This window comes from Drosophila hydei, unplaced genomic scaffold, assembly GCF_003285905.1.
Source record: "Drosophila hydei strain 15085-1641.00,03,60 unplaced genomic scaffold, DhydRS2 tig00000211-arrow-pilon, whole genome shotgun sequence".
Taxonomy (NCBI): Eukaryota; Metazoa; Arthropoda; class Insecta; order Diptera; family Drosophilidae; genus Drosophila; species Drosophila hydei.
The window spans coordinates 2,864,473-3,113,260 of record NW_022045685.1 but is presented as its reverse complement, the minus strand read 5'-3'; the positions used below and the strand labels follow the sequence as shown (position 1 = coordinate 3,113,260).

The 248,788-nt window shown below is 42.2% G+C and overlaps 26 protein-coding genes and 1 long non-coding RNA gene across 58 annotated transcripts; 17 read left to right on the top strand and 10 right to left on the bottom strand.

Moving 5' to 3' along the window:
• The first annotated feature begins 4,202 nt into the window (after nt 1–4,202).
• LOC111598457 (putative uncharacterized protein DDB_G0271982) lies at nt 4,203–8,785 on the top strand. The gene is made up of 4 exons (XM_023313713.2): nt 4,203–4,400; nt 4,753–5,229; nt 7,126–7,230; nt 7,459–8,785. Exons 1-4 carry the CDS (start codon nt 4,335–4,337, stop codon nt 8,698–8,700), a joined length of 1,890 nt encoding a protein of 629 aa, XP_023169481.2. The 5' UTR covers nt 4,203–4,334; the 3' UTR covers nt 8,701–8,785.
• An 843-nt stretch (nt 8,786–9,628) lies between these two features.
• Nucleotides 9,629–11,002, bottom strand: LOC111598417 (tetraspanin-33). The gene is made up of 2 exons (XM_023313659.2): nt 10,416–11,002; nt 9,629–10,355 (listed from the first exon to the last, which is right to left on the bottom strand). The coding sequence occupies exons 1-2, from the start codon at nt 10,852–10,854 to the stop codon at nt 9,859–9,861; spliced, it is 936 nt and encodes a 311-aa protein (XP_023169427.1). The 5' UTR covers nt 10,855–11,002; the 3' UTR covers nt 9,629–9,858.
• A 325-nt stretch (nt 11,003–11,327) lies between these two features.
• Nucleotides 11,328–13,028, top strand: LOC111598422 (seipin). The gene is made up of 3 exons (XM_023313664.2): nt 11,328–11,822; nt 11,906–12,393; nt 12,462–13,028. Exons 1-3 carry the CDS (start codon nt 11,539–11,541, stop codon nt 12,782–12,784), a joined length of 1,095 nt encoding a protein of 364 aa, XP_023169432.2. The 5' UTR covers nt 11,328–11,538; the 3' UTR covers nt 12,785–13,028.
• A 661-nt stretch (nt 13,029–13,689) lies between these two features.
• LOC111598411 lies at nt 13,690–16,852 on the bottom strand. The gene is made up of 7 exons (XM_023313649.2): nt 16,239–16,852; nt 15,915–16,153; nt 15,623–15,846; nt 14,817–15,567; nt 14,563–14,756; nt 14,034–14,496; nt 13,690–13,965 (listed from the first exon to the last, which is right to left on the bottom strand). The coding sequence occupies exons 1-7, from the start codon at nt 16,666–16,668 to the stop codon at nt 13,705–13,707; spliced, it is 2,562 nt and encodes an 853-aa protein (XP_023169417.2). The 5' UTR covers nt 16,669–16,852; the 3' UTR covers nt 13,690–13,704.
• Nucleotides 16,853–19,485: 2,633 nt separating this feature from the next.
• LOC111598446 (ATP-binding cassette sub-family A member 3) lies at nt 19,486–29,164 on the bottom strand. Of its 3 annotated transcripts, XM_023313689.2 has the most exons (12): nt 29,088–29,164; nt 28,739–29,026; nt 28,021–28,600; nt 26,843–26,986; nt 25,103–26,782; nt 23,404–24,242; nt 22,973–23,319; nt 22,583–22,915; nt 20,887–21,040; nt 20,618–20,815; nt 19,773–20,543; nt 19,486–19,715 (listed from the first exon to the last, which is right to left on the bottom strand). In XM_023313689.2, the coding sequence occupies exons 2-12, from the start codon at nt 29,002–29,004 to the stop codon at nt 19,517–19,519; spliced, it is 5,511 nt and encodes a 1,836-aa protein (XP_023169457.2). In that variant the 5' UTR covers nt 29,005–29,026; nt 29,088–29,164; the 3' UTR covers nt 19,486–19,516. The 3 variants fall into 3 exon arrangements, with proteins under 3 accessions (XP_023169457.2, XP_023169458.2, XP_023169459.2); XM_023313690.2 differs by lacking the exon at nt 29,088–29,164 and having other exon boundaries at nt 28,021–28,568; nt 28,739–28,805; XM_023313691.2 differs by lacking the exons at nt 19,486–19,715; nt 19,773–20,543; nt 20,618–20,815; nt 20,887–21,040; nt 22,583–22,915 and having other exon boundaries at nt 23,156–23,319; nt 23,406–24,242; nt 28,739–29,158.
• A 12,855-nt stretch (nt 29,165–42,019) lies between these two features.
• LOC111598447 (disintegrin and metalloproteinase domain-containing protein 11) lies at nt 42,020–76,250 on the top strand. Of its 11 annotated transcripts, none has more exons than XM_023313699.2 (23): nt 42,020–42,385; nt 46,105–46,155; nt 46,264–46,412; nt 46,826–46,882; nt 47,089–47,162; nt 47,246–47,318; nt 49,454–49,600; nt 49,681–49,971; nt 50,041–50,210; nt 50,294–50,463; nt 50,752–50,915; nt 51,590–51,754; nt 51,845–51,989; nt 52,051–52,222; nt 52,550–52,669; nt 52,786–52,963; nt 53,122–53,272; nt 57,241–57,379; nt 62,796–62,954; nt 63,114–63,175; nt 65,273–66,086; nt 67,279–67,635; nt 76,109–76,250. In XM_023313699.2, exons 1-23 carry the CDS (start codon nt 42,316–42,318, stop codon nt 76,119–76,121), a joined length of 3,891 nt encoding a protein of 1,296 aa, XP_023169467.1. In that variant the 5' UTR covers nt 42,020–42,315; the 3' UTR covers nt 76,122–76,250. The 11 variants fall into 11 exon arrangements, with proteins under 11 accessions (XP_023169467.1, XP_023169461.1, XP_023169465.1 ...); XM_023313693.2 differs by lacking the exon at nt 76,109–76,250 and adding an exon at nt 68,495–69,274 and having other exon boundaries at nt 49,684–49,971; XM_023313697.2 differs by lacking the exon at nt 76,109–76,250 and adding an exon at nt 68,495–69,274 and having other exon boundaries at nt 57,241–57,340; nt 67,336–67,635.
• Nucleotides 47,409–48,779, top strand: LOC111598449 (ubiquitin-conjugating enzyme E2-22 kDa-like). The gene has a single exon (XM_023313706.2). The coding sequence runs from the start codon at nt 47,543–47,545 to the stop codon at nt 48,140–48,142; it is 600 nt and encodes a 199-aa protein (XP_023169474.1). The 5' UTR covers nt 47,409–47,542; the 3' UTR covers nt 48,143–48,779.
• Nucleotides 76,251–77,213: 963 nt separating the features above from the next.
• LOC111598413 (gamma-aminobutyric acid receptor alpha-like) lies at nt 77,214–82,007 on the top strand. The gene is made up of 6 exons (XM_023313652.2): nt 77,214–77,775; nt 79,894–80,535; nt 80,594–80,676; nt 80,734–80,936; nt 80,987–81,490; nt 81,567–82,007. The coding sequence occupies exons 1-6, from the start codon at nt 77,750–77,752 to the stop codon at nt 81,906–81,908; spliced, it is 1,800 nt and encodes a 599-aa protein (XP_023169420.1). The 5' UTR covers nt 77,214–77,749; the 3' UTR covers nt 81,909–82,007.
• Nucleotides 82,008–82,634: 627 nt separating this feature from the next.
• Nucleotides 82,635–86,173, bottom strand: LOC111598415 (gamma-aminobutyric acid receptor subunit beta-like). 3 transcript variants are annotated; one of them, XM_023313655.2, is made up of 8 exons: nt 86,139–86,173; nt 84,692–84,972; nt 84,453–84,624; nt 84,207–84,391; nt 83,990–84,147; nt 83,375–83,878; nt 83,065–83,286; nt 82,635–82,958 (listed from the first exon to the last, which is right to left on the bottom strand). In XM_023313655.2, the coding sequence occupies exons 2-8, from the start codon at nt 84,769–84,771 to the stop codon at nt 82,780–82,782; spliced, it is 1,500 nt and encodes a 499-aa protein (XP_023169423.1). In that variant the 5' UTR covers nt 84,772–84,972; nt 86,139–86,173; the 3' UTR covers nt 82,635–82,779. The 3 variants fall into 3 exon arrangements, with proteins under 3 accessions (XP_023169423.1, XP_023169422.1, XP_023169424.1); XM_023313654.2 differs by lacking the exon at nt 86,139–86,173 and adding an exon at nt 85,951–86,104; XM_023313656.2 differs by lacking the exon at nt 86,139–86,173 and having other exon boundaries at nt 82,780–82,955; nt 84,692–84,771.
• A 3,052-nt stretch (nt 86,174–89,225) lies between these two features.
• On the top strand, nt 89,226–99,898 carry LOC111598431 (low-density lipoprotein receptor-related protein 4). Of its 3 annotated transcripts, none has more exons than XM_030223441.1 (13): nt 89,226–89,318; nt 90,883–92,456; nt 92,524–92,645; nt 92,706–92,897; nt 92,959–94,424; nt 94,653–94,868; nt 94,926–96,151; nt 96,212–96,603; nt 96,681–96,806; nt 96,863–96,980; nt 97,033–97,528; nt 97,590–97,747; nt 99,826–99,898. In XM_030223441.1, the coding sequence occupies exons 1-13, from the start codon at nt 89,267–89,269 to the stop codon at nt 99,853–99,855; spliced, it is 6,168 nt and encodes a 2,055-aa protein (XP_030079301.1). In that variant the 5' UTR covers nt 89,226–89,266; the 3' UTR covers nt 99,856–99,898. The 3 variants fall into 3 exon arrangements, with proteins under 3 accessions (XP_030079301.1, XP_030079299.1, XP_030079300.1); XM_030223439.1 differs by lacking the exon at nt 99,826–99,898 and adding an exon at nt 98,305–98,460; XM_030223440.1 differs by lacking the exons at nt 89,226–89,318; nt 99,826–99,898 and adding exons at nt 90,750–90,827; nt 98,305–98,460.
• A 4,780-nt stretch (nt 99,899–104,678) lies between these two features.
• LOC111598407 lies at nt 104,679–108,159 on the top strand. 2 transcript variants are annotated; one of them, XR_002751375.2, is made up of 4 exons: nt 104,679–104,768; nt 105,194–105,314; nt 106,551–106,634; nt 107,687–108,159. It is a non-coding gene; the product is annotated as an uncharacterized LOC111598407 (long non-coding RNA). The 2 variants fall into 2 exon arrangements; XR_002751376.2 differs by lacking the exon at nt 104,679–104,768 and adding an exon at nt 104,947–104,976.
• A 2,772-nt stretch (nt 108,160–110,931) lies between these two features.
• On the top strand, nt 110,932–125,473 carry LOC111598405 (voltage-gated potassium channel subunit beta-2). 2 transcript variants are annotated; one of them, XM_023313643.2, is made up of 8 exons: nt 110,934–111,578; nt 111,702–111,928; nt 122,006–122,076; nt 122,747–123,065; nt 123,129–123,256; nt 124,680–125,020; nt 125,076–125,294; nt 125,355–125,473. In XM_023313643.2, exons 1-8 carry the CDS (start codon nt 111,078–111,080, stop codon nt 125,454–125,456), a joined length of 1,908 nt encoding a protein of 635 aa, XP_023169411.2. In that variant the 5' UTR covers nt 110,934–111,077; the 3' UTR covers nt 125,457–125,473. The 2 variants fall into 2 exon arrangements, with proteins under 2 accessions (XP_023169412.2, XP_023169411.2); XM_023313644.2 differs by lacking the exons at nt 125,076–125,294; nt 125,355–125,473 and having other exon boundaries at nt 110,932–111,578; nt 124,622–124,883.
• A 202-nt stretch (nt 125,474–125,675) lies between these two features.
• On the top strand, nt 125,676–126,834 carry LOC111598406 (homeotic protein female sterile-like). The gene has a single exon (XM_023313645.2). It carries the CDS (start codon nt 125,676–125,678, stop codon nt 126,588–126,590), a length of 915 nt encoding a protein of 304 aa, XP_023169413.2. The 3' UTR covers nt 126,591–126,834.
• Nucleotides 126,835–131,612: 4,778 nt separating this feature from the next.
• LOC111598436 (enoyl-CoA delta isomerase 2, mitochondrial) lies at nt 131,613–132,934 on the bottom strand. The gene is made up of 2 exons (XM_023313677.2): nt 132,842–132,934; nt 131,613–132,787 (listed from the first exon to the last, which is right to left on the bottom strand). Exon 2 carries the CDS (start codon nt 132,676–132,678, stop codon nt 131,860–131,862), a length of 819 nt encoding a protein of 272 aa, XP_023169445.1. The 5' UTR covers nt 132,679–132,787; nt 132,842–132,934; the 3' UTR covers nt 131,613–131,859.
• Nucleotides 132,935–133,686: 752 nt separating this feature from the next.
• Nucleotides 133,687–136,119, bottom strand: LOC111598425 (large subunit GTPase 1 homolog). Its single transcript, XM_023313668.2, has 4 exons — nt 135,910–136,119; nt 134,521–135,835; nt 134,256–134,461; nt 133,687–134,196 (listed from the first exon to the last, which is right to left on the bottom strand). Exons 1-4 carry the CDS (start codon nt 136,006–136,008, stop codon nt 133,981–133,983), a joined length of 1,836 nt encoding a protein of 611 aa, XP_023169436.2. The 5' UTR covers nt 136,009–136,119; the 3' UTR covers nt 133,687–133,980.
• Nucleotides 136,120–136,176: 57 nt separating this feature from the next.
• On the bottom strand, nt 136,177–138,153 carry LOC111598426 (GDP-fucose protein O-fucosyltransferase 2). Its single transcript, XM_023313669.2, has one exon. It carries the CDS (start codon nt 138,026–138,028, stop codon nt 136,541–136,543), a length of 1,488 nt encoding a protein of 495 aa, XP_023169437.2. The 5' UTR covers nt 138,029–138,153; the 3' UTR covers nt 136,177–136,540.
• Nucleotides 138,154–138,477: 324 nt separating this feature from the next.
• Nucleotides 138,478–141,235, top strand: LOC111598408 (ribonucleases P/MRP protein subunit POP1). The gene is made up of 2 exons (XM_023313647.2): nt 138,478–140,193; nt 140,261–141,235. The coding sequence occupies exons 1-2, from the start codon at nt 138,570–138,572 to the stop codon at nt 141,139–141,141; spliced, it is 2,505 nt and encodes an 834-aa protein (XP_023169415.2). The 5' UTR covers nt 138,478–138,569; the 3' UTR covers nt 141,142–141,235.
• A 3,927-nt stretch (nt 141,236–145,162) lies between these two features.
• Nucleotides 145,163–166,603, bottom strand: LOC111598402 (proton channel OtopLc). Of its 12 annotated transcripts, none has more exons than XM_023313626.2 (12): nt 166,111–166,603; nt 160,691–161,110; nt 159,589–159,722; nt 159,189–159,227; nt 152,324–152,434; nt 151,176–151,360; nt 150,961–151,118; nt 150,436–150,547; nt 150,157–150,317; nt 146,714–148,110; nt 146,252–146,612; nt 145,163–145,417 (listed from the first exon to the last, which is right to left on the bottom strand). In XM_023313626.2, exons 2-12 carry the CDS (start codon nt 160,838–160,840, stop codon nt 145,277–145,279), a joined length of 2,949 nt encoding a protein of 982 aa, XP_023169394.1. In that variant the 5' UTR covers nt 160,841–161,110; nt 166,111–166,603; the 3' UTR covers nt 145,163–145,276. The 12 variants fall into 12 exon arrangements, with proteins under 12 accessions (XP_023169394.1, XP_023169395.1, XP_023169396.1 ...); XM_023313627.2 differs by having other exon boundaries at nt 146,264–146,612; XM_023313628.2 differs by having other exon boundaries at nt 160,709–161,110.
• A 6,197-nt stretch (nt 166,604–172,800) lies between these two features.
• Nucleotides 172,801–173,644, bottom strand: LOC111598430 (proton channel OtopLc-like). Its single transcript, XM_023313672.2, has 2 exons — nt 173,640–173,644; nt 172,801–173,499 (listed from the first exon to the last, which is right to left on the bottom strand). Exons 1-2 carry the CDS (start codon nt 173,642–173,644, stop codon nt 173,271–173,273), a joined length of 234 nt encoding a protein of 77 aa, XP_023169440.2. The 3' UTR covers nt 172,801–173,270.
• Nucleotides 173,571–183,981, bottom strand: LOC111598400 (proton channel OtopLc). The gene is made up of 7 exons (XM_023313624.2): nt 183,084–183,981; nt 180,132–182,445; nt 176,013–176,756; nt 175,833–175,950; nt 175,416–175,512; nt 175,163–175,348; nt 173,571–175,072 (listed from the first exon to the last, which is right to left on the bottom strand). Exons 2-7 carry the CDS (start codon nt 182,135–182,137, stop codon nt 173,769–173,771), a joined length of 4,455 nt encoding a protein of 1,484 aa, XP_023169392.2. The 5' UTR covers nt 182,138–182,445; nt 183,084–183,981; the 3' UTR covers nt 173,571–173,768.
• A 257-nt stretch (nt 183,982–184,238) lies between these two features.
• On the top strand, nt 184,239–185,380 carry LOC111598401 (ras-related protein Rab-21). The gene is made up of 2 exons (XM_023313625.2): nt 184,239–184,472; nt 184,551–185,380. Exons 1-2 carry the CDS (start codon nt 184,409–184,411, stop codon nt 185,153–185,155), a joined length of 669 nt encoding a protein of 222 aa, XP_023169393.2. The 5' UTR covers nt 184,239–184,408; the 3' UTR covers nt 185,156–185,380.
• Nucleotides 185,381–186,763: 1,383 nt separating this feature from the next.
• Nucleotides 186,764–188,770, top strand: LOC111598412 (alpha-(1,3)-fucosyltransferase C). Its single transcript, XM_023313650.2, has 2 exons — nt 186,764–187,847; nt 187,903–188,770. The coding sequence occupies exons 1-2, from the start codon at nt 187,015–187,017 to the stop codon at nt 188,336–188,338; spliced, it is 1,269 nt and encodes a 422-aa protein (XP_023169418.2). The 5' UTR covers nt 186,764–187,014; the 3' UTR covers nt 188,339–188,770.
• A 1,362-nt stretch (nt 188,771–190,132) lies between these two features.
• On the top strand, nt 190,133–195,076 carry LOC111598399 (protein stoned-A). 3 transcript variants are annotated; one of them, XM_023313620.2, is made up of 4 exons: nt 190,171–190,366; nt 191,833–191,949; nt 192,326–193,624; nt 193,794–195,076. In XM_023313620.2, the coding sequence occupies exons 3-4, from the start codon at nt 192,355–192,357 to the stop codon at nt 195,068–195,070; spliced, it is 2,547 nt and encodes an 848-aa protein (XP_023169388.2). In that variant the 5' UTR covers nt 190,171–190,366; nt 191,833–191,949; nt 192,326–192,354; the 3' UTR covers nt 195,071–195,076. The 3 variants fall into 3 exon arrangements, with proteins under 3 accessions (XP_023169391.2, XP_023169388.2, XP_023169389.2); XM_023313623.2 differs by lacking the exon at nt 191,833–191,949 and having other exon boundaries at nt 190,133–190,189; XM_023313621.2 differs by lacking the exon at nt 191,833–191,949.
• A 24-nt stretch (nt 195,077–195,100) lies between these two features.
• Nucleotides 195,101–199,768, top strand: LOC111598398 (protein stoned-B). Its single transcript, XM_023313619.2, has 6 exons — nt 195,101–196,854; nt 196,911–198,156; nt 198,212–198,463; nt 198,524–198,705; nt 198,763–198,973; nt 199,042–199,768. The coding sequence occupies exons 1-6, from the start codon at nt 195,114–195,116 to the stop codon at nt 199,184–199,186; spliced, it is 3,777 nt and encodes a 1,258-aa protein (XP_023169387.2). The 5' UTR covers nt 195,101–195,113; the 3' UTR covers nt 199,187–199,768.
• Nucleotides 199,769–207,007: 7,239 nt separating this feature from the next.
• LOC111598450 (farnesol dehydrogenase) lies at nt 207,008–207,889 on the top strand. Its single transcript, XM_023313707.2, has 2 exons — nt 207,008–207,590; nt 207,660–207,889. The coding sequence occupies exons 1-2, from the start codon at nt 207,015–207,017 to the stop codon at nt 207,825–207,827; spliced, it is 744 nt and encodes a 247-aa protein (XP_023169475.2). The 5' UTR covers nt 207,008–207,014; the 3' UTR covers nt 207,828–207,889.
• A 465-nt stretch (nt 207,890–208,354) lies between these two features.
• LOC111598445 (farnesol dehydrogenase) lies at nt 208,355–209,235 on the top strand. The gene is made up of 2 exons (XM_023313687.2): nt 208,355–208,995; nt 209,068–209,235. Exons 1-2 carry the CDS (start codon nt 208,420–208,422, stop codon nt 209,233–209,235), a joined length of 744 nt encoding a protein of 247 aa, XP_023169455.1. The 5' UTR covers nt 208,355–208,419.
• Nucleotides 209,236–241,137: 31,902 nt separating this feature from the next.
• On the top strand, nt 241,138–242,004 carry LOC111598451. Its single transcript, XM_023313708.2, has 3 exons — nt 241,138–241,345; nt 241,400–241,789; nt 241,850–242,004. The coding sequence occupies exons 1-3, from the start codon at nt 241,274–241,276 to the stop codon at nt 241,868–241,870; spliced, it is 483 nt and encodes a 160-aa protein (XP_023169476.2). The 5' UTR covers nt 241,138–241,273; the 3' UTR covers nt 241,871–242,004.
• The last annotated feature ends 6,784 nt before the right edge of the window (nt 242,005–248,788 follow it).

The window sequence follows — 248,788 nt, the reverse complement described above, 5'->3', positions numbered from 1 at the left end:
TGATAAAGTAAACGAAAACTTACATATTGAGGTCGGTGTGACAGACTGTTTGTTGAGCGAACGGGCCAGACAGACAGATACACATATATACACACACAATCACATTTATGTGTGTGTGTACACACATATGTAAGCGCCAGCGACCCAATGGTCGAGCGAGTTTTCTGTTTTTGTTCTACTTCTACTTCATTGCCTCACAAACACATTCGTGATTATTTACCACACACACTATGTATGTGAACAGATATGTGTATGTATACATGTATTATATAATTGGTCTTGTTCAAATATAGTACGCGCTTTGAACTCATTCCATTTTCCAACGATCCTGCACAGCGCAAAAAAAAAAAACAAAACAGTAAACAAGAGAAGCAGAAGATAAAAGGAAGAAATAGGAGACAAGCTCACAAAAATTATCAGCTGTGGACATCAGCTGATATCCATATTTGTATGTATGTATGTATGTGTATGTATATGGGACACATACATTGCCAAAAAGCAAATGTGCAACAAGTTACAAGTTGCCTTAGACTGCAAACAGTCCCAAGCAGCGCCATTTATGTATGTCTTCTAGTTGTTTGGCGGGAGTGCAATGCACTTTGTCTTCATTAAACGTATTAGTGTTTTTCTCTGCTATGTTTGTATGTGTGTCTGCATGTGAACGTGTACAAGAACAACGCGCGCATCGGCATCGGCTGACTTCCAAATCGTCACGTAACGTTTTTAGCGCCGGCGAATGCAAGCAATTTACATGAAGTGACAACAGGTTAAGGAGAATGCTTTAGTTACCTTGCAATTTGTAAGTGTGACTATTATGTAGGTGTGAACGCTTAATTATATTACACTTTCAGTGATCTCACCGACCGGGCACACGTCGTTGTTTACCTTGTCTTTTATGCTGAGAATATTCGATTACACTGTAAAAGTTCATCTAATGTTTTATAGATACGTTTTCCTTTCATTACCAGTCGCTAAGATTTATATCATTTGAGTACAACGCTCTGAACAAATGGTAAATTTAAATGTATTCATTTTCGTGATCGGCATACATGCTTTTACGTCACAGGCGTAAGTCTGGAATTGCCAAAAAAAAAAAAAAAATGCGTAATTACAAACCACATCTGCATGTTAAGTAACAGCAGATGAAAATAAAAGATGGCGGGCTTTGGTGTAAGAAGTATGTGTGTTTTCATATACACATTTGCATATTTATGTAGATAGCTAAACTGACTATTTATACATGAATGCATGTATGTATATGTGTCTCATATGTTGATCTGCGACCGGCTTATTAAATGGCAAAGTATTGTGTGAACATAATTATATATGTTTATGTAAGTATATGTAGTCACATTTAAAGTTTGTATTTATGTATGTATGTTTCTGAGCATACACGCGACATGTGTAATTGTAATTGTAAATGTAATCGCTTTTTAGTCGTTGAAGCGTGGCGAGAACTTGAACACATATACACACATACATGCATATATGCCTATGTATTTGTATACTCTTCAGAAGTTCAGTTTCTGTTTTCGTTCTGTCTTTTCACTCAACATCTGTTGTTGTTTTTTTGCGCTGCTTAAGCGTTTGGCGCGTTTGCCAAGGTTCTCTTTTTCGTCTGTTCGAGATTTCCGCAACGCCATTTAACTTTTGGCGTACGTGTTGGGCCTCATTGTCGTCTGCCGGCTTCACAACAACAACAGTCACAGACGAGCAGCTTTGATACTGGTATTTTCAATTTCATTGATACTGCGCTCTGCATTCGCATTGAGCGATCATTTCCATGCAACATAGGAGAGTGCTGCGGTTTTTGGTATGCGGATTTTGGCACGTCAGCACTGTTATCGGCAAGCATGAGAGGCTGCCAAAGCGGGGGATATATGTAGATGGTTTTTTCGTAATGCTGCCTTACAGCTGACTTGAGAATAAAATGACACAAAATTAAGTGTGTTGAGTGTGTGTGCGTGACTGCATGGGAATGCGTGTATGCTTGCGTGTATTTCTCTCTGTGTGCGTTTGTGTGTGTGCCTGTGTATGGTGGCTTTGCCACAGTTCCACAACGTCTACGTGCGGCATGCAACGTATCCTTTTTGTTGTCGTAGGTTCAAATCGACAGCAAATGCACTTAAATGTTGCCATTAATGTGCACATATACATAGAAACATATGACCCTGTGTGTGTGTACGTATGTATGTGTGTGCTTGCATTTACTTGAAAATATATTTACAGTAATTCATGGACAGCCAAAATCCAACGCCTTATCAGCGACCTGCTTGTGCTATTTTTCACTTATTATTTTTGTTTATTGTTGTAACAATTGATAAAAAATAACAAAAATAAAAACAAAAACAACGGCAACGGACCTTTCGTCCATCATTAATTTGAGAGTGCGGGCGCTTTATATGTAAAGATTAGGCCGGAAAGTAAACACACAATTAACGAGGGTCGTTTCACAAGTTCTTGTCACTCAGCTAAGCACGTGGTGTGGAAAGTTCTCAATTGTACCAGACAGCTTTTGGCTATTAAAGACGTGTGAAAAAAAATGGAATTGTTTATTTTTTAATATTCACCTATGTTGAGCAGCTTCCGTTCAGCTACAACTGTGCGAATTTACAGTTCTTTTTTATATAATTAATATCTACATATATATATTCTAAGCATATATAGCATTTGCGAACTCATTTAACGACCCTCGCCGAAAAAAGTCACAAACAGATTTGGAAATAGCTTCGATGAACTGGGTAAATAAGAAACCAAACTGGTAAACAGTTTTTAATTTATTTGTATCCGTTTTTTTTTTTTATTTTTATTTTTTCATTTTGTTTGCGGGTGTATTTTGCCGTTCGTTTTATGTTGCTAAAGTTCAAGATTTGCTTTTTTGTGGCGATCCAAGTCCACGCTTTAAGCAAAATACATTTTGAATAATTAGCTAATGAATTAATAGAACTTAAAATTGATCGGTTAACAGTTATAGTTATGCAAAGCTCAATTGGCCTTGCAAAGCAACAACATCACACACAAAGCAAGAGAAATCAAAACATTTTGAATACATAAACAACACCAAAAAGCGATGCACAAAAATACATACAAACGTACTGTCGTATATACATCTCTCTCTCTCTCTCTCTCTCTCTCTTTCATTCTTTGTGTATACTCATGTAAGTGTGTTAGTGGTATTACTTTAGCTGTAATCCACACCAGAAGGGCGCATCATGGCAGCCCTGACAGACAGCGATGTTTGCTTCCTACAGTGCATGTATTAAGAGATGAACTCTATATTTTGTAACAGTTTATAACATACATTTCAAGTATTTAGCAATAAAAGAAATATTACGTTATATTTTCTAGCAAAAGTATATTAAATATAAAATATAATAATTTATGCTTCAACTCAACTTTTAATTATTCATTATTTAGAGCATTCACTGTACCATGTGTGTCGATTACCCCTTCCATGCATTGGTCAAGTGCTAAGTGGTAAACAACTATTCGACGTTTCGCTGGCCCTTCGGCAGCACTTTTGTAAATTTATGGCTATTTTTAGGTGAAATTACGTTTCGCTTTATCTCTTACCGAAAATAAGGGTAATTTGTAACTTCGGCGACGTTGAAGCCGGCACGTTAGCCAAAAAAATCATGCGTAAACAAAATTGTAAAAAAAATGAAAAACAAATAAATAAACAACAATAACAAAGCCCCACAACCTTACGGAACTTATCTCATTACAGTTTTAGAGCCATTACCTACAAATCAATATCATGTCTGCTTGTAAGACAAATAGAACTATTGTAATTGGACAGGTGACATAAGAGCACCTTATATCATGAAAACAACAAATTCTGTTTTACTAAGTGGTTAAAAGAAAACGCTTAGCATGCTTTTTAAATTTGCGCGCCTAATGCAGGGCTGCAGTAACACAAATGCCACAACAGCTGGCAAGCATAAGAGTAACAGCACACTTTATGTTGCAGCCCTTGTCAAACTTCGTTATACTGATATTGAAATAGACTGAAATCCCTACGAGCTCTATTTTTTTATAATAAAATATGAAAAGACCAGACCTTTTATAAAATTTACTAATATATAATTAACTTATAATATTGGAAAATTGGCCGCAACATCAATCCAATTACATGGATATATCGATATAATACAAACATACACACTTAACACACACCGATAATTTGCAATCGATTGTCATTAGAGTGTATCGACAGGCTGTCTGTCAGAAAAAAAAGAAAAGATTGCAACAGCAACGGAATAGATTTATTGATTTTAATATTCAAGTTTGTAAAACACTCCGAGGGCTGAATTTAATTAAAACAATTTGGCAAAATGGAGGCGCTGGTGAATTACAGCAGCGAGGATGAACACGAGGAGGATTCCGGCTACGAGATAAGGGTAAATACATCATACAAAATTTTGGGAAAAAAAGTCAAATGTCAGAGAATTTTTGTGTATACATTTTGCCGTGGCGTGCATGGCTCTATGCATATGTGCGTGAGTGTGTGTGCATGTATGTATGTGTGTGTATGTTCTATCCATATCTATATATATAATATAAGCCGAAAACTGTGTTGAAATATGTACATACGTATGGCGGGCAATCCACAACACAAACTAAAACCAAATCAAGACTCCTTCCCGTCCTGCTCCACCACCCCCAATCTGTCTCTTTTATTGTAGTTGTGCCTAGTGCTTTAGTTAAATAATGCGAATTTGCTGTTTCTGAATAGTTGAACCATTCCTCTAGGCACCACCACCACCACTACCATCTGCACAGCCATCAGCAGCTGCTAGCCGAAAGCGCAGCTCACCACCCGCAAATGCATCAGCTGCAGCTGTAACTTCTGCATCATCAATGGAGGTAACAACAACAGCACCAACAACAGCAGCAGCAGCTATTACAACATCATCGTCATCATCTGTATTGGCTGCTGTAAAGCCACACAAGTCTAAGAACAAAAGCAAAGAGCGCCAGTTGCGACGCCAGCGTCGCCGTTCGAGCAGTCATAGCGCAAGCGGCAGCGACAGCAGCGTCGACGCCGACGACAGCAAAGACAAATCGAAGAAAAATATGGCAACGTTGTCGCCAACAACAACAGCAACCTCGAAGACGGTTAAAGATCATCAAGTGGCTGCCAGCGGACGACATAGCCATCATCATCATCGTCATCATCATCACAGAAGCCGCAGCAGTCGCCATAACAACAGCAAAAACAACGTCGAGGTAAACTTTTCTTTTTATTGCCATATAGAAATAATTAGCTAAATATGCCTCACATAAATATTTAAGATGTAAATGTAGTTAATAGAAACTTATGGAATTGGCAACAAATTAGTTGCATCTGCTTGTTGCCATCAATTTTCCTATTGGAAAAGTCAAGTTCAGTGATAGATGCCTTGAGGCAACCATTCAGAACTAACTACCACACAATTTGATTTAAGCTACAAATCAAGACAAAGCCAAAGCGTAGGAATTGCCTGTCAAATGACATCACTAACTATTTAAGACATATGCCAAAAGCATGGAAAAAATCTGTTATATTAGATGAAATCCCACTCAATATGTGCTCGGTCTCTTAGTTCTTAGGCTTCATCAACAAAGCTGTCGAATCTTACTATGATCAAGCCTTGAAGATTCTCTGCTGGAGTTCTGATTACTCTCGACTCTCTTAAATATTTATATTTATTTCAAAATTGTAGAAAGGTCAAAAAACCTATTCTATATAAAAATAAAAAAATAAATATATATTTTTATATATACTATATATATACTTCGATGAGGCTTAGGCTTGGCTGGCTGTAATGCTTGTGGCAATCTCTTCAGACTGATCTGACTCGTCAATATCATTTAGCCAACTTCGAGAGAGACTTGAGAACTGATTACCACTTCAACAGCCAAATTTGACCATGAAATATCGCTGCAAACAATAGATTGAGCATGAAACATAGTCTTAAGTATTTATGTGAGACACGTAGTTCTTAGTTAATTTGTTTCAACTTTCAAATGCCTCAATTGTACTTTCTTTTTATGTATTTAAACCTTCTTTATGTATAATATTGTTAGCCAAGAGCCTCTGACTTATGGTTTATTGCCCACTTTCAAGTTTCCCACCTTGTCTGATGTCTAATTTCATTTGTCCGCTTCCCCCAATCAGTCCTGTCTCCTATATATGTCTATATGTGTGTGTGTGTGATAGTTTTTGATTGGTGTTGGAGTCAAGGTTGTTGTAACAGCTCTAGTAGTATCTATATATATCATTTCCAATTCTAATTTATATTCATATTTTGTTTAATATTACATATTTAAGATAAACCATTTATGCAAACTTTTATATTTATATATGACTAAAATATACCATTTTATTATTGTTATTATGTAAAAAAAAAAAAACAAAAATGAAAAAAAAACAATTAAAGAAACAAAAAATAATAGTCACGACCAGGACCTGGACTTGAACATAGCTAAAATAAAAACAAAACAAAAAACACCCTGCATTAGTTGAACTAATAACTGTAAACGAACTGTTCGACCGTTAATACGATCAACGATAAACGATAACCGATAGCCGATCATCGATAATCGGCAATCGATAAACCGTGATCGTGACTGTTTTAGAGTTATTAGAGTTGTTCCAACGCGCCCAACAGGGTTTGTGTCCCACTCCTTTAACTCCTTGAACACACACTCTGACCGCAAGGTTTGCGACCAAGAGCGAAAGAAGATCGAGACGCATCCAATGTGAGTATTGCAACAATCAATAATAACAAAAAGAAAAAAAAACAAATTCAAATTCAAATACTTAGCATTTAATCAACACACTGCGAATCGGCGGCGGAGCAAGAAATTCGAAACAAATTCTTTTGCAGGCTCTTCGCAATCCGCAATCCACCGTCCACAGTCCACACTCCACGATCAAGATCAGGAGCAGATGCAACAAAATCTTATTTCGGTTACTCGTTAACAGCAACAGCGACTTATTAACCAATTTTCTTTTAACTCTTCATTTCATTCTGTTCTGTTATAAAAAAAAATTTCATTTAAAACTTAAAACTTGATTAGCTAATACTGAATGTGCTCGCATTAACTTGAATATCTGCCGCTTGCGTCTTTTCGTTGCAGGATGCGCGTGGCAGACAGCGCGACACGGAGCGCAGCAGGGACAAGGAGCGCGACAAGGAGCGCGACAAGGAGCGTGACAAGGAGCGTGACAAGGAATACAGCAAGGTAAGAGTCCAGCAAAGCAATTCTTCCTCGAACTTCGGAACTCATTCATTTGATAGTTTACACTTGGTTCAGCAATTGCTGAATGACTGAACTCGCAAACGTTGAATTGCCCACTCTATACTTATCTCTTTTCAATCCATGAGACGATGAGAGTCGACTGTCTCGCTCTGTTCTCGCATTGGTATAACATTTTTAAATAACATTTCACGTTTCGCATTTCGTTCGCAGAGCGAGCGTCATCATCGCACCAAAGAAAGCACCAAGGAGAGCGACTATAAGCGCGAGCGCGAACGCGAGCGTGAGGAGCGCCGACATGGCAGTGGCAGCGGCCGGGACAGAGAACGAGATAGGACTGGCTCACGGCATCAGGGCAAAGAGTCGCGCTATAGCGACAACTCGCGCAACTACAACTCATCATCCTCCACATCCTTGACGTACAAATCTCAGTCACAGCAGCAGCAGCAACAGCGTCGCTCCTACGACGAACGCAGTCGTCGTCGATCTCGCTCACGTTCGAGATCTAGCTCCCGCACACGCACGCCTATTGAATCGGCCAGCAGTCGCCGGCGCCATGGGACGTCGCAGGCTACACGCAAATATCGCAGACGTACCTCGCATGATTCTAGCAGCCGTTCCAGATCGCCGCCGGCTCGAAAGTCTAGCGAGCCGCTAATCAAGGCCGCCTATCCTTCGTCTGGGCTGCTCGGCAAGCCGCCGACTCATGTCATGCCATTCGCAGCTGGAGGCTCGGCAGCAGTGGCAGCAGCAGCGGCAGCTGCAGTGACTGCCACAATGTCTGCTGCGGGCGGTGCTCCCGGCGGCGGTCTCCTGCCCACGCCCAACTATGCGCCCAAAATACCATCGTTAATGTCGCTGGAGCTGAATACGCCGCCCAGCGCACTAGTCGAAGCGCAGCCGGCAGCTGTGCAGCTGCCCAAGTACTATAATCCAGGCATCATCAATGCCAATCGCTATGCCGAGCAGCAGCAGAAGCGGAAGCTGCTGTGGGGCTCCAAGAAGAACGAGGATTCGGCCAACAAGTGGGGCAATGCGCATTTCTCTCAAGACTCGGATGGCAAGGTGGCATCCAAGTTTATGCGGCTCATGGGCATCAAGAATGCCAACAACAATATAAATCCCAGCTGCAACAGCAACAGCAGCAGCGGCGCCACCACCAACATCAACAACAATAGCAGCAACATCAACAGCAACAACAACAGCAGCAGCAACAACAACAACCAAAACAATGGCAACAACGTAAGCGCCACAGCCAATGCGGATGCAACGACTGACCCAACATGCAGCAATAGCAGCAGCAGCAGCAATGGTGGGGCATCTGTGCCAGCCGACGTGCAGCTGCGTCAACGCATGTTCTCCAACATGGAGCAGCAGTACGAGGTGGCACGTGCCGCCACCCACACGATGCGGGGCGTCGGCCTCGGCTTTGGCTCGCAGCCGCGCAGCTTTTAAAGCGTTGAGTGGATGCTGTAAATAGAACAAAACTCGTTAAGTCACCTACAACTGTTCTAATATCTGTTCGCAATATTTATTTTTGTTTCATCAACAAATTTCTTCTATTCTTTTTATTCTTTATTTTCTTGTGTTTTTTTGAATACTTCAAATAAATTTGCGAGAAAAAGTTCCAATTCACGTGGAAAGTACTTCTTGATGATGGTATGGGAGAGATGTAGAAGATGAAGCATTGCAGAAGTCGATATATGAATACTCATGCTGATTAAAGATCTGTTTTATATAACTATTAATTGAATTTACGATGATTCCTAGAGTTAAAATTCAATAAAAAAAAAACAAATTTAGTGAAGAAAAACGCTTTAGGAAAATCTGGAAGTTAGCTGGAGAACAAATAAATGAGTAAATAAAAATATCTTCAATTTATATAAAAAATCTACCTTTATTTAGATTGTAGCTTATAAATATGTGGTACAATATAAAATATTTGTATGCCCTTGCAGAGAATTGTATCGCTTAAGAGGAGACATTAAAATAAGCTTTAGAGTTATGAGATAAACATTGAAAAGCATTGAGTCCTAGGGGTGTTTGTTGTTAAAGAACTATTCTGTTCTTCGAGAAGGGCGTATCGACTTTGACACACATTTGCTGTACCTCTACAAGGGCAGTAAAACCTCGGTTCTCCGAGGTTAAGCTGCTTAAGTCTAACAAAATGCAATCTCATGTGCACATACAAAATAGTTTTGTTATGTTGACTTGATTCTCTTACAATATATATATATATATAAGTATATTCCTATATATATATTGTCGTAGATGGTAATACTAAAACTAGATTGGTCCTTTGATTCCAACCAATTGCAGACTTTTACGAAATTCGACAACTAAAAGACAGTCATAAAACTAATGAGCTACATTTTTTTGTATACATTTACAATCTCACATATAAATATGATTTGTTGTCTTATAAATACTCGAAAGACGTAGACAAAAAGGTGTCTGCGCTACGTGCTATAAATATGTATATATCAGAATATTAGTCTAATCAATCTTGAAATAGCTGATCCATGCTAGATTGGCCAACTATGACTAAGTGGGTATAGAAAGATGCGAGTCCTAATGCTGCCTAAGTGGGTATAGATAGATAGATCCTCGGCCTTATGCTGCCCAGCGCGATTTTTGCAATTCGATTTGTCCCTCCAGCGTCTTGGCCAAGTAAATTACCAGCAATTGAACAAGTGCCACGCCCAATGCAATGCCTGCAATGGTATACAGATTCCGCTCGGCCCAGACGCGTACGACCTCAATGCAGCCGCTGGTCCATATCAGTTTGCTGGCCGCCGCCACTGAATGCTCCTGGACGCCATAGCCACACATGATGTTGACTAAGCCCGTGCTGATGTCCGTCGCATTGATGCAACAGCTGTAGGGCACGCCGCATTTCTCCACTGAGGGCGAGGAGCAGTTGAAGTACTCATTTTTGCTCCAGTCCTGGTAGCCGGCATTGCTCAAGCCGCAGCACTGAAACTCCTTCTGGGCGAAATCAATGAAATTCTGCAGATCCGGATCGTCGCGATACGAGTGAATGATCTTGTCCGTAAACTGATCCTCGAGAAAGGAGTTCATGTTTTGTGGAAACACGAAGCAAATGATCGCTACATATAAACAAAGAAAACCGATAGTATATATATATATATATTGAACCATTGACTCACCTATGGCCATTTCCATAAGGAAGAATATCAGCAGGCACAGCGAATAGAATTTGAGTAGACAAGTATTTTCTCTCAGTGCACCCAGGCAGCCGGCAAAGCTGACTACAAATATGACAATGCCGGTGATGATCATCACCAGGGATATGTTCAGTATGACATCGTAAATGTTCTCCAGCTTCACCCAACCGTTCGACTCCTCCCATTTAATCTTGAATGCGTAGACGCCAATGCCCAAGAGCAGGCCGCCAAACAGCCAGAACATGAAGTTCAATATAAATATCATGTACTTAACGCAGGAGCTAACGAACGTAAAATGATGCGGATAGGAGATACGCTGATGCATGTCGCGCACCTCAATGCCATAGTAGCCGCCGTTGCCTCCACCCCCACCGCCGCCGCCGCCGCCGCTGCCATGGCCATGGTATCTATAATTACTCATTGTTCGTTGTTTGGCTGACGATTGCTCACTTATTACACAGACATATTTGCTTTTATTGTATTGTTGAACACATGATTGTTCGCTTCGCTTCTTTTTTTTTTATTTATTTATTTTGCTTATGTTTTTACATTGTATATTATTAAAACGATGTCATGTTACACACTAATCTAAGCCCTTAATGTTAATATATCGATATATCGATAAGTTGGTAGATTGCATTAGCCTTTAACTGCTTTCGATAGTCAAAAGAAGCCGCGAACTAAAAAAAATTGATGAGTGAACTTAATTATTGTTTTTTATAAATTAAAACCACAATATAATTTTGTTACTAAGCTAATTATTTAAATTCGCTTATTATTTATTTGCTGCTTTAGGAATGCTTGCGTTAATAACAATTGTTTATATGGCTCACTTTGGAACTAGTTCAACTACAAAACCAGTATTTCTGTAGATATACGAACGTGAATGATTCATCGGGCAGCTCTTAGTCGATTGCAAGTTGTTAACAACTGATAATGTTCGTCGCTGCTGCCGTCCGTTCAAAGTTTGAACCGCAGACCATGCAAATCCGGCAATAGCCATTATCGCCGATAAGCAATCAAATAATTATATTCTGTAGTATGTGCTACGCTATTTAATAGCAACAGTTCGATAACATACGCAGTCAGAGCAAAGATCGCCGCCATGAATTTTCTGCTGCGCTTCATCATATTTTGCTTTGATCCGCTTGGCCTGGGCCGTCGCTTCCTAGTTCGACCGGCGCTCAATCTAACGCTCAATGTGTACGATCGCTTTCGCAGCAAGGCCGATGAAAAGGTGGACACCATACGGGAGCTGGTGCTACGCTTGGGCCTCATCGCCTTTGCCGTCGTGCTGATCATCTGGCTGGCCGTCTTCTTCTATGCGGCCTTCTACTATGTCTACATGCCACCCATCTCGCATACGCGGCCCGTGCACATGCAGTTCAAGTGGGTATCTCTCTCTCTCTTTCTCTCTCTCGCTCTCTTTCTTTGTAATGAGTTTGTATATGATAGAGTGATTCATATTGCAGAACCTGCCTGGAGACGAGCACGCCCTGCACCTTTCCCCATGCCCACGTCTCACTGACCAAGAAGCAACAACTGCTGATGGTGGGTCAAGCGTACAAGGTCATTGTCAACATTGATATGCCGGAATCGCCACAGAATCTAGAGCTGGGCATGTTTATGGTCTGCGCCGAGATGCGCGACTATGATTCAATGCTGCGCGGCCATTCGTGTCGATCGGCCATGATGCGCTATCGCTCGCCATTGATCAGGCTGATATCCACCTGGGCGCTGAGTCCGCTCTATGTGCTCGGTTGGAAGGAGGAGTTCCAGAAGGTGCCGGTTGAAATCTTCTCGCGCTATTTGGAGGAGCGTCAGCATCCCATCACAGATGTTTATGTCGAAATCCAATCGCAGAAGATACAATTCTATACGGTGACGTTGCATATTGAAGCGGATTTTACTGGTCTGCGGTACATCATGTTCAACTGGCCCATTCTGTCGGCCATAGTGGGTAAGTGCAGCTGCTTAATATCTATTTGAAAATGGCTCAATTGGCATCTACTCCTCCACAATTTCCAGCCATTAGCGCCAATCTATTCTTTATATTGGTCGTCTTTCTGCTCAGCTGGTATCACTGGTCGGATGCCACATGGCTGCACAATTTGCAAATCCGATATGCCCGCCTCACCAATCAGCTGCAAAAGAAGGCCAGCAGTGTGATCCTATCCAGTTCGAGCAGCATGCGTGACGACGACGATTTGGTCTTCATGGATGAAAAGTATGAAATTGCCGAACTAGGCGCCCACAGCGACGAGCTGCAGCTGGACAAGACTAGTGACAAGACGCCGGAGGGTTCCGATGTACAGACGGTGCGTCAGCGCAAGGTTAAGGAGAAGGCCTAAACGGCTAGCCCGCCACATTTGATAGCCTTCAAGGGCCATGGCCAAATGCCAAAGACTAAATAGCATTACGTTTAATATAGTTTATCTGCTGCACCGAATTTGTTATTGAAGTATTGCTCTCTGAATGATGCCTATTTGTAAATGAAACTCGCCAGACATTTATGAAAATAATGCATATCATAATTTGAAGTCAAGAGCATTAATAACTTTAAGAGTCAGATGTATATATTCCAATATGTATGCCATAAAAGATGTTCAGTGAACATTTGTTTGCTGCTTGAAAAATGTATATAATTCATAAATATTATATAGATTGACTACGTACGTTTAATGCTTGTGTTAACTATGTTAAACATGCAACAATAGATATGTCTGCAACATAATCTGTGCTTGAATCGTATCGATAAGACTAAGTCTATCTGTTCAGCTGTCTCCGACTCAAGTTTAAGCTTTGTACGCCATTTCTGAGCTAATGGAAAATAGCTTGAAATATCTGATAAGTGACTATAGTAAGAGTGATTAGCTTTTGTTGTACTATTATATATAACATATATATCAAAAGTGTACTATATTAGCTTCAGGTTGTTGCATATATGTTACATCTTTTAAACAGGAACAGAAGCAGGAGCAGGCACAGGTAGCTTTCGGTCTCTATTAAGGCTAGTCGATAAGCTGCTAATGAGCTGCTCTAATGATCATTAAGCATTAACAAGTTCTCATAGGCATAAATGGGAGTCAGAGAAGAGTAATTTTTAGAATTTATTAGGATTGATATTGATATTGTTTTGCTCAGTCAGACTATCAATAATTGACAAACTTTAATATGAAAAAAAAACAATATATATATATATATATATTAAGATATATATGTATATATAGATATGGATATAGCTATAGATATAATTAGCTTAATTGAAGCATTATTTGTCGCTTGACTTTTCTTCCTCCGGCTCTGATTCCGAGGACCATATCGATTCGATAGGCTCAGGCGAGTCTGGCTTGTCCGCTTCGGCCGCCTCGGCTGCGTCCACTGCCGCAGAACTATCTTTACTGCTAGCTAGCAGCACATCGCTAAAGATAATGTCCAATAGCAAATAGCCTATTTGCTGGGCAGGAAAGTCAATTAAAAAGGCGACGACCAGAGCGAAGCACACAATGCAGAGCAGCTCCTGTAGGCTCAGCTGCAGAGATCATATCAAATGGATATATAAATATACAACTATATAGAACTATATAGTGGAGTATTTACCAAATCGGAGACCTGAAATTGTTGTGGCTCCTTTACACTGGCCGTGTTCCACAGCACCACCACGTAGGTCGCCAGCTGCAGTGGAGTTTGGATTCTGGAGAGGATTAGCACGGAACGCGCCACGTTTGGATAGCGTTCCAGCATGCTCCGGTCCAGTGGCGCCATCAGCAGTGCCCAGCATATGCCCAGGCCCAGGATTAGCGGACTCCAAGCCAAATAGGCAGCCGCCTCCGTTGATCTGTAAACGTATTTGCTGCGCATGCCCGCCGCGGCGGCCCAGAAGCACCAGCCAATGCCCAGCATTGCAAGGGTCCAGCCGACGCGCCTGTAGCGCGTCCCAATGCCAAACGAGCCGGATTCGCTGCGGAACAGCAGCCCGGCACCGATGCCCAGCAGATAGGTGGTTGCACGGGCAACTGGCGAGCTGTATATGAGGTTGGCGGTGCGATAGAACTTGCTGATGCTACGCGAGCAGTAAACTGGGTTAAACGCTGGCTGGGATTGTGGATTGTGGATCGCTGTGACTCACCCAATGCCATGGAACAGCGACGGCGCCAGATAGTCTCGCTGCGTGCGGGCATAGCGCGCGGCCACGGAGATGGCATGAAAAGCACCGCACAGAAAGAAGCCAGCCTCCGGATCCGTAAAGTACAGCCAAACGACAAGTGCGCCCAGGAAGTACAGCTGCACCTCCAAGGACAACTGGACGGTGGTGGGCGAGCACTGCAAATGAAGAGACTTTAGTTGCATGCGACCCGAATCCACTGCATGCCACTGCAATACCATTTCCTCTAGATCGCCAGTGTTTTGCAGATTGAGCGCGTTGCGCCACATGTTCTCCTCGCAGAGGCGCGCATTCTCGCCGACGAGCAGACTCCAGAGCGGGCCGCTGCCCAGATGCGGCAGTATCCAGGCCTGGAAGCCGAGAACGGCCAGCAAGCTGGGCACATAGCGACACGCCTTCGCGCTGACGTTGCGCAGAAAGCTGAGCCGGCACGTTTGCTCCATCTCGTGGGAGAGCTGGTAGGCAACCAGAAAGCCACTGAGCAGTAGCAGCAAATCGCTGTGGAGCAGGGGAATCCGATAGGCCAGACTCCAGTAGCCATTGACAGCGTCCACGAAGGCATCCCGATTCGTTATTGGCAAATGGCCGGCCATCATGAACTTCAGATTCACATAGATGAGCAGCGTGGCCAGCAGCTTGAGCAGATGTATCAATGGGAACTCCACGTCCGGATCGTTTAAGGTTGCGAGCTGCTCGAACGTGAGCCGCGGCGAGAAGGCACCCAAGAGTCTCAAATGGAGCGCTGGCGTCATTTGCTCCTGCTTCTGTGAGTCCTCCGTCTGCTCAGCCTGCGTCTCCTCAGCCTCCTCTGGCTCCAGCTCCTCGACGCTGCTGCCCTCCTCGTCGCTAGCTGCGTCCGCTGCTGATCCAGTGGCGCTGTGTAGTCGCAACAGCTTGGCGCTAATCCAATCCCAATGCTCCCAGACGAGGGCCAGCAGGCAGGTGCAGCCAAGCGCGGCAATGCCTAATCTATGAAACGTGTCAGGATCTTAAGCGTGTTTAATTGAAATTCCAGCCAACTCACATGCCCGTTGCCAGGTAACTATCTTTGGCCATGAGCTTAGCGAAGCTCTTGCGCTGCCTTGTGCTGCAATGCTCGTCCCTGACATCGATGTGGAACTCGATGCCCGTGTCGTTATAGGGACGCAGGCTCGTCTCGATGATGCTGTGCACCACGTGGGCGGAGCAGGCGTGCGGCAGGCAAATGCCCCAATTGGCGATGTTGTAGCGCGGCGCAAAATGCTTCGGCTGCCGACCCAAAAGAGAAAATAGTGAAAATTGGCATTTCGAAAATATTCGGTGCCAGAGCTACGTACATTCTTCAGGTGTCCATGCCACAGGCCGCGTCCATGCAGCCGATGCAGCGCCTCCTTTAGGCTGCTCGCCGTCGAACGCATCTCGATCTGGGCCAGGCAATATTTGCCATGCACTCGTATCGGCTGCTTCGAGCTGCTCTTCACGGCCGTCGACACCTTGTGGCACTGATCAAAGTCGCCGAACTGGTTGATGTTGCCCCTCAGCAGGCCGGCGCCAATTTTGCCCGTGGCATCAAGCACTGCAAAAGGAAAGTTCCAGGCATAAAGAGAAACAGAAAGAGAGAGAGAGAGAGAGGGAGCTAGGAATCGGATTGGCGCTCTTACTCTGCAGTGTCCATAGCTTGTGGGCGCGCAGCTGGCGATGCAGTAGCTCCAGCTGCTGGTGGCACTCGCCAGTTCGTGCCTGCGACACGTTGCCAATGAAGGCGGGCAGTGAGTGGATGAGCAGCTCTACGTACTCCTCCTTGCTCTTGGATGGCTGCTGGCGCATCTGTTCGCCTCTGGCATCCTGGCTGCTGCGGCTGCGTTGCCGCTGACGCGTCTCACTGCGCGGCGGCTCTGGGAAGATGCTGTTGAAGGGCCAACGCTTCAGATAGGTGAACCAATCGATCTCACTCTTCGCTGCTTTCTGTTTCTCCTTCTTGCCGAGCTGCTCCGCTTCTGGGCTTGGCTCGATCAGCCAGTGCAGCCAGTTGAGTATGTTCGGATACTGTGACTCCGCTTTCTCCTTCGGCTTCTCCTGCTTGTCGCTCATGAAGCTGTCCCAGATGCGACTGAGTAGCGACGGTGCATCCTCGTCATCATCGTCATCGGCTCTGTGCTCAATCGATGATCTGTCCGCTCGTTGGCGTTCTCTTTTGCCATGCTTGGACCGGTTATTATCATCATCATCGTCATCGTCATCGTCATCGTCATCATTATCGCCATTATCATCATCATTATCATTATCATTATCATTGTCGTTGTCATTATCATTATCATCTTCATCATCATCATCTCCGTTCTCATTTTCTTCATCATCATCGTCAGCATTAGCAGCAACAACATCATCATCGTCGTCATCATCATCATCAGCATCATCGTCATCGTTGTCGTCATCATCGTCGTCCGTTCGCTGTATCTTATGGAATTTGAACTTGGCTCGCCTCGGCGCTGCCCTGCGACCCGTGCCCAGCGCCTCGGTCGCTTGGGCACAGGCAGCCGCATCATCCGAGCCCTTGCACAGGTCACGGCTCACCTCCTGCGTGCCCAATGGCAGCAGTATGCTGATGAACAGTATTGCCAGCCAAAAGACATTGCGTACCATTTTGATTCTACTTATTCTGATTTTGGTTAAACGGAGATGTTCCGATTTGATAATCCTGCCGAGATCGATTCGTAGTCGTTTCGTTCTTTACGGTCGCGCCTCAGCTTCTTGGGCCTATCGCATAGTTTACACAACCTTTTCGCACAGACTAATTGTGCCCATAGAATATGCACCCAGATGAAAATAATTTTTATGCATATGCATATGGTGAGGACCATGCTCTCAGCCCAGAGTAGTACGAGTGGCAGCACCAGCTCTGGGCCTCAATGCTATTAATAAATGCCAGAAAGCGACAACAACAACAAATAAAGCAGAAACAGAAACAGAAACAAAACGCATTCGCATTGCTGCAAATACTCGAATAATTTTTTACTCACTTCTAAATAGACCCTATCAGCGGCGAGCTCATAAAAAGTAAAAAGTCGAAGAACGCAGCGCAAATGCTATTCGGACAATCGGCAAGCGTCGCACCACAGATACCCTCGATGCTGGCAATGGAGTGAAACATGTGATGCTCGAGGCAAGTTCGTTTATAAAGCATGACAAATATTTCTATTAGTCATAGTAATTTTAATAACGATGGCAAAGCACAAAGGAAAACTGTAATAACGACAGCGATGAAGAGTCTGTTAGTAATAGTGTTATTAACAATACTAATGCAATTTATAGTGATAAGTAAAGTAAGGTTAATGCTGATTTAATAATAATTAGACTTAATAGTAATTGTAATTGACGAATATAGTGATGGAAATGATTTCCTTTGGGTCTGTGAGGTCATCACTCGACCGGCTTATCGGACTGCATTTGCTGCTTACCAGTTTAAAAAACTTCTCTTCGGGCACACCTTGAACTGCCTCCCCATTTGGTAACCTGGCTTTGTTCTACTTTTGTCCCTTCTTCTATTAATCTTTTGCTGCAGAGTAGGGCACGCTTTGCAGCAGCGCTGCAGCTAGATGTGGACCCTTTCCTCAACTTTGCCTTTGTATCTAGGCTGCTTCCCTTTTAGCCACAGCTCTAGTTTGGTCATCAATTTTGATGGCCAACTCCTACACCTCTTGTTTGACTATAGACTATAGTTTACTGTCCTTTGCTGACTGCACTGAAAAGTCTCTACTTTGCTGGAGGTCTCATATCGAGCGAAGCTTTTCTTAAGCCTGCTTTTCTTTGCACCCATCTGTCCTAAGGTGTCTGCCCATACTTCACATGATGCTTCCAATGTTAGTCTTTGCTCTCCTGGTCCTCGGTCCTTCCACATTTGCCATCAGTCTACTCAGAGACGCAAAGCTGCTCCAAAAAAATGAGTTTACAATCTAGTCTAATGCCTAGATAGTTTGCTGACCTTTGAGTTTTTGCTAACTCGTCTGCATTGGGCTCGTCTTCATTGAGCCATTGAGGCACTTCCAGCCTCAGGATGTCGACGTTGCTGAGATTCCAGGGGTCTTCTCCTAAGATAGACCCCTGTACTGCTCTTTCTTCCCACAGCGCTTAGCACCTGTCTGTGAAGCGTGCAGTAGTACTCGATCTTGCCCGCTCTTCCGTGGTGCTGGCTACCTGAGCCACGCCATCGATAGCTTCCACTGTGGAAATCTGTGGAACACTCCACTGCAGCAAGCAGTCAGATCTTTCTCAGTGTTAAAATATGAGATGTAATGCATATTTTTTGCAGTCCGGCAAGAGGTTGTCCGAGGAACAATCAACTTGCTGTGTTGGCCGTGCAGAGGGTATCCACTAGTTGAACTTATTTATTTATATATTTATTTATGCATATATTTGTTTTATTATTTTAGCCGCGTTTTATTGTTTATGCTGAATGCAATTCGATGGTTTCGTGGTTTCGTGGGGCCTGTTTGATCGCCTATTCTACGGTCTGTCAGCTTTTGTTGTGTCACGTTGAGCCAATGTTGGGATAGTTTCTCCGACGTTTATTTTTGTTGCCTTCAGCAGCTTTTGGTGTGACAAATGCGTCGACTAAATTAATGTTGGCATGTGTCGTGTATGCGATTAATTCTATTTGATATGAAATAATGAAATAATGAAATTTAAATGCTTTTAGCCTACTCTGCTTCACACACTAATTCAAATTCAAGAGTACTTTATTTGGGCTACGCCCAGACTTAAGATAGCCGCAATAGTTTATCAAGATACATAAAAGAATTGAAAGCAAAGAAACTGATGATTATGTTAGAGTAATTTGAACGTAATTGGCCCTAAGCTCTATATAACTCAATATATATATATGTATATATATATATATATATATTCTTTGATTCGATACTAGAATGGATTTTCCCGACAATTAGATATCTTCGTCCTCGAGTATTTGCACGTCCTGACTCTTCTTGCCCACAATGTTGATGAACAACGATTTGAGAAAAGGCGCACTGATCTTGAATGGGAAAAATATTTCGCTGTTGTTGTGCAGCGTCTCCATTACCAGCGACATGGTGTACATGTTCCTAGATAGCCAAAAGGTGGCTATGTGATTGTTCATGTTTCTGGCAAGCAAATGAGATATTAATGATGATGATGATGTTCTGATGGCATTTGCTTACTTGACGATGGCGTGCGGGAAGTACTGTTCGATTATCGAACAGTATTCAAAGTACATTTTGTTCTGGCGTATGTCGCGAAACTTGTACAGTTCGGACAAGTCGGCGTCGTCGTCATTTAGGGATGGCGCCCGCAATCGTCGCATCTTGATGCGCGCCCTGACCACAATGAAGTCCATGAAGTGCTTCACCTGCAGCTCGTTCCGATCGCCGATGACGCACAGATTGGTGCGATTGAGCACGGCCGCGCGGCTGGCCACGTCGCAGTGCTTCGTATCGGAGGTGGTGAAGAGCACAGCCTGGCCCTGTGAGCACTGCGAGTGAATTAGGCTGTAGATGCTTATCTGGCTGCTCAAGTCCAAGTAGGCAAACGGCTCGTCCATCAGTATGAGGCCAGCATAGCCGATCAGCGATATGGCCAAGCTGACACGCTTCAGCACACCGCGACTGCAGTGGGGCAGCAGGATGTAGCGACTGCTATAGAGATTGAATATTGTCAACAGGTTGATTGTCTCCTCCAAGGCTTGCGCCGGCTTCAGGCCGCGTATGGTCAGCACGGCCTGAATGTACTCGACCACAGTCAGCGCCTCTTTGATCGTGTTGTCCTGGGCGCAGTAGCCAATCAGCTTATAGTTCTCATTCTCGCTGTACTGATACGAATGATGGCCAAAGCTGCTAATGCTGCCGGCACTCTGATGATTGGCCCCAAGTATCGTCTTGACCAGCACCGTCTTACCCGATCCATTCACACCCACCACAGACATGATTTGGTAACTGTTATTAAATCGAATCAAAACTACAAATCGAATCATGCATATATATACCCGAATCACATATCAGTCACGTACCGTTCCACCAGCATGTTGATGTTCTTCAGCACCACGTGGGTGCGAAAGAACACGGCCAGGTTTTCAACGTACAGCGCCTTCGTTTGGATCAAGGGGCGCTCCACTGTGCGCACACGTATCTTCTCACGTATCCACGAGTTGTCCGACTCAGTTTTGTTGCTGAAGTGCAGAACGCTTTGGTCAAAGCAGCTGTCTGGACTGCAATAATAATAATCACAATATTAATAATATTGTCAATTACAATCATAAACTTCTCGACTCTAGCTCACTCGATGTCTTTCTTTATATCGTCACGACGTCTGGGTGGTTTCCTCTTGGCCGCAATTAGACCATAGCGTATATAGACGAATCCCCAGATTAATATTATTGATACAAACGTAAAAAATGTTAGGTCCATATGCAGATCACTTAAGTTCAATTCATCTGAAACAGATACGAACATATTGTAAGTTATTTAAATGCTTCTTAAATATTATTTGCTTTGCGCTTGAGTGAGAAGTGACTGAGTAGAAACTTTGCTAAACTGGGCTCTAACTGTAAAATGTCTTCAAATGTTTAACTTGTCCCATTTTCATTTTCTTTATAATTTTACTAGAATAGAAAAGTCATTTTAGTTTCATTTCAAATACTAGTAACTAAATAGATTTGGAATATTAAAGATCAAATATGAAATATTATAAGAGAGAGGGTATTATTAAGCTGCTTGTATCTCAATAGTCTCATTCGATCCATGCTGTGCGATGCCAACTGATTGTTGTTGAATCATTTCCTTAGGCAATTAGCATATGGCATAGAACTCAGTGTACTTTCAGCTAATGACTGCATGTACAAGTGAGAGTGGTCCAGTCGGGAGTGCCCGAGTAGGAGATAGAGGTGGAAAACAATGGGCACTATCGATGGTTGGGCACTATCGAGCCATAATCGATAGTGACCCATCCCCTATCGATGGTGCCATCGATAGTGGGCGTCTCTATTAAAAGCCTGTTCTGCAAGTACCCCTGCGTTCCCGCTACGTCCGTAGCATCTGAAAGGGCATTCAGCAAGGCAGGCCAAATTATTTCGGAGAGGCGAATACGACTTAAAGAAGAAAATTTAAACATTCTCTTGTTTCTGAATCGTAACTTTTGGTTAAAATAAAGCACAATTTTCTTATATTTTTTTAAAATAAATTTGTTTGTCGGGCTACACTATCGATAGTGGCGATGGCATACAATCGAGAGTGCTTTATTAAGAGATACTCTAAGCCAAGGCTAGTGCTAGCTTAAGACTCTAGTCGGGAGTGTCCGAATAAGTTATACCCTCACCTCATCCTAATGAGTACACACAATCGAAAGGGTTTGACTAAGAGTTACCCTAGACCAAGGCTACTGCTAGCATAATACTGCATATACAAAATATATAAACAGTAAAGGTGCGTTAGGCAAGAATGTCCGCATAAGGGATACCGTCATCTCTTCCTTGACTAAGAGTTACCCTAAGCCAACGCCAAAGCTAGCTCATGTCTGCATATATTACGTATGAAACAAGTATAAGTGCTCTAGACGGAAGTGTCCAACTAAGAAATACCCTGAAAGCTGCACAGCTGTTGTTACATCATCAATCTAAGCTGCTTGCATACTTGTGCAACCAAAAATACTTACACACACACACACACACTCACACAAACTCTAGCAAATTAGTTATTGAATAACTTTTGTTCTAGCTGCACTTTGCCAATGAAATTTGTGAAGCGTAATAATGCGGCCAAGGCTAAGGCGCAAGTTTGAATTTGGATTTGATTAAATTGGAAACATACATAATCTGTGAATTCATTACAGTCTCCCGGTTTGGGAATAAACAAATTGGAATATCGATAAAAATCGATAAGGAAGTGGGATGAGAGTGGAGTGAGTAAGCGATAATCTGCTGCTGCGTAAAGTGTAAAGGAATATATATATTAATACGAATAGGAATGGGGATACTTACAGCAGCAGTTTGGCTGCTTATCGCAGTGCTCGAGGAACACGCTGGTCTTGTACGTCACATCGTCTTTGCACAGCTCGGTTATCTCGATGAAGTAGTTGAGTCGCATCAGATTGTTAAAGAGCGCATAGTTCGGAAACATGTTCAGCTTGGCGATGTCGCCGTACTCCTTGAAGATTTCAACCTCGCTGGCGGACAGATGGAATACGATGCCAATCGAGTAGAATGCGATGAGCAGAATGTAACCAATACGCAGCTCTGCTAGCCAAAACGAGAATAGGATATTGATGGACATGATGCAAGCGCCCGACACCAGTATGGTATAGTTAAAGATAACTGCGGTGGGAGATGGAGAGGATCGATTGATAAAGCTAGCCAAAGCGCGGCACTCACAGTTGAAATACATATCCATTGGCAGAGATCTGTAGCAGGCGAACATGATTCCGTTCAATGCAACAATCGAAATTAATATGACCAGGATACCGTAAATGAAGTAGGCAATACATAAGGTGCCGAAGCGCATGCCGCTGATTACCTCCAAGCGATTGTAGGCCGTTTCGTGGCCCAGCCCGAAGTCTAGCAGCGGCAGTGCCCAAATGTAACAGAAACACAAGCTCAACGTCAATGGGATGACCCAATCCACGTCATTGAAACTATCCGAAAATATGAACGTATGCAACGTGGAGTGGGCCATTAGCTCCATTTGAACAGCTATTTCGGCGGTGGGATGCACAAAGCCGCTAAAACGAAGGAACATTGATCGATCGATCATTAGCAGATACATATATATATATAAATAGAGACATATATATATATGAACTCACACGGCTAATGCGTTCATAACCAGATTCAGGCTAACTGGCGCCGAGTGCATCAGATTGTTGTTGTAGAGCGCCTCGACAACCTGATCTTGGAATATCGCTGCTATTGCGAAATTGAGATCGGTTATGATCAGATTCTTTGACGTATACCACTTGATGTAACTGAGCGGATCTTCGCTCGGCTCCAAATCGATAATCGGCTGATCCTCAGTGGCAAAGTGCAGATAATGTTTGCTCGCCTCTCGCACCGGCTCCCTGTTGGCTCTTTGGCTCAGTAGTATCGTCGTCCGCTTCAGTATACCCAACGTCATGGTCGTTGTTGGCAGCCGCATGCGGTTCTTGGTCAAGTGCGGCATGATGAGGCACAAAATGCAGAATAACGTTGGCAGCATGATCTGAAGCACTGGCACCAAGCAGCAGCGCGTGTCGATCAGGAAACGCTTGCTCAGCACCACCTGAATGTGGCCGAGGCATTTACGTATGTTGGCCACGAAACAGCCGACCTTAGTGCGCGGTCGCGTCTCCTCGATTATGCGTATCCGATTGGCCAGCTTGGGCAAGATATTTGTCAGCTGTCCAGTGCTCCGCTTGGACGTATGCATCAAGGCCTTCAGCAAAATCTCGTCCAAGCCGGTGGTCAACAGCTTAATGCTATCCAAGTGCAGTGTATTCATCTTGCTGTCCACCAAATTGATCAATTTATACAACGAATTCATTTCGGCGTGCTCTACTGAGAAGATGGCTATGTCGCCCATCTTCAATTGCACCTTCAGGTCGGGTACGTGGTGGTTGAGAAAATTGATTAACAGTTGAAAGTTGCATTTGACGCCCAAATAGCACACCTAAAAGTAATTTATATAATTATAATGAATATAGCATTATTTGCTATATGGTGGGCATATGCGTGGGTGGCTCTTAAAATTGTCAGTGCCTTTAAAACTGTCAAACAAACAAAATTATTGAGAGTATTTTCGACGTCAGTGGCTCTGAAACTGTCAACAGAAGCAGTGACCTTCAAACAGATTAACTAATGTAATTCTTCAGAATATTTTCAAGCTTAATAATAAAAAAAATTAATTAAATAAATATATATGTATGAATTTACAACAGTTACTTATAGCAATGGCCTTCGAACTGTCGAGCAAAAAAATTTTAAAATATACTTATAAATTCTATAAAAGCTATAAATTCATGTAATTTATGTACGTTAATGGCTCTCAAACTGTCACCTTCAACAATGACTTTCAAACAGTCGAACCAAAAAATTTTTGAGACTATTTCAGTTTTACAATAATATAAGCTAATATATATATATATATATATATATATTCACATAAATGAATCTAAAACTGTAACTTAAACCAGTGACTCTCAGACCAAATTATTGAGAGCACTTGTATGTCAAGTAGGCGCATAATAAAGCTGTTTATATCTTATAATTAGATTCCTGAATTCAATGTAGAAGATATGCAAATAGATGGTGGAACCCCTTCGCTTATAAGAAGATCTAAGTTTGTCTGTCAAAAACAAGCTTCCAGCTCTAAGATTGCAAAATGTCGTCTCATTAGACTGATAAATATCGATTTCTAATCGATAGTAGCTCAAACGATATTTTCATTATGTTTTCCCGACTAGACTTTTTGGCATATTCAATCACAGCTATCGATATGACCATAGAGATCATTCACCTGGGCTCACTTACCAAGCGATAGGCATGCCTGTTTTGGTGCATCAGACTCTTCTCTAGGCCGCAGGCAAACAGCCTGCCACTGATCAGGATGGCAATGCGATCGCCCAGATTGCTGGCCACGTGCGGATAGTTGGTTGTTATCAAAATGGTGCGCTTGATTCGCTCGCGATTGATGAAGATGTAAAAGTGACGGCGCTGCTCCGCGTCCACGCCCTCCATGGGCCTGTCGAGCAGCACGATTTTCGTGCGTCCGGCAAAGGCGCAGAGCACCTGGAGCAGTCGCCTGTGCCCGATGGTCAACTGTTGAACGGGCAACTGGGCCAGGTTCTCCGCATGCAGTGTATTCAAATAGTCGGTGATGTCGTTTGTCGCTTGCAGCAGCGTCAGGCCGCGCAGACGACAGATATAGGTCAGCTGCTCGGTGAACGTGAATTCGGTGAAGATATTGAGGCTCTGCAAAGATATGCCCACGTGTTGCAAGGCGCGCACCGGATGGTTGACCACGCTGTGGCCATTGATTAGTATGCTGCCATAGCTGGGCAACGTCCGTCCGCAGGTCATATTGAATATGGTCGTTTTGCCGGCTGCATTGTGACCCAGTAGCACCATCAACTGATTCTCATATACTTGCAGCGAGAAGTTGCGCACGACATAGGTCTTGTGGAACTTCTTCCACACGTTGATAAACTCGATGACAATGCGCCCTTTGATCTCAGTCTCCTCCTCGGAGTTTTCGTAGCCATCTACATTTTCAATCGAGCCTTTCGGCTTGTCAAACGATTGGCTTGATCCTGCGTCTAATTTGTAAGAGCTCTTACTGCCGAATCTCGTCCTCATGCCGCTGTTGCTCAGCCAAACCACCAGTTGCTTATCCAATACGTTCTGATGTTGCCCAGCCCGGACTACGGGGTCGCTCGATTCGGATGTGCTGCCCGATTCGCTTTCGCTGCTCTTATTACTTGGGAATATTTGGGGTGAGACGCTGTTGCGCCTTTTCGATTGACCCGATAGCCGGCCTGGAATAATTTGACTTGTCTGCTGGGGGTGTAGGTCCACGGTTTGGCTAATCTTTTCATTTTGATAATCGATGATTGGGGAAATGGCTGCCGGCAGCTTCTTGGTCATCACCTGATCTTGATCCAATTCGAGCATTTTTCTTTTTCGCCTGCGACGCCGCCGGAGCCAGCGTCGAGTCCGCCAAGCCTGGTGTCGGCACGGCAAGCACTTGATCAACTTACGTACCCAAGGCACTATGTTTTGGTCCAAAAGAATCGCCAATATCAGATACAGAATGGTTTGCCCCAAAAAGCATACAATTAGGTGTAACAGCGTTATGTCGCTGGTCACCAGCGTCGAAATTAGATACTCTTTGCTGCTCAGCGTATACAAATGATTCTCCAGGCTCAGCATTCGCTTCAGGCCGCGATACATTGTCACATTGCACAATAGATAGGAGGTCATAGCCAGGACGATGCTCGATAAGGACGTATCCAGTGACTGGCCCGAGAGCAACGGCAGCGGTGCTATAATCCAGTATATCGGTATTATTATCACCACCAATTTGGTGGTGCTTATGATGACGGCCATCATAAGACAAAAAGCCGACACGGATATCACATAGCACAGGAAGAAGAGCATCAAGATTGACCACGGACACTTCTTGAACACCGCCGTATTGACGGTCCACTCCACCTTGAAAAATCAATAGAATAAGTAACTCTTAATTAGCCGAACTGTTTGCTTGTCGCGCACCTTTAACACCAGTATGAATATGGCACACGATATCAGCTGCAGTATGAAACTGTTGCAATACCACGCCGCGAGCTGCCACAGGGTTCGGCTAGTGATGCGATGCAGCGCATAATGATAGGACAGCTCACGCTCCTCAACGATTTCCTGCAACATTATTGTAAATTACGCTTATTAGTGGATCAGGCCAAAAGCAAGTAAGAGTGCTCCCGTCGGGACTGCTCGACTAGGAGATACCCTGAGGTGAATTTCCCATCACATAGTTTACTATGGCTTTTTATTTGTTGAATAACTATTCTTCTAGACGGAGTTTATTAATCAAGTCTTGTATTGATTGTGTATTAGGTCTAAATGGTGTCTTTTTAGTCATCTTGTCGAGGACTTCAAAGAAAAATAAATCGGTTAGAGATGCCGTCGCAGCTCTGTCAGTCTATGAGAGCTCTGTACAAATTTCGATTTTGGATTGCTTTCTGGCCGTGCGCTTTGGCTCGTCTTTACTTCTTGCCTATTCCAAGAAATGGTGAAAGGATTCTGCTTCAAAGTTTTCCCCACTTTGATATACTCTTTCTTTTGCCAAAGTTTGAAGAGCTATATGAAAGGACATGGCTATGCTAGAGCAAATGCAGACGGCAGCCGAGGAGCTGCTGAATGAAATCACAAAAAAATTATACTTTGAAGTGCTTCGAGAGTTGGGGAAAAAACGTTGTGCTGGGTATAACTTTAAAGGGAACTAATTATCTAATCTCATGAATAGCTGGCAGCTTATTCAGCTGGACGTGGCAAATTGTAGTTCTTGCAGCGGATGTCTACTCCAGCCATAACTTCTAAGCCTCAGCTTCTAAAAGGCAAAACAATGTCTGAGCTATAAGCTGTCAACACTTTTTAAAGCTTTGCACTTAAGATTATCGATAGTTGCTTCTGAGCGCCTCGTTTGCATAGCGAAACTCGAAAAAAAATGTTGCAGTTGATTGCTTTGCTTTGTCTATCGAATATCTCTCATGATAATTGACAAGACCTAAAAAGCAACAGCCTTAAATAACTATAATTATGTGCGCAGCAATATATTTGCCCAAATGGCCAGTGACAAACCTATCTGGCTCAAATATACACGTCTGTATGTATGTGTCTGTGTGTGTGTGTGTGTGTGCATGTGTCTGTGTGCGTGTGTCGATAGTACGAACCTTTGTCAAAATGGCGACGGGAAACATGAATCCAATTATCAGCACTAATACAGCCGAGTCAACGCCCTCGGCTATTAGCTCGTGTACGGTATTATTTAGTTTGAAGGGTCGTAAGATAACCGTTGGTAACTCAGCGTCGCCGGATGCCATCTTCAGATACTGAAGCGATACGGAGTGCTGCAGAGATATGAAGCCCTCACGGACATAGTTCGATGCGGTTGTTATGTTGGCAGTGTCGGAAATTGTCGATGGATGCGTGTCGAGCGTCAAATCGATATGCCACGAATCGCCTATCCAGGTGTTGTCGTAATACCTCAACTCCGATGACATCAATATGGAAAAATTCAGCTTTACGGGCAGGCCGCGAATTGATTCGCTGATGTCGTGAAAGCACAAGCTGGCAATAAAATATTTCATTTGCGATCGGATACGCATTTCGTCGCAACTGGAATATCCATAGATTTCGTCCAGTTTCAGGGACATGCCGCTCAGCGCGCGTTCGACCAGTCGACGGATGCCAGCCGTTGTGTTTGGGGCATAGCCGACACCTATATGTGGCACAAAGACGTTGCTCTTAAAGCTGTTGAAGCGTGAAATCAATCAGTCAATCAATCAATCAGTCAATCAATCAATCAATCAATCAATCAATCAATCAACCAACCAATCAATCAATCAATCAATCAATCAATCAATCAATCAATAGTATGCTTAATATTACCTTCTGTCCTCTTTGATCATGCGCTCGCGACGTTTGTTTATCTTCTCGATAAGCTCCTGCCACCAGACCTCATATTGGATCGCTTGCGTTGATTGATTTTCAATATCGTTAATGTTGGGCGTATATCGCACCAAAATGATAAACAGAGAAAATATGATTGGCATTACCATCGCCGTTAAGAAGGTGCCCTTATATTTGCGTTGCTTCTTAAAGTATTTGGATACCACCAGACGGAAGGTCGAACAGGTCGAACGTTTACAGGGCATGGTACTGGTCCTTAATCCTCTCCTAAATCTCTCTATGCAATTTCAGTAATACATCTTTTTAATCGACGAGAATGATAACTCACAGTTTTCTATGAAATGCTTGTGTTGAAAATTGAAAATTTCGATTAAATAATAGAAAACTTATTCTATTATTTGGCTTGTTAATGTCGTTCGTTTGATCGAAACGTCGCCATCGACAACTCGGCCTAAAGAAATGGCTAATAATTGCCAATTGTTTGCTTGATACTTATTTCGATATTAGCCCAGTGACGTGCTCACATTTGCCTCCTCTTCACACAGGTGCATTTTGTTATTGAATAATGAAAAGAGGACGGAAAAATAAAAAAAAAAATGGGCAAAAAAAAAAAAAAAAACTGTTGCACATCGTTTCGGGCTCTACTTGTTTTATGTGCCTTGTCAAAGTTGAGTGCTGGTGAGGTCAGCATGATGCTGCATAATGTAATCAAGTCCGTGTGTCCTTCATCATAAACTGGGCAACGTTCAGTTGCATAAATACTCGTAATAATACCTCTCTTTTAACTGTGCCGGCTTATAATTTGATTGTGTTTTTAATTGAACTGCAAAAAAGGCGCTTTAAATATTTTTCCATCAAAGTGAATTTTTAAATGAGAGCGCAAACATTTTACGACGATTGACGCTAATTTCGATCAATTATAGTTAAGAAACACACACACATATATATATATATATATATATATATATATATATATATATATATAAATTATAATCTGTTTTAAAATAATTCTTTATTCTTATTAAATATATATATATTATATGTATGCATGTATTTTTATGTCTTTAAGCCTTTTTTAAACTTTTTTATTTTTATTTGAAATTTTTTGAGACATTTTTCATACATAGAAAGCTAATGATAAAATGTTTTTAATAAAAATAATTAAAATATTTATATGTTTTGTAAAATTATTATTATAATATATTATATACTATATATGAAATTTATTTTTATTTACTATGCACAATTTCTTTATTTTTTTATTTAAATATTTTAAACTAAAAGAAATTCATAAAATTATTTAAATAAATATTTATATATATTATATGTATTTTTATAGATTTTGGCTTTTTTGAGATTTATTTTCATAACCTTAGTACAATTTTGTTTGCTAAAGATACATGTAAATAAAAAGAAAAGCAACAAGAAAACATAAATACTTAATATAATTATGAAATGCCGCATTAAAAACGATTACCTTTATTTTTTCTTAATTTAAGTATGCAATTTACCTTAGTAAATTCAGTTTAGCATAATAATCATATAAAACATATATGAGCTGGGAATACCCTTATACTATCACGCAAGCCGTGCCTCATGTCAGGGCCATACAAAAATAAACAAGAAAGAAACAAAATGAAAAACGCAGTAGCGGCATCAGCTTGAAGATGGCAAGCGCATCTTTGGGCCCACTACAAGCTCTACGAGTACTTGGTTAAGTTGTGCCAAAGTGTATGTGTGTGCGAGTGAGTGTGTGTGTGTGCACATGGACTGAGGGCTACGTGTCCTTGAATATAGGCATACAGATTCGTGTTGCCTGTGCTGCGTATTTTCTTTTCGGCTGCTCAGATTGATACATTTTAGACATTTCATTGGGGGACTATTTCGCACGCCCGAAAATTGGTCGGTGCTAAATTCTTCAAGTCCGTGCACGGACATAAATATGTACTTGCTACTTATTTACATACACACGCACCCACACACACACAAACACACATATATATATACATATATACATATATATATGACAACTAAGGCGTAAGTATGTGTGCGTGTGAGAGGGAGGCAGAAAGGAAGCTGTTCTCTTTGTTGGCTCCACATCTTAATTATATTTGTGCGCGACTTTGTGTGTATGTGAGTATTTCAGAAACAGATGTCTGCTTGTGTGACAAAACACTAAAAATATCTCAAGCATGTGGCATGGTATGCCAGCAGTTGCCAGCAACAACCAGGCTGGGTACCAGTGCGCGCAGTCAGGCACTCAGTCACACCGCCAGCCCTCATACTCATGCATGAAACAACAATCTTCAACGCAACGCAACGCAGCGCACCGCCAAGCTTCACTCCAGCTACAACCTCCTCCAAAAGCCTGCCCCCTGCGTACACCTCTTTTAAATACAATCTTCAAACCAAAATTCCCCAATGCCCATGCCCATGCTCATTTCGTTCGTATAAAAGTAAATGTCAATGCTCACTCCGTACACTGCAGAAAGAGAGGGAGAGAGAGAGAGAGCAGGAAAGAGAGCATGAGACAGTGAGAGAGTGAGCAAGAGAGAGAGACACAAAAAAGCCCAACGATTTCATGCATCGTGTGCTTAAAAATTCCCAACTTGTAGCAAGCAAGAACAATAAAAACAGAAAATATCCTTATACACCTACACGAGAGAGCGAGAGCGAGAGAGAGAGAGAGCGAGCGAGCGAGCGAGCGAACGTGAGTGACAGCGATAGATACAATTCGTATAAGCAGAAGGGCGCACATCGGCTCTCTACAGAGCTCGGCTTAATCTGCGCTACTGCTCACGCGCACTTCGTGTGTTGCCGATGGCTGTGCCGATGCCGATGTCGTGGCCGCGGCAGAGGCTTTTGTTAAATGCCTGTGCATCCATCCAATGGATGCTGACTGCAGCTCCAGCTGCTGGCCTAGTTATTCAGCGAGGAATAAGGTGTGTGTGTTTACTTAGAGCTCGCGCTCTTTGCAAACCGCTGCAGCCAAATGTGAATTCGTCAAATGCTCACCACGAGAGCCAAAATAAGTGTGTGTGTGTGTGTGTGTGCGTGTGTGAGCGTCTATGTGAGCGTTGTTTGTGTGGTCTGATTGTGTCACTATGTCAATAGTTGTCGTTGGTCTTCTTGGCAGGCACTCCATAGCCACTTGCTGAGAGTAGTGAGCGCCGCTTTAACCGTCGCGCTCTTTGCAGCTGACGTGCAGTGCTGCCATGCCGCCTAACCCCTGTGTGTGTTAGCACACACTCACACACGAACACACAATGTAACAACAGCAGCAACAGTAACAACAGCAGCAGCAGCAGCCGACGCAGCAGCAGCAGCGGCAGCAGTAGCAGTGACAGCGACGTAAGGCGCCTTGTTATTATGTTTACAATGTTGTGTAAAGTTGTAAATGAAGCACAAAGACAACACATACATGTGTACAAGCAGACACACACACACACAGACACACATTTATATATTTATATATGTACACATAGGTCTATACACTGTGTATACACACAGGTGTGGCGTATGCGTGTTTTAGTGTGGGAATAACAAAAGGCAATGAACGGGCAATAGTGCCGCCCAGTGGGCGACAGGGTCTGAAGTTCACAGTTTGTCCACCTGTGTGTGTGTATGGGCATTGTGATTGTGTGCGCTTTTTGATTTCTCATTTGATTGTTCACCCATTTCAGTGCCAGTTCCAGTCCCAGTCCATTTACAATGGGCATTAATTATGTATGCCTCAAAGGTTCAACTGGAAAATTGGTCGACTTCTAAACAGCAAACATTCAGGCAAAAAGTGTAGCATAGTTTTCTGCGCACACTACTGCTGTGCGACGTTGGCTGTAGCGAGGGAGATGGAGGTGGAGGTGCCGATGGAGGTGGAGATGTAGATGGAAATCAAGCATTAAGGGTGCGTTGAGTGGGGCGTTGAAGCTGCTGGATTGGCGGGGCCATGATTAGATTTGCAAATCGCACACTATTGAATTTGACAGCCTTCTATTCATGTAAATTTTCAATTTGTCATTACTCGTTGCTGCCAGCCGGAATTCCGGAATTAACTTTAACGAAGTTTGCATATGTGATTGCAAAATGCCAATCTGTCTATCAATCTATATACATATATTTAAATCGAATGTATATATAGAGCTAAAATGAAACACGCCAGAAGGAAGCCAAATACACCCAGATAATATTTATTTCAATTGCCGAGGTCAGGGGATGTTTTGCCAAACAAAAGTAGAACATGCCCAAAGGCCAGTGTAAGCGCTAGCTCAAGTTTCATGATATACGAGCATCGGGAAAATAACAAAAACGATTTGCTTTGGCAACCAAGTACGTAGTTTAGCTAAGGCAATAATTCTATTCAAATTTGGAGTTCATTTAAATCCAGAAAGAGCTTAGTGCATATAACGAGACCTGAGTTTCGTCAATCATCGAGTCTTTGTGAGCTGGCAAGCAATACTTATATATATATATATTTAATCCTGGTTAGCTGGCAAATGGAATTCAATTAAATTTTTGCTCATTTTAATGAGATTTTAGCCAAAGCTTTATGGTTGACGAAGCGCAATGCCATGCAAAATTCCGAGTCAGTTTTCTGTACAAAAGGCTTATGGCGTGAATTGCCGGATTTGGTCGTAATTTACACCTAGACAAAATGCACCTCAGTGTTAAGTGATGCTTAACAGCAAAATTGAAGAAGTTGTTGCAACCGGCGCTCTAAACAATACGTACGAAAATAAGCAACACAAACTACGCCCGGCCAACACCTAACCAATTAAAAGTTTTTCTCAAAAACTTTTCGAATTAACTCTAAAAACAACTTAATTTTGTATTTTAATTTTTTTTGTGTTGCTCTGTGGTTGGTTCCTGAAAATGTATATTTATGTATATAAATATATCAACACATATATTTATATATACATATATTTGCGAACAACAGCGTGCTTTAAATTGTATTCCCATGGCTCTGTCTGTAGTTGTATATATGTTTCAGATGACTGAGAAACTTTTGGTGTCGGCATGTGTGTTGCGTGTGTGTGTGTGCGTGTGTGTGCGTGTGTGTGCGTGTGTGTGTGCTCTTTCGTATCTACAAAATATCCCATTTTTCCTAGATAATTCCACACGTCCATCGTGTAAAAACAGGGGCGTCGATGCTCCCGCCCTATACATTTTTGGCCTACATCGTAGCACGTAACACAGCGAGAGTCTGAGTGAGAGGCGGCAAAGGGGGTGGGGGGTGGGGGGTGGGGGGTGGTGTGGCGAAAGACGCCGCCACAATAACAGTCAGCAACGCGCTTAATAAGAGACCAACTAACGGTACTTCGACACACATATACATAGCTGAATTGAAATGAGAGAGATAGAGAAAGAGAGAGCGCGAAAGCGAGAGAGAGAGAGCATTGTAAAGTGAGAGAAATCGCTGACTGCTGACTGAGTTTGTGATGCTGCTGCTGCTGCTGCTGCTGCTGCTTTGACTGCTGCTGCTGCTTTGGCTGCTATGGCTGCCGAGACATTTGTTCACCCCCGGGACTCGGAATGGAAACCGGCTACAGCATGCTCCAATGCTCCATTGCCCCATTGCTAGTGAGCGCAACATCTGGATCTGCGACTGCGTCGTTGTTGACGACGATGTTGATTGCTGCGATTCGGACATTTTGGGGCCGTGCGCTGAGGCCATGTCGCGTGCTCATGTCCTGCAGACTGCAGACGTATGCGAGCGCTTTAGAACGTTGTTTGCAATCGCGGAAAGTGGCAACGGGAAATCAGCAACGGTGACGACAGCAACAGCAACAGCACCGCCAACAGTCGACCATAACATAACAGTGCCAGAGTACTACAACAACAACAACAACAACAACAACAACAACATTTACAATAACAACAACAGCAGCAACAACATAAACAATAACAACAGCAACAACATTAACAACAGCAGCAGCAGCAACATTTATAATAACAACAACAGCAGCAACAACAACAATAACAACAACAACAACTGTCAACGGCCGCATCCAGAGTCACAGCCGGAGTCTGAGTCAGCGAAAGAAAACACCAAATAAAAAAGACACACGCACGCACACGCACACTACACGCCATACACACACACACACACACACACAAACACTCACACACACACGCACACGCATACACAGAGAAGAAAAGAGGCAGCAAAATTGAAATGCAGTTGGCTGTTGTTTAATGTAAATCTTAAATTGTTACACCAAACTAAGACAAACAACAAGCAAACAACAGGAAAATGACAAGCAGACAAAGATGAGAAAAACTGCGATTACACATAATTGCGATTCGGTGAGCAGGCGCATTCAATCAACCAACCAAGCAACCAACCAACCAACCCACTAACGAAGCAATCGGAAAAAAGGTGCACCTTTAATGCGATACAAATTAGAGGAAAATAATAGAAAAAAAGAAATATATGAGAAATATTTTATAAAGATTTTTTGCCAATTTTTTTTTACTGTTTGCCCGCAAACGGCAAACGCCAAGTGTTCAAGTAGTTAAGTGTGCTGTAAAACCAAATCTCAGATCTCTGAGAAGCGATACGACAAAAGGCCAAAAAATAAGAGAGAAGAAGAAGAAGAGAAAACAACCGACAAACGCTGCCAAAATAAAAACCAAAAAAATTTAAAGAACAACATAGCAAATGAATGAAATTAAAGCAAAATTAATCGAAAATATTTAAAAGTCAAAACAACACAGCAAAAGTCGCATGGGTAAGTTGCTCGCTCACATCAAATACATCTATATATACATATATCTAATTATACTACTTACACACACACACACAGAGGCAGGCACTCGCATGCCTTTACACTCACGAGCATGTGTGTGTACATACAAACATGCTGTGCTTTCTTTCGGTTGTCCGGGTCAACAAACAAATGGGCAAAAAGCGTTGCGTGCTTTCAGGCGCCCCCGCTCGAGATACAAATGCATTCGCATACACACACACACACGCACACGCACACACATGTATATAAGCATATGTTAAAGCCAATCGTAGTCGTTAGATTTTAATATATATCTACTTATGCAATACGTTTGCACACAGCTCGCACATATCTCTCACACATCATTCAGGTCTCTGCGCATATTTCATTATATCAAATAGTCTGGCAACTTTTCCCAATGGCCACCATCAGTCTGGCAACTTTAGAAAGAACCAAAAAAAAAAAAACGCCACTCGCCTAACTGCAGTTAGTTGGTTCGTAATGCAATTAGCTGAATTAGTTGTATCCATGATATCTCGATGGCGATTGGGTCTGCTGGACTTGCAGATCGCTTGTTGGGCTGACGAGCTGTGTAGGATGTGGGCTTACTGGCATTAAATACTCTACAATTGAAGAGCTATATGAAGTATATCGATGTGATCATGGCAGTGAGTTAGTTAGTTGATCATGCAGCACTTGAAGTTCTCTATATCTATCTAGATCTATTGTAATAGAAGTTCTACATAAATGCCAAATTGAGTTTAGATTGTAAGTTGTGGCTGTCCAGTTGATCCCAACAATACAGTCGATCGAGCTATATCTATGCATAGCCTATGCCTAGGTAAATGCCTCTGTATGTGTCACATATATATTTATATGCAAATGCTTACATGCACACCTATATTCATGTGCATTCGTATGTGCTTACTCATGCTGCTATATGGTTAGCTCTTGTTTTAGTCTATGCAAATATATGTGCATACATATGTTTCTAATTATACTATATAAAATATCTAAAAGTATGCCCCGACCACAGACCGCTCGGGGTCGAAGGCGGAGGCGGCGTCAGCTGCGCATGACTGACAATCGCGATTCGAAAATTGTTTTTCGCCCGTCGGGCCATTTGTCCGTCGTAGATTAGATTAGGGGATTTGGTCGGCTCGTTGGGGCGCAGGGAGGGGCAGGGCAGTGCGGTTAGGGGAGCAGGCATTTTAGTTAATTGGATATTGGATGCAGCAGTCCGGCCAGAGCCAGAGTCAGCGCCAGCATCAGCAATATCTTCTTTGGGGCGGAGACGACGTAACGTAACGGCATTAACATTTTCTTCGCCTGGCCAAGTCGCCAGGCTGCCAAGTTGCCAAGTTTTGGGCGCGTTTTGTGTTAAATGCTGCTTGGGCATGCGTCAATAGTGTGTCGCTGCTCGGCTATTTGATATGGCGCACATTTCGGCTACAGCTTCGCATTTGGGATGCTGTTTTTGGCCAGAGAGAGAATGTCCACAGAGAGAGAGAGTGTGAACGAGCGAGAGACTAAACGAGAGCTGACATTTGCTCTATGCGTGGGTTGTCAGCTGCCTGCTGCCTGCTGCCTGCTGCCTGCCAGTGTCTAACTGTGAACCCAGCTCTGACTCTGGTCCTGCTGCTGTGTGCGTGTGTGTGTGTGTGTGAGAGAGAGAGAGAGAGAGAACGAAGTATATTCGGTAAAATGGCAAAGCGGCTGTCGGCGGCGCCTGACGAACGTCCGGACCGCCTCCTGGCAGCAGCTGCTGGCCCGCAGGGCAGGGGCGTCGGATTCCACAGGGCAACGTCTGCAAAACCTAAGAGAGAACGAGAGCGAGCGAGAGACAGAGCGAGAGAGCACGCAATACTGAGAGCGAGAGATTTGTTATGTGCTCCGTGTAGTGAACTGCCCAGACGATTCTTGAGCCCAGGCTGCGTGTTTTGTTTAGATTTTTTTTGTTGCTTCTTCTTATATTTTGGTAAATTTGGGTTTATTATGCCCACTCGGCAGGCTGGCATGGGGCACTTTAAAAGCATGGCTTAAGTCCTTTGAAAGCCCCAAGTATTTCAATACTTCATTGTGCCAGGCTAAATTCCAATTCAATTGCTTTAAGTTCTCTGGCCGCATATCCCATTGAAGTGTTCATGCTATTGGGCATCGCATTTTCGAGCAGGCCAACAAATGGGCAAATACCAATTGGTCCAAGGTTAAAAGCTGAAACCTTATTGCTACGGCTTATGTACCACATCCAGCCACACACACACGCACACACACAGAGAGACATCATCACCAAAAATATGAGCCATAGTCAAGCTTTACAATCCGATGTTGGCATGGAGACAAATGCACAGTCGCACAAGAGGCGTGCTCTCCATCTGGCCCACTGGCACGCTGCTCTAAGTTGAAATTTTTGCGGTTTATTGAGCGCTGGGCCTATGCAAAGCAAAAGATAGATTCCCCCCTCCCCTCTCTTCCGCGCCAAAAATAAAAAAGGAAACAAAAAAAAAGCTACAACAATGACCACTGCAGCACAGTGCCGCTGGCAGCAAATGCTGTGTGATTATGCAGCCGCATGATTGAAGCTGTGGCAAGTTGCTACTGCTGCCATCGCCCCTTGCTCCCCACACAACCGTCTCCCCCCACTTGCCGCCCCTTAGGCACAGCCCGATTTGCCCCAATGCCATTGCGGTTGTCATTAACAGGGTGGCCATGCGGATTATCTGTGTGGCCAGGGCTGGCCGCAGCAGCGCCGCAATCAAATATTTTCAAAGCGAGCCCTTGCCTCAGGCAGCAATTTTTCAATTGTTGTGTGTGGACCGTTGTGTGGAACGCAGTACCTTTTGCATTCTTGCTTCGTGGTATGTTGGCCAAATAGGCTTAAAGACCAAAAATCATGTGCATACATTTGTATGAAATCAAAAATACTTCAAGCATTTTAGTTTAGCTGAGTTTCCACTCTGTGAAATTGAAAATAAATGCACTTCGCTGAGCAACTTTTGGACACATTAACTTAAATGGTTAGAGAACCTATATAGAAATAAATTAAATTCAGTTTTTGAACTAGTTTGGGCAGCAAACAAAATGAATTTTAATACGGAATTTCGGTTTTTTGTCAGTTAAGCGAAGATATAATTTATAATAAATAAAAATTAAATAATTTATAGCAGCTCAAGAAACATAATAAGTAAAAGAATTTTTTTATGGTTAATTAAATAATTAAGTTGATAATTAACTAAACTACATACTACATATTAAAAAATTAAATTTATAATAACTAAAAAAATGTAGTTTGTAATCGAATTTACTTTATAACAACTTAAAAATATAATTATAAATTAAAATATAAACAAATAAAAACATTTAAATTTCAATGAACTTAAAAAAAAATAAATAAAAGTAAAATTTAAAAATAAATATATTTAAAAATATATAATTTATAATATATTAAAAAATATAATTTTTAATGAACTTAACAATCACAATTAAATGAATTTCAAAATATATTTTAAAGGTATTTTAATTAAAATAAAACTTATAACTCCTATTAAATTAAAACACATAATTTATAAGCAATTAATAAATATTAATCAAATTTATAATAAATTAAAAATACCATTTCTAATTAATTAAAACATTTTAATTAAAATTAATTGAAAAATATAATCTATAATGAATAAAGGACATCATTTATAATAAATCAGTTTATAATTAAAATATATAAGTTATAATAAGTGTATAAATAAAATTAACAATAATTAAATATAACATATAAACCGATTAAAAAAAGCCTTAGCCTTTAGTAAGTATTTTGCATAATACTTAGATGACTTTTCCTGTTTATCAAGAGCGTGTGTCTTTAATTTGATAAATGTTTTTACTTCTCTTAAAAATAATTAAAAAATTATATTTGATATATTTTATATATTTAATTTATATTATAACTTACTTCGAATAAAAAGTCAGTCGTAAGTCAACTTGAAAACATAGAGAATGAAATGTATAATGAGGAGCTAAACTGGCATATTTCATGCACATTATTTTCTTCTATATATGAATTTAAATGCAAGCATCAAAATTATACTAATTTGTATTAATAGAAACATGTTTGCAGCTATTGTGCTATTGTGAGAAACTTTTATATTGCACTTAATGAACTTCTTCAACCAAAAGTAAATTTGCAACAAATTTTGGTTTCTATTTGGTGCTGCAAGTAGTTGAAGCACCACATTCCCTTGGAAACTTAATGCTGTTCTGAGACGTACGCAAATTTCAGCATTTAATTACTGCTGTCCGTTTGCTGGGCTATTAATACACTCTCATTAAAACTTGACATGGTATCAAAATAGACAAACTTGCCTAACTAATTACAATTGTCTGTCCGTTGTGTAAGTATTTATAGTCGCTGTAGTGGCATACTTGCATACTTGCCTTCATTATGTATTGTAAAATATTGTAATGGAATAAGAGTGAAAAGTTGACGAAAGTTATTTAATAACTTTGTTGTGCCAGCTAATTGTTGTGAGTAGTTAGTTGTTAGCCGAGGCTAGAGGCTATTGAAATGAAAGTTGTGCTGTAAAGTAAAAGTTTGACAATTGTTTTAATTACTTATTTGATGTCAAAGTAAATGATTATAAGAAAGAAAAACAAAGTAAGGAGCGACACTCTGAAATAAGATACTTATCGAAAAACAATAAAGCGATTGAGACGGGACAACGTGAAGGGCATAATAAACACAATTAAAGAGATAGCAAAAGAATTAAAAAAGACAAAATAAAGAATAAAAAACAGGTTAAAAAGTTGGCGGACCGTAATAAACAAAACGTGCAAAATTCAGAAAAACAAAATTGAAAAGGATTCGGGTAAAAGGATGCTTTTTCGCCCACTGAGCAGCTAATTGCCGTTATAGTAGGCAGTGTGACTCGAACGCCCACAAGACAAAGATGCTCATTGCATTTCACATTGAGAATATCGAAAATGTACCCACTAATTGACTTATAGCGATAAATCCAATTATAAACGACGATGACGACGACGACAACATCCGCACAGATGACGCTCGCTAGTCAGGGACACTCGCATCACAATTTGTTTACGTGTATCAGCTCTGTGCACTCTGTGCACCCTTGACTGGCATGGCTAGCCGTCTATCCGTCCATCCGTCCATCCGTCTATCCATCCGTTCCGTTCCGTTCGGTTCGCATGGGGGTCGCGCCGCAATTAATTATTTAAGCTTTTCATTGCATTTGCTATGATTTAACTATGGCCCCTTTACGGCTGCCCTTGGCTAATTAGGCGCCTAACAGTGGATACCAATCGCAAGATTTTTTTCATGCGCAATCATTAATTACAACTTGCTCATTAATAATTGAGTTAATGCTTTGAGCCTTTGCAAAGACTTCAACTCAGCGTTTGATTGAATAATTCAAAACGGAATTCGAGCAGGTGAAACGGGCCTAGGCACCTGCTAATGGAAATCTGAGATACAATTTAAGCCCAGCTATGCTGTCGATACGGCACATTAGTCAAATTGTAAATTGTGTCATTAGCTAGTGGTTTGGTGCCCACTGTGCGGAAGCTACGCTCGCATCAGCTCGAGCCACAGCAGTTGCTTCGGCTGCTGCCGATCGCTTAGTCGTGGACCAGTGATCGGCCGGGATAATACCATTGATAACGGTTAGACAGCAGCTCTGTGTATATATAGTATATATGTGTGTGTATTTAGAGCGACATTTCGCATGTATTTGCTTAGTTCATTCCTAGTGTAAGTATGCACTAAGCTACATAAGTCTTTCTTTGCCATCTTAAGAGTAGAAAACTTTAATCGAATGATTTTCATTACTTTAGCCTTTATATATATTGCCATAACAATAACTAATTTTTTATATATATATTCTATATCTTTGCAGATTAGCTTTGTATGCTAGGAAATATCTATTGATATTGGCATATTTCAAATCCAATCCAGCCGCTGGCTAAGCGAACTGTAATTTGTTTATTTTTTTTTCAAAATCTATTGTGAATGTGAAAAGAAAAGTGCTGTTTTTTCTGGAATTTTTTTGGTGGATTTTTTTTGAAAGAGCAAAAGAGAGAGAGAGAGAGCGAGTGAAATAGAGAGAGAAGAAACTCATACTCAAGAAATAAGTGAATGTTAAATAAGTGTTAGACCCAAGTGCGAGTGTATGTGAAGAAGAAGAAAAGGGGTCGTCGGGAAGCTGGCCAGCAAGTGCAGCACTGTGCAGCGCGCGAAATGATGCCGCAATATCGACTTGACCTGCACACTGACGTCAGCCGAGCAACACCCAGCCACGCCTGCCCACCACTGCCATACAACACAACCTCTGCCTCAGCCACAGCCATAGCCACAGCCACAGCCTCAGCGTCAGCCGCAGCCACTGCAACAGCAGCAGCAACAGCAACAGCGAAAGCAACTGAAACAGAAACAGCAATAGCAATAACAGTCCCAGCCTTAGCTTCTGCCACGTACTACTGCGGAAGATCGAGTTAAGCAAATAAAAAAAAATTAAAATTATAAAAATAAATTATTAAAATAAAAATCAAATTAAATCAAATAAATTAAAATAAAATAAAAATATACCGAAGGAGCACACACGCAGCAACACAGCATTAGAGAGAGCATTAAAGTCAAACAATTAGAAATTAATTTCAACTGAGCTTGAAAGCAATTGCGACAATCGTATGTGAGTGAGAGATTACACAGGTGTATCAAGCAAATAGCCTACCGGAAACACATTCAAACAGCCAGTCAGCCAGCTACCTGCGCTCCACCAGAGCGCCAAGGCCAACGACCACGTCAGTGCAACCGCCGTCATGTGGATAACACTCACTTATTTGGTCGTCATCATAGCCCAGCTTTGTGCCTTGGTCCACGCCGCTGGTGGTAAGTAGACAAGCTAACTAAATACGGGATAATCATAGTCTAAGAAACTAACTAATTAAAAAAGATATAACTGAAAATTCCATTTTAATCAAATGGTTTTAAAAATAGCAAACTTATAATATATTAGAAGTGTTTATTTAAAAATGACAAATTGCTTAAAAAAATATTTTAAAATATTTAGAATTGAATATTTATATTGAATGGTTGAAAAGTTAAAGAGAAACTTAGAAAATTATGATGTATATAATTTAATGTATTTGTATTATATTTTTGCAATGTATGCTGACCTCTCTTTTGGAATCAAATTTAATTAGATATAATATATAGACATGTACATATGAATATTTAGGCAGTAAATTATATTTTATATTTTTTATTATTTTATACTTTTTTTATAAAATCTACTTCTCTTCTTTTGAGAGCTCGTCTCATCTGCATCAACTCGTCTTCCAAGCTTTTAGCTGATTTCTACAATAAACCATTTTACTATGCCTTCGACATAATTTCACTTAATTAGCAGTTGACCTATGAGACGCTCTCTATGATCTTCAAAAGCCAAATTATATATATAATTTCATTTATTTTATTTTATTTTATTTAACACAAAACCAAGCAATTTAATTTGCATAGAAACAACATCCGAAATTCTACTGCTGCGACTTTTTAATTTTTGATATAAACTGAACTGCAAAGCCAGCATTTGCTAGTTATAATAATTTATTATTGATATACTTATGTATTTACGTATTACTATTCACATTTTATGACTAGCAATATAATAGTTCTAAGGCAGTCGCAACTCAGCTGCATCTTGGCTTGCTTCTTTCAAGCATAGTCAATCAATACATCTATCGACCTTTACCACTAATTGATATTACTATATGCATTGAAAGACTTCTAGTTTAATAAGTTAACTAAGTGTCTTTGCTTTTTTTATTGCATTACTTTACTTGACTGAGCCTTGAGACTTTGCAATTTGAAACCAGACTCGAGCGTCTTTATTAAACATTTTCTGCCAGCTCTAATAGCCACTTAAAGTAGACACACATTCACATATATAGTACTCATAATGGCTATATATAGCTGCTATATTGCATTCTATTGTTGTTGTTGCATGGAATCTCATAAAATCTAGTTTACTGTAAATGAAATTGTTTCGTAATTTGTTAGTTAACCAGACACAAAAATGCTTTGTAACTCCGACGGCAATTTTGAATATATTTACATCGAAAATTAGATTTTGCAAGACATAGAAGTAGAAGGCTAAAAGAGTGTTGTTGCTATGTCGGGCACAAGCCTCTATTAAAGCCAGTTTTAAAGAATTTTCCTGCCCTATTTTTCCTAATTTTTTTTTCTTTGGTTTAGTTCTTTTTGTGGCGCTCAACCCTTGGGGAATTTTTTTACAACACATGTCACGCTTTCATCTAGTTGCCGGCGTGATTTACTTTTGATTGATGCTCATTTTGTGGGATTTGGTCGCAACTATGTGACTGGGCGAGTGGCATACCACTTGGCGTGCAACAATGCAGAGCCCCAATATAAACACATTGTGCAAATATAACGCAAGTTTTTCTTATTTCTCCCTTCTCGTTTTTTCCTTGTTTTTTCCCCTTTTGCACTGCCAGCAAAATTTTAGCATTGACAGCAGTCAATACTGATGAGGGCTTTAAGCGCGCATCGATGAGCAAATAATAGTGTATGCCTTGGGGCATACATTTGCTGCCTTTTCTATTTTATTTTTCTGTTGCTATTTCTATTTTCGTTTTCTTTTTTTTTTGGTCAATTGTATGCCCAACAGACAGGCGCATTGCTTAATTTACCACATCAATTAACTGTGGCCAGGCAAAATTGAAGGAAACAAAAAAAAAAAAAAAACATAAGAAAAAAAATAAAAATGGAAAATAGAAAATGGAAAATAAACTTGTTTGAAAAAGTTGCAAATTGTGCAGCTATGCCCAGGCTGCGGCTTTGCTCCTTTCCACTTCCACTTCCATTTTCATTTGCAATTTTTCCTTTTCATTTTTCACATTTTTCTGCTATTGAAATGTTCTGATTTAGATGGAAACGTGCTTTTGCATTTATGATGCTATCATCGTTCTCTGATTTCCTTTTATGCTCCAGCCACACAAAGTAATTGTACTCAGCTAACAAAGTGGTTTTGTGCCTGTGGCTGCAAAATTGAAAACAATTATTAAACACTCACGCATAGATGATGGCATTGCAATGTGTTAAGTGCGTCTAATGGATGGACTATCTAAAGTTTTTGCGGCTTGCACGGCTACTCGGAGTATAAATATTGGGTATTTCCATAAGAGACTCGGAGCCAACAGGGTATGGAGCCGTCAGGTCAGCTCAGTCAATCGAATGGCAAAATTTTGCTTTTCCATTGCTTGTTTTACCTCTGCTGGCTTTTGCGGTTTCTGTTTGTGAATGTAGCCGAGTTCCTTAAACTATGCTATGCATCTGATGCTTGCCCCTTAGCTGCAAAAATAATTAACTTGTCTGGGCACTTGTTGATTGTGGCTTTCATGCTATGTGTGCATGCAACTGATTGGCTTAGACGGAAAAACACGGAAAGAGAAATAACGAAGTTAAGACGAGTCCATATTTAATCAGTCAATCGACATACCATTTAGTATTATTGGCATTTTGTACGTTTCCACCACAGGTATTCACCGGAGCTGGATGGGAAAAATTCTTCATGAATAAATAAAATCACTTGATTGTCGAAATGCAATTTCTGATTATTAAGCCAATATATTCGCACTAAATTGTGCATGTTTAGCCATTTGGTGAACAGTCTGTGAATATTTGGTAATTGATTTAGTAAACGGCCATTGAACACTTTCAGTTTCCATTGTTGCTTAGCTCATTCTTCTAATTAGTTGCCAATTATTGAGTTTGTGCAGCTTAATATCTGACTGCACACGCACACGCACACGCACACACACACACACATGCACACATACTTAATTGTTCAAGTGCTATATGTAACGCTATGTCGAAAATAGTTTGCCGGGTTAAACAAGCCATCAAAGTTCACTTGGCATCGCCAGCAACATGATATGAATAGTTTTCGAACAATTTAATGCACATATTAAAATTAACGTGGCCAAGAGACTGCGAGCCAGCAAACCAATCTAAATGTATGAAATTCCTGCTGCGCAATTTTCCTGCATTTATTGAGTTATTTTACGTATTTCTATTAATAATTGCATTGTTACGAGTATGAACAGCGAACATGTCCATCATAGCGTTTTAGAATTCCTACGCTTTACCGTCGTATACGCAATTTGGCAAAGCGTTTGGATTCTGAAACAATATATGGTCGAGAGCATCAGTGAAAATGATATGAGTGAAAGGAAAATACAAAGTGAAAAAAAAAGTTAATCGAATTGTTTACATCTTTTGTTTATGTGTGCTAAGAAACATTAGTCAGTTGCCCATAGTCTTCAGCCTCAATTGGCCTCAAGTTGTTTGCCTAAACTGAAATAAAGTAGAATTTTCTTGACTTCTATTGAACTATTTCAGAAACATTTATATTAAATATTTGAGTAAATATTTTTAGGTATATTATATATATAGTTAAAGTACCATAAGACTCAATGGCTTCTCCTACTGCTTTTCAATCAGAGCTTAGCCAAACAATCAAGTTTAAGCTCAACTCAACTTGTTTATGAGAACAAATTTCATAAATTACTATAAAATTTATTTTGCAGAAGCTGATTATACACTTGATGATTCGTTTTGGAACGAAGAAAGTCCTGTTGGTAAGCATATTTAGATACGAAATACGTTTTCATATTTGGATTTGACAAGATTTGTGCTCGACTTTCCATACTAATATAATCGTGTTTATATACCGAACTTGTGCTTAGGTGAAGTGGAACGCTTGCTCAAAGAGTATAGACAAAATCAGGAACTTGTGCGTCGTATTGGTGGACATTATTATCAAATTATCTATCCGGTACAGCTGCGTCATCACGAGAAGATGGGAATCTCAACACGTGAAGTTAGCCCTCCAAAGGTACGCAAAGATTTGCATAAGCGAAATACTAGAAAAATCGAATCAAACACAATGGTATGTTCACATTTATTTTCATTCATTCATCATATTGTTTGCTCCATTGTTTTTCCCACACACACGCACACACATCCACACTCACTCACCCGCTCACCCGCTCACCCACTCACTTCATGGTCCCACTCTCGTTAGGCGAGAACTTGACAAATACCTTTAGAGCAGAACCTTGGCCAAAGTCCAAGTTTTTTTTTGTGCACACTGTCAAAACTTTATACACTAGATGGATGATGTTCAGAAACTGTAATTGAATATTAGATAATCATATTTATCATTGCACTTACTGTGGTCTATGTGCTGTGAGAACCCAATGTCGATTCATAAGCGTTCAAGTATTACGTGTTTTTATGTGCTTTCAGCCGGGCCAAAGACCACGCCCACACGACGACAGCGGCTTCAGCAGAGGCAGGACAAAGGTGTGTGCACAATATATACATATACGAATTTAAATACATATATATATTGGCATCCAATCAGAAAACTAATTGGAATTTATTTTGCATGCTCAAAAGCCAAAAGTCAACTTCAGTTCGAATTAATGTTGCACGCTTGCGGATGAAAGTCTTGATTAAATGAACAATTTTTGTGAAAAGCTGAAAATTGTATTTATATTCCATTTCAGAAACACTTTCATCGCACCTCATTGCTGATCAAGGCATTTAATCACAAATTCCGATTGGATTTGGAACTGAACTCGTGAGTAGAACTTTTCGGCAACTCGTGAAGAACAATCCCAACATATTTCTCATTTTGGCCTCTCACTCTCTCCACTTTGACAGTCAACTACTTTCACCCAACATACAGCAGAAGCACTATCATGTCAGTGGATATCAGGTGGATGGCAATCGACATGTAAGTAGAGCTCAATTGATCCGAGTTTGTTGGGGGAATCTGTTTTGGTGCATGTACACGAAACGAATCTAGCAGTCTTTTTTTGTAGTAAGTTTGATGGAATTTAAATACTGAAGCGTTTCGTATTTAACACCCAGGCAAAACCAAAAAAAAAAATAAAAAAATAAAACCAAAATCCTCGAAAGGGGAGATTAATAAATAAGAACAAACTGAAGAAACACGACATGACAAATATGGCTGAGGCGCGTGTCAAGCGCGAGTTCAAGGAGGCGCTCAGTGGCGAAGAGTTTCGCGAGTGCCTGATCAAAATGGAGCTGGTCAACGACAGCTGGACAGAGCTGCGCGGCGAGATAACCGGGCCACGCGGCACGCCCTATGAGGGCGGCCGATTTGTGCTGGAAATCAAGGTGCCCGATAAGTATCCATTTTGTCCGCCCGAAGTGCGCTTCATGACACGCATCTGGCATCCGAATGTGTCGTCGGTAACGGGCGCCATACGCATGGACATTTTGAAGGATCACTGGGCCGCTGCCATGACGCTGAGCACCGTTTTATTGTCGCTGCAGGGCATGCTAACCGCTGCCGAGCCGGACGATTGGCAGGACTTTGTGGTCGCCTATCAATTTAAGAAGCGGCACGATCTATTCTTGCTGACGGCCAAGCATTGGACTGGCGCGTATGCGGGCGGGTCGCGTTCGTTTCCCGAATTGGATCTGAAGATTGAGCGCCTCAAGGATATGGGCATCGATGAGCACGAGGCGCGTGTGGTGCTCTCAAAAGAGAATTGGGATCTGGAGAGGGCAGCCGATTGTCTATTTATATAGGTGTGCGCAGCACTGGGGCTAACATAATCAACGACCAAGACCATCAGACGCAAAACCATAAAGCGATGAATCAACTCGATTATATAGTCTTAACAACAAACACACTAACAGCAACAACGTCGAAAATAACTACAAAATTCTAGTGGAGTCCCATGCAGCTGCCGCGGCGCGTCCCATTTTCCATAATGCAAACTGTTCACGTGATCCATGGACCACGGGTCCAAAACCAATTTGCAACCGCCAAATTTGTATTACGTGCTATTTAGTCGGCTCTCAAAATTTCGAAATTTCTTTACTGTGAAGCTTAGTGTCGACACTCGGAGCTGTCCACCCAGTCCAGCTGCACGCGTTTGTTTCGCATAGCCAAGCATTGGATCTATATAAACCCCGTACCGAATCGCAGCATCGAATACTTGGATATTCGAAACAGACGTGGCAGACGTGGATGGGTGGCATAGGTCCGTTTGTTTTGTTATTTTTGAGTGCATTGGTACATATCGCAGTTGATTTAGGTATACGAGTATCTTAAGTAACAGCTTCCCGGCGTTCGCGCATATGCCTTTCTTTTGTTTTGCTAAATATCAATATCACTTACACTTTAATAATCATGAACATCAAATACGAAAATATTTTCAAAATAAATGTATGAAAACTGAAAGAGTAAATGCTCTCAGCTCAGCTCTCAGCTCTGACATATGTTTGGATTGAAACGACAAATTGAAGTGCTCTGCTTGGTTCATATTAGAGATAAAGGATGTCTAGATCTGGTGCTCAAGACTGCGGCATGCACTGCGATTAGCTTTTGTAATAGGAAAACGGTATAAAATTTTCGATCAAAATAACGATATATTTCGATTGAGAGTGCTTTAGACTGCACATGGTTCAAAAATATATATTTTAAGTCTCACAGTGACTACGAGCTGCACGGAAATCTGTGCTAAGTTGAAGTGCCTTGCTGTTATGGTCTTCAAGTAGTGCAATATCGATTATTGTTAAGCGATATAAGGATGAGCTATCGTGTGTATGATATTCTAGAATATATACTATAAATTTCAAGTCGCTAGCTATGGGACTCAGAAGATTTTTGTGTTCAGACGAACGGAAAGACGACGTAGATCGTCTTGATTAAAATCCCATATAAATTATGAACTCTGCCATGACTTCACAAAAATTCAATTTCCTCACTTCCTCAGCTTAGTTTAGGGAATTGTTCCTAACACGAATAGCTATATTTGGTTTCTATGATCTATTTAGTAGTATTTATATATCTCACGCTCTTACTATTAATTTGAATCCTATTTTTTCCGGCAGGACATTGAGCATTGTTATTACCATGGCACAGTGAAGGACTATCCGGGCGCCAGCGCTGCTTTCCATACGTGCAACGGCGTCAGCGGCGTCATACACATTGGCAACGAGACCTTTGTCATTCATCCGTTCTATGGCGGCGATCTATCGGTAAGAGCTTAGTGATCTCATTTGCCAGCTAGCTAACTCAACTCCCATTTATGCCGCTGTGTCTGCTGACGTCTCTATAGAAGCATCCACATGTGATTTTCGAGGCACGCACCAAGGCGAACAAAGGCTGTGCCAATTCGGGAAATTTGGACTCATGGCGCTTATCGCGCCGGACCAAACACCTGTCGGCCGGCGTCGTTGATGAGATTCATCCGAATGGAGCCGGACGCTATAAGCGGGACGTGCGTGAGGCAACCAAATACATTGAGACGGCCATCATAGTGGATAAGGCCATGTTTGAGAAACGCAACGGTAGCACGCGCGCCGAGGTCATACACGATGCTATACAGGTGGCCAATATAGCTGATTTGGTGAGTAACACACACACACACACACACACACTTTTGTATATGTGTTTCTCATAATGTTTGACTGCTCAGTATTTCCGGACGCTAAACACTCGTGTATCGGTGGTGTATATCGAGACGTGGGGTAAGAACCAAGCGGCCATTGACGGCAGCAAGGACATTAGCAAGGCCATATCCAACTTTAATGACTATACCGTTAGAAATATATACCAAATCGAGCGAGATACCACCCAGCTGTTATCGTAAGTACATACACACACACACGTATATATACATATACACCCCTATATTGTATGCATATGCACGTGCTTATTCGAATTTGTAGTGGGGAAACGTTTGCCGGAGGCGAGGCTGGCATGGCCGTGCCGGAGACTGTCTGCACGCCCCGTGCCGTCGGCATTAGCGTCGATGTGAATGTGTACGAGCCGCACCTTTTGGCGGGCACAATGGCCCACATGATTGGCCATAATATTGGCATGGGCCACGACGACGGCCGTAAGTACAATCACAACACATTATAACTGAATTCGGCGTGAATGCTTTGTGCTCGCTCACGTTGGCTCTGTTTAGCCAATTATCTGTTTCAATTAACGCCCAGCTCAATTGTTAATTGAAATCGATTTTGAAGCTCGGCTCGCATCTCTGCTGCTCAGTTGAGCAAAGCGTAATCGATGCGATAACAATGCAATGGCCTTAAATTTCAATTATTACAAGAATTTTGCAATCTCTTTGATGCTGTTGCATTGTATTGTGTTTTCATGCAAATTTCACACATTCATCCAGGTGAGGAATGCTTCTGTCGGGACTGGCATGGCTGCATTATGGCACAATCGATTGTCGGCCAAGAGAATGTGCAGCCATACAAATTCTCTGAATGCAGCAAAAAGGACTACATTGACGCATTGCGAACGGGTCACGGGCTTTGTTTGCTCAACAAGCCAAACGAGGTGAGATAGATGCATACAGCTAACCCATACACCTGCCTCCTACCCCCAACCCCTCCCGTCACTCTTTCTCGTTTTCTCTGTCTCCTTCCCACTTTAGCGCTTTCATCAATACAATAGGTTTTCAGCTGCCTGTGCGGTTGACCGTTATGAGGGTTAATTGCTGCGAGTAACTGCATCAGCGCAGATAAACTCGCCTACGAATAGTTGGCTCACTAGTGTGATTGACTCGAAAATACCCTGTACTAAGATCAGCGTCAATATTTTTGTAGAAGAACAAGTTTATTGTTCTTTATGCTTTCATTCCGAATAATTCGTTTTTATTTCTTATTTACTCTGTTCTCGAAGTCTTATGCTAGAGAAATTTATAAACTTTTTGATAGATATAATATTTATAATATTTTTTATATATAATATTTACGCTAGGTAACTTCTGCTTCGAGAGCTTTTCGAGGCAACCAGCTCAGAATTTGATATGCCCAATTCAATATTAATTTCATTTCTTGTTAAATTGTTGAGGTGATTATAAAATTGCCCTAACTCAAGCCAGGTCCCAGTCAATTTAAAAACAATTGTTATTATTAATACATTTTGAAGCGTCCCAGAGCAGGGAAAACCTAATTGCTTGTTCGTGGAAAACGGAGAAATTGATTTATGTCTATCCATATCACTTGCAGATTGAGTTGCGCCGAAACTGTGGCAACAAAATCATCGAGGAGGACGAGGAGTGCGACTGTGGCACATTTGAGGAATGCGCATTGGATCCCTGCTGCGATAGCATTACGTGTAAGCTCAAGTCCGAGGCACAGTGTGCCAGCGGCGCCTGCTGCGACCAATGCCGGGTAAGTGAAATGTGAAATGTGAAAAGTGGAAAAGTGGAAAAGTGGAAAATGCGTTTGCTTTTGATTTTAACACAATTGCGTTTATACCAGCTGCGACCAAAGGACTACATATGCCGTGACTCCCACAACGAGTGCGACCTGCCCGAATACTGCGACGGCGAGATGGGGCAATGTCCCGTCGATATTTACAAGAAAAATGGCTCGCCCTGTGGTCTGAGCAAATCGGGTGTTTCGGGTACGACGACAAATTCGATTGGCAACGCAAACATTTTCATTGTTTCTCATTCCCTGCACAGGCTATTGCTTCCAGGGCTACTGCCCCACGTTGACACTGCAGTGCGAGGCCATTTGGGGCTACGGCGGCTTTGCGGCCGATCGCCAGTGCTACGAACAGTTCAACTCGAAGGGCTCGATTAACGGTCACTGCGGGCGCGACGCCAACGATCACTACATCAAATGCGATCCAGAGTAAGTGCTGAACCGTGCTCTAAGCCTAAGAGTCCTGCCATTCTATTCTACTAACGAATTCTGCATGCCAAGTCACACTGAACGACTGAACGTATTTAGTAATTTGTTAGCGATGCAGTTCAATCGCTTCAATTGCTTTTTGAACGATTTGCTCCACAAATTGAGCTGGAATTTGCCGGCTGGTACTTCAATTACTTTTGATTTATCCAATTGAGTGCTTGAAATTGCCGTAATTTCTGTTGCTATTCATGAACACATTCGAGTGCCTGCCAGTGGAGCCGTCGCACAGTTTCGCTTATCAATAATATTTATTCATTTGTACAACAGGAATGTGCAGTGCGGCACGCTGCAGTGCAAGGAGGGTGAGAGGCAGCCCGTTAATGATGGCTTCGACCAGCTCTACTCGCGTACGATTATCTCCATCAAGGCGCAGGAATACGAATGCAAGTGCGTAGCGAAAATTACAGCTCGGTTAATTGCGGGTCGGGGCGGGGGGATAACAAATAAAACATTTGGCTAGCTCGTAGGACACATGACTGTCTATATGTATGTGCATTTTGCAGGGCGACCAGCGGTCAATTGGGCTCCAACAACTATCCGAAACATGGTTTGGTCAAGGATGGCACGCCATGCGGTGAAAATTTGATTTGTCTGAATCAAACGTGCGTCAGCCTCTTTCCGCATGTGGATCAAACCAAGTGCCCAACAAACAAGCAGGGTCAAGAGTGCTCAGATCGTGGTGTAAGTTCAAAAAGTGGAACACAAAACAAAAAGCAAAAAGCAAAGCAAAAAATAAAAACAAAAAAAATATCAGCTGCTGCCATGCAAGACACTTGAATGCCTCCCCACTTACATATTTCTACCACATATTTTCCCCACTCCCTCACTGCACTCCACAGTTCTGCACTAATGCGAATCGCTGCTTCTGCGATATGGGCTGGGGCGGCACGGACTGCAGCACGGTGGTGCTGCTGACAACACCACTGCCAACGGAAGCGTTGCCAACGCCGGAGAATACAATCAAAATGGAGAAGAAAGAGACTCCATATGGTAAGAACAAAGCCTGGCAACAGCGGCATCAACATATTGGTATATGTACTAATCGAATCTAATCACAAAACTTAATTTGACTTACAATAATTTAACATAACTTTACCATGGCCGGCACCGGCCCGTTTGGAGAGGTATCAGTTATGTGCCGTCACGCCACGGTACTTTCAAACTTGCCACAACTAAGCCCAATTAGCGAACTCACACGGTCTCTCGATAAGATTGATAAATGATTTGATTGCAATTCGATACCATAGATATAGAAAAAAGAACAAAAAAAAAAAAAAGAAAAGAACAGAAAGATTTGAATTCGTTTCGATAACTCGTATGACAATGGTAATTACATCGATTGCTAGTTTTGGTTAGGCAAGTTGCGATATATATATCTATATATATATTTATATATGTAGCTATACAGCTCCAAGGCTCCTCTGTCTATCCTACTTATAGCCAGTTCGACAACATCAAATCACAAGCTCAACTCATCAACGATCCGCTCGAGTTTCAGTATCAGTTCATGCCTTCCAGTTACAATTAATATCAGATTATTCTTTCCTCAAGCCAAAACATAGCAAATGTTCTGGGATTCTGATAGTTCAAAATTTATAAATATTTTTTTTTATTTTTATTAATTTTCTATATTCCTTTGCTAACCTTTTTTGATTGTACCTATCACAAGATAGAACAATTTGAGAGATTATTGGCAAAATTTGGTGAAAATATTAGTAGTGCTAAAAAATGTTAGAGAAACAGTCTTATAGATTATTTTTCTTTTCGTAAAATGGGCGTAAAATTTCAGTAAAATGTGACAAAATCACAATTTTTTTTTTTACCATTTTTTTCTCAATTGTAATTAAATTCAATTGAAAATTGGGTGAACAAAATTAGTAGGCAAATAATTGCACAAATGATTGGAAACGATTCGATGTTTAGTATTCAGATTTCAGAACAATTGCAACACATATACATAAAAATCTATATAATTTGGTAAACAAAAAATAAAAAAAAAAACAACAATAAATTGCAACCACCATTTCCAGGCACCTCTGACCAAAATAGGATCAGCACATTAACCATGGTCATCATTTTAACAGTTATCGTCAAATGTGTCTTCATTAGTTTTGCAACACTGGCCGTTTGCTACAGGTAGAGTACCAAGCAAGTCTCAACAATCGGTTACACCGATCATGCGCTCACATACACACACACACACGCGCACACACGCACACGCGCACACAGATGCCCACGCACACACACGCACAGATATATACACGCACACCCAGACATGCACATACGCACACATGCAGACGCTCACATGCACATGCAGAAATACGCAAAAGCTTCGAATACCTGCTCCAAAGTGTGGCTTTAAAGACAAAAACAACAAAAATGAAGCAATCAATCCAACACTTAGACGTAGGATTCATTGATCAATAAAAAGAGCTCATCGCAATTGATGGTCAATGTTGTTGCATGCTCAAGGCTGAAGGTCAGACTTAGCAGATCCCATTCACACACACTTTCTCTCTCTCTCTCTTTGACTCTCACTCTCACTTGCTATCACTTGCCTTTTCGCTCACCTGAGCACGCTTTCATGCATTTCCAATTAACGGGCCTTGCCCGCCATATATATAGCATATAGTTTCCCTGGGAATCTGCTCGCCTGTCTGACCCACAGCCATTGCCATACTATTCCTGCGCGTATGCATGCATGTGCTTATTGGTGTATGTGTGTATATAAGTGTCTATATATATATGTGTGTGTGTGCGTGTTTGTGGGTGTCTCTGTGTGTGCGTGTGCGTGTGTGTGTGTGTGTGTGTGTGCGTGAACGTGTGTGTGCCTGTGTATGTATGCATGTGCTCGTTTGTTCAATGTATTTCACAAACATCATATGTTTGTCTATGTATGTATGTGTGTACATACCAGCCATTACTTACGAGGCTCCTTTGTTAATTATTAGTTCTGTGCTACTCGTTGTCCTTTGTTTCAACACACTAGCTGCATATGAACATACTTGCATACCCTATGTATGTGGGCATAACGAAAATATGTATGTTTTTTTTTTATTTTTTTTCGAGTTTTACATTTCGTTTGATTTCTGTGTTTCGTCCGTTTCATGTATTTTTCATATCGCTGTGCGTGCTCGTCCACATTTCTGCGTACATACACACTCGTGTGTGTATGTATGTGTGTATGTATGTATTTCTGTTCTTAAATACTTGATGTACTTATATACTACCTGCGCGCTGGTTCATGCTATTGAGTAATTTGTGTGTTATATACTTTAGTTTCTTCTTTTTCCTTCACTGTTGTTCTTCATATCAAATGCCGTGTATGTATGTATGTAACTAAATAAATCTATATATATATCTATATATATATGTGTATGTACTCATATGCTGCAATTACACAACAGACACACTCACATACATACATACATACACTCGTCTTCATACTAATATGTAAATGCATTTCTATTAACGATCACATTCACGCACACTGCGAAATCGACAGACACGCCCAGTTTGCATCCTCTAGCCCACTTCCTAGTCCTCAAATTCACACACACAGACACGCTGACACTCACACCTGCACATACCCGCACACACCTGTACACACACACACACACACACACACATGCGACGGCATACACTCGCATACAATGAATACATAAGAATTTTATTTTATTTTCTTTTCCTGTTTTTTGGGATAAATAAATCTTCTTGAAGATCTGCGAGCTTCAAGTGTCTAGAGTACGAGATATCAATATATATATATATTTTATTTATTTACGAATGACATACCATATCTTACACTCAAGATTGTCCACGTATATGTATACATATGCGCATCTGCTAGGGCGTAGCTCGAAGGCGTCGTCGTCTTTATCGTAGTATATTTTGTTTAGCTTGGATTACCATTGTCATAGCCTGGGTGCTGCCGAAAAGTATGAAAAAAAAGAACACAAAAGTCAAAAACTAAACCAAAATAAAATTCATAAAAAAGCAAAAGCTTAAATGAAATGAAAAACAAAATGAAAAAAAAACAGTTCGAACTCGAGGCGCAAATGTGAGAATCGTTCGATTTTGGCATCAATCGATCCGATTTTGTGGCCAGATAAAAATATATACATTTTTTTTGTTGGACAACCAACAACGGAACACAATCTATAAAATCATGTATATACACATATATCTATATATAAACATTTATATATATTTACATATATATAGATGGATAGATAGATATATATTTGCCAAATTCCATTGCCGAATTGCGTTTTCTTATGTGCTGAGCTCCAATATTTTTGTGACACCTACAAAAATAACAACAACAAACAAAAAAGTAGAAAAAAGAGAAAAAACAATCACAAATAATTAAGATGAAACGAAAATACCCAACACAAACAGAAGAAGAGAAGCAAACGTTCAAAATGCTATTTATTTGCTTGTTTATTTTTTTTTTTCGGCTGACCCACCACCCCAACTGCAAAACTGATATCGACGACATCAACCAAAAATAATACCAATATGCATATATATACACGCACACACATATGTATATGTGTACACACATATATATAAACAACCACTTTATATATATCTGTGTGTGTATGTGTGTGTGTGTGTGTGTTTGTGTAAATAAAATAAAAAACAAACATAAACTATATAAAATACAACAACTACAACAACAACAACAAACACCTGGTATCTTACAACGTAACGTATGCGAATTCAACAAAATAAAATGATTTAAAAATATATCTCTTAACTGAACTCTCTCAATACACCATGGCATATGTATAATATATTGTACATATATCTCCATATACATATATGTGCATATGTTTAATGCACCTCGAAACTAACACACACGTCCACACACTCGCACACACACATAACCGCACACTCGCACACCCACCCATCGATACACATATCGAAACAAATGGCAAAATAATCTCGTATAGAGAACTACCACGGCTCAAATACAGTGTTCCTAGTCGGTGTTCTAATGTCAGTTGTAGGGTTCGTTTTTATAACATTCACCTTGATGGCATTGTGCTACAGGTCAGTTGTAGTACATAGAAACTTCTCCCTGTGTCTGAGGTTAGTTGAAAAGAAGTAATGAAAAAGCCAGCTCTAAATATAAATACAAATTACTACAACAAAAAAAAAAACAAAAAAAAAAACAACATTGAGAAAACAAAAAAGCAAAAAAAAAAAAAACCAAAAAGTACAAAAGAAACACTAACAAAAATCGAAAAAAAAATACTCTATATTTTGTTAATATGTTTTTTTGTTTCGAATTTTATTCATCTTTTTTCTCTCTCCAAATGTTGAGTCGTAGTTATTAGTACATTCTTAACATGCATACATGTGTATGTATGTATGCGTATATATGCCTGTCTGTATCTACTGCATACATACATCTATATGTACATCAATGTAAATTTTGAACATAGTCCCATTTTCTGTGTGTTTCAGTTTGTGTTTGACTTCATTAATCAATGTACATAATCAACTGTATATATATTTTTATATATATGTATATATGTATGTATGTATGTATATATAAGTGTACATATGTGTGCATAGTAAATTAGTTGAAAATGGCATACATATATACATCATATATATGTACTTATATGCATATGTATGTATTCAAAATTTATCAGCTTGTTGGCTACAAATTCATGGAATCACTTTTAGTTCAGTTCCCGCCTCCATAAAAAAAAATAAAACACTTGTAAATAGTTTTGTACATACACCTCGAGCTTAGACTATGAATATTCCGTTCTCGTTACCCACAGACGTGTATGTACATATGAATGTATGCCTATCATAGTAGAGCTGCATGAATATAAATGCGAGTATATAATTCTATCTCAATGTACTTGCAACGATATTCATTTCCAGTATGCCTGCTGCTCTCGATGTACACTTGTATGTATATTGCTACATATGCATGCATGCGACATACATACGTACATACATACAATCCATCAATATAATCAAAAAGGCTGCATCAATTAAGCTCACAATTCGCTCCAAATGGCCCCGACTTTTATGATTTTCGTTCAGTTTTTCCTTTCTATCGCAATTTTCGAATATATTTATTTGTTATTTTGGACCAATTAAAGAAAACCAAATACACAAATAACAATTAGTTACGACAATCCTCTATCAATATGGTTAAACAATTTGCGCTAGGAATTAGCCGGAATCACAGAATAAATCAGATATTTTTTTGACAGTTCTATAGAGATAGGAATAGATATCTAGAATAGTTAGATAACAGCCGAAGAGGCAAAGATTGGTAACGGTTAGCAGTGATTTACATCTAGGCAGGCCTGGAAAAGAATTTAAAAAACATTTTTATCGCTTAATATCAAACTCTTTTTGTTGTTCTAGGATTTCTAAATTGAAAGTAAAGCAAAACTTTGCCAAGTCTGCTTTTTTTCAGCTAGAAATACGAGAGCAATGGAAAGCTCAATCGTTAAGCGATTAAGTATAAGTTTTTTAAATAACCAATAGGTGCGATTCCACACGAAAACAGGCTTCTACCAAATTCAAATATAACATAAGAGAGAACACCATCAATGAAATGATATAAAAGACTTGCAACTTGACTCACCGAAAAAAAAAGAATGAAAAAGAGTAACAATATAAATCTTTAGACTGATATAGATATTAAGAAACCAAAACAAACAAATATATATGTCTTCATATATATTTATATATATAGTGTGCTTAGAGAGCACATACGTTACCCCAAACTATAGAGAGACCTGCATGCGCGTATGTCCACCTCGCCAACAGAGGCAAACAAGTAAAAGAATATTTGATTATAACGAATCTATTGAATGGGCGCAAATGTAGTACACGAAAGTACATGATAATAACATATGCATATTTATATTTTATTTCCAAACGATTATTTTCAATACATAGCCAATTTTTTTGCGTTTCAAATGGTATTAGTATCGATAATAATTTTTTGATTATTGTTAATGATTGAAAAATCAAAAGATTTGAACAAGACCACGACACGAAATGGATATTGTGGTCAGAGCGTCGCTGATCGCCGATCTTGTTGACTATTTTCATTACTACTTTTGTTCAGTTTAGTAATCCCCAAAAGCTATTTAAAAATATCAACACAAAAACAACAACAAATAACTACAACCACAACAACAACAAAGACAAACAACTATACCAACAACAATAAAAGCCCTATCGAAATACTATATAACTAATGCATATGCCAAAGTACTTACACATTAGGTACGCCACATCATTACGATTGATACTTAGTTACAGTCTCACAATTTCCATAAGCACCCAGCCACCCGCTCACACAACCGCAACCACCATATATAATGAAAACCGAAAAGAAAACTCAAAAAAAAAAAAAAACATGAGCGATACCAAGCTTCCCGCTTACTTGCAGCCCAAAGCCAAATTGTTAACGAAGGCGCATGCATACCCTCGAAATAATATTGTATGTATAGGTTGGGGGAAGGCATTTGCTGAGTGCACTTGCCACGCCGCCAATGGCCAATTGGAGCTGTCAATTTTGTGTGCATAGGGCCCAACATAGACGAAACTGACTTTGAGTTATGGTGGTGCTTTCTGCTGAGAGAGCCAGCGATGTTTCTTAAGAGCTGCCATCACGAGCTAATTGCAAATGTACTACTAAACTAAATACAATATACGCACAGAAAGCATACTCAATACTCGCACATGATGCATATACACGCACGCACACACACACAGGGCTGTGTGTGTGTATGTGTATTTGGGCGAGTCTGTGGGATTTCTTTGTGTACTATCGTAAGTGCATCGATCTTCGATATTAACGAAAAACACTCACATATACACACACTCACACTCGCACTCACACCCACACTCACACTCACTCACACATGCATATTCTCGTGCATATGTGCGTGTAAGCATTGCCATGCGGCACACTCACAATACATGCCACACACAGACCCATTGCCCCATTCCTATTATCCGATTTTCAATTCTGGTATTCAACTAAGTTATCACACACACACACACACACACATATATATATATCTCATCAGCTTTTCACACAAGGCTGTTTTTCGTTTCTGAGCATGTGTGCATATATGCATAGAGAATAAGTTAATGTACATTCAATATTTATGCAACAGACTGAAAGTCTTAAGTACATAGAATATTTGAATTCAGCCTAAAAGTATGCAATGAAATTTAAAATAGCTTTGAAGCTAAGCGAAAATTCCCTTTGCTGACTTTTCGCAATTGGGACAAATGGCCCGAAGTAAAATTTGAAATTGTATCAATATTTGGATGTTATTAATTTTGACATATGCAGACATGCAAACATCAGCTCAGCTCAGTCCACCCACGTATGTATAGACCGACACATAAACATGTAAATAAACACACCTATACACATACATGTACCCAATGCCATTCGACCTTCAGCTTTCATTATGTTATTTACTGTTTGTAAGTACTTACGTCTCATCCATGCTTGTCGCTCTTTCTTTCTCTCTTTATCAATGTTTGTCCATCTCTTTCGCTCTCTCTCTGTCTTTCTCTTACTGTTCTTTTAACTTGGGCTAACTGAAAAACTATTTTCAAGCCTGTCAACGTGTATTTCAAATGTGATTTAATCCATTTAGTTCACATTCTTTGTGTGTATATATCTTTATATATATATATATTAAATATATATCTGTGTTTCTCACAATGTCTGCGTGTATGCTGTGTGTATGCGTGCGTGTGTGTGCGTATGAGTGAGTGCAGGCATGTATGTATTTATGAATGTTTGTATGCTTGCGTCCGGTCAGACGCATTGTCTTCCAAAGAAACCAGTTAACCTCCCACCTTCCACCTGTCCGTGCCCACCTTCTATTACTATTGTTCGACTTCCTTGCATACATAAATGTCTACATTCCATTTTGCTAAACGTGGAAACCTATACAGATTTTTGTGTTTCGTGTTATGTCGTTGACGTGTTTTTGACAACCATTTTTCATTGATAATGTGCTAATCTAAAAAAAAAAACAAATAAACCAAAAAAAAAAAGAAAAACAGAATTTTTCCAAACAATTTCTTTGTTCTCTGCAAAGTTCTGGCATAACATTTTTCATTCGAGAATGTCATTATTGTTATTGCATTCACATTCTGTGTACATACATTATGCTTTTGTGTCTTGTGTTTTCGGTTTGGTTTGTTTGTTTTTCCGTTCGTTCTGTTCCCTTCCTTGAGGCACATTCAATGTATTCCAGTCGTTTTTGCCGAAATGCACGCATACCCATCCTGAATATTTGTCGTACTGCCAGTCAATATCCCTGTGCAAATCGAGCAGATCCGAATACAAGTGTACACAAATGACAGCTATGGGTATGTATGTGTTTCCATTTGTGTTTATATTTGCATAACAAAATTCTTTATGTGGCACTTGATTTTTACTTTTCACCACAAAACAAAACAAAACAAAAACGAAAAAAAAAGAAAAAACAATTCTATTACGAGCATATTATTAATCAAGTATCTCATCATAACCTTTCGTTTCCCAACAACAACAACAACAACAACTACAACAATAACAACAACAACATCAACAAAAATAAACCGAAACCAACAACCAAAAAAAATATTTATATATGTATACAAAATCAATCAAAAAAAAAAATCAAAAAATTAAAAATCAAATCAAATCAAAAATCGAAATCAAAATCAAAATACAAAATCAAAATTCAAAACAAACAACTTAATGTATGTGTGTTAACACGTGTGCCATGTGTACACACACCCACCTCCCCTGAAAATGGCGTGATTGTGTGTGTCTGCTTACGTGTGACTGCTTCTGATTGTGTGTATGTGTGTGTGTGTGTGTGTGTGTGTGTGTGTGTCCCTATGCATGTATCTTTGCTTGGCCGTGTGGGTGTGTGTATGTTGGCAAATACTTCGCCTCATACACATCGCGTATACGAACGTATTCCACATATGTTCCGTATATGCATTGCATCTCAACCAACCAAACGACCACTCAACCAACCAATCAATCAAACAATCAATCAACCAATCAACCAATCAATCAATCAATCAAACAATCAATCAACCAAATCAATCAACTTACGACTAAATCCATCGACCATGCCTAAATACGTTTCCAACTGATTTTGTATATAATCCAATACAAATAATTTCACAATGAATTATAAATCCAAAAATCATACGCACCATTCAACGCTTAATACATGTGTACATATATATGTATATGCACATACGTGTATATGTATGTGTCCTGTGTGTATACTATAAATCCCGTAACTTAAATATATCAATATATATATATATGTATGTGTATATGTATATATATATATGTATATATATATATGACCCTATATATATATATGTGTGTGTGTATGCGTATGCATACATATATAAATCATATAAAATAAACAACAATAACAAAAACAACCAAACAACTCTGACGTCGATATCAACATCAACATAGACGCAAGACAACCACCCTTAAGTACGATCCGCCTTTCTCGAAAAAACCCATACCCAAGGGCTACGGCGGTGCGGCAACGGCGCCCAACCATCATTCCGTCGAGGAGGTATCCTTGGATGGCTCCAGCAAATTGGTGTATGCCAATCAGGCAGGATTCAGGTGAGTAATTCCATCTTTCAATGCATAACCAAAAAAAAAAAAGAACAACAACAACCACCACCACCCAGTTCCACTTAACACGCCTCGTTACGTTTATGTCTTTTATGCAATTCTCTATCATATTTGTTTTCCGTTTGTTTTCTTTCCCATTTCATGCAGGGATAAGAACCTACATGGACGTCGCTATACGACGGGTGGTGAGGACGATCAATCACATGCAGGTTAATAAAAACATTCCCTATACATAACCGTACACATCAATATATATATATATATATATATATATGTATATATATGTCTATCACTATATATATGTATATGTGTTCATATATTCATTCACTAGCGGCCATCATCTCACACAGTTCTCAGCCAAATATCGTATACGTATCATATTGCTATGCATAGGTATACCAAGTAATTGACGTTCTTATCTAGTATATATAAATATATACATATAACTTAACTTATATAACTCAGTGCCTTTGCCGTTTCCTGTTAATATCTGCAGATACACTGCAATACAATATGTTCAACGTTCTTAAATTTATTTGTAGTCTTAAGCTAGTTACCCTATATACAATACTACTCGATACGAATTTATAACTAAATACAAGTGTCCTTTGCTTCACTCGGGCGCTGAGGACTTAAGGACTTGCCATACATATTGTAAAGCTAGTTGTATACACTGTTCACACACACCTCCACATACATACACACACATATCTGTTTGTCTAACTCATTATTATTTCTAATACACACAAAGTTTATCGATAACTTTTGCTGCATTCCAAAATATTAGAATAATTTGTTCGTTCTCTTACAAAGCTTCTTTGACTTAGCCTAACAGTTAAATAATATATTCTTACAGCATTCCAAGGTTTTCCTCAAGTGTTTCCTAACGCTAAAATATATATATTTATTATAATTAATTAATAACTTTTTATCTAACTTAACTTTAGATAAACTTATTAAAATCGCGCTTGGTTTTTCTACATTTTAAATTATAAACAAAATACCTTCGATACGTAATAAAATATATATATAATTTGATAATTCAAGATAGCCATATAAATAATCTTTAATTTTAAAGTAATTTAAGTGTTGGCCTTGGAAACAGCTCCAATTTCTTAATACTCTATGCTCGATAATGTTCCGACCTACATACAAATATAATCGATTTTCGATTAATATATCGCGATGAAAGTTTTTTGTGATTTTCTTTGTAAATATTTATATAATAATGTAAATTTCGAGGAATATAAATCTAAAATATTTATAAGGAACTTCAATGTATAAGCAACATAAGATTATACGGGGTTAAGTAGGAGTAGATACTCGATTTAAGTATTGAACTGAACAAATTATTGTAAATAAGTGACTTATTTTGCCGTAATCTGTACTATATCTACTAATTCTACTGCTAACAGTACGAACACAACAGCTTCTACTACTATTACTACTGCTGCGACTACTAATGCTACTGTCATTTCTAGTATTGTTAGTTTTATGACGATTTCTACTACGAATTCTACTACTACTTATACTACGCCCTCTACTACTGAGTAACAATAGACGAATTCTACTACTACTGTTGCCACTGTTACTACTAATGCTACTAATGAATGCTACTACTACAATGACTTCTGCCACTACTATTGCTATTTTATTATTTTGTACTTTTACTATTGAAATTTTTCGACTATTTTACTACTACTGTTGCTAAGAAGTCTTTAAAAGTAGTATTGCTACTACTACGATTTCTACTACTATTATTGCTCTTCTATTGTGCTCCTCCTATAACGATTTCCACTACTACTGTTGCTACTTCTACTACGACTTCTACTGCTACTTCTACTGTGACTTCTACTACTACTACTACTACTACTACTTTTACTACAAATATTTCTACTACTACTATGCCTTTTTTTAATACAGTTGCTGCTTCTACTACTGCCAATGCAACGACTACTCTGACTTCTACTACTAATGTTGCTACTTCTACTCTTAATTTTACTACTACTTCAGTTTTCACACTTACTACTATTTCTACTACTCTTTCTATTTCAACTTTTACTACTATTTCTACTACTACATACTACTACATATACTACTGCTTCTACAACCACTTCTACTACTACATATACTACTACTTCTACTACCACTTCCACTACTACTTCTACTACTAACTCTACTACCACTGCTACTACTACTTCCACTACTGTATACGACGAGCTCTGTGCACCCTCTGCTGTCTGACTCTACCAACATTTGTATGTTCTTTTGCATGTACAACGTGTGAATACGATCGGACGCCACAGAGAAGGGCATACTGAAGAAGCACGGCTATGGACTTGTGCACGGCGAGCAGCTGAAAGACAAGTGGTGCGATGACAGCCAGTCGGACAATCTAGAGCTGATTACACAGGACGGCACACAGGCGTCAACGATTGGTGGTGCAGCTGCCTCGGAGGTGGAGCGTACTTTGAAATCTCTCAACGGCTATCATGAGGACATTTTGGAGGCGCTGCGCAATGCGGCTTCGCATCGCGGCACCGGCACTGGCAATACGCCCGTCGGCAGTGGCAGCCTCAGCGAGGAGATGTTGCGCAAAACGCTGCAGGACTGTAGCAACGCCCAGCTGGGCTATACAGCGGAGACGTACAAGCGGGCCAGCGGCTCCAAGTCGAGCTCGCGCGAGAATATATGCGACAGTGCCACAGCCCATGCTATCTTGATGGATGGCAGTGGTTCCGGGCTCGGTGGCTTGACGCTGGGCCCCGACATGAGTGGCGTACGAGGTGTGGGTGGTGGTGTTGGCGGTGTTAGTGGTGCTGCTGGCTTGGGGAACGCGATCAGCCATGGCGGTTCGCTCATGCATCACCATCGATCGCAACATCAGCTACATCAGCCAACCGGACTCGCTCTGCAGCAGCAGCCAACGGACGAGGATGATGCCCCATCGACTGGGCCGCTGCGCATACGCAATCTGGAGGATCTGATCAGGCAGCTGGAGCATCACTCGTCGCGTCACATGAGTCCCAGTGGCTCCGAGGATATACGCATGTCGGAAACCGAGGCCGATCGTCACTATAGATTAGATAGTTCCGCTGCTTGTAGTGAGTCCTCGCAAGGGTTAGTGTCGAATTCATATTTGATTTCGATTTCGATTTCGATTACTATTACTATTTCTATTTCTATTTCTATTTTTATTTAATGCCAATCCAAATACCCAACAAATCCCCAAACCAAAATATTAACGCCGAGTCCGACAAATCCGATAAATGCTTATCATACATAGGAGTTACATTTATTTTGCATCTAACACACACACACACCTACACACACAGTCTGAGAGAGACACAGATACACGCATACACGCCTAACCTTACTCGTACCTTGTTTGACTTAGCGTAGGATTTGCTGGTACTCGTACACGTACTCTAATATTTTATGGAATGTACTCAACAGCTGTGTGCATTGCGATTGAACAAAAAACCAAACGTATGTACTTTAATAGAACAGTACCGAAATGCTTGTCTTATAACCGCAATAAGTATTATTTGTACTCGTTTTATCGTATCACCCAGTTGTGCATAAAATTACTATACAAACTCTATATAACCTGATCGAATGTAGCGGCAATTGCTTCACACACAGTTATTAATGGCGTTCTAGCGTTTAATCAACATATATGGCTTTAACATTCTTCACAACATTTGCAGACATTGCAACATAGAGCAAACTGGAACAAGCGCATTTAACATACACACACAACACACAGACACACATACAATAAACAAAGATGAGCATGTATGCTGTCCGCTTTGGACGACTGATATTTATACTGAACTTTAGCCAACGCAACTTTCTATTCGCATTTCTTGCAGGCTTCAGACTGGAATATCTTGTGTGATAAAGGTTGGTTTCACAAGCGTTGCCACGCCTACCAAAAACAAATGACAAATACAAAAAACAAAAATAACAATTGCCTCCCCTTAAATGATAAGGGCTTCCAAACATCCATGGACCCTTCTCTCTCTATATATATAGTCAGATACGAAATAGGGTTCGCTCTCCTCTGACTTGCAATCAAAGCAAAAATGGTTTTTGGTGTATTATTTCGTATGTTTTTTTTAGAAAATATATTTTTATTGATTGTAACGATGTTTCCGTGTCGTTATCGATTCTGTCTTATATACTCGGTCTCGGTCTCGGTCTCTCCCAATCCCATCCCGTTTTACGCTTTGGTTTGGCTTCCGTTTGTTTGTATTGCTCAATTGTGCTAAAGACTCTTTGATTGCTTTCTGCTTTTTGATCTCGCCAGCTCGAATCAGCAAGCAGCTCAATCTCAGAAAACCGCTACAATCCACCCGTCTTACAGCAGCCGTTGTCGGCCCCGCTCTGACGAGGACTCGCGCTTTGCCTACGGCGGACGCTACCGCACGCAGGCGCCCACTGGCCGCCATACAACGCATCAGTCGCACTCTCCGCACGCATTCGGACACCATACACACCATTCGCACGCCCATGGACATGCCACACACGGACCCCATTCATCGCACCACTCGTCGCACACGCACCTGCACCAGGATGACGAGGGCATCTATGAGAGCGCCGATCATCATGAGCGCGGCGCCCTCGACACGCGACTTGATCCACAGGAGACGCCCGAAAGCGAAAGGTAAGTCTCTGTCTCTCCACCTCAGTCACTGTCGCACCCAATCGCCTCCCATTCGCAACAGTCCATCGCAGTCAGCCAGTCCATCGTCTTAACATTCACACTCCTTTGTTAGCTCCATAGGCCGGCCTCTGTGCTGCTCTCTAGGTCAAATTGCTGGTAAAATCACAAATTTTTAGAGTTTTCCTGCTTTATAAACTTCGATTCCTTGCGCAAACTTCATGGGCGACACCATTTCCCTTATCATTGATCACTGATTGATCACCTTGATTGCTGCTACATCAAAGTTCTGTGGAAGTCTGAATAAGATTCGTGGAGAAAATATCATGCAACCCGCAAATCCTTTTCTCATTTCCCTGTTTTGTAGTTATTGAATTCCAGCTACCAAAACGCGGCCTCAATTGCTTGTGCTCTAGAATGATCTATCCATCCAAGTGGCTTACCCCAGTTGGCTTAAATGAGCCTTAGACCTTAGGCTTTAGTAGAGACGACTCTGAACATAAGCTGCTGATAGTACAGGAATAATAGACATAGAGTATACTTTCTTCACCTTTCTCCTTAACCATTGCTCCCGCCTTGATATTGTGTGCATGCGCTCTTTATCTATAGCATACAATCATGAGTTTGTGTTAACGATGCCCGACATATCGATTCTGTGCCTTGGCATGTGAGAGACTTTTGAAAAATGCGTACTTGGCTCTGATTCTTAAGTGCTTTGTCGATCAGTTGTGACTGTGTCTCCGTATCTCCTGTTCTGTGTGAGAGGAAGGTCACATCCCAGCCTTATGGTCCTGTGTCCTGATGTGCCCCCCTTGTGTTCTTACCATGTACCGTTGTTCCTGTTACGATTATTATTTTCTAGTGATGACTTTATTCAAGCTCAACAACAGTTAGCCCGGTGGGCGAGTGAGGATGTGGTATCCGTCGTGGTATTGGACCAGCCGCAATCCGGCACAATGTCGGATTCCCAACAATCCAGCGGCGTCGCGCCCATGTCGGGAGCTACAACGAACAACGTTATGCACCAGCATCAGCATCCGCACCAGCACCACGGCGATCATCAATCCTCCGCAGCGGCAGCAGCGGCGGCGGCGGCGGCAGCCAGCAGCAGCTCTATAATGGGTATGGCAGTCGTCCCAAATGGTATAAATGTAAGTCAGAGGGACTATTACCCCTCGCCACCCTCAACGGAGACGGAAAGCAGTGGAAGTGTTATCCAACCAGCTACACGCCGCACGTTGCAATCGCAATCGGGAGACACGGCAGCCATAAGCCAACAGCAATTGCAGCTCCACCAACTGCAATTGCATCAACATCAGCAATATCAGCATCATCATCAGCAGCCGCAGCAGCAGCAGCAGCATCAGCATCAGCATCAACAACAATCAATCGATACCAGCAGCAGCAACAACAGTCAATCCGGTCAAATAATCGAGAATGGCTGCTACCCGGAATATAAGCATTGACAGTTCAAACATCTTTAGCTTCAGCCCAATGGCAGGCTCGTAAGGCTTTTCCGTTTTCTGGCCAATATCTAAATGGCTGACAGCAGGCAGGCAATCGTTCAGAGTAGACTTCAGCATACATTAAATAGTTAAAAGAAAGACAAAAAGAAAAAAAAACTAAAAAGAAAAGCGAAGAGGGGGAAATGAAAGTGAAAACAATACAAACTGAAAATGAAAGCAAAAGTTGAAAATAATACAATTAGCATACATACTCATATTTAATAACATACATACTTACATACATTCATACATACATACGAGTAAGTACTTACAATGCATACACACAGACACACATCTAGTTATAGACTAAATGGCATAAATGTAAAATGAAATTAAAAAAAATAAAAACAAAAATAAAAATTCAAGCAAATAATTGATTAAAGGCCGTTGCACTCACACACACATACATATGTACATAATGACAAAACATACATACATATGATGAACTTCATGCATGTTGAAACACACACAGGCAGACAGAGACATAGAGAGAGACAGAGAAAGAGAAAGAGAGGGTAAGAGAGGGAGCGAGAGGGGCGTGTATGCACGTATTTGATTTAAATGTGAATGTAGATGTAAGAATTTTTATACTTAACATAATTACATACCAGTATGTACATACATAAGTACCTCAGACGTGCCGGCGACGCCTGAACAGAAAGTAATATTAACTTAATGAATGTAATAATTGTAAATACGAACACATGCAGACGCATGCACTCACATTGAACACATACATACGTTTGTTATGATATACATATATATAAAAGAAAAACCCCGAAGCTGGAATTAACTATAATAGACGTTTTGAAAGCACTTTCTAGGCTACATACATACATACCTAACCGGCCCCTAAATAATATTATCGATAATAATAATAATAATAATAATGAAACCATAGCTTAGCCAGCTGATATACGAAACATAACGAGTATTACGAAACTTTAAAAGACAAATCTGTGTAATGTGTGCTATAATAAAGGAGAATTTATTTCCTGTTCTAGAGGTACAGTTTTTTTTGTCGTAGAAATATATGCATAAATATAAAGAAAAATGATATATAAAATTATAGTTACAATTATAACTTAGTTCGATCTCTATAGCTAATATTGCCAAACAGGAAAAACAAAACGAAACGAAAAGCAAAGCAAAACAAAAAACAAAAAACAAAAACAAAAAATAAAAAACAAAAAACAAAAAACAAAAAACATTGTACATAGGCGAATCATATTTACATATGTACAAGACCCCGTATCTGCCGTTAGAATTGCTGATGATGCAGATAGATACGTATACACGTATATATCTATCTACATACATACGTATATGTATGTATGTATACAAACAATATTATGAATTATACTCTTGTGCACTCGCGTTATGCGCCATGCAAAAGTTACCCTTGATATGGGCAAATTTGATAACGACTGATAGATTTTGAGGCACAGTGCCGCCAATTCACATTGAATAACTTAACGGTTACCCATTATAATAGGCATAATGCGTTTTATTATGATAAGGATAACGGTTAAAAAGAATACTAATCGTTAAGCGAAACATCTGTAACAATAACAATTATAGATCTATTACCAAGCTAAGCCATTATTCACTCGTTCACAATTCATAGCATAAACTTATGCTTTGCAGCCGACCAATTAATTAATCCAAATCAACAAAATTGAGACGATTCAATTTGGCAAACACCACAAAACTTATAACATATAATATATACATACATATATCTTGAATTGAGCATTTAGCGCTGACTAACACTTGGTATGTACACTAGCTGGCCCATGGCTGCCATGGCTAAAGTTATGATTAGTTCGAATAAGATCACATTGGCTCATTTTCACAGTCACAAGTCACTAAGATATATGAGTGTATGCATGTATGTATGTATGTATGTATGTATGTATGTATGTGTGGGTCTGTAGTGGTGCATGCATGCACGTAGATACCATGACAGAGCGAGAGAGATGGAACAAAGTTTCATTAGTTAGTACATTACTTGATGAATGAATGTTGTAAGAATTCAAATATATCTATGTTAGCATTAGCAGATGAAAAGTTGAGAGACATGTTAGCATATGTAAATACATACATAGCTAGCTAGTTGTTGATCCAATTGAGTATAATCAAGAATCCAATAAACCGATGAAACAATGAAGCGATGAAACGATGAAACGATGAAATCCATATGTACTTTTGAGCGCAAGCCGAGCAAATGACATGTGTGTATGTACATATATTGCTATGCACATTTTCATAAATATTTATATACAATAATGTACACATACGTATATGTATGTTTTATACATTTGTATGAGCCAATCTAACGAGAATTATGCACTCGGCATGTTTTCGATCGAAAAGTCCCTTCCACATCCGCGTAATTGTTTCTTAGTGTCAATTATAAGTAGATTAAAGTCGCAACAAAACAAAAGAGAATCCCCCTAAACTGCATCCAACTAAAGGCAACATTTACATATTATTTGTTGTCTAATCAAAGATATATATATATATATATATATATATTGCTGGGCTAGGACTTATCATCAGATGACCTGAATGTTATCTCGTGACCCATGTGGGGCGCCATGCATTTCAATCGTTCATAGTACTCAATGCAAAGCCAATGGCGAAGTCACAATCTATTTCGGAAAATGTGTTCAGCTTAACACACAATCAGTTTTACTTACTATATACGCCCAGATTTGGAGGAATGAGTTTTCTCACGGGTGGGCGAGACTGAGCCAGGCGCCTTTTTTCCCAATTGACTCATTTAGTTTTGATCTAGAAAAATTGGATGCCATTGATATTAGCGACTTTCTCAAAGGTGATAAGGAAAGTGCCTTCGATGGTCTTCTCATAGCCATCGTCCACTCTGACTTTGGCTGAGCTTTCTTGGATGACGATAAGGCGGCATCAAGTCTCTCCCCCAATTGATGCCAAACGGACAGCGGACAGCGGGCAGCGGACAGTGGGCAGCGGTAGACGGGCAGCACTCTTACACTATGCGGATGTAATATGGCTTCAATACTTTTCAGTATCATTCCCAGGAGACAAACAGCTTTAAAAGTATTTCTTTTTGTTGTGTGTGTTATGTGCAAGACTTTGTTTACCCCATTCCACCATTCCAGCATCCACCTCCGCCCTCTTAGCAAATAGATAACTTGAATGCATGTTCACAGAGATTAGCCAGTTATATATACGCATATAAGCGAGGCAAACTAACTCAGCAACAACCCAGAAAAGCAAACGAATTGGCGGACAATGCATGCAAGAAGTCATTAGAAACCTAAACTCATCTAGTGCATATGTTTCCATACACAGTGAAGACAACTTATACGCATTCATACATATGATAAGTACTCCTAACTATACGAATACACACTGCACACAAATACACTTACACTTACACACACACGCACACACAGAGATGCGCTTTGTCGCATAGATCTTACTTATCTAAGTGTGTATGTGTGCGTGTATGTACCATGTAAAAATGAAGAAAATCAATACCTTCGGGAATTTAGTATTTCGTTAAGCTACAAAAACTTAAGCAAAACTTAGAGAAAAACAAAAAACTTTGTATTTTAATTGTAAGTGTTAAGGCATAAGACAGACAGACAGCAACTGACTCAAATTGATTCAAGCGACGCAACCACACGATTGTGTGCGTGTGAAAGTATATACTAACATATACATATACATATATATATATATATATATATATACTATATATATATATATATATATATATATATATATATATATATATATATATATATATATATATATATATATAGTATATGAATTATGAATTATACCAAGTAAGTAAATTTCTTAATGATATTGATTGGTTTTTATTGTGACAAGCGCAGTCGTAGCCGGCTGCTAAATATGATATTATCTAAGCTAGATTGACTAGACTAAAAGAAACGGTATTGTTATTGATATACATAAATATACACGTGCAAAGGCACACAGCAGACACAGTGACACACACAAACACAAAGACACACACACACCCAGGCGTGCGTGTGTTCCGTGAAAATATAAGTAAATAGGCTAAATATTTGAATAAATGAATTAGACACTTACAAATAAGAAAAAAAAAAACAAAAGAAAAAAACGGTACACAGGAGATAAAAAACCCGATGCAAATGAAAACTCAAAGATCGAGTGAACAACAAAAGAAAAATCCAATAAATTGTTATCTAGAAATCAAACTTAAACCTGAGCAGCAAAAATAAAAACTTGGATGAAATGCAAAAACCCAATATGAATTTATACGCCAATGAATGCTCAACACAGCCACAACCAACACAACCACACACACCCACACACACACAACACACAATAAGCCCATATGAAAAATATACTTATATACATACTTAGTCCAAAATGAGAAGCAACAAAATAAACAAACAAAAAAAAAACGAAAACAAATAAATATTAATAATAAAAATCTCACATATCGCATATATATATATACACACAATATATATGTATATATATATATGAACAATATGTGCTTAAACTGAAATTGCTGCTGTCGACGGTCCTCAGTTATAAATGCCCGAACTTCTGATCCGGACACCGAACGCTCAGAAAAGAAAATGAAAAGAAAAACTGAAAACGAATTTAAATCTGTTGCTAATACATATATGTATACATATACTATTAGATATTGATTGCTGATCCTTAAGTGTTTCAACTATCATTTCTCTCGGGTATAGCGCAAGATCAGAAATTTCTTTACACCACTTCCAAGGGAACCGATGGTCGAAAATATATAAAAAAAAAAGAAAAAACAAAGAGAAAAACATGAAAAACCAAACTGAAATTAGAATATTCCATTCATAAGATTTGACATACATTATAATAGAAACAATCGGAGCAAGCAAGCATTATTCTCTAGCAAGATCAAATACAATCTTCTTTTTTTTTTGTTATTAATTTTTAAAGCAGTACAAAATCAATACACTTAAATATACACACACACGTATATGTGTAAACATGCGTATGTATGTATATGTAAGTGTATTGTTCAAATGGAATTGAGCATTTCTGAACCATCAAATGTTGCGATTCGTATTTAAATATGTATTTATATATGTACACACTGGCAATTTGCGAACTAGTTCATATGACATATTGAAAAGAGTTGATGGAAAGCAATAAAGGCCCATCAGAAGTTTGGCACACACTCACACACACAGACAGACAGGCAGACACTGCAGTTACACACACACACACACACAGTAAAGACCTCACACCGTATGTTCGTCAAGAAATATTAGAAAAGCAACAAATATTGGAGAGAAGAATAAAAATGTTCATTATAATAAACTTTTTGAAACCATTTCTAAAGAACTGTTAACTGTTAATAAACTTACAATAATAAACGAATATTAAAAGCAAAATGATAATGAAAATTATAGTGAAAAGCATACCACAAGACAACAAATAAAATGCAAACAACAACAACAACAACAACTGAAATGTATGGCGCTTAACACAATTAAGTTAAATTAATGAATTATGTACATAGATACATAGATGCGTTCATATGTATGAGGCTGAGGAGAATTAAATAATAATAATCTAGTTGTAAGTTGCCAATTGGATGCAAAACTGGTCCATAATGTGGTCTAAACTAATTTAAGTAAACATAATAAAAGCAACTAACAACTAAGCGTAATACGACACAAAAGCAAAAACCAATACAAAACAAAAATACAAAACCAAAACCAAAACCAAAAGCAGCCACAACATTCAAAAACCAATTAAAATTTATTACAAAATAAAATATGAAAGCAAAAAAAAAAAAACAAAACATCAAAATTTAATATATGTATATGTTTTTATGTTTTCACTAGGAAAATATACAGCAACAATTTGAATATGCTGCTGTACACAGACTACACACACCCACACACACTCACATACATACGCATATAAAGTGTGTGTGTATTTATTAAGGAACACATATGTACAACTATAGTACATGCTAATTTAAGGCAGTTCGTTTAGTTAGATTTCACATTTAATTTTCGCTAATTCTCAATTCTCTTTTACAAGCTAACCCCAACTAAGATCTGTTCTTGTCTATGGTTTGTGCTCACTGCTATAGCAACTTGCTGCCATATCAATTTTATATACATATTAGTTTAATAACTTTTCATTCCTCACACACACACTCACACATACGTTTGATATTTTCACATGCAACTGCCAAAGAGATGGTTGGAGATGATCTCCAATTCAAGGGTTATTATTAACATGCATGTTCATATCTATGCCAAGTTGTGGCACTATATGCCACGCACACACACACGCACACACACACGCACACATACATGCACACACACACACACACGCACACATGTCAAGTATCATTTGCTTGTATATTATGTACATAGAAAACTTAACTCATTTTATACATGTATTTGGACATGTGTGTGCTTGTGTGTGTGTGCGTGTGTGTGTATGCATACACTTGATTTTATATACAGACAACTTCTTTTATATGTACAACTATAGATATTTTAATGCATTAACTATAATTTCACTGTCTGGTGCGATGAAAGAAACAAAAAAAAAGAAATACAAAAAACAAAACAAAAATGAAAAAAATTACAAAAATAAAATTTGAAAATTTTTCAATAAAATTTTGCTGGCAAAATTATAAATATATATATATATATATATATTCGTGTACATAAGTTGAGCTTTGTTTCATATTCGTATGCGCATCAGGGCAGAGCTCAGTTGAGCTGCTTGGATTGGCATCCCGCAACCATTTGCCGCGCCAGACAGTAAATTATTATCGACGGGCTAAACAACGAGGTTCGATTTGGCTTCAGTTCAGGGTTGAGCTCAGACACAGGGCTATAGCTAAATGCAATTGCATGACTTTCACAATTTGGCCCTGCTAATGCCATATTTTGTTTTACTTTCAGATACTATCGCTAAGATATTCCCATTTCGCAGTTGACGCTGGGCAAAAATCTATCTCTAAGCACGAGCTTCGGCAGCTGCACCTCAAAAACTAAAACAAAAGCAAAAGAAAACAGAAACAAAAACAAAAACAACAACAAAACAAACAAAAAATGCAATTCGTCTACAATTTGGTTGAGCATTTTGACTTTGATGTGATAAGAATGATAAGAATAGAACGCATTATTTGCTACAACTTTCCCAAATAGTTTTCAATTGTTCTCGACTTGGAATTGTTTTTCTTTTCGTTTTTTTTTTTTTCGATTTCTGGGTGAAACAGAGTATTACTTGGGATCGAGTTGGAATTGATCTATTTCAGCACTACAGAGTTGCCGAGTGAGATTTACGCAAAACTCACTTGAGAGCTGAACACGGAAAAGGCAACTAAGAGCGAGTGGGAGCGAGGGAGATGAGTCTGTCCAAATCTTCGTCTAAAATATTAAATATAAATATATATTTACCAACAAAATTGTATTCATATTGAAAACCTTCCTTGACACGCGTCTGCAGCAGCCCATTCCCTCCCACATCTGATAAGCCACTGATGTTGCAGTAGCTGATGAGCCCTTCAGTAGATCATAGGAAGATTTTTATTGAATAAATTGACAACTATTTATATGCGCAACATAAAAAAGACTTTTGACATTTGAATTTGCATAATAGAATCTGCCTACAGACTGCCACCTGAGTTGGCGCGACAAGTGTAGAACTTACTTGAGCGGAATCCCTGACGAAGCGCCCTTCAAATGGCTCAAGCATTGAGAATACTTCGACTCTCGATGGTTGCATTCTGACATCATTTGCTTAGTCTTAAGCGAAAGCTGAAAGGTTGGCCGTGCTGATCGCCATTTTAAATATGGTAAATTACCGTTATTTCAATAGCTGCTGTATATCGATACTTTCGCAGCGCTGCCTATCGATGAGCCCAGCAAAGTCCGCGCCAAAGCAGTTCGAGTTGACAGTTGATTTTTGAATAAAGTGAAACAAACTTGAAAATTCAAATTTTAGTAACATTAAATAAAATTTAATTTATTTTGCAATAAATTCCTGCACAGCGCAGCCAAATGCCAAATGACCCTTGTCAATTTTGTCTTGAATGCAAATGAATATTTAAGCACGAACCATTTGTGAAGCAATATAATTGCATATTGCTTGCTAACTTGGCTAAGCAATGCGGCAATGCAGCTCTACCTATAAATAAGTAATGCTCAGACAACGGCGTGCTTTGTGGGGGATCCTTGTTGAGGCCGTGTTGTGATGGATGGAACAGTCGCAGCAGCAGCAGCAGGTATTGGCCACAGGTCGCGTTGCATGTTGCAAGCACAGTGTTGGGTTTGATGGATGCTTTGCGCATGCCAGACCCAATGGCCGTCTGTGTGCATGCAAAGCCAGCGCCGACTTAGGCTTGACTCAGCCGCCTTGTTGGGATTTAGACGGCGAGCGTGCAACAGCGACGAGCGCAAGTTTTGGCCAGCGCATCACAGGCAATTACCGTTTGAGGAATCGAACTTTGATGGATTGCTTGTTGCTTGGCTCGTAAAAAACATTGAGCTGTTCAATACGCGCGATACGTGTGCTGCATGTAGTTGATAATTGCCAGTGCCATGATTATGCTGCGGATTTTAGCTAGGTAAGTAATTGACCTAATGTCATATTCAGTGCATTGCCTGTTCAGCTGCTCAGCCGTTCAATCACTCAATCACACACCCCGCCCATGGGCACTTAGAGCCGCCTAGAGCACCAAGCCAGCATCCCCAGCCAGCTGCATAGCTGTCAGACGCGGTCAAGTGGTCCGAGCCGAGCCGAGGGACCGCACGGAATCAGCTCAAATACATGCACACAGTGTGCTTAAGTTGATTGCCTGCCAAGCGAGACATATCTCTTTATCTCTGTGGCGAGCTGCAGCTTAAATTCAAATTCAATTAACACATTGCTTTCAGTCAAACTCCAGGGCATACGAATGCCAAAAGCCAAACTCAATTTCGAACAAAGCCATTGTGCTCGATGCTGAATTTTAAGCCGTCTCGCTGTGGCTGTTTAAGGACTTGTTCCTGTGTGTGTGTGTGGGTGTGCACACAAGTGTGTGCATAGTACATGTAACTATTATTTTGCGAATCAAGCAATTTTTTGTCGCCAAGTGGGTGGTGGAGATTGACAAGCGCAAAAATGCTAAGTGAGTGCGCTGCACTAACCCAGCCGGCTACACACGCTACATTATAAAGTTGGCATACTACGACAACTATACACATATACCTATGTGTGTGTGTGTGTGAGAGAGAGTGCATTTTGAAAGGAAGTAATTAAGAGCCTACATATGCGAGCACATTTCTAAGTCCATTGCATAAGACTAGCCCGGGGGCATGACATCGACATCGACATCGACACAAATTTGCAGACACTCACGCCTAAACGCCAAGATTACCCCAGCACATCATTGGAAGCGGTCGCAAGGTCGTGAACTGAATAACACGGTCTGGTTTTGTTGTTGTTTCTGCTTTTTTTCGCATTTTTTTTTTATTATTAAGCGGTTCAAAAGCTTAAAAAGCACCCGCGGCCAGTAAACAGAACACATGGCACAGTGGTGCCAGAAATGTTGCGACATTTCTTATTAGCCCGCCCAGTTCAGAACTTCACAAGTCCACAAACAGCTCATCTAACTGAAGCTATTTACAAATTTATAAATATTAACTCACAACGTAATCAATATGCCTCCATTCTAATCAGCAATTCGCATAGAAGTTGTTATCAGAGTGTTTATATAAAGGCTAAAGCTGGCAATATTTTATGATAATACTATATAAGGATGCAGTTTGTTTGTTTAGCCAGATCAGATCTTATATGAAGATCACCTTGAGTTTCGTTTCATCAGCTTTTAGTTGCCATCAAATCTCTTCATGAAAAGTTTACTTCTAGCACCACGGAGCGTATGAGCAATTTACATATTTGTACGATTTTCAAGGAGAAAACCAAAGATGGTATAATTTTTAAAAAATTCTGAAAGTTTCTCAAATATTTTTGAACTAGAAAATCCATTGAGTTGATGTAAGCCATGTGCATGTAAGAGGCAAACAAATGGAAAACATATTTGCTTAGTCATGGGCATACTGTACAAATTATCCTGGCATTCTTTTGTTATCCTGTAAACGGTATTTTGTGCTTGTTGTTGTTGTACTTTTCGTGTTGCCAGTGACGCCAACGCCGACGTTGTTGCCATTGTTCAAAAATGTCACACTTTCTATACCTCTTAACAACGGCAAAGGCGGGTTGCCTGAGCTACAAGTTGAAAGCAAAAAAATAAAAATTCTTCAGCATTTTCAGTAAATTTGGCTTCATAATAAAATCAAAGAAAATTTCCTCAAGCCAAGACAAGTATATTTTTATAGTAATGCTAAGCTCTGGCGTCTTAAGAGGTATCTTGTTGGACGCGTTACATGTTCTTGACTCACTTTGGCTTAACAATTTACGGCTCAAGTGTTTAATTACTAAAACTACTTCAAGTGTTGAACAATGCTGAAAGCAAAACCCATGAAAATTATGAAACGTGAATTGCTACCATCGAGCTGTTAGGCTGTTTCGGGACACTTCATTTCGCTGACGAGTGCTCAGCTGCACTCCATAGGCAATATGTGGACAATTTGCAGCTGGCTAAATAGAACTAGAGTCCCAGATGCACTTAACACACTCCGCACAATGAGGACTTAAGCTGAAAGTTCGTCTTCTTCTTTGGTCTATGTGAACTCTTCCACAGCTTCTTGATTTACTTAAGCCTGCTGGAGCGGCATGGGGGTGACAGCATTACCACAGTTGAGCAGGTGGGGCCATTGTCTGTCAGGGCGCAGCCAAGCAAGATGCCTTTGATAACCAGCGAGTTCAAGGCCAGTCGCATATACGAATCCTTTCGCGCTCTCTCAACCGTCCAGGGCAAAAGTCGCCTCAGTCGGCGCTATGTCAATGATACGAGTGCCTATGGAGCAGGTGGCCCGCTGCGTAAGGCCCGACCGCGTACAGCATCGGCGGATATGCTGAGCCGGAACATATCGAGCATTTTGGAGAACCTATTGAAGCGCTACGAGCAGTCGCAGCTGCCCACCCATGGCCAGGGCCTGCCGACGGTGGTGCGCACTAACATCTTGATACGCAGCATGGGACCCGTGTCGGAGCTGGACATGGACTACTCAATGGATTGCTATTTCCGCCAGTATTGGCGCGACAAGCGGCTGAGCTTTCAGGGCCCCATCAAGAGTCTGTCGTTGAGCATTAAGATGCTGGACAAGATCTGGCGGCCCGACACCTACTTCTACAATGGCAAGCACTCGCACATACACACGATTACCGTGCCCAATAAGCTGCTGAGACTGGACCAGGACGGTGGCATCCTCTACTCGATGCGGTAGTACCAATGCTCGCCACTCAAAGTCGACAGCTTCTTTAATCAGCTCCGTTTGCAGGCTCACCATCAAGGCCACTTGTCCAATGGAACTGAAGAACTTTCCGATGGACCGCCAATCGTGCCCACTTATCATTGGCAGCTGTGGGTATTCGTCAATGCCTTGTTTTTCCTCCCATTGCCAATAATCCGCCTTTGCAGATGGCTACACCAATCAGCAGCTGGTTTACGAGTGGCAAAACCATGATGACGCTGTCTCCTTTGTGCCAGGCATGACGCTCAACCAGTTCGATTTGATTAGCATGATGCACCGCAACTTCACCTCCACGCGCCGCGAGGGCGACTTCAGCGTGCTGCATGTGGCCTTCAATCTGAAGCGCCACACCGGCTACTTCTTGATACAGGTGAGTTGCAGATCTCTTGATTTCGGTTGCTTAGGCCGTCCGTTCCTTAGGTCTATGTGCCCTGCATATTGATTGTGGTGCTGTCTTGGGTCTCCTTCTGGATACATCGCGAAGCGACCAGCGATCGGGTTGGGCTCTGCGTGACGGCTGTGCTTACATTGTCGACTATCAGCTTGGACTCACGCACCGATCTGCCCAAGGTTAAGTACGCCACGGCCCTGGACTGGTTTCTGCTGATGAGTTTCCTCTACTGCATTGCCACGCTGCTGGAGTTCGCTGGCGTTCATTACTTTACAAAGCTGGGCAGCGGCGAAATACCCCGGCTGGACGATGAGTGGGAGGATATTGGTGCGCTTGGCTACGCCACGGGCGAAATAGCCGATGCGGCCGAGGCCAGCGACGATAGCGAGCCAGCCAACTCGGATAGCGATGTCTTTGTCTTTGCCGACCACGATGCCCTGCATTGCGAGCTGCCTTTGCCAGCGGAGCTCAATGGTGGCGCTGCTGGTGGTGGCTATCCCAAACGCAACACCTTCAGCTGCCCCATTTACAATGTGAGTTGCCCCCACTGTTTGCCAGCCCGAAGCACGCACTCGACTGTGTTCTGTCTTTTCTATACGTTTCCAACAGAACCAGCAGCAGGAGCCAGCTCATATATTTCCAAGGCTCTCCTCGCACGCCTCGACCATGGAGCGCACCACTCAAACCGAGCCGCCCGCCGTCTCCCGCATGCGTCAGATGTGGCTCTGTCTCAAGGGCGATGACAAGTTTCGCAGGCAGCGCGAACGCGATGCGGCCGCCGAGAAGAGCGAACAGGGACGCCAGGGTGCCGGCTACGTGAACAGCATTTCATTGATTGATCGAGTGGCGCGCGTTGCCTTTCCCATGACATTTGCGCTGTTCAATTTGCTCTACTGGCTGGCCTACGGCATGTACAAGAAGGAGTTTTCCTGGTCGATGATTAAGGCCTAAGGCGCTTGGTAGCCTTTCTAGATGTTAGCTACGGCTTGGCACATACACCTTGAAATTTATAGCTAAGTCCATTTTGCTTTCCCCAATCAAATAAAGTTGTACTCTTAAACATGATTTACGCATCTATAAATATATGAATTGCTTACAATTCCCAAAGTGTTTAAGCCTTGAAACCAGTTAAAGGGCGCTTCGATTTGGCAGAGCTTGCGAGCCGCTCGGCAGCCAACGCCATCGTCATCAGTCCTTGTTTCTGAAAAGCCCACCAAAGTTTTCAGCCCGCATAAAGAAAAAATGCGATTTGTGTAAAATATGTAAACCATTTAAATAACATTTCTAAGAAATATACAGTAAATGATCTCGATGATATTGTGAATATTGTGAACAACAATGAAAAGCACTTGATTGAACAAGAGTGAAATTATTCGCGACACATCGAGCTGCTGCCGTGGACCGTTGATCCGTTGAATTATGCTGAGCAGCTCGTGCTGTTAGATGTGGCCAAATGCATACCAATTCCTTGTACAATTTGGCTAAACTCGTACTTAATTAATCTGTACCTAAATTTTCAAATTACCGGGAACACATTTACTGTGATTTACCTATTGTGAATAGCAATACTAAACTATATATACTCATATGTGTGCGTCTGTGTGTCTGTGTGCGTGTGTGTGCGTGTTTGTTGACTGTGTGTGTGTGTGTGTATATCGCATATGTATATGTTGCGGGTTTATCATTCCATTTATATAAATTGGTCAATGTCAATATATATATATATACCATATAGTTCATCAGTGGGAGGGCAGCAGGTGGTGGCCAGGGGGCAATGATACTTGGGTAAGTACACGTTACTAACACTTCTAGCCGCAACTACTTATTCTAATATGTAGAAGATCCAGTAGCCAAGGTTGAAAGCACAAAAGCTAATCGGGAATATCAAGCGGGAGTACTTGTCGATAATGTTAACATCTTTGATTTTTGGTATTGTCGCCCTAATGGCCGAGGCGCTCTTCTTAATGGCGTGCATCATGCGTGGACGCGCTGAGATGCCTGCTGTCAAGAGTGGGACAGGCAGAGAGAGCGAGTAAGAGAGAGAGAGAGAGAGAGAGAGAGAGTGAGAGTTAGCAATTGATGCGAATAGCTCATCTCAGTCAGTTACCTCTTTGGCCGCGATGCCGCAGCTGGCTGCGACCTGTTCCATAGTTGCGTGTTATGCGAAAACTTGGCGGAAACTTGGCCAAGTCCATGGTCTCGGTGCCAATGGAGCCGAGGGTTACATTGTAGTTACCTTTGCGCAACGAAGGTATAGGACTCATGCGCACGTCCTGCAGCTCAATAATGTCTTCTGTGGTTGAACACGTTTCGGATTTCTCCAGTTTACCTGCCAGCCGAACAGAGACAGCGAAATGTTGTTAAGAATGTCCGAGATTCGGGAGATGTCTGCAGCTGGAATATTGGCAAAATCCTACCTATTTTATGTCGATCACAATCCTTCAGCTTTTTAATCTTCTTCTTGGCCCGCTTGCCCCAGTACGTGTAATTGACTGCAGCATATTCGAGTAGCGCCGCAAAGACGAACACAAAACACATCACCAAATAGATATCGATGGCTTTCACGTAGGAGATGCGAGGCAATGAGCTCCGCACACCGGTGCTGATCGTTGTCATGGTCAGCACCGTTGTGATACCGAGCGCAACGCGTGCGCTCGTCGCCTCGTGGTTAATCCAAAATGATACCCAGGATAGCATCACAATCAGTATGCTGGGCAAATATGTCTGGAACACAAAGTATCCAATGTTGCGCTGCAACTTGAAGGAGAGCGACAGCCGCTGATAGACCCCAGTGGCCAGGCGCTCCTTTCTATCATTGGTCTCATACCCAATGATCGTAAACTGTGGCAGTTCGGCATCCTCGACGCCGCGTACCGGCGTCGGCTTCCAGTACATGACCACATCGCTGACCGTGTAACCGTCTGCGAAAGAGATTCAGATTGAGATTCAGATTTGGCATGGAACAGCTATGAGCTGAGTAGGCAGTGAGAGGTAAACGAAAGGAATTTGATTAGCTGAAGATCTTGACTTACAGCTCTCGATTTCCACGGTGCAGTTCTGTGAGTCCAGTGGGTAGTAGTGCAAATCCATCATGCAGGCGAGTGTTGTGGTGAAGCGCATGCCGTAGGTAACAGCGCCATCGCCACCAAGACGCACCAGCTTATTGCGCTCGGTGACGTCATGCAGAAAGCTGTGCCCAGCATGAATGGAATACATATAAATAAATATATATGTATATATATGACTGACCTGTTCTTGTCGTTGGCAAAGAATGTGTCTGGCACCCAGATCTTCTCGGCAAAGTCGCCAGATAGCGTCAGGACATCATTGACCCCATCGTCGTCGGCATCGGAATCATAGTACGGTCCGTAGATGTTGAAAGCCAGGCGCTCGTCGCGCCAATACTGATTCAAGTACATTGTTATGGTGTAGTCCTGTAAATGGATAGACTTTGAGTTTTCAATATAGATGAAGCAAGTTGTCTGCGCGCCTTACCATATTCACTTCGGAGATCGCATCGAAACTGGCTATAGTCAAATCCATGCCCACGTGCAATGGCTCGCCGCCAAAATTGGGACGCAGCCGTATATCATAGCCTTGCAAGATTTTTGAGATCGTCTGCGTAACGTTCTCTAAGCGGCCAGCGAGCATTTCCTTTCGCTTGCAGCTGTCGAGAGGCGTGTGTAGTGTCATATGAGGAGAGATTGGAAGAGGGAGATGGCGGGACGACTTACCGTACGACAGTTAGCTGGGCGCTTAGCATTAACAGCAGCAGGAGGCTGTAGCAGACGCCCAGATGGCCAAAACTCGTCATATTGGCGGCAGTTAACCGTTGCTGTTGCTCTCCTCTCTGCGATTCTCAACTCGTTGGCATCGTCTCCGCTGACGTTTTCACTTTCATTCCGAATGGCATCGCCCAACTTAATCTGTTTCAATTGCTTTTTCTTTCGCTTGCCGTTCTTAGCGCTGCATAGTTAGCCTCGATTTTGATAACGTTGCACAAGTGTATATATATCTATATGGGCGAACAGTTAGATTTGATAAGCACATCACGTGACTCGAAAGCTAAGTCGTTACACATACTTCAACTCATATATATAGATATATAAAAAAGGCTTTTGAAGGTTTCTCTTTCTAATTGTTTTCTCTCGTCATTCAATGACATAGAATATTCAGCAGTCTGATAAGTGTTTGTTTATATGCATGTCCTTCGAGCTCAGTGCTTGTGCCCCAGCATCGAATGCTCAGCTATCAATAATTTATGCTTATTCAAAATAAAGGCTAAGTCCACATGCATATATGCATTTCGCACAACAGAAGATTCTGAAAATATGCTCAAGCTGCTAATGGTTAACTAATGACAGACATTTTTCTGCCACATAAATATGCTCGAAAATCTAGATGTAAGTGTGCACGAGTACATAAATATGTTTTCCCTAATAGCGCATTGTGAGAGCGTCTCGTGGCATTGCTTCTTCTGCCCCCTGCTATATAGTATTTTCTGTTCGTTAATGTGGCCCTCATCATTGTTGCTCTGCCATGGACGTATGTGCGATTGTTTGCCTATACTTTTCATCTGTTTGCCTTTTCAGCGTTTGACCCATTTTAGCTCTTGTTTCTGTTGTTGTTTTTGTTTTATTTTTTCTGCTCGCCATTGCAGTTACTGCCAAGGAAGAAAATAAAATTGGCAACTGTGCCGCATTCAAATGCTCTATTTTTAAAGGACACATTTATAGGCACAAAGTATAATGGAATAAATATATCACTCTCTCTCTCTCTCTGTCTGTGTGTGTGTGTGTGTGTGTGACATTGCAAGCATTTTGGTATTGGTCTAAAAGATTTCTAGCAAGTTATCTTGACACACACACAGACACAGGCAAGTGCTTAAAATATTAATTTGCTGTAAGCCACAAAACAAACAAGAAAAACAACAACAGGAAGAAGAAATAATAACGAAACACCAAACGAATTTAACACGTCGAATGAGGCTTACGAATAACACGGACGCCCTCAAAAAAATTACGATTTCTCATTCACTTTTTCCCGCTCGTCCTATATCTAACATATATGTATATGTATCTGTATCGCATCGCTGGGCGCGCGCGTCGTGGGCAGCAACAAAATTGGTTGTGTGGAGCGGCGGCTACCGTTGCTAGCTAACGAATGATTACTGTCAGTTACCGTTCGTCTTCGGCTGGTGGTGCTGCTGCTGCTACTGCTACTGATGCTGCTGCTGCTGCTGCTGCTGCTGCTGCTGCTGCTGCTACTGCTGTGACTTGCCGACTTGCTCTTGCTCTAATTGATGATGAAGATGATTATGGTGGGCCCACTCGGCATAGGCCCTGGGCCTGCGCATATTACATTCCGGGGCGACATGCCACTGGCAGCACACGTAACAAACGCTTTCATTCAGAATCACGAGATGCCAATGCTCATTTAGGGTTGTCACCGTTTCGCTGCTGTTGCCTGGCGCCATCTGGTGTGCTGAGCCTCTACTCACACTCACACACACAGATACACTCACTTACACGTGCACACATATGAGTAGCATGCATGGAAAAGTGCCAGCATTAATGTTAAGTATTTCAGGTACTTTAGATGTACTCTAGTTTGCATCTCATTTGTATTGTTCAGGCCGTCGCTTAGCTCTGTATGCATGATCATCTATTGCCATAAAGGACATGCAGAGAGGCCAGAGATATGCAAATGTCATGCCTGATTCTATATATAGCATAGTTCACATACTTCGAGGATGTGCGGTCAGCGGGCAGCGGCCAAATTTAGCCTCAATGGCTGACCAGGCAAATTGATTTTGGCCAGCTGTTTGGCATGGCCGAGTGAGAGTCAAGTGTGCGCTCCCTGCATGTAACTCAATGATAAAAGCTTCAAACGTGATGTGCCACAACATTTTTGCCAGCGAAAGCTAAGCAAAGCCAGCGAACTTTTGCCAAAAACAAAAACAAAACCAAAACCAAAACCAAAAACAAAACTAACAAAAGCTTGCTCAGAGCGAATGCGAGACAAGGACTACAGCATCAGCAGCGCTTGCCGTTACAGTTACAGTTACATTTACATTTACATTTACATTTACATTGTTTTACGCAATCGATGCTGTGTGCGTGCGCAAGTGAGCGCAAGCTGCGGCTGTGGCTGCGGCTGTGGCTGTGTATGGGTGAGTTACGCTCGGCCCATTCAGTAAGCCCATTGAGAAACCATTGTATTCGCCTTGTTTATGCTCAGCCAACGCTGGCTGCAAGCTTTTGCCTCCACGCACACAGACACAGGAGATACACACATACGCAGAGAGATACTCACACAGACACATACGCACGCATCAGTGTGTGGCACAATTGGCTCAGCTGCGAATTGGGAGCAGAATGCCGACTGATGCTGCTGCTGCCGCTGTGAATCTCTGGCTATTTCACATTTTTCGTAGTACGGAGCACGGAAGCAGACGTTCCAAGCCTTGAGCTAACGCACGTACATCACGACGCTTCGACAACAACAACAGCAACTGTCATAGCTACAACGACAACAACAAGTTACATGGAACTTCAGCAGGGACTTGGCCAATAGTACAAAAAATTAATAAAAAGGAAAAACGAATAACGAAAAACGAAAAACGAAAACCGAAAAATAAACGCAGAAAATTTTATTTAATTTTAACTTCAATTTTTTTTAAGTGTTGTGCGAAGCGAATCGATGAGGCAAGCAAAAGAATCAACAGAATTCCGACCACATATGTACACACACTCACACACGCTCGCACACACATCATTTGGCTCAAGCGAACAACTCGATAGTGCTGTGCTGTGATTGGGCAATTAATCAAAAAAAAAGTAATAAAAAAACCAAAATCTGAAGTATAAAAAACAAATCTAAATTTTGCATAAAATTTTGTTGACTAAACGGCTTAAGCCATTAAATACATAATATGTATGTATCTACATACATTGTGCAGTTCGTAGGTGTGTGTGAGTGCGCATGCTCCACATAATATTTTATTTAGTGCAGCGAAGGCGAACTCTCAATAGCCAAAGGAAAACCGCAAATATTAACAATAAAATAGAGTGAAAAAAAAATAGGGAAAATCAAGTTTAGTTTCGAAAATTGAGCGTGAAATTGGAAAAAAACGCTCTAAAAATAAAGTAGGAGGCGCTTGGGCAAATGCCGCCTCCGCATTCGCTGACGACTTGCAGAGTGGGTGTTTCCCACGCCGGACACACACACACACACACACACACGCACACCCACATATACGCCGTTATAAAGTAGCTAGTGGCCACAGCATCAGCTATAAATATACATAACTAATTAGTGTTTGACACTTGAAACTTAATAAGAAAAACTAATTTTTAAAAATAAAAAAAAATAAAAATAAATTAATTGAGCAAGCTTTAAATATTGGACAACATTTCGTTTGCGGCTCAAAGCAGTTGCAACAGGCTTTTTTTCGAATTAAAAGCAAAGCAGGAAAAATTCAAAGTCTTTGATTGAAATATTATAAAAGAAAAGAAATATAATTTCGCTGTAATTTCTACTCAGAAATATAACAGTTAATATTATAAGTAATTAAGTCAGAGAGATAATGAAATAGAATATTCCGTTTATCGATTGACAGCAGAAACAAGCTCCGCTGGATGCGATCCCTCAACTACATAAATAACTAAAATAAAAAGGAACAAACAAAGAAACAACAAATATTAAAAGCGCTTATGAAATAAAATGAAGACTGATGTATGAAATGTGTAACAAGTGATATGTTAGCTTGAGCCGAATCGTGGATTAGTGCGGGCAAATGTTTTATGCAAATTCCGTTTGTCTTAAAACGCCCAACATCAACAACAACAACAACAACAGCAATAGCAATAGCAACAACAACAACAACAACCTCAACCTCAACAACCTCGCCAGCAGCAGCTGCAAGAAGAAGCAACGAATTGGCGTGCCAGCGTATACCGATGTACATATGTATGTATGCCACTGTACATATGTATGTACATACGGTCTTGTGAATGTGACACCTACGCAACGCGAAGCGCATTAAAGTGCGAACACAGCAGCCGCCAACACAGCAGCCCAACTCCAATCAGTAGCACGTCACACGCACGCGCCAAAAACCACTAAAACAAAAAGAGACAACAACAGCAGCCGCAGCAGGAGCAGCAGCAGCAGCCACAGCAGCCACAGAAGCAGCACCAGCAGCCGCAGCAGCAGCAGCAGCAGCGCCGTGCGTGCGCTCCATTGTGTGCGTGTGCGTGTGCGTGTGCCTGTGTCTGTGCCTGTGCCTGTGTGTGCGTGCGGTGGCAATGTATTTGCTAGCCTTGCCGTTTTGCCCTTTGGTGTGCCTGCTATGCTTGTGTAAGTATATTATCTCTGTCACGTACATCCTCAACACACACACACATACATTTATATATATAAATATACACCCACACAGTCAGCATGCTTTTGCGTACTTATCAATGAAAATTGGTATTAGCATTAGCATTAGAGCATTCTCTAGAGATTAAGTGCAAATTTTAAACGATTAGCCAACTAGGGGCCGACAGGCATTAATAAACTGTCTATTTATAAATGCCATCTAGCCATATATATATATATTCATATATATATATATATATTTATATATAATTTCTAACCATTGTATTGCTTGCATAATTTTGCTCTTCAATAAATTTGAATTTCATATTCAAATTGTTTACTTTACCTTTGTTGCTTTTCCATTAACTTTCCATTCTCTTTGGAGTACCGCATTTTGTGTATCCACATAATTAGTATACGCTTATGTATGTTTGTCTGAATGCTTGCTACACCTATGTGTGTATACCACCTGTTAGTTTATTAGCCCACGCACATTGTCAGCCATTAGCACATACCTAAATACATATGTATGCGATTATGTGAATGCTTGCAGTCAGAATAGTTGTGTTAATTAATGCAAAAATAACTGTTCATTCATGTTAAACTAAACAAATGATTGTATTTTGCTGAAGTTATCCAAAATTGAGTTTTGTTATGGATTAAAGTCATACAAAAATTTAGTTTTTTGTGATCTTTTGATAGGTTTGCTCTGGTCTGGTCTTGTCTAGTCTGGTCTGGTCTCCTTTGGTCTTATCTGATCTGGTCTGGCCTGGCCTGGCCTAACCTGTTTGCTCTGGTCTGGTCTGATCGGACCTGGTCTGGCTTGGCCTGGCCTGACCTGGTCTGATCTGGTCTGCTTTGCTCTGATTTGACGTGGTCTGGCCTGGCTTGGCCTAACCTGGTTGGTCTGGTCTGGTCTGGTCTGGTCTGATCTGGTCTGATCGGACCTGGTCTGGCTTGGCCTGGCCTGACCTGGTCTGATCTGGTCTGCTTTGCTCTGATCTGACGTGGTCTGGCCTGGCTTGGCCTAACCTGGTTGGTCTGGTCTGGTCTGGTCTGGTCTGGTCTGATCTGGTCTGATCTGACCTGGTCTGGCTTGGCCTGGCCTGACCTGGTGTGGTCTGGTCTGTTCTGGTCTGAGCTGGTTTATAAATTTATCTATTATTGTAAGCTATTCTCAGAGTCATATCTCAGATATATAGAGGCATATCGGAATTATTGTAGCTTTTAAAATCTATAAAAAGTTTGCAATTCAAGTCTATTTTGGATATCTATCAGAATGAAAGGGAAATTATATTAAAACTTCAATTTGAAGCTTCAAACTTTAAGCTTGATATAATATGTATTTTATGCGTATATATTTATATATATTACATATATATTATATATAAGGAAAAGTATTCTGAGCGAGAGATCCGGAGGAAAATTCATTGATAAGAGACAAACAAAAATATATAGCATACTTTTGAGCATAGTCGATTAACATCATGCAACAAGCCAGCAAACGTACATCGTTCATTCCGCTGCAAGCATGATAATAATAAAATATGTCCATTTACAGGTTTGGGAATCGGCGACTTAACGCATGGACTTGGTGAACAGTATGATCGTGGCATAAACAACCGCGGAGGCGGCACCGAAAATACTCAAGAACGTCCACAGCACTGGTATCAGCCAGCTCATCCACGCTCGGCCAATGCCAACGGACATGGTGTGCACGAGGATGAGTTAACCGACGATCTGCTGCACAAGGAGGATGATCACGACTATCTAACCGCATCCGACTATCCGCCCCATCATGGGCATGAACACGAACACGAACATGATCATGATCAGCACGAACATGAGCATGAGGGTGAGCACGAGCACGAGCACGATCATGAGCACGAGCATGAGCACGAGCACGATCATGATCATGATCATGACCATATTGATGATAATCTAGAGGATATTGGAGATGGTAGTAAGATGTATGGTCATGTTTATATTAAGGAGCCAATGATACCTCATAAGCCGAGCGTTACGTCCGGCACTGGAACAACTAGCTCAGGCGATACTCCGAAATTCCGTAATGTAGGCGCCCAGGGTGGGCGTGGGGACATGTATGTGGTGCGCGAGTCGGACAGGCAGACGAGCACACGGGGGCGCGACGGATTCGTGGCGGGCGCCAGCAACAAGCAAAAGGGATTCCGGCCATTCGCCAATCGAGTTGTGGTCCACGACGATCCACGGCAGCTGGGCCAGCCCGGCGATGGCTACAGCGCACCGCCGTCCACTGGCTGCCACAATACATGCGAAGAGTCGCAGTGGCAGTGCAGCAATTGCCAGTGCATCGAGTCGCATGGCCGTTGCAATCGCGAGGTGCAGTGCACCGACGGCAGCGACGAGTTCGACTGCGACAACATGGACGACATGATGTCCAAGCTGCAGAAGGAGTGTGAGCAGAGCGGCCTCCATGTCATGTGCCCAAAGACTTATCGCTGCATCAACAAAGACTGGCTGTGCGATGGCGACGACGACTGCGGCGATTACTCCGACGAGACGCACTGTGGCGCCCGCACCAACTGCACCGAGGATCAATTCGAGTGCCAGAACGGCTTCTGTATTCCGCGCCAGTGGCTGTGCGATGGCGAAAACGATTGCAAGGACTACTCGGACGAGGCGCACTGCAATCGCAGCAGCTGCACCGACGAGCACTTCACCTGCAACGATGGCTACTGCATTTCGTTGGCCTTTCGCTGCGACGGCGAGCGCGATTGCGATGACAATTCCGATGAGATGAAGTGCCCGGCCGTCATCAACAGCTGTCCGGAGGGCGAGTTTAAGTGCCGCAGCGGACTGGGTGGCGCCGGTGGGCCCAGCGGCCAGTGCATTCTCAATCGCTTTCGGTGCGACGGCGACAACGACTGCGGCGACTGGAGCGACGAGGAGAACTGCCAGCAGAAGCCATCGCAGTGCACATCCGGCGAATACAAGTGTGCGGACGGCACCTGCATACCCAAGCGTTGGAAGTGCGACAAGGAGCAGGACTGCGATGGCGGCGAGGATGAGAACGATTGCGGCAACATGAGCCCGGAGCATCCCTTGACCTGTGGCCCTGACGAATTCACCTGCCACAACGGACGTTGCATTTTGGTAAGCTCAATTCAATGGTCAATGGTCAAACTGTTGACCTTACCCTAATCAATTCACTTACTTTCAGCGTACGTGGCTCTGCGATGGCTATCCGGATTGCTCATCGGCGGAAGACGAGGTCGATTGTCATCTGCTGTGTGATGCCGGCCAATTCCTCTGTCCGGCCAAAAAGAATATCACCAATCTCAAGTGAGTGTCATAGATCCAATTCCTACAGAGACATCAATAAAATGCCCAAATCTCGTGCAGAATTTGCGTACATCAGAAGCACGTGTGCGATGGCCAAAACGACTGTCCACTGGGCGAGGACGAGGTTAACTGCCCCGTTGAGCAGAAGTGTCCCGAGCCCCAGCAGTGCGAGCAGCTGTGCATCAAGACGGCGCGCGGACGAGACGAATGCGCCTGCCGCCTGGGCTACCTAATGCATGCCAACAAGCGCAAGTAGGTTCCGCAGCATCCTCCTTTGTATCTCACTACTAATCCGATTGTATTTTGGGCACAGCTGCACGGACATAGACGAGTGTCAGTATCTGACGAGCCCCGTCTGCTCGCAGAAGTGCCACAATACGCTTGGCTCGTTCGTCTGCTCCTGCGAGATGGGCTACATACTGAGGCCGGATCTGCGCACCTGCAAGGCGCTGGGCGGCGCGATGACGCTGCTAGTGGCCAACCGGTGGGACATTCGGCGCGTAACTCTGAGCAATAACCGTTATATGGCCATAGTCAAGGGCCTGCACAATGCGATCGCCCTGGACTTCCATCATCGTAAGGGTCTGCTGTTTTGGTCCGATGTCTCCACTGATGTCATCAAGATGGTTAACATAAACGGCACCCAGGTGCGCAGCATTATCAAGTGGGGCTTGGAGTCGCCGGGCGGCATTGCCGTCGACTGGGTACACGACCTACTGTTTTGGACCGACTCGGGCACGCGACGCGTTGAGGTGTCCAATTTTCAGGGAAATTTACGTACGGTGATAGCTTCGAGCGATCTGGATAAGCCACGCGCTATTGTTATTCATCCGGGCGAAGCTCTGGCATTCTGGAGCGACTGGGGACCAAATCCGAAGATCGAACGCGCCCACATGGATGGCTCGCAGCGACAGGTGATTATATCGAAGGGCGTAACCTGGCCCAATGGCCTGGCCATTGATTATCCAAATAGCAAAATATATTGGGCCGATGCCAAGCAACATGCCATTGAGTGCTCCAATTTGGATGGCAGCGAACGCATCAAAGTGCTCAGCACCCATCTACCTCATCCATTTGCACTTACCATATTCGAGGACACGATGTACTGGACCGACTGGAATACAAAGACTGTCTCAGCTGCCAATAAGATAACCGGAAAGGGTTTTCGTTCGGTGCACGAGAATTTTCACTTTCCCATGGACATACATGCGTATCATCCGGCACGCCAGCCGGAGTATCAGGATCGTTGCCAGAAGGACAGACGTGGAATGCGCGGCGGCTGCTCCCATTTGTGCCTCCCCAACAGGACATCTCGCCGCTGCGGCTGCCCCATCGGACTGTCGCTCAAGGACGATGGCAAGACCTGCAAGAGTGCCCCAGATAAGCTCGTGTTAGTGGCACGCCGCAAGGATATACGCTTACGCCAGCTAAATACCAAGCCCTCTGGACCGAACGATGTCGACATGATTGTGCCACTGGACAATTTGAAGCACGCCGTTGCTCTAGATTGGTGCAGCGAAACCGATTTCATTTACTGGACCGACGTGGAGCGTAGCTCCATCAACAAGGCACATCTCAATGGCAGCTATCAGCAGCGCGTGGTGCACTCCAATTTAGTTTCGCCCGTTGGCCTGGCTCTCGACTGGATCACCGACAAGCTGTACTGGACAGATCCATCAACGAATCGCATCGAAGTGGCAACCACAAATGGCAAAATGCGCACGCTGCTTGTTTGGGAGAAGTTGGATAAGCCGCGCGACATTGTGGTAAATCCGATTGGTAAGTCTCCCTAAAGTATATGATATATATTAATACTATGCAAGCGACTTTCACGTCAGTCTTTTACCCCTTAAGCAGTTTCAAATTGATGGGGTAAAGCTCTACGGAACATAGTAGTCCTTACTTTTTTGTGGCACACAAGTGTAGAACTGTTGGAACTTTTACTTATTATTATATTTCTGACGAGGATACTTCAATAATTTAAAATGCTTTACTTTAAAACAATAGATGGCCTTATGTTCTGGTCGGATTGGGGCGAGGAGGCGATGATCGAGCGAGCCAACATGGACGGCGCTAGTCGTGTGATCATAGCATCGAAGAAGCTCATCTGGCCCAATGGACTCGCTATCGACTACGATCAGCATAAGCTGTACTTTGTGGATGGAGGAACCAAGACCCTGGAGAACATGAACTTCGATGGTAGCAGCCGCAAGGTCATCATCAGTAAGTAGAAAAACTCTCTTTGGCAATCGAAGTCCAGGCTAATGGCTTGTCGAACAGATGGACTGGGCCATCCCTTTGGGCTGGATGTGAGCGGCGGCCGTGTGTACTGGACCGACTGGGACACCAAATCGGCGATGAGTGCCGATAAGATGACTGGCAAGAGCGTCAGCACGGTTATCGCCAATACCAGTGACCTAATGGACATTAGGGTCTTCCATCGCACACGTAGGCGTGTCTACAATGCATGCGACAAACAGAATGGCGGTTGCTCCCACCTTTGTCTCCTGAATCCGACTAGCTTCACGTGCGCCTGCGCCGTTGGGGTGCAGCTGAAGGAGGATCGTCGCACCTGCTCCGAGGGTCCAACGAAATACATTCTGTTCGCCCATCGTATTGATATCCGTCAGATCTCCTTGGACTTTGATCATCTAATCGATGTGGTGCTGCCATTGCCACCAATCTCGAATGCAGTTGCCCTCGATGTGGACCAGAAGACGGGCTACATTTTCTGGTCGGACACCATTGAGAATGTGATCATGAGCTCCAGTGCTGACGGGCTGCACGTACACAAAGTGATCGGCGAAAGTCTGGAGAATCCTGATGGGCTAGTCGTCGACTCAGTCGGACGTATGATCTATTGGGCCGATGCTGGCCGCCATACGATTGAAGTGGCCACGCTTGATGGCAATAATCGGCATGTGATTGCTTACAAGGATCTTGAGTCGCCGCGTGGCTTGGCTCTCGACTACGAGGCGGGCCTACTGTTCTGGACGGACTGGGGTCACTATCGAAAGATCGAGCGTTCACACTTGGACGGCAACGAGCGCTCCCGCATTGTGACAGCCAATCTCGGCTGGCCGAACGGACTTTCGCTAGACCTAAAGAGCAAGCGCATCTACTGGGTGGACGCTCTGCGGAAGACCATTGATTCATGCGACTACACGGGCAATCAGCGCAAGTTGATCATGTCCGCGCTACATCATCCCTATGCTCTGGCGCTCAGTGAGGACCACATCTATTGGACAGACTGGAAGTCGAAGGCTCTTCACATGGCTGATCGTCGTCAGACCAGCACCAAGCGCGATGTCATGACCAACATTGACGGCTTAATGGATATTAAAGTGATTATCAAGCAGCCGCTGCAAACGGAAAATGTCTGCGGACGCAACAACGGCGGCTGCTCACATCTCTGCCTGCGCAACCCGGCGGGCTATTCGTGCCAGTGCCCCACCGGACTCAAGTTGCGGGAGAATAGCACCACAGAATGCCAAAATCTACCAGATGTAAGTTGTCCCTTTGTCATTGTCGGCATTTTATTTCATCTGTCCACCTTGCCCGCTTAGGATTACCTGCTGATTGCGCTGCGCTCGGGCATTGGCATGATCTCGTTGAATAGCGGCGACTATATGGATGTGGTGCTGCCCATCAATGGGGTGCACGGTGCCGTTGTTCTCGACTATCATTACCGCAGCAATTGGCTATTCTTTGCGGACGTCAACATGGACGTCATACGTAGGGTCAATCTGCTGAACCTTACAGAAAGCAAGGTGGTGGTCAGCACGGATCTGCTGACTCCGAACGGAATAGCCGTTGACTGGATTGCCGACAATCTCTACTGGTCGGACACAGATCGCAAGCTGATTGAAGTGGCACGCCTCGATGGTAGCTGCCGTAAGAAGCTCATCACAGAAGACCTGGGCGATCCTCGTTCTCTTATCGTACATCCCTCCAAGGCGTAAGTAGCTAGGCTAAGATAATATGATAATATATATATATATATATATATATAAACATTGGTGTTCATTGCTGCAGCTATTTGTTCTGGTCGGACTGGAACTCACCATCGAAAATCGAGCGCAGTCTTTTGGATGGATCCAATCGTACGGCCATTGTCACATCAGGCATTGGCTTTCCGACAGGTCTCACCATTGATTTTAAGTAAGTCCTATGGAAACAGCAATTCATTGTGCAAAACTCAATGACTTCATCTGCAGCAACCGACGTCTGCTTTGGGCCGATGCACTCGAGGATAACATAGGCCAGGTTGATTTCAATGGCAAACGCCGCCAGACAATTGTGCCCTATGCACCACATCCGTTCGGCCTGACAATGGTAAGCGAGCGCCTTGGTTTCTTTATGCTTATTTCATATGTCTCCTCTACAGTTTGAGAACAACATATACTGGACCGATTGGTACAACAAGTCCGTGTACCGATCACAGCGTGAGCCCCGCCTGGGCTACAACTATCCGTTTGAGGTGCGCGACGCTCTCAGCGGAGCGCTCGACATACGCGCCGTCTCGCTGCAGCGGCAGGCCAAGACCTGGAATCAGTGTGCCCAGGAAAATGGTGGCTGCTCGCATCTGTGCTTCTATCGTGTCGTGGATTACGTGTGCGCCTGTCCAGACCGCACGGAGAGCGATGGCCGCATCTGCTCGACAACACCCAAAGAGTTTGTGCAGGCGCGTCTCGAGAGCGAACAACAGCCGGACTACTCAGACGAACTGACCGACGATGCCTCCTCGACTGACAACCAGAATAACCACAACCAGCATGACGATGACCTCAAGGCCAAGGAGAACAGCCAACGCGAGTTCTTTGTGATCGTCGCGCTAGGCGTGGTCATTGTCATGGTTATCATCATAATGCTAGTGATATTTAGTAAGTTAAAATGACAGCCAGTCAGTTGCTTTCGATTGTCTATTAACATTATTGCCTACAGTGCTCGCTTTTAATACGAATCGCAAAAAGGCGAAGCGCAATTCACGCGGCTCTAGCCGCTCTGTACTGACCTTCTCTAATCCCAACTACAACGTGGATGGCACCCCAATGGAGCCGAAGACGAATATCTGGAGACGATTCAAATATGATAAATCGCATGTAAGTTCTATGAATGAATATGAATGCTATGGGTAAAGGTGGGCATTCCTTACATTTTAGACCCAGTCGACCCAGTCAAGGCTAGCTTAGTCGATTTGATAAGCGCTTAGAACTATTTTCTTAGCAATTTTTGTTACAAAAGTTTTGGATGTAACACGTATCTTACTTAGCTGGAATATCAATTCATTGACTTAGGAGTATAGAAAGCATAGTAGTAGTAGCAAGCTCTTAAAGTAAAAATCCAAGTACAGTGAGAGAATAGGCTCTATGTGAGCATATATCTATAGGCCTATCATCCCAAGCGGCATGTAGAACCACATATGGTTACTTGGTTCAGTTCCCATTCCCAATTGCCCCACAAAAACATAAGACAAGTAATTACATGAGTTAAAACCTAGATTTAAGCGAAGACGATACGAATCTCCTTGGCAAGAGAAGCTTGATTATCTGGGAATACCTTTAGCCTATCTATCACTAGCTAGACCATTTCTATTTATCTCCATTTATATATTATCTTTTCTATAAATATATATATATGTATATATATTTGTCACTAGGAACGCGCCGGGGTGTACGAGGAGCGTAGTCTAACCACGGAAACTGCCTCGTCCAGCCTGTTTGTGCCAACGCCATCGCCGATGGCGTCGCCGTCAACAAAGACTATGCAACTGACAACGCTATCGACTATCACATAAATTGAAAAAAAAAAAAAACAAAAAAAAAAAAAAAAAAAACAAAAGCAAAACATGAAACGTTACATAACTCAAAAAAAAAAAAACATTAAGAAGCATTCCATAAAAAACAAAAAACAAAGAAAACATACTACATAATTATTAATACCATTTTGTTACTATGAGAATGAGATAATGATAAATAAGCTGATAATGATAATGGTAATGATAATGATTATGATTATGATTATGATTATGATGATAATGATAATGATAATGATAATGATAATGATAATGATAATGATAATGATAATGATAATGATAATGATAATGATAATGATAATGATAATGATAATGATAATGATAATGATAATGATAATGATAATGATAATGATAATGATAATGATAATGATAATGATAATGATAATGATAATGATAATGATAATGATAATGATAATGATAATGATAATGATAATGATAATGATAATGATAATGATAATGATAATGATAATGATAATGATAATGATAATGATAATGATAATGATAATGATAAAGACGATGACGATGCTGATGTTGTATGTATAGGGCAAAAGAAGCTGATGCGCTCAGACTCTTTAGTTATATATTCGGTTTAGGTGTAATGCTTTGGTAAAGGCATACATAGGTATGTATATATGTATATGTATATGTATATATATGTATATGTATATATATATATAAATTATCTGCCGAACTGGCTGTGTAATTTAATTGAAGAATAGTAAAGACTCAGGCCTGTTACAGACGTCGATTTTGATAACGTTTCATTTGTATTTGAACAGTCAGCTATTTATGCCGTGATTCTACTTGCCTGAAACCAAATAAAAATATAGAAGATATGTATGTATGTAGTAGGTATGTATGTATGTATGTATGTATGTATGTGTGTATATCTGGGTAGTCGAGTCCTTTCAGTACCAGTACACTATGTGTTAGTACATCTTATGTATATATAAATACATATGTATATGTGTATATATGTTTTCAACTTATACTATATGCACTTATCTGTACCTAAGTATACATTTATCTTAAATTCGGCTTAGTTTTATCGAGTGTAAATAAATTGAAGGGGAGCGAAGTTTTTCACTTATGATTTCTAAACGATTTTTGTCTCGTTTTGGTTTATGTGTAAAAATAGGTCAGACAAGGCAGGAGATACTTGAGAGCGAGAGTGAGAAAGAGCAGCTGGTGTGTAAAACAAAGAGAGAGCGATGATAAAGTAAAAATGCGCTTAAATAATAGAAGATTTTAATTTAAATTCAATTTGATTTTATTTTCAAAACTCACACGTATTTCCAAACTCTTTTATAAATAATAAATGCACACTTATATAATTTTATTTTCTTATTTTTGTTGTTTTCATAGATGCTGCTATTTCACTCTAACCCATGCTAACACTGAACATTCGCTAGAATCAAAAAACAAAAAAAAAAAAAAACAAACTGAAAACTGAAATGTAGTAAACCCATTTAAAAAAAGGTTAACTCACTGTGAACTTCCAAAGATTCACAATGTAATTTGTTTCTCTCTTCGTTGTATTGTTGTATTTTTCAACACTGGTTATACTGAAGACCTGAGAGGCGGGCAGATGTGTAAAAAAAAGTAGAAGCAACCCATAAAAGAAAACACAAAAATTTGCAACTCAGTTGCCAAGAATTGTAAATGTTAGTTATACGCGAGCAAGTATTATCACGTTATAAATGTGGCTACAATCGTTAAAAATCGTCTGGGCATAAAATATAAAAACAAACTGTAATATAATTCATAATTGGTTATGTTTTAATCAACAAAAAAAAAAAAAACAAACAAACGAAGACGAAGCAGAAGAAAAAGAAAACATATTGTAGATACGCAAATATATATCTACTGAACTACGAACTATGCTTTCCGTTTAAAGGCCTTCCATTCGCCGTTTCACTAAGTTGGCATTCGATTCTATAATATAATAAATTTATTCTGGATTCTACTCGCCTTCACATAAACAGATCGTAAATATTATCGTTTTTGCCTTTTATTTCAATATCATGTGAATGTTGGCCAACCGCTTCACCCTGCGATATCATCTATAAAGCTCATCCGCAACTAAGACACATAACTGGACACAGCGAGAACTAGTACAAACGTGTGTACATATACTTATGACGGTCAGTGTTGCCAATGCAAATGGAATATTTTTAACAAGAGAGATTCCTTTTTGAAAACAAACCAAATCAAAATAAACAACAAAAACAAAAAAATCCAAAGACGAAAAAGAAAAGAAAGGAAAAGAAGAGAAAAAATTAAGCTAATTAACAAACTGATTTTAAAGAGAAAAACAACTTTCGAATGTTTATATATATATTTTAATATTAACATTTATGTTAATTCTGCTGGCACTAAAAACAAAATATTTTCGTATTCTGAATACAGAAATAAATATAACAAAATGGCGACACTGATACTATGAGCAAAAAAGAAAAAAAAAGAAAAATAAGAGAAAAAAAAACCAAAAAAAAAGAAAATAAAAAAACTAAGCAACAAAGAAAACACAAAACGAAAAGAAGATCTATAGAAACTGGTTTTAATCTTCCGTATCTCAAGCATATGGAATTTTTCAACACTGGCAATCGCAATTTTATCAAATTCAGCGAATGTGGAATTGATTGGCGTTTCGAAAATCAAAAATACATAAAACACAAGAGAAAAAACAAAAAAACCTAAATATATATATTTAACAAAAATACAAATTATTAAATAAAGAACAATTTAAAGGAAAAACAAACAAAAATAAAACCAAATAATAAATAAATTTTTCGATTTGCACAGCTTTGATTGTTAGTCTTAGTAATTACATTGTTTAAATCTTACGTATGCGTAAATGTATGTATATACATATATGTATATATATATAAATATATATATATATATAAATATATATATAATATATATAATATATATATATATATATATATGTGTGTATATATATATATATATATTCAAAAAACCATTTGAAACCAAATAAGAAAATGCAAATTTATAGTTTGTTTGTGTTGATGGCAAAATAAAACAAAAAGAAATACAACAAAAAAACCCCGTTGCGTTGAGGCTGCACTGAAAACTAAAACTAAAAACAAAAACTTTAAATAAAACGAAAAACAAAATATGTATGTCTTTGTATGTATTATGAAAATTCTGAAGAAAATTGTCATCGCAACTAGATCTGTCAGAAGTGTTTTCCGTTTATATATATATATATATATATATATATATATATATATATATATATATATATATATATGTATGTATATATATGTATATATATATATATATATATATATATATATATATATATATATATATATATATATATATATATATATGTATGTATATGTATATATATATATATATATATTTTATTGAAGAAAAAAATATGCAAAAAAAATAAAAACTCAAAAAAAAAAGAAGAAAAACCAAACCGAAATTCAAAAATTTAGAAACATGAACATATATGATGTATGTAAATCGACGAATGTGTCAATTTGTAAAATAATTTAACCAAAACTTATCGCACATTTGGGACAGGTCGAGTGCTCAATAAAAAAATAAAGCATAAAACGAAGTTGATATTATTAAATATATCTATTTATTAAAAAACTCTGGCTAAGAAATTTTATTCAATTTTTTTTACTCTCATTTTAACTGGAATATCTTCAAATACAATTTCTGAAATATATATTTGAGATATTTCATGTATTTTTTTTTAGATTTGATAGCGTATCGAGCACGACGATATCTTTAATTTTTTTATAACAGAAATAGAATTTGAAATCTTACTGCAGGTTTTTTTTTAGCAAATTTGGTTTGTTTTTGTTTCGTTTTTTTTTTATTATTTGATTTTGTTTTAAGGACCTGCGCAATGCCTAGCCTTGTGCTCTTCAAGTCGTGGGCGTATGACGCTACGCCTGTGAATAACATTACAAGGGGAATGACAAGATTCCCAGTCAAATATTTTGAAGAAAATATGCATAAAAGTCTGTGCCATGGAGATCCATAGAGATTGGTAAAACCCGCTTTATCTTCGATGCGCTGTTCCGATATCGATAATTATTGGCTGGCTGTTGTGCTGTTAATATCGTTAGCTGTGCTAGTTATCGGTATTCGATAAGTTCTTTGCTGATGCTGTGCGCAAAATTTTAAAATTCGCGCAAATGTTCGGCGCTCAACAAAATGGGCTAAGGACTTTTTGAGTTTTGGAAGAAGTTGATATATAAAAATATATATTATAAGTTTTAAAAGTGTATATAAAATAGGTAAAGTTATATTAATGTGTCAAAGGCAGAATCTGTGAATTGGAAGTGAATGTTTAAACTGCATAAATGAGCTCTGCGTGGGCGGGCTGGCTGGGTGTCATGGACAGTTCCTGCTGGGTCCTTCGGCGAATTCCTACATTCCCACGCAGACGTGCTGAGAGCCATGCGCTCTCCCAACTGTAGTAGAAGAAGAAGGAGAAAGAAAAAAACCAACAACAACCAAAAACAGAATAAAGAAGAGCAAGCAGAGAGTGAGAGTTTGCTGATGTTTCGCTATTCCGCTCCGTCGTGGCTCGTTAGAGTTTTAACCATGTGCTGGCGTTCGTTCTCGGGCCGTAATCAGGCATCCATTATGAGACAATGTGCATAGTCCGGGCAGCAGCAGCAACGAGGCGATGTGCCCACAACAGTCGCACAATCAAGTCCAGCAGCCACAGTCACACACATTGCAAGTCCCCGACAAGTCTCACTTCACGCATCAAAAACGTGCCCTGGTTTAGCTTGTTCCGGTTTTGGCTACGCGTCTTTGGCCAATGGTAATGCCTTATGATACGCATAAGAAACCACATTTCAAGTGCCTATATAGACCATATATATACAAATATCTATATCTATATCAAATTTTGTCGAGTGTCCTTTTTGTTTATGTTCTCCATAAAGCCAAGTGTACATAGTTCTTCTATGCCAATTGTCCATGCCGATGCTATAATAAATGGACTGTGTCACGAATTGTTCACATATAATATATATATATAGCTTACATATATATATGTTCGTGTGTGTGTACGTGTGTGTGTCGCTGTGCATTAGCTTTCTAATTATATATCGCACACGATATTAACATGCGACCTCCACAGTTGATTACCTTAAGAAAATTAGCAACTATGTATAGGATGAATGAATAATTGAACTAACTACGTAAGCTGATTGCATACTATATTGTAAATATATGCTGAATTATTGTGTCATTAGTTCCGGCTGAAAGCAGTTGAGGCTAGCAACAGCAACAGCAACAGCAACAGCAACAACAGCAGCAACAGCAACTAGGCAAGAGGCAGAATTTACTATCCAATTACCTGTAAATTGGCACACAATTAACTGTATGTGAGTAGCAAGAACTTATATAAAGGCTAGTTAACACATTTGATCGATTAGCCCAGTTAGTTAGTCAGCCTTATCAGGGATTTTAAATCGCCCTTTCTCTCTGTCTCTATCTGATCATTGTCTGTTTTATGCTTGATCAATGCATTATGCATTTCGTTGCATGTTTTTTTTAGTTCAAGGCTTCTTCGGTCAGCCTACAATTGCTGGCATTTTGCGGCAATTTCGTGGGGCGTATGTTGATGATGTCAGCAATATGCTGTGTCTGGCTGTTTGCCAGCAATGCTAGTTAGGCACGTAAGCACAACAACTAAATAGTTGAGCATATTAACAATAATTATATTGTTTATTTGCGCTTGTCATGTGCCTGCTGCATCCATATGTATGTATTGGCTGCTTGCCCCAGTGTGGTGCAAGCGTTTTCGCCTTATGCACCTTGCCTTTGGCTTGAAATCGTTAATGCCAATTAAAAGAAAAGCGACGTTAATAACGAAGCACAGCGGCAGAGGAGAGCGAAAGAAATTATAAGAGAGAGAGGGACAGCGTCTGCTTAGGAGAGTGAAAGAAACACGAGAGAGAGTGTGAGAGAGCGCTAAGACTGGCACACTGGGTCGGGCTACTTGAGACATTCACTGCAACTGCAATGTAACTGAAAATACGAATGCGCACAACGGCGAGCCGAATGCCACCCGAATGCCGACTGCCGACTGCCGAATGCCGACGGCCGCCGACAGCGAACACAAATGGCGTTGCCTACGACGTCGACAGCAGCGGCAGCGTCGACAGCGACAGCGCTTTGCATTGCGAAGGCCGACGACAAACATTTGATGCTGCTGGCGTTTTGATACTTGTTCGTACTTGCAGAACCCTCCACGACTCGCGATAAACGGCAGCGCAGCACTGTGTCGATTCCACATAGTAGGTTCCCATATTAAATTACACTTGAAAAGTGTTGCAGATGTGCCTGGCTCTGTCCCAGCTATCAATTAAACGAAACGTTTCAACATATTTAACAAGTGCAATTTAGTTCGACATTTCAACCGGTTAATCGCCAGAAGCTTAATCCAAGCAATTTTCTTGCTCAAGGATTCCTTCGTGAATCGTTGCCTTATTATTGTTGTTTGTTGTGCGTGCGCCTATGTGTATGTGTGTGTGTGTGTGCGAGTGCGTGGGTGGGTGTGTGCCATTAAGCACTGAGCCTAAACTCGAAAGTTCATTTCTGGCCATGAATATATATACATGAATATACATATATTTATATGTGTTCATATATATATATGCAAACCCACACACACTCATACACCCACACACATATATGTTTATGCCACATTCAATATAAAAAGGTCATAGGCCAGTCGATTTATTAAATGTAGCTCAAAACGCAGTCGAAATATATTAAGCCCAAATCCAACTGTTTGTTTACCCTGTAAAGCCGAAGAAAAAGTACGCGTTTCTACCTATTTGGTGAGTATGCAGCGTGCCACGACGCACAGCTATTTACAGGGTAGCCGGCACAACGTGCAACGTGCCACGTGCCACGTGGTTAGCCAATTATGCCATGATCAGCATTTCCGTCATGCTCGATAGCAATTGGGTCATATCCTGACCTACATAGCTGCTAAGCTCAATGCTAGGGTGTTAATAGCGTAGGCATGGCCTAAATACATCTCTCTCGCTCTCTCTACTCCCCCTCTCTCTCTTTACTCTCTCTCTCTTTTTGTTTATTGTTTTAGAATATTTCATATTTATAAAGAATTTGAATGCCAGTAAAGTTAGAAAGAAGTTTTTTTGCATACTTTTTTATTTTCCATTAAAAATATACTATGAATGCATAAAATCAGGTCAACTGCTTGAGTGCCAACTTAGCCAGGCTTTTATTCTATGAGTTTAAAACTTTTTAGAACTTTCTTTTGATAATTTTATAGCTTAATATTTATTTTCTTAATATTTTTGCCAAATTTGGCTTATTAAAAACAAAGAAAATAATTATTCGATGGAAAATAATATAAAAATATATAATATATATATATATATCTATATATATATATATATATATATATATATATATATATATATATATATATATATATATATATATATATATATATATATATAAATATATATAAATATATTTTTAAAATATTTTTGAAACATTCTTGATTGACACAAACTTCTTCAGGTTCTTAGTTTTGATTCTAGAACTGTTTATACTAAGAGCAGAGTTGGTAAGGACTTCACAGATTCTTTATAAAATCAAGTTTTAGGTAAAAAATCTAATAAATAAAACTCTACTGTCAATATTTCAATGCCTCAACTCTCAGTGCTTCTATAGGTCATGGAAAGATATAAATTTCTGGCAGCTTATAAAATTTGTTGTATATTATTATAAAGTAAAGTAAAATATAATAAAAATACATTTATTTGAAACTCTCGAGAAACTTAACTACAGTTTTATAGTAGCATATACAAAGAGAAGAAAAACGCTTTTCTTAAGATGCTTAAAGCTGTTGTTGCTTCGACAAGGCAAACGTTTTTAATAGGTCTTAGGCACACAGTCTATAATAGCTTTCGCAGTTCTTTGTATATTTTTTGATTATATAGCAAAGTTCGCTCTCTCTCTCCCTTCCTCCCCCACCCTCTCTCCCCCTCTCCCTCTCTCTTTCTATATATATATTTGTATATTGTTTGTTTTTCTTGCAGCAAGCCCACCATTGGGCCATTTCAAACTGGCACATCAATTTTGGTTTTCCTATCCGCCACCTGGCGCTGGCGGCGGCTCCTCAAGTGAGTTGCATGTACGATATAGGTGTTGCAGCATTTTTGATTTCTTGTACGTCTTTTCATAAAACTTTTTTGGTTTTTGGTTTTTATACTCGTTTTTTTCAATTGGATCTTTGGTTGTTCTTCCTTTATAACGGCAAGTCTCTAAATGTACCCAGTCTCTTGCTCTGTTTTACAGTTCGATTAAATATATTCTTGCGTTTGTATACGTACGTATGTAACTAAGTGAACCTGAATCGTATACTCATAGATAAAACAAAAAAAAAAAAAACAAAAAAATAAATAAATATATAAAAATAAAAATACTATATACTATGCTAAACTATCAGTATCAATTATATATGTATATGTATAACTAAAATATTGATTGTGTGCCTATCGAAACTCTTGGTAGGTTTATTAAACATGAGTCTGTTATCGTGTAGTACGAGTGCTAAGTACCATGTACCGAAATGCTATATATATGTACATAAGTATATTATATAGTACAACACAAAAAAACTCTGTCACAAATTTCAGTTTTCTCTTTTTACGTTTTAAGTTCATTTCGATAACAAAAAACCCAATCAAAAATATAACAAACTTTCTAAAATATATTTTAGCTCTTAGTTGATCTAGACCGAGAAGAAAAAGGCTAGAAACAGTTAGAAATTTAGCTCAACATTCATATTGCATAGAAACCTATAGATATTAGGGTTCTCCTAGTTAGGATTAGTCAATATATCGTATAAAGAATGAGGGCAATTCTATTGTTTCTTTTGTTGATTTATGTGTTTTATCTGTGGCTGCTCTTGCTGCTGCTGCTGCTGCAACCGAGTGTATTTCAAATTTTAAGATTGTTTTTGCTTCAAAAATACTTAAAAATATAGTTTTTGCAAAAAAAAAAATAAATAAATGAAATTAAACTAAGAAATGAGCAAAGCAAAGCAAAATGTTTCAACTAAAATTATTAATCATTCACAATTTTGTTGTTTCTTTTCTTTTCTTTGATATTGTGTCGTTAAACCACCTTGACACGCCCACCGCCCACCACCACGACCACGTAACTGTCACAGCTCAGCTACAAATTCTAGCAAGATCGTATATGTAATACTTGCCACACACATACACACACTCACACACCAACACACACATTCACACACACACACACAGAATACATAACATTAACTACAGCTCAACATGTTAGCATAGCTGCAAGAGTATTTGTATATTCAGTGTTTCCTCGACTCAAAAGAAAACAAAACCAAGCGCTAAACAAACAACAACTGCAACACACACACACACACATACACACACGGACACTGCCACTGTGTATGCAGCTGCTGCCATTTGTTCGATAATTCGTTGTGCCCGGTTGTAACGGTTAACTGCCCCTCCTCCTCTCCTCTCTCTCTCTCTGTCTCTCTCTCTATCTCTCTCTCTCTTTCCTCATGGTATGCGCCACACATACATGCTCACGCTGCTAAAATTCGCCGTTAAACGCCGCCGCCGCCGCTGTTCAAAATGACATAAAAAAAACAAAAGAAAAAAAAAACGAAAATAAATTAATATCAAAATTGAAATAACGCAAGCCAAATGCAAAAACAAAAACCAATTCAATTTAAAAGCAACAACAAGCTAAACAAGCAAATAAAAAATTTAATAAAATAAAAACAAAAAAAAAAATAATCAAAACAACAAGAACAACAACAAAAAAGAACTTTCCGCTGCTTTGCACACGCAACACACGCACTCGTCAGGTTGCAAATTTTTAATGCTCGAATCTCATACAATCGACACACCCACTGTAACCACCTACGACAACAACAACTACTACAACAATTACTACAATAACAATAACAGTAACAACAACAGCAACAACTACAAAAACATCAACAACATCAACATCAACAACATCATCATCAACAACAACAACAACAACAATGAACAACAACAAACACATCTAGAGGTAAGGAGTATGCCTATTTCACTCAATCGTTCGCTCTTGCTCGCTGTCTTATTCGCTCGCTCGCTCGCTAGTTCGCTCTGTCTCTCTCTCTCTCTCTCTCTATCTCTCTCTCACTCTGTCTCTGTCTGTCTCTCTGGTCTCGTAGTGTTGCCTCTAAATGAATTTGAAAATTAACGCATAATTTGTGTTTAGTCTGTTGCCATTATGCGTTCATTATTATTATTATTATAATCATTATCATTATTATTATTATTATTATTATTATTAATATTATTTTTTAATTAAATTGGATTGTTTTGCTGTGCAACAATTCGTTTGCAAAGAAAAGTTTAGTTCTTAGTTTTCATTTTCGTTTGGTTTGCTATTGTTGTATACTTATGCACACACTCACACACACATACACACACACACGCACACGCACACACAGTCAGGCTCACACGCCCGTAAGTCCATAAGTAGAATGCGTCGCGTCTCTGTTCATAATTCTCGCTTCAAGTGATTCCCATTGCCAGAGGTTATGTCACACACACACACACCCACACATACAGCTACACATTTATACACACACATATCTATACATACATACATATGTATGTAATCACATTTAATACAATTATTGTGCTCAAAGCAAAGCAAACAACAAGAGGCAGAGGAAGAAGAAGCAGCACAACTAACACAAACAAAAACAACAATCTGGTATGTATGTCTGTGTGCAATACTTATGCATCTATGTATGTGTAAATGCATTAACACAAATTGAAGGTTGCGCTTCCTTTTCCCCAATGACACGAGCTAAAAGCGAAACTTACGAACTTATTCAATTAGACAGGTGTCGGAGGGAAAACACTGTAGGTTACCTATAATTAGCTGAGGAAAACCAAAGAAAATGCAATAATAATAATAATAATATTAATGATAATACTATCGATCTTTTTTTATGGTTACAAATGAAAAAGAACTAGCTCAAATGAATCGATATATATATATACGTTTGAATAGCTTGTAGAGCATAAAGCGCTAGGCTCCATTGAAAGCGAAATATATATAATATATATAATATATAAAAATATATAAATATAAATATAAAAAAATTGTAGTTTGATTCATAGTCAACTTCACATCTATATAGAATAGTTCACATCAAAATTCGAAAGCTCAGCTTTTCCCTATGTGACCTCGACTTGTAGCTGTTTTTCTTTATATATATATACATACATACATATACTGATGTATCAAGAATCAAGTACGAAGAGCTCTATAAACCGTAGTTATCTAGATTAGATTGGCGTAAAATCAGAAAAATTAAAAAATCGTAGCATACTTTTTGGCTAAACAAATATAGTTCAGCATATATACCGAAATCTCGTCAGTATTTATATCAATCTATACAATCATTCACCTAGGAAGTGTACATACATACATAAGTACAACAACAACTGCATACCAGTCTATAAACTTATAGTTTCGCTTATTCGTAGCTCTCTCTCTCTCTCGCTCGCTCTATAGCTAGATGATCTCTTAACTATTTAAGTAGAACTCGTAAATGCATTGTGCACGTCGGAATGCGACAGGGAAGTGAATGTAGCTAAATAGAACTAGTTCATTTTTGTTTAACTTCTCGCTTTCTGCTTGTGTATGTTTGTTTGTTTGTTTCTTTCTTTGTTTGTTTGTTTGAATAGTTTGAGTTTTGTGAATTCCTTTAGTTTGATGGCATGCCGATCCCACTAAGCCCTTAAATGTTTCTGTAAATAGTTGCATATGTACATATATATATATATATATAGATATAGGTTACTCATATAGATATATATAGTTATTTATTTTGTTTTGTATGCTCGTGAGTTGCTCATGATTGGTTTTTATTTCGGAGAAGGATTTCGTGCGCATGGCAGAGGAGGCTGAAGATGAGGTTGAAGAAGATGCCACCAAGTCAATCGATGGCAATTGAAATAGCTGTACATAATTAGTTATCAATCGGCCTTTGTTTCTGTTTCTCTTTTATGCGAATTTGACAACGGCGCAGACAGCAAAACAGCGCAAACCGACGAGGAAAAGCAACGCGATCGTCAGCGCAACGAGCGTGAGGCCAAAAAGGAAGAGCAGGACGCCATCAATTACAAGGTGAGTGTGTCAGTGTGCGAGTCTCTCTCTCTCTCTCTCTGTCTCTCTCTCTCTGTCCAAATTACTCTCTCGCTGTGCGTGTGTGCTTGTGAGTGTGAGTGTGCCCGTGCGTGTGTGCAAGCAAACTGAAGAAGACAGAAACAGAAACAAAAAAACAGTAACAAAAGCAAACGCAAACGCAAAAGCAAAAGCAAAAGCTAAAGCAAACGCAACAAATTCAAAGCAAAGCAAAACCAATTAAAAAACGCAAACAAAACAGTTTTTTTTTTAAATGCATCTCGCGTCAACTTAAGGCAATGCCGAGTAACTGCACAAGTATCGCTCGTAATTAGGCAAACAAATAAAATGGCCGCAGAGCTGAGTAACTTATAGTTAAAATGCACTTTGCAACAATTGCATGTAAACAGCGCGACAAGGAGCAACGAGAGGCGCGTTTGCTGGACTTTGAGATACGGCGCCAGCAAAAGCGCGAGGAGCAGAACCAGCAGCGGCAGCAGCAGCAGCAGCTACACCAGCATCAGCAGCAGCAGCAGCAGCAACAGCAGCAACAACAACAGCAGCAACAACAGCAAAGCGAGAAAAGTCCACCTACAACTTCGTCGCATTCACAGCAGCAACAACAACAGCAGCAGCAGCAGCAGCAGCAACAACAGCAACAACAGCAACAGCAGCAGCAACATCAGCGGCAGCAACTGCAGCTGCAACAGGGAGCTGCCACACAGGTGAGCGCCAGCGGACGCGTTCATACGCCGGATACGCCCAAGTTGCAAACACCGCCGGATCGCTCGCTGCCACCCGCTTTTCGCAGTCGCTCGATTGAGCGGGAAATTCAATACGAACGCAAACGCTTCTCAGTACAGGAATCCGCCGAATTCAAGGTTTTTGTGTATTCTCATACTTTTGTGCACTGCCATGTTCCATGCGCCCACATATAGGCAATATATTCGCTAAACTCTGTGTGTTTTTTTCTTGTCATTTTGGCTCTGGCCACGTTTTCATAGGAGGCCGTTAGCACGACACCATCTCCACAAACGCAAACCTATACCGGTACGCCGCCGATAGCATACACGGCGGCATTGGCGGGACCGCCGGCAACAGCGGCAGCTGCAACAGCTGCTATAATACCCATCCTACCGCTCGGCGTTGCCACGCTGCGCGATGATTCTACGGAGTCCGAGCAATCCGTGACATGTGCCCAAACGCAATCGGATGCCTACCATCGCATCATGTGAGTATCACAATCAATCAAATCTCTTCCTATATATATATAGATATATTTACATATCAAATTGATGCATCAGATCATTCGCGAATACTCTGAATTGAATCGATTTTTTGATCGACAACGTTTACTCTGCTCTATAATTATTTTGCATTGAAATTTTATGAAAATTCCCGCATCAAATTCTTCTTTAATCATTCACAAAATATACTCAATCTCAGATATTGCGTAAAGAGCTATGCTCCTTATTCATCTGGTATTAATATTTCAGTAACTTGATATTTATATTAGATTTTGTAGTTTTCGAGCGAGAAAGTTAGGTAGAAGCAGATATTATGCGCTCTTGAAGATGGCTCTGAAAAGATGGAAAGTTGAAAGCTTTCGCTAGCAGCTTAAATGTGCTTTTAAGAAACGCTTTATTCTAAAAGCACCTTCAATAAAATCTGATACTCTAATTTTCTGTAGCTTAACCATTGTAGCTTAAGATTTTCATAGCGGCTATAAGTGAGCATCAGCTTTCAAGTGCTTTCTCTTGAGGCTCTCAGTGTGTTAGACATGCAAACGCTTTCTGCCGCTGAGGGAGCTTTTCAGCGTGCGCGTATTCATTTGCCGTGCAAAAGCTTTTTAGCGTTCAGCTTTCGCGTGCGATGCCAAGCCATTTACAACACTCAAAATGAGTGTGCAACAGAAACGACCAACTAGCCGAGACATGCACCCTAAACGTACGTTCGATATATGGCCAAGTGCTGGAATTCAAATAAAAGTGGAATATAGCGTTATATATATATATATATATATATATATATATATATGAATATTAGAAAAAAACATTTTCAATATTATAAAGTAAAAATGTCACTCGAGCTGACCTTTCTTTTTTTATAAAGTGTAACTCATTTATTAACGAGTCTTTATATACATATACTATAAATAAAAACAGGGTATTTGCTAGTCGATCAGCGTGTTTAGTTTGGATAAGTTTACATTTTGTTTTTATACTGCCTTTAACCTAGAATCGCATTGCCATTGTTGCGAGTCAACGCGAATTAACGCTGAATTATTAATCTAATTCCCATAACTAAAAAGTTTATTGCTTTTGCGTTATTGATGTGCGAATTAAACGCGCTGCTCGACGCGTTTGCTGAGGGGACGCTGGCAACAATTTCAGTTGTCGCGCAAACACTTGACGCGGCAAAACGTGAGAGTTTTAAGTGCTTAATTATTATGAGAATAATTTAGATTAAATGACTGCAAAAAGGTTACAAAAGTGAGTTTTTTCACTATGTAAGATAAGCTAAAGTCCATTTGTATCGTCAGTCGTATACGTAATTTCGTGGCAAATATTACGCATACGATATGTGGTTACAAGCAACTAGGTATATAGCTAACATAGCATTGTATAATTATAATTTGGCACTTCATTTTGTTACATCACTCATACGACCGCTAAAGAACACATAAATCGAATAGGCAAGATGAGCTAAGCTCTGTTTGTTCCACATGTCGTATAAGTAATATTGTGGGAAATTGCAGTAAGACTGCGATTCAACACGTAACTTACGTATAGATGCATAATTATGATTTTACACTACATTTTATTATGTCACTCATACGACATGTTTGTGTTAGATAAGCTGAATAGGCCAGATGAGCTAAGTTTAGTATGTTCCACCTGTCGTATAAGTAATATTGTGAAAAAATGTTGAACGACATTGTTTCATTTCATAACTTATCTAAAGATATATTATTACAATTTAACACTAAATTTTGTCCATGATTGTCTTAAATTATTTGTAAAATATCACTCATACGACATGTGGAACACAACTGCTTAACACTAATGTCCCAATATAAATGTTGCAAAAGTGATTGAGTAAATTGACTAAAAAACAGTCTAATTAGTCAAGCTAAGTGATAAAAGTACTTCATATATTAGATGTTGCCCATGGAATACGTCTAATATCGACATTTTCTTCACTCTCTCTAAGTTAGCTGACAAAATATATTATTCCTAATTTGATTATGCTTGAGCTTCAGCTGGGGTGTGTGCCTATGTGCATTACTCACACGACATATTATTTAATATTATATTATATTACTCATACGCCATGTGGCAGTCGTGCGATACTTAAATATCACGTATAAGACATGTGGCTGAGAGATTTATATGGCCTAGTCCGGTAATTAATTGCGGTCGCTTCTGCAATTTGTAACAATTGTCCACTTGATTAATTTAATTAATTAAAAATGAAATGAATTTGGCATTTCCCACATGCTGATTGTGCAGAGTTTTGTGCGGTTTAGTTAAGCACTCTGCGCTCTAAATGCGATATTTATATGGTATCTATGTCAGGGTGGACTTTCGTGTGGTTACAAGCTACACCAGGCAACAAGAGACCAGAAATATATAGAAAAACAAACTGTAAACTAAGCTTACGCTGGGCATAAGCCAAACAAAAAAAAAAAACCAAGAACAAAACGAAAGTAAAACAAAAAACTGTGGCCACTTGCGACTCGACACAAATTGCGTATGGGCAAAGCATACAAATGCACATGGCATGTGCGCCTCCACTTATATATATACACACACTTGTATGTGTGTGTGTGTGCGTGTACAGCAATGTAAGTGTCCATTACCATTTGCCTAGCACAAGGCACATTTTGGACAGAATGTAGTAACAAGAGCCGCACCATGATTGCGAGGTGCTGCTGCTGCTGCTGCTGGTGGGGGCTGTGGAAGTGGGTGTGAGTCGGGCCTCTTGTGGGCCTTGATGGGCTGCACTGCGGCTTATTGTTGCCTGGTGCGCTCGAAAAGTGGAACACGTGTGTGCCGCTCAAATTCACCACAAAAACAGAGAGCCAAATTGCTCCTGCTGCTGCTGCTACTGCTGTTGGCTTCTGTTGGCTTCTGTTTGTAATACTCTCAATTGCAATTGCGCGTGCTATTAGTCTGCTCTTTTGCGCGTCCTCTCTCTCTCTCTCTCACACTAGCTCGCCCGCTTGCTGGCTTGCGCTCTCTCGCATGCTCTCCCTCTCACACACACTCTCGACGAAAGTCTCTGTGTTTTATTGTATTTTTCATTTCTTTCATTCCACTTTTTTTCTTTTTTTTTTTGCTGCTGTTACAAATAACACGTGCATTTAGCGTTGTCGTCGTTTCGATGCCAATGCCGATGTCGCTGCCGTCGCCGCCGTCGCCTTTACCGTTGCCCGAGATGCCATCGTCTTCTCATTTCGCCCGCTGTTGTTTTCTTATATTTATTCGCACAGATGCCCCTGCAGCGCCTCGCTGCCCCGCTGCTAGTCGTGCTCGGCTGTGTTGTGACCGTTGTGCCAGGTCGGTCGCTTGGTCGGTCGGTCGGTCGGTCGAACGGTCGGTTGGTTGGTCGGTCGGCAAAGTCTGCTTTCTGCCTTTTGCTTTATGCTTGCTGCCTCTGTCACTGCCAGCGTATTCGCCATTTTCGCTTTGCTGTTTTCGGCTAGCGGGCCAAAATATTTTGTCTTTCGCCTGTCGACTTCATTGCGGTGTTACGTGTTCCGCGTGTCAGACGCAACGAATGGCCACGGCGCGCGGCTAAAGCGGCATAAAAACAAATAAAAAACAACAACAAAAATACACAGCAAAAAAAAAAAAACAAAAACAAAATAAACAATTAAAAGAATTGAAAAAGCGAACGACAACAATAAAATATTTATTTTCAAATATTGAACATTTGTAGCTTAGACATAGTGAATATAGCATAAAATAGAAACATATATGTATGTATGTATGCATGCAACATTTATAAAATATAGTGCTTAACGACATACATATACAACGGTATAAATATAACATAAATGCCAGCCAAAGAAACGCACATGCTTATGAGTATGTAACCGAATACACGCACGCACGCACGCACGCACGAATGGCAAATAACTGTGAATTGCCCATTAGAAGCCACACTCGGCGAATACTGTTTACTTACACGCACAAGTGTATGTATATAAACAAAGACATGTACATCTATATACATATATATATAAATATATATGTATACCGATTACATGTCAACTGATATTTAGTTATCTGCCCATCGAGACTTGTTTGTGTTTGTCTACGTAACATTGTTGCAATTTACTTTTGGCTGCCATCCAGCTGCCGCTGCCGCTGTCGCTGCCGCAGCCGCTGGCTTTGGCTCTGGCCTCCTTTTTGGATGTTGCGAGCATCTTTAAGGAGTTACGAGCTCTCAGATACCTCGAATACCTTGTGACACGTGCCGGCCGTCAATGTGCTTAAAGCAGCTGTTGTATGCAACCTCGAGTACATTTCGACTTTTTTTTAAATATTTTTTTCTGAGTGCCTAAACTTTGTGTTTGTTTTGCGTGTGTTCAAGCCAATTATGAAACAGTTTGTAAACAAAATACATATACATAAACACACACCCACACACACACATCTTTGTATGCATATTACGTATGCTACTGATCTCTGGGCATTATTTCATTTGGAAGAACTTCTCTTCCAACTGCTCATGTGGCCGACATATGCGTGCGCCATTGCGCCTGTGCCGCATGTGGCATGTTGTCGCAACACGCTTATTACATGCCACAGCATTCAGTTAGTGCCAGCCACGAGCACAGCAGCTACTGGGACACCATTTGAGGCCGTACTTCAAGCAAGGTTCCACACCGAATTCAATACTATCTAAGCTAAGTCTAAGCCAAACAAAAATCATCAAAAAGTCATATTCGAAAGTGTTTTCATTGCTATTGTATTTGTCCGTGCTCAGGGCCAGCGCTTGCCAATCAAACTGTGATTACTGCCTGATGCTTGTTTGACTATTACCTGCCACCCGTGCAGCATTGACATTGTGTTTGCCTCTTTGCTGTGTCGCTGTCGTGTTGCTGATGCGCGTGTCATTTGATCTGTTAGTCGGAGAAACATGACAAGCGTTTCAATGTTTACAATGTTGCATGCCACACGGAATATGCGTGCTGCGATCAACAGCAGTAATAGTTGAATTTTGTATCGATTGCCTTTGCACTCAAGCAATCCAAATATATATCTATAAATATAATATATAGCTGCCATATAGACAGCTTAAGAGTCGTTTGTTTCAATTTCATATTTTAACAAACAAAAAGTAGTTTTATGCATACGACAGGGCAATTTGCAGTCACAAAGGACACCTCGAATGCGGCATATCGACCGCAGAATGCGGTTCCATTCATTTTCACACACACATGCATATGCATGTACAAGCATTCGTATTTGGGTATTTATTTTATTATTTATACACGTCAGCTACGTGCTGCGCCTAAGTTAACCAAACGCCTGGGCCTAAAGGACCCTAAAGCAAGCCACATCTGCGACTGACGCCTTGAACCTAATTACAGCTGGGCGAGTGCGTAGCTAGAGCTCAGCCTATGCCATACATTTTAACAATGTATTATATATTTATAGCCAGCTGATGCAGCTGGGGCTTAAATTTCATTTGCAGCCGTCAAGCGCTTTACAACGCTGCACGTGTTAAGCTCACACAAATGCAAAAAGAAACGAGCTCAAATATAACGCGGCTTCAAAAGTGTCGCAATACAAACACGTATAGTGTATCCATAAACAATGAGTGTCTGTGTGTGTGTGTGTGAACTATTTTCAGCATCACAAGTCAAGGACTCGCTGAGAGGGAGGCATTGCGGTTTCTCAGCCGGTGCCACGCTGTCCCGTGTCCTGCGTCTCATGTCCGTGTCCGTGTCCGTGTCCGTGTCCGTGGCAGCTGCAACGAAGTGCATAAACATAAAATTGCATTTATTTTTTCTCTCATTTCCTTTGCCTTGTTGTTGCTGCTGCTGCTGCTGTTAGGCCGAAAAATCTGTGCAGCTGAGCATTTATATTAAGATCAAGGGCCGAGCCTTTATGTAATGGTGGGTTTTGCGGTTGCAGTTGTCGCAGGCAGCCAGCCAGCGGGAGTCGGCCCCAGACTCGCGATTCATAAGCCAAATGTGTCAAAGCAAGGCTAAGCATAGCTATACACACACACACACACACACACACACACACTTGCTTAGCTGTGTGTGTGTGGCTGCTCACAGCCGAATCGGATAATCCCCAATGAAGCAATTTAAGCGCTTAACAAAATCAATAAATGGACTGGCCTTTTTTTAACACACACACACGCACACACACAGTCGTATGTCTGTCAGAAAATCTCACCATTGGCAATTTACTATAGCATACATATGGGCGCCACGGCAGCTAATCTAAAAATAATTGTCTCTAATGCCACATTATACAATACAACTAAATCGACAGCTGAGATAAGATAAGCTCGGAGTCTCACACTCGGCTTGCGCTGACCAAAGTGCCAAGCACTTATTATTATCTTATCGGATAGCAAGGCGTATAATTACGCTACTGATTGGGCTTGACTGCGCCGGACATTAGCTTCATTAGAGCGAACTTCAGGTGAAGGCAACTTGGGCCAGGCCATGGATTATGAATAGTTCATATAATTGCTTATTGATTGCGCACTTTGTTTATTGATGATACGAAATCCGAAGCAAACTAAAAACTAATTTACTTGATTAAATCAATTGAGTAAAGTTGGCATATTTCAATATTGTTTTTCGCTTTCGCATCGCCTTTGACATCAAAGTCATTTAAATAATTGTGAACGCTTCGGCCTTCGGCTTGGCCAATACAACAATGCACCACGCCTCAGCTCTGCCCGTTTACTGAATATTTAAATACGTGTTCAAAACTTTGTACACATTACACTGCACAACATGAACTTGAATTGTTTTCTCTCAACATTGCTCTACTCAGTGCAGGCATAAATTTTTCAAAATTTAATTGACCTTTCGAAAAGTTTTCTTTTCTTTCAATCGTTTTCAATTTAGCTTTGCTTAAGGTTTGAACTCTTAACTCTTTTTATAGATAGTTAGATATATGTTCTATAAGCTCAAGTAGGCAGCGGCTTGAAGCCATCCAAATTGGGCAACATTTGCTTCATGGATAACATTTATTCAGGCTACTTTAGTTTACTTTTAACAACTATTATATTATTAGTTGTTATACCTTATACCTTACTTTTATATATTTTTGATTATTTTTATATATTTTCAGTTTTAAATATTTTAATCTAATTTTATATATATTTTTATATATTTTTATGTTTTATAATTTGATATATGTTTAAATACTTTTATATATTTTTAAATATTTGTATATATAGTTTTTTATATTTTAAAATATTTTAACACTTTACTATATAAGTAATATATTATTCAAGACTTTAATATATTTTTTAATATATCTTTATTTTTTATTTTTATATATAACTCTATTAATTTTTTTATATAATTTTATCTATATTTATTTGTATCTATTAATTTATCAAGCTAAGGTAAAACGTTTTGTTCGCCTTAACTTCAGGCGCCATAGTTCCATCTAAATTGCAATATTTAAGCATAGTTTCATTATATATATGCAACTAAGATTAAATATACTTATATTTATATTTAATTGCTTAGTGGAGCAATTAAAAATTTATCAGCGATCGAAACACGCTGTTGAGCTGCCTAATGCACTTCCTGCAGCTGCGGTTATAAAATCAATAAATGCGAATGATTTGAGTTATGTGCCGCTCAGATTTGTGGCCAACCAAATCACGTACCCTTTCCCGCAGCGAAGGTCAGGCCACAAGCTGGCGGTCTGGTGGGTCGTCGGGTCGGCGCTAATAAAAATTAGGCATTGGGCTTCAGGCAAAGTCAATGCTGCGCCTGGGTCATAATGTTTGTAGTTTTTTCTTCTATTTTTTTTTTGTGTGTTTTTTTTTTTTTTGCTTAATTTGCATTTGGGGTTCCTCGTTCCGTGTGTTGCGTGACCAGCCACGTGAGCTGGCCCTTGCCGCGACCCTGTGTCCCGAGCCAATGTTTGCTTGCGGGTCACGTTTCCAACTGTTCTGTAGCCCAGTTCAAGCGAATCATCATTGATCAAACGTTCACAAGTTATTGCCAAATATGTTGATCTATGCATAATATGTTTCAGAATAAGTTCAATTGAACGACTGATTCAAATGAACTACCAACTGTGCACTTTTGAATAAATGAACTAGTCGATAAAATGCACCATTGTGAACTATACAATTGAGTTTGTTCATCAAATCGAGCTTTGATCATCAAACTGAACTAGAACTAACAATTTAAGTAGCGTGTTTTGTGCATGAACTAGCCAAATGAACAATTGTGAACTGTTCAATTGAGCTTGTTCATTGAATTGAATTAGAATTGAGAATTTCTTATATATATGTTGCTTGCATGAGCTACCAAATGCAATTGAACTGGTTCACTAAAGAGAACTTTTGTCCTACCAACTGAACTAGAACTGGCTGTATGTACGTATTCATGAAACTGCATCAGTCAATGAAGTAAGCCAAATTGTTTTCGAGTATTACAAGATGCCTACAAGGACTTACACAGCGTATCGTCCTCTTCTTCTGGCCTCTACAGCATGCCAATTGCTGAATCCTTGTCCGTTCAACTGGTATCATTTGTGTAAGTAAATCAAATGTTTGTTGTTTCCTTGACACGTCCGTTTGCGTTTTTGTTTTCTATTTTTTTTTGTTTTTGGTTTTGTTTTTTTGGTGTGTTTTATGTTAGTCGGTGGTTTCATGAACTTTGACCCCATTGCTGCAACAGCCTTTTGTGAGAGCTCTGTTGTTCTGGATGTGGTTGTGGCTGTGTTTAAGCTTACCATTGTTTCGCATTGAAAGGACACAATAACAATGGCTGCCGCCTTTTGACAGCTATGCGAATCGACAGCCAAATACCCTGGACTCCTGTTCGATTTATGGCCTGAAGCAAATCACGTTCCTCAAATACTTTTTGTGAGCCAGATTTTTCGATTGGCTAACTAAAGCAAAGTGCAAAAAATTGAGTTTGAATCGGAATACAAAAGTTTCAACAACTTAACTGCATTTGTGTGTGTGTGTGTGCCTAGGCTAAAGTTGGTGCGTTTCGTTGAGTTATGGCTTAAAGCGAATGCTCAATCTTTTTGTAGAATCCAAAGCAACAAATATTTGACTGGACTTGCCTTAAAGTAGCAGCTACAGCTAAAAGCTGCTGTGAAACATTCAAATTGTGATTATTAGTCAAATTTAAGCAAATTAGTGTACAAATCGATTAAATAATTAAGACAAACAACAACAACAACAACAAATCAATCAACGAAAACTGCAGCCAAAACAAAGGAGAGGAAGAAGAAGACGCTGAAGCAAGCTATAAAGAATAACAGAAATGGAATCCATTTAGTGTGAAACCAAACGTAAGGAAGCGCAGAGGTAATACAAGATGTCCATGGTATGCAGTCTGAATGGCGATGGCGGCCAGGCGGCCAGCAGCAACAGCAACAATACGAACGCAAATGCAAGCGCAGCAAACACAAATTCAAATACAAACGCAATGGCGTACGACTATGGGCAACAACAACACGTGGCCGATGTGCCCAATGCCAGCACGCCGCTGCTGCTGGGCCACGAGGCGGGCGGCGTCGCTGGCAGCGATGTGAGCAATAACGGTGCTACCATAACGGTACTGCAGCCGCCTGCTATTATTGGCACAGCCAGCTATGCGACGACAACGGAGCCAGCTGTATTGGCGTCGGCGTCGGCGTCGGCGTCGGCGTCGGCGTCGGCAACGGCATCGGCGTCGCTGCCAGCAACAACGACCGAAACAATGCTGAGCTTGAATAGCGGTACTTTGAATGTGACTGCCGGCATGGTGTTGCCAGGCACATTGAATTTCGTAATGGGCGCCGCGAACGCGCAGACAAGCAACAACGACAACAACAACAACATGGATAATGCGAGCGATGATTCGAACCCGGTGACCATTTACAGGTAATGCGAACGACAGCTGTGCCTATCGACCTTGCCAAATGGATCATTGATCGATAGCAGCACTAGGGGTGTGCACGAATAAGCAGCAAGCACTTACTAAATTTATAAGCTTAGATATATCGATATCAGTTAAATACTTTTACGATTGTATCGGAAAATGTCATAATCGAATTTTGAACTTTGATCTAATTGCGTTTTGCAGGTGCCGGGCTCCGATAGCGTCGCTCGACTGCATGGAGGAGTTCAGTGGTACGGGCGGTCATCTTGATTTCGGTATCGAATTTCTCACTATTATATAACCTTATAATTTTTTGTTCTTTTAGTTGAATACTCTTCGATTGCTTGGCTTGTTGTATTTTTATCTATAATTACAATATATAAACATACACAAATATACATTATCACAGACGTACGTCCAACACCCTAACTTGCGACTAGTGGTGCACGCGTATTGAGTCTTGAGACCGTTTGCCACACGATTCCACTCAAGTTTTGGTTCTGAAACCGGCACGAACCCCGCTTTATGGACTAACCATCGTTTCTTTATCCGATACATACTACTTGATATATATATATATATTATATATTATATATCAGTCAGTTGCTTGCACAGTTTGACTTTGAATTTTCTATCGATTCTACAATTAATGTAGACTTTATATTAAAGTAATTTCAATTATGTTTTTGCATTTTGAAAGTTTTGAAGTTCCTGTTCCCTGAAAGTGGTTTTCTTAGTGTTGATTTTTTGAATTTTGAGTTGTTCCATTTGCTGTTTGTTGCACGTCTTTTGTTTTTTGTATTTGGTTCTGTTGGTTTTTTGGCTTTTTTTGTAATGGGATCCGCTAACAATGAAATAATTTCCCGCCGCATGCTGACCGCACCCAATCCGTACCCGAACCCCGACCAACTGATCGATTTGTGGACCGACTGATTGCCATCATAGGCCGTTCAATAAGCCTCGGCTCAAATCCGGCGCTGCCGTTGCGGCATGGCTCGACGCCGACGCCAGGTTTGCGGTACAAGAATCTGGGCAAGAGCGGTCTGCGCATCTCGAATGTGGGCCTGGGCACTTGGCCGGTCTTCTCGCCGGGCGTCAGCGATGAGCAGGCCGAGTCTATACTGAAGCTGGCCATCGATAGCGGCATCAATCTCTTTGACATCTCCGAGGCGCACTCCGAAACGGAGATCGGAAAGATATTGCAGCGCACCGGTTGGAAGCGCACCACCTATGTGATCACAACCAAAGTGTACTGGAGCACCAAGTGAGTCCCCAATACCAAGACAACGATCAATCTTAAGTATATGCTCCTCACATCCCACAACAGATCCGAGGAGCGAGGCCTCTCGCGCAAACACATCATCGAGTGCGTGCGCGCCAGCTTGCAGCGCCTGCAGCTGAACTACATCGATATTGTCATCATTCACAAGGCCGATCCGATGTGCCCAATGGAAGGTGGGTAGTCTCAGCTTACCTAATACTTAAAAGCTTTATCTAACTATGTCTAACTCGCATAAATGGAACCACATGTCAGCTGAAGCTAATGAAATCTCTAACTCAAATTTGATTTGATAAATAAATCTGCTCTAATTTAGAGGCCAGTTTGAAGACCCATCAGCAATGCTGATCTATTCGAGTATGATTATATCAAATATGTCCGATTCCTTTGAACTCAGTCGATTCTCAATTGCTTTTTACGAAAGCATTAATTACATAAAATCCACTCTTTAGAGATTTAAAAAAAAAATTGGCACAGCCAATTCTGTAGAATTTAAATAATAGAAATGGGTGATCAATGTGTATAAGGAGTACTATAATTATTGGAAATAATTTTTAGAAATGTCTATAATTATATCTATATAAAATATACTCTTATTCTTTATATTATATAACTTTCATATTATATACCTAAACCTTATATTATACATCTAATAAAACGCCTATATTTAAGTAACAGCATAACTAACTAAATCTATAATTGATATAACTATATATACGTCTATATATATCACTGATAATCTATACAACAATCTTTTTACACCGAGATCTAACTATATTTATCTAATCTAACTATAGTTTGCCTCTTTTATTACACTTACTTATATTTATGCCTTTTTATCTCTGAACGTATATATATGTATTATTTATATCTGTACTTTTTAATTACAGCTATCATTATTTATGTCTGTTAGTCTCTTGCTAAATGTACACTAGAAATGTCTATACATCTACATATATCTAGCCCATATGATGCCTATGTCTATTACTGAGCTTCATGAAAAATGCCTGCTCATTACTACTTACTTTCTTATATTTATGCCAACATATATGACCATTTTTATAATTTACTTCAATTTGCATACTTATTTCATCGTTATTTTATACCTATTTTTATACCTATTTGTACACCTATTTCTATTCCTATTTTTATTCCTATTTTTATAGACATTTTATATCCATTTTTATACCTATTTTTATACCTATTTTTATACCTATTTTTTTACCTATTTTTATACCTATTTTTGTACCAACATTTTATTTCAATGTTTTATCATTTAAGTCAATTCTTATACCTATTTATATCTATTTTTAATACACATTTTTAGACTTTTTCTATGTCTATGCCCACGTCATTTATATCAATGTTTCTAGTTGTTTTATACCTATTTTTAAACTTGTGTTATGCCTGCACAAACGCCATTTATACCAATGTTAATACCTATATCTATTACAAATGCATAGAATTGTTATATATTTATCATTGCTCATCTTTATTACTGATTTTTCTCATATCTATATTTATGCCTTTCCTACCTTAAGCTTTTGCCAATGCCAAGCTACATTTATGCCTATCTGTATCGCTGACCCTTACTTGCAGAAGTGGTGCGCGCCATGAGCTATATCATCCAGCAGGGCTGGGCCATGTATTGGGGCACGGCCAGATGGTCGCAGGTGGAGATCATGGAGGCTTATACCAACTGCCGGCAGTTTAACTGCATCACACCGATTGTCGAGCAATCGGAATACCATATGTTCTGTCGCGAGAAGTGCGAGCTGTATCTGCCCGAGATGTATAACAAAATTGGCGTGGGTCTGATGGCCTGGGGCCCGTTGTCCATGGCGTTGAGCGACACGCAGAACGGGGATAAGCTCTTCCTGCCCAAGGGCTCGTTCAAGACGAAGAGCTTCTCGTGGACGGAGGATGAGATTAATCGCAATGTGAGTAGTGCGGATCATATTTTCTTGTGACTGCCAACTAAGAGATGTCTTGCAGGCTGCATTGTCGCCGCAGGGCAGCTGGGGCAAGGATCGCATCGAGGAGGGGCGGCGACATTGCGATCGGTTGCGGGACTTGGCCGCGCTGGCCGAGAAGCTGGGCTGTAGTCCGACCCAGCTATCGATCGCCTGGTCACTGAAGCACGAGCCCGTTCAGTGCCTTCTGCTAGGCGCCACCTCGGCGGAGCAGCTGCATCAGAGCTTGCAGTCGCTGCAGGTGAGTCAACTAGCTGCACTAGAAATAAACAGTTTACTGATGATGCCTTTGATGGCGCAGCTGTTGCCGCGGCTGTCGTCGAGCGTGATGCTGGAATTGGAGCGGATATTGGAGAACAAGCCGGTGCGACCGCCAATGATATCGACACTGGCGCTTCGGTGACAATCAGCCTGCCCGCAGGGCCCGCTTAGCCTGAGCGGCGGCGGACCCTGCGGTGCCGATTCGCCCAAGCACGAGGAGGAGGCGTTCATTGAGGAGGCGGATGCCAAGGAGGCTGCCAAGCAGGGTTTCTGTATTATTCAGTGACGAAAGGAGTCCTTAGATAATGATAATAAATTTTTGAAAGTGATTAGCAGTAAAACTAGCCTAAGTAGCAATACTATGACAACAACAATAAGCAAGCACGAGGTGCAGCAGCAACAGCAACAGCAGCAGCAGCAGCAGCAGCAGCAACAGCAACAACAGCACCAAATGCAACATTATCAGCAGCTACCCAATCCAGCTGCAGCTGAGCCTTCGGGTGGATCAAATGCCATGCAGCAGCAATTCGATTCGCTTAACAACAATGACATCCCGGCTGCTACCGGCGACAATCTGGAGGCATGCTCGACCAAGGGCCAGAAGCGACGCTCCTTGCTCAATTTCAAGTCCTTCGACTTTCACATCAAGACGCTCTACAGCGGCCTGCGTACGCCGGGCGCTGCTGGCCACAAAACGGAGGCGCAATGCCGCTCCGCCTCGTTGGGCGGCAACGCCAGCCTGGCTGTGGATGCGACTGCCAACAGGCGCATACCGCCGCATCTGCGCATCGAGTCCGTCGATCCCGATCCGCAGGGCCAGCCGGAGTCAGCGCAGCTGCTGCTCGACTATTCGCAGTCACCATTTACGCCGCGACACAACTCGGGCAGCCTGTTGCTGCCGACGATGGAGACTTATGGCGGCTGCTCCTCGCTGTCGCCGTACTATCTGTCGCCCTATATGATAGCCGGTAGCGGCGGGGGTCGTGCTGTTGGTGGTGCAGCAGCTGCGCAAGCGTCTGCCGAGGACGGCAACGCGAGCATACGTCGCTCCTCCACCTCGGACATTGTGTCCTGTCGACGACGCGGCTCAGCAAGCACCAACAGCAGTCGCAGGCCCAGCACCTCGGATCTGTTGAGGCGAGCGCGTGAGCGCCGCGGTAGCGAGGCGCGCATGGGACGCAGCGTATCACACAGCGCCATGCGCGGCGGTCTCGGTGGTGGCGGCGGTGGCGGGGCAGGCGGCATGGGTGGCAGGCGGACGAGCATGGCGTTCTAGAGACAGCAATCACCAAATCCCTGCAGATCGATTAAATCAGCTGACAAATGGCGCTTATGAATTTTTACTAACTAACACACACACACACACACATACGTAGATATGCCTCAACAAGAAGAAGAACAACATCTTTAAGTAAACAGTTTTCTTCCTGAACCGCAAAATTGAAAACACTTTAAGTACTTATATGCATATATTTACGACTATGTATACCTTAAAAAAATATGTAACACTCTAACAAAACAACAACAAAGAAAACCCAAAAAAAAAAAAACAAAAAAAAATTTACAAAACGACAAAAAAACAAATCATTTTCATCGAAATCCAAAAAAAAAAAAACAAAAAATTTTACACACAGTTCCTTCCACATCACGGAGAACTTGCTTATATATATATATATATATGTTATATATATGTTATATATATATATATATATATATATGAACTATATAACTAAATGCTTCTCTTGCTCGTGCCCCAATTTTTGATGACAATATTAGATCCTAACTGTAAACCAAGGAACACTGCTCTTAACGTTTGGTTAACTTTGTCTAGGATGCGCTTTTGCTTTACTACACACACACACACACACTTTTAAGAACATAAAACTTATGTGAATGCTCATATCAAATTAAAAAAAAAAAATGAAAAAACTGAAGCTTTTTTTATTAGCTAAGAAATTAACATAAACAAATGTTGGCAAGCAACAAACTGCATCAAATAAAATATATATAAATTATGAAAAAAATACATAAATTTTAGCTAATAACGAAAACAATTTAAATCAAATCTTATAGACATACTCATTATGTAGTTAAACAAATCAATTTAAATTTAAAAACAGCAACAAAAAATCAAGAATTTTTTTTTCTAAAGAAAAAAAAAACAAACAAACAAGATTTAACAAATGCCTTTTATTAAATGAAAAAAGTTTATATTTTAAATAATATTAAATGCCAATAATTAACTTGTTATCAAATTTGCCTCACACACACACACCCAAACACACGCACACACACAGTTTTGCAGTCACAGCCTTGAGATAAACTTATGCATTAAATAGATATATAATTAGCAATATATGCGAATACACGGCGTATACATAATGTATATTTACAAATACATAAACACACACAAACACAAATATATATACATATATAAATTCATTTATATATATATAAATATATATATATATATAAATATAAATATATATAAATATATATATATATATATATATATATATATATATATATAATTATCATTCAAGTACATAAAGTCTTTTCACATACGGACTGTGATTTCACGTAAAGTAAAATATACATACATACATATATATATATATATATATATATATATATATATATATATATATATATATATATATATATACATACACATGCACATATGTGCAGGTATATATATATAATAACAATATGATAACAATGCAAATAGTTTAAAATATTTTAGCCATAATCGAAAATGAGTTAGCAAAAGTTCATAAATTATACATATATATATATATATATATATATATATACATATATATATACATATGTATATATATACACTTTGCCTAACTGCATAAGAACTAAGAAATATTGAAATACTAAAATTAGCAACATTTACGATGTAGAGAACACAATGAAAACAGGTGGCCAACCGTTGACACTTTGTATTCACAATTAAAATGCGTTTGCGTTTGCCTTAACAAATTATCAGATAAAAGATAACAGATAACAGATAAAGTATATATACATGCATACACTATATAGATATATGTATATAACTGAATACATGAACAATTAATGCAAACGAAATCAGAATTGTTATAGCATCTATATATATATAGATGTACCCTATATATATGTAGTTAAGTCAGGCCGGTTTCCTCAATCCTCAGTTGAGCTGCCTGATTCGCTATCCTTAATGCTAACTGGTGCTTGAGAGATCGTGCCTAATCAACAAATAAGAAGCAGAATATATATATATATATATGCAAACGCGCAGAAAACCTTATGTAATTGATGATAGTAACAATTAGTTAAACAGATCAAATCAGATCAGATCAGATCAGATTAGATAAAGTACTTTTTTAATTACCTTAAGCAACATAAGATTCGCATTTTTTGTAGTTAATCCGTCCTCAGTAACGGCCAACGGACGACAAAGGGCGGGAATGCTCGCCTAGCAAATACCCTGTACCCAATACACAGTTTGTTTTCCGCCTCGCTTACTTTTTGTCTTCTTAGCTAGTTCCACACTTCAGACGACGACAGAGTTTATAAAGAGAATCTAATAAAAAGACACACTCAAAAGTTATATTCATAGACCGTAGTGCATCCAGAATATTAATAATTAATTGCAAAAACAAAAACTTCACATTTTACTATATAATAAAAATATATAAAAATTGAATTTAGCAATGATAAAGAAAAAAACAAAAACAAAAAGAGAAATCCCTTCTAGAATTTGCAATACGAAAGGCAACTAGACTGGCAGATGGCAAATAAGTAGCTTTATGGACTCATAATAGGTATAAGCATATATATACATATATATAATTTATATTTAAGCAAACTGATCGATAACCTGAGACGTCTATAAACCCGCTAACAACAATAACAGGGTATGCATAGAGGACATTCAGCGTCAATTGAAAACACATAGAAAACGTAAACTGCACTCACGCATGCCAGATGCCCTGTGCCCCGCCCCCATTTACCATAATGGGTATATACTGCCCGGGCAATGTGAAGATATATATATATATATATATACCATGCCTATCCATATACACGTATATTTCAGAGCTCTATCAGACATTTGGGTGCAGGGTTAAACCCTTTAGAAAACGTTTATACGACATACATATGATCGATAGTCGATGATCGATAGGCAATAGTCGATCGTTGACGATGCCAATGGAAAGCAATAACAAGCGATAGAAAGCATCGGTGAAAAGTTCAACTAGTAAATTAATAAAGCAATACCAGAAAAGGAGCAGGAAGAACAAATAGAAGAAGAAGCAAGTTTAAATTAAATTAAATAAGAACAACTTTGATTAACAAATGAACACAAAAGTTAGCGCAGGTGCATTATAACTGTTAATTTTTTTTGTCTGTTGTTATTAAAGCGTAGCTAGTCAAACTATAATTAACAAATTATGAATAAATCTAAGACAGATCGAACAGTTCATTAAATGCCAACTGTAACAAAGAGTAACAGAAAAGTATTAAAAAATTGCGGCATACAACAGCAACAAAATTATATATATATAAAATAATAATAAATAAATAATAAACAACAAGATAGAAGAAGAAGACAGCTAGTGAATAATCTAGACAACAAATTTTACTTTACACAAGAAGAGTGTTTAAACATATTCGAGCATAACAATAAAAGGAAATCTAACAAATAATAAGTACACACACACAGTCACACACCCACACACCCACACATACATATATAACTATGTATATATAGTATATATAATAACGCCAACAATTAACAAAAGAAATGCATTAATATCCAAACAAAATTATTTTCTTATCGAAACTAGCAGTAAAAAATAAATAAATAAATAAATAAAATATATAAAAAATTAAAAACAAAATTGTAGAAAAGAACAAAATATTGCATACGCCTAAAAACAAGTTGAAATCTTAAAAAACAACAACAAGATCATCTCAGAAAGAAATTAAGAAAATAAACTAAACTCAAAACAAAAACAAAAGAGAGACAAATTTATACTAAGTAAATTGCACATACATTTCTATATAAATATATATTTCTATATATATATAAATATATAGATATATATATATACAGCAAAATTGAGTGGCTTGACCAACAGCTTTGAGCTAAGCCAGATACCTTAACAAACAAAGGTCAAACTTAAGAACATTTTAAGCAAGCAACAAATTATATGAATCACACACACTTAAACACACACACAGACACATACATATATAAATATATATGTATTTGTACAATTGCTTTATAAGAACGGCGATGCATACATAAAAGAAGCAGAACAAGAAACACATAGAGCAAAAATCCTTTACACTTCACTTTGAAACTACATTTAATATTAAAATTCGAAAAGATAAAGAAAACAAAACTAAGACAAAAAAAAAAACAAACAAAAACAAAACGGTTATAGCATCAACGGCAATAACACAGCTCAAATTCTGAGAACTTATATAAAAATACAAACTCCTTTCTTTCAATCAAATTGCGCAATGATTTTCTTCAATCTAGAGCTGATGGGGCAGAGTAAAGGTGGCATCTGGCAGCTTTCAGCTGGACTCAATATTCTAGCCAAGTCTGGGGTAGTTCTTTAGCTAAGTCACGATCATGGTAAGTTTTTGGCCAGGTTATTTCTATCAGCCTGAAGCGATCAAATCTGCACTTTGGCTAAGCATTTCGAGCTCATCTCTGCATCGAATGCTCAGCAGATAAATGGAAAAGATAAATGGTAGATATGTCATATAGATATGACAGGCAGGCAACTCTCATATATGTTTCGAGTGTCTCTAACAGTTTACTTTATTTGTATCTTGACTTTACGGTGACTGCTGAGGCGCATATCTAATCTTACCTTGCTAAACAGTTAATTCAGATTAAGCTTACTTCATTTCTCCATGCAATCTGTTTCCTGTATTTCACTCTCTCTGTTTATAAATGCTTCAATATTTCTATCTCTCTCTCTCTAGCTATCTATCGCTTTTTTTCTTTTTCTTTCTCATTTTCTTATGCTGTTTCTCTCTTTTTCTAAACAATTTTCTTTATACCTGCTTTATGTCTATCTCTCCTGTCTCTGTGTAGCTTTTCTCTTATCTCTCTCTCTTTGTCTCCCTCGTTTTTTCTCTTTCTATCTCATTTTTAAATTGTTTCTCTGTCTTTCTATGCCATTTTCATTATTCAGTCATTCTCTCTGTCTCTCCCGTCTCTTTCTTGCTATCTTTTCTCTTATCTCTCATTCTCTCTCGCTCACCCTCTTTCTATCTATACATTTTGTCTATCATCTCTTTCTCTCTGTCTACCCTCTCTTTGTCCCTCTCCCCTCCTCTTATCATTTCCCTTCGTTAAGATTTTCCCTTGAACTTTGTCCATAAACCGAGCTCTGTTTGCTTTCGGGCACATTCAGTGGATTTTCTTTTATAATCTTATTTGCTGAGCACATTAAAATAAACAAAAATAATAACAACATGTTTTGTTGGCATCCAGGAATATTGTCTTAGAGTACGTAATGTCTGGGGAAATGAACTCAGAGCTTGCTTCTTCGGGCAAAGGCCATTATTTGTGCTCGATAGGTGGGGCCGAGACGCAGTGCCTCTAGCTGCATGCATTCAGTCTCCAGGGCATCGAGCAGTTGTTGGCGCCATGGATGCAGCAGCAGCTTTTTGGTGCTGCACAGCGAGACGTTCGGCAGCCGCGAGTGCTGCTCCATGCGCTTCCAGAACTCCTGCTCATTGGACACCAGGCTGGAGATCATGCCGTGCTGCAGTGCCGCCTGGCCGTTCAGTCGCTCACCGAACAGCAGCAGCTCAGCTGCTTTGCTCCGGCCCAGCAGCTGGGGCAACGTCCAGCTAGTGCCGCCCTCGGCGCACAGGCCCAGCTGCGAGAAGGGCAGCCAAAACTGGGCAGATTCCGTGGCATAGATAACGTCGCACAGCGCACAGATGACAACGCCCAGGCCAACACAATTGCCCTGCACCAGGGCCACCAGCACCTTGCGGTTGTTCAGAATCTTCTTTACCAGCGCCTTCATCACGAAGTTCGAGGCACGAAAGTGCACGTCCAATGCCTCGGCGCCGTTCTTGCGTTGCAGCGCCAGCAGATCGGTAAGATCATTGCCCGATGTGAAGGCAGTCGAGTTGCCCGTCAGCACCACGATGCTGACCATCTCGTCCGCATTGGCCACGTCCAAGGCGCGCAGCAGCTCGTAGATGGTGCGACGGCGCAGCGCATTCTGCACAGCAGGTCGATTGAATTGTATCTCCAAAAGCGAGCCGCGACGCGCCACCCGCAGCTCCTTGAACGTATTGAAATTGGTCGCCGGAGCAGCGCTTCTACCTTCACTCATGGCAACGTTGGAAAACAGACTAGTTCTAGGGCAGCGTTTCAGTTTATTAATTGCTGTGTGGGCTAAACGCAGCGCACAAGACAATAAGCTTCGGTAAACACGAACCGATCTACAAGCATGCAAGTGAGCATATAAACACGCATACATACACACACACACATACGTCAATAGTTGTCGGTTATCACCATCGACGCTAAGTCGAGAGGGTCGCTCAGCAGCTATCGCAGATGTCGCTCAATCCAAAGTTCAGTTCCCCAGCAGCAAGAGCACCTTCTCCTTCTCTCTTTCCCTATTCACCTCTCCTTCTCCTCTTTCTTCGCCTACTTAACCAACAACACGAACAACTTGAATTCCATAAAAGAGCTGAATATAATTTTCATGTTCTTCAACAACACAAAGCACCGACTTCGAAATACCCTTTACCAAATGTTAATCAATATCTCTCCTTAAGAACATATTTTAGCGGAACTTAGTTAAGGGGTTTCGTCTCGAACTTCATCTCTTAATCAGCAAACTAGAAATTTCTAAATTGGATTTTTAGTTTGGAATTATGCAACAGTAGAAAAGATTTTAAGTTAAATAATATAGGAATAGGCATAGTAATCTAAATAAATAAAAATATACATTTGAAAATTCTAGTCTTTGAAATGTGCAGACAACTCCAACAAGTGCTCTGAAGAATGCCCTCAGCTGGCTGCTACAAACACGTTAAAGCTCCACTTACAATTACAGTGTATAAAAACTTGTTTGGAGAGTGTATTATAAATCTGTAACTGCATATTTTATATGCTATGTATAAAGTCGTATGCAGTCAGCAGAGCCAATGCGTGGTACAGAAAGAGAGACAACACCCACCAGCCGGTTGCATGAGATAGAGATATGAATGTGTAGCTCGTGCAGCTGAGCTGCTTGTGGAGCGTACGCAGTGTATATAAAACATGAGTGATAACTGATCTTCGGCAATAATGAAAACAAACCGAGATTACAAATTGCGAATAATATAATATATAGACTTTGTTGTTCCTTTAACTTCTTGACTTATTATTTTGTGAATATTAAAAGGAAAAAGATACTTTACTTCAATGATTCAGTTGCCAATCTAGCACCATTTTACAAATGTAAACATCTAATGTATGCACACTTGGTTGAGCCATGCAAAGGTCATCTCTAAGAGCTGACATTCGTTAGAGAGGCACGTAAAATAATTCCTATACTAATATTAATTTAAGAGCAGTGGGGATGGGCTTTCGACAAGTTCTTGGCCAACTGCAACGCCGGGTCTGTGTATTTTCTATGTCCCAATTAGTGCTCATCTAGGTGGGAGAACTTTTTGCGTAGCTTCTCGCGTCGCTCCTTTTTGACGTTGCGCCAGGGCTTGACTGGTGCCTCGCCAGTGACCAAGTTGCCATCGTTTGCCAGACGCACATGTGGAAAGTTGGTGCGGCCTTTTACATGCGCAACGCTCGGCTTCGAGGTGAAAAACTGTTGATCTAGTTCCTTGGACGTGCTCTTATCGATCTGTGAATAACATACATTTAAGTTAGGGTATAAAAACGTTCAACAAGCTGGAAACTTACGCGCATGGCACGTTGCTGTTGTCCGGGCAGCTGTGATTCCTCAATAGGCTTACGTTGACGCTCTGGAAATATGTGATACTCGGACTGAATAACAGAGGGTGGGCCAAGAGCAAATAGCAGTTTGCCATTGACGTAATCCTTCAGTACATAACGAGCTGACCGTGCCTGATCGGGTTGGCCATTCGAAGTCATGAAACCGCGATTATCTGCGAAATGAATAGTTGAATTCAATCTGTAATGTGTCAACTTTCGAAGTATTACTTACAGCCATAGGCAAGCAACAGCTCCTCAGAGAACGGCGGACGATCCGGATCCTCGCCTTCTAGGGGCTTGGCTATCACAATACCATACTTGTCCTCGAGAACATGGCGTGGAATACGCTCGCAGAGCAAATTTACGGCGGGCACATGATCGCGCATTTGATCAATGGGCAGTATGCCATTGAGTAACATGTCAGCCTTGGTGAGCACAAAGCTGGGCATCACCAGACCGGGACAATCACAGAGCAAAATATCATTGTCCAAGAAAAGCGTCTGAAAACGTTTTGTCTTGCCGGGCGTCGCAGATACCGAAACCTTCTTCACAGTCATCAATGAGTTAATCGTGCTGCTCTTGCCCACATTCGGATAGCCCACCATGCCGATGGTTACATGCTGTGCAGTGTGCCTCGGACCCGTGTAGATGTGACGAAGGAACTCAATTAGCTCTGTGCGTGACAGCAGATGTGCGCTGTTCTTATCCGTGGGCAACCTGGGCAGCTTGGGATCTGTTACCATAGTCGGTTTTGCTTTCATCTTATTCTCTATGGCGTCCAATGTGTGCTCGACCGCATTCAGTGACTCTTGAATCTCCTCAGCCGCTTCGCGTAGCTGCTTAAGCTCCAGCGCCGATGATGGCGAATCAACAGCATGTTTGGCGGCCTCAGCTTCACGCTTTAGCTCCTCCTCAACTAATGTGGCGGAGTAAAAGGCTGTGCGTATGCCCTCACAGTCGAAATATTGTGCCCAGTGTTGTCGCTGCTCCAGCGTTAGCAAATCCGATTTGTTTACTAAGATCATATTGAGTTTGTTACTGTCCACCTCTTTGACATACCGCTCCAGGTCGACGCTGCGAAAAAGCAACGGATTACGTGCATCCACAATCTGGACAACAACATCGGAGCGCTCAACGACACGCCACAACTGGCGCCAGAATTCCAAATTCTTTTCGTATGGCGTCATAAGGATCTCTTCGCTCTCCTGGAGCAGCGCCAAATCACGACGCCAACTAAGAAAGGCTTCGTTTTCGGCACGCTCCAAATCATCAGCGCTGGTTTCTTTGGTCCATTTGGGACGACGTGGAATTTTCAGCTGATCACGATGCTCTGCATGCTTTTGGTGCATAGTCTGTTCCTGTGTCTTGCTAAGCAGACCCACACGCTGTTTCGGATTAACAAATGTAATGTTAAGCTTCTCGGCCTGAAATTCTGTGCCAGCCAGTTCTGCAGTGCGCAAGAATGCATTGAACGACGACTCTTCGGTTACAGACGAGAGATTCAAGCGGCCCCAATCATAACCATCCTGCAGCTCTGTTGTGTGCAGCTGCGTGTAAATATATACATATGCATATAAATGAAATTAGTTAAATGCATGGGATAACGAAATTTACTACGCACCATTGTGTCATTGTCCACTTTGCGGCGTGGTGTGTGGCCAAAACGATCTTTAATTAGCTGGCGTCCCAGATTGGTGCCAGCTTTGTTCTTTTTGCCCATTTTGGCAAAAGGATAATGGTCTCAGGTAAAATTGAATTAATAAAAACAAAACACGTGCAACTGTGTAAGCTATGTCTTTGGATTTTACTTCGCAATTATCGATAATTCTATGTATTTGGTATTTATGCAGTGCAATATCAAATTAATACTAAATCGCTGTAATCGGTATTTTGTGACACCTAGTATTTTATCGTTTATTTAAATATGCGAAGCGAAGTTGTTTAAAATAACTTATAATACAAATTAAAGAAATTTAACTGTACATGACATACCTTTATCAGTTCTCCCTGTATACCCAAAATAGTAGTAGATATCGTATTCCATATATATATGTAAATGTGTGTGTGTGTGAGTGTAGTTCAGTGGCAATGTACGTTTAAAATGTGTTTAATTTTTTGGTATGGCATCGCAGTTTGTTCGAAGTTTCACAATATTCAAAAATAATCCTACGTAAAGTACACTTAACTGTTACACTTAAAAAAATGAGTGGCCGTTATTTGTTGTCAGTAGATAATAAACATAAGAAATACAGTTAATAAAACCTCTCATCGTCATCATTCCAGACAATGGGCCAGACGGCATTACGGGCACAGATGCCGCCCAATGCCTTGCAGAATGTATTGAAGGTGCTCGACTTGCTAAAGCCGAGAATCTCGCGCTCCTCGTAGATGCGGTAGGTGAACGTGCTCTCGTACGTGCCCACAAAGTGGCGGGCATAGGCGCAGATCAGCTGATCGACTATGGCCACACCGCCATCCTTCAGCTGCTGTCGCTGCACATTCGACTCCGGCGTAAAGTGCACAAAGCGGAATCTATAGAAGAGCTCCTTCAGCTCGAGCAGCTCATATGGCGTCGCATCGCTGGCCACAAACACCGTGGTCAAGTTGAATGCACGCAGCAATTGCTTTATCTGCTGTGCCGCCGCCTTGAGTGTGGGCGTGGTTGATTCCCGCGACCTCACGAAGTCGCCACGTCGAAGATGGGCGCACAAGTAGTCGCCACCGCGTGCATCGCGCTTGGGTCGCTCTAGTTCCCACATGGCGGGTCGTTGCACGCCGGCCGTTGTCTCCGTGGTACTGAGCGACATAAGCCTAAAGTCTGCGGCCACCTGGTTAAGGGACTGGGCAAAGCGCATCGAGCGCCGCGCTAGCCAAAAGTGCTCGTCGCCCCAATTGTCGTGCAGAACGGTCTCGGCGCTGAGCACCGCATAGACGCGCATGTCGTCGGCATCTTCGACACCTGACGTGTCCTCATCAATAGCCTCGCGGAGCATGCGCTGCAGCAGGCCAGCACTGCCTTGGAATCGCACACAGTGATAACGGCCGTAGCGTAGAAGTCGTTGCTGCAGCAGCGGACCTCCACTGATGGAGTTCTCATTGCAGGCTTCCATGCGATGGCCATTGGAGTCATCGCTGGCACCTGGTGTTATGCGTTCGTACTTGTCCCGGAAAATACCCTGCTCCTTCATAATTTCGTAGTGTGTCAGTCGAAAGGCCTGGGAGACGTGGACGTAGGGCGGCGCTGGCATCCCGAATTGGCGATATTCAGCCACGAACTCGTCGTAGTCGAGGACTGGCGCGTAGCGACGGAGACTATCTAAATCGAAGAAGTTGCGCCACATCAGATCGCTCTGGCCCAGGCCATGTGAGTGCCAGTGATAGAGACGTGGCCAGGGCGGTAGGACGAGTCGGACATTGCGAAAACGTTTGCGGTGTCGCAGGCGACGTACAAAAACCGCCATGCGTATGTACACATCACGACGCAGATTGAAGCCTTCGGAGATGTTGACATCGTAGAGTATATACACGGTACCACGCAACGGCAGTATGGAGCCTGGGCAGGTGTCCTTGGCGGGAAGGCGCCAAAAGAGGCGGCTTTGGCAGAAACTGTTGTTCTTCAGTTGACTGGGTTTAGCTATCGTTGTGTTATGCGGTGGTCGGCCAGACGCAGCCTGTGAAGCAGCGACCAAGAGCAGAACCAGCACAAGCTCTGACCACTGCACTGGCCACCATCTTTGCATTATTAGCCGCTTTACACACTAAAATAGGCGCTGGCTTTCTGCAAACCAAGAACTCGGGTTTTGATCTTATATCGATAGTAAATCAACTAAAAATTGAGCTTCAGAAAAATAATTTGTGTACTAAAAAAACTATCGATACTACTAATACTATCGATGCAGAATCAACACTGAACAAAATTTCAAATGAATTATGAATTTGGAAATCAATATAAATGAGTTAATTTAAACATATAATTAATTAATTAATTAATTAATTAATTATTTTTTTAACAAATGTGAAAATATGTTTTGTTATTCTATGTTTATTTCTATCAGTCGAGAATTTACCGTATTCGTGTGATATGTAGATCTACCAGGAACTTGCAATAGTATCGCAACTGCACAGATAGTTTTTAATTATTGTAAATATCGATAACTGCTAGGTAGACGACACTGCTGGTATCACTCAACTCAAAGCGGTACACGTGCGAAAGCTTTAAATTGTTTCGTTTGAATTTTTGTGTTTTTCTTATGGTTAAGAAACATAAAAAAAATTAGCGTGATGAGCTCACAAAAGCTTGAATACGATGCCAGCCTTGGCGGACATGTAACACTGCCCAGTCATGTGGCCACCTATCATTATGCATCTGGACTTCTTCAGGAGATCAAATCTATGATCGCAGATGCCCAACTGCCTGCCAGCAGTAAGCTTATTTTTCAAACGCTGCCAAAGCATATGCGCCGGCGTGCCATGTCCCACCATCCTAAGCGCCTGCCGCGTAAATACCGTTCCGCCCACAATTCTCAAATGAGTAAAGCGGGCAATCAGCCTGTAAACCATAAGCGCCCATCCCGTAAATATCGCCGACGTCCAAAAAATCTGCTAAATGAATATATCCGACGACAGCGGAAGATCAACTGGCTAGAGACCCACATTTGGCATGCCAAGCGCTTTCACATGATTGACCGCTGGGGCTATCGACTGCCCTATGCCAGCTGCGATAAAACCTACCGGGCATGTTATCGTGCCAGTGCCGAGCACTGCCTGCTACAGGACATTTCTTTTTATAGCTGCGTGCAAATGCAGGGCACTGTCGACCACCTGCGTAATGGCTTCGGGCGACTCACAAGTCCAGACTGTGGACTGGGCATAGCCGCAAAGACATATTTGAGTGGACGCCGCGAGGGCAGTATTCAGCTATTCGCCGATGGTCAGTATCCGTCGGGGGCACTGCACTGTGCCAGCTTCATGTGGCGCCCCGAAGAGCAGCCGGAGGCGCAGGCACAGCGGACTCTGTGGCTTTGGTTGCATCCTGCTGCCGTTGAGGCGACCACTTCCCAACTAATTCAAGTATTTCAGCTTAAGTCCACAAAACAGGAACAGCTTCCATTGCCCGCTGAATCAGACGAACAATCGCCGCGTTTCGTGACACACACCAAGGCGTTCGAACGGAACAAAAGCTATATCAATAAAGATACCGGCATGGAGATGATGATCTTGAATCAGGAATTCAATCGTTTTCGTCTGACTGGGCCTCGCTCTCAGTGCGTCCTGGCTGCCAGTCTACGTGTTCACCGTCAAAACAGTTCGACATTATCCAAATCGAAGGAACTGCTGGATGCATCCCATGATCTGCTAGATCAGGCTGATTACTGTGAGGCTGCCCTGCAGTTGCGTTCGCCCAGTGAAGTCTTATCCAATTTGATTCTTAGCGTAAATGTGATCGATCCGCGTCTGCAGCGACCCAGTAAGCGCACGAAAGCGTCCAATCCGGCAGCTTCTGCGGTCAACTCAACTCAGTTGCTTATGATGCAGCCCGCTAGTCCGCCCTTCAGCGACTTATGGGATCCGGAGCTGCGTGTGCGTCTCAGCGGACAAATGATGTTGACACATCAATACAATCAGCTGCGTCAAAAGCACGCCATAGTGCCTGGCGAGCCGTGTGCCTTTGAGGAGCAGATGCAGCCAATACCACTGTTGCTCATTCAACGTCCAGGATCGCAGCAAGCGAACTACAAACGTTTGGGCTATGCTGCGGGCTGGGATGTAATTGCACCCGCTCGTTACGGAATGGCGCTCTGGCAGACGCTTATCATGTGGGGCGCCCGACCTGGTGGACTGCGTGAATTCGAATCGGTAGCAAGAGAGTTGGGCGTCGATCATCATCTACCTGATACTGTGACTGGTAAGTTTCTGTTAGCTCTTTTAGACTATATATAGAATGAAAATTAGATCTTTTATCTTGCTGCTAGGTTTGGAGCAGGCAGCGAGAGCTTCTTTGGAGCGACGTGCCCGCTACTTTCGTCTGCCGCCCAACAAGCGCTGCAACTATCGCAAGCTGGCGGTGGTCAGTCCATTTAAAGCGCCATGGCAATCCCTGGTTCGTGACTGGAATCTGGAAACTTCAACGTCGCCGAAGAGCTTCTATGTGATGCGTGATCGCGCAATGTTGCAGCGTCTGGATAAATGCATGCGCCATCGAGAACAATTCCCGGATTGCCTGACTGACAATTGCCTCATCCAAGTGGAATTGCGCCTGCATACGCGGGGTAACTTGGAGAGTAATGCATTAATTTGCCTGCCTTCACGCCTCGACTGGAAACGCTACTGGCGGCAGTTAAAGCATGATAATCAGGAGCCGGTGCATACTGAACCCCTGCTGTCCGATCTTAACGAACGTTTGCGCAAGGAATTGAGGCTGGGCCACAAGCGCCTGCTGAAGCGCTTGCGAGCGCGTCGTGTGCGCGAAAAGCGACGACTGCAGGAGACAAGCACGCGACGCGTTCACATAAGGCCTGCCAAGACTGCGTCACTAGTGAGCGAGCAACTAACCAAAATGTGCAGCCTATGGCTACCGACAGAGCCCTCCGAGACGCACGACAGCGTGCGCCGGCAATGCAGCCGCGAGGTGTTTGGCTATGTGAGCTGTGCTGGCTTTAGCTTCGTGGAGGCAGCTGTTTGCGGCGTGGGCTACGTAACGGCCAATGGACTGCGACAGCTGCTCGCAGCGCGCAAGGCAGACACAGCCGGTCGCTCAAGACAGCCGCTGCTCTGTCTACTGCGCAATGCGAATAGTCGCGACTATCGATTCGCGCGCTTGCAAATCAATCTCAACTTGGCTGCTGGCGTTTAGCTTTAGATATAGATATAACAAGCGTTGAATAGATAAATATGTATGTTTTAGACTCTAAACAAATACCCCATTAAAAGCCCATTAAGAAAGACAACTTTGGGAATTGTTGTACATATTTAATACTAATTTTATTCAATTTAAAATTACTTGTATGCCATTTCTTTTAGTTCGTATGTAATTCATGTGTGTGTCTCTGTGTGTCTGTGTGTGTGTGAGAGTATGTGTCTGTGTGCTTGTGTGTGTGTAATGCTACACTCGCGATACGATCTGCTGGCCCCTAAGAGCTCGCAGAGCCTGTAGACTGAGTGAGAAGAGAGTGTGTATTCGTGTCATCTGCGAACTGAATTCGCGTTTGGAAATAATTTTGGTATCTAAAATGCGACAATGATTTAAAAATTGCTTATAACACTGAATTGGGTTATAGCTTCGCATATATACTCAATTGTCTCAATTGTTGTTCGTCTTCTTGTTGTTAATATTATTTTGTAATTATGTATTTATTTAATGTTAATGGTTATGGGAAAATGTATATTAAATGCATGTAAATTTTGCTTAATGCTTTCATATATATATATATATATATATATATATATATGTATATATATGTTATATGCATACATATATATGTATATATATGCATACATATTTATATGTCTTGTATTGATTTACTTTAAATTGTTTCTTTAGTTTTCTTTACTGGAATCGCCATTATATGCATTTATGTATACACCTATATGGAATATATATATATGTATCTATATATATATATATCTATGTTGATGTACGATGTATATAATTCATCTATGTATTCATTGATCTTTTCTGTTATGCTTCGTATTTCTTTTAGCTTGTGCGTTAAGTTTTCCATGAATTGTTGTTGATAGTTGTGCGGATATATCCGATGAAGCGATCGTGTTGTTGCTGCTGTTGTTGTTATTGTTGTTGATTAGATACAGATAGAGATACATAATTGCATTATGCCTAGAGACGCGTTCATTGTTAATGTCACTTATAATTATACAACTTAGTTGAAACATTCAATAATTAATGTTGTATTGTTGCTGTTGTTAATGTTATTAAAAATACATAAAATATGATCTTATGTTAAACTAAATACTTTAAGAAAAAACAATTAGATATACGATGCACATATATATATGATTTGCATACCAAATGATGTTCCCATCGATCTGCTCTGCTCCGATCAGCATTCATTCCTTATCGTTTATATATATATATATATATATATATATGTATATATATATATATATATATATATATATATATATATATATATATATATATATTTATCGATTACTAAAAGCTACACAAATACATGTTTAACTGAATTTGATTCGCCATTGAAATGCTTAAGTATGTATATATATATATACATACTTATACATATATATATATCCATTCATAACTGAGCACTCGCTGTTGAAAGAGAGTTGGATTAGAGTGCGCCGAACTACTTACGACTTGACTACATGTTATATTTGATTTGAATTCGAGATTTCTTTGCTTGTGTACGTATGTATGACATATATATATAAATATATGTATATATGTATATATTGATGAGTACAAGAATGTATAAATAGATGCATTTCACAATGACTTCTAAGGATTGGATTCCAGAATGCCACATGCATAAGACTTGCACAGTATAGCTATACATGAACTATATATATATATATATATATATATATATATATATATATATGTATGTATGTATATATATGTATATATTGGTACATACGTATGAGCAGTACAAGAGACACGAGGCAGTGTATATAAGTTGCCAACAAAAAAACAATAAAAAACATGCAACACATGAGCTCAAAATTTGATATCTTCCTTTGTTCTCTCGGGAAGCATATTTCCATATTTTATTGTTTGTTTTTTTTTTCATATTTTTTTTGGTCTTTGGCAAAAGGTAATGCCAATTGTGAGCCAGTTTTAGTGCTTGATGTTTAATAAGTAGTTGTAGCTGTCGCTTGCTTGCTTGGAAAGAGTGTTAGAAAAGGAGGACTCGTGTTTGACCCCGCCTTCGTTCGCGTTGTTATCGTTCGTATATATATAAAACATTTGAAATACTTTGAATTTGGTGGGTTAGTATACATATATTTAAAGATATACGTTGCATATCCTTAAAACTGGTTCTTAGCTTGTAAATTGTAAACGTGTTCGCTCTCGCGTGCCATTTCCTAAATGCGCATTCAGTAGTTGCTGCCTCTACCTCTTCCTCTTATTAGCTTTTCGGGGGAGGGGACATTAGAAAGTGTTCGGGCGGGCGAACCACAGACACATGCGACAATAAACTCTTTGCTTGCTCTCATAATTTCATTGTTTTTGTTTTTTTGTAGCTTTTACATACAAGTTTCAATTATTACAATTACTATTTATTTATTTTGTTACTCATTTAACATCACTACTAATAATCAAAAAATGGACATTTATAAACTTTTATTTATATATATTTTATATATATATATATGTATTCGTGTATATATATACATATACATATATGCATATATGTAAATATTAAAAATGTTTTGTTTTTGTTTTTGTTTTGTTTGGCCTTGTGATGCCTTGCAACATGTTTTGCAATTTCTTGTTGATTCTTTGTAATTTTGAAATTTTTTATTATTTTTTTTTTGAATTTGTGTTTCCAAAAAAGTAGTAAAAAAAGGTAAAAGTAAATGATGCCATGCAAATAATAAAAGTAAATCGCATTCAAAGTCAATAAACAATATTCATCACAGTTTGTTGTTGTTGTTGTTGTTGTTCTGTCCTCGGCTTTGTTTTGCGATTAAAGAAGAAATCGTAGAGCCCGCACAAAAAGTGTTTCATAAATTTCAAAATGCTCACAAGCAAAACGCACTTCGGGGCATACCAAAAACTCAACCTGGCTATAGTTGGCCAATAGCTTTTCTGTGTGTTTGTTTGTTTGTTTTGAATCAACTGTACCGCAGTTGATTGTAACGCGAAAAGTAAACAACCTTTTTGTATATATATCTACATATATATGTATTTTGTTTGCATTATTTTTACATTATTGCAGCAGAAATGTAATAACAAAAGAACAAACAAAAAGATAAAATTCAAATACAGAGTTAAAAATAACAGTAAAATATAAATATGCTGGTCGAGAGAGGGGCAGGGGCAGGGGAAGACAGGAGGGGGTTAATTAAATATATGCATATATATAGATGTACATAAATTAATAATTAACATACTATGTGCTGACATATAAATATTATTTCCCTTTGCTTCACATCTGACTAAAAGCAAACGCAAAGAAATCAAAATTAATTCAAGAATTGTTGCAGAAATGCATTCAAAATGTAAACGCTATGACTTAGTTCTTAAGTTTTCCATGCAGCCCACATGTCACAAATATGTAATAGTAATGAAAAAAAAAAACAAATTATATATATATATATATATGATAAATTATAGAACAACAAGCGATTCGCAAAGCATGTTTCCTACTTTACGCCTAAATCAATTCGTCAACAATTTGCAATTTTGTCAAGTTTCATTCAAAGAATTCTCGTTCGTATTTGTTTCGTTTGGTTTTGTATTTTTATGTGATAGTTGCTAGTTGTTAATCCATTTGGTATTTAGCATTAATAAAGGTTTAAACATTTTTTTTTTGCTTTTTTATATTTTTTGGTATACCACGCACAATGGTCCAATCTCGTCCTTTGGGATTTAGCTCACTTTTGATACAACTCGTAAATTTGTTGCTGTATTTTGTTTTGACATTAATTTTTTTGTATTTTTTTCGGTTTTTTTTTTTGGTTACCTTTGAACTTAGTTAACCTTCACGCGTACTAAAACATATACATATACATATATGTTTTGTTTTGTTTTTTCTTTCGGTTTTTAATATATATTATATGCAATAAGAAACTAACTTTAAATGTTTTACTTGCAGTTTTCGGTTCGCTATAATTTGTTGTTTTTCTTTCTTTCATTTTATCATTTTTTTCTCTTACTTTCATTTTCATTTCATATTTATTTGGTTGCTGTTTTTGTTTTGTTTTGTTTTTGTTTTTGTTTTTATTTTTGGTGCATTAATAACCTTTCTTTGTGGGTTTGCCTACAGCCGTCCAGTTAGAGCAGCTTACTCCAAACGCGCCTTGTAGGTGGTCTTCCAGATCTCGGCAAGTGTCACGGCGCTGTGGAAGCGGTGGAAAATGCAGAGGGGCAGTGTAATGCGCTGAATGATCGACCAGGGCACAAATCCGTAGAACTCCAACTGCACCTATATTTGGAGGGCAAAAGAATTCAATTAGTCGGGCAAATAAGCACAGCTGCCCACAATAACAACATGCAGCTATAGACTAACATAGCAACAAGAAAATTAATAATAATAATAATAAGTAAAGAGCAGAGCGAGATTAGCTCACTGCAAAGCAAAGCCAAGCGATCATTTCTAATTGGCTGCCATGACATGTGCAACTGGAAATAATCCAAGAAACTTTGATTGAAGATCAAAGATAACAGTAAGAAGCCAAGGAAGCCAAAGCTCAGCTGGATCTAAAGACAAATGGATTAATGGAATCCATCCAAAATACTTTGATTGAAGATCAGAAATGAAAAATAATAGTTCCAATAAGAGCCCAATGATCAGCTAGATCCAAAGACCAATAGGTCAATGGAGTCTAGACTTTTGTGTAGCAGGCTGGAGCTGCTGGCTGACTAAGCTCCACTCAAGGCTCAAAGAGGCTTAAAATGATAGCAAAAAAAATTTAAAAAAAATATTCTAACATGCAATACAATCAGAGCTGTTAAAATGAACACAATAATATATATATATTTAAATAATTTATACAACTAATTGGAACAGATCTGATTACAGCAAAGACGCGCTTTTTGTGTTTCTGTTGAGGCTAATAGCAAGAGAAATAGAAAATCTTGTGACGTGAACGTCTAAAGTTAACGGGCAGTTAATATTTTGCACATATTTTGACAACAGAAACAGAAGAAGACAACGTTTGCGACAACAACTACAGTATCGAATGACACATAACGAATAGAACGAGTAGAACGAACGAGAGCGTTAATCGTCTTACTTAACTCAGTCTCGCTTACGTACATATCTACTTACAGGATTGGCGAATACTTTTTGAGCTTCGAATGTGTAGATGGCAAACATGGCCACGTTGCAGATGAGCAAGAAGGTGACAATCTGACGGCCGGGCTTGCTGCGGTCATGTTCCGGCAAGTGGACGCGACGGCGCGACACATCGGCTATGAAGAGCAGCTGCAATATGACCTGGAAGACGGCAACGCCGCCTGTGGTCGTCACCAATAGGCTCGGCTCACTCTCCAGCACCTTGAGGCTGCCGGCAATGATGCTGAACACGGAATAGGTGAACAGGCCAAAGGCAGAGATGCGCAGCAAAATGTCATTCAGATTCGATTGTTCCTCGCAGCGGAACTTCAAGTTCTTCACCCTAAGGCAGAGAGAGAGAGAGAGAGAGAGAGAGGGAGAGAGAGAGAGAGAGGGAGTACGTATGTTATTTCAATTAACCCCGAGCTCGCTTCGGTTACGCACCTGATAAAGCCCACTATGATGGCCAGTATGGCAAAGGCCATTAGAATGCAGTGACTGGCATCGGCCAGGTATATGGCCAACAGCGAGAACTGCTGATGACGCACCAAGACGAAGAAGAGTATCAAGCAAATCAGCGCGCCCACCAACAGCAACAGACCAAAGAACAGACCCTTCGACGAGCCAACGCAGTCGACGCGTCCGGAACGTGCCTGCTGCGCCATGGCAACGGCTCGACGGGACAGCATCACCTCGAGCCGATGCTCGAGATCCTCATCGTTCAGCCTGCCCGGATAGCGACCGATGTGCTTCCACATGACATACAAAACGACAGCGCCGATCAGCGAGTACTCAATGATAAACGGATACAGATATGGCGCCGAGTCATAGACGATGGTACCCATAATGTCAATGCGTCCACAGGCGGTGGAGTTGAGTGTGCCAATGTTGGAAGACAGCGCAGCCGGGTATATATTGTCCAAGCTCTCCAGATTCTCGAAGGCGATCAAGCCGTTGGCCTCCTCGTGCGACAGATCCGAATACGTTTGGAAGCTGTTCTCCATGCCGGGGCCAAACAGATTGTTCATAATGTTCACGGCGCTCTCGGTGCTGCTGGCGGCCATGGTTGGGCTCGGCGCGGTGCTGGAGACCAGATTGTTGATGAACGAGGAGACGCCAGATGTGGCAGCGGGCAACGTTGTCGCGGACACATCGACGGGCGCGTGGCTAGAGGGGGCGACGCTGGAGAAGATGCGCTCCAGACTATTGAAAGGCGTTTCGCTGGTCGTGCTAAAGGCGTCGGCGGCTGTTGCAGCGCTGCCAAATGGTATGCCGGTGGTTGATGTGGTGGTGGTGGTGGAGGTGGTGGTGGTGCTGCTGGGGGTGCTTGTGCTGCTGCTGCCGACGGTGCTGGTGGCAGCTGTGGTGCTAGTGATAAACTTCTTCAGCTTGCGGGCCATAGTAGTGCTGTGCCATTGATAGCCGGGTGTGGTGAACGGTGCCCGGGTGGTTGTCGTTGTGGTGCTGCTGGTGGTGCTGCTAATGTCGCCGCCCATGCCCAGACTCTTCGAGATGCCGTCGACCGTGTTGCGCACCAGCTTGGACAGCACATTGTCGCTCTTGTAGACGTTCTTGGGCAGCACATCCTCACCGTCCAGCACCTCGAACTCGCTGTTGGGGCCCGTATGGGTGCGCAGGACGGTGCCAGCATGACGCAGCGCATGCTGCCTGATCGAATGGGCAATGGACGAGGCTTCCGGATCGGCTTCGCGCTTCTGATGATAGATGGTGATCTCCAGCAGCGACTCCTTCACCAGAGTGCGTATCCACACACAGATGTTGGTGGCCACCACGTGCATCAAGCCGAAGCGGGCGATCACCTTGAACCGGTGTATGTTGAGCTGCAAGCGATGCGCATTGAGAGACAACGATCAGGAAAATGTTAAGCGAGCCGCGTTCGGGACCAGGGACAGAGATAGACAGAGAGAGAAATAGACAGACAGAGAGAGAGAGAGAGAGAGAGAGAGAGAAAGAAAGAGAGAGAGCGAGTAATGCGCTGGCGCAGACTTGAGTACGGAAAGGAACCGGTTGCTAGCCGGTGCTACCCGGCGTTGTCTGTCAGTTGCGCTAGGGTTTCGCTAATTGCCCGACTGACTGAGTAGGTTCTTTAAAGTGAGCATGGATAACAGAAGTTGAGGCAAGTTAGGATTATTAGTTTGTGATTTTAGGAATGGGAATGCACAAAGCTGTAAAATTGGAAACATTTCTGAACTATAGACAGAAATTTCTATAACATCGGCTTTTCAGCTCGTACGTTGATCAGTCAGTCAGACAATGAGTTAATCAGTAGATCAGTCGATTGGGGGCGAAAAGGCGTATATATAATAAGATATATGTATGTGTGTGTATATATATATACAAGAACTTAAAGGAAAGTGCTGAAAAAGTAAAAGAAAAGCGAACTTCGAGGGAGAGACGAAGTTTTAATACTCTTGCATATGCAACAGATCGATATTTATCGATAACTTAATATAGACTACTATGCAATAGTATGTATCATCGCTAGGCATATGATCCACTAACATAATTCCCAACATAAGCATGTATATATTTGTTAAAGTAAGTTATATTAAGCTTAAACTACTTTTATATTTACTTGTCACACACGCACACACACGCACACACGCACGCACACACGCACACGTATATACATATAAATATATGAGAAGTGAGCGTAGGGCATAGAGAGAGTAGAGTAGAGTAGAGTAGAGTAGAGTAGAGTTAGAAAATGAGTTGTATATCGTACCTGAAATGGTGGCCTAGTCTGCGATCGCGAATGGGGCAGAGTTGTGGGGATTATGTACACAAAAATGGTTCATTAAAAAACTAAGTACTTTGCACAATTTCGAAATTTGTTTATAAAAATATAATGATGACAGTGGTGATGTTGATAATGATGATGATTATGATAATATGGCGTGAGTTAGGATTGAATGAATGCGTGTACGTGTTATCGTGGTGAATGTGATGCAGCTGTGAATCTGAGCTTCTAAACTCTTAACTTATCTGGCTAAAACACTGGATATGGCTTTGATCTAAATGAGCGATTCGACTGTGGGCCGAATGTGAGTGGAATACGATTTGTGAGTTGCAGTTAACACAGTTTGCTGTTGAATGAAGCAAAGCGAAAACAAATAAAGGAAAAATGACAGATGAATGATGTAGTACATAAGAACGAATGAATGCGATTGCGATTGCGATTGCGATTGCGAATGCGAATGAATACTTGAATCAAATATATAATTAACTAAATTCAACTCAACTAACTGCCAATTGTTACGCCAATTCAAACGAGCGTCACAGACGAAAAACATAGTGAAATAAGTGATAGATATAGAGTTAGACAGAGACAGCGAGAGAGTGACAGAGGAAGAGAGAGATAGATAGATAGATAGAGAGTGAGAGAGAGAGGGGTGGGTGGGAAAGATTGACCGAACCGAGCCTCGACTTTCGTTGTGATGTGATCGTGACCATGGCATTGGATATGACCAAAGACTGCCATCAGGATTATCGTCAGAGTTGAGCTCCAATGATATCCAGCTGCTGCTATCAGTAGCCGTCTCCAGGCCACGGCCAGCGAGTGTATCGTAAGCTTAACTTAAAACTAACCTCAATTGGACTGTTGATGGACTGGGACTTTCTTTATATAGATTTATATATATATATAATTCTGTGTGTACTCGTGTCTGTCGACAGTAGTAGTATTATTAGATAATAGTAGGTAGAGTATATATTGTATTTAGTAGTAGGTAGGTAGGTAGTTAGGTAGTTAGTTAGCTGTAGCTAAAAGCTAAACAGGTTTACAGTGTTTTCATTTATTTAGACAGTAAGTTTTGGGTTTTGGGCAGCTCGATTCTGCTCGAGTAGTGCGGAGTGTATTGACTTACCCGTGCATTCATGAATATAAAGTACATCTGCATAAAGGTGAAGATCATCTGGAGCAATGGATTGACGCCGATCAAAATATGATGGCAGGGCGAATCGAAGGGTATCTCGAAGAACGAACCAAATTCCAATCCAATATAGATCATGGCGCCCAGTCCAAAAGCTAAGACAAATCAATAGTAAACCGAAACCAAGATGGAAGAGCAGTGCATAGTTTATAGTACGATATATATATATAGATGAATATATGGAATATATTTTTAAAAAATCTGATGCTTTACCGATGGCACCAACGCGCAGAAAGAAACTTCCGTGCGTGAGATCGCTGTGCGTGGTCTTTCGCTTGCGTACGTTCTTCGGGGTGACGGCCACCTCGGCATCCACGGGTGCTTCCTGTGCGTACGAAACAAGAACACAATTTATTGCACATGGGGTCGCAGAATCATACATAGATACACACACACACACATGTAAATATATGGAGATGATAATGATGGCTACAAAATCGTATGTGCGCCTTAATTGATGTGGCCTTATCACTTGGCAAGCGTCGTCACATAATTAACGACGAGCCGTTAATGTGCCCCATTCAAAGGTGGCATGCACTCTAGTTATGTGGCATGTTCCATATGGGCCATTGGCCCTGGCATGAATCAGAGATCGCAGATATGAAGCGTAACTGAATTTGCCTTGATGCAATGCCTATGAGAACTGCAGAGAGAGGCGCTAGCAATTGAGACGCGCGCTTGTCTCTGTCGACCCATATGCTATATATATATGCCCGTTGTTAGCTGTAATTAACCCACCTGATATGCGGCGCCTTTGCCAGCCTTTCCAGAGTCCTTAGAGCCTTTCGCATCCTTCGAATCGGCCGGATCTGCATTCTTCGTTTTCTTCGACTTCTTTTCTTTGACTTGTGGTTTCGGTTTGCTGCCGCCATTGCCGCCATTACAGCACGAGCTCTCTGCAAGGATTCACGTATCAAGGATATAGGCCGCAAGGACACAACAGGCACACTTACCCTGCAGCAAAAAACAAAAGACATACAACAGGAAGAGTATGCTGGTGCCGTACAGGTATGTGAAGAACGTCTCGTAGTAGAGCACCGGCAGTCGGTGTGTGGTCACATCGCTGATCACGTACGCAATGCATACGACGATCAAGAGAATCGCGTATACCAAACTGGTCACAATGAAGAGCGATGTCCTGCCAAGCGGAATGCCAACAGAATGTAATATTAATTGAATGAGATATGCAAGGGCAGCACAATGAAACCATTTCCTACAAGTGTGTGCGATAAATATATGTGTGTGTGTGGGTGGGTGTGTTACACAATATGCTGTGTAGGTGACCCAGTCCTAAATCGAACATCCATGTGCTTATGTGTTAGTGTTTGCTGATGTATCAGTGGCAATTACCTAGTTTACAGTAAGTAGGCGCTATAATTGGTGTCATATACTGTGCTAGTGTGTGTGTGTGTGTGTGTGTGTGTGGCATGCATCTTAAGAGCAATGCTTGACTGCTCGAGTGCATTGCCCAGCCGCATGCACGCCTAATTAGCTATTGGCGGACAGCAACTGTTCCCAGGCCAACTGTTCTCAGGGCCGTCGATATTCGATGCCAATTAACGGCATTTTAACGAGCTCCTTCGGCGTGCACAGTGGTTACAACTAGTGAAAGACACCCACACTTACATAGGCTACAAACATTTCGCCTTAAAGCTCAACTAAATACATATTTTTTTTAATACTCGAGAGTGTTTTGTAGAGCTCGTAAGCTGAGCTGAGTGTGAATAGATTGCAAACGGGTTTCGTACCACGGTGCTGCGCTGTGTGTTGCATGTAACTCATTTGCACTCTTTGACCCAGTTAAAAAACATCAAACCCAGCAACCCACCCGCGCGCACCACTCCAAATTTCAGACTGCGCTGTGTAATCGTAATCCACAGCCTCATTTCCGCAAATAAAAATAATATATATCGTATATCCAATTAGAATCGTATAATGATGGCAGCTTGCCTTAAGTGCACACACATATATATATATATATATATATAGATATAGATATATATATGTGAACATATATCAGTTTAGTGTGTATCGCTCATATTGAATGGGGTGTTGTGGGGGGGGGCGGGGCGGTGTCGGTATGTGTGTGTTTGTATATTACCATAGTTCGATGGGTCCCGTTATCGGATTTGTTTCATATGTGCCCAGCACCGTTATTTTCGCTGGCATAAAACTGTGCTTATTTGGATTTGGCTTGAACGTGTAGCAAACCCTATAAGACGACAATTGGCAATTGGCAATTGGCAAATGTTGCAGAAATTATTCATTAAAATTGGCTACAAAACGGGATCTACGATATTCAGAGCGTGGAATTTTTTGTTGTGGATCGTTGTGGTTCAGGAGCGGGATTTGCAGTGCCTTTAAGCTTGCATTGTTAGTAACTAATCGTAAATACATATAGAAGCATTTGTAGTATATATACAGCTTGATGTGCTACAACATATATATATATATATATATACTGGATATTTTGGTTTTCTGGTGTGTGTATCTAGCTCTTCTACGTGAAACATAGATGTGTATGTGTGTGTGTGTGTGTGTGTGCTGGTGTGTGTCTACATAACAGAGGGCCTGGCACTTTCGGCGGCCTTGAGAACCTTACATCGCCCACCCACTACAGAGAGCTGCCCCTCGCCCCCACTGCTATTAAGCGCTCTCTTGCTAAGCCGCAGCTCTCTTTCGGCTTCGCTCTATCCCTCTCTCTCTCTCTCTCTGTCATTACTCTCTCTGTCTCTGTCTCTGCTTGTCACCCAGGCTGCGCACCTTTGCAACGGCTGCGGCATAACATTCTTCAACTCCATTTCCTTGTTGGCCGCATTGTTCTTCTCGGCGCTGTCGGTGCTGCCGGCGGTGTGGGAGCGTGAGACCGGCAGCGTGGCCATATTGTCGCCGCCCTCCACGTCGACGGTAGCGACCTTCACTTCACCGCCGCCCATAGTCTCCGTTTCCGTCTCGGTCTCCGTTGTGGCTGACTACTGATCCTGGTTGTACACTCAGTTGATATCGATGCCGATATCGAGGTTTCCGTTTCTTTTTATTCACTTGTTTATTTGGCCGCTTTGTGTCTTTCTTTATCACTTGGCACACTCCGCTGTTGTTTCGCTGTAGCGTGAAATATTAATGAAACAATTTGCAGATGCTGTTGCAGGCAAAGCACAAAAGTATGCAACACTTCTTTTGTTGTTTGTTTCGCGCTCTCTCGCTGTCTCTCTCTGCGCGCGTGTCTACGTGTGTGTGTGTGTGTTGTGCTGGTTGATATTTTGTGGAACGCATTTGAAATGCATTTGTCAAATGGGCAGCTGAGGCGTGGCCAAAAGTGCGCGAGCCTTGCTCAAAAACTTAAGCCGCACTTGGAGCATTACTGCGGCTCTTGTTGCTGCTGTTGTTGTTGTTGCAGCTGTTGGTGCTTTGGAATGCGTCCCGGAGCGACCTAGTGACCTCTCTTCTACGCAGCCAACGCTAGTAAACAACTCAGCCAGCGAATTCAACCCTCGCTGTGGCATGCCGCTGCGAGAGGGGAAACTAAATGCGTGAGATTAACTTAGACTCAATTGGAGCTGCTGCTCTGTGTGTCTGTGTGTATGTGTGTGTGTATGCGTTGCACAGCTAGGTATATACACACGCATATAGAGAGGTATGTATTGCATACAGTTAACTTTTTGCTCGAGCTGAAGCTGTGGCTGGAGCTCGCATAACTTGAAGAGTAAATTTGCGCACTCGCTCTCACAGCCAGCGCTGTTTATGCTGTGTGTCTGTGTGTGTGTGTGTGTGCGTGTGTACATGTGTGTTGTGTATATAGCTGCCCGGTGCTATCGAAACCAGGAGAGACTTTCAACAGCAAAATCTTTAGCGCGCCCAAGACAGCACAGCAAATTGTTTCAAGAGCTTTTCGCGTTTGTTGCAAAATCACAAAAAATAATTTCATTCGCTCAATTCGTATTAACTTCGTTTGAGCTGTTCTCTGTTAGCTGTTTCATCTGACTGTTAATTTAGCATTTCGCTCTAACAAGCAACACTTTAACTTTAACAACTCTTTTTTGTTCTTTTGTCTCGGCACTTTTGGTACAACAATTTTTAACACAGCTCATTAAAAAAAAAAAAAATAACAGATGTAACAAACTGAAGTTAACGTTATGTATATAACAAATATGTATTGGCAGACTAGATTGTGAATCTGTGACTTTTACACTTTGGACTGTGTGTCCTGTGTCTGGTACCTTGCGAACGCTGAACACAACACGTCCAGGACCCTTTACTATCCAACTACAACTGAAAAGGCTCGTCTCGGCCTAAGTTCCTGTGTTTTCTGTGTCTGTGCCTCTGCAGCAGCCGCCCCTGTGCGCCGAATCTGTGTTGCCCGCTCGTACCTCGGTGTACTCACTATCTCCATCTCTGTCTGCCGCTGGCCATCCCGTTCGCGCCGCCTGGCTGCAGCGCTGCGTGCTCTCTTGCTCTCGCTCTTTGTAGGATGCAGGGCCAGCATGAATGCTGTGGAAGCCTTTCGCGGCATGTTGGGGAAACGTCAAGTCGAATGCCAAAAAGTAGGACACATTGGGTGTGTGTGTGTGTGTGTGTGTGTGTGTGAGTGTGTGCGAGTTTTGTACTCTTTTTTGTATGGCTTTTGCCGTTTACCTCTTGCCTTTTAGCATCCCTCTACGTCTCTCTCTCTGTCTCTGTCTCTTTCTCGCTCTCCCTCTCTCGCTCTCTACCTCTGTCCCGCTTTCTCTCAGTCGGGCTGGCCATTCATAGTGCGCTTTATTTGCATTTCAATTTCTTTCTTTTTTCGCTTATTATTTCCCTTCTTTTCATTATTCTTGTTTTCTGATTGGAATGTTAATGACTTGTTTGGCTCCGATTTCTTAGAGCCTCGGAGCCCACTTGCCCAGCTTGTTGCCATAGCTCAAAATCGTTTTAGTTGCGTTTACATTTCGGATTTGCTGCTTGGACGCTGGGTGGATGTTGGGTGTTGGGTGTTGGGTGCAGGATGGCTCTTGACTGTTGTCGGTGCTCGCTGCCCGCCTGAGTGGTTCAGTGGCTTATCGCTCGGGCCTCCTTGCACGCTTTTTGCCATTTGCTTGTTCATGGAAATTATGAATTGACGACTTACGGCAACGGCTTTAGATGCACAGCCTCTCAGTCCAATTGTACTTTGATCTGATCTTCTCCCATCTTAGCTATACAAATTGACTTTGGTATCTAAAACTCAGTCTTCATTTAGCTGCTCTGCACTAGAAAGCAGGTCACTCGTGTTGGGCATGCAAAAACATATTTAATTTATTTTACCATGTTGCAAGGAGCATGCCAAGCGTAACGAGGGTGAGTTACCCCCACCCGCCCCCCTCTCCAAGCCACTGGGCTGACTATGCAATTCCAAAGTGCAGTCCCCAGCAGAGGCGAATCAGAGAATCAAAGGGAACAGGGAATAGCAAAAGGCGGGCTGTCAGTTAACTAAAAGCAACAGCCCAAAACTCAATTACGAACGTTGGCCGCGGGCTTGGCCGTCTGTGCCTATGTCTGCTCTGTGTGTGTGTGTGTGTATGTGTGTGTGTGTGTGTGTATGTGTGTGTGTGTGTGTGTATGTGTGTGTGTGGTGTTTGTGTGCCTTAAAAGTAAGCACAGTGGTTGAGCTAACTTAAAACTTAGGCAAAATATCAATGAATGAAATGAACAAAACTTGAAGACTAAATGATATTTACTTCATAGAGGTGGGACGAGTAAGTCACAGAAACTAGTTAAGGCAGATTGAAAACAGCACAAGAGCTTAAATATTATATAGAGTGGTGATAAATCTAGTGTATGTCACTGACTAAGGAGTTTTAATTGAGTTTCTTTATATAAATTTATATATATATATGTAAATTTCTTAAGGCACTTCAATCTTATTGATGATCAGCAACAAACTGATTCCAGATCTCTTGGTTGATGGCTTGCCAACAACAGTCAAGCATCGGATTTGCTCCACTGTGCGGGGCTTACGGTATACGCAGCAGCGACGTCGTCGTCTATACGACTGCATGCAGTTCCTTTCGCTGTTCGACGACGAAGCAGCGAATATCGTAAATATTGGTCGGGCTGTCGCTTCGTGTTCGTATTTGGCAATTCGTGTGTGTTTTGCGTAGTTTTGTTTTGTGCACTTTTCACAACAAGCAACATCGCATTCTGTTTTGCTTGGCGGTTCGCAGTGGCGCGAGCCGGCAGCCAGGTCCTGCTGCTCGTGGGGTGTGCCCAAGCGATAAGCCGAGTCCGCTTACTGCAGGGCATGTCGCTCGCCAAGGGGTTGCATTTGGCCGAAAGGCAGGAAAGGATTTGCGTCGCGTCGCGAACAACTGCGTCGCAGCGCACTGAATGGCACAAGCTGGGAGCTGGGAGCTGTTAGCTATCAGAAGAAGGAGGGCGACGGACATCTCAACAACCACACATAGTCCAGCCTTAGGCTTAAGCCGATAAAAATGGAGCACGGCTGCCTAATCCTACAGCACAACAAGAGGTTAAATGCTAATCTATAGGGCGGGCATGACGAGCGCTGGATCACTCAAGTTGTTCGAGTCCTTAGGGTCAATGCCTACGAGCTCTCAATGTCACACAACACTAGAGCGCCAAACACTTATAACATACTCATAAATCGTCTATTGTGGATCTGAAGCTATATAATTATATTATATGAGGTCAAGATTTACATTTGAAGATGTGAAGCATTCCTAGAGTTTCCTAGATGGGACGCTACGACCATGTCAATATTGTTAATTAATATTATGTTTCAATTAATTATCAGAGAACATTTCGACCTATGCGTAGCTATCTTTTATAGCTAATCTAAACGCATTCCTAATATCCTTGAGCATAACCCTTTTTTATCAAGGCATCACATCAAGCGTGAACAAATTGTGTCAGAATTCCGGGTGTGGTCTAGTTACGCGTAGTACGCGTAGAGCTAAAAATTGACTCCATTTTCATGTTTCTTTTTTTAGCTCATTCTCATAAAAGGCCGCCGATGACAATGAGCATATGTTGTGTCAGCAGCAGAAGCCACGAGCTGGGGTGGCTTCTGAGGGCTGTTCGCCGATGTTATTTATAGCTTCTGGGTTTTGCTACCCCATTGACTAGGCGTCTAGGCTGGAAAGCTATCAGCGCCCATCAGGAGTACTATTTAAAAAAGGCAAAAGGGACCAACAGGTGAGTTGCTTAATGGCAAAAGCCTTGCCTAATTGAAGGTGGAATCGTTAACCTTGTGCGCATTTATCTAATCATGCATCGCATTTGCCTAGGGGCTGAGCAGCTAGAAATAGTCCAGCGACTAATGGAGAATTGGGACAAGGCTGGAGCACAAAATCATGATGAATAAATTGATACCAATATTAGAGGTGTGCTAAAATCGTTATCGATTATGGTTAATCAATGAAGTTGCTCAGAGAATAAACTAAAAGAAGCTGTAAAAGAAGTATAGCAGGGCTTAACTGTTTACATAATTCTCGACAGCAGACCAATAATTGAAGACAACTTTGCTATCGATACAAATCGATTAATGTCAATCGATAGTGTACAAATTTGTTGAGGGAACCAAAATAATAGCTGCCAAGTCTGTAGTTGCACAACATGTTAGTCACTGAATGATTGCAGAAGATCTTTGTTATCGATAAAAATCGATTATTGATCATCGTTACTTCCTGAGGCGAGGAAACTAAGCTGTCAGCTGCAAAGCAAGCCATTGTATAACAGTTGAATCATTGAATGAATGGAATAGAACTTGGCTATCGATAAAAATCGATTAATGTCAATCGATAATATTCAAATATCAGCTGACCAAACCAAATAATGGGTGTAAAGCCTGTAGTCACATAACAGGCTAATCATTGCATGAATGGAGAAGATCTTTGCTATCGATAAAAATCGATTAGTGTCCATTGATACTTGTTCAGTCGAGGAAGCTAAAATGCTGCATAGCTGCATAGCTAACAATCAATTTCCCACTCGATCAATGCTAATTGATAGTGTCAGAGCTGAAGCAGCAGCTGGTGGTCAAGGGAGCTGAATAACCATTTTATAGCCTCGTTTATCAACTACAAGTTTTGTTCAACAACTTGTCTCAGCTGCTGTTGTACTTGATGAAGTTAACACTCAAAATGCCCCGCCTAAGTATCGATAGTTTTAAGCGACATGCCCCAAGCAGATGCCGTACAATGACACCCAACATGAAGGCATTCTGCATGCCACCAAAGGGGTGGGGCGGAGAGGCGTGGCCAAGTCAGCAGTGGAGCAGTGGAGCACAGATCTTGGCATGCTTCGCCGACAGCTTAGGCCCGAGCACAGTTGGCACAGATTCCTCGGGGCTTGGCGGGTTGCCTGCTCTGGCAGTTGTCAAGTTGCGTAATTTGTTTGCAACTTCTTCAACTTACATGCAGCCCGGCATTGTGTTAACAATTCTATACGTATTTCTGTCATCCAAAACGCCGACTTTTTGTCTTTTCGAGCGGCGAGACGAAGTTTGACAGAGAGCGAATTCATGCTGCTCAACAATGCCGACATAATCGGAAATGTAAGGCAATGCGCCTGTTGTGTGGCATTAGTTCATTGACATTATAATCGGTCGGATTGTCAGCGAACAGGCAGATGACAATTCAGCCAACCATGATATTTGACAGCTCGCAACATTTGCTAATGCGGCTGAGAGGTTGAGCATATATATAAAAGTGTATATATAGATTATACTTTAGGAATCTATCTCTAGTGATTAGCTGGTTTCCAATGTTAGTTCAAGTGCTTTCTATGGGTAACACAATGCAACAATAGATCTATGCATAGCTAAGTGTGTGGGTAAAAACAAAATAAAATACTTGGCTAGAAGATTGAGTTGGAGTTAGGATTTTAGAGCTTGATAGAAACTAAAAGTAGTTAGGTAGTTTTAATTAAAAATATATCTTATGGAAATTTATGATTTGTTTTGCTTAATTTTGTATACCAAATCTGACCTTTTCTGTGGTTTCGTCAGAACCTGGGGATGATTGCCGCTGCAAAGGATTCTTGCGCATTAGTTAAATGATTGATTGATTGAGGACTACGAGTACTTAAGAAGGTACAAGACAATAGGGTCTACACTGCCTCTCAATGAATGAATGAACGAATGAGATGAGCGAGCCTCAAGTGACAATTGGAAATCAAATGAAAAAACAAATATGAGCAGAGATACATATTAGATGAGTAGCGTTATGAATGATGAATGTAAACAGAGTGTGTTATATGTTATCGGTTAAATAATATGAAACACATTTAGCACAGAGTGGGGCAGCAATAGGAGCTCGGATATTGCACAAGTCTATATGTTTATATATATCTATGTTTAGATCGAGTGTCTGAGTGGAACACACTTACTTGGCGTTTTTTGGTCGTCGGGCATCGATCGGAAAGTCGTCATCGAAATCCAAATTGAAATCCTCTCCCAAATCGTGGGGCACTAGCGGAGTCCGCTGGTGGGCGGGGCTCGTGTGATATCCATCGCCTTGTAGCTGTATTTTTGAATAAGTTTTTGTTGTTTTTTTTTTTTGTGTTGCAAAACGAATATTGAGATTAGACTTTTCCATTTCGAAGTTAAGTGTCAAAAAAAAGCCACAACAATAAATTGGAATTTGTACAGCGAAACAGTTAAGCACAGATATGATGTCAGCATAGATTGCCTCACTCACAATGGCGCATCCATCTCTCATTGTGAATGACGCGCTCAGACTGCTTAGATAATTAGCTATTTATAATTGGAGTGCATGCATTTCCATGTCAATTAGGAAAGGAAAAGCAATTTCAAGAGAATTCCAATTTATTGCCAGAGAAATTAAAATCGATTTTAATAATGTACATAAATATATATATATATATGTACATATGTATTATATATATATATATATATTTATTTGTTTGTTTAATATTTGAAAACTTAAAGTAAAGGGCGAATCGTTCCGTTACTCGTGCAAGGATTTGGTTAAATTTGATATAAGTTTTGATTTGCATTTTTTTTATCGCTTTTAACTTGTCACACTTTGGAGTTGTCAATAAATCAATCAATCGGTCAATCAATCAATCAATGGGCATTTTATTTCACATGGTAAACTGAACTTTTCTATAATTGGAAAGCTCAAACAAAAACGGATTAATGTAAACATTTCATATACATATAACTAAAAGGCAATTTACAATAGATATTCATATCTATATATATATCAAATATATATGCTTATATATATATCTGTGTATATATATATATATGTAGTTGCAAGTGTGTTATGTTGTTTAAATTCATATGCAATATTTACAAGCAAGTCACTTAGATGAACTTCTGCTGAGTAATTGTACAGTTCGTTGAATGAAATTTACTGTGTAATTAAGAGTGTGAGTGTGAGTGTGAGTGTGAGTAGGTGTGTGAGTGTTATATATATTGCATATGATTTGAATCCTTGAAACGAGTACATCCAACAGCCCCTACCTTGACCACAGTGCCGACCTGATTCGACTCGGTTGCGGATTGGCGGTTGTCCAGCAAGTTGGCTCGCTCCATGTTCTCCAGTTGCAGTGTTTCCCTTGGCTGATCCAATAGACGTTCTCGCATCTCATGTAGATAGGGACAGCGCTGCATTCCTCTCTGCTCTCCTCGCCTCACGATCAATCGATGTCCGTCTTCTCTTCGAATAGTCAAAGTTATAACTACTTCTATCTAGTTTGTTCCGCGTGTAGCCCTAAGTAACTATGATGTAAATATGTATTTGCTGCGAGACTTTCGCAGTTACGTCGATTGATAAGATTGATATAAAGTTCGTTAGGAGGTAAGTATTAAAGGTTCAGAAAAATCAGTCATTCGGTTTGCAGCAGTTTAATTTTAAGACTTTTTGTTAGCAAATTGGTCGTTCTGGAACGAGAAACAATATTAAAAATTATTATAAACAATGAAAGCGTACTCGATTTTACTATTTTTTCACATTTCTTAGCTCTAGTTGGGAGTGATCGACTAGAGGATAGGAAATAAGCTTTGTTTGCCGAACATTTTTATATCGATTTGGTCTATGAAGCACTCATTATACTCCGCCCATTCACTTGAAATGCGACCAGGGTATAATAGTGTCTGCCCTTGAAATGATAACTAGATCGAACAAGTGGAAATTCCATTAGCCAAAAGCACGCACGATCTAGTGACCATCTGGGCCAGCAAGCATGGTCGGGGCGTTGAGGCTGGGCTATGGCAAGATATCTGCCAGCAACATAAATCGAATAAAAATCAAGTTGCCTTTCAGCGTTCTTGACAGATTGATGAGGGTCAGACGCCCTGTAGACGAGGCGAGCTTGCGCCAGCCAAATATGAAAATCATATAATATATATAATTACATACATATGTGTATGCTGCATCATTTGTTATAGTTAATCAGCTGCCACACTCTGCGGCTGGGTGCTGGCTGCTGGCTGCTGGCCAAAAATAAAGGCAGCACGCCCACGATCCCATTCGGCCGGTTGGAGCCGCGTGTGGCATATCTGCTGTGCAAGTGCATCCAGCTAACGCCTAGCTGCACATATTTTAATCGAGTAGCTCGTACATTGAATTGGCTTTTGAGGCGAGGTCGTGTGCCATTTCAGCTTTTTTGGCCAGCTGCGTTGAGCATACGAAACGCACCCAGCAGAAAATTGCCAGCGTAACGCTTGGAGAATGCATACGAAAACAAACAGTGCTAAGCGAAAACAAAACGTTGCGCCAAGCATAAGAAAATCAAGATAAGGCATTCACACAGCTTTTCCTAGCGTCAAGTATCACAAAGTATCTCGAAATGGCAGCTTCATTCTCTAACTTCGCACTTGTTCCATAATCTTCGCTTCGAGTGGAATTATGTCTCAAGTATATTGAGGATTCCGACAGCAATGAGTACGAGATACAAATGTATCTGATGCATTGATGTTTATAACATACACAATATAAACAATATAATCTATCTTAGATGTATTCTTATTTTGGATGCAAATGCATCGAAGTTACGTATCAAATATATCATCATGAATATATATACATTTATGTATAAATATTTCTGTATTTGATATGAAACTGTCTCTTAGATACGTTTTAGATACATCTTATATTTAAGATACATCGACTATTGTGACTGAAACCCATTTGTAACTTTTATCTAAGAAACTTTCAGTCTTTTGCATGAGATAATTTGTATCTAAAATACATTCTTTATTATGTGTGATATACATTTATATCTGATATCTACCTAAGACACTTCTATCTAAGATGCACCTAGTATTATGCATTAGATACATCTGTATCTGATATCCAAGATACATCGAGAATTATGCATGAGATATATATATCTGATATCTTAAGTGCTTTTAGTCTTATGCATGAGATACATTTGTATCTGATATCCAAGATACTTCCAGGCATATGCATGAGATACATTTGTATCTGATATCTACAATGCTTCTAGTCTTATGCATGAGATACATTTGTATCTGATATCTAAGATTATCTATTACACAAGAGTGTATACATTCACACTACGCACCAGATACATTTGTATCTTAGTATATAAATGCGTATCTTGTGCTTTGATTGAGTATCTTTTACAATATACAACAAAATTTGTATAGCCTACAGATACTTTAAATCAATTTATGTATAAAAATCTATTAAAAAGTATTTAAATCGAATTAAATATAAGATTTACTAGAATTTGTATTAAACAACAATTTCAGCTTAGAACAAATTCTGAATGTTGAGTGGGTTGTAGCTAAGCGCAGCGCAGTTGTCGGCTTGCTAGGTACAGCGGAGCTGTCGACTATCTCTATGTGTGCCCTGGCCCTTAGGCATTCAGAATGTGCGCTGACCATTAACGCGATGGCCTGCATGCAACCTAAACCGCAAAAATGCAGCGACGCGGCAAACATAAAACGTCGCTTCCACGATGTTGGCCCAATCGCTTTTAGCTGCAGTTCCATGGCCATTTCCAAGTGAGGCCTAATGCAGTTTCTAGATGTTGTTTTTGTCGCTGTTGGCCCCTCCCCAGCTGGCCCCCTTTTTAGAGAATTGTCGCCCCGCCGCGTTGGCTGTTTCAGCATGAACACCAACACAGTCGCCCAAGTACGAAAGCTTGCTTAATGCCATTAACATTTGATGGCTAACGACTGTGGCAACAGCCACTGCCCAGTTATGGTCAAACTATATAGAGAATCGGAATCGAGTCGGACTGCCAAGTAGCGTTCGCTTGTTAATTTTCGTTTGCATTGATGTGGGCAAGATTAGCGCCTCCAAATGCTTGCTGGTTGCCACATGTGGCAGCATTATAAAACGCTTTCGATTAGGCCCAAACAAAAGAGCGGCCCCCTTGGGCTCCAATGCACATCTTGTGGCCGGGCTCGATCAACGCCGCGTGCTTTTATTATTGTTGTAATTGTTGTTATTTGTTGTTGTTGTAGGACAGTCGCACAAAAGTGTCCGATGACAGATTAGAAACAAGCGACAGACAGACACAAACCGCACCCACATGCATCGCAGACTTGCGGATCGGAGCATTTAAAAAAAGATACATTTTTTATTTTTCATTTTTTTTTTGTTTGTTTTTTATTTTTCTTCGTTTTGTTTTGCTTTGCAGATGCAGATCTATGCGAGCATTGGAGAGACGGCGCCCACATTGGGAACCGGAAATGCAATTGTATAAAATAGCTGCCAACGAATACCAAATTGGAACTCAGAATGGAAATGGGAATGGGAATGAGACTGGGAATGGAAATGGAAATGAGACTGAGTGCAACTATGCAGCAGATGGACACATTTTGCAGCTTAAATGCAAGACGGAAACACCCTGTACAATAAATCTAGCAGAGCTGACAGCTGAGAATGCTAGACTTCAAGATACTCGCTCTCCCTCTCTTAAATACCCTGTAAAAAACTTGACTCTTCTTTTCTAGTCGTAAAGCGATCATGAGCTTAGCTCTTAATGCTCTTTCGCACCCTATAGAGCGTAGAGCTTAGTGCTTGGCATGCATATACACCATGCACACTTGCCCAGCAACAGGGTATTCACAGCAAAGCAAAGCATGGGAAAATAGGGTGACCTTATAAGCCGAAACAAAAACAAAAACAAAAACAAAACAAAACATCAACAATTTTTCAAGCATTTCTGTGAGTGATCCACAGCTGACGTCTGTCGTTGGGTGGGGTCGGTGGTTCTAGGTGGTTTAGTTGTGAGATTTGGTTTGGTTTTTTGTGCTTTTTTTCCTGGCGCGTTTCTTTGGTCAGCCTCGCCGCACAGAGGGTTGCAGCCACCCCCTTTTTGGTCTGTTCCACATGCACTCTGTGGGCGAGGTCGCCGTCTCATTAGTCCAATACACTCGCCCACTGAATATGCAGATATGCCCTATCCCCTATCACTGCACGGCTCAGCGAAAGTAAGCGCGAGTATATTGGTCATCAGCAATACCCGTCTAGTTAGGTGACTGCTACTAAGCGTGATCCACTGTCAAGTTTCAGCTCTCAGCTCTCAGCTCTCTCCTCAGCCAACTCTTTGAATCAGGCATAAGCTGTAGCTGCAGGGTATTAGGCAGTCAGCTATGCTCCACTATCTAATAGTCCTAGCGCTCCATGCTTAATGCAGAGCAACCACCCACAAGGGGTCAGTGCAAAACACACCACCATTAGCGAGCTATGGCTCTTTCAACCCTCGCATGTTAACAATGCATTTTGTGAAACGCTCAAAATATTCCAAAAATAAATGTTTTCGAAATGTCATAAATCGGGAATTTGTGGAATGAAGCAGAAAGGCGCAGAAATGTATAACACAAATCGACGATAGCTAAATCGCAATGTGTTTGCTAAGCGGTTTTATTGATATAGTTGGGTACGTAATGCTAAGAGTATAAAACTTTGTGGATCTCAGTGCACTGCAGCGATCGAGTGACGTGATCTAGTATTGCTTAGGCTTTACTTTCCCTTGGGGAACATTTTACTACACTCAAAAGCAACAGCTATAAGGCGAAACTGCTTTGTGCCTACTGAAGAAACCCAAAAACTGCTAACGTTTTACAACACTGAACGCTCATTAGCGAGTCGTAAGACACGGATCATTGTGACCCAGTTCTGTGTCTGCAGCTGTGTGTGGCCCATTAACTTTTATCCGTGTTACCAACACGTTGTCAGCGCTGCGGTTAACGATTCCATTTTCATCATTCCATCTTGCAATTGACTCGTAACATTCGCCAGCGCGATATGTGTCTTTTGTCTCTATAGTTTTCGCTGTGGCACTTGTATGGGTTTCGGAGGTGGCTAAGCGAAAGACACACACACACACGCACACACACACGCACACACACACGCACACACACACGTACCAAGTGGACATTCCAATGTCTTTCTAATGGAAGACCAAGAAATGTGAAAACAAATACGTGTCTATATGTACGATAGTTATACGTACATATACACATATATATATAAATATATATATATATATGTGTGTGTGTATATATGTATCTGAACACGTTTTGTGTGCTCTGAAGGTAACACGAGAAGGTGACCACAGTTTTGATTGCTTTTTTTTTGGAGATTATTGCCATTGTCTTTTGAGTAGGGATTAAGGATTATTTCTTTATCGATAAGTTGTTATCGATTAATACAAGTTAAGCACATTTATTGTTAATTTCTACCAAGCAACTGCTTGACTATAATATATATATAATTTTTGAGCTCCTATCCAGAGCTTTTAATTCCTGTTATCGTTATCGATATCGATATAAAAGTACGTTCGAGCAAGCCAAAAGCCGTCTGCCCATCCCAGCTCTGCATCTCTGATCATCATACTGACTTATCGGTACATTGGCTAATTAAACTTATCGATTAGAATAAATCATGCTGAAGGACTTACTTTTTGGGCTTCCTCTTGGTCACAGGCCTGCCTCTAGCACTGCTCGGTCTGCATCCACTTTATCATGGATTGGCAGTTGCGTATTTGTGTTATATTTTGTTTTGTTACGCGTTTCGCATGTCGCTGTCACGACTTCGTCCTGCTGGCGTTGTGGGGGCAGACGGGCACGTTGCAGGGGCTGATTGGCACGAGGCGGACGTGTGCGTGGGCGTTTGATTGTTGCGCGCGCGTTTGTCGCTGCTGTTGTTGTTGCTCTGTCTGTTGCTCTGTTCGACTGGCTTAGGCAAAAATTTGTTGCGATTGCCGGAAACGGAAGGAGTGCACGCGAGCACACACACACACAGACACACAGTGAGACAGAAACACAAACACTAAAGGGACGACGTGCAAACAAGCTGTTGTTGCCTTTCACTTGTATTTTGTTAATTTTGGTTTTGTTTTTATTTACTTAGATTATTGTAACAATTCTTATTGTTGCCGTTGGTATGAAAGCTAACAACTCTTACAAAAAATAGTTTAGTTTAGCACTGCTTGGAAAAAAAATGAGCACAATTAAAACGACAAAAAAAAATACGATGATTGCCAGCTGCGTCTGTGCAACAACAAATTGCAACAACAACAGCAGTGACAATAATGTCTACAGCGACAACAATAGCAACAATTAGTACAGGTATTCAAAGTGTGTGACTAGTCAAGCGAATTAAACTAAGACTTGGCTCGATTCTAAAACAGTTTCCGATTGCGTTTGAATTTGTTGCTGTTGTTGTTGTTGTGGTTGTTGCTGTTGTTGTTGGTGTATTTGTTGCTTGCGTTGGTTTGTTGCTTGCAGGCAGCGTATTGACTCTTCCATCACTCGTAACAGTTCGTTTATGACTGAGTTCGAACGCAACTAACAACTCAAAACGTAGAACGCACACGAGACCAAACAACGAAAAAGTGCTCTGCTTGCGTCGGCGTCGGCGTCGCGTTGAGGCAGCGTTCACACGGTTCGTCCAATATGCGTCGCAGCGGCAGCCACGTCGCTGTCGGCGTTTACATTGCGACGTGACGCTTTTTATGTATATCGTAAGCATTTACGATATTCGCATTCACTGCTACTGCCGCTGCTGCTGCTGCTCGCGGTTGCCTTTTTCGTAGTCACGCTGTCTCTGCTGCACACGACATTCGCTACGCTACGAAGCCACAGACAAAATGGAATGAATATAAAAACAAGATGATGATTGACTGAACTGAACACTGGCGACTGTCTGGAACAGTAGCACGTGAGGCTTAGGCAACCGCCGCCACCGAATGCGACAGATTGCATAATTAACTAAGTTGCGCTCGGCTTTGTGGGTTAACTTGGCCAAAAGTGCCTTATTGAACGCGTTTTTACAGACACACATGCATACACACATTTGCATGTCTTATATGCCAATCTCGTATATTCCTTACCAATTTACAGTGCCATTTCTGAAGACATTATTATTATTTTTTTATATGAAAATTGACATTATTTGTTAAGCAATATTGGAACTTTGAAAATTGGTGCCAACTTAAATTGCATTGAACTAAATTGGAAAGTCAATCAGACTATTTTCAATTATTTTTGGACAGCAAATTATAGTCCTGAAGTTAATAGCCAATCAGGCTGATAGATAATCAGACAATGAATTAGTTAGTTTGACTAACAGGAGTCAGTCAACTCACCTCACTATCAACTAGTCTATCAGTCAGACGGCAAAATAGGTTTTCGGTCAACACCGGAAACAATCTATAAGTGCTTGAATCGGCTAATCAGTCTACAGTCAGTCAATGCTTACCAATATATATTAATCATTGAGATAATCATTCAGTTATTCAACTAATTGTATGTCAATCAGTCACTAAATGGGAGAACCATTAGTCAATCAGAGGGTCCATCAAAAAGTCAATCAGAGAGTCAATCAGTTAGTACGTGAATCAATCAATCAGTCAGAGAGTCAATCAATCAGTTAATCAGCCTTTCTGATTGCTAATTAATCGTTGACAATCAGTCAGTCAGAGGGTCAATCAATCTGCTATACATTCTGAACTGAATCAAGCAGTGAGTACATCAATCAATCAGCAGGTTAGTCAGTCAGCCAATCAGAGTGTCACTCAGTCAGGAAGTAAGAGGCAGTAAGCAGCTCTGTTAACTAGTTAATCAGTCGGTCAATCAGTCAATCAGTCAGTCAATATAATTATATATTCTGAACTGAATCAAGCAGTAAGTACATCAATCAATCAGTAGGTTAGTCACTCAATCAGTCAGGAGGCAGCAATCAGCTCTGTTAACCAGTTAATCAGTCGGTCAATCAGTCAATCAGTCAGACATATGCAGAATACATCAAGGTGTCTACATAGACGACGTCGTGTAACTTTTTACAGAATACAAATTAAAGAACTGATTTTGATAAGCCAGAGGAGTTGCTAAGGCTTGTAAATATCTTGATTGAACATACGAGTGGAGTCCGTTTCTTGAGTGGGCGCTGAGATACGCCCACTTTTGGGTGTGCAGCAAGGACCTGTGTATTGTGGTGTTGACACACTCGACTGCCAAGATTATGGACCATAAAAGGCTTCTGTTTGTGCGTGCCTATGCGTCTTCTTATGCACGGATTTAAATACATACAAACAGACGCACACGCACACGCACACACACACACACACACAAGTACAGGTAAAGAGCATGCTGCTATAGACGACACACAAGTGCTGCGGAGGTGCGACAGAGCAAGGAGATGAGAGCCGGAGCGGGCCAGCTGCTGCTGCTGCGCCTACTCGCTCGCTGGGGCTTTGGCTGTGGCTGTGGCTGTGGCTGTAGCTGTGGCTGTGGCTCTAGATGCGGCTCTGAATGTGGCACGGGATGTGCCTGGAATTTGCAGGGCGCATGCGTGAAAAATCGGCCAAAGGACATTCACCTCGTGGCTTAAGTTTGCCGCCAAACAGGGTGCATTTTGTGTAAACTTTACTTTTGTATCTAATTGCAAGGAGGCGCGCCCACAATTAATGTTGCCATGCGTGTGGCGGCTGGGGCGGCCCATGTGGTTGCGGATGGCGTGGGTGTAGGTGCGAGTCTATGTGTGGACAGGGGGCATATGCATTGGTCAAGCTGCAGCCAGCTCGCTGTGTGCCTGTGTGTGTTGACGTACCCCAAATAAAACGTTAATTGAATTAAACAACCGAGTGGAGGGGGAGACGTTCGTCCTGTCCAGCAGAAGCCGCCCCGGGCACCATGGCAAAGCCGTAGCTTGCGTATTTGTAATGCAGTAAAAAGTCAAAAAAAAAGGAGAAAAATTTGTATTAGGTAAATAAATATAAGTATAGAAAGAACGAACAGCAGTGCTAACCTAGTTTTCGGGCAGCTCTGTTGGCCAGGGCGTGGTTCAAGTCCCGGGTAATCAGTTGCTATATATTTGGTATACATATAAGCCTATACATAGGACGCAGCTCCTAGCTGAACAGCATCCACAAAACTGCAGCGCAAATCAGGGGCAGCGCACAGCATCCACAGGCGAGATGGCCATACAGCAAGAGCGAGCGAGACGCAGCATGATTAAGTGTGTGAGTATGAGAGAGCATACGCTTTAGGTAGGTAGGTAGATGAAGCATATAGAGGAAGCATAGAAGAACCTACTTCTGCTGCAGCTCCCTTCAAGTGCACAGCCCCAATTTTTGGTACGATGCGCCCGGGCTTAGAAGATACGTTGTGGCAGCCTCTCTCTCTCTCTCTATCTCTCTCTCTCTGTCACTTGCAACCCTTAACCGGCCTGAGTGCGGCTCTCACAGATACATGCCCATCTCCAGATACGAATGGGTAACATATCAATTTTTTATTTTACTTGTTGTATTTCGCTTCTTTTCACGCTTTTCACGGCGCTTGCTGTACCGAGCAACCCATTGAGTTTAATTATGTATTTAGAGCATCTCTTGACCCAAATAAAACAATGCTCAAATTAGCTTTTTCATAGTAATCGAATTCATTTTATTAATTTTTACTTCATATTTATTGCTTAACTATGATCAGTTTTTTTGTTTGGGGTTACCGAGCCAATGGCTAAAATCAATCTTATGGGATTATCGTTATGGAAATTCTAGATTAACTCATCGGCTTAGTGAAAACATTGCAGTGTGTAAAAAGTGTGTTCGGTTGAAGTATGAAATGAAAGTCAATTTGAATAGAACAAATAGTCGAGTGGTTATAGGTTTTTGCTGATCAATATAACTACGAACTGTATTGTTTATTTAATTATGTTTTTTTTTTTCTTTAAATTTATTTGATTATTTTTGCATTAAAAAAAGTTTGTAATATTGGGCACAACTTTAGGATTTTATTTTGTTTTTATATTTTTGGGTTTTTTTTTTTGTTTTTTTTTTCGACTTGACTTTGACTACTGGAATAGGAGCTGTCAATACAGTTTCTGAATGTAGTGCGCATACATTTCGCAACTAGTAACTAGTTATAATTATAGACTATTATTACAATTCAATTTTGATTTGACACATTCGATTTAAACGGCTTTTCATTTCGATATCAATTTCACTTCATTTCGTTTGCTTCTTCTGAGCGGTGTCCAAGTACAATAAATACATGTAAGAAAATGCATACAAAGTTACAGTTATGCTAGTTAAAAATTTAGTTTGAATATAAAATTGAGATAACTAAGTTGTGCATATACACATCTTTAATAATTAATATATATGTATATATAAATATTTGTTTTTGATTCGAAGTTTTTTACTTGAAATTAATTTTATTCTGTTTTTATTTTTTGGCATTTAGAAATTTGACTAAGACTTGATTTTCAAATCGAGAACTCAAATCTTTGGTACCAACTAAATACATACATATATGCATGCCTTTATCTGTGTATATAGTAAGCAGGTTAAACTTAGGCTAAGTAAAAACTCTTTGGCATTTGAAAAATATACAAGTCAATGGTTCGCAGCTGAGGGAAATACTAGTTATAAATATAAATATATAGATGTATATATACTAATAAAAACCACTGTATGTAAAACATTTAGTTGTACACACACGTGTATATATATATATATATATATATATATATATATAATGCTAGGCTACACCTTTATGGTAGACAAAAAAAAATGTATTTTTTCTCTTAAGTATTTAAAAGTACAATTTATATATAGTTAGTTGTTCTGCTTTTGCTTTTACTTGTGCGTTTCGAATGCATTTCTCATTGAGCTGTTTTTGTTTTTCTTTTTTTTGTTATGATTTGTCCTTTTATCGTTTGAGCTTAATCAATACTGAATAGTTGATTTATATATATATATATAGTCTTAGCTACGTATTATTCGTTTCGATTTTCTTTTTCTTTTTGTATATGAATCGTAAATAAAGAGTTTGGCATACAGAACACATATATAGATATAGATATATATGTACGTATGCAAGCATGAGTATAGTTAGATAAATTATCACAAGAACCTATAAACAAGGGTAAACGAAGCTCTCAACAAGTATATCAATGCTTATAAAATAGTATCCAATAGAACACCAAAATTGCAATTCAACAAACACAAATTTCGTTATGTATCGGCAACGAGTCAAGATCAATAATAAACGAGGAGTTTTCAACAATAAGAGGATCAAGTCTATTCCAAAGTTTACTTCAAAGTGCTGCAAATATATATATATATATATATATATATATATATATATATATATATATATATATATATATTTATCTATCAGCAATAATGTAGCTGTTACTGTTGTCGATTATAAACATTCGAGTATATGAATATGTAAGTATGTATGTGTATACACTCGCTATATCTTATACGTTATAAACCTGTCTATATCATATGCTACTATGTAGTACAATATAGTTAATACTTTTCATGGTTGTTTGACTTTATCGCTCGCATTTGGTGGGGTTTTTGTGTTTTTCTCGCTTTATATTTAATATACAAGTAGATGTATTTTAATTTCAATGTACTTAGCAACGTCTACGATTAATTCAAATAATTCTTGCCTCTTCTTGAACGTATTCGAGCTGCAGGAATGTCAACTATGTATGTAGTTTAGGATCGTATCATATCGTGTATCGTGTATTGTGTATATTATTAAGTCGAACTCTTTAGATAATATGAATACTATTATTTGCTTGACGATTCACAACTCGTTTTACGGCGGCGCCTCTCTCAGCGCTTCTCAGTTGAAGATTTTGTTGGTGAAGTTTCGTGCTGGTCATTATGGACACACATTCAGTCTCTCTAGAGTCAACATGATTCGTATGAAATGGGAATTTGAACCTGTTAATACTTCTTTCTGTTCGCTTTTGCTGTGTCCAACGCTAAAACCTACTGTGGAACTTGTTATTGTTTAACCATATACCATATACCATATACCATATGCCATTACCATATAACACCAACATTTTGAAATATTTGTATATTCTTATGCAATTTGGAATAAATATGAATCTAACTTGTGGGTATACGAATAGATGTATATATATACATATATATATATATCATTATGTTGATATCGTATATATAAACTGTAACATTGCCATATGAAAACACATACAGACACACATACACAATTGGGAACTTCTACGCTAAAAAGGTTGGGGATATGCCTCGATTGAGCTTCGACCGACTGTGTGTCTAGTGAAGGCTCGGAGATCGAACAGTTCAGACGGACGAGCACGACTCGAGTTGCAATCATGCATTGGGTCTAGGATCGACGCACACGCAAATTACTTAGATAACTACGAGATTTTTACTTTGCTTGGGAATGTGCATGGTTTCTGTGGGACTCTGACTACTCTCGTCCTTTAAGAGTATATGCATCTGCAGTTTCTATATGCGGTTCTATATGTATATGTACGTTGTCTTAAATATGTATGTTCCATTGCCATTTCCAACTTGCGGATATGTTTTTGCTTTAGTTTTGTCAGTTTTCATGGTTTCGGTGGCTTGGCACCCGCCCAGGCTAAAGTAGAATGTGGGTACGTGACGTTGGTTTCTTAGATGGTGGGTATTGGATGGTGGGGTGAGTGATATACTCTAAGCATGCTCTTCATAATGAGTGAAGGGTTCCCTATGTTTGGTGGGCGTTGGTGCTAAACAAAGTTGAGCTCATGGCCGCTCAGCGCGTCGATGAACTCAAAGTGAGCGTAAACTCATTCGCCATTTATAACGTAGACCGGACAGAAGGCCTTCTCGGTGTTGAGGCTTTGCGGCGACAGCGCCCGGCCGTGGGTCCGTTCCAATCGGCTGGCTGCGCTGCCGCCGCCCTGTTCGCCCTCGTCCAGCTGGATAGATGCATCCGCATTTCCGGCCGTGCCTGCTCCTGCTCCTGCTTCAACATCGCCATTGGCACCATTCCCGTTGCCATTGCCATTGCCATTGCCATTGCCATTGCCATTGCCATTGCCATTGCCATTGCCATTGCCATTGCCATTGCCATTGCCATTGCCATTGCCATTGCCATTGCCATTGCCATTGCCATTGCCATTGCCATTGCCATTGCCGCTCTCTCCGCTGTCCACCTCATCAACTGTCTCGAGATCACCGCCAGCCAAAGTTGTGGAGCAGTAGCAGAAGGATAGATTGGTCTTGAGATCCTCGCAAAATTGTTGCTGCTGCGCAATGCTTTGAATGCGCAAGCGGGCGAATTCTCACATATACGTCGGCTTTAGCTTGTAGGCCCGCTTCCAGATCTCGCACAGGCAGACGGTCGAGTGGAATCGATAGAATATGGCCAACGGCATGGACACGTGCGTTATGATGGTCCAGGCCCACAGACCATAGAAGTTCAGCTGTATGGGATGCGACTCAGCGCGCGACTTCTCCAGCGTGCTAATGGCCCACATGGCCAGATTTACCACCAACATGAATGTGACAATCTCCCGACCGGGCTTCTTGCGTATATGCTCGGGGCTAACCGCCTGCCGCCGGCTAGCGTCCAATATGAACATGGTCTGGCAGGCGGTCTGCACAATGGAGGCCAGCGCATTGATGGGCACCAGCATGTCGTCGCTGCGCAGCGTAAAGTGCCCGGCAATCACCGTGAAGATGTTGTACAGAAACGAGCCAGTCTGCGCGCCCACCAGCAGGATGTCGTCCAGTGAGAAGCTGCGGTAGGCATCGTACTGCAAATGCCGAATCTGTATCATGCCCAGCAGCGTAGCTATGGTCGCCGTGCCGTAGATGAGCAGCTCGCAGATGGTCACCTCGGTGACAGCCAGGGCCACGAACTCGGGTCGCGAGATCAGCACGAAGAATATGATCAGCGAGATGATGGTCAGCACCAGAATAAGTATGCCCACGAACAGGCCCTTGTGTGCCCGGGCACAGTCCACGGAATAGTGATGGGGCGAGCGTTTCATCGGCGAGCTAATCATGTCCGGGCGCTGCGGGGTGGGCGTTTGCGGGCGCGAAATGCTGCGCCACATCACGTAGAGTATGGCGGCACAGATCAGCGAGTACTCGATGGTGCAGGGGAACAGAAAGGGCGAGGCGTCCTGCACCAGGGTGCCAATGATGTTGGTGCGGCGGCACTCGAAGATCTGGTAGGGACCCTTGAGGCCACGCGGCACACGCAAATGAGCCGTTGGATCGTGTGCGATGACAGCGTGTCCGCGCGAGTGGCCAGGGATGCGATGTGAGATGCGGAGCGTGCGATTTTCTGGATTGTAGAAGGTGAGTATCTCGTGCTTCGTCTCCTGAATCAACACGTTCAGCCAGACGGCCAGATTCGTGCCGATCATGTGCATCAATCCGAAGCGAGCGATGATCTTATAGCGATACACCTTGATCTGCTCGTTGTTCAGGAATATGAAGTACATCTGTATGAAGATGAAGGCCATGCGCGTCGCTGGCGTCAATGCGAGCAGCACATTGTGGCACTTCGTGTCCGGGTTCAGCTCGAAGTACTGACCAAACTCCAGGCCCGAATAGATCATGCTGCCAATGCCAAATGCTGCACAGAGCAACAACAACAACAGGAAGAAAAACAACAACGATTACAAACGTCTCCCTCACTGGCATCCAGCTGCAGCTGCTCACTCACCAACTGCGCCCATGCGCAAGTAGAAGCTGCCATAGTGATGCTGCCTGCCCAGCGGCGACAGCAGCGACGGACGACGCACCGGTATGGCTGGCTGAATGCGGCGACGCGTCGTGGTGCTGTCCGTATCCGACTCGTCCATGCTATCCGAGGCGTTCACCTTGGATGTGGTCTTAGTGGGCGACGTCGCTGCAAATGCCAAAGTTATCATCAGCTCCTTTGTGCCAGAGCTTGAGCAGGGCAATGATTCACTTACCCACGGGCACGGGCAGCTTGGGTCGTCCCCAGAGCAGCGTGGCGTACATAAACAGCAAGAAGATCATGCTTCCAATATACAAATACAAATAGTAAACCTGGCCGAAGAGAAAACATAAGGCAAGTTAGCTGCTGTATGAAGATATGAAGTAGAAGAAGATAAGGATATGAACTAAGGAAATTGCAGAATTCAGGATGAAATGAATTGAAAAAGGCAAAACGAATCAAGGAGTGCACAGAGAACTTTACAAAAGCCAAATATTGATAGATAGATATAGAAAGGAATAAAATAAGAGCTTTAGAAACTAGAGGAACAAATGGTTATGGACTCTGGGAGCAGAAAAAGTTAAGTAACCATGAGAACTAAGAGACCTCAGACCTCATCTGTTAGCAAGTGGGACACTTAAGTAGAGCTTACCTCGTAGAAGGATGGCGGTATGTAGGTGGAAATGACTTCGGCCATGGGAAAGGCCACGCCCATGACTACCAGCAGCTTGCCATAGAGGGCCGAGAAGAGTGTGGCCAGCGCATCGCCGCTGTTATCAAATGGGAATATTTATTATATATAACTCATATATATATATATATATATACTTACGCCTTGACGCGCGGCATTGGCGGATAGACAAAGGAGGGGCGATGTGTGCGCTTGATGGCCGGCATCACCGGATAGTTGGTCAGCTGATGCGAATGATACATGAGCGCCAGTTGGCCGCTTTGGCGCTCCTGGCACTGGGAGCTGCTGCCTGGCGATGAGGGCGGCTCCGAGCTATCGCCGCCGGGTCCGGCATTGTCATCGCCGTCGCCCTCGCCACCGACGAGTATCAGGCCGCTGGGTCCGGCACGCTCCGTATTGCACTTGGTTGGCAAATTGGACTCATCGATGGTCACATGATGCTGCGCGGAGCGTGCCGACAAACGGCCTGGCGATACGGCCACCGTCACATGGCCAGCATCGCCGGGCGTCGAGAGCAGGGCGCTGCTCAGCACTGGCGGCATAGCGCGTCGAATGTTGCTCGGCGAGCGTCCGTCCGCGTCCACAGCGGGCGTATAGCTGCTCGGCACAGTGGGCGTGGGTACGCGTACACTGTGCGTGTGGTGATTCTGATGATGCGGATGCTGGAACTGGTGCGGCAGATGGTAATGATGATGGCTGCTCGTGAAGTGGGCACGCGGCTGGCTGGTCACAACGCTGGCAGCGCTAACGGACTCGCCGCTGGCCAGCTGCGATGGCTGTGATGGCTGCGACTGCTGCGCTTGCTGCTCATCCTGAAAGGTGAGCGTGGCAAATGGCGGCTCCTGGCGATTGAAGAGCCTGCGGCTGCTGCTGCTGTTGCTGTTGCTGCTGGAAGTGGAAGAAGGCATGGAGTGTGCGCTGGATTACTTAGCTGGCCCCGCAACAGATCAAGTGCAGTCGCAGCGATGAGCGACATCGATTGACTGAGTAGGCGACCAGTCGCTGGCCATGCACGAGGCCCCCATTCCATATTATTTGCGCGCAGATATTCTGCAGACACAGCCGCAACAGTGGCTTAATTAAATAATGGCCCCCGCCGTTGCCATGGGAGGCACCGCAGCACACGGCTATACTAAACGCGAGCGCTTGACCGTTGGCCACTGCCCATCATCCCATCATCATTTCGGGTGCCAGACACTTCCGTCGACAGCCACATTGTGTGGCACTCAAGCACAAAAGCAGTGCACAGCCGTCGCGCTACAATTGCAGCTCAATTGAAAAGAAATAACTCAAATCACTGGAGTCCAATAGATATCAAGCTGAAGGCAGAGACTGAGCTCAGCTCAGCTCCTACCGATCGCTGCCCATAAATCAATTTGGAGGCCCTAATCAGCTGTGATCTGTGTCATTGTCAGTGTCAAGCAGCGTGTTTTAATTCTCCTCTATATATACACTTATTTATATATGTATATATATACGCATGCATATGTCATATACTCCCACACACTAGTTCGGTGTGCGCCTAAATTGTGCTTAATAACAGCAGCAAAAAATGTGAAAAAAAAAAACAAACAAATGAAAACCCCTCCATAAAGCGCGGCTGCGGCAATTGAAACTAATCGTTCTCCAGCAGGCACAATCTCAATCTGCACATATATATATATCTATATATACATAAATATATGTGTGTTGCATGTCGAGGTGTGCTAGTCTAGCTGTGTATGCGCTGCCTGGGGTAGCAACTCGCTATTTGCAACTCCAGCGCGACGGACGTGTAATTAAGGCTAAACGAAGCGCTGACAGGCAAATGAGGATTGCAACAGACATTTTTCAGATACAACTTGAACAAGAGACAAGCTTTGGTTGATGAACTCAGCTCTGCTAGATCAGGCAGCGCTTGCCCATGTAGTATGAGCTGTATCTATGCAGCTGGATCGATCGCTGGGATAGTTAGATTGACAGCTAGGTGTCAGCATGCCGCCTCAGAGGTTGTTAGCACGAGCTCTTGCCACATGCATTCATTTGCATACACACTCGAAGCACACTCACACAAAGCATTCAATGGCATGAATTCATGATGCATGATTTGTTTATATAAAAGAAAATCCAGTTGACAGACTGAGATTCAGCTTCGGATTGAGTTTCAGTTTGTGTTTGAGTGTCTGTCCGCTTGGCACTCGGCAGCATTGTCAAGCACTTGTACGGGGCACTTGTCCTTATGGAGCTGCAAAGGTACTTGGTCTAAGGGTGCGCGACACGGGACTCGCAACAAGTGTGGCATAGCTCGCTGCAACTATGCATAAATAACCTTGACATCGGCTCGACTCTGACTCGTTGCGGCGTGCTTCCAGTCGACAGGACACTGAAGTCGTGCCAGCTGCCTGCCTGACTGCCAGCCCCGCTTGGTGGTGGTTACTGTGGGTCATGCACTCAATCGCTCTTTTATAATCCGATTTCTAAAAGCGTGCTGGGGTTGTTAACCTGCCCTCGACACGACTGTTGCATAAATGGATGCGTCGAGGCCCGTGGCACAACAAAGTCAAGCCTTGCACAGAAAGTCAGCAGCTGAATGCAGGCAGCAGTGGCAGCTCTCAGATCTATCGATAGTTCCCAAGTCTGCCTATTGCGATTGCTTACGGTTTATTCAGTTGCTAATTAATGGCGCTCGTTGGGCATTCATTTGACTTGACTCGACTCGACTCTTTGTGCTCATGTGCATTCACAGCTGATTCAAGTCACAGTCTCAGCCTCTGTCTCAGTCTCAGTATCAGTCTCTGTCTCAGTCTTGGGCACTGGCCTGGAAATGTCCATTAAGGCTGGCCCGGCAGAATAAACACGACCGCAAATGCCATACATACGTTGAATGGCCGTCCATTTCCGGGGTTGGGGGCCAGCAACTGGTCCTTTGGCTGCTGCAACAAACTTTCAATTGACCCATTTTGGTTTGGGTTGGGCTGCGGGCGTGGCAGTGGGCGCCAGCAGGTGACATCAGCGGAGGACAATAACCTGCAGACATGCTCTTTGTTGCGCAATTTGTTCGTGGCGAGCCAATTAACTCGACTGCAGCTGCAACTGACACAGTGGATGCTGGCGACAGCGGCCAACGTGACGTATGCATATTAACAAATGCCGCATACGCCGTGTGCGCCCTGTGGGCCGCGTGGGCTGCGTGGGCTGCGTGTGCCGCGCTGGGTGCGTGGCCCATGCGGCCTGAATGGCTTTGCAACTTGTCAGGGTGTTGCACTGGAAACGTGATGTTTAATTAATGCAAAGTGTAGCAGCGACTAGTGAGGCGCAGGATGCGCGCTGGAAGGCAGCGCATTTATAGCGGGCGTCAGACATGGGCCCCAGGCGACGAGCAAGGACTGCATGCAACATGCGGCAAGTGTCGAGTGCATGAGTTAAACAGTTTTGCTCGACTATTAACAGCAACTAATGGAACCAGACAACGGCCGCTGAGAGCCAAGACAGCGTTTATGCAATTAACAAAGACGCAGTAGATGGCAGTCGCTCAGTCTGTGTGTGTGTGTGTGTGTGTGTGTGTGTGAGTGTGCGAGTGTGCATGCCAATATGTTGCTCAAAGTGCTTGGCACATCCTTAGAAGGACGAACCGAGCCACCAACAGATGGTTTATATAGATAGCTACTACTCGAGACTAGGACTGAAAGCTCATGTTATGGGGTAAGAATTATCAATTTAATCGCCGCAAGACGATTAAGCGATTCGTCCAAAGTAAACGAGGAAAAATGGGCTAATGAGTTAACTGATGAGATAGGAAAGGAAATGGGAAAACTGTTGCGAAAGAGCTTTGGTGTGCTGTCGAAATTCATCGCTTTCATTTATCGATCAGGAACAAGACATGAACCAAAAGCTCATTGAGACTAAAGTCTCAAAACGACTTGGCCATAGAAACAACTTGGTTAAAGGTTGATTTTTTGACTCGATGTATAATATCTATACGCCATAGGTCGGGGAAAAGATGCCCGAACTTATGTAGACGTAAGATTCGCAGATATATTTCGATAACATTAGCAATTGGGATATTACGTGAAGGATATTAAATTTGTTGGCGAGGCAGTTCAGCGATTTAGACTAGACAATTCACAGTCAAAGTCAATTAACAACATAATCGATAACTATCGATCAATCAGAATTATCATTAAGTAATACAAATCATTTGAGACAAAAAGTGTTGCATACTTTTGAGAGCCCAGTGCATATGTGGATAAAGGTCAGGCGCTCAGGTTTGAGTTCACTTACCCGAACTGTTCCTTGGGCACGCTCGGCATTGAGGCCGCGGCTGCTGCGGCAGCTGTCTCGGACAGCTTAGGTGGACTGCTGACCAGCGGTGGGCTGCAGACGCGCGGCGGCGTTGTAATACGCGGCGGGCTGTGCATTTGCCGCGGTGGACTCTTGGCTAGCTGCGGTGGCGAGCTGCGCATCAATGGGGGCGAGGGCATGGCCGGGGCACTTTCGCCCACGGGCGGGCTCTGAACGCGCTCGGCGCTGCGCTGCGATGACTTGATCGACAGAGCGGGACTCCGTTCCGAGATGGAGGCCTGCGACTTGACAGACGCTTGCGACTTGAGCGATGCCTGAGGCGAGAGCACGGGCACAACAGCTGCGGCAGAGGCTATTGAGCCAGTGCGTGAGCCAGCACGCGATCCCGCACGGGAGCCCGCGTGGGAGCCAATGCGAGAGCCGTGCTGAGAGCTAGTGCGCGAGCCGGCATGGGAGCGCTGGCTGCCGCTGCGACTGGGCACGCGTCCGTCCGACTTGGGCGATGCTGGCAAAGCAGAGCCAGTGGCCATAGCAGCAATGGCGCCACTGGTGGACATGATGCCGCCGCTGGCAATGCTGGCGGCTCGGGGGGAGCTGATGCTGTCGCCAGGCTCGTCGTTGCCCTCTTCGTCGGCCACATTGAGTGACATTTTGTCCATGGACAGTTCGTCGGTTTCGACCTTGGTCAGCTCATCGTCGTCAGCGTCGAGCGACTGCGACTGTTGCTCCTGCTGCTGCTGTTCATCCTGCTCATCGGCGTCCTCAAGACCAGCTGGCGGTGGCGGTATAAAGCCACGTCCCATGCTATCCTCGTCCAGCTCGCCAAAGTTCTCGGGCGGCGGAGCAATTATCGAGGATGCAGAGTAGCCATTGCTGGGCGGTGTTGTGATCGTAGTGGACTCATCTTCATTGTCTAGAGATCGGCTATAGTCCTCGGCTGCTAATTGCTGGCCTCCGCTCATTTGTAGCTGTTCGGGCTCAGGCTCAGGCTCAGGCTCCGGTTCAGGTTCCGCCTCACGCTCCGGCTCGGGCTCGGGCTCCGGCTCAAGCTCTGACTCTGATTCTGGCACAGGTTCTGGTTCCGGTTCCGGATCCGGCACTGGCTGCTGCTCTTGCTGCGCCTGCTCCTCCGCCTGCCTGGAAATGGGCTGCGAGTTCGTCTGTGACTCCTCTTCGCTCTCGGATGAGGGTGTTAGCGGCGGTATCTGGCTAATATGTTGCGCTGGCGGCGACACCATCTTGCAGATATTGAGCTCCGGCAGCGGAGGCGGCGTTGCCGGCGGCGACGGCGAAGTCGATGGCGATTTGGTCAATGGGGGAGTGACGCTGCCCTGCACATACGACAGATTCGAGGGCAGCGGCGGTAGTGGTGGTGGCGGTGTGGATTTGTCATCGTCTTCATCCTCATCATCGTCATCTTCGTCGTCATCTGCATCGGCGTCGGTTTCCAGCTCCAGCTGCTGCTGCATAATTGCTGGCGGCTCAATGACCGCCTCCTCGGCATCGTCCGTCTCCTCGCCTTCGTCGTCGTCGGTGCGCAGTCCGGCGTCGTCCATGGGCGACAGCGGCGGCGGCGGTATTAGCTCCAGCTCGAGCACCGAGTTACTGGGTGAGCCCGGTGGCGAGTTGGCCTCCATGCTGAGCTGCTGCTGTGGCGGCGGCGTCGGTGTTGGTGGCATATCGTCCGTCTCAGTCAGCGTGGGCAATGGCTGACCCAGCAGCGAGGTCGTCGACGGCGGCGGTGGCGGCGGTGCCACCAGCAACAGCATCTCATCGCTCAGTGGGACTGTTGGCAGCGGCGGTGGCAACGCCATCTGAATGCCTGAGCCCGAGGCCAGGGCATCGTCCAGATTTGTATTGCTGTTGTCCACCTCCTCGATGTCCGAGTCGATGCCCTGCGCAAAGTCCATATAGAAATTGTCGCGCGAATCGCTGGAGCCGCGACGCAATTTCAGCGACAGCGACAAATCCGGCGAGCTATCCATGCTCGCTCGCTCGCTCTGCTACAGCAGCTGCTCCGCCTACTGTTGCTCAAACTGTTCCTTTTTCTGTTTGTTTAGCCCCGCTCCTTGCCTCTGCCTCCCGCTCTACTTGCAGACTCGCTTCACGCAAATTCCGTTACACGAGCTGTGAAATGTTTTTGTTTGGCCTTTAGCACTTCCCTTCCCCTTACTTCTCTTCTCTTCTCTTTGTTCTTTTTTGCCTGTTGGCCTTTGTTATGGTTCCTGCTGCTGTTGACGCTTTTCACTTCACTTTATGGAGCTAACGCGCATTTTGTGTATCCTGTGTATCCCTAGAAATGCAAAAGTTACAGCAGCATACACATATGTACACACGCACACACAGACAGACACACACGCATGTACAAAGTAATCAGCAGCCTCTGCGTTGTAGAACGGGTTGGCGGTGTGGGGCGTGGCAATTGCATTTGCTGCGCATTTCGCCTTTTACGCCACAAATCCTTTGAGTATGCGTGCGTGTGCGTGTGTGTGTGCGTGTGCGAAAGTGCGTAATACGAAAGACGCAACAACAGCAACCCCGAAAGGACAAGCGCAGACAAAGCAAACAAAATATTTGCCGTTGTTGCCCGTTCGTTTGTTGTTTTTCTTTTTGACGCAATTGTTGTTGGCTTACTGACCAAATACACACACACACACACACACAACTATGTCCAGCAACGCAAGGAAGCACTCAAGCATCTACCGTTAAGCGATAGACCAGCGGCTTTTGAATTCTAACGGACAGGCCATAACTTTATGTATGCCAAATGCGACGCTGGCGTCGACGTCGACGCCGATGCCAACGGCGAAGACAACGCAGCGCCTACACAGAAAACCACTTTGCGTTTGTGTGTGTATGTGTGTGTGTACACCAAATATTTTGCATGTGTTGTGTATGAGTGTTTTAGTAGGGCAGGATTTAGCTTCTTACAAATATCTTTGCACAGTAAAAGAAATTAGAAAAAAAAACTATATAGACAGCTAGACTTTGCCGTTATTTGATTTCAACTAACTTTTACAAATGAAACTTTCTTCGATTGTTTTAGTTTTCAATGTATTTTGAGTTTTTGTTGCATTGCAATTAACGCTGCCGATACCGTTACACATTCACGTTAGCTTCGTTTTGCTACGTTTCGGTTTGGCTCGTTTCGTTTTGTTTCGGTTCCGGGTTTTGGAGGCACACGAAGCGCGCCTGATGCTGCGAAAATAGATTCCTGCTGTGTCGGCACTTAATTCTAGAATGAAACGGCAGCACGAGTCAAAGCTGCGCCATTGCCGTTGTCATAGAAAACAGATGCCACAGCCTCTCAGCCAGAGCTAGTTCCAGAGCCAAAGATAGAGCCGGGGACGGAGCCACACGCAGAGAGCGCGCGACAAGTGAGAGCAGAGTCGATGAAGAGTCAGAGGCAGTGAGCGAGAGAGAGAGAGAGAGAAATGTAATGTGTGTACGATGGTTGTTTTCATGCGACTAATGAATGGAGAATGAATGTAGAGTACTATTATGTACGCAGCATCTACGTGCTCGGCCCACTGTAAGATGTACCTAAGAATGAATGCTCTCTCTACCTCTTCAATTCCGGGAGCGTGTGAAGTGTGGCTCTGCGTAGTGCCGCCTCAATTGAGAGCAAACGTCGTGTGAATAACAACAGTAACAACTGCAATTTGGTCAAAACGGATGTGCGCACGCCTCCAGACCCGTGTGCTATGTGTTATGTGCTGGAATTTAACATATTTTGCGCATGAGGAAAATATGCAGAATGAGGAGGAAGCTTAAATTGTGTAAAATGAAGTAAATTGAAAATAAAATAAATTGTGAGTGAAGAGTACAAATACGGTTAGTTAATTTTATGATTGTTGTATTTAATACAATAAAATCTAAATTGGCAATACTTACTTGTTAATTTGAACTCAAACGGCGCGCCAAACTTAAGTTTGGTTCAACACGAGTGCTAACCTGGTCATGGAACCAGTATATACCGATAGCTCGATGAATTATTTGCCATTTTTAAGTTAGACACTGTTTTCTGCGACATACTGCAATTTAAATACCAAAACTACTAAATTTATCTGTCTCTTATAATAATCGACATGCCACCACAGTCTATCGGCGATTGTCGTGCGATTCTTCTGGACAATTTGACAAAAAGTCTTGTTATATGTATATATATGAAAGTAAAATCAATTATAAAATTCCAAGTGTCATATTAACTCAATGATTCGGAATCGCTTATTAAATTGCAAACGAGTGGACCAATAATGAGTTCGCGAAGACCAGGTGCTGGGCCCACGCTGAATTTTAAAGCTGTGCTGCTGGGCGAAGGTGACTAAACCAACAATCGAAATTGTTGTTTTATAAATATATGTATATATGTATATCTAATGTGATGCGCATTTGTAGGCTGTGTGGGCAAAACTTCTCTAGTATTGAGATACATGGAGGACAGATTCAATACACAGCATCTAAGCACGCTGCAGGCGTCCTTCGTGACTAAAAAAGTGATGCTGCCAGATGAGCGACGCGCACAGCTTAACATATGGGACACGGCCGGCCAAGAGCGTTTCCATGCCTTAGGACCCATTTACTATAGGGGTTCGGATGGCGCCTTGCTGGTGTATGATATCACCGATCAGGACTCATTCCAAAAAGTCAAGTCATGGGTGCGCGAACTGAAGCAGATGCGCGGAAGCGAAATTGCTCTGATTATAGTGGGCAACAAGACTGACCTAGAGGACCAGCGAGCCATCAGCTATGAGACGGCGCTGCGCTATGCGCAAACGGTTGGTGCACATTATGTAGAAACGTCCGCTAAGGAAAACGACGGCGTAAACGAGCTGTTCGAGCTGCTTACCCGACTGATGGTCGAGCATCACGGCAGTAAGCAGCAAAACGATACCAATGCATTGCGTCTACAAAACTCGATCTCGGATGACGGAGTCGAGGCGGATCAGGATGAAAATGGTCACACCAACGCCGGCGTGCAGCGCTCTTGTTGCGGCATCTAGACTGCCTGGCAGTCGTCCATTGTGATAATACATATGTACTATTAGAACTATAATCAATGTGTATTTGTAAATAATACGTGTATGTATGTATGTACCCATCATACCACATGGAACCATGTACGGTGTGTGCTAGCATGTGCATATAAGCATGATTCTGTTATTAGTTACCCGTTTTGAATAGCGAACATCCAAAAATTTGTCCAGTATTTCTATTTAATTTTCTGTTTTCTTAATTTTGGCATTTTGTTTTTGTTTTAATTGTTTTATTGTTCTTTGTCAATTGTTAACTCAATTTATTTGTATGATTCAGCCTTCAATCTTGTGCAGATTCTTTGAGCGATCCAGACTAAGTCGCTAAAAAAAAATTCTTACTTTTTTTTTAGAAGCGATAAAGAAAAGTCAATAAACTGCGGGCGCAACGAAATATTCAAAATCGTTTTCTGAGTATAAGAATATGTAAAAAGCAATGTAGAGAAATTACTTTTAGTAATATAAATAAATATATACATATATATATAAATATGTGTATATACATACATAGTTGTATTTGAAATACATTATCCTATCATACCAATATATATGTATTTTTTAATTGAATTATCAGTGAAGAAGTTAACAAGAAATCGATATAAATAGCTTATTTAAGATACGTTCAAGTGGCTTAACCAATATGTATATTTAATTAAATTGTATTGAGTGGTCCGAAATGCCGTGGGCTACCAATGCCGATTGGAAAGCTCCAAGCAAATGCATTACATTGTCAATGACAAAAGTCCATTAGTTAATGAATGAATGTTGTACAAAGATTGCTCTTCAATTACCGTGAAGGCGTGGCTGAGCCAAATTAGCTGCGCTATATATTCCACACGGGTCATGTCAAATGACAATATAACAAGCAAGAGCCCGCTATGTGTGCGTGTGTGTGTTTGTGTGTGTGTATTGGGAAAGCCTTGTGTTCAAATTCTCAAATGACTTGTTATTTATGCATAGTCGGCAGTGGCTGGCATTGGCAGCGGCTGTTGCAGCTGAAAAGCGCTTAAGCTGCCGTCGGAGAAGGTTGCCAAAATAGCCGAAGAAACTTTTCTTACGCACTTTTAAGTATATATATATATATACATATATACATATATATATATACGTGTGCAGCATGAAACCCTTGATCTTGATATTGAAGACATGGCTGGCCTATGGATTCGTCATGCTCTTCGCACTGCTCATCCAACTACTGGAGAGATCAGCTCGAGCGCTGCACTCACTGCGTCAATAGCTAAGCGGAGTTGCCAGCAGAAGGGCTTACAGGAATTAGTCCGTGTACGACTCATATATATATATATATACATCCACAACTAATGTTAATATAAGTACTCTTAATTCACAACGAGTTTTCAATGAAAATAATAGTGCATAAGATCTGATAACCTGCGCGTTATCCCAAGAGCGGCTTGAGATTGAAGGCAAAGAGAGGCAGAAGCGCCAACGTGAGTTGGCAACGTCTATGTAACTTATGACCCTTCCAATAATTGGAAGTACGCCTAAGCTCTCGTGCTAGGTATATAAGACTAGATGTTTAAGTAGTAAAAACAGTTCGAATGCGGATTCCAACAGAGCAGAGACTTTTCAGTACGAGTGTATTCGAAACATTTGAAATCCGAATGTTTTTTCAATCAATAAATGCCTCCCATGAGAACACTTTAACAAATAGTTATATATCGGAGCTCGTGTCGGGCTAGAACACTTTGAAAATATCTATTTTAATCTATTCTCTGATAAGTTTTGGTGTATAATTTACGCTCACCGCGGCTGGTGGCTTATCAGCTGATAAGTCACTTTGGGAACCGAGGCTATACTGTCTGGCGGGCATGGCAATTGCCGATGACCGCTCGAACTGGTTGCTTGCTGGCTGGTTGGCCGTCCATCGTTGGCCGTTGACTATGCGCTTTCAGACGCGCCGGACGCTGGCTTTGGTGCTGCTTTGCCTGTTCCTGTTCGGTGCTTTGATTTACAAGATTAACAATTCTCCGCTCGTTAACCAGAATGGCATATTGCGTGAGTACCTGGTCGAGAGCCAGGTGAGTGTTGGCACGCGACCGGGCACTCGGACAATTCTGCTGTGGAGCAGCTTCTTTGGCAATAGACGCTGGAGTCTGCCGTCGGATACGCTGGGACCACAGCAATTTCGAGACGATCTCAACTGTCCAGTGTATCAGTGCGAGCTGAGCAATCGACATGACTTCCTGCCCAGCCTGGAGCTCTATGATGCCATCGTTTACCATGTGGCGCAACCCTTCCCGCTGCTGTTGCCGCTGCCCACACGCCGTAGTCCGCATCAGGCGTACGTCTTCGCCCTGATGGAGCCGCCAGGCGAGACCAAGCATCAGCTGAACGATGAGCAGCACTTCTATAATCTTACCATGACCTATCGCCTGGACTCGGACATCGTCTGGCCCTACGCCCATGTGGTGGATAACCTAACCGGAGCACGCGTTGCTCCCAGTCGTTTTCCATATTGGCGCGAGCCGCCAGCTCTGGGCAGCTGGAATGACAGTACTGTGGCTCGTCTGTGGCACACAAAGACCAAGATGGCCGCCTGGTTTGTGTCCCACTGCAAGACGCTGTCGGAGCGCGAAAAGCTAGCTGCTGCACTGCAGCAGCACATTCAAGTGGACATCTATGGCCAGTGTGGTCCGCTCAAGTGAGTAGCAAACGATCTCAGCTCTGACAGAGAACCAATTCTATTCTGCTTGCAGCTGTGCACGCGACGATCCGCACTGCAACGAGATGTTGGACACGGACTATTTGTTTTATCTGGCCTTTGAGAACTCGCTGTGCACGGACTATGTCACCGAGAAGCTCTATGATGCACTGCAGCGCCACATTGTGCCCGTCGTCTTTGGCGGCGCCAACTACAGCCGCTTCCTGCCGCCGCACTCCTACATCGATGCGAATCGCTTCGATAGCATTGAGCAGCTGGCGCAGCACTTGCGTTTCGTGGCCGCTGATCAGCAGGAGTACATCAGCTACTTCTGGTGGCGCCAGCACTACAGGCTGGAGACGAGCTCGCCCTTCTGTGAGCTCTGCGCCCGCCTCCATCAGTCCAGTTGGACGCACAAGACCCAGAGCTACAACAACATCGAGTCATGGTGGTACAACGGATGCCGTCTCACCTCTCACATACGCTTCTGAGCGGCGCAGCAATAGCCAGACGCACATGAGACTGAAAGCAATGCAACTATGCCCAACGACAGCTGCTAGAGTGAGACGGCGCACTTAGATAAGGAAGACCGAATATTCCGTAGAGACCAGATATGGCCACATACATGCACTCCGTACTTAAATCCAAATACTGATTAGATCTAAGCTACGTGTCGGGGCACCCGCCCCACCCACACCGTTACATATGAACCTCTTCGGCTGCCGTCACTGCGAGCCGTGTTTCCCCATAGGCACAGTGCTCTGTCAATGTTAGGGAAATTAGGGGCTTAACATTTACAATACTGTACAGCTATACGCATATGAATATACAAATATACCTCTACAAATCTATCTATGGCGGGCTTATCGAAAATTGTGACTAACGCAACGGTAACTCTTATCATCATTCCACCTGCTTATCACTATGTCAACTAGCTCATTGTCCATGAATCAACGTTTTTTGGACTTGCATTAGTATTTTGTATATATGTATGTTATATATATATATATATATATATCTGTTGGGTGTAATGTGTCTTCCGCTATCGTAGCGCTATATTTATTATATTTAATAAAAATAGCTTATATTTAATGCACTCTGAAACCTTTGATATTGGGAATTCAGGCTGAAATGGTGCTGTGAAAATGTATGTAACAGGCAGAAGGAGGCGTGGCAGACCCTAAAAAGTATATATATTATTGATCAATCTAGCCAAGCCTGTCTTTGGCTGTCTGCCCGTTTGCAGCTAGAATCTTGAAATTGTAACTGTAAATTCCATTTTCTTTTAATCGATAAATATCGATCAATTGTCAACATTGTTTAAGCGTAGCTTGAATACCCTATAAAATAAAAGCATCAAATTAACTGTGCGAATTCTTGTCATGAATACTCAATTTTTGTATAACTTTAGAGGCTTCTTCAAAATTGGTTTCAACTGAAGTTGAACGACTTTGGCAAAGATACAATTTGACAGCGAAAAAATAGTTAAAAGTTAAAGATATGGCCAATATATGCTTATACATTAACATTTCTACATTTCAAAAATAGCGAACAAAGTAAAGCTTCAAAAAAAGCTCATCGAGATAAAATCTTTAAGGCAGAGCTAAAATGGCAGGTAAATTTGAAGCTTTTAGTTTGAAAAATCTTTTTTTTTTTATTGATGTGATATATTTACTTATATATATTATATATATATATATATATCTATGGAGATATATTTTTTTTGTATTTGGGCTCAAAGCTTTTGAAATCAATTAAATTTCAGCTGACAAATCGGCCCAGGGCTACAGCTCATGCAGCTTTTGCGCTAGTCACGCATAGTTCACGAGTCACGACTCACGAGTGCCGTGTCACGCGCAAGCGCCTAAACAAATGTCAAGTGTCAAAACTGATGAAAGCGTCAACAATGACAGGACTTGCTTTGTTTTTGGTTGTGCAGCAACCACCGCAGCTCTATACGTCACGCGTTCCCTCTCTGTCTCTCAAGCACACACACTCGTTCACTGTTCCTCTCTCTCTCTCGCTCTCTCTGTCTGTGAGAGTGAAAGCTCAAGCTGTTGTTTCTGGCTTATCGCGTCACAGCTTTGTGGCACAGCAGGAGCTACACACACACACACACACACACACAGGACAGCAGCGAACGACGTCAGCTGTGTGCGTGCGCTTGGGTAGGGGTGCACGTGTCCTCGTGTATGTATATGTGCGTAGTCTCTTTTTGCGCGCAGCTTTTTGCGAGAAAGCTTTTGAAGGATACCGCTGCGTTTGGCAGAAAGCACTTCCTATGAGTTTTCATGGCATTCTCATTCATTCTGTGCTAGATTTCCCGATAGTTCAAATCAGAGGTAACAAAGCAAAAAATAAAAAAGAAAGAAAAACGCCAACCACAAACAAACTAAATAAAATCCAGCCATAAACTCAAAGCGAACAGACAAACAATATAAAATAGTTAATTAATTTGCGCCAGCAAAAGTTACAACATTTTTTTTTAATTGTTCTTTAAAAGTGCGCAAGAGTGAGACGTAAGTTGCATAATTTAAATGCCAGCGAGATGAACAGAGTGAGTGAGAGAGAGAGAGAGAGAGAGAGAGAGAGAGACTGTGTGAGAGTGAGCGTAAGCAACGCTTTAAATGAAAAGACAATGTTCAGTTAAATTATTTTATATATTTTTTATATATTTGAGTTTATCTGTGAGTGATTGAAAATGAATAAAAACTTTCACGAAATGGGCGAAAAACTTTTTCATAGCGTGTTTGACAAGTGCACAAAAAAAAAAACGAAGAAGATATAACGTGTTACACGCTCTGTGTGTGTGCGTGTGCGTGATATTTGTGTGATGTGTGCGTAGGCGCTTTATGGCAGCAGTGTGCCTTCTCACTTGGTCTCTCTCTCTCTCTCTATCTGTGCACTGCTTCAGTAGCCCCCACAAGCATACACATACACACACATACACTCACACACACACGTACACACTTTTCAGACCCCCTCTTTGAGTGCGTCTCACAACCATCGATTTTTTTCTCGAGTTATAGCAAAACCCGAACAACAACAACGACAACAACAAGTATACGAAAAAGTAGGTACTACTGCCCCCCATTTCCATTGACGTTTGTCCTGCTTTTTTTTTCTTTTTCTATTTTGTGTTTCTCAGCCACATTGGGCCCGTGTAAATAAGAGAGGCACCTTTTGCCTTATTTCGTAATGTTTTGAATGTAATTGCCTTATCTTGGCAGTTGCTTCTTTTCGGGTTTATTGCATAAACGAATGCTGAAAATCAGCCCGGAAATCTATTTAATTTTCCTATGCACCCTTAAGCCATGCACATAAAGAAAAGCAGTGAAAGCTATCAAAATGTCAAGATCAGCAGGTTGATTAGAGAGCGTTACGATTTATGAAAGAATTTCAATTAAAACTGTGTGCATTTTGAAGGCAAATCTGCTGTCAGCTCATATTATATATATATATATATATATATATATATATACATAATATATAATATATATAGAAGATATATATCTTCTTTTTCAACTTTTGTGTAAGATATATTTGGCCAGAATTTGTCACTAATTTTTTGTAAAAGAAACTTTCAAGTAGAACGTACTTTTTCAGACAGTTCTTTCGAGTTATTTGTATAATATTTAACTATTTGCAGCTCGATAAGCGTTCGCATAGCATTGATGTTGCATGCCGCATCAAAGCTTTTGTTGCCTACATTTCAGGCACTTGCCTTCTCAATGCCAATCTTTTTTGTCAAGTGTAAGACAAAGCTGTCACTCTGCTTCTTCTTCGTCTTCTGGTTATTGTTGTTGTTGTAGCTGCTGTGGTGAGTTGCGTGTGGTGTGGTGAAAAAGCTTTGCCAAGTGGCAAGTTCATCTGTAGGTACACAATTGTGTCAATCCGCTACTCAACAGAGTGTGTGTGTGTGGTGTGTGGTGTGTGCGTCCCTTTGTGTGTGTGCGAATTGAATTTTCCCATGCAACACTCGCAGTTGAAAAGCTAAGGCAAATGTTAAATGAAAACGCATGAGAACCGAAGGGAAAAATAACGTCGAACGGTTTTCCGTTAAGAATCTCGCCAAATATTCTGGACCTTGCGAGTTGCGGCGGTGAGTGCCAAACGTGTCTAACCACCCAAATACTCAAATAGCCAAATACCCATTAGTCATAGATAGACTTTATTTGAAATATATATATATATATATACTCACACACACATACAAGTAGTTTGCCTAACCAAAAACTGTATTTAATTTGCGTACTTTTCATACTTTAACTGAGATGCTGGGATGCTGTGTTCGTTGAAATAGTTGAGTTCCTAGCTTACATAATGCCCGCGTCAGCAAGCCCCCATCCTTGCCCGTTGCGTTAGATCCACATGCACGCATGCATATATGTATGTATGTGTGTGTGCGTGTGAGTGTGTGTGTGTGCGTGCTTGTGTGAATAGCTTTGTATTTGATGCGTGGGCGCGTGTATTTGCAGACCGATCTCGATGTCTCCGCAATTAGATAATGCTTAAGTTACCAAAAGGCTTAAAAAAGAAAAAGAAGAAGTCAAAAAAGGACCAGGAACTCTTCACCGAAGAGGAGCTCGAGCAGTACAAGCGGGAGCTCAAAGCGAAACAGGAGGCTGCCGCCAACAAATCAGACGCTGGCGAATCGGACGCAGCATCAGACGTCGAGGGCGCAGCAGCCACATCTAGCCGGCAGGCCGCATCGGCAGCCACACACGCATCCGGCTTTGCTTCAGCAACTGGTCACGAGCATCAACAGCAGCAGCAGCAGCATCAGCAGCAGCCGCAGAACGCTGACGCTGGCGACGAAGAATGGGCCAAGTTTAAGGCGTTAACCTCAGGTGTCGATAACATATTACACAAGACACAGGACGAGCTCGATCGTATCAAGAAGGAGTCCTTCTATCAGCGCCTGCCCTCGGCAGCAGAAAAGAAGAAGCAAGAGGAAGAGGAGGCCGCCAGGCGCGAGGAGGAGCGACTCGAGCGCGAACGCCAGCTAGCAGCCGAACGTGAGGCGAACCGTGATAAGTTAGCGGAAGCCGTTGTCCAGCTATCCGACTCGGAAGACGAGCAGCAGGACGACGTCGATGACATCTTTGCCACCGATTACATTGAGGCAATTACCAGCGGTGAGGTGCAATTAGGTGTCATACCCGATTCGCCAGTGCTTGAGCTAGACGACGGACCCGATCCATTCGATACTGCCTACGCGGAGAAGGTAATCGTTGGCGCCGACAAGGCCAAGAGCAACAAGAAGCTCGTCAGCCTTGGCGCCGCAGTTGAGGTGCTCTCGGGCCGCGTCGACCGTGAACACGCTCTCGCTTTAGCCAATCCGAAGCGCAAACTACGCAAGGGCATCCAAAATCTGCTGCTCAGCGAAAGTGTTGAGCTCGCCGATCCCGAAGCTGATCTCTTAGGTGCCGAGCCGCAGCACAATTTGCTCGACGATCTCGTTGATGACGTGCCCGAATGTGTGGCGCCCATTGATCTAAGTGTTTCGCTGCATTTGCACTTGATCAAGCCCCAAAAAGTCGAAGAGGAGGACGAGGAAGCATTCGGCCAGCTCAATCCGGACCTCTCCGAGTTTGATGCGCTCAAAGACGACGAAGACGACGAGTTTGCAGAACTAGCAGCCGAGTCTCTTACCAAAAAAGAGGAGGTTACCATAGTTAATCAGGTAGTGCTGCCTCCCGCGGAGTTACTCCTCGAAGCCGCAGCCGAAGCCAGCTGGGCAGAGTTTGCGCCGGAGCCAGAAGAGCAAGAATCAGGTGGGTTGTCGGATAATAAGCTTAAGCGATACCGATACTTAGCACTCGCGATTCACAACTTCCTCTCTCTTATTAATATGGGCAAATGTTTGGTTTTCCTTTAGCTCTAGATCTAGTTGGTCAAACCGGTTTCATATCGGGATACTGATCTCTCACAATATCTTTGCAGGGAAACCGAAACGACCGCCGCCGCCGGTTCGTCCGGCCAGTGGACCGCACATTGTACCCGGTGCAATCTACGTTAGCGACGACGAGGAGGACGCCAATCCGGACGACGATCCGTTCAACACTTACTACGCCGAGCTGGTGATCAAGAAGACCACTGTTCTAGAGGAGGACGACGATTTCGATCCGCGTGCCGAGGAAGCAGCTGACGCTTCGTCCTTCTTAGCGGCGCCGGGCCGTGATCTCTTGGCTGGCAGTGCCACCGACCTGAGCAAGGTTGTGCCTGCACCACTTGCGCCCACGCTAAGCGTTGACAACCAAGAGGAGGAGCGGGACTTTGATCCCTTCGATACATCGGCGGTCAACGCGATCGTTCAGCCCAAGGCCACAGAGCTGCGATTCTTGGAGCGGGAGCTGCTCAACGAGACCGGCTCGAGTCTAAAGCATTCGCTCAGCGATCCCGACTTTGATCCGCGCGCCGATCAGCCAGCAATAGTTGCCGAGTCAGCGCCACGAGCGCAGATTGCCGCTCCGGAGCCGGAGTTCGATAGTGCACGTCGCAAGTCTTCGCTGAGCCTTAATATACAAGGCAAGAGCGTGGGCTTTCTAGTGCCCTCGCAGGACTTGCTGGCCGCTGGTAATGACGGTGGCCTGGGTGCCAATAAGAAGCCGCTGACACCGTACTACCAGCCCATTCAGGAGCGCGAATCAGAGGATCCGTTCGACACTTCGTATGTGCCCGAGGCCAAGCTCAGCGACATTGAGCTGAAGCACATCGAGGCCGATTTAATAGCAGAGCCTACATTGAAGCATAGTCTATCTGATCCGGACTTTAATCCGCGCGCACCTCCAACGCCAGTGCCCGCCGAGGTGCTGCTGGCCGTCGAGGAGAATATCAACATCAAGGTATTGACGCCCGCCCAGGAGCGCCGACAGCTGCCAAGTAACCCGCAGCTGGACGAGGATCAGGAGCTCGATCCGTTCGACACCTCAATTGCAGCCAACCTACAGCCGGGGCAGACGGAGCTAAAGCTGCTAGAGAACGAACTGCTGCCGGAGAGCAGCAAGCAGCCTGTTACTGGTGTACTCGATACCCAGAGCGACGCACAGGAGCTGGGACTGGGCGACAAGGTGCTGACGCCGTCGCTGCCAAATCGCACAACTGAGGAGCTGCTGGTGCAGCAGCAGGACATCGATCCATTCGACACTTCTATTGCCGAGAATCTAGCACCGGGCGAAACGGAAATCAAGCTGCTCGAGAGCGAGCTCATCGAGCGTTAAAGTCTGGAAACACACACAACTAAAGCAGAAGCAAACAGAAAACATGGCCAATCCGTTCCTAATGGACGATGACCTGGACGGTGGCGATGTGGCCGTGAATCCATTTCTAATGCAAGCCGAACCGGAGGCGGGTGAAGCGGAGAATCCATTTGGCGAGACGGCCTCGAATCCGTTTGCCTTCGGTGGCGATGAGCTGGAAACGGAGGCAGAGCCAGTTGCGGATATTGATGCAGCCATGAGCTTCTTTGGCACCACCATTGAGGCCGAGGACGATGCGCTCAGTCTGAAGTCTGCCGCCGAGGAGGATGATGAGGGCAAGAAGGCTGCTGCGCCCCCGCCACGCCCACAGCCGCCACAGAGCACGCAGGAGCTAATACACACCGTGTCCAGTCAGTTGGATGAGACCAGTTCGGAGCTATTGGGCCGTATACCGGCCACCCGCTCGCCTAGTCCCGTGTCCATGCGTGACCTACACTCGCCCAGCCCAACGCCCGACTCGGGGCTGGCCGATCTGCTCGATGTGGATGTGTCGGACAGTGGCTCGAGTGCCCATAACCAAGCCATTGAGGTAGACCTCATGGGCGGCAGCAACGGTGCAGTGCCGGCAGTTCCATCGCCGCTCGACAATCCCTTCGGCGTGCCAACGGCGGTGCCCAGCCTGCAGGGCATGGCACCCATGCCCTCGCCGGCCAAGCAACAGCCACCGCGCCCGCCACCACCTCGTCCGGTGCCACCACGGCCAACGCCGCCAGCCCACATGCAGGGCCATGGTCAGCAGCAGCCTGTGCCGCCGCCGCCGCAGCGTCCGCCGCCACCAGCGGCGCAACCAGCTGCCGATGCAGACGATCTGCTGGACATGTTTGGCAGCACCAGCAGCAAGCCGGCCAAGCCACCGCCACCCAAGACCAAGGAGGATATACTCAGTCTGTTCGAGCAGCCAGCGGCAGCGCCAGCGCCAGCCCCCAAACCGGATTTGCTCAATGACGATCTGCCGGACACGCAGTCGCGTGATGAGCCCATATTCAGCTCGATGCTGATTCGACCGGATGACAGTACCCATGACATTACCTCACAGCCGCAGTCGGCCGTCGTGGCGCACATAGCGGCTCCGCAGGAAACACCGCAAAGGCAGCGAGCACCCACGCCAGATATTGAGATTACCACAGTGGAGGACTTGCCACGATCGGACGACGAAGACGAGCCGGAACCAACGCCAGTTGAACAGCAACAGCCAACTCCACAGGAAGAAACCGAGCACGAGCCGGCACCAGAGCAGCCATCGGAGCCAGCGCAGCCGCAGATCGAGCCGGAACCGGAGATCGAGCAGCCAGTTGCTGTTGACTCGGATCACAGTCCACACACGGAGTCGCCGGCCACAAACCAGGCCGTGCCAGAGGCTATCATGGAGCTGGGCAACGATGAGCCCGAGCAAATGGACACCGGCCTGGACTTTCCTGGCCTGACCAGTGGCCAATTGTCTGCCAATCCATTTGCCAGCCCTGAGGAGGAGGACGATTCAAGTTTTCAGCCGCCGGCCATTGTCAGCAATATCTTTGCCGTGGACGAGCCCGAAGTGGAGATGCCGCCAGAGGTGCAGCCACGTGCCATGCCACCAGTTCCGCCTCCAGTTGCCAGCTATGTGAGCAACATCTTTGCAGCCGAACCGGATGAGTTCGATGCGTTCTCGGCCAAATTTGATTCCGTAAAGAAGGACAACATCAGCATACTCGATGGCTTTGGTGGTGGAGGTGGATCCGGAGCCATAACACCTACGGGCGGAGATGGTAAGTAAATAACACGCTAGACACGAAGGCTCTGATGCATTTTTCCCCGTTTGCAGCTTGGGGCGATAGCGCCTTTGGCTCGGCCACGACAACGGCGAATGCATTCGGCGAGGTTAACTCCACGGACGACGGTTTCGGCAATGAGGATGATGATTTCTATGCTATGCAAGCGCCGGCGCGTGCCGATTCAGTGGAGTCTGTGGACAAGGAGTTCAGCGTGGTCATCAGACCCAAGGCGGAAAGTTCATCTGGTGTGGCACCGCAGCTGGCGCCACCACCGCCTCCCACGCGCACAGCGGTGCAGTCAGCTACATCGCCGCCAGCGGTTAATCCCTTCGAGGACGTTAGCGGCTTTCCGGCACCACCAGCTACAGATAGCAGCATAAAGCGCACAGACTCGCAGGACACGCCACAGACGCCTCTGTATGACGAGGACGTGTCACAGCCGCTGGAAGAGTTCCCGCGCCTGAATTACGTCGGTCCCGGCTGGGAGATGCAGCTGCGTCAGCCCAACAAGAAGAAAATTACGGGCCAACGTTTCTGGAAGAAGATCTTCGTGCGGATTGTGGTGCAGAATGATGTGCCGGTGGTGCAGCTGCTCAACCAGGCTGGCGACAAGCAGCCGTTCCAGGAGCTGCCTCTGCAGCCCTCCTATTCGGTCTCGGAGATTGGCGCCCAGCAATATGATCAGTTTGGCAAAATCTTTACCATGAAGCTACAGTATATATTCTATAAGGAGCGCCCTGGCGTGCGACCCGGCCAAGTGACCAAAGCGGAGCGCATCACCAACAAGCTGACCAAGTTCGCACAATACGCCATCGCTGGCGACTACGAGGGCGTCAAGGAGTTTGGCAGCGATCTCAAGAAACTCGGCCTGCCCGTCGAGCATGCACCCCAATCATCGCAGCTCTTCAAGATCGGCACCATGAACTACGAGGACATGAAACAGTTCTCTGTGTGCATTGAAGAAGCGCTCTTCAAGCTGCCGGCGCTGCGTGAACGCGCGCTCACCTACAAAATGGAGGAGGTCCAGGTGACTGCCGTGGACGAGATAACCGTCGAGCAGGACTACGAGGGCAAAATACTGAAGCAAATCGCACGCGTGCGCCTATTCTTTCTGGCTTTCCTGACGGGCATGCCCACCATTGAGCTGGGCGTCAACGACATGTGGCGTCAGGGCAAAGAGGTGGTTGGACGGCACGACATCATACCCGTGGCCACCGAGGAGTGGATACGCCTGGAAGCTGTTGAGTTCCATAGCGTTGTCAATCAGCAGGAATACGAACGCACACGCACTATCAAGTATGTGTGCTGCATCAGGAGATAATTTGGTTAGCTAACTATTCTGAATCTGCAGATTTCAGCCGCCAGATGCCAACTACATTGAACTGCTGCGCTTCCGTGTGCGTCCGCCGAAGAATCGTGAACTTCCTTTGCAGCTGAAGGCCACCTGGTGTGTTACCGGCAACAAGGTAGAGCTGCGCGCTGACATCCTCGTCCCAGGTTTCACCTCGCGCAAGTTGGGCCAGATTCCATGCGAGGATGTCTCAGTGCGTTTCCCCATACCCGAGTGCTGGATTTATTTGTTCCGCGTGGAGAAACACTTCCGGTACGTCTCCTGTGAGGGTCGCAGTCGGTTTTAGCTGCTAACTGAGTTTCCTTTTCACAGCTACGGCTCGGTGAAGTCCGCTCATCGACGCACAGGCAAGATCAAGGGCATTGAGCGCATATTGGGCGCCGTGGACACGCTGCAGGAGTCACTTATCGAAGTAACCTCTGGCCAGGCCAAGTATGAGCATCATCATCGTGCCATTGTCTGGCGCTGTCCGCGTCTACCCAAGGAGGGTCAGGGTAAGTTGACATTCAGCCACTTGTGCTCGCTCCATGCTCAGTCGCTCTCTTTGGCAGGCGCATATACTACGCATCAGCTGGTCTGTCGCATGGCGCTCACATCGTACGATCAAATACCCAGCGAGTTGGCGCCATACGCATTCGTGGAATTCACAATGCCCGCCACGCAGGTCTCGCATACCACCGTGCGCTCAGTGAGCGTGCAGGACTCCGACGCTGACGAGCCGCCCGAGAAGTACGTCCGCTATCTGGCACGGCACGAGTACAAGTAAGTAGAAGTGAAACCAGATCTCAGCTAGAAAATGTCTTCATATTGCGGATCTCTCTGCGTTTCAGAGTTGGCATCGAGACCACGCACGGCGAGTCCACGAATGCGTATCTGGCGGCAACGCGACCCATCCGGGAGGAGCCCGCCGCCGTCGCCGCTAAGCCGGCTGCCTCCCCGGTGCCACCGAGCGACTCAGACTCGGACTCCAACTAAGCAATCGCTGAATACCCATTAAGCTACAGCGTAGTTCGGTTGCCAGTGAGATAATCTGCAGATGTTTTACGCCACAGCACTCCAGCCTCAACATCCGGTATTTGGTTATCTTTCGTGTTCTCATCGTATGATAATTTAATTTGATCTGCTCCCAGTGAACCCGATTGAATCAATCGAGTGCACTGCGATCAGTTCGAATATATGTAATAATGATTAGTTGACAATAAATACAGGAAAAGCAACACATGATCAACGCGTGCTGAACAGCCAAGGAAATATCAAGAATTTGTAGATGGATGATCTATGGAAGGATCTATGGCACTGAGCTACAGCTGGCTGTGTTCGAGTCCTGTTGAGTCTTCGGTTCTCTAGCCACAAGCCCACACGCCCGCAAAACCCTTACTAACCATTATGCTTACCTATATATGTAATATGCATCTCAAATAATGAATTATGTTAACCTATCGACCAAACGAGCGAGGCGATGCCGGATCGTTTCGTGCGTAAAGTCAATCCATACATATGCATAGAAATAATGGTTAAACAAACATACAACTAAAACAAAAGACACACACATATATATACATATATATAACTATATTTATACATACATACATACATACATACATATATATAAACAGCAATGAACGTTCATAGTTATAACCTATACACAGATGTTACGTACGTAAATATATATATATATATATACTTTAAGCGCAAGTGACAAACATGAGAAATGAAAAGCAATTTCGCAAAACATCGTTCAACTATTATTTAAGATTACGTTGAAGATGTTCATCCAAAGCGGCACGCCAGCATCCCGTTCAGCGTCTACTGTCTAATACTAATCTAGTTATCCGTCAGGCCGATCGCAGCTGGAAAGGATATCAATATGGATCGCAAGTATCAAGGAGGCGACGGGCTAACGCACACACAACTATAGACACATCCACACACACCCACACCCACACACACATACCAGAGCTCTAATACACTGCAAAAAAAAGATACATATTTTAGAAACAGCTACGTTTAACTAGATATGTTACCGCCTAGAAGACCAGCTGAATTTACCGGATCATTTTGAATGCAGCAAGGAATCATGCTAGTGTTGGAAAACAGCTGCAGCAGCGCCAGCGCCAGCTTGCAACACTGGCGGATGGCAACTGAAGCTCGTCAAATTGAAAAAAAAAAAACAACTAACAACAAACTGCAACTGTAACTGTAAAACTATCCATAATATATTTAAAGATCAGAGCAAAAATAAACTAAGCTTTATGTAACAGATTCATTTACAATTTACGAATATATATATATATATATACATATATATGTATATATATCTATATATATATATATATATATATTTATATATTAATTCAATTCAAATTTAACTTCAAGCAAAACTGAAAATGCATATTCAAATGTTATTGTTGTGAATCAAACTAAATTATATATTCAAAAAATAGATAAATAACTAAAAAACCAAAAATATATAAATAAATAAAGAGAAAAAAAAAAACAAAATAACAAATTAACGAAGAAGAGCGTAAAGAAACATTAACTAAATGCATATAGTAAAGGCATCTTTGTTAAAGAACCCCAACATGAATACACGTATAAAAAGAAGGCATAATTAAATATATATATATACATGCATAGAAAGGATATATACATACATATGCATATTACAAATTAATTGAGTTTAATAGCTGAAATTGCAAAATAGATTTGTTAATTTAGTGTTTAACGAATATACATACTCGAACTTCAAGTGGTCCATCCTCAGTTCACTTCTCGAAGCCCATCTCCTGCCCCAGCCAGCACCGAAATCTAGTTTTTCCAGAACTAACTCACACATGCAAGCAAAACCCAGACACAGACACAAGAAATTTTCATTTCGAAACGACTCTCAATGGACATATTAAATCATGCAAATATACATACAAATATATATATATATATATATACAAATATATTATAATATTAATTAATGCCCCCTTATATGTATATTGTGAGTCCCTAGGAATTATGAGCTAAAAGAAATATCTCATTAATTGTATTGTATGTTACTTTATTTAAATACGTTTAAAATTATATATTCATTATACATATATATAAAATACACACATATATATATATATATAAATTCATATGTATATATATATATATATGCTGTATGTATACTGATATGTACCATAAAATGTGCAAGAAAAATGAACCCATTGATCGATGAGCGATCATCATACGAGTAGATACACCCGAGTCCCAAAACCCCAGAATATAACCTTACCCCTTGCCCTCTGAGAGACAAGTTTCACATGTTATATATTAAATATACATATACATAAATGGTATTATCTGATGAACTAAATACAATATAATGATTATTATGACAAGTACCGACGCGAAATGCCGTATGATGGAAAATTAACTAGTCAAATGAGAAAATAAATATTGAGAAACCTACAAAAATTTACTCCATAACTTTGTTTTCAATTTTAATGCAAGTCTGAGCCAAGTAAGTAAATATAATTTATATGGATTTTGCTTAGACGAAGCCTGTGCCGCAGCTTTAAGCCATTTATCATGTGGCTGGCCCTTAAGCCCGACAAAATCTAGCCACCGTCTGCGTCTAATGCAATCAGTGCACATGTGCACAGATTTACCACTCGAAATCCTTGCGAAATATATGATGCTCAACTTTGCTCCAAGCATCTGAGCGGCTGCTACTTGCCAAAAACTTCAAAGTTGGTCGTGAAGAGAGTTTGTGACGTGCCTTTGTGGACTGTTTGCGGACGTCTGTGTTGAATGCTAATCATGCTCAGTCTGTTTACTCGCTGCAAGCCAACGCAAACTTGCCAAATTATCTACAACAAATTTGTCAGTTGACCAACTGCTGAGTGACACGGCGTATGAGTAATATTCTGCTCGACCATTCAGCTTGGCCGGCTAACATTAAATGGGTCAGTCCTGTTATATAAGACGCAAAAGGAAATGGCTCCCTCTCGCTCTCCCCCCTCTCTTTCGCTCTCTCTCTCTCGGATTGATTTAAGTTTTCAATTTATATAGGAGCTCCACTTGAGTGCCTGCAGATCTAGTTGAACAGTTTGAGAAGATATGAAACTCGAAATAATCAAGTAATAAGTATATAATTTATCTGATTATTTGAGTTAACTTTAGTCGAGCTCTTCGATTCAATTATAAAGTGCTTAGCAATGCTTACAGATTTGATTATGGGAATATAACAATAATCCTTTAACTTAGGGCAGCTCTGGGCTTGGCTTCAACAAATTGTGGTAAACAAACGTCTTGAGGCCTGTCAAGTCGCACATTGGCAGCACGTGATGAAAGTCCTGCTGTCAAGATAGCTGACAGCTAGCTCGTGCCAGTTGAGTGTAGTGGGGCGGCAAATATTGGAATCTTATGAACTCGCCAGCGCCTGACATAACGAAGTTAGCCACTGGCCAAAGCCAGCGCCATTCATGCATATACCTCAGGCCCATATTGAATACGCATCACTTGGTTATTGCCGTCGTTCTTGATGGGCTCTCGGCTCAATTTTGGGCACTTCCATCTGTCTGCAAAAACGTGCCATGGGTTAGAGAGCTGACAAACAAACAAGTCACGATTGAATCAATAAATGACTTGAATAAGTGACACAAGCTGCCGCCAACAACCAAATGAAGATGTTTACAAATATGAGACTTTGACATCTGGCCACAGCCAACCAATCCACATTCCATATTCAATAACCATCAACCAGCGATTGACTGACATTTGTCAGAAGGCGCATTCAACACATGAATGAAGGCACAAAACTCAACTCGAACAGCGAACACCGAGGGCTGTTCGTCTATATATAGTATATTATTTCATTTGTTATATTCCATAATTATTGAATTTGTTGCTCAGTTTGGTTAGAGTCTTCGTTTCTGTTTTAGGCAGCTTTAAGTTTCGACGGCAGGAATTTGGTTTAGTTCTTTTTGTCGGCTCTTAGCATCCAGATGAAATTTACATTTTTATTGCCTTGAAACATTGCCAATTGCAGTTGTTTCTGGTAGCGGTAACGGATGTGCCTATCATAAACTGGCCGAAAACAACAAAGCCGAATTCCTGTTTCTCAGTTGGCAACTGACTAAAACTAATTACTGGCGCGCCACAGAAATAAATTCCATTGCGCATTAAATTCGAATCAATCATGCGGCTTCCTGTGCCCAGGACATTGTCAACATTTGCAAATCTGATGCGCGCCGGCAAGGTGCAAAAGGACCAAAGCGCTTTCGGCAACAAAGTCGTCCGACGGCTTTCCTCTGGGTATAGCAAAGTTTATGCGCAACAATGTGTGCAGCACTCATGATGCGATTTGCCGATTTTTACGGCCGCCATAACAACGCAAAGTGGTTCCGGGCACCTCACCGGTAATGCCTCGGTCCTTCTCTCTGCGCGCATTACCTGTCAGACCATAAAATCCATACGAGCCTGGGCTGAACGCATAAAGCGTCCAAATAGCCTAAGGAGCCTCAAACCGACTGCGATTTTGACCCCCTACGACTTGGCCAGATGCGCGCATAATTATGCAGTACCAAAGGACGACGCATTTTGCAAAATGGCTGTCCAACAACAGCAGCAGCAGCAGCAACAAGGCACCGATGCCCGGATGCCCGAATCTCCCGATGCCTCCATGCCCCTTGCCCGGCCCGATAAGGAAGGCTGCGTTTGACGCCTTCGAGGGTCAGGGCAAATGCAAATGGCGCGTGTTCCTGCACCATTTGCTTGTATCCTTTACAGTTGCTGTTCCTGCCAGCACATGTTCACACAGAGACACACACACACACACACACATGTGCAGGGCTGCATAATTTGTAGCATATTCTTTCGTGAACAGCTAAAAGGGTCTTCGTTGTCGTCTGAACAGCATCTTCTGTGCAATATCAAACGAATTAGCATAAAAAACTGCAAATTTGAATTATAGCCAGCAGTAACAGCTGTTCCAGCTGCCTCCAATCAACTGCTTGGCCTTCACCTCGCTTTAAATGCCATAAATCGGAGCCGGCTCGAGGTGTTGGTCAGTCAAAAAGTTGAGCCTGAACCTGAATACTAGAAACTCGCTAGGATTATAGAACAAATAGGACTATGTTAGAGTTCGCTTCTGATTTGATCTGTATTGCCTGAAAAGTGGAGATAGTGTTTCTATGTATTACAGAAAGGTGTCAGTTATACAGGCCAGCAGGAATAGGTTTTCCCGGACGGATTCTTCAACACATTTCGTTGGCTTGTGCTAATAGACAATGAGCACGAAGCTTGAGCCTCAAGCCAGCTTTAAGACATCGTAATGCTTTACACACATATATATAAATGTTATAAAGCCACTTCCAATAATGGGCCAACACCACATTAGTACAGCCGCCTGCACTCTGGGGCTCATCAAAATGAATTGTAAGCAAGGAAATATATCTATGGAAAGCGTCTGATTCGTTCGACCTACAGAAGGTAGCATCTAGGCAGCTAGCATCTGGTCAGTTCATTTTTGCAAATAGTCTGACCGTGTTATGCATACCCGAATAAAATATGATGGGTAAACAGGCTTTGCCAATTTGCATGTGCAAATGTAACTGCAAATGCGCATAGAAGCTCGTATACATATATTGAACTATGCCCAGTGGCGGCTAAGTAAGCATAACTTATGATATGTGGATGAAGCCTTGCAGACATCGGTGCAGGTGTGGGGGGGTGGGTAGGGTAGGTAGAGGAGGGTTAGTCTGGCCGTGCGCTTGATGCGCCTAATAGAGCTGTGTTTGCCTCAACTTTTGCCGGCGCACGGGATGCCTCCGCTTTGGCTGGGCCACTTGACAGGCGGGCACTTCACTCATTGGCCTCTCCCTTGCTCTCTCTCTCTCTCTTCAAATACGTAATCAGTGAAATTTTCATGCACATTTTTCTTTCGTTTTTCTGAGTAAACAAACTGAGCTTTGAGCTGACGCTCAACTTGAAATACGTTTCCCAATTTCCATAAACACGTGTGCAAATAACACGTGTGCTCCAGCTTCAGCATGAAGAGGAAGAAGAAGAAGGGGTGCCTCTATAGGGGCTGCTTGAGTGTGCCCTCAACATTAGCTAACTATTGCCGGCATTTGATTGAAGGCGTTCTACGTTGAGTCTACGGCATTCTTATTTGAGTTTCGCTGCGCTGTCAAATGCGCCTCAAATTGATTTTTATTTATATTTCAAAGGAAAACTTTTCTCCAGCTGTTCAGCTTTTGTTTTTGTTTCTTTGTCATTTGCTCTGCGTTTTCCGTTCGCCTTTCACTGTTTTTGCTTTGTTTTATTTCTTATTTCCCATGATGTGTGCAGCTGTGACAAACTTGGTCCACGCACCTTACACGCGACCCTCTTGCCCATGCTCCGCATATACATATGTAGCTCGCGCCCGGTACACGTAGTCCCTGTTTATGGAACTGCCATTAAGCTATTAAATACAAATCGACCTGCAAATCGACCATCTGCTTGGCCCCCAAAACAGCCGACAGGCTGTCGTGGCAGTTTCTGGATTTGCCTATTAAAGATATATGAGCTCCATTGGGGCTTGCATTGACTTTGCCCCAGCTCCCACTTCCACTTGTTTGCACGTACGAACTGCGTGAATCAATGAACTATTCATAAATACTAAATATTGAATTTGGGTTTCTATCTAACTAATCGTCGCATATAAAAATAAATAATGATACTTTCCCAAGTGTTAAATATTTGAGGGCTCAACTGCAACTGCCAATGATTGCGAGTCCAACCGACTTTCGGTTAGTGTTGTTCAACACTGAACATTACAAGAGAGCAGTGCTGGCTAAGACTGTGTTTTACTTTTACATTGAGTAAACTTAGGGCTAATTCAATAACACTTCTTGGGAGTTTCATGAATATTGGAAATCAGTGTTGGCTAACAGCAAAAAGCTGTGTTGGCTAACGGCAAGTTGTTTTTCTCTTTGACTCTTACTCTACTTCTCTTTCAGTCTTTAATTTTCTTTCTATTTCCTCACGTCTAACTTACTTTCTCTCCTTCTCTGCATCACTCTCAGTGTCATCATCTCTTTCTCTTTCCACGCCTCTCTCTTTATCTCCTTGTGTTTCTCTTTCTTCCTTTGCCGCTCTATCTTGCTTTCTCTCTATCTCACGCTTATCTCTCACACTCTTTCTCCCATCTTTTTCTCTCTCTCTCTCTTTCTCTGTCTCTCTGTTTATTTCTCTCCTTCTCTATCCCACTCTCAGCCTTGTCATCTATTTCTTTCTCTCTCTCTATCTGTTTCTTTCTCTCTCTCTTTATCTTCTTTCATCTCTCTTTTTTTCTTTCTCTTTCATTTTCTCTACCTCTTTCTCTTTGTGCCTCTTCTCTCTCTCTTCTGTGTCTCTCTTCTTTTGCCTCTCTATTTCTTTATATCGCTATCTCGCTCTTCTCTTTCGTCCTCTTACTCTCCCTCTTCTTCTATATCTCACTCTTTCTCCCGCTCTATCACTCTCTCGCTCTCTTATATTCTAAGACTTCATTCAGTTGATTTCACTAGCTGACGGCAGCAACTCGCATAGTCTGCGGTCTAGACTTCACGCTTGATCTGCTCGCAAAGCTGATTTCTTACGTAAATGTTACAGCTGCTGGTAATCCGAGAGCGCTACGAAATAGCACTTCGATGCATTTGTGGCAGGGGCGTCACAGTGGGGGACAGCTGTGCGTCGCGTGGGTGCAGGCGACGCCAGTGGCTGGCGGTGATCTGTGAATGCTGAGGTTTCGTTTGGATAAGCGAACAAGTGAAGCCACATTCAGATGACAGCCCTTGGCATGGAACGTTGGCAGAATCGTATAGCTGTGGTGACTGGTGCCAGCTCGGGCATTGGAGCTGTCCTTAGCAGGCAGCTAGTTGCTGCGGGCATCGTCGTGGTGGCACTGGCTCGGCGTCTGGAACGGCTGGAGCAGCTGCTCGAACAGCTGCCCGACGCTGAGCGCTCTCGGCTGCATATCCGGCAGTGCGACGTGACGAGCTTGGAGTCAGTTGAGGCCGCCTTCAATTGGATCGAGGCCGAGCTGGGCGGTGCGGACATCCTGGTCAATAACGCCGGCAAGCTAGCCGGTGGCCAGCTGGTGACCATGCCACTGGACACCGTTCAGCAGGTGCTGCAAACCAACGTCATGGGCGTCGTCTACTGCACGCAGCGCACATTTCAATCGCTGCGAAAACGCAAGGCGCCTGGCCATGTGGTGCTCATCAACAGCATTGTGGGGCACTATCTGTTCAATCCGCTGCCCGGCAGCCTGCAGGAGCTAAACATGTATCCGGCCACAAAGCACGCCCTGACCGCCATGACCGAGCTGTTCCGCCAGGAGTTTCGCGACCTCAAGACACACATAAAGGTCACGGTGAGTAGCAAGCGCTGTGACTTCTTAAAAGAACTTCTGGATTTTGCCTAAGTCTTCATCAAATCATAGAGCATTAGCCCAGGACTCGTGGATACGGATATGGTGCCACAGGCCTACAAGCGACTGCCCATGCTGCAGCCCGAGGATGTGGCCAATGCCATCATGTATGCCCTGGCCACGCCGCCACATGTCCAGGTGCACGAGCTGACCATCAAGCCAATGGGTGAACCGTTTTAATGCAATTGAAATTGCCAAATGAATAACATTTTTATGAGCTTATAAAATATATTTGAAGAATTACAACCTCAGCTCTGAAGAGTTCAATTTGTCAGCTATAAAGAGCCTTCCCCAGCTTTGTCAAGATGTTTTAGCTATAGATTTCATGGATCATGGAACATATAGCTTATGATATATGGAGCTGATAGAATTCAGTATTTGTGCTAGGCATACAGAAGTCAAAGCTTGAGGCACGTGCGCTGGCGCTGGCGCCCGGTCTCTGTGGAGGTTCTAATTTAAAAAAGTGTCACAAAATATTTATGAAGTGGTCAAAATGCGTAATTGTTGCGCTGAACAAGTGACAAACTGGCGAATTGAGCGACGGCCAGTTAATTATTCAGCTGCGAAAATGGGCGTGAGGCAGCAGCAACAACTATTTAAAATTCAATTGCGAACTTGGGCGGGGCGGCTGAGTGTGCGGTCGGCTTGGCAAGCCCAATATATAAAGGCTTCAAAGCGGACAAGACTCAGTTGCCAAATAGCTCCGTTCAACGGCGCACAAAGTAAGGAATTTGATATCAAAACCGATTCTCATTCAATCCGAGTGTGAAGCATGGAACGCTGGCAGAATCGTGTGGCTGTTGTGACTGGGGCCAGTTCGGGCATAGGAGCTGCTTTGGCCAAGGAGCTGGTGCGTGCCGGAGTCATTGTGGTTGGGTTGGCGCGTCGCGTTGAGCGCGTCGAGGCGCTCAAGGAGGAGCTGCCCGACGAACTGCAGTCGCATCTGCACGCGGTCAAGTGCGATGTGGGCGATGAGGCGTCCGTGGCGGAGGCCTTCGATTGGATCGAGGCCGAGCTGGGTGGCATCGATATACTGGTGAACAATGCTGGCATGCTCTACTCCGGGCAGCTGCTGACCATGCCGCTGGATCAGCTGCAGCATGTGCTGCAGGTGAATTTGATGGGCGTGGTCTACTGTACCCAGCGCGCCTTTCGCTCCATGCAGCAGCGCGATGTGGCCGGCCATGTGGTGCTCCTGAACAGCCTCACCGGCCATCATATAATCCATCCCCCCAGCGAGGCGCTGCAGACCCTCAACATGTATCCAGTGACGAAGCACGGCATCAGTGCCCTGCTGGAGATTATGCGCCAGGAAATGAGCGGCCTCAAGACGCAGATTAAAGTAACGGTGCGTATTCATTCATGTCTGCCAACTGGCCACTGTCCATTGCCATTTCAATTATGTATTTTGAGCTTGCAGAGCATCAGTCCGGGCGTAACACGCACGGAGATCTTGCCCGGCGACTACAATATTCTGCCCATGCTGCAGCCGGAGGACATTGCGGCTGGCATTATGTACGCCCTGGGCACGCCGCCCCATGTGCAGGTGCATCAGCTGACCATCAAGCCCATTGGTGAGCCCTTCTAAGCTTCAGCTGTTCAATAAAAGAATGCTCTACTGCAGCAGCGGTAGGCGGACAGGTGGCACAGCTGCCTTGTCTTCGAAAATTGTGCTCTTTATTTGAAAATAAGTTTGACTACAGCAAGAAGGCTCCAGTGCGATGGGTGTGGCACTTCCGGCATGCAGCTAGGTATGCCAAAATACGAAAATAAGTTAACATTAGCTTGACATGCCGACGCAGTTCCCCGCAGCCGGAACAGGTGACGTCCCCATCCGTTTCCCGTGTCCCGTGTTCCGTGTCCCGTGCTGCTGCCAGTGCTGCGGCGCCTGTCAATATTGAAAGCGTGCGCATTTGACATAAAATGTAATATAGTCACAGCCAACACACACACACACACACACACACACACACACACACACACACACACACACACACACACACACACACACACACACACACACACACACACACACACACACACACACACACACACACACACACACACACACACACACACACACACACACACACACACACACACACACACACACACACACACACACACACACACACACACACACACATACACACACAGCAAACACGCATTCAAGCAGCCAGACTGACAAAGATGCTGCAGCAGCAGCTACGTTCGTTTTATGCAAAACAGCCAGAGACTGAGATGCTACTGCTCTGCAGATGCCGTGAGTTCTCGAACTGGCAACTGCTGGAAATGCGCTCCAATCAGATGATATGTGATATCAAAGTCGCTCGTATTTATTTGTTTATTATAATTCAGTGGCTAAGTGAGCTGCTGGAAGCAGCATTACAGTCGACTCGAAATAGTTAGAATCCATCAGCATTCAATGCAGACGACTCAATTTTTCCAGTTCTCAGTTCGATTTCATAACTTCGGCAACTTTTCGAAGGCCAAGTTCTGTTCAATCTGCCGTTGTGAAGGTACAATAGATGGCTCATATAATGGCGTCTGCACAATTGCAGTATTTGCAGTGTATTGCAGCTTTTGCATTTCAGTTTAGAGTTTGAGCTTGGCTCACGTGGCTGCTCAAGTTAGCTGCATGCCAGACTTTCAAAATGCCGACGCTACAAGCCAGAAAACTTTTATGACTTGCCTAGGAGTAGGAGCAGCAGCAGCAGCAGCAGCAATATTGGTAATGGGAATGCTGATGGTAACGAGGAGCTGCTGTTGCTGCTGCTGCAGTTTGGCATCACTTGCGTCACGGCATGTTGTCAATGTTGCATATAAACACGGCGTTGTCAATGTTGCTGCTGCGCGTGTTCTGTATGGCTGCTCTCTCTGCCAGCAATGGCAATGGCAGCGGCAGCAGCAGCAGCAGCCGCTTTGCCAGCGCTGGTAACTCGTTTACTTGTCTGTTTCAGTGGCAGCTTTTTCAGTTGTCTGCTTGCTGCCTGCCCGCTGAAATAGCTAATAATGTCGCACATCCATTTCGTTGCCCAAGAGATACACACACACAGATACACGCTGAAGCTGGTGCCAGTTGCTGCCCGTTGACTGTTGCCTGACGAGTTTTGATTTTAGCTAGTTTCCTCTTTAACTGGTGTATTGGCGTCGGCTGCAGGCTTTTAAGCTAACAACAGTGGCACGCCCACTGCTGTTAGTTGGCCGACAAGTGGAGCGTTCATGCGGCAATCGTTTTGACCTTCAGCCGGCAGCGGTTAACGTTTCAATAAACACCTTTCGGCTTCAAGTGCAAGTCGAGCTGCTAGCAGCTCGGACAGCTGCTGCGCCTCTGGCCGGCGTTTCCGTTCATGTTCCATTTCCGTTTCCTCATCAGCACACTTCGGCGCATTCAACGTCGCGCTTGGGGGCTGCTGCTGTTGCTGTTGCTTTAGCTGCCCCTGTTGTTAAACTAGCGAAATTTATTTAGAGAGCTTAGTGAGCTTAAACTTTTTGCTTTTGTCTCAGGGCACAACATTTGCAGAATTCGCTCAAGCTTTGCATAAACTTTTCAGCTTATTTATTTGGAAATTTTATAATTTAAATTGAGTTAGATCAATACATAACTTAGCTTTTATATTTGTATATACTTTATAAAGAAGAGTAAGAACAGGAATGAGGAGGGGTAGAGAGGAAGGAGAGTAGGAGTTTCTCTCTCACTCTCACTCTCCTTGCCCTCTACCCCGCAAGCAAGAGTCAGATAGATATAGAGAAGAGGGAGCCAGAGATATAGGAAAAGGAGAGAGAGAGATAAACAGAAAGAGAGTCAGAGTAGGAGAGTCAGATAGAGATAGAGGAGAGGAAGCCAGAGATAGAGGAAAGGGAGAGAGAGATTCAGAGAAAGGGTGTCAGATAGAGATAGAGGAGAGGGAGACAGAGATAGAGGAGAGGGAGAGAGAGATTCAGAGAAAGGGTGTCAGATAGAGATAGAGGAGAGGGAGCCAGAGATAGAGGAAAGGGAGAGAGAGAGATAAACAGAAAGGGAGTCAGAGTAGGAGAGTCAGATAGAGATAGAGGAGAGGAAGCCAGAGATAGAGGAAAGGGAGAGAGAGATTCAGAGAAAGGGTGTCAGATAGAGATAGAGCAGAGGGAGCCAGAGATAGAGGAAAGGGAGAGAGAGAGATAAACAGAAAGGGAGTCAGAGTAGGAGAGTCAGATAGAGATAGAGGAGAGGGAGCCAGAGATAGACAGATATGGGAAGAGACGCGGAGAGAAAAAAAAGAGAGAGGTAAGAGAGTGAGAGAGAGAGATAAGATCAGAAGCTTTTCAATCATAGAGCTCCCATCAGTCCAATTAGACACGTGTTTAAGTTGACTAATTGCGCCATCTCCAGCTTGGCTTCAGGCGGATAGCAAAAGAAAGACGGACATTGCCGGATCACTGTGTGAAAGTTGATTGGCAGCTTCACTTGGTAGCAGTGCTTCCTGGGCCAGGATTAGGCTGAACTGATGCACATGTTGGCCTCTCTTGTGGCTCTATCTGAAGGCTGTAAGAGCAGCTTCATATCGCTGAAACAATATAGCTAATATTCTGTGGTAGCTCCGAGAGTAGAAGAAAGTTGTGTGGAGCGCTTTGTTGATAATTTCGTAAAGGTTTCTTGTGTTGCTGTTTATTGCGACAGCTGAAAAATTAGCATTGAAATTGGGGACTGAAATTGGGATTACGTTAATCAGCCTGTGCTGGCAGTCGGACTGGCAATTCGGGCCATGCTCCTACCATTTTATTGGCTTTTTTTTTGTTGTAGACCGTTGCAAAGCAGCGGAGCTGGTGGGGAGCGTGGGCTGATTGATTTGCGGCGACAATTTGTTGGTTGTGCGTCCTAATTAGCATAACGCCAACAGCTTTTAATAAGTCGCAGCAGCAGCCGCAGGAGTAGTGGCAACGACGGCAGCAGGTGCCACAAATGCGTGGGTGCATCTATTGGCCTGATGCGAGGCAGCGACTTGCGTAGTTGCTTTTAATTAAAACTCCAATTGGAGGCGTTGCTGCGAGTGTTGCGTGACTCGCTCGGCTGCGATTCAATGCTCAATCCTCAATCACGCGGCGCACATCTTCGCTGAAAATCTAATTAAATTGCCTCTAAGGAGCCGCATGCCACACAGCTCGAGGCAGCCATAGACTGCAAATACTCATCATCTATGGCTGTGCTCCGTCGCTTCGTTTATTCGTATATTCCATTCTATATAGTTGCGAAATCTGTTCCATAGTAATTCTCCTCGGATTGGCATACATCAAGTCTGCTGAGCATTAGAAACTAATAGAGATTGCAGTTTTGTGGCGCTGTCATATTAGTCACGTCTGGTCGTATCCTATCCATGCACTTATCAGAAAGCTGGAGCTGCAGATGGACTGGGCGATGGAGCTGGCGATGCAGTTGGCAGTGGAGCTGCTAGCTGGAATCTGGCCATGGAGCTGGAAATGCATTGTGCTTGTAATCAGAGCGGGCAGGCCAACTGGCATGATGCTGCTACATTGCGATGGCATTTGCTGCGTGCTGTGGACCCCACGACAGTGCGGACTGTGTGGCAGCCGCTTAACTTACATAATTTCCGCAGTGCTTTTTCTCGTTTTTCCGCTTCCTGCGGAGCTGCAATGCGTCGCATCGCGTTGCGTCGCGTGATGCGACGCTGCGTTTTCTTTAGCGCCGCCCTCATGCCAACTAATTATAAAGTTGGGAGCGGAAACATTTACAAAACATTTAGCGAAAAATGCACATTTACGAAAAACGTGTGCGGACTCTGTAATAGGCATGGCAGGGCATGTGAGCGGCTGGAGGAGAGAGGGTCGTCGGGCTTCGCCTAACGAAATCAAAGCGCTACGACCACGCCTCTACACCTCCGACTGCACGACACAGACACGGACACGGACAAGGACACGGACACGTTAAATGGCCAGCCGGGCATGCAAATGCCGTTGCCGTTGCCGTTGCCGTCGACGTCGACCACAAACGAGCAGCGACGGGATGTCAGATCCCCTACTTGGCTGCTCTCATTCTAGTTGCCTCACGGCCCGTATGTATGTATGTTTTTGTGTGTGTGTGTGTGTGTGTGCGTATGTGGCAACGTTTGGAAGACGAGAGCGGCCACAACTTCATTTTGGGCCAAACCGGCAGATAATAAATGTCAAGCCTGGAGAGACGTGGCCATTGTGGCTTATGCGCTTGAAACTTTTTAAACTTCATGCATTGCTGAATACATAATCTCCGCATATGCTCCATCTCACTTGCGCCTTTACGCCCCTGCCCTCGCTCGCTCTCTCGCACTTCTAGTGTCTCATGTCTCACTGGCCAAGCACGTACGTAGGTGCAGGAAATGCGGCATTTTGTTGAATTGAGCGGAAAAGTGCGGCTCTCCACTTAACGCCGTCCCGGAGCATGAACACAAGATCGAGCTCACTTTGTCAACGATTCCCACAAAGCCATCTCCAGCTCATCTATGCCTGACTCACAGAGCGATGCGTATTGCAATACACTTGAAGGCTGTTTGGTAAGTAACGAAGTTGGCTTTGGTATCACTGCCAGCGTTTGGTCCAAGTGCCAACTGCAAGAGAACAAATCAACAAAACAACAACAATTTGCAGCTTGTGAATGGAGTATTTTTGGTGAGTCTTGGGCTGCTTCAATTGTCTTCTCTTCGTCAGACTTGCAGGATGGAGAATATCAGTTCAATCAAGAACTGCTGCAGAAAACTTAGTGGAACTGAAGACTCCTTTTAGTGGAGCTGTGGCCAATACAACTTAAATAAATAATTTTAAATTTTTAGGGGTTGACAATGGCACGTTAGAATCTAATTCAAAGCTGGCTTATTAAGTCCAGTTCAGTGCCGCAGTCGCTGCTCTCTAAAAATTATAAAATAAATGCTGTGAAGCGCAAGCGCAGGCTACGCATTGGCGTCTAGAAGAAACAGTGTGTCAAGTCGAGTCCTTTCTTGCATAAGGCATACACAGCATGTTTAATAAATAATAACGTCAAATATTGAACGTTGATAACATTAGACAGAACTCAGCTTTAAATACCTTTTTAATAATAGTATGTTCTGTGCTTGTGTCGTAAAAATGTCATGAAACAAAGACCAAAATTTTCAATGCTAAAACTCACAAAACCAAAAAGATTCCTGAATTCTTAATGAAAAAACAGATTTCTTTCATCGACCAAGCTCCTTATTCTCCTGATTTATCACCATGCGACTAGTTTCTGTTCCCTTAACTGAAAGCTGCCAGCGTTTTAGGCTGATATTCGAGCCATTCAAGCAGCCTTGACACTGGTGTTAAGGAACATTCCTTTAGCTGACATGAAGAAGTCAATGCATAAATTAGTTCAACGTTCTAAAGCTTGTATTGAACTTAGAGGAGACTATTTCGAGCATAGGGTACGTGTTTCCTTATCTTGAAAGTCCTCTTATTATTAATACATTTACTTTATTCGAAAACTCAGTCTCTTGCCGCCTATCCGACGCTAACCATGCTCGTTCTTTAATGGCAAGTGGCTTGATGGCATGGCCAAAGCTCGTCAGCTTTGATAAATGTGATTCGGAAAGGACTTTGCTGAAATCATATTCGATTGCATTTTCAATTGTAATAACGCACACAGAAATTAAATGAAAATGTTCGATCTCTGTGTATTCACGATTTGTCAATCGATTTTAATAATATTCTAACTTGGCTCCATAATTTCGTATCGCTTGGTTGACCAGACGCAGCTGGCTGGCAGCACTAGACTCGGCGACAAAGCGCATTCGTGCATTGGCGCTCAACCGAATATCTCCGCTGCCTAATGAAGCTCTATGAAATTAAAACAGCTTCATTCACGCACACGCAAGGAGAAGCTGTGTCCAGAATTGAAATCCATATCATTACGAAATATCCCGCAAGTGTGTGAGGGATAGACAAAGACGGAGAGCGAGATGGAGATAGTTCAGTGTGGGGCTAGAACAAAACTCAAATTACTCAACAATTGATATGCTTATTGAATGCACAACACAACACAACAGAACAGTAGCAGCAGCAGCAGCAGCAGCAGCAGCAACAATTGTAGCACAAATTATTACCACAACAGGCAGTGAAGCAATGCTTACAATATGGCCATATTATGGTAACCAGGCAGCATTATAGCATCCTATAAATCTGGCAGGTAACGCAGTACAAAATCGATAGCAAAAGAGATTATTCGCATTATAATGAACCAGTCTGGCGCACTGGCCATTTTGGTAAAAGCTTTTCGTTGGCCGAGAAACGTATAGCAAACATCCGGAGCATTCATATGCCATCTGCCTGCATCGGCATTGGCATCGGCATCGGCAAATAGCATTTGGATTTTCGTTCAATAACTTCGACTTAACCGAACTGGCCTAGCACTAAGCACTCAGCACACAAATAAACATTTGCGTGCAACGGCTGATTGGCAATAACATAGCGCGAATCACACAGCACAAAGCAATGCGATCAATGCGACTTCCACTCACATTCCAAACAGTTCTGTAAATTGGGTTATTCATTGTCTCAGTGGTCGAGTCGTGATCATAGATGAGCCAGAAATTGCAGCTATAGATGGAGGTAGAGAGAAATCGATATCATGCAGCTGTTTATCGTAGTTGACAGTTATCGATCACTCGCTATCTCCAACTGTAGCTGCATATGTTCTGTAATTTCACTGGGCTTTTTTGAACAAACAAAGATTAAGCTCAACTAACTCAGGAATCTGATTAATTCATTTGACCAGTTCTGAGCTGAGTCCACTCAGCGTATGAAGTTAGTTAAGATGATGAAAGATTTATTCAGAAATATCTGAAGCTGCTCCATTTGCATTGGCTCGCATCAAGAGGCCAATGCAGGGACCTTGGTTCGAATTGCTTTGTTTTCTGGTGCAGCCCTGGTTTCTGCTCACTTTCGTCTGCCACATGAATGACCCCTAAATTGTATGGCTTGTACCCACTTTATTTGCACGCCTTTGTACATCTGTCGATATCTATTCAATTGAGCCGCAGCGAACCGCATCTAACTGTATCGCAGCGATGACAGCTCGCAGCAAGAGAGAGAGAGAGAGAGAGAGAGGGAGAGACAGAGCTCCCAATGGACAAGTCGAAGTTGGAACATGTTATGCAATAAATACTCCAGTTTTATAATAATCAAATGACAGTTGTTGGCGACCATTCCCCAACTCAAATGGAACGGAAAGAGCCAACAACCTCCAGTGCTTAGCTATGCGATGTGCTGTTATGGGTATAGCTGGCAAATGGTACATTGATGGTAAATGCTCGATGCTCAGTGGTCGATGGTCTGTTGACTGCTCCCGTCAGTTCCCTCAGTTCCGCCAGTCCCGCCAGTGGCTGTTCTGCTGGCGACATCAAAGGCGAGACCATCGCACTGAGAGACTAATAAAAATGGCAACGAAATTATGCAATTAGTGGCGTAATATGAAGCACTTTACGGGCATTGTGGGCGCTCTCGTTAATAACAGTTGTGTCCGCTGTTGTTGTTCTTGTTCTTGTTGGCTGGCGTTTTGGCTGTGGTTGCACAATATACTTCAATGGCTAACGCAAAAGTTGTTTGCAACCATGACGCGAGTCGCCATGGACAAACAGCGTCATGAGCATGGGACCGAACAATGAAGTCAATGGACAACGGAATCGTCGTTCTACGTTAGCGATATTCTTGTGGCTTATCGAGTTTGCAGCTATTGTTCGTCTAGGTGTATGAGTAGCTACCGGTGTGCATGCACTTTAAAAAGTGCTGAGCACATTGCTGTGCAGCTTGATTTACATTTCATTTGCTTTCAAATCATCTTCGGAAAATCGCGCTCATCCCACTTTGTGGCAGTCTGCATGTCTCTCTCTCTATCTCTCTCTCTCTGTTTCCATTACATTTAGCAAGAAAAGTCTGCAAATATACATATATATAGAATAAAGTTCAATTAATCGAATTATTAATTTATAATATTTTAAAATAAATGATTATAGTACAGTATGCTATTATCATTTATTTTTAAATATTATAAATAAATATTTTAATTAATTAAGCTTTATATATAAAAAATATATATTTATATATATATATATATATATATACATATATATTTGCAGACTTTTCTTCTAAAATAAAATAATAGTATCCAGCAGTCAAGTGACTAACAATGATGCCGCCTGTTGTGCAGCTCAGTCAATTTACGTTCACATATCACGCATACGCCCGATGTGCGCGCACGCATTTTGCTATTGTTAAATACATATGGCAAGCAAGTGTCTTTTATTCTTTGACTTGCTCCGGCTAACGAGCAAACATTTTTCATCTAATTTCCTTCTTGCTTCTCTCAATCTTCCTCTGTTGTTTTTTTTCTATATTTTTGCATTCTGTTGCGTGTGTTTCACATGCAGCAGCAAAGCCAGCAGGAGCAAAGGGTAGGCGCTGCCAGCCAAGAAATTGTGAACATTGCCGTTATATGCTTTGTCTTAGCCTTACGACTAGTCGTAGCGTCTACAAACTGGCACAATGTCTATGGGTAGGTGTTTGAGTGTGTCTTCGCATACACACACACCCACACACACACACATACAGTTGTATATGCATACTAATAGCATGCGCATATGAAATATATGCTCGGGTAGCGCTGGTAACCTTGGCGTCGCTTTCTTTTGCTGCTTAACGGTTTGCTTTGCATATCGCGCCAGCCACCCGCCGCCCAATAGTTGCAAGAGTTGATGTATGTGTGTGTGCGTGTGTGTGCTACCACAGCCACGCAGTCGCTGCGGTAGCCGCAACACTGCAGCACAGCGAGCACAGGTAGTTGGTGTGGGTTGCATGTAAATACTTTGAAGGCAGGCAAGATACTGCACCGGGAACAATTTCGCAGGCTTTTTGTTGAAATCATTGCAAATTAACGAGCTCTCATTAAGTTTAATCCTTGCCCAAAAGTGGACAGCTTACACTAAGATAATATTGTCTAAGTTCAGTCAGGATATTTTGTTGCATAAATTAAAACAGATTTTTGAAAATATTTGTTCTGTTTTTAGTGTGTAATTTCTTGCTGTGCACAATTAATTCGCTGTTGGCGAAAAAATGTCATAACATGAAGAGTGATATTCCACGCTCCAATTACGAGCAGCCGTGCCAGTGTTCCAACAGAAAAATGCGCAAAGTGACGGCCGGTAGAGGGTCGGGCAACCAGCCAGTGAGCGCTCCGTTTGTGGCATGCTCCGGCCCTGCCCTGCCCTGCCCGACTGGCACTGGCCCATTCCAGCTCTCGGCTGCTTAGCTGCGCTCCGCTCAGTTTTGCTGCAGCTTGTGCATGCATTTGCGCTTATGTTACCAATGTCATCGTTATTTTTAACTTAATTTACATGCTTAACTAAAGTTGTCAGAAAATTATGTTGACGCATGCAGCTTTCAATTATGCTGCGCACACGAAGCGCCACGCCCACACCCACGCCTACGTCCACGCGGACTTGCAACGGCCACCCACAAGCTGCCATCAACATTGCGGGCCCACATGGCGTATGAATTCGTCATTTGTCATACGAACATCAAATTATCATAATTGTTGGCATGTCAATCACTTGGGATCGCAACAAAAGACCTTAACGAACCCAATCGCACATACGAGTCCCTAGTTAAGTGTATTATTCGCTTAGCTTAGCTCGCTTCTTTTTAGAGAACAAATTAATTTCTAGTTAGATATCAATTGTTGTATTCTAAGTCGAATGAAAATGGCTAAGACGTGCTTTCGGCCACGATCAGCAGCTTAAACTTAAGTTGCTGCAAAGAGATTGCGATCATTCGTGACATTTTCCTCTGCCCTTGTCGAGTTATTAATAGCACTGAAGCAAAGAGAGTATTATCAGAGAACAGATTTATTGATAACAAGGCTTAGAGCTAGATGAGGCCTTGCTTTGCTTATAGGCAAAAGCAGCTGTTCCATCGACACCAACTACTTCTAGTGCAGCTAGCCTGAGCTCTGAGTGGCATGAATCAAGATCGAACTCTACGTTCAACTTATTCCTTTTCTCAGCGCATCGACTTTGCCTAGCTTAAACTCGAGCATTGTCCATAAAGTTCTGTTGCGATTGCATCGATAACTTTGCAATTGTTTTAGTCTACCTTCATATCTATATATATATATATATATATATATATGTATACAGTTATAGATATATATATACAGTTATAGTCTAAATATTTAACAGTGCCCGAAATTAAGCTAAAGTTACTCGAAAAATCTGCTTAGCTCAGTAAAGTTTGACATTGTGCAGGTGTCGCTGAAAAGTAGTAAAAGGGAACCTAACTGTAAAGTTTGTTTGCGAGGTGTGTTCAAGAAGTTTAGTGAGTGCTGAATTGGCACGGCTTACGCATATCTGATTCTTGATTTTGGACTTTTCTTTGTAACTCACTTAAGCCGGCAAGTTCGGCTCAGCTGCTGTGCTGGGACTCGTGTTCGACTTTTGGCTATTCCTAGGCATAATCCAAGAATCTGCATCAAATTTTTAACCAAAAAAAAAAAAAGAATAAAATAATAAAGCTGCCGCAGTCATCGTATTCCCTAGGCCTGACTTCTACTGCTCAGAGACGCCAGAGTGAATGAGGTTGCGCTGCGATTGATGGCATCAAAGCAGCAGCTAAACCAGATCACAAATAATGACTTTTTGAAGTGCTTCAAGGATTGTAAGTGCAGTTGGCACAAGTGTATGAGTATACTACGTGATGGCGTTTGCGATAGAGGTGACAAAATAGATATTCACATGTTCACATTACACTCAAATTCTGATCTTGCAAAATTCGAGTAGCAACAGCCACATTTAAATATTTAGCTCAGCGGCTGCTTTCGCTTCTAAGTTTCCATTTGCGTTTAGTTTCGCAATTCGTTCCTTTGGGTATTTTTATTATTTAATTTTTTTTTCTATATACAAATTCATTTCAGGCCATTTTTTCACTGCTAAGCCAGCCGATGAGTGCGTGTTTCCGGAATTTTAATTACAGTTCAAACGCCCTTGATTTAATTCTTGAGCACAACAAATTTGTTTTTCAATCTTAACTCAACCGTGCTGTAAATGCCATTGGGCCCCCAACACGCCCACGCCCACGCCAACATACATGTGCCTGCAACTATGTATGTGTGAGTGCCGTTGAATGCCACTCATTTCATTCACAGCCAGCACACATTCATCTTAATGCCTTGCTGCTTTTTTTCGATTTATATTTTGCCTCTGTCTGTGTGTGTGTGTGGGAAGTGATGAACGCAGCGCGACAATTAAATTTAATAGCAATGCAATTAACTCTTAATTTCTATTTTGGCATCGCCTCTCCTTATTTTTCATTTTTTGGTCCGGCAACCTGCTGACCCATTGTCTTCGGCCTCGAATGCGCGTTTTTTGCGGCAGTCCAGCAGGTTTCTAAAACGTCGTGAATGCCACATAAAAAAATAATAATAAAGCGAGGCGACACTAAAAAAAATGTTGAACTGCGGCAGAGGTCATTTTATTAATTAACCAACAGGCCAAGTTGCTTTGAGTTTGATTGGATCCGGGTCTGTGTCTGGGCGCGCCAGCCAAAATGTGTGGCAAATTGCGTGAATTATTTCAGCTGTCTCCTCTCTCGCCCTCTCTGTGTAGGTGTTGACCCAACGCTGGTTGCTAAATTAAAATAAAATGCTCGCCCTAACACGCTCGTGCCACTACAGTAGGCCCTCTTTCCACCTTTTGGCCAACGCCCTGCCGTCCACTATGCCATTTTGACCCTTTGAATTACTTCATTAAATTTGCATATTAGGTGAGGATTTGGTTGCCCTTTACCACACTTTTTCCAGCTGTGCTCGACTCCGCACACGCACACTTTTTTTTGTTTGCCTCCAGCCATCCTTAACGGCTCGAGGGCAAAAAACTTGCCATTACAGCTGTAAACGCACTTGATAGATATAGGGCAAGCGTTAGTTAGGGAGCTCTTATTATTTTTTTTTTGGTTGTTTTACCAGGCATTAAAAATGGAAACGGAGTTTACTTTGCAAATGGAAACTATTCATATGTGACCGCTTGAAAAAGTTACGACTATGTTAAGCGGCTTTCCAGGTAGCATTAGAATCGCATGCAAATCGGTGACTGAATAACAAAGCTGCTAACAAAAGATTCTTTTTTAAAGGTTATGGGAATATATAAAAATATATATATTTTTATAAATGTGTATATATAAATAAATATGTATATGTATTTATTATAGTATTATTTATAGTTTATATAAATACATATATGCAGCAATTGCATGGCTTAAGCCGCATTCATCATCGTCAAAATAAATGATATTTATGTGAAATTTGTTCGTTCTATCAATAGTTATTTAAAACTTTTATCGATTCCCTCGTACTCTCTATAAAAAGAAGTTCTCCCAGTTCCACTGCATTAACACACAAAAGCTAAATGCTTTCAAGGTCTGTTCCCACTAAAAATCCATCTTAAAGCTTAAATTCATTGTTGTAGGACTTGAAGCATTTCGCACAACCAGAAGCGGAACGATCTTAATTATTGAAATTTTCGTAATCCCTGGCATAGTGCAAATGGCATTCAACCTCCAATAATGCCTGGCAGCTAACATGTTGACCCTCATAGGCCTAGATGAGGCTGCGCCCGCTCGCTCGCCTGGTGCCCTGCAGCTGTTAGGTTCACGCGGTTAACGGCACAAATGGAAATGGCAGGCGGCTAGACTATCGCCATTTCGCAGCGCCATCATCATCTTCATCAGCGCCATCAACCCGATTATCGTCATCATCAGGAGCAACGAAACGTTGCGACTTGGCTTCCATTGTCAATGTGCTGTAGTCGTGGCCTATGGAACGGCGCAGACGCTGCCGTCGTCGCCGCCGCCGCCGCCGCCGTTGCTCGATGCTATAAATTAGAAAGTGTCAGGTTCGTTACGTAAATTACCTGGCTATAAAAAACGGGAGAAAAAAAGGCGACGGCAGCGTCGGCGACTGGAACACCACCTGGGGCAGTGGCTGGCGCGGCGGCGGCGGCGGCGGAGGGCGCTGCTCACCCACAAGGACAACGACAACGAATTAATGTCTTTTTATTTGCGCTTCGCGCGCCGAAAGGGCAAAAAGATTTGTCAAGGATATTTACGGCAGGGCGGGCCAAGTGACTAGCGGGACGCCTAGTTTAGCTTTGCATGCCACGAAGACAGAGCAAAAGAGAGAGAGAGAGCGCGAGAGAGAGAGGGGGAGGGGAGTCAGTCAGTTAAAGAGAGAAAGCTACAAGAGCGAAAACAAGAATAAAAATAAAATAAATAAATAAAGATGCTGACCCAGAAATAAAAATGAGATTAAGTGTGATTAACACGCTGTCGAGCTGAGATGCCGCCATCTTCCATAACATGTTTATGTGTGTGCGTCTGTGTGTGTGGCTCGTGTCTATGTGTGCGTGCGTGCGTGTATATCTGCTTCTGGTCGAGAAATTTGCGTTCTTTTCACTTTTGCATCCCGCAACTCGCCTTTGTCGTTGTTGTCGCTCGTATCTCGTTCGCCTCAACTTTTGTTTTGTTTTGTTTTGTTTCTCGCTTCTTGTTTCTCCGCGGATTTGCTGCTGTTCTCTTTCAATCTCTTTTAGTGCCCGGCCGCCGCTGTCCTTGGCGGTGGGGTAATTTATTTGGTTACAACTTGATTTGCATAAAAGAACATTTACTTTTTAATTAGGTGTAAAATTTATGCACTTCACTTTCGCTTCGGCCGTTTGGTTTGTTAAGTTTTTTCAGCCTCATTTTGGACTGGCTGTGGCTGAAGTTGTTGTCGTTGTTCTCGTTGTTGTCGCTGAGTGTTTCGAGTTGATTGTTGTTGTGGCTTCACGAGTGGGGCAGTTAGCAAGTATACGCCCGAGAGATGCCAACTACAAATGTCTAAATATACTTAATCTCTAGCCAGTTGATTGAATCGTTACTTCACTTGGAATTGCTGGCGGAATAGAATAGAAAATCTGCTGGATATAGATAAAATCTGCAAAGTTCTACTGATTCTAAGCTGAATTAGAATGGGGGTAGAGCTAAGGATAGTTAAGGAAAGTTGTCCTGCACACCTAGCACCAACACTTCTTGGCCAAGTCTATACTGCATATGAGCTAAAGGCACGTCGCCTTGTTCTTAAGCTGCCCAATGACCTGTTTACTTGGACAGCACATCTATCGAGTACGGCAGCAGCATTTTAGCCGGCAGCATTCAGAACTGACCTATGATTCGATTGCTTCCAAGCGCCAGCATCAGCCACGGATGGCGAATAAAAAATTGTGAAATATGTATGTAGCTGCTCAATGGGTGTTTTTGCTCGCCAGATTGGTCGCTGGCTGTGCCCACAAACCGCAGCACGTTCAAGATACACATTTGCCTCTCTCAACACGTTGCTGCCTCATGCCTCTGCCAGCTGCCTGCTTGCTACACAGTCGCACAGTTTCTCTGTCCTTCGACTGTGTATCGCAGTTGGTATGTGAAAATACTTTCGTGTTGACGTTGACGCTGGCGGGTAGTTAATCGGTCGCTTGCAACGCCAACAGTGACTTACTTCGCCCACTCCCAATGCCACTCCCACTGCCGCACTCCCCGCAATCAATCCCGCACCACGCTTTAGCTATCCCGTGCTGTGGGTGTGTGGCAGGTGTACGTAAACGTGCCACAGGCCCACTTAATGCAGCACACTGAGGTGCGATAAGGAATTTTCAGATTTCTTTTACCTCGCATATACATTTCAGTAGTCAGTCAGGCTACAGGGTGACTCACGGCCTCACAACTAACAGGCTGTAACTGGGCAAGGCTAGAGAGCTTGATTCTGATGAAGTTCTTTGCCTTTGCCCTTGCCTTGCCTGGTTATATATAAATATATATCAGATAAGTGCTGAAATTACTAATCGATAGAAGTGCAAGTTATCGATCAGTATCTAAGACTACAACCTGATTACTAGTTGATCAGGATTATAAGAGAATAATTACTTATAATTACTATAATTACTTTAAGGCTAGTGATCAGTTTGTGGTCTTAGATATTGAACGATATTTTTGCAATTCTATCGATTAGTGATTTCAGCTCTTGTCGGATTTTATATCCGATATTATTATTATATTATTATGATATTATTATATTTTTATGATATTATTATTATAATGCTGATTAATGAGTGATCAGGTTGTGGTTTTCAATACTGTTCGATAAATTGCAATTCTATCGATTAGTGATTTCAGCTCTTGTCGGATTTTATATCCGATATTATTATATTATTATGATATTATTATGCAATTCTATCGACTAGTGGTTTCAGCTCTTGTCTGTTATATGTTAAGTGGCATAATCAAATGGAAATATATCGATATATAAATATATCGAGATAGATATATATTTAACTGCAGCCATATCACCCTGTAGTTTTAAATGCGTTTCGGTTTTTATTTTTGTGCCTTTATTTGGGAAACTTTTGTTGCTACTTTTGTGTTTTGTTTGCACATTTCTGCGCCAACAACTGTCAATCTTTTTTCGCCGCTGCCGAGGCTGATGATGCCTGCTCCAGCAGCACGGTCGCCCACGCTCCCGCCACGCCCTCAGCAACCAATTCACGTCGACATCCAACACTTGCGTCTCCGTGTCCGTCTCTAACTCGCATTCAGCTCATGTGTTTTGATACACATATTGTATCGTTTTGTGAGCAGAGGCTCGTACGTGTGCTTAAGGGTACGGGGCTCAAGGTGTGCTCATGTCTGAGTGTGAGTGTGTGTGTGTGAGTACCTAAGGGGGTGGTGCTCGCCATAAGTGGCTGTATAAAAAGAAGTCGACATTTATTTGCGAGCATGCTGTAAATTGTAAATTACATTTCTAATCTTTGTAAGGCGCATTTTACACCCACACACAGAGAGAGACACCGCAAGCTGGGCGCTACACTAACTACACTTTGAGGCCGCTTCCGTCGGTCGAGGTCCACAGCGCTGGATCCCCAACGTCAGACGCAGACAGACAGCTAAGCAGACGGAGGCAGCGAGCGTCACGCACTTTTGCTCATTTGTGTTTTAAATTTCATTTGAGACAACGACAACAATAACAACAACAACAACAACAAATAAGAGAAAAGTAATGTTAAGTAAAGAAAGTTACATTTTCGGTTGGCAACTTGAGGCGATGTCTGCCACGCCCCCTGAGGGACACAGCGCTGGCTGCATTGTGCCTTTTATGCTCGTCGTGATTTGTGTCTGTCTCGGTCTCAGTCTCGCTAGATGTCTGCCTCCTACTGCGCGGCGCTGTGTTTTGCGTGTGTCGCTTAAAAATCTGCGGCAGTGACAATGTCACGTTTTGTGTTAATTTAATTACAAGAAACCATTTGTAAATATCAAGACGTGATTTGCAAGGCACGCATGAAGCGGCAACAGCTAACCCCACCCGCAACCACAGCCACAGCCACAGCCACAACCATAGCCACACACACGCGCACAGCTGTGCGTGTGCTCAGGAAAAGTATATAAAATGTTCAGGAGTTTTCATTTGCATTTGCAATTCATACGTAAGCAAATTGTCTTAGGCAACTCCCGCTACCCAACGAGCTCAACAAGATTTTGACATTCTTGGCCGCGCAGCAGCGCCTGCTGCTGTTGCTTGCAGCATCGCTGTCATTCTATTTGCTCTTGGCCACAAAAATGTCCCGTTTGGCCATGCTGCTGACTCTGCTCAGTTTGGCTGCGCAGCGCAACATGTTGCTAAGCGCCGCACGCTACGCAACATGTTGCTGCTGAATCTGTGTGCCGGCAAACGTGTTTGGCCTTTGTTTATGCTTCTGTTTGAGTGTGTGTGTGTGTGTGTGTGTGTGTGTGTGTGTGTGTGTGTGTGTTACAGTTCCTTCAGTTCAACGGCATTAACATGCGCTGCACATTAAACACAAATCCTCAGCCGAACAGCAATTGATGGTAAATTATTTCAATAATCCGCTTAATGCCCCCATTTAATTATTGTCAGCAAACATATTTGGAGACTCATGCATACAGGCAAGCATGCCCTGCGCCCGTGCATCTAACAAGGGGTGCCAGTCTCCTGCCTGCCTGGAGCAACTGACAATTAACAGTCAATAAGTCCAACTGGTCATATCACGCAAAATAAGCCAAAAGGATTATGCGCTTAAGCTGCACTTAGCCAACCGCTAAAACGCCTGCAAACACAGATTTGAATTAAGGAGTACAATGAGCGGAAGCCACATTTAGCTGTGATTACAAATGGTTTCAGCACACAATGTCACTTTGTTTATTTATAATATTAATGCCTGGACACATATATACACATATCATATCACATGTTCGATATATGCTTCCATAGCCAAGCCAAGAAGTGCCAGCTCTGATCTAACTGCTAGAGATGCGGAACTTAGACGATGTGATTAATTATTGTATAATATATATGGTAAAAGATACGAATGTATCTAGAAGTTATGGCACAGAGATGCATGCCGTATCTGCACAAGAGTACGTAGCCGAGTTTCGCTTTAGCTGCCCGCCCGCCAGGCGATTGCTTTTTCGTGGCAGCTCAAGCAAAAAGCGCCAGTCATTAAAAGTTGCAATAAGAAACTACTTGGAGTGCACTCTGGGTCGCCTCGCCTATTACTTGTCCTAATGGCGTGCAATTTAAGCTTGGCGCCGCACCACGTGTGCCACAGGGTCAGGTGCGGCACGGCGCCGCACCGCCCCAGCAGCAGAGCAGCAGCAGTGTGAAGTGGAGGGCTCTGGCTGTTGCGCACTTAAATTAAACACCCGACAGCACTTTGGGCAATTCATTTCATTTTTGGTTGGCAACAACCACAGCAACAACAAAAACCAGTTGCAAACAACATGGCAAATCTTCAAATGCTACATCGTGACAGCTCCATTGTACAGCGCCACATCCACATCCACTCACCCCGAGCTCCAGAGAGCGGGTGCCTGAAGAATGACCAAACGAAGTACTTGCTGCATTCAACCTGTCTGCCAGCAGATTCCAGAGATGTATTACAAAAAGTGTTGCGTGTAGTCTGACTTAACTAGAAGAAGAGATACAAATATTAAAAGGGGGAGTGACAGAGAGAGAGATAGAGTGTAGATAAAGGGAGAACGAGAGAGAGCAAGAGAATTAATATCCTGCACGGCTGAGTTTTCAAAATGATTAAATTTTCATTTCGTTTTCATTACTAAACATTCTATGAGCACAAGTCCTGCTTAGGCATTATATGAAGATAAGCCTTATCAATTGCAGATTATATATACATATATATATATATATGTCACCCATAGCGTGTGTTTTGGTCAACTTTCATTCTAATTTGCACCTTTGCAACTGCTGCCAATAACGAATTCCTAGTCTGCTGTCTGTCAGAGCCTTGTCTATTTGCAAATTGGCAATATCTAGTCGATTTTCTGCAATCATAAGTCTCATTCAGCCAGAGCTTTCACTGTCTCCCTCTCGATTATTAAATACCTCCAACACAACTTTGTATGAGCTCTCAGACTCACAGCACAGTGAAAGGCAATCATGAATTGGGAAACTTAGAACACAGACTCAGCTGTTAATTTCACAGACATGACATACATATATATGTATATCCACTGTTTCTTAATAATAATAATAAAAATTAATTTATATTTACTTCCCATTTTTGTATTCCTTTACGATAAATGCTCAATTCTTGATTTTTTTTTATTTTGCAGGCAGAGTCGCGTCTGATCTTAATCTTGCATCTGCTGAAGATTCTGTTTATTTGCGCCTCACACAACTTTGCTACAAATTTGGTTTATTTTGGGCATCGCTACTTTGCAGTTGCTTTTGAATGTGGCCTGAATGTCCTTTGCATTGCTTTCTTGTGCAACTTTTCTCAATCTTTTTCTCTCAGTCGAGTCTGAGACTTGGTCAATTCTTAGCTTCAGCTCAGTTGCGCTCTGCAGCTTCATGTTCGTTTTGCTGCTTACTATTTCCATGTTTCGCTTCAGTTTCTCTGTATCCTTTATAAGATTTCATTAATAAATTTGCAGTAAAGGAGTATTTTAGCATTGATTTACCTGCAAAAGCTGTCACCTGTTTGCTCATCAAGTTGGTTAGCTATTACCTGCAGCTGAGCCGTCTTTTGCTGCTTGCTCTTTTGGCAAGTAAGTTAGATTCCAATATGACAGTGAGTTTTTGAGTTCCATGAAGTATTGCCTTATTAATTTACCCAGTTTAATAAACATGCTAATTTCAGCCGTTGCGACTCCATCACAGCAGACCGTTGACACTTCACGCTGTCAAAGTGCCTGGATGGCCATTTACCATGGCTAGATAACACTGCTCGAACGACATTTGAAATAACAGTTATGGCTGCTTATTAACTTAATTAATATTCACAATTCTTAAATGTCGACGAGACTTTGAGCTGCGAACAGTCGACTTCACTGCATTCGCATTGACTTTAAAGCTCACATAAAAGTGAAACGATCTGCTATGACATATCGGCAAGTCCATATATCGCACCATATATCGAAAAAGTTGCCAGATAAATTAGGGCACGTTTGGTGGCCAGGCGCGGCTGGCAGTGGCAGACGGTGTCGAGGTCATTTGCGTGGCAATCGCGGCGTTTTATCACATTGGACAACGCCCAAAAGGTGTCAAATGGGGTAGGGGCTGAGGGCTTAGCACATTAGCTGGCAACTCTAGCAAAGAGCTGCAAAAATAACTGTGTGTGTGTGCGTGTGTGTGTGTGTGTGCGTGGGTATCCATGTGTGTTTGCCGAAACCATTGATTTTCTTGGTTTTCGTAATCAAAAGTTTTGTTCCCACGGCGCGTTCACACTGATATTCTTCGCACACTGGCTTACATATATAACTATATAGCTATGCATATACATACATAGATATGTGTATACAAACACATGTATACGCTGCTTAATTTGCTGCAGTTGGCCAGGACGACGATGAGGAGTCGTTGGAGTATAATAAATTTTTGTGTGTTACCAACACTCTGACAAATTAATTAAAATGATTGGCCTGCTCGCAGGCTGGCGCTCGCCCCATAGGAGCTGCCCCGACCACATACACACACACACACACACACACACACACACACGCACAACCGCCACGTTATGTAGATAAGCGACGCTGTGTGTGTGTGGAGGGTTGGCATTGGGTGTTAAATTTTCACATGCGCTCGCCGCGACGTTGGCGACGTGTCGCTCGCAATTAGCAAAGTAAGCTTAATGTGGTTTCACTTGAATTACTTACGAGTGTCGCTGCGGTGCACACTCAGAAATAGAGAAGGACAGCAGCAGAGAAGGATAGAGCTAGATAGAGAGCACAAGAGAGAGAGAGAGAGAGAGAGAGAGATAGAGAGATGTGGCAAGGAGCACGCTTTACCAACCGCTCATCAATTGCAGAGCCAACCGAAGCACAGCCAAATTCAAGTTCATTTCGCTTACACAAAATTTGCAACTGCAGCGAGTGCAATTCTCAGCACTTCTCAGGCATGCATAGGGTATATACGCTATGTAGTTATTTATGGTATTTTTTTTTTCAATTTAAGTTTCGCGTCACAGAAGAGAGCATCATCTCTAGAGCTTAGCAGGGGGACTGCATGTATTGGGTAAGCATACGCAGTGTTGGTCTCTAATGAGCTATCTGCTGGCCTGTTTAGCAGTTTATGTGAGTGAATAAACTCGTTTGCTGAACATTCTCGGGTTGGGCCTGCGTCGAGGCGATCAATTTTCGATCAGCGTCCGTTGGCATTAAAATGCAAATTGCAGAAGTGCAAACACAAGTTGAGAGAAAGTTAGGAGAAGTTCTTTAAGCGATATGGATATATGCAAAGCAAGGCCACGACGCTGTTCACAATGTTCTTCATTAAAGTTGAGTCGAGTGCGATGCAGCTGATGAGAGCGGAGCTGAGGCGCTTCAGCACAGCAGCAAATGAAACACGTAACTGGCAAAGTTGTGTGTCCAAATTGCAGACGTGCCCAGCTCCTTGGCCCCTGGTCCCAGGCGAAATGCAGGCGCCACCAGACGCAACCTGGGCGGCACTTGAAAGGGCAAAAATATAAAATTGTTCCTGCCCTTGTCGCCTGTCATTGTTGTTGCATGCATAATAAGCAAGCATGAATAAGTGGCACACAGCGAGAGAGAGAGAGAGAGAGAGAGAGAGAGAGAGAGAGAGAGACGACTCAAGTGCACTTATGCGACAATTAGAAAAGTTTTTTTTTTTCGGTTGACTGACAGCTGAGAAGTGGGAAGAGACAAATGAATGTAAATGCGTGTCACTTTCGTTTTGATGCCCTTTAGAAGCAGGTACCAGGGGTAGCCTCGGCTGCTGCCAGGCTTAATCAACTGCTGTTGGTATGTATGTTTTATGATAAGTTACCTAAGCACAAGTCTTCTTACAGCTCTGAGCTTACAATCTCTGCTAGAACATGTTTGCGCTAACAGTTGAAAGGGTAAGTTAAACTATATTTAGAGCTGGTTACTTGCATCTCAACACTTCCACTTGCCTCGCACTTCAGGCTGCAAGTGCAGCAACAGTCAGCAGTTGCAATTATTTTACATCCACAGAGTGTTGCAGAGGCTTGCGTGTTGGCAGCTTTCAGTGGCTCATCCATACAGAAGGAATGTGTGCTGTCAGAGAAAAGAAAAGTCATAATTTATAATGGCTTTATGGGCTCGCTCAAATTGATATAAAGGTCAAGCGTGTCCAGGTGCTCACGTCGAGCATGGCCTAATGGGCAGCAGCCACGTTTGCTGGCCACATTCTGCCGTAGGCCGTTTTCCAGTCGGCCTCCAATTGAGAGGGCTGCATGTGTCAGTCTACAGTGCCGTGCCGTGCCGTGTCGTGCCACGCACCCACATTCATTACTGGAATACCCGGAAGCGGTACTCCGGCCGCATTCATAATGCCCAGCCACCTGGCCAAAAGTTTGCGCCTGAAATTGTGTGCGTTGCAGTCTGAGTGGCTTCGTGGCCGCTGCCGTTGCCAGTTAGCTTCATAAGCTGAGCACAGAATATGTTCAGCATCTTGTTAATCCTCTACTCGTCTAGCAGATGTAAATGCATTTATCGTTATGTTCGGCGATTGAAGTTTATTGTTCGGTTCGTCAGTAAGCCGATCTATTTGAGTTTTTCTAACTGATTGTTAACACACACACACACACACACATGCACACCTGACCACATCTACACACGACGTAATCCACACCTAATCAGCTTTACTGCTGCCTTTCCTGGCATTGAGTTCATTGTAGAAGCGATTATAACCACAAGAGCAAGTCTTCAAATTATGCATTTGCTTATTTTCCACTTATTAATGTTGATCATTATCGTCATCATGTTGCTGACGATGATGATGTTGCTAATAGCATAAGCACCCTTCACAGTTTGTTTATGGAAAACAAATGCTCAATACCATTGGAGTAATTTGCTCCTTCACAGATTGGCCGAGATTAGACAGCATTCGCAATTAGCTAATGGCCATTGTCCTTATTGCTAATTACGTATGTATGCTCAAAACATGTTGAGCTCATTTATTGGACTGGGATTTATACAGATTTCTAAATATGTTTTTGTTTCAAGCCAAACGGCCGAGCACAACTCTCATACAATATTCAAGTTTGGCCAAATTGGGAAAGTCCCTGTTAGCTAGCAGAGGTCTAGCTAGAGTGTTTTTAGCTATGACTATAGCTCACTGCGGATCTAGAAACTAATACTAATATTTATAAAATATTTTATAATAATGTAGATAATTGTTGTTATATATAATTTTTTTTTTACAAATATATTTAAGCCAAAAAATGGGCCAGTCGAAAGTCAAGCCACTTAATTTATCAAAGAAGTTAACAAGACTGTCATAGAAATTAATCTAAAGCTGAGTTGGGTATTATTAACCATTTTTTTTTATATTAGCTTCAAGCTCTTTCATAATATGTGTAACTATAAGCAATTTGTGTACAAGAATTATTTTATCTTTTTAATATATTATTTATCGCTTTTAATATATTTGTTGCTTACACAGAGCTTTCTATTTCCTCTAAATATATTTCTATATTGATTTGTATCAAGGAAGTCATAGGAATTGATCTGAAGTTGAGTTGTCGCATATTTTAAATTAGTTTTATATCAGTTTTAAGCTCTCTTATAATATATATATATACTCTGAGCGATCTGTGCATATATCAAGAGTCAATAAATATTTCATCTTATTCTTATTTAATATTATTCTTGCTTTCACAGAGTTTTTCTTTTTCTTTAAACATATTTCTACATCTGCATTTACATTTAATTTAAGTGCTTTGCCGGGCAATTAAAGAATTTTTGAAGTGTGTCCTGCTGTGTGCGCTGCTTGCCGCTGCTGTCATGGGTGCCGCCTAATGTGAAATGTGAACACACACACGCGGCTGCTGCTACCTTGTGCAAATGGGGGCAGTCAGCGAAATTTTATTTGAATTGAAAAGGCTTCTCAGTGGCTGTGTGTGTGTGTTTGAAATGGAGCTGGGTAACCACTCAGGCATCTGGGTTTGGTAGCCACCAAAACAGCATCAACATCGGCATCGGCATCGGCATCGGCATTGGCAGCGGCAGCGGCAGTATCGCATTTGGGTTAATCTGAATCCGAGACGAGGTTGTAAAAGTCATTCAGTCAGGAAGCAATAAAATGATTTTACGCCAATGCCATGAAAATGCTGAATTTGAATAAAGGTTTGTGGTGCTGTTTTGCCACATCCCCATTCACATCCTCAGCAGCGGTGCCCATCAGCACCAACAGCAGCAGCAACACCATCATCATCATCATCATCCTGCTGAGACTCGTTCTCGTCTAACATGGCTATCGATGGCGTCTTGGCGGTTGCTTCCTCTTGGCCTTCTCTTGGCTGCTTCACAGTTTTCTGCTGATGCAGCGGCCAACATGACGCAGTCGGCGACAGCTGCAGGACTTTTACGCCAATTATGCGTGTGTGTTAGTATGTATGTATGTGTGTGTGTGTGTGTGTATGTGTGTTGTGTGCGCGCATTTACGCAAAACGAACTCGGCTAATGCACAACGCATATTGAAGCAATTTGACTCGAAATGCTTATCCATTCCATTGCACAAGAATGCGTGTCTGTCTCTCACACTCTCTCACTTTTTCACTCTTCTTCTCTCTCGCTCTGTGTGTGTGTGTGGTTGGTCGTTTTGGGCGCTGGTACACCCACATGCTCGCATATAAGTCCTGCCATTGACAGCATAAACTTTGGGCTTTAAAGCAAAGAAACTGGCCAACTGCCCCGTCCGCCCGCCGCTCGTGGTCTTCGTTGCTGCTGCTGCTGCTGCTGCTGCTTCTGGTTCTGGGTTGTGCTTCTGGTCTGCATTTCCGTCCGGCACTTTGCATTGCTCTCGTTTCTCTGGCTCCCATTGTCGTCAACTGCATTGCAATGGCCTGGCCTGCACAAGCAGTGAAATATTTTTGTGCCCAGACCTAGGCTCCCACTGCCGCTGCCTCAGCCACCACAACCTGCTGTCACAATCAACGTCTAATGTCTTCGTTTCGACTTTATCGACATCTTCTTGCCTTGGCTCCCGTCCGGAGGTGCTTCCAGTGCACATTCGCCACATTTTAAGCATCCTTGGCGAATCAATTTCATCCGGGACTCTTTGCCTAAGTCATTTCTGTTATTTCATTAGAGATTTAAACAGATTTGCCAGCCGCTTCCGCGTGGCACACTCCATTGCTAACATACATATATGTGGAGCCAGCCCTTGCTTTGCTTTGCGCCTTGCTCCTGTGTTTCATTCAATATTCATATTGGCTACTAATGCATTACTAATTATTCAACAAAACTGAGCGCTAATCAGTTAAGTAATCCACTTACAAGCCCGAGCACTTTGCCCAGCAGCTCCTGTGTTTGTTGCCGCGGCTTCTCTTTTATTTTGTTCCTTTTCTTTTTTTCTGTTTTGTTTTTACTTTTTCTTTCTTTTTTTTTTCGGGTAATGGCGCAACGCGCTCCCTTGACTCCGTCGCTTGCCACAACTCGCAGTCAAAAGCAGCGGACGAGCGGGCGAGTTGGCCAATGTAGCTGCATGTTGCGGCTGTATTTGCTGTACGATGCTGCTCCATCTGGCTGACTTTGATTATGCAAACTGTTTGTTGCTTTCAGCTGGCCTAGAACTAGAAGTCAACCACTAAGGCTAATAGGGATTTGTGCTGCGCCAAGACAGCAAAATAGTTATCAATTAGTGGCTAGACACAAAAACATCTTCACTTGGCATGGGAGTTGCAAAAAAGCTTTTCGGCTCATTAGCTCTGCTGCCGTGACCTTTGAGTCGACATGTGCAAAATTAGGCTCAGCCTTTAAGCGCTTATGAATCGTAAATCGTCCTTTTGTCGGCATGGGAATGCAAGTGACTTTGCCTGCTTTGAGCTCGAACCCAATCGCATTTCGCAAAGCCACCCAAAAGGCTCAGCAGCAAGTCACGATTAGGCCTTTATGTGTGCATATTGGTTTTTTGCTTGGCCAAGCATTGCCTGTTGCACATGGAGCTGGGCCACAAAGCTTTATGCAGGGAATATTTTTGGCATTTGTTGTTGTTGTTGTTGTTGGCGCTGCACTGGACAGCCTGAGCCAACACTGCCCAGAAACCTATTGCTCAGCTGGCCTAATATTTGCGAGAGTCGAGTCTGTCCATATGAATATTTGCACCTTCGCCTGCAATCAATGCGAAACTCTGCAAATTCCAGTTACTTTTTTGCACAGCTTTGCTTGAGTTGATAATTGTTTATTTTATATATTTTGCACATTCCACAAGACATGCGTTGTCAATGCCGTAATGAGAGTGGAATTAAGGATGCCTAAAGCATATGCTTTGCTATCTGTCGTCCTCTCAGCTCTGTTCGGCGTTCAATTGTAGTTGCTATCAAGATTACGTATACGTAGATGTAGATATTAGGCTAGCCTCTGCTTGGGCTTCGCTGGGAATTCGTTTCGCTTTGTTTCGCAAGGACAACGTTTTGGTTCGCTTTCTGTGGTTTTTTATGTTTTTTAATTTACATAGATTTGTGCTTCATTTACAATATTTTTAAACGCCCCACACACACCCGCCCGCCCACATACATAAAAGCGAAGAGACAGCGTTTGGGGGCGAGGTGTAAGGAGGGCGAGTCTCGGACAGCAGGCAGTCAAATGTAATTTGCTTTTTACATCGTTTCTCAGTTTCCGTTTCCGGTTTGCATTCCGTCGTTGCGACCATGTTTCGATATGCCTGCAGCGTGGCCAAAACTTTATTGAAATTGTCTCTTTTCATTTATCGTTTATGCGTTAGCTGGCAGCAGACACGACCGAACACAATGAACCTTGCCGTCGCAGCTCTCCTTATCATCATCGGCCATATATAGTACTCGACCCCAATGACCATAAAAAATGTGGACAAGGTACGGGCAGAAGCCACGACAAATCTTCGCTTAGTGTAGCCCAATTTATGGTTATTCATTTGCATTGTTATCCAATTGAGAGACCAACAAATCAGCTCAATATCTCAAGGTAAATCAAGGAGACAGCTCTGAGCGAAATAGTTTATGCTAGATGAATACATAGATACAGATATGTGAGCTGAGCTTGTTTATATCCAGAGCAGCTGGCTGAGATCGCGCTGTTTTCCCTTAGCTAATCGATTAGCAGCTATAGCAGCATTTTCATTCAATTATCTTGACATTTCTATATATCATCGGGACTTTTAGCCAGCAGCGCAGCCCTTCGTCATGATGATGCTTAAGTATCTGGAAAGCACGGGGCGTGGCTGGGAAGTGGCCAAGGGGCTGGGCAGATCGTCCAATTGCAATAATTTACATGCAAATGCGTTTGGCTATAAATGTGCCACAGGCAGCGCCAACGTCAGCAAGGCAACGGCACTTGCGTGGGCGGTGGCTGGCGGTGGCTGGCGGTGGCTGGCGGTGGCTGGCGGAATGGCGTCAGTTTTGGCCAAATCGAACTAAAATACTCATATACAGCTATATGGATGTGGCGAAAGAGTGGCGCAATTCAAGACGACGCTGAAAATAAGTTGGCTGTGGTCACAGCTGGCTTTTCTCTTTATTGATGGAGCCTAAAGGGTGTGGCCCCACACACGTTTATGCAAATGTGCGTGTCGGTGTGTGGGTGGGTGTGAGTAGCACCCTGTATCGTCAGCGCATTGACAGAATGTGAACATGACAGCTCGCTGACTTTCACAGGCGTGTTTGTGGCTGCGGCAAGGACACGCTGATGGGATACATTTCGGTCGTTTGCGACACAAAACGAAAATCCTTTTGACATTTTATTTACAAAACGCATTTGTCGCCAGCGGAAATTGGCACCGAACACAATAATAAAGCCGCACAGGAGGCAGCAAAGGCAAAGGCAACGGCAAAGGCAAACGCCAGCGCCAACAAGCGCGAAACGTTAGGCAAAAAGAATTTTCGAATCGTCTGTCATTCGAGCACAGAAATAACAGCAACGGCAACGGCAACGGCAACGGCAACGGCAACGGCAGCAGCAACAGCAACTCTGGCTTTGCCCTAAAATACAAGTTAAAGTCCATGTAATCTTCAGCAGTTCAGCTATTTAAGTTTTGTGCTGTTCTACATGGAAATGAAATGATTTACGTAATTAATTGGAAATTGCTTTGCTTTTTTATGAAAACACATCGTTCACTAATCTGATTGGCAGCTGTGCGCTGCTGCGCGGACTTAATCTATAATCTATTCAAAGCTACTCAGCAAGCCCGTTGCCTGCACTTACAACTCGGAGCTGGTCATTAGAGATGGCGCTGTGAACAAAGGCCAGCAGCGTCAGCGCCAGCGATGGCTCCTGGCTGCTGCAGTTGACAAGCTCTCTATGACAGCAGGCGGCAGCTGTTGAAGCATCTTGCCTCGGCTGCAACTCAATCTGGCAAGATATTGGCTCAAAGCACATATTGCACTTTGCAATTAAGGAGCACACAGGGGCAGCAGGCAAAGCCGGTGGCCTGCTATGAATTGTATTAAAACTGTTGCTTGAGATATCTGATAACTTTAAGTCCAGGTCGAACAACAAGCCGTGTGCCAACGACCAACAGCGTGCAACAACAATAACAGCTCTGTGACGTTAGACTAATGTGCGACAATGACGATCAATCAATGCGCCAATTCGTCAGGCGGGCAGTCAACCAACTAGCCAGTCAATCAATCAATAATGGATGACCACAACCAGTCACGAAGCTCTCTCCGTCCCTCGCTCTCTCCCTCTCTATCTCCCTCTCTCTCTCCCTCGCTCTCTCTCTGTGTGCGGTCCATGTTAGTTGTGCGGGCTTTTGGGCTAATATCGTGCAACAATCAATAACGGTTTGGCTCCGGCCGTAGCTGCATTTCCGATGTGTAGTCGACTGTAATCTGTGCCCCACTTCAGCAGCTGCGGCCGTGGCATGGCCAGTTGCATCCATATTTAAAGTTGCACTTTAAGTATCGCTGTCGACACATAGTTAGGCCCAGCCAATTCCGCAATCCTTTACAGGCATCATGACAAATCCAGCGGCTTGCTATCGTTAAGTTATTTCAGTGCTCCACACCATGGGCCCCACGCTCCCACAGCTCGCCATCCATTGGCTTATCTCCCCTTTTTTGCTCAGTCTCTCTCTTTATCTGGCGCTGTCTAGTTTTAGAGTATTAAAAAGTTTTCAAATTTCTCGCAGCTCAAGAGAGTGCAGGTTGCTCTTTATTGCGTTAACAATTTTCGCTTTCACAAAAGTCTATCGACGATTCGTAAAAATAAAACAGAAGCGAATGGCACACACACACAGCCTCACATGCATCTAGGGACTATCGGCAACTGCCACGCCTTGCAAAGACGCCAGCTTTTTCCCTGAGCTCTGTAATTGATTTATGTGCGCGAACGTGCGTGGAACAGCTGCTTACAATTTACACTCTCACTCAGGCCCACAATAAAAAAGAAAGTAAGAACAAAAAATTCTCGTAAGATGGCTACGACGACCACAACTTAAAGGTGGCCCTGCGCTTGGCGCCGAGCTTGGGCTCCGAATAAAACATCTATTAGATCTTAAGTCTATAAATCACTGAATGTCCTACAACTATGCTCTCATCAGTATCGCAGAAGCAGCCAAGGCTGCTTCATTTGCAACTGTCTCCAGCGAATTAGCTTTGCTAATTATGATAAGCATATTTCATATGTGTGAAGGACAGGCGTGGCTGGTGGATTCGCTGCCTGATGAGCTGACAGCCAATTCAATTTGATGACTTTCTGGGCGTGAACTTATTTGATTACGAACATGCCACTGCAGCAGACGTCTTATGCAGGCGTCAGGGTTTGATTTAGCTACTTCTAAATATAGGCTTGAATCAGTTTGGCGTAATAGTAGTTTGTCTTCAAGGTTCAATTTGGAATGCTTAGTAATTAGTTTCATTTTCAGAGTTGTAGTTTTATTATATATTTATTACTAGCTTCGTTTGCTGTAGATTCTTGACTCTCCATATTATGTTCACGACCTGCTATTGGTATCATAATCGGCAGCAACATATTTATACTTCATATATATTCATATTTCAAACATAATTTTAGAGCTTCTATGAAAAGTTTCATATCCTCTTCAATAAACTCAGTCACAAAGGTTTTTGTTTATTAAAATATTGAGTTTACTTGTATTTTCAATATCTATATCTATCTATGTAAATATATTTAATTATTTGGTAAATATATTTCTAAGGACTAACACATAAATATGTCGGCTCGTCCCTGTGGCAGAGCAGCTATTTTGATGCCTTCGAATTTCTATGCAGCGTCTGCCTTAGAGTAATTTTATTCACTTATGAGCTGCTTTGCGCTCATGTAAGTATCTGAAACTTAAGCTTCTCACATAAAATACATATTTAAATATAATGAAACAAATACAAATTAAACAAGCATCAGTGCTGCAGGCCAGAAAATATAATCGTCTTAGTTTTCAGCTGCTCCAGTTGACAGAGAGATCCAATGGGAGTAGGCAGGCGGCTCGGTTATTTCTGGCTATATATAGGTTCTTTAAGGAAATTAACTCAGCTCAGATTGCAGAAACTAATTAATGCTCTGGCCATACAGATAATAGCAAATGAAAATTGTTGGCTGGCCAAGTGAACAGCTGGCGAGGAGCTCGCTGACTGACATAGAGAAGCCCAGCTATTGTGATTGGGGCTAAATGATAATGCGCACGTCGATGATAATTTTGCTGGCTGTGCTGACAATGCTTTAATTTATTTGTAGCGCCTGCTTATCTATGCGAGGCGACGACAGTGTCCAGCTACTGATGCTCATCATTGTCACTGTCAGCCTCTCGCTCACCTGGCAGTGCAATCAATTTGCATGCGTTGCCAGCAGCTCGTGCTGAATGGAAATCCCAGTGGATGCTGACTGCCCATCAGAATGGCAGACAAACAATTTTGCTGGAGCTTAAGGCGGACTTTTGCTCTGCGGATCTCTGTGTGCGCAATCATGGCCCAAAAGGAGAGTGCCTTTCGCGGCAACAGCAGTGCCCATAAAACTGACCAGGAGCAGCACCTGCAGCGGCAACAGCAGCAACAGCAGCAAAAGATTGAGCTTGAGATTGAGTTGAGTAGAAATAAAAATTTATGGAGTGGTCATTTATCACAAGACGGGCAGCTTCTGTTTGTGTTTTGCACGCTGCCCGTGCCCGAGCTACCAACTTTGCTATCTGTGCTGTAAGTCTGCTGGCCGTTTTAACTGTAAGCAGCTATAAAAACAGCAGCTACAGCAGCAAGTAAAACAACAACAAACAGCAATCCCACCAGCACAAGCACTAACAATAACAATAACTGGCACGCTGTTGCTATATTATTTTTTGTTTGTTGCTTTGTTGTTCTTGTTGCTATTGTTGCTATTGTTGCTCATTTGTTGCTGTTGTCTTTAGCTGCTTGGTTGTGGTTTATTTTGCAGTTGTTGTTGATTTACTGCCGCTGCCGCTGCTACAACTAGCTGCCATTGCTGCCACTGCTGCTGCTGCTTTTTGAAATTTAAAACTTTCATTTTTAATGGAATTTCCTTGTCAAAGACACAGTGGCGATTCCCTCGATGGGGCATCAACACTGCATGTTCTCTGATAATCCACCAATGTTTTTTTTTCATTCATTTTATTTACATTTGAACATATATGCAACTATTTGGCCATGGCTGCGTCAGCTGCAGACGGCGATGGTTGATCGAGCACCTGTAGGCATTCAGCTAGCTCAGCAGCGGGAGTCAAATCGAAATGTTTAAGGCTGAAACTTATAGTTCAAATAGTTAAATGTATATAATTTAAGACTTGGGTCATGTAATTAACAGGAAGCCAAGTGACAGCCTCCTGCAAAGGCTGAACGTTTTTGAGACTGTGGCAGATCAGTATCTGCCTACACGCGCTCAGCCAAGTCGCAGCCTATTCAAAATTCGTGTCCAAAATTCCGAGTCCAAAAAGTGGATCTTAGTTGCCTCAGGCCGGTCTGTCAAATAATTGCAGCTTCCTCTCAAATGTGACAAAGGAGTTCAGTTCCCAAATTTTTTAGTCATTCATAAAACATAATTTTTAATATTTAAGTCAAATAACATTCTTGGTACGATCAAGTTGTAAATTTTAAGCATACGTTTGAATTTTGTATTTCATGATGACAATGCACAAAAAGGCTGGTCCTTGCAAAGGGCTTAGGCGCAAGACAGGGATGTCGGATACTGCGGTAAGTGTTTCGATTCGCTTTGCTGTGCTGGAACTTCGATGGCTCGTTTTACAGAAAAAATACATTGCTGGTATAAAGGGCAAATGCATTGGGATAATGGTGGATGGTAATGCCAGAGGCAACACCAAGTATAATTTGCATAAGTTGGCGCAAATGTGTGGTCGAAAGCTTAGACCTGTAGCGAATCCAACGACAAAGCCAAAATCCATATCTTTCAAAGCAAAACCCTGCGCTAAAGGAATGACCAACGGCGTAAGTCGTAAACGCAAGGTTAGAAAACAAAAACTCTCAAAACATAGACAGCAAGCACCCAACTCTTATATCAAATTCTTGCGAGAGTATAAAACGCGAAATGGAATGATTCCTGAGCAGGAGCTCGTAAAGAGGGCCGCGCTCGCCTGGTGCCTCATGTCCGAGAAGATGAAGCGAAAATATCGTGCACAGGTGAGTTGCTGCAATTTACCTAAGACATATTTTCACTGCAACTCTCTAACTTTGCACCAGGCCAGGCAGAAGAAAACTTAGAAAGTCACAAAATTTATGATGCTTCGATCACAAGCAAACAATCGACGAACTGCGAAAGTCACGAAATGGATAACGCTACGATCATAAGCAAACTGTAAATATACCTTATTTAAAATAATTTAATCGGTTACTTGCAAAACGTACAAATAAATATTAAAAATGTGTGGCGCCCTGTTTTCTTTTAGGCAGTTTTTACAGGGTATTGGATCATTCCAACTGATTACAAATTTGCTTGCATCAAGTGAGTTTTTTTTAGTTACACTAGTTTAAATCAAAAACAAAAACAAGAAAGCTCTAGTCGGGGTGCCCGACTAAGAGATCATTTTGTAATACATATGTGTAAATATATTATTTAGCTAACATTTTGCTATGGTATTGTTATTTAATTTAATATATTTATATTTTTATACTCTTGTTTTTTTTTAACTTAAATATAAAAATATTTAAATAAAAAATATATTTATAAGAGAAGAGATTATCTGCTCTTCAAACTCTAAACACACTTCGTAAATAACTTAACTATATCACAAAATATAATATACAGAAATTCTATACAGAGATTTTATAAAGAGATGTTATAAAGAGAAGTTATATATAAATATTTATTTTAATTAAATATATCTCTTATCTTACTCTTAGTAAGTTTGGTAATTAACATCATTATCGCTTATGAACATGACAAACTTCATTATTATAATAACAATTCGTGTTTGTTAATAATAGTTAAAAAGTAACTTAAATGCTACAAATTATATATTTTTAATATTTAAACAATAAAATATTAAATATATATAAAACAAATGGACAAGAACAACTTAAATATATATATAAATATTTATAAACAAATACAATATTTCTTAAAGATATACAAATTATTTAAACAAAAAAAACTTAAATTTATTCACAATTTTCACTGAACTGCACTGCGACTGACCTAGTCCAGGTCACGAACTTGACTGATCTTCCACAGCCGCTGCTGCGCCCTTTTATACCCAAAAGTCACTCAAAAGGCAACGCCGGCAGAGCTCATGAGCACTTTTTGAGTGAGAATTTACACTCATTTTGACTTAAGGAAAGGCGCACAGACAGAGCTAACCATATACACACACATGGTCATTCTGATCGAGAATATGTATGCTGTACATATATACTTCATCTATATGTGAATCAAATGTGTATTTGCTTACTGCTCTTGAGCACATTTATTAGTTTTTATTCATTTCACATGATATAAAAGATGGACAATTATATGCAACTATATAGACAGCTACTGATCATGCTCATGAGGGACAGATGGACTGAGAGACAGACGGACAGGTCTAACAGACAGACAGACGGAGAGAGCTCAGTCAACTCGGCTTGTCGTCCTGATAAAGAATATATGGCTTTGGGTTCTGCCACGTCTTCTGCCAGTTATATATGCATAAAATTTCAATATTCAGCAATATTCTGTGGATTTATTCGTGTTCACTCCAAATGCGACATTTCTGCTTATTTACATTCCCACTCAACCCACAACGGGCTTCATCATTGTGTCCTCTAACGAAATGCTAACAATATGCAAGTCTTGCTCTGCTGTAAGTCTGCTGTAGGTTTGCAATAAAATGTCAAGCCAAACTGAATAAAAAGCAACTATCGGCTGTTAAATGGCCTGGCAAATAAAGCAGTGTTCCCAAGCCAAAGTTGTACAATTCTAAAAAGAACGTCAGCTATAGCTCTGTCTAACTGGCCGCTCAAGCAAGGCGCGCAACATTGTTGCCAACAATGTTGGGCAACATGTGCTCAAGGCAGTTGCCTTGGTCTGCGCGATCTCAAAGGCACTTGGATCAGATTTCTTTATTATCAATATATAGCAACTCATTTAGGTAGCCCCCAGCTGCTGTGCAAATTGTCGCGTTTCAGTTGCATTTGTTTTTTTTTAGCATTGCTTTCTTCAATATTTGCATGGAAAACACTTTGTTTGATTTGAGCAAATTGCGCAATTTGTTTATGCGAATTTCAATTAATAATTCCGTTGTTTGGCTACGCTTTCGCTTTAAAAATACCTGTGTGTATAATGCCTTGACAAAAAAAATTAAATGAAATAAAAATATCACGCACACACACACAGAAAGTTGCCAAGGGGCCGCCAAACGAAATTTATGACAAAAAATTTTACACGAAGCGTATGTTTTGTCATGTGGCCATTCATTGCCCTTGCGTCGCCACTGTCACACAGTTCGTCCAACTAGCCAACAGTCCAACAGCAGCCCAACTGTCCATATGTCCGTCTGCAGCGTCTGTCTTTGTACACGACTCAAACACACACACACACATCTCAGCCCACATCCCTTTCACACCCTGTGACTGCTGCAGCGGCCAATTGGCTTTTTGTTCACTTCGCTTCTCTTCCTTTTTTTTTGTGCGCAAATGTTTTCCGCAACTTTTGGTGCATTTTTATTTTTTATTTTTATTAGTGAAATGTGCAAAAACTAGAAAAAATGGAGCTGTCATCATACATAACACAAACACGCACACACACACACACGAACGGCTACAGCATTCCCCAGGCAGTGCTTATAACTACCTAACTAAATCGGCTGACTGCCTGCAGCTATATATGCAGTCGGTCACATGTGGAGTCATTGCATATCCCTTAGCACTTGGCACATAAGATCGCCATCAATTAATCACATACATTCTATATGCATGCCATATAGCAATGCATAACAAATCAAAAGTTGTGACTATTTTTCGGATTAGGCGTGCTTCAGCTCCCATGACTTACAGAGCTGTTCGCAGTTCCCTTGACTCGATATTATCGTTGGCGCGAATATTTTGTGCGCTTCATTGATTTAATGGAAAAACTTTTCGGTTCACAGTTTGTTTGTCTAATATATATATGTTTTATATATATATATATATCTCTTTTTTCGTTGATTTTTTGCACAAATCGACGCTCATAAATCGACTGGCTGGCGGTCAGTTTCGGTTTCAAATATCTTTGTTATTGCTGTTGCTGTTGTTTGTTGTTGTTGATGGCCAGCCAAGTCCCTGGCATACGTTTGCTGAAGCTGTTTATAGTAATTTTCAATAGTTTTGCGGTGTTCATGTGAGAAATATGTTCCGCTTGTTTTCCCCTTTATATATATACATATATATATATATATATATAGAGCTGGCTCTGCGCTTCTGCTTTGTTTTGTTTTGGCTCGCCTCGTCTGTTATTTTCGCAACGTATGACTTTAGTTATTGGCCAAGTTATGTGACACATACAGATTAAAGTCGATCTGAGGCATTCTGCGTTAACAATTCAAAAGCCTCTGGCGTTTGCCTTTTTGTTGCTAACTTAATTGACTATTGGCTGCTTGGTGATTGAGTGTCCTGTCTGCAGGACTCGAGGTTGTCGCTTGGCTAGCCATGCCTTTCAGTTTTAGCAACATGTCTCGTTGCAAACATTAGACAAAAGCTGGCTAGCAAGCCAGCTGGCAGATACCCTGTACTGTCATTTGACTGCTTGTCAAAATACTCAGCTTCTATATAGAGGGTATCTGTGCCTCGCTTACTTTTTCAGTTAGCCAGCCATGTGCTTGTCCTTGTCATGCAATTAAGTCGAACCCACAGCGACAGCCAAGGCAGCCAGCTGACATCCATGTCGTTGAGATGATGATGAAGATGACGATGACGACTTGACTTGACTTGACTTGACGTAACTTGACTTGAGTTGTGGTTACTGCCAGTCCCCGTTCCAGTCTCAGTCTCAGTTCCAACTCCATTCACAGGCGCAGTCGAAGTTGCATTTGCAATTGCTGTTTGCCTAAAGCCCAGCAAAGTGTTTTCCTAGTTGGTGGAGCGGTAAATGGTCGGGCTGTCGATATTGTCATGTATTTTTTTTTTTACTCCTCCGAATATGCGCACACAGACAGACAGACAGAGAGAGAGAGAGAGAGAGAGAGAGAGAGCGAGAGGCGGGGCATAGAGACTCTTGTTCACGGCAGGCAGGTGGAAATTTTGCCAATTAAAGTTTGTTTTAATGAAGCAACTTACTTAGTTACCTACTTATTGTTGCAAGTAATGCAAATGGAGCCGTAGCCAACTGCCTAGACGTCTACTGCAGCGCATGCTGCAGTCTGTGCTGCCGCACTTGCTCCTAATCCTGCTCCAGTTGCCGCATCTTTATTCACTTTGGGCAAACAACAAACATTCTTGTGCCAACATCTCAGCTTACTAGCCAATTTACATTGGCAGCGCAGCATGTGGTTACACATTGCCGAAATGTGACTCTATTTACAGTGGAGTACTCCGAGTCGTTAACAATATTTAATTTGTCAGTGTCGAGTCTATGGCATCAGCGTAGTTACTTCATTTTACTACAGGTTAGACTAAGATATGCAGCTTGACTTACAGCTTGCGCTGTGTGTCTCCAACCTACTTGTTCACTAGGGACACAGTAGGCTGAGCATTGTAATAAATAAAGAGAGAATTCTGATCAAGTGACCTTTTCCATTGCTTTCCCTTTTGTGAGCATAGTCAAGAGTCAGATCAAGCCACTTCACTGTGCAGCTAACGTCAAAAGCAGCAGCTTCTGAAGCTTTGTCTTTGACGCCAGCTAAAGATAGCTTTTTTTAGAGCTTCGAGTTAGCAACACTGTTTAATTTGGCAACTGATTTAATAGTTAGTTTCTTTTTGTTGAATTTAAGTAAGCATTATATTATAATCTGTAAGCACTAGAGCAACGCTAGCAAATTGTTGTTATTTTGTTTATCGATTTGATGGCAGCTGTAGCCACATGTTCAAAATCATATTTAAACATTAATGTCATATAATTTTCTAACTAATAAAGCTCGTTTTGTTGATATTAGAACTTTATATTTTTTGTTTTATTATAACTTAAACTTGCGTAGCTCTAGAAAAAACACAAAATGTTTTAAGTTGTGCTTGCTTTGATTCACAAGTTTAGTCTTAAATTGGAGTCCAATAAAACAAGATCAAGCCTCGCTAATAACTGTAAATTTAAGTTTTATGCACATTTCAGCTAATGACATTATCCATAGTAATATTTGTTTATAGCTGCAACTTTTTAATCTCAAAGGCACAAATTGTTTACTTAACACTCAAGATTAGGCTAATGTTCAAGAAGCTAAGACTCGTTATTGTTACTGATGTCCAAAGATTGCTGTCAAAGTTAGCTTGATGTATGACAATTTGTAAATATAGTAATACAAGCTGCTATTGAATCAATTTTGAAATGGACTATGGGCGCGTGTGAGTGTGCGAGTGGGAGTGTGCGAGTGTGAGTGTACGAGTGTGTGTGTGCATCAGACTGGCAGACAGCTTGTAGCTTGAGTTGCTTTTCCATTGTTCGGGACTGCTTGGCTGCAACTGTAGAGCATATCTAGTTGCACACAAAGTCTCTAAGATATACATTTTATACAGCAAAGGCGTGCGAAGGAGAGAGTGGGAGTAGGAGAGAGAGAGAGAGAGAGAGAGAGAGACAAATGCAGGCAAACAGCGCTTGAATTTGGGTTATGGCAGGTGCGAGCTTGTCTGCTCGCCTCGTAGGTGTGCCTCTGTTGGTGTGTGTGCGCGGGTGTCTGTGTCTAGCGGCTCCTGTGTGTGTGCGTGTGTATACATATATACGCGGCTAATTAAAATTCCGCGTTGCATTTAATGTCGTTGATGAGAATACGTGCTCAAGTCAGCGGAAATGTCCATTTCATTAAAATTTTCTAAAGAAAAAGAAATGCTGATATAAATACATATATGTATGTATGTATGTATGTATGTAAACAAGCAGAGTTCGCTCGTGTGGGACGGGGGCAAGGGAAACACTGAAGCCACAAAGCACCTGTGCAGCAGCCCAACCCCCTCAATAAAGCACAAGTTTTTGTCATAATTTATTGTTAAATTTCGTTTGTCATTTATTTATATTTAGTTCTTGTTGCATTCAATACAATATTTGGTTTTTTGTTTATAATAATTTCATTTATTGCATTTGTGTTTTATGTGAATTCTGTTTGCTTTTGGCTTTCAAGTTCTACGTAAGACTAGAACTATTGTGAGCGTGTGTGCGAGTGTGTGTGTGTGAGTGTGTGAGTGTGAGTATGTAGCTCTGCCAAAGGACCGCAATGTTATTTGGCCTGCAGCTCAAACACACACACACACACAGAGACACATACACATACATACACATTATTGCTGCAGAGCATTTGGTAAGCTTTGTTAATGCATAGATTTACTCTTAAAGTATTTTTTGTATTTTTGTATTTTTGTCTTTTTTTTGTTGGTATTTTTTGCATTTGATTCTTAATTTCAATTTTTGATTTTTGTTTTGTGTTTAGCATTTTGCGCAGCTATTTTGAGATAAGTTTGCATCCTTTCTGTTTGACTAACGGGTATTACAGGGTATCGCCATTTGCCACCTAAGTATGCTATGCTTTTCGATTCCAACTGGAGCCCGAGTGACGAGCGGACGTCGTCAAGGTAGGGACTATGCATAAACATCTTTTGATTTGATTTGTTTTCGTTCTTCTTATTGTTTTGCTAATGTTTAGTTTGCTATCATTATTTGCATTTGTGTTGCTTCTTCTTCTCCTGCTGTCCATTATGTAATTCTGTAAATGTTTTGATTTTTCTCTGCCTGTTTGCACTTAGATCTCGCATGGCCATAAAGTAATTGGTATACTGCGCCGCTCTCTGTCTCTGTCACATAAATATGTTTGCTTAAATGTAAATTTGCTTTCGATTTGTGTTTACTCGTATTATAGCTAAACCCTTGACTAAAGTTATTCATTTATGTTATGTAAGTAGTATGTCAAAAAAATTGCATTTATTTATTGTATTACGAAAATTATAAATACAAAGTAAGAAGAGGAAAAAAACGTATTTCTTGCATTTTAAAAATGAAACTCTTTGAGTTTTTCTCTTTTTTCCCATTTT

Coding starts and splice junctions, on each gene's coding strand:
- LOC111598457 (XM_023313713.2), top strand. CDS start 4,335: ATGGAGGCGCTGGTGAATTACAGCAGCGAGGATGAACACGAGGAGGAT. Junction 4,401..4,752: donor ATTCCGGCTACGAGATAAGG/GTAAATACATCA, acceptor CCATTCCTCTAG/GCACCACCACCACCACTACC. Junction 5,230..7,125: donor ACAGCAAAAACAACGTCGAG/GTAAACTTTTCT, acceptor TTTTCGTTGCAG/GATGCGCGTGGCAGACAGCG.
- LOC111598417 (XM_023313659.2), bottom strand. CDS start 10,854: ATGAGTAATTATAGATACCATGGCCATGGCAGCGGCGGCGGCGGCGGC. Junction 10,356..10,415: donor CCTTATGGAAATGGCCATAG/GTGAGTCAATGG, acceptor GTTTATATGTAG/CGATCATTTGCTTCGTGTTT.
- LOC111598422 (XM_023313664.2), top strand. CDS start 11,539: ATGAATTTTCTGCTGCGCTTCATCATATTTTGCTTTGATCCGCTTGGC. Junction 11,823..11,905: donor CCCGTGCACATGCAGTTCAA/GTGGGTATCTCT, acceptor TTCATATTGCAG/AACCTGCCTGGAGACGAGCA. Junction 12,394..12,461: donor CATTCTGTCGGCCATAGTGG/GTAAGTGCAGCT, acceptor CACAATTTCCAG/CCATTAGCGCCAATCTATTC.
- LOC111598411 (XM_023313649.2), bottom strand. CDS start 16,668: ATGAGCGACAAGCAGGAGAAGCCGAAGGAGAAAGCGGAGTCACAGTAT. Junction 15,847..15,914: donor GGCATGGACACCTGAAGAAT/GTACGTAGCTCT, acceptor TTGGGTCGGCAG/CCGAAGCATTTTGCGCCGCG. Junction 13,966..14,033: donor AATTTCAGGTCTCCGATTTG/GTAAATACTCCA, acceptor TGATCTCTGCAG/CTGAGCCTACAGGAGCTGCT.
- LOC111598446 (XM_023313689.2), bottom strand. CDS start 29,004: ATGCCCTGTAAACGTTCGACCTGTTCGACCTTCCGTCTGGTGGTATCC. Junction 22,916..22,972: donor AATGGATATGTATTTCAACT/GTGAGTGCCGCG, acceptor CTCCCACCGCAG/TTATCTTTAACTATACCATA. Junction 20,816..20,886: donor GATATAAAGAAAGACATCGA/GTGAGCTAGAGT, acceptor TTATTATTGCAG/TCCAGACAGCTGCTTTGACC.
- LOC111598447 (XM_023313692.2), top strand. CDS start 42,316: ATGTGGATAACACTCACTTATTTGGTCGTCATCATAGCCCAGCTTTGT. Junction 46,883..47,088: donor TCAGCAGAGGCAGGACAAAG/GTGTGTGCACAA, acceptor ATTCCATTTCAG/AAACACTTTCATCGCACCTC. Junction 51,990..52,050: donor GAGCAAATCGGGTGTTTCGG/GTACGACGACAA, acceptor TTCCCTGCACAG/GCTATTGCTTCCAGGGCTAC.
- LOC111598449 (XM_023313706.2), top strand. CDS start 47,543: ATGACAAATATGGCTGAGGCGCGTGTCAAGCGCGAGTTCAAGGAGGCG.
- LOC111598413 (XM_023313652.2), top strand. CDS start 77,750: ATGATTATGCTGCGGATTTTAGCTAG. Junction 80,677..80,733: donor CCCACTTATCATTGGCAGCT/GTGGGTATTCGT, acceptor CCGCCTTTGCAG/ATGGCTACACCAATCAGCAG. Junction 81,491..81,566: donor TCAGCTGCCCCATTTACAAT/GTGAGTTGCCCC, acceptor CGTTTCCAACAG/AACCAGCAGCAGGAGCCAGC.
- LOC111598415 (XM_023313655.2), bottom strand. CDS start 84,771: ATGACGAGTTTTGGCCATCTGGGCGTCTGCTACAGCCTCCTGCTGCTG. Junction 84,625..84,691: donor GCCCAGCTAACTGTCGTACG/GTAAGTCGTCCC, acceptor GCCTCTCGACAG/CTGCAAGCGAAAGGAAATGC. Junction 84,392..84,452: donor CGATCTCCGAAGTGAATATG/GTAAGGCGCGCA, acceptor ATCCATTTACAG/GACTACACCATAACAATGTA.
- LOC111598431 (XM_030223439.1), top strand. CDS start 89,267: ATGTATTTGCTAGCCTTGCCGTTTTGCCCTTTGGTGTGCCTGCTATGC. Junction 94,869..94,925: donor CAGCCGCAAGGTCATCATCA/GTAAGTAGAAAA, acceptor CTTGTCGAACAG/ATGGACTGGGCCATCCCTTT. Junction 97,748..98,304: donor TCAAATATGATAAATCGCAT/GTAAGTTCTATG, acceptor ATTTGTCACTAG/GAACGCGCCGGGGTGTACGA.
- LOC111598405 (XM_023313643.2), top strand. CDS start 111,078: ATGCACTTTGCAACAATTGCATGTAAACAGCGCGACAAGGAGCAACGA. Junction 111,929..122,005: donor GATGCCTACCATCGCATCAT/GTGAGTATCACA, acceptor TGCGTTTTGCAG/GTGCCGGGCTCCGATAGCGT. Junction 123,066..123,128: donor AAAGTGTACTGGAGCACCAA/GTGAGTCCCCAA, acceptor ATCCCACAACAG/ATCCGAGGAGCGAGGCCTCT.
- LOC111598406 (XM_023313645.2), top strand. CDS start 125,676: ATGACAACAACAATAAGCAAGCACGAGGTGCAGCAGCAACAGCAACAG.
- LOC111598436 (XM_023313677.2), bottom strand. CDS start 132,678: ATGAGTGAAGGTAGAAGCGCTGCTCCGGCGACCAATTTCAATACGTTC.
- LOC111598425 (XM_023313668.2), bottom strand. CDS start 136,008: ATGGGCAAAAAGAACAAAGCTGGCACCAATCTGGGACGCCAGCTAATT. Junction 134,462..134,520: donor GCTGTTGCTTGCCTATGGCT/GTAAGTAATACT, acceptor TTCATTTCGCAG/ATAATCGCGGTTTCATGACT. Junction 134,197..134,255: donor AACAGCAACGTGCCATGCGC/GTAAGTTTCCAG, acceptor TGTTATTCACAG/ATCGATAAGAGCACGTCCAA.
- LOC111598426 (XM_023313669.2), bottom strand. CDS start 138,028: ATGCAAAGATGGTGGCCAGTGCAGTGGTCAGAGCTTGTGCTGGTTCTG.
- LOC111598408 (XM_023313647.2), top strand. CDS start 138,570: ATGAGCTCACAAAAGCTTGAATACGATGCCAGCCTTGGCGGACATGTA. Junction 140,194..140,260: donor TCTACCTGATACTGTGACTG/GTAAGTTTCTGT, acceptor TCTTGCTGCTAG/GTTTGGAGCAGGCAGCGAGA.
- LOC111598402 (XM_023313626.2), bottom strand. CDS start 160,840: ATGCAGCGCTGTCCCTATCTACATGAGATGCGAGAACGTCTATTGGAT. Junction 159,228..159,588: donor CGACGACCAAAAAACGCCAA/GTAAGTGTGTTC, acceptor AATCCTTTGCAG/CGGCAATCATCCCCAGGTTC. Junction 151,119..151,175: donor CTTTTGTTTTTTGCTGCAGG/GTAAGTGTGCCT, acceptor GAATCCTTGCAG/AGAGCTCGTGCTGTAATGGC.
- LOC111598400 (XM_023313624.2), bottom strand. CDS start 182,137: ATGGATAGCTCGCCGGATTTGTCGCTGTCGCTGAAATTGCGTCGCGGC. Junction 176,757..180,131: donor GTGCCCAAGGAACAGTTCGG/GTAAGTGAACTC, acceptor CACTTCCAGCAG/CAACAGCAACAGCAGCAGCA. Junction 175,073..175,162: donor CTTGCGCATGGGCGCAGTTG/GTGAGTGAGCAG, acceptor TGCTCTGTGCAG/CATTTGGCATTGGCAGCATG.
- LOC111598401 (XM_023313625.2), top strand. CDS start 184,409: ATGAGTTCGCGAAGACCAGGTGCTGGGCCCACGCTGAATTTTAAAGCT. Junction 184,473..184,550: donor AGCTGTGCTGCTGGGCGAAG/GTGACTAAACCA, acceptor GCGCATTTGTAG/GCTGTGTGGGCAAAACTTCT.
- LOC111598412 (XM_023313650.2), top strand. CDS start 187,015: ATGGCAATTGCCGATGACCGCTCGAACTGGTTGCTTGCTGGCTGGTTG. Junction 187,848..187,902: donor GGCCAGTGTGGTCCGCTCAA/GTGAGTAGCAAA, acceptor TTCTGCTTGCAG/CTGTGCACGCGACGATCCGC.
- LOC111598399 (XM_023313623.2), top strand. CDS start 192,355: ATGCTTAAGTTACCAAAAGGCTTAAAAAAGAAAAAGAAGAAGTCAAAA. Junction 193,625..193,793: donor GCCAGAAGAGCAAGAATCAG/GTGGGTTGTCGG, acceptor ATATCTTTGCAG/GGAAACCGAAACGACCGCCG.
- LOC111598398 (XM_023313619.2), top strand. CDS start 195,114: ATGGCCAATCCGTTCCTAATGGACGATGACCTGGACGGTGGCGATGTG. Junction 196,855..196,910: donor AACACCTACGGGCGGAGATG/GTAAGTAAATAA, acceptor CCCCGTTTGCAG/CTTGGGGCGATAGCGCCTTT. Junction 198,974..199,041: donor CTGGCACGGCACGAGTACAA/GTAAGTAGAAGT, acceptor TCTGCGTTTCAG/AGTTGGCATCGAGACCACGC.
- LOC111598450 (XM_023313707.2), top strand. CDS start 207,015: ATGGAACGTTGGCAGAATCGTATAGCTGTGGTGACTGGTGCCAGCTCG. Junction 207,591..207,659: donor AGACACACATAAAGGTCACG/GTGAGTAGCAAG, acceptor ATCAAATCATAG/AGCATTAGCCCAGGACTCGT.
- LOC111598445 (XM_023313687.2), top strand. CDS start 208,420: ATGGAACGCTGGCAGAATCGTGTGGCTGTTGTGACTGGGGCCAGTTCG. Junction 208,996..209,067: donor AGACGCAGATTAAAGTAACG/GTGCGTATTCAT, acceptor TTGAGCTTGCAG/AGCATCAGTCCGGGCGTAAC.
- LOC111598451 (XM_023313708.2), top strand. CDS start 241,274: ATGATGACAATGCACAAAAAGGCTGGTCCTTGCAAAGGGCTTAGGCGC. Junction 241,346..241,399: donor CAGGGATGTCGGATACTGCG/GTAAGTGTTTCG, acceptor CTCGTTTTACAG/AAAAAATACATTGCTGGTAT. Junction 241,790..241,849: donor AGCGAAAATATCGTGCACAG/GTGAGTTGCTGC, acceptor ACTTTGCACCAG/GCCAGGCAGAAGAAAACTTA.